The sequence below is a fragment of the Lynx rufus genome, unplaced genomic scaffold, assembly GCF_022079265.1.
Source record: "Lynx rufus isolate CCGP_SWC_20201006 ecotype Redwood Valley unplaced genomic scaffold, mLynRuf1.p SCAF_9, whole genome shotgun sequence".
Lineage (NCBI taxonomy): Eukaryota > Metazoa > Chordata > Mammalia > Carnivora > Felidae > Lynx > Lynx rufus.
The window spans coordinates 8,594,001-8,844,032 of NW_025814897.1; the positions used below are offsets into that span (position 1 = coordinate 8,594,001).

The following is a 250,032-nucleotide window of genomic DNA, read 5'->3' on the forward strand; positions in this document are numbered from 1 at the left end:
CAATTTCTTACTCGACATATCTCCAAAGGCAAGGGAATTAAAAGCAAAAATGAACTATTGGGACCTCATCAAGATAAAAGCTTCTGCACAGCAAAGGAAACAATCAACAAAACTCAAAGGCAACTGATGGAATGGGAAAAGTATTTGCAAATGACATAGGATAAAGGGCTGGTATCCAAAATCCATAAAGAACTCACCAAACTCCACAGCCAAAAAACAAATAATCCAGGGAAGAAATGGGCAGAAACCATGAATAGACACTTTTCTAAAGAAGACATCCAGAGGGCCAACAGACACATGACACAATGCTCAATGCCACTCATCATCAGGGAAATACAAATCAAAACCACACTGAGAGATACCACCTCACGCCAGTCAGAGTGGCTAACATTAACAACTCAGGCAACAACAGATGTTGGTGACGATGCAGAGAAACAGGAACTCTTTTGCACTGCTGGTGGGAATTCGAACTGGTGCAGCCACTCTGGAAAACAGTGTGGAGGCGACTCAAAAAATTAAAAATAGAACTACCCTACGACCCAGCAATAGCACCACTAGGAATTAACCCATGGGATACAGGAGTGCTTATGCACAGGGGCACTTGTACCCCAATGTTTATAGCAGCACTTTCAACAATAGCCAAATTATGGACAGAGACTAAATGTCCATCAACTGAAGAATGGATCAAGAAGATGTTATTTATATATACAATGGAATACTACTTGGCATTGAGAAAGAATGAAATCCTGCCATTTGCAGCAACATGGATGGTACTGGAAGGTATTATGCTGAGTGAAGTAAATCAGAGAAAGACAGATATCCTATGTTTTTACTCATATATGGATCTTGAGAAACCTAACAGAAGACCATGGGGGAAGGGAAGGGGAAAAAAATAGTTACAAACAGAGAGGAAGGGAGGCAAACCATAAGAGACTCTTAAATGCAGAGAACAAACTGAGGGTTGATGGGGGGTGGGGGAGAGGGGAAAGTGGGTGACGGGCATTGAGGAGAAAACTTGTTGGGATGAGCACTGGATGTTGTATGGAAGCCAATTTGACAATAAATTTTATTTGTAAAAAAAAGTTAAAAATAGAATTACCCTATGACCCAGCAATTGCACTACTAGGTATTTATCCAAGGGATACAGGTGTGCTGTTTCAAAGGAGCACATGCACCCCAATATTTATAGCAGCACTATTGGCAATAATCCAAGTATGGAAAGAGCCCAAATGTCCATCTATGGATGAATGGATAAAGAAGATGTGGTATATATATACAATGGAGTATTACTCAGCAATCAAAAAGAATGAAATCTTGCCATTTGCAACTACGTGGATGGAACTGGAGGGTATTATGCTAAGTGAAATTAGTCAGAGAAAGACAAAAATTTATGACTTATATGAGAACTTTAAGAGACAAAACAGATGAACAGAAGGGAAAGGAAGCAAAACTGATATAACAACAGGGAGAGGGACAAAACATAAGAGACTCTTAAATACAGAGAACAAACTGAGGGTTGCTGGAAGGGTTGTGGGAGGGGGGATGGGCTAAGTAGATAAGGGGCATCAGGGAGGACACTCGTTGGGATGCACAATGGGTGTTAGACATAGGGAATGAATCACTGGAATCTACTCCAGAAATCATTATAGCACTATACGCTAACTAATTTGGATGTACATTTTAAAAAAGAAAAGAAAAAAATAAACAAAAGTATCCTCCAATACTAGTGTAATTTATTGAGTACTTAATAATATAGTGTTAAAAAAAAAACTGAAGGAGAGTTTCCCAGACAAAAAGTTAAAAGGAGTTTAACACCATTAAACCAGAAAAAAAAAACAAAAAAAAAAAAACCTCGTTAAGTGGAAAGAAAAGGTCAGAATTGGAAGAAAATTATTTTTAAAAATTTCATGAAGAAAAACAAACTCATAGTAAAGATAGCAGGTCAATTATTTATAAAGCAAGTATGAAGGCTAAAAGACCAAATCAATTATATCTAAAAAACTGGTTATAGGACTTACAAAATAAAAAGATGTAAAATATGACAACATATATATATATATATATATATATATATATATATATATAATGTGGAGGGGATAAAAATGGAGTTCTGCCAGAATGTTTTCGAACTTTAGTAATTATCAATTTCATATAGACTACAACATACTTAGGATGTTATATATGAGCCTCACAGTGACCTCAAAACAAAAATCTATAGAAGATATACAAAATATAAAAAGAAAGAGACTTAAGCATTAACACTAAAGAAACTCATCAATTACGAGAGCAAGAAAAACAGAACCACCAGAAAGCAATGAACAAAATGGCAGTAAGTAAATACCTACCAGCAATAAGTTTAAGCGGTTTCAATGTTCCAATGAGAAGACGTATGGTAACAGAATGAATTTTTCGAAAAAGACCTAAATAGGGGCACCTAGGTGGTTTAGTTGGTTGAGCAGCGGACTCTTGATTTCAGCTTAGATCGTGACCTATTAGTCGTGAGGGCAAGCTGTGCATCTGTCTCTGCACAGAGCATGGAGCCTGCTTGGGATTCTCCCTCCCTCTCTCTCTGCCACTCCCTGCTCACGCACATGTGATCTCCCTCTCAAAACAAACATTAAAAATGTCTACAAAATTATAAAGACCCATCTATATACTGCTTCTAAGAGATTCACTTCAGACCTGTATGTTCAGAAACACACAGACTGAAAGTTAACAGATGGAGTAAGATATTCCATGCAAATGGAAGGGGAAAAAGACTGGGGTAGGAATACTTACATCAGACAAAATAGATTTTAAAATGTAGTGTGTAACGAGCGACAATGAAGAACATCACACAATGATAATCAATCCAACAATAGTATATAACAATTATAAATACAAGTCCACCCAATATTAAAGCAAATTTAAATGCCTAAGAAAATATCATACAAAAATGTGAAACCGACAGTAATCCAATAAAAGTAGGGGACTTTAACAACTCACTCACATCAATGGATAGAACATTCAGGAAGAAAACCAAGTGGTAAACAGTATCCTTGTGCTGAAAGGTAACAACCTGCAACCAAGAATCCTCTATCCATGAAGACTATCATTCAGAATAGACGGAGAGAAAAAGAGTTTGCCAAACAAAAACTAAAGGAGCTTGTGACCAATAAACCAGCCCCACAAGAAATACTAAAGGGGACTTGCTGAGTAGAAAGGAAAGACCATAAGTGAGAGTATGATAAGTAAGAAACAAAAAAGCAGTCAAGGTAAGTATTTCTGTTAAAAAAAAAAAATCAGTCAAGGAATTCTCAAAACAAAAGGATGTAAAATATGACACCATATAAAACCCAAACCAGAGGTGGTATACAGAATGGCTTCAAACTTAAGCGACCATCAACTTCATATACACTGCTATATGCAGATGTTATATACAAACCTAACGGTCACCATAAATCAAAAACCACTGATAGATACGCAAAGAATAAAGAGAAAGGAATCCAAGCATATCGCTAAAGAAAGCCAGCCAACTATGGTAGAGAGCATGAGAAGGATCAGAGAAAAACTACAAAGGCAACCCCAAAACAAGTAACCAAAGGACAGGAACACGTATCAACAATTACTTTGAGTGTAAATCAACTACATGCTCCCATCAAAAGACATAGGGTAAAAGAGTAAAAAAATTAAGATCCATCCATATGCTGCCTACAACAAACTCATTTCAGACATAAAGACACTTGCAGATGTTAAGTAAGGGGATAAAGAAACATTTATCATGCAAATAGAGGTCACTGAGTTCTCCAAGTCCTGTATGGTGGTCTTTTGCCTTTGTTTCCCTCTTTTTTTTTTTCTGCTTCGTTATTCTCCATAATTTTACATCCATTGTAGCATCCATTCAAGACTGCATCTCGGTTACAGCAGTTTTAAATTTTGGCCTGACTAGATTTTATTTATTTTATCTCTACAGAAAGGGATTCTCTGGTGTCTTCTATGCTTTTTTCAACCCTAGCTAGTATTCTTATTATCGTGGTTCTAAATTCTAGTTCTAATTCTCTATCTGTGTTAAGTCCCTTGCTGTCATTTCTTCCTGTTTTTTCCTTTGGGGTGAATTCCTTCATTTTGTCCTTTTGAAGGAAGAAAAGGATGGCTCAGTCGGTTAAACATCCAATTTTAGCTCAGGTCATGATCTCACGGTCCCCGAGTTCGAGCCCCCGTCAGTCTCTGTGTTGACAGCTCAGAACCTGGAGCCTTCTTCGAAATCTGTGTGTCCCTCTCTCTCTGCCTCTGCCCTGCCCGTGCTCTCTCTTACAAATAAACATTAATAAAATTAAAAATTAAATACAAAAATCAGCTAAAGGGAGCTAGATCCTAGGTGTGTTTCAGTCTGCTTCTTGAAAGAAATTTGATACGAGAGGGAAAAAAAACGAGAGAAAAAAAAGATAAGAAAAAACTTAAAAATTAAAAGAAATTTATAGAATAAGACGAAGTAAACAAATTTTTAAGAAAAATAAAGTAAAAAAATAAAAAGAAATTTTTCTCTTTCTGGTGAGTTTTGTGGCTCAAGTCATGCAGATTGTTGCATTGATCCTCAGGTCAGTTTCCTAGGTTTTCAAAATGGTTTGGTGCTGATCCATCGGCATTTCAGGGACAAGACAAGGTCAGGGTCTCCGTGCAGCTCTGCCATCTCAACTCCTCAGAAACAGTGGCTTTGAATGAAACCCTGGACCAGATGGGCTTAGCAGATATATTCAGAATAGTCCATCCTAAACCAGTAGAGTACGCATTCTCTGCAACATTCCCAGAAAAAATCACGTATTAGGCCACAAAACAAGCCTGAACAAACTCAAGAAGATCAAAGTCATACCCCCGCATCTTTTCTTACCACAAGGCTATGAAACTAGAAGGCAACCACCAGAACTCTGGAAAGACCACAGATATACGGAGGTTAAATGACATGCTACTAAGCAATGAATGGGTCAACCAAGAAATCAAAGAAGAAATTAAAAAGTACGTGGAAACAAAAATGAAAACCACGATGGTCTAAAAGCTTCCAGATGCAGCCAAAGTGTTTCTAAGAGGGAAGCAAATAGTTAATATAAGCCTAACACAAGAAGCAAGAATTTTTTTTAAAAACCTAACCTTACACTGAAAAGGAACTGGAGGGGGAGGGGGGGCGGGGACAACAAACAAAACCCAAAAGCAGGAGGAGGAGGAAATAATAAAGATTGGAGCAAAAATAAATAACATAGAAACTTAAATAGCAATAGAATAGATCCGTGAAATCAGAAGCTGGTTAAAAAAAAAAAGAAAGAAATCAATAAAACTGGGGCACCTGGATGGCTCAGGTGGCTCAGCCCTGAATCAGGGAAAAAAAGAAAATTTGAACAGGTTTATTACAAGCAAGGAGAATTAATCAGGAATCAAAAAGCTCCCAACAAGCAGTCCAGGACCAGACAGCTTCACAGGCTAATTCTACCAAACATTCAAAGAAGTCTTAACACCTGTTCTTCTCAAACAATTTTTAAAAATACAAGGAAATTGGAGCGCCTGGGTGGCTCAGTTGGTTAGGCGTCCGACTTCAGCTCAGGTCATGATCTCACAGTCTGAGTTCAAGCCCCGTGTCGGGCTCTGTGCTGACAGCTCAGAGCCTGGAGCCTGCTTCGGATTCTGTGTCTCCCTCTCTCTCAGCCCCTCCCCTGCTCATGCGGTCTCTCTCTGTCTCAAAAATAAATAAAAACATTTAATAAAATTTTTTAAATACAAGGAAAAATTCTAAACTCATTCTATGAGGCCAGTATCACCCTGATACCAAAACCAGATAAAGACACCACAAAAAAAGAGAACTATAGGCCAAGATCTCTGATGAACATGGATGCAAAACTCCTCAAAAAAATACTAGAAAACTGAATCCAACAATGCATTTAAAAAAATCATTCACTAAGATTAACTGGGATTTATTTCTGGGATCCAAGAATGTTTCAATATTTGCAAGGCAATCAATGTGATACATCACATCAATCAGAAAATGGATAAAAAAAACATATGATCATTTCAATAGATGAAGAAAAAGCATTTGACCAAATACAACATCCATTCCTGATAAAAACCCTCAACAAAGTAGGTTTAGAGGAAATATACCTCAAGATAATCAAGTCCATGTAGGAAAAACCCACAGCGAACACTCTATTCAATGGGAGAGAAATAGAGTTCTCCCCCAAGGTCAGGAAGAAGACAAGCATGTCTCCTCTCACCAATTTTATTCAGCCTAATACTGGAAGTCCTGGCCGTGGCAGTCAGACAACAAAGGGCATCCACGCTGGTAAGGAAGAAGTAAAACTTCCACTTTTTGCAGACGACATGACACTAAATAGAGAAAACCCACAAGACTCCACCGAAGAACTACTTGAACTGACAAATGCATTTAGGAAACCCCAAAGATATAAAAGCAAATGTGCAGAAATCTGTTGCATTTCTATACAGTAATAATGAAACAACAGAAAGAGGAATTAAAAAACAAACCCATTTGCAATTCCACCGGAAGTAATAACATACTTAGGAATAAACTTAACCCAAGAGGCGAAAGACTGGCACTCTGAAAACTATAAAACATTGATGAAAGAAAGTGAAGGAAACACACAGAAAAAATAGCAAGATATTCCATGCTCATGGATTATAAGAACAAATTTTGTTAATCTGTCTGTATTACCCAAAGCCATCTACACATTTTATGCAATCCCTATCAAAATACCAACAGCATTTTTCACAGAGCTAGAACAAACAATCCTAAAACGTATATGGAACCACACAAGACCCTGAATAATCAAAGCCCTTTTGAAAAAGAATAGCGAGGCTGGAGGCATCACAGTTCCAGACTGTTACATTACAAAGCTTTAGGAATTTAAACAGTATGGTACTGGCACAAAAATAGACACAAAGATCAATAGAACGGAATAGAAAACCCAGAAATAAACCCACAACTATCTGCTCAATTTATCTTTGACAGAGCAGGAAAGTATATCCGATGGGAAAAAGACAGTCTTTTCAATAAATGGTGCTGGGGAAACCTGGACAACTACATGCCAAAGAATTAAACTGGACCACTTTCTTACACCATACACAAAAATAAACTCAAAATACAGACCTAAATGTGAGGCCTGAAACAATAAAAATCTTCGAAGAGAGCACAAGCTGTCATCTCTGACATCAGCCATAGCAATAGTTCTCCCAACGTTTTTTTTTTTTTTTTTTTTTTTTTTATTTATTTATTTTTGGGACAGAGAGAGACAGAGCATGAACGGGGGAGGGGCAGAGAGAGAGGGAGACACAGAATCGGAAACGGGCTCCAGGCTCCGAGCCATCAGCCCAGAGCCTGACGCGGGGCTCGAACTCACGGACCGCGAGATCGTGACCTGGCTGATGTCGGACGCTTAACCGACTGCGCCACCCAGGCGCCCCAGGAGTGGACTATTTCTTTTTCTTTTTTTTTTTTTTTTTTAATTTTTTTTTTCAACGTTTATTTATTTTTGGGACAGAGAGAGACAGAGCATGAACGGGCGAGGGGCAGAGAGAGAGGGAGACACAGAATCGGAAACAGGCTCCAGGCTCCGAGCCATCAGCCCAGAGCCTGACGCGGGGCTCGAACTCCCGGACTGGGAGATCGTGACCTGGCTGAAGTCGGACGCTTAACCGACTGCGCCACCCAGGTGCCCCCATAGCAATAGTTCTCTAGATATTTCTCCTGAGGCAAGAGAAATAAAAGCAAAAATAAACTATTTTAACTGTATCAAAATAAAAAGCTTCTGTATTGCAAAGGAAACAATCAACAAAATTAAAAGGCAACCTACGAAACAGCAGAAGATATATGTAAATGACTTACCTAATAAAGGGCTAATATCCAAAATATGTAAAGAACTTATACAAATCAACACCAAAAATAAACCCCCAAATAATCCAACTTTAAAATGGGCAGAAGGGGTGCCTGGGTGTCTCAGTCAGTTAAGCGTCCAACTTCGGCTCAGGTCACATCTCACTGTTCCTGAGTTCAAGCCCAGCATTGGGCTCTGTGCTGACAGCTTGGAGCCTGGAGCCTGCTTCCAAATATCCTCCCTCTCTCTCTGCCCCTTCCTCACTCATGCTCTCTCTCTCTCCCTCAAAATAAATAAACACTGGAAAAAAATTTGTAATGGGCAGAAGACATGAACAAATATTTCTCCAAAGAATACATCCAGGTGGCCAAAAGACACATGAAAAGATGTTCAACGTCACTCATCCTCAGAGAAATGCAAATCAAAACCACAATGAGGCATCACCTTACACCAGAAGAACAACTAAAATCAAAATCACAAGAAACAAGCGTTGGCAGGATGTGGGGACAAAGGAACCCTCTTGCGCTGTTGGTGGGAACGCAAACTGATACAGCAATTTTGGAAAACAGTATGGAGTTTCCTCAAAAAGTTAGGGGGTGCCTGGATGGCTCAAGTGGTTAAGCATCTGACTCTTGATTTCAGCTCAGATCATGATCTCATGGTTGGTGAGACTGAGCCCTGCATTGGGCTCCATGATGACAGGGTGGAGCCTCCTTGAGATTCTCTCTCCCCCCCTCTCTCTGCCCCTCCCCTGCTCACACACTCTTTCTCTCTCAAGATAAATAAACTTAAAAAATAATTTAAAGGGGCGCCTGGGTGGCTCAGTCAGTTGAGCGTCTGACTTCGACTCAGGTCATGACCTTGCAGTTCATGAGTTCTAGCCCCACGTCGGGCTCTGTGCTGACAGCTCAGAGCCTGGAGCTTGCTTCAGATGCTGTGTCTCCCTCTCTCTCTGCCCCTTTGCTCATGCTCTGTTTCTGTCTCTCAAAAATGAATAAACATTAAAAAATGTTTTTAATAAATAAAAAATAATTTAAGAAACAGAACTACCCTATGATTCAGTAATCACACTACTGGGTATTTACCCCAAAAATACAAAAACACTAATTCAAAGGGATACATGCACCCCTATGTTTATGCATCTCTATATTTATTGCAGCATTATTTACAATAGCCGAATTATGGAAGCAGCCCAAGTGTCCACTGATAGACAAATGGATAAGGAAGATGTGTGTGTGTGTATGTGTGTGTGTATGTGTGTGTGTGTATACAAAGGGCACACATACACACACAATGAAATATTATTCAGCCATAATAAAGAATGAAATCTTGGATGGAGCTAGGGAGCATAATGCTAAGCAAAATTAGTCAGAGAATAAATACCATGTGATTTCAGTCATATGTGGAAATTAAAAAGCAAAATGAATGAGCAAAGGTGAAAAAAACAGAAAGACAAACCAAGAAACAGGCTCTTAACTACAGAGAATAGACTGACTGTTACCAGAGGAAGGGGGGTTGGGCAAATAGGTGATGGGGATTAAAGAGTGCACCTGTCTGATGAGCACTGGGTGATGTATGGAGGTGTTCAATCACTATATTGTACACCTGCAACCAATGAAACACTTTTGACTACACTGGAATTTTTTTAAAACACTAAAAATTCAAGATTTACATATATGATACTCAATTTCAATCTGGACTGAGCAGTATCACAACGGTGTTTAAAGGTACATGTGACCACATTGCCCATCTCTAAAAGTTAACTCCCAAGAGGAAAGATACTGTGGTTTGTGAGTTTCCTTTAACTTTGGTTTTTCATGTTAACCTTTCCTAGGACGTTTGATAATTAGAAGTAATTGGTTTTAAAATTTGGTGCCTATCATCATTGTTGCAATTCGTTATCAACTTATGTTTTGAATTTCATTACTGAAATATGTAAATGGTGTCCTATAGCTTCATGACAGAACTTGTAATGAGCTATTCTGGACGATTCCACTAGATGAAACTAGAGATAGAAAATAAAAAATAAAGTGAACTTGAGACATTGGCACAGGGCATATTTGGATAGATCTAATTAATCTTCTCTAATAAAGTTTTCTGGTTGCAGAAATTAAAATGTCCACCAGTAGTGCAAGAATTATCACTACCCGACCTCAGGAGATACTATATAAATCTACAGTATCACGAGTGTGGTACTTTTGACAGGGTCCACAGATAGGTTAATGGAATAGGGTTTGAAAGTTCAGAAATAGACTCAAATAGAACGTGGGAAATATTTTTAATTGATACATTTGTCTTGATTATACAATGAAATAATATTTGGGCCACTGAATTAAACAAAATATTTAAATTTTAAGAAGAAAACAGTAGGGGCATCTGACTTCGGCTCAGGTCATGACCTCCCCATTCATGGGTTCGAGCCCCACATGGGCTCTGTGCTGACAGCTCAGAATTTGGATCCTGCTTCAGATTCTGTGTCCTAGCTCTCTGCCTGTCCCCACTCATGCTCTGTCTGCCTGTGTCTAAATGAGAAAGAAGAAAGAAAGAAAGAAAGAAAGAAAGAAAGAAAGAAAGAAAGAAAGAAAGAAAGAAAGAAAGAAAGAAAGAAAGAAAGAAAAGAAAAGAAAGAAAAGGAAAAGAAAAGAAAAAAGAAAGAAAAGAAAGAGAAAAGAAAGAAAGAAAAGAAAGAAAAGGAAGAAAGAACAAACAAGGGGCGTCTGGGTGGCTCAATTGGTTAAATGTCTGACTTTGGCTCAGGTCATGATCTCATGGTTTGTGAGTTCGAGCCCTTGGTCAGGCTCTGTGCTAACAGTTCACAGCCTAGAGCCTGCTTGGGATTCTGTGTCTCCCCCTTTCTGCCCTTCTCCTGCTTGCACTCTGCCTCTCTCTCTCTCTCTCTCTCTCTCTCTCTCTCTCTCAGAAGTGAATAAACATTTAAAATTTTTTTAAAAAAGAAAACAGGATCTTTGAATGATCCATTAGATAAGATGGAATTAACCATGAAAACACAACAGAACACACATTGTTTTCAAGTATACATGGAACATTCTCCAATACAGGTCACATGTGAGATCATAAAGCAAGTCTCAATAAATGTAACAAGACAGAGATCATAGCATGCATCTTTTCAAACCTCAAGTGTGAAAGCTAGTAATCAGTTACAAGGAAAAAAAATAAAAACCATCATGGGCAAATGACAACCTAGTCAACAACCCATAGGACAATGATAAATTCATCAAGAAATCAAAAAACACATGAAAACAAATGAAAATGAAAACACAATGACCCAAAATTTTGCAGTCACACCAAAAGCAGTTCTAAGAGGGAAATTAAAGTGATACAAGTAGACATCAAGAACAACAACAAAAAAAAAATCACAAAATTGTTTTTAGTATTACAACTAAATGAATTAGAAAAAGAAAGAAATCCCATTAGTAGAAAAACTAACAAACCTCAGAGTTGAAATAAATGAAGGAAGAGACTGAGAAAAAAAAAATCAATAAAACCAAAGCTGATTATTTGAAAAGGTAAATAGATCGATAAACCTAAAGCCAGACTCATGGAAAAAAAAAATCAATAAAATCAGAAATAAAATAGCAAAAGTAATACATGACACCACAGAAACCATTAGAAGAAACTAAAAAAAAAAAAAGGTATGCTAAAATATTCAGTAACAAAAAGCAAACAAATTACAAAAATAAAATCTTCAAAAAAATAAAAAATGGGGGGCACTTGGGTATCTCAGTTGGTTAAGCATCCAACTCTTAACTTTGGCTCAGGTCATGATGTCACAGTTTGTGAGTTCAAGCCCCACATCGGGCTCCGCGCTGACAGCTCAGAGCCTGCTTAGGATTCTCTCTCTCCTTCTCTCTCTGCTCGTCCCCTACTCACTTGCTCTCTTTCTTTCTCTCAAAAAAAAAAAAAAAGGAAAATATGAATAGAAAAATAATGAAATTGAATAGGTAATGAAAGACCTCAACAAATAAAAGCCCAGGACACATGGATTAAAAAGTGATTCCAATGAGAGATTCAAGAAGCATTATTTTCTATTATCAAGCTATTCCCAAAATTAGGGGGGAAAAAGATTCCAAACACATTCTTAAAAAAAAATTACCTGGAGACCAACACCAAAGACATTGACAATGAAAGAAACTATAGGCAAATAAGCCAGATAAACATATGCAAAAACCTCCACAAAATAGCAGCGAACTATGTTCAGAAACATATTAAAGTCATCATTCAAGACAAACAACTTGAACTTACTCTGAGAAACACAAGGGTGATATTAAAAGCTAAACAATATACCACATTAACAAAATGAAGGATAAAAATCAGGTGAATGTCTCAACAGATGCAAAAAACCAACGGTAACACTCATGTAAGTTGATCGTGAAAACTCTCCAAAAAGTGGGTTTTGAGCAAACATACCTCAGCGTCATAAAATGAACATGTGATAAACACACAGCTGACATCATACTCGAGGGTGAAAACCAGAGAACAAGAAGGCAATCTTCGCTTTCACCACTTTGACCCGGGGTGTATTCCAAGCCCCAGCCACAGCAGTCCCGCGAGAAGAGAAGAGAGGCATCCAAATTGTTGACGAGGAAGCAAAACCACCACTGTTTGCAGACGACATGATACTCTGCCTAGAAAACCCTGAGGACTCCTCCGAAAGGACCATTAGAAGATGTGCATTCAAGAACGTGGCAGGATGCAAAAGTCACAGACAGAAATCTCTTGCGTTTCTATACACCAGTCACCATGTGACAGACACATGAAACAATTTCATGTCCACTGCAACCAAGAGAACAAAATACCTAGGCATCACCTCAGCCGAGACGGTCCAAGACCTGCACTCCACAATCCAGGAAACACAGATGAAGGACACTGACGATGACACAAACGCAAAGATATTCCATGCTTACGGAATGGAAGAATATTGTTCCAAGATCCCTCCTACCAAAAGCAACCTACAGATCCAAGCCATCCCTATCAAAACACCAGTCATATTTGTTACAGAACAAGTGATCCTAAAATGCCTGTGGAACCACAAGAGACCCCAGAGAGCCAATGCAACCTTGAGAAAGAAGAACAAAGCTAGAGATGTCACAGTCCCAGATTTCAAGGTTTGCTGCAAAGCTACAGTGATCAAAACAGGATGTGACTGGGACAAAAAGGGACACGTACATCAAGGGAACAGAAACCAGAGCCCCAAAATAAACCCACACTCAGGGTCAATTACCCTATGATAAAGGGGGCAAGAACATACAATGGGGAAAGAGGCTCTTCAATAAATGGTGCTTGGAAAACTGGAGAGTTATGTGCAAAGAAAGGAAATAGGACTGCTCTCTCACATCATGCACAGAAATAAGCCTACTATGGATTGAAGACCTAAATGTCGGACCTGAAACCCTAACACTCCTAGAAGAAAACACAGGCAGTGATCTCTTGGACACTGGCCCAGCAACATTTTCCTAGACATATCGCCTCAGGCAAAATAAAAATAAACACTAAAGCAAAAGTAAATAATTGGGACTACACCAAGATAGAAAGCTTTTGCACAGTGAAGGAAGTCACCAAATGAAAAGGCATCCTACTGAATGGGAGAAGTTTGCCAATGACACATCCCATGAGGACCTAATATCCAAAATTTCTATCAAGGACTAATACCAACCAATGAATAAACGTCTGATGGAAAATCGGGCAGATGGCCTGAGCACACAGTTTTCCAAAGAAGACTCACGAAAAGATGCTCGACATCACTCATTAGCAGGGAAATGCAACAGAAAAGTACAAGGTGTCAGAATGGCTAGTGTCGACAGTGGAAGAATTAACGAGTGTTGGCCCAGAACCACAGTGCCCTGGGGGTGGGAACACCAACTGGTGGAGTCACCAGGGAAAATAGCATGGAGATTCCTCAAAGAATTAAACACTGAAATCCTACATCACGCAGTAACTTTACTAATGTGTATTTACCAAACATAAAAATACAAATTCACAATTATATATGTATCATTCTATGTTAACTGTATCATTATTTACATTTCACAGTTACGGAAGCAGTCTGTGATCACTGATAAATAGTTAAAAAGCAGTGATAGATGGATCGTGGAATAGTACTCAGCCACGAAGAAGGTTATGTTCTTGCCTTTTTCCACAACATACATGGACCTAGAGGGTATTAGGCTAAGTGGAATTGGTCACCCAGAAACAGACAAACGCCAGAAGAGGACAGGTATGTGTGGAATCTAAACAACGAAACAAACCAACGCAAATCGACTTCTCAACGCAGAAAACAAACCATAGTTGCTAGGCCAGGGGTGTCGCGATGGGATTAACCAAATAGGTGAGGGGGATGAAGAGGTTCATACTTTCAGCTGTAAAAGTAAGCGCGATGCAAAGCACCCTAGGGAACATCTTCGGCACATTGTAACATTTCATACTGACAGATGGTAACTACCCCGCATCATGTCTAGGACTGTGGAGTCACTGCATTGCACCCCAGAAGCACGTACAACCTGGGAGGTGAGCTCCACTTCAGTAATAAGTGTCCCGGCAATTGCGTTACCAATAGTCCCCGGGCGACCCGATTCTCCAGAGCAATTATCACCGTCTGACTTAACATGTGCCTTGTTTATTGCCCGTCTCCCTGTCCTGGAATAGACTCCGCGGAGGCAGAGGCTTCATCTATTTGATGCTCAGTGCACACATGACGAACCAACAAGTGCCTCTGTTGCCACATTCCAGGCGTCACCTTAAAACGTGTCTAGAGGGGGCCGAGGTCCCGGCTACACACACCTGCACACACTGGGGGCTGGGTCCTAACTCTCCTCAAAAGCCACGCGCTCCTGGAGCCCCCACCAGCTCATCCTCGGGGGACAAGAGCGCACGGCCCAGAGGGGACTGGGCCAAAGAGCCTCAGGCCTTGGCGAGCATGGGGCCCTCGTGTTCTGATGTACGAATGAGGAGGTGTCCCCAGAGATGACAACAGGCACAGTCAGGATCCCGACGGGGCAGGGAGGGCAGGGAAAGGCAGACGTCCCGGGCCGGGTGACCACACACTCAGGTGGCGCTCAGCAGGGCGGTCCACAGCAGCCGCGGCCTAGAGAAAGAGGCGGCTCTTGCTCCCGGAGATTTTTAGTCACCTCGGGCTCAGCACACACCCTAGAGTCGGCTCTTCACGTGTGGGTCCAAGCGCTCCGTCTTAGCGCGGCCCCTGCACTCTCGGCCCCTCCCAGAAATTTCCGTCCGGGGAGGTTAACCAAGGTGCCCGAAGCCACCCAGCGCAAAGCGATCGAGTCGGCCCTCGCGCGGAGCTCGTTTCAGGCCCCAGAGGCCCAGCCTGCCGCGAGGCCAGGGGCGAGGAGGGGGCTCACAGCCGCTGAGGTTGGCGGCCCTTCCTTCGGTCTCGCCACCGCCCCGGGACCAACGGCACCGCAGAAGCACGCGAGGCGCGGGGGGCCGGCGCGCCCGTGGGCGGGCGAGGAGCTGCCGGGGGAAGAACCCCGAGAACCCCACTCCCCCGCGGCTGCCGGGGCGCCGGCGCTCGCCGCTCAGGCCCCCCTCCTTCCTGGCCGCCGCCCCCACGGCCCGTCCGCTCCTGCAGGTCGCCGGGCCCCCTCGAGGGCCAGGGCTCAGGCCGCAGGCCGCCTGCGGCCACGGTGCTCGGTGCCGTCTCCCCACGCAGACGCGGCGTGGGGGACAGTGGCGCAACCCCTGCGCACGAGGGGCGCCGTGGGCAGTGGGGTTCCCAGTCCCGCCACCACGGCCACGGCGGGGGGAGGGGGGACGGGACGCCCGGTGCCCCGCGCCCTGCAGGATGCTTGCTGGCATCTGCTTCCTGCCCACGAGACACCAGTGCCCGACAGACCCCAGGTCCTAAGACTGGAAGATGTGCCCCCACCATGTCAAAGTCCCTGGGGCGGCAGCGGCGGGGGGTCAGAATCCCCCTGGTGGAGAAGCAGTGCTGTACCGAATATAAACGCCGGAGGAGAAGGCCGAGGAAAGGGAGCCCGGGAGTGCCCCAGGGCACAGGGGGACACAGTCTGGTCCTAAGAATGAGGCGTGCCTGGGCCCCTGGGTGGCTCAGTGAATGAAGCCGGTGACTGCGGCTCAGGTCACGATCTCACGGTTCGTGGGTTCGAGCCCCGCATCGGGCTCCGTGCTGACAGCTCGGAGCCTGGAGCCCGCTTTTGGTTCTGGGTCCCCCTCTCTCTCTGCCCCTCCCCCGCTCCCTCAATTTGTGTCTCTGAAAAATGAACAAACATGAAAGAAAGAGAAGGAAAGTCACTAGTTCTGACCAGTGAGACAGGACAAGAGTGTCATTCCTGGTCCCCAAGGTGGTGCAAAGCCCGTGCTGGCTTTTCCAGTCTCTGTCCCCCTGTGACGGCACCTGAGAAACCACACGTTCTGTGTGGCACAGGGACAGCAGGTCCCCCCCGGAACTGTGAGGAACAGAACAGCCCAAACGCCCGCAGAGCAAGGGGTGAGCCCCTGAGGTGTGGTCGGGGTCCATGCCAGGGCCTCGCCGCTCTGACTCACAGAAATGGGCAGAAGGGAGAAGGGAAAACCCTTCTGACGGGGTGGGGTGGGGGGCCTGAAGGAAGGAGGGAAGTCTGGCTGCTGGCGGCCGACCAGGAGGCTGGCTGTGCTGGAAGGGCCGTAATGTGTGGGCGAGCAGGCACCCGCAGGGCACAGAGGGAGGCCAGCCGCCCCGCAAGGCAACAGGACAGGTTGGGGGAAAGCGATTTTTCAGAATCCTCCCCCCCGTGAGGACTGGGGGCAGCACTCACCTGCAGGAGGGTCTAGGAGCTGAGAAAAACCGGGAGACCGTGGCTGGCGTTCCTTCCCCTGGTGGGTCCAGGGTGTGAAGGTGCCTCACACTGTCCACGAACACGCCAGTGCCGGTACCTCGTGTCAGGCCGCGGGGTTTTCTGAAACCAGCCCCCGCCTCGCCCAGCAGCCCAGTCCCCCGTCCGTGTGCGCAGGTGCCCTAACGAGGTTGCATCGAGGGCAGCCAAGCGCGCAGGTGTCTCCGATTCTGTTTCGGACCCGGCATTGATCCGACTCGTGTTCCGCGTGGAACAGAGGTGAGTCTAATTCGTAAGGGTCTGTCGCTCCCCAAGGCCGCGGCTCCAGGAGGCGGTGGGTGTCTGCAGCTGCTCACCCGGACCAGAGAAGCTTCGCTGGCCTCGGCCTGGCCGAGGACGCGCCGCTGACTCAGCCGGCCTTGCCAACGTGAACATGCAGTTGGGGAGAATGTGGGGGCCAGTCAACGGGTCTCCTTCTCCCCGCGTCCGGAGACACGGTCCCCAGCCCAGCAGCCACGGCCAGTCTCAGCTGGGAATTTTCTAGAGACACAAACGCTCCAGCCGCACGCCTCGCCCTGAATCAGAAACCCTGGGAGCGGAGCCGAGCGGGTGTTCTAACAAACCCTCCAGGTGACTCCAATGGCTGTTCAGGTGACAACGCGCACGTGTGGGGGCCCACCTGCCTCTAGCGGGAGGAGGAGCGGGCCGCACCCGGTGCCTCCAGCAGACAGCCAGGTCCCCACGGGCGGTCCCCACGGGCCAAGGCGAGGCGAGCCCTGGGCACCGCCCCCTCTGCACACTCACCAGCCCGGCAACCGCTCCCACCTGCTCGAAAGGGGGCGGGTGGGGCAGGGGCAGGGGTGTGGTGCGAAGAGCGTCTCCTGGAAGCTGGAGGAGGGAGGCGCCCCCACCCGTGTGTTCCTTCACACGTGCTGCTGTGGGTGATTAGTGACCGGAAGTGACCAGCTTTTTCCCTTTTGAATTTTTTTTTTTTACTGTTTATTTTTGAGAGAGACAGAGACAGACAGTGCAAGCAGGGGAGGGGCAGAGAGAGACAGAGATCCGAAGCTGGCTCCAGGCTCCAAGCTGTCAGCACAGAGCCCCACGTGGGGCTCTAACCCACAGACTACGAACCCCGAGATCATGACCTGAGCTGAAGACAGACGCTTAACCCACTGAGCCACCCCACTCCCCAGCTTTTCTCTCTTTTGGTTGCTACGCCCCTGTCGTTTTGCCTGATGGGGACTGAAGTCGCTTTCCAAGGTCAAGGGGAGCACTTCTGGTGGGGTGGCTTCTTGGTCTGAGGCTTCAGCTTCCCACCCGTGTGTCCCAATTCAGGGTCAGTTTAGCCTTTCTGTCCTCTGCAAAAGACAGCTCGAGGGGCGCCTGGGTGGCTCAGTCGGTTAAGCGGCCAACTTCGGCTCAGGTCATGATCTCTCGGTCCGTGAGTTCAAGCCCCGCGTCGGGCTCTGTGCTGACAGCTCAGAGCCTGGAGCCTGTTTCAGATTCTGTGTCTCCCTCTCTTCTGACCCTCCCCTGTTCATGCTCTGTCTCTCCCTGTCTCAAAAATAAATAAAACGTTAAAAAAATTAAAAAAAAAAAAGACAGCTCGAGAAGGGACCCAGCCGATGGCACGTGGAAAGTGAGAGCTGAGTCCCTCTTTCCTCCCCGTTGGAGAGGCGGTGCTTTGACTCGCCATTGCCTTAATGCAGTTGTCCCTCTCTGGATGTAAGCCACCTTCCTAACTCTCCTGCCTCTCCGTTGCCCATTTTTGCCCTCTCGTGACCTTTCGTGGCTGCACTGAAGGTTGGCTACTCCCTTCCCTTGGCCAGAGGAGGAGAGACTCAAAGAACAGAAAGGATCCCGGAAATCATTCCGTCCCAACACCTCATCTCCCAGCAGGCCCATCAGAGGCACAGAGCGGGGGAGAAACATCCGGGCCCTGACTCCCAGTCGGAGGCAGAGACGGACGGTGCCCAGGTTTAAGACCACAGGTGAAGACCACTTCTCCATCCTCCACAGCTCCATAAACAAGCTTACGCGGCCGTGTCTATAATTGGGCTTATCTGTTATGACACCGTCGCCAGAAGCAAATGATAATTTGTCACCTATCTTTTTAGATAACGTCCCCCCATATCACCAGCCATGGCTAGCCCGTGGGTGGAAAATGTCTGTGTGGGAGTACCGCGGGGAGTTTGAGGTGAAGGTTGCCGGAAGGTGAATTCACAGACCCGGCACCTTCCTGGTTATGAATCAGTGGCTCGAAGGGCTCGACCACGTGATTTCCTCGGGCCCTCCAGTCTACGCTGCTCTAATACGTAAAAAGCAGTCTTGAGGGGCGCCTGGGTGGCTCCGTCGGTTGGGTGACCAACCCTGGATTTCGGCTCAGGTCATGATCTCACGGTGGGTGAGTTGGAGCCCCCTGCACGGAGCTCTGGGCTGACAGCATGGAGACTGCTTGGGATTCTCTCTCCCTCCCTCCGTCTCTGCCCCTGCCCCGCTCGCTTGCACTCTCTTTCTCTCCGTCTCAGAAGAAACACACACTTTTTACGGAGCCGTCTTTCAAACGCTGGCATGGGACACCCGACTTCCAGATCTACTACGTCCCGGGGGCGGAAAACTTGTGCGCCAACTTCCTCTTCCAATCGAGGAGGAGCCTGAGAGACAGCAACCTGATGAGAAACCACAACAAAGTATGTGATTCTCTTTTCAGTTGCAAAAATGCCTGATAACCAAAGGTTTCAAGCGAATTATGAGACCAGTTTGGGAACAAATCCTCCTTGGCGTGAGACCGACGGCAGGATCCCCGCCAAATCGAAAGGTTATTTGCTTAGGGGTCTGTCCCCGTTAGGAGGACATTTGCTTAAACGGCTCGACTCCTTACCCTTGAAGAACATCGGGGACAGGTGGAAAATTCAGCATCATGTTGGCGTATTTTGCCTTTTTTTTTTTTTTTTTTTTCTGGAAATCTTTAAGAGGTAACTGTGGCTGCGGGTGCCTGCCGGGTGATTGTAACACATTTCGTTCTTGGAGGACTTCAGAGCCACTGTTAAAATGGCTCGGAAGGCACACTGTCACCCAATCCTCTGAGCTTCAGCCCTGGGACATTTGAGCCACCCCAGAGTGTCAGACATAGTGCCCCTTGGTGAATTAATAATGCCGCGTCACATCCCAGCTCTGCCCCCACACTCCTCAGGCTTCTTTCGCCCAACACTGGCCAACTCCAAACTGACGCTCTGTGAAATCGCGGAGGACGAGGACGGGGCAGGCGGGTCGTGCCGGTCAGCAGGGCAATTCCTTGAGAACCCGCTATTTATACACTGCCTACCGCGAGGATGCAGAATCAGGCCCCCCAGGCTGATGTTAGAATATGTTTATTGCTACATTTATATACAATTATACAAACAGCCCAGACAGGAGAGGGAATGTAGCATCGATTTCTCCAGACTCCACAGATGTGCACAAGTAAACGGAGCGGTATGCCACGACGTTTGCTCTCAGTTCGAAGCCAAAAATAAGTCACATACGTTTTGTGAAAAAGTGGAAAATTCTAGGAAATGCTCTCCATATATCCCTCCTTACAAGCTAGACATGCAGAAAAAAAAAAAAGTGGGTTCTCAGAAGCCGATGCCTTCAGGCATCTCTTGAGGGGGCGGTGCCTTGAAGACAGGACGAGGCGGATGCTTGGGGCCCAGGGCGCAATGCACAAATTCCCAAGTCCCGGCCCAGCTTCCTAAGGTCTGTCCCTAGGAAAGGCGACCAGGAGAGGGTTGGAGAGAGACAGAACAGCGAGCGAGGGAAAACCAACAGTAAACTGAGCCGTGAAGAGAACCATCGGCGAAAGAGCCCTTGGTGGGGGGAATTCTTGTCCATCCGGTTCCAGCTGAGGTTCAGGGTTCGGGGGGGACAGACACATTCAGAACATCAGGCACGGCTTGGTATGTCCTCATCCTACAGCTCGCCGTGTGTCAGATGCCAGGGACCTGCACGAAGACAGGGAGGGAACAGGAAAGTCAGGAGAGAAAGGACTGGGCTACACCTGCATATTGGCATCGCAGAGCTGGTGAGGCCTCGGACCTGGACCTCCTCCCACATTTCATAGGGGACACTTAGCCACGGTGGAGTGTGCTGCTGAATTATGGGGGGTGGGGGGTGGGGTGGAGCGCTCCTGAAGCCGTGCGGTGAATACAGGCTGTTCTGGGACGACCAGAAGGCAGGTGGCTCCGACCGCAGCCCCGCTACTGTTCCCATCTCAGAGGGAATCTAACGGAGCGGATCTCGCCACGTTCAGACCCAGGACTGCGAGGGGCGGGTCTGAGACCGCTCGTGTCACAGGTACGAACACCTTCGTGACGTGAATCACGGGAGAGCAAGAGGAGCAGGCTGGGGGTGGGGTGGGGGGGCAGGTGTGCCCAAGGGGTGAGCTCGCATTCCCTACACCAGCTCTGCCTTCCACACCTCAGGCCACCTCCCCCTCGAGGCTCCGGCATGAGGGTCTTCAGATCGGGTCTCAGCCAGCCTCCCAGGCCACAGTCAACCTAGCCCCTCAGACAAAGGACAAGGCCTGGAGGATGAGAGCAAGAAGTCCGGGAGTCCGGACACCCCAGACCGCCAGAGGCTTTGGGGAGCGATGGGCAATTTGGCCCCCTGGCACCTGTGTCCATGGGGCCTCTGTCCCTGAAGAAACCAGCCAGTTCTCACTTGTCTGTGACTGTGACTTGTACGTGAACCTCTGATTCCTCCTCCCCGTAACGCCACGGGCTGGCGACAACAAAGACCGCGTGAGATTTCTGCTGGGACGCCCTAAGGACAGCAGCAGAAGGAGCAGAAGACCACTCGCGAGTCCCTATCCCTTCTCCTGGGTCCACGACATCAGCCACAGAGGCCCCGGCACTTTTCCAAGGCCACCAACTCTGTGACATTTCAAGCTGAAGGATGTGGCGATTGCCAACTCCTTTGATCCTTTAATAAATTCATCTCGGGATAATTCAGAACTCTGTCATTTGATCTTGACTTTCCCGGTGACTCATGCAGAAACCTTCTCTTCCTGCTTCTGACGACAAGAGCACACAGTTAAACTCGCTCAAAGGATTTGCTCAAAAAAAAGCAAAAATGTTAACAGATGACAACCGGTGAGGGGACAGTCGCAAATCATCAGGTACATCTTAACTTGGGGGGCTTTTGCCCATCGGCAAACAAGATGGAAAGACTTACGTAAGTCCCTGCATTGGAAGCAACGGTTTAAAGAGAAGTAGCCAGGAAGAGAACTGTCTGTGGCTTTCGCTAGGATGTAAGAGCATGTGCGAAGTTGGGATTTTAGCTCAAATCCCAGGAATCAGGAATAGGACTAACTGGGACTCTATGAATTTACAAGCACCTACACCACTTTCAAAACAATGACGCATGTGCCACAAGCCTTTCAAGTGGACGTTGAAACACTGGAAACATTTGGGTGATGTCACAGAACGTCCGAGCTTCTTGGACGACCTTAAACTCATTTTGAAGCAATCCAAAATCCTAGGCCAAGGAAGCACATCATTTGTAAAAATTCTGGACCTGGGTCGAACTTATATGACCATTTTTTAAATCTCATTTAAAAAAAAATCTAGGGGCGCCTGGGTGGCTCAGTCGGTTGAGTGTCCGACTTCGACCCAGGTCATGATCTCACGGTTTGTGAGTTCGAGCCCCGCGTCGGGCTCTGTGCTGACAGCTCGGAGCCTGGAGCCTGCTTCGGATTCTGTGTCTCCCTCTCTCTCTGCTCCTCCCCCGCTCGTGCTCTCTCTCACTCTCAAAAATAAATGAATGTTGAAAAAAATTAAGAAAAAAAAAAAGAAATGGGAAGGGTCTTAACAGTCTCCGCCAAAGAAATTAAAGAATTTTAAAACAACCTGTTTCAAGGTAACCGTGTTGGTCAAGGACTTTTAAATGTTTCCAAATTGAGATCATTGCAGAACACGAACCTGGCTGATGAACCGATTCTGGATCTCTTCTATTCATTATGTATGGACAGCCCTTCATTTTTCAGTATTTCTGAATTCCCAGCAGCACACGGCATCATCTGCATGAGCTTGCGCTGCAATACTCACTCCACATCACAAAAGAGAACAGTCTAAAGCAGCCTGTTCCATCAGCGCACATAGATTACGGACAAAGTCTCATCTTATCCAACGTCAAAACTGTTAAATTGGAGGAAGATGTGCTTGACTGGCAAAGAGCCCAAGAGATGCAAACAAGGGAGAAAGAACCTTCAGGGCGTGGAACTAGATGGTGTAACGGTAGGGGTTTCTCCAGGTGACCTCCTTTGGGGATTCACTCCACTAGATTAATGGTTCCAGGCTGTGGGTGAACAGATTTGGGTCTTATGGGGTCCAGCCAAGGGGCGGGCATGGCAGGTGTCATGGAAAGGTGGGCTGGCCCTGGCCATGGCCGCCATTTGTACTTACCTAGCGAGGGAGGGAGCCTTCTTCCTGTTACATCTGCTTTATACTGCTTTGACAAGAACGCATCTGGAACAGTGCATACAGTTTGGGTCCCCACCTTTCAAAAGAGACATCAGGGGTTAGGAAGCACTTAGCAAAAGAACCCAGAAGGAAGTCAAATAGTACAGAATGACAAAAGCACCCTTGTCACCCCGGATTGGGCAGGGCCTCCTGGGCAACAAAAGTGCCAAAGCAATCTTCTTCCTAATTTTTAACTTTTTTTTTTTTTCCAATCCAGTCTTGAATCTCCACTATTACAATGTGGAAATAAGAATCAGGTGACATCTCCCTTTCACATGGATGCTAGAATTCTAATGGTTGTAGCAACTCCACACAAATAAATCGGTTTCACGAGAATAATGGATCCCAAAGTGTTAAAATAACACTGATCAGATTTTATATTTGATTTGAGGTTCTCTAGTGATTAATCTAGGCACTATTAAAATGTCCTTTGGCCACGAAGCAGACTCACAGACCTCCTGTGAAATCAATATGTCTTTGAAGAAGCAAATTCTCAACAGACTGTGCCTGCCTGCCAGAAAACCGGGGTGGATTAAGACAAACGAGAAATAAAAACCTCTTCTGTGTCCATGTTGGCACTGCAGAGGTTAAAGAGATCGGTTCCAGCCCTACTTCCTCTGGTCTGTCTCCTGCAGCTGACTCACCTTCCATTCTCAGGGATAGCCCTTAGAGACACCAAAAATGAAGTCACAGTAAATTCTACAGAGACATCACGAAACCAGCCCAGCTTATCCACGCCCCGAGTTCTCGGACTGGGGAGAACACTGCTCACAGTATGTTCTATGCTGTGGTTCAAGCAGGTAGAAGTGTAGTTACTGGCAATCTCTATCTTATACATCAGTCATGTACCGGAAGGGCATCTGTGGTGAGCTCTTTCCCATGGACAGCACGATATCAGTGGTAGTTGTTTCCAGGGAGTTTAAGCCACAATGAAAAACCGAGGCTTTGTAGTCAAATACAGTAGACATCCCTTATTTGTCAAAGCTAGTAATAAAGGAACACAGAAACCATGAAACTTATTAAAAGTCTTAAAATTTTTTCTGTAATACTTGAGCTTGAGGTTAAACTGGGCAGGATTAATTAGGTGATTAAGGAGTACCTGGAACCTGAGAACATTTCAAAGGGAACTTGAAGTGTTTTCAAGGACTCTGAAGGTTAGCAGGGCTGGTACTTGATTGTCTCAGATTTCATTAAAAGATACGTCCTGTATTTTTCCCCTTAGTTCCCAGCACTACTTTTACCATGGTTAACCACAACGGAGGTAGATTTATACTCATAAAAGAACGAAAGGAGAGACTGGAAGGAAGGAAAAGAAGAAAACAAAGGAAGGAAAAAAGGAATGATTTGCATGAGTATATTGAGGAAATTTGGAAGTGAAAGAATGACAGAGGAGTAAATGGGATAAATGTAAGGTACAAGGAAGAAACAGAATTAGATTAAATGACAGGTGTCAGTGATAACAGAAGAAACCACCCATACGTTTCCCTAAAAAGTAACAAAAGAGGGGCACCTGGGTGTCTCAGTCGGTTAAGCATCTGACTTCAGGTCAGGTCATGATCTGCTGGTTTGTTAGTGTGAGCCCCGCGTGGGGCTCTGTGCTGACAGCTCAGAGCCTGGAGCCTGCTTCGGATTCTGCGTCTTCCTCTCTCCCTGCCCCTCCCCCGCTCATAAGCGCTCTCTCGCTCGCTCGCTCTCTCTCTCTCTCTCTCTCTCTCTCAAGAATAAACATTTAAAGAATTGCTTTAATAAAATTAAAAAATTAAAAGAAAGAGATCAAGTCAGAAATTTCTAAATTTGCCACCAGGTGGCGCCATGACATTAAAATAACTTGGTTGAACACCCAACCCTTGATGCGGGTGGGTCTACTATAGAGGGGCAGGTGTCCACAGTACAGGGAGTTCAGGATTTGTGGAGCGCCAAGTCATGGGTTAGGACATAGATCAGATCAAGTTACCTCAGGACGGCAAACTTGGTTTTACAGTAGAAAATCTACCTAATTCAGTACGTTAAAAAAAAAAAAAAAGTACACGAACGTATTATCGCCATATACATTTGCATTTGATAAATTCTAAGCCTTATCTTTATTAAAAAAGAAAATCTAGCAAAATAGACGTATTTATATAAAAGGAAGTTTCATTAACTCAATAAAGGGCATGAACCAAAACCTAGGGCCAACACGTAGTGGCAAATGTTAGAGCTGTTGGAAGCATTCCTCTTAAATCAGAAATTCCAGTGATGTCCAACATGGTACTGAAATTTTCAGTTAAGTCAACACAGTAACGTAAGAAAAGTAAATGTTATACAGATTGAGAAGACAGATTGAGAACTGCCATTATTTGCAGGTGACTATGTAGAAAGCCTAAAAGATTTCACAGATTATTAGAAACAACAAGAATAAGCAAGGTCCCTGCACATAGGGTCAGCAAACAAAAATCAATTTCATTTCTATATACCAGCCACAAAGAGTTTTAAAATGTAACTTTTAAAAGTTAGTGAAAATTAAGTTGCTTAGTAATAAATCCAGCAAAAGATACACAGGACCTTAAAGCAAAAATTTAAATTTTGGTGGAAGGCATTAAGGATGATACCAATAAATGGAGAAATATATTCATGACTAGGGATGCTAAATATTGTACAGATGTAATTTCTTCCCAAATTAATCTAATTAATTATTATTAATACATTTCCAAACAAACGCTTTTATCCTCATTTATTTCCTTATTTAAGAGAGAGACAAAGTGCAAGCAGAGGAGAAAGCAGATGGCGGGACAGAGAGAGAATCTTAAGCAGGCTTCACGCTGACCATGGATCGATCCCATGACCCTGGGATCATGACCTGAGTGGAAATCAAGAGTCAGATGCTCAACAGACTGAGCCCCTGCCCCTCCCATACAATTTAAATGACATTTTTTAATTTTTCTAATGTTTATGTTATTTGAGAGAGAGAGAAATAATGTGAGATGGGGAGGGGCAGAGAGAGAGGGAGACACAGAATCAGAAGCAGGCTCCAGGCTCTGAGCTGACAGCACAGAGCCCAATGCAGGGCTTGAACTCATGAACTGTGAGATCATGACATGAGCCAAAGTCAGATGCTTAACAACGGAGCCACCTAGATGCCCCCAATTTAAATGAATTCTAATATTTATGTAGTAGAAAGGATATCTGGCTGGTTCGGTTGAATATGTGACTCTTGATCTCAGGGTTCTCAATTCAAGCTCATGTTGGGGGTAGAGATTACTTAAAAAAATAATAATAAAATTTATGTAGAATTTATGTAAAATTTATGTAAAATTATGTAGAAAAGGCCAAAAAAAAAACCAAAAAACAAAGGGCCAAACCTAGTCAGGAGTTTATTATTAAAGCAAGGTGGAGAAAAAAGAAAGAAAGCTCTGTCAGAAATTAAGACTCATTATAAAACTAAGACTATAATTAAAACAGAATGCTATTGACACAGGGATAGACAGACTGACCAATGGAAGAGAACAGAGACTGTACATGTGAATCCTTAATACAGGTAAGAAGTGGCAATGCCTCAATGGGAGAGGGATGGAGTATTAACATACCGGTCATCCGGATAGAAAAAAAAAATGGATCCATACTTCATCCCATACCCAAAGTTACTTCTAGCTGGATTAAAGACTCAAGTGTAAAAATAACCAAATGCTTAGAAGAAAATTTAAAAACTCAAAACTTTTAGAGAAGATATAGGGGAATACCTTCATGACCTCAAGGAAAAGAAGAATTTCTTAAACAAGACGCGTGCACAAAAATTGCCACAGATCACAAGGAGGAAGATTTATAAATTAAGCTACAATAAAATTTAAATTCGTATCCATCAAAAACTCATAAAAATGTGAAAAGATGAGGTAAAGTTTGGAAGGAGATAACTGTAAAACAGTTAAGTATCAAAAGATTAAGGGCCAAAATACAAAGAAATTCTGTGAAGCAATTACATCGAGATAAAGAAGCTAATAGAAAACAAGCAAAAAAAAAATTCACTTCAAGGAAGAGGAAACGTGAAAGGCGCATAAATATAAGAAAGATTCTCAATTATAGGGGCACCTGGGTGGCTTTGTGGGTTAAGCATCCGACTTCGGCTCAGGTCATGATCTCATGCTTTGTAATTTTGAGCCCCACATCAGGCTCTGGGCTGACAGCTCGGAGGCTGGAGCCCGCTTCCGATTCCGTGTGTGTGTGTGTGCATGTGTGCGTGTGTGTGTGAGTGTGTGTGTGTGCGTGTGTGTGTCTGCCCCTCCCCCGCTTGTACTGTCTCTCAGAAATAAATAAAACATTAAAAAAATTTTAAAAAAGATTCTCAATTATATTAGTAATCAAGAACATGCAAATTAAAAACACAGTAAGATACCTATCAAACAGGCAGAAGTTTAAAAATTCTGGTAATATCACATGTGGTAAAGATGTGAATGTATCTTTACTTTGAAAAGTAATTTAATGGCTACATAAACTGAATAATTGCCTCCCAACTAGGTCTCCGCCACCGAGATACTACTGCTTACATTCACTAGAGACATGTCCAACAAGATCTATGGCTATGTTGTCTGTAAAATAAAAAATATTAGAAGACAAATGTCCACCATCAGGGGAATGGATAAATGGTAGAGTATTCAAGTGAATGTACTCACAGCAGCAAGAATGAATGAACCACTACTATATTAGTCAAAATGCGTGTGTGTGTGTGTGTGTGTGTGTGTGTGTTAAAACTATCTGAAGTTCATATGCATGCAACGCTAGACATCATATAAACTAGGTATCATATTGCTTGTGGACACAAACACAGTAAAACCCACAGGGAAGTATGATGTAATAGGGGAAGGCCTCGGAATGTCAAAGTTACCGTCGATGTACTATTTTTTAAACTAATACATGAGTATCTATTTTATATATATATATATATACAGATCCTTTAACAACACAGGTTTGAACCCAAGCGCATAAATCCACTTACATGTGGATTTTTGTGAACGTATTCACAGTACAGTACTATGAATGTATTTCTCTTGCTTATGGTTTTCTTAACAGTTTCTTCTCTCTGGCTAATTTTATTGTAAGAACACAGTAGGTATACATATAAGACAAAATATGTGCTAATCAACTGTTTATGTTATTGGTAAGGCTTCCACTTAACAGTAGGCTATGAGTAGTTAAGTTTGGGGGAGTCAGAAGTTACATGCAGATTTTTGAGCAGGTGGCTGGCATCCCAGGCCCTCATGTTGTATAAGGGTCAAGTGTATAATAATACATAACATGTTTTAGTAATAATTTAATAATATAGATAACAAGAATGTATACATTCCTTTTTATTTCCCCTAGGCACATTTCTTTCCCTAACACTGTTGTAAAACATTCTCTAGTTGTTATGTGTTTAAAACCATCAGAAATTAATGGAGGAAACATACTACAACAGAGAGAAAAGCTATAGATTTTGGTTCCAGTTATCTTTGGTCTTTGAACCATTAGGGCTTGGAAGTTCTCAAAGAAAGCATCTAGGGAGAAAAGTCAATAGTTACTCTGAGGACAGTGAAGAGAAGCATTCACATTATTGCCATGGTGACAGACACTCTCACCGCAAAGTCAGGGCTTCTCACAAGGGCTGTCCGAACAGTTCAGCCTCCTCTGTTAAGAAGGCAAGTTCATGGAACCCGTATATACTCATTGAATCAACAACCTGGGGAGGAGGACCTGTAATCTGCATTTAAAACAAACTCTCCAGGTGATTCTGATGCTAGTTTGAGAACCACTGCTCAAAGTGCTTCCCGTGTATAGAACAAAACAAAACAATACCTTTCATTTCAGCAAAATGAGACCCCTCCATGATCAAAAAAAATTCTAGACAGTCAGGAAAACCACACCACTGGCCTGCGGGAGAACATGCATGTTTTTCCAGCCCTTGAATTCAGGGGTCAGCAAACCATGGCTCATGGACCAAATCCAAACCCAGCTCCCCACCTGTTTTTGTAGAGGCCATGATTTAACGTACATTTTTTTCAAGAAGAATATTTCATGATATAAAAAAAATTAAATGAAATTCAGATTACAGGGTCCATACATAAAGTTTTACTGGAAGACATCCTTGCTCATTCATTTATACACACCTATAGCTCCTCTTGTGCTACAATAGCAGAATTGTGTAGTTGTGATAGACATTATCTGGCCTACAAAGGCAAAAATATTTAATACGTGGACCTGGACAGAGAATTTTCCACTTCTGCTTTTGTCCAATGATTAGAATCTACCAACATAAAAGCAAACTATAGGCAATCATAGTGATAGCTTTTAAAAATGCAATTTTCAGGGTGCCTGGGTGGCTCAGTTAGTTAAGCATCTGACTCTTGGTATCACTTTGGGTCATGATGCGGTTGGTGAGTTCAAGCCCCACATCAGGCTCTGTGCTAACAGCCTGCTTGGAATTCTCTCTCCCTCTCCCTGCCCCTACCCTACTCATGCTCTCTCTCCCTCTCTCTCTCCCTCTCTCTCTCAAAATGAATAAATTGAAAAAAAAATTAATACAATTTTCATTTTAATACTGCAGGCAAAAAATCTAATAGCTTTAAGAATCATAAGGAAAGTTAAATCAGATCCATTTTTAGCTACAAAGTATATCAAATAACCCACATAGAGCATCTGGAAAATGTTACTAATTATGCTTTCTCTCTTCAAATATTCTAATAAGTGACAAAGAAGTGACTGATGAATTTTAATGAAACACTCTATCACACTGAGTTCTGAAAACTAATTTAGCAACCTCCTCCTCCAGACACTGACTCAGGTGGTTAACCTCAATGTAAGCCCGTCTTGAATGCTACGCAGACTTCCTTCCTCAGGCCTCACACTGTGGCGGCCTTCCTCTCTTCTCGGGTCTGCAGCTCTCCAGGCAAGAGCCTTCTTCCCTCTGATCCCCAAGCTCTTGAGTTGTCTTCCAGACTGAGTTTACTTCCTTTCACCAAAGACCTGCTCGCAGAGTTCCTGAAATATTTTATTCAACGTCTACTGCATGGCTGAGAAAGCCTATTTCTATCCATACTCATTTTCACTTCTCGAATTCATTTTCCTCTGGGTGTCTGAGATCCCTCGAGCATAAGCCCTCCCTTTGATTTCTAAGGCTTTGACACTCAATAAAAGGAAAAGGTTGCTTGCTCACCCCCACAAAAGTAAATCATGTATTTCAACTTTAAGTGATATTCACCTAATTTTGAAAAAGAAGCACTAAGCTCTCAGCAGTCTGGTGGAACCAGCCTGTGCAAAACAAGTGAACAAAGAAGTCTGGTCTTCAATTTTGTGGGGTCTGATCTTCAGGTTACTGTTATTCCATATTCACCTTAATATGCAAAGCATTCTGGGGTGCCTGTCGGTGAAGCGTCCGACTTCGGCTCAGGTCATGATCTCATGGTTTGTGAGTTCAAGCCCTGAGTCGGGCTCTGTGCTGACAGCTCGGAGCCTAGAGCCTGCTTGCAATTCTGTGTCTCCCTCTGTCTCTGCCCTCCCCCTGCTCATGTTCTGTCTCTCTCAAAAATAAACATTAAACATTTTTTTTTTAAATATAGAAAGCATTCTTCTTTGGCCTTTAAATTAGTGGATACATTCACTTTGAGTTACTCAAGACAGGAAAATCCGCCAAAGGGCACTGTCCTATAAACATATCTCGGTTGGAAAAGTAGTTAGTGTTTTGTAGTAAAAAGGATCTGGATGGGCTTCCGATTCAAAGAAAACCAAACCCAGATGCAAACTATGCCACCCCTGTGCCTTGGGGTAGGTTACTCAACTGTAAAATGGGATAAGGCACCTACCTTCAGGGACACCTGTGGCATTTAGGACATCCTTGTGTGGATGAGGAAAAGGACCCTCTCCTCCAGGCGATGCCGCCCTGTGTGGCCCCAGGGGCGTGTGCTTGTTGAGTTGTGGTTCACCCTGAATTTACACGTCTGTCCCCACGCTTCTGGCCCTGGACTTTGGTGAGCTCCTTGTGATCTGTTTCTTCCCACCTTCATCTCACACACCTCTGTCCTCTGGGGTCGCTCAGCTCTGGAGATGTACGGCCCTCCTTTCTGTTTCTTGAACAAATTAAGCCCTTTCTTGCCTCCTAATTTTGCATATGCTGTTCCCTCTACCTGGACCGCTTTCAAGAGAAGTCTGTAAATTGGTGCCCAGCAGACCACTTTGGACAAGCAGATAACGTCGTTGGGTTTACAAAGCATTTCCTACAATGTTTGAAATAGCTGGCATGTAGACTTTAGGAGCTTTTCACATAAACTTGACATTTCAACTGAAGTGTCTCAAGCATAACTCTTCGAATGTCCTTTTTAAAAAAGCTGTTTTCTGGCTTTTCTTGGAAAGCCAGAAGGTACAGCAACAGAGGGCCTGTTGCATCTGAAAAGCCGCTATGCTCATCAGAGCACAAGACTCCTGTTTATGCACAGCCGCCTTGGGGCCAGGGCACTCGGGGGTCCCTCTGGCGCTTGCATTCACATCCAGATTTAAATAAGGAAGAGGGGGAACCAGGCTTCTCTTGTTTCAGGAGGCAACTTACGTGCCACCTTGTATGGAGACTTTCTGACCTTCCAAGCCCCCATTACCACCCCCATATTTTCCCCAACTCAGTCCTGTGTTCCTTTCATCACATTAAGTTGATACAAATGTGCTGCTTTTATAGGTCAAAGATGCTTGGATAACGCCAATTTCACATAATTTAATTGAATGCAATTCACAACCTTGCAATTACTCTGTGCTTCACGTCCTTCTGTAGAAAATAACACCATTGGGGTAAGGACCTAGTCTTATTATTATATCCTCAGTGACAACTATGTACACAGTACCTGGTGGCTACTAGGTACTAAAATATTTGGATGAATAAAGAAAATGCAACAACTCCTCCCAATGGAAGTTCCTTAGCAGCTCCGGCACACACACAAGATCCGTTTTCACCCATCCTGAGGTCTCCAGAGTCAGCCCCAGTTAGAAGTAGACTTTCCTAATCTACTCAGCTCCAGAGCTGGCTTTAGTCCCAGACTTCCGCCTCTGCCCACCCCGCCAATGCCCCCAGTTCCAGCGTTAGAAATTACTCCGAAGCTGTGATTTTTCCTAGAACCCCTGTACAAACAGCACGAGACCACTGCTGGAGGTCCACCGAGGCGTTCCCTCAGCCTTACGAGGAAGCAGAGGAAGCCGGGGGGCGGTGGGGGTGGGGGGAGGATGACACTTGTCCCTGAGCTAAGTGCTGACAATCACAATGACCTCTGTGTGCCTGGAGGTGCCAGCAAGAGGCTGGCCGCTCCCTGGACCCTGGTATGTGTCCTTGTCTCATAGTCATGCCATCCCTTAACTCTTCTGTTTCCTTCTCTAGACTATGAGTTTTTAAAAATTATCTGTGAACCCTCAAGATCTAACTCCAAGTGCTGAACAGATGTTTAAGAGCGAATGAAATTATTCCAGTAGCTTCGGTCACTCAGGTGCCACACGGGGAGCCCCTGGAGGGTCAACGTGGACACAGATGCTCATTGGCTGGCTCTCATCTCATGGGCTCGGGAAGGGGTGCGGGGCTAGGGTGCACACCAGCGTCTGCCTCAGACACCTGCACTTGACAGAGGACACGGCGGGGGAGAGGAAAATGCTCTGTTTTCTGTGTTTGGCTGTCATACCTGTTGTATGCACAGGTTTGTGGGAATGCTTTCCAAAAGACACTGTACAGGTAAGTGGGGACAAAAAACTATTCTAATTCCACAGAAACGGCTCTTTTCAATTATTTGCTTGTTGCCGGAACCAGTGTGCGCTTTAAGTGCTGTGACAGGCCGCCACGCTGGTCACTCGCGCCGCCCAAATCCCTGAAATCCCCGCCCCGTGGTGCACGTGCAGCCCTCTCTCCAGGTTGCACCTGACATCCTGTCTCTTCTGCTCCGACAGCACCTGGGCTGCGGACCCTCACCAAGGTCTCGACCAAACCCAGTGTCTCTCCCTACCCTTTCCCCTTGGGAGGTATCTTCTGACATCCCGTCGGCATTCCAGACCTAAACTGTCCAAAATGACACGTCACAGGCACAGACGCAACTGTTCCCCTCACGATTTTCTACTGTTTCACGACACCAACTTCTGCATCTCGCACTTCATGCGTTTAAGATATAAACTGGCAATCCCGCCACAGCCGGGCCTTCTGAGCCTCCCCGTGCCGGTCTATGTGGTCCCTTCTATCCAGACAGTCTTCCTACCTCTGTCCCCCCTGAGAATAACTCATTCTTGGGGCGCCGGGGTGGCTCAGTTGGTTGAGCATCTGACTCTTGATTTCGGCTCAGGTCATGATCTCATGGTTCGTGAGTTCAAGCCCCACGTCAGGCTCTGTGCTGACAGCATGGAGATGGAGTCTACTTAGGATTCTCCTTCTCCCCCCCCCCTCCGCCCTCTGCCCTGCACACTCCTCTCTCTCTTTCAAAATAAATAAATAAACTTAAAACTTTTAACTTTTAAACTTGAAAAAAAAAAAGAAAAAAAAAAAAAACAAGTCTTAAAGATTGGCTGAGGGCTGGTCTCCCTCCGGAAGCCTTCCCCGGGACCCTCCGGCAAGATGAGGAGCCTTCCTTCTGAGCTCCCAGACGCCATCCACCCGATTCGCTTAACGGACAACACGAGCATCCACCAGGTGCCAATCACCACTCCAGGCACCGAGCACATGGCCTTGCCCAAAGCTCCAGCCTTCATGGAGCTTATGCTGCAGCGGAAGACAGACGGCCCGTGACTTACAACTTCACAAGGACGTGAGGGTGATACACACTCAGTAGAAACCACACTTCGAAATTTGTACTTCACAGGCTAGCACCACGCAGTACCGATCCTCTCTGGTGAAGCCGGGGGGCAGCAGAGTGCCCGGTCAGCCACGTGACCCTGAGGGTCAACACCAATAGGCTGACAACCTTTCTGTACCCACGCGACCGCTTCTTTTACCCTCGGCGCAGTATTCAGTCAACAACTGAGAAAGTCCACACTGAATTACAAAATAGGCTCTGTGTTAGTGCTGCCCAACCGTAGGCTAATAATGTTAAGTGTTCTGGGCATGCCGTCTAAGGTCAGCTAGGCGAAGCTGGGAGGTCAGGCGTATTAAATGCATTTTCCACTTGGGATATTTTCATCTTCTAACAGGTTTATCGGATGCAACCCCATCATAGATCGAGGAAGAGCTGCATTCAAAGAAACTACAGATGTTAGATGGCAAGTGCTTAGAGGAAGATGGTGGAAAGTAATGGGTAGGGAATACTGGGAAAGTCCCACTTAAAGTGGTAGATGGAAGGCCACACTGAGGGGACATTTAAGCAAAACCCTGGAGGTGGCCAGGAAGTAAATTATAAAAATATCTGGGGGAAAAGGCGTATCTGGGCCCTGGCTAGTTTAGAGAATGAGAGGGAAGCCAGCTGACTTCGATTCAGTGAGAGAAGGAGAAATTAGCGGATGAGGTCCAAGAACAAGTGACCAGAGCTTGGGCTCCGGATGCCACTGAGGTTACGGCTTTTACCCTGAGATGGAAAGCCTTGAGGATTTTGAGCACAAGTGAGAGGATCCGACTTACCTTTTTAAGACCTCTGTCTTAACAGACTGTAGAATAGCAAGAGAGGAATCAAGAAACCCCACTAGAAAGCTCTAGCAATAATCCAGGCAAACCCGGTGTGTGGAGGCGGGGGACAGCTGTGGAGGAGGCACAAAGGGGTCATGTTCTGGGTATATTGTGTATTTTGAATGTTGGGCCAACAACTTTGTGGCTGCGTTGGATGTGGGCATGAGCCAACAAGGAGTGATACGGGGTCGAGGTTTGGCCCCAACTCACTGAAAGAATGGGCTCGCTCTTCATTAAGAGGAGGACCCAGGCAGGGGCGAGTACGGGGTCCAGGGGGACCCTGAGTCTGGTGTGACATAGGGAGTTTGGCGTGTTCATTAGGTATCAAAGTGGAAACACCAGGCAGACGGTTGGATACACGCATCCAAAGTTCAGAAGAGGTTCTGGCTGAAGACTTAAGTTTTCAGCATACTGATGGTATTTAAGGCAGAACAGTGGATGGAGTCCTTATGAGATCCAGGTGTACCCAGGGAAGGGCTGGGCCTGGGGACACCCCAACACTGGGAGGCTGAGAAGGGGTTATCCATCAGGCATAAGCACACATCAATTATTGATTTTGTCTACTGGCAGTGAACAGTAACTATCTCTTACTTAGGACGGACCATGTTTCTTTTTATCTCCGCATACTGAGCACAAGGCCCGAGCAATACTTTCTAAGAGAATCACAAGTACACTCCTTAAAGGGCAAACTGAAGCATTAAAAACAGAATTCAAAGCACATGGGTATAAATACTAATATCCACAATACTGACAGATGAACAAAAATATGATGAAATAGAGAACTTACCATTTATCAACATCTTTAATATGCCAGGGAATAAGCCAAATATTCCCTGTGTATTATAATCAATGCCCACAAGACTGGAGAGTGTTCCTCCCATGTAACAGACAAGAAAGCTTAGGCTCCAAATGGGTGAGTGGTGTCCCGGGGCCACAAAGCTAGTATGTGGCTGGGCCATTCAAACCAGATGTGAGCCTCCCCTAAGCCCTACAGCTGCCTGCTCATAGCTCTTTGCATCTTTCCTCAACACTCTTAGAGGGCCAGTCACACGGGTTATGGAGCTAATGTACTTCAAACAGGCAAAACCTGGATCTAAGCATCTTCCATAAAAAGGAAAACATCTGCTGAAGAAGCCAGAAAATGTGGGAAAGGGTCCGTGTGCCCCAAGACCAAGAGGAACAGGGGGCTACAGGGTCATCGGACTACTGACAGTCTCTGAGAACACCTAGGACTCCGCACAATCGGATGGCAGGGCCAGGACTCCGCGGCACGGGCAGCATACAGAGCAACGGAAACTGGTGACCACTGTAGACCTCTGAGCCTTTCTGAGAAATCAGCCTAGAATTTAGTGTGAATCTAGGGAAAAGGGGGAGAGAGGGAGACCACAAACCACTACGATCAAGGTTTCTTCTCTCTGATTAACATGAAACAGCATTAACCCTTTTGAAACACATTTAGGCTCTATACCTGCCCTCCCCCACAATTATTTGTGGCCCAAGAAAATCATTTCAGAACTAGGTCAAATTTAGAGGCATAAGAGCAGTATGTGATCTAAAGAGAAAGCTGTGAAGTCAAAGGACATTTTAACTTCAGAAAGATCACGTTAGTAGCACTGAAATAAGGAAAGACTACACTTACGTTGTAGCTTCAAAGAGGTTATGTTCGAAAAACACTAAGTTGATCTACCCCCTTAAAATTAAAAACAAAAACAAAAACAAAAACCCTTGCAGAATCAAATTTCTTCGTTAATATTTTTGCTATTTTTGTGGGGTGATGTGGTAAATAAAGCACTTATTATTAAGTGTTTCACAATGACCTGAGCTTGTCATTTCCTGTTTTTAATTTTTTTTTTTTTTTTTATTGCGTAGAGAGAACGTGAGCAGGGGAGAGGGGAGAAGAAGGGAGAGAGAATCTTCAGCAGGCTGCATGCTCAGCACGGAGCCTGACGTGGGGCTCGACCTACAACCCTGGGATCATAACCTAAGCTGAAACCCAGAGCTGGGCACTCAACCAACTGTTGCTGTTTTAACACAAGGCGGCAAACGAAAATTTGAACCACTGAAGAAACGGTGGCAACCGAAAGAAATTAAGAACCAAAAGACTATCAACGTACATTTAGGAAACCCCACCCTACTGATTCTTTTATAGTAACATTTTCTGATTACAGAATTTGAAGAAGTCAGGTAAGTTTTAATGACTGACAGATTTTTGTCACTTGGGCCCTCAAAAGTGACATTATCACTACGTCACCTTTTAAGTAAACTTGATATGCAGAAATCCAACTGATGGAGACGTGTCTGTTTTTCTATTAAAGGTGCTTCCATAAGCATGTGTTACTATTTAAATTTGTTAAATGTAAAAAACACACAACATTTAAGTAAAAAATTTCCTGTATTTTTGGAATACCTAAAATATAAAAAAAATCATATGTAGACTTACCTCATCCCCTAGACTGTAACACAATTTCTTAGGAACAAACAAGCAAAGTGGCACCTGGGGGGCTCAGTCAGCAGAGCATCCAACTTCGGCTCAGGTCATGACCTCCCGGTCTGTGAACTTGAGCCCTGCATCAGGCTGTTTGCTGTCAGCGCAAAGCCCGCTTCGGATCCTCTCTGTCCCACTCTCTCTCTATCCCTCCCCCCGCTTGTTTGATCTCTCTCTCTCTCAAAAAGAAAAAAAAAAAGCCTCTTGTGGTTTCCCTCTCCTCTTAAAAAAAAAAACAAACACACACAAGCAGTGTTTCTACAAGACTATGGCGTATTGTTTGTAACAGCAAAGGATTGGTAAAGACATAAAAATTCATCAGAAGTTAAGGAACATCCATAAATTAAATGCAATGGTATTTTTGTACTGCTGTGTGAGGATTTCCAAACTACAACGTTCAGTGAAAGAAGTGCAAAACCATGTGTACGGACAACAGAAAGCCCATAATATACGCACGTGGGTACGTGCACAGGTGTTCTCCAGCAGGAGGCACAGGTGCACAGCCACCTCTGGGAGTAGGTGGAAGACCAGAGGACAGGGAAAGAAGGCTTGTATTTTTTAGTGTTATTCTATTGTATCTATTGACTTTTGTTTCACGTTTCATGTACCACTTATCTTTTAGAATTTTGATGATTTAACGGAGTTATTTTTTTTAATGAGGCTTTAGCCACAGAGTAGCCAAGTAGAGCCTACAAGTACTTTCAGAATTTCACAACTTCAGCACATCATCTGATACTATTTGAAGCCAAAGAAAAGCACACTTTTCCTAAAAAAAATTTGCAATTTCATACCTAGTTTTCTAGATTAAAAAAAAAACAATTTTCTGGAGCACCTGGGTGACTCAATCAGTTAAGTGTCTGACTCTTGATATCAGCTTAAGTCATGATCTCGTGATTCTTGAGTTTGAGCCCCGTGTCGGGCTCTGCGCTGACAGTGTAGAGCCTACTTGGGATTCTCTCTCTCCCCTCTCTCTGCCCTTCCCTAACTCTGTCAAAAATAAATAAACTTAAAAAAATACATAAATAAAAATAAATAAAAACAATTTTCTTTAAGCATAGATGAAAAATTATTTTTTAATTACAAAGGAGGGAATTTGGCAATAACTTGATCATTTTAATGCTTAAAAAGGAATCTCCAAAGAAAAATAACCAAAAAATCCTTAACCCGTTTTCTGATGCTTTGCTATGACACAAGCTATTACCATATAAACTAAAAAAAAAAAAAAAAAAAACCACAATTAATCAGTGTTTCACAAGGAAATGCTACCTGTAATGCTTGAGGTAATATATCTCCTAAAATTTACTTAAGCTAAAAAAAACTTTTTGTACTAAACAATGCTAAGCTTCACGACAGGGATGTCCACTCTCACCACTGTTATTCAACATAGTACTGGGAGTCCTAGCCTCAGCAATCAGACAACACAAAGAAATAAAAGGCATCCAAATCAGCAAGGACATAGTCAAACTTTCACTCTGCACAGATGACACGATACTTTATGTCGAAAACCCAAAAGATTCCACCAACAAACTGCTAGAACTGATTGATGAATTCAGCAAAGTCACAGGATATGAAATCAATGCACAGAAATTGGTTGCATTTCTCCACACCAATAAAGCAGCAGCAGAAAGGGAAATCAAGGAATCTATCCCATTTATAATTGCACCAAAAACCATAAAATACCTAGGAATAAACCCAACCGAAGGGGTGAAAAACCTATACACTGAAAACTATGGAAAGCTTATGAAAGAAATTGAAGACACACACAAAAAAGGGAATAATATTCCATGCAAATGGATTAGAAGAATATTGTTAAAATGTTGATATTACCCAAAACAACCTACATATTCCGTGCAATACTTATCAAAATAACACCAGCATTCTTCACAGAGCTAGAATAAACGATCCTAAAATTTGTATGGAACGAGAAAAGACCCTGAATAGCCACAGCAATCTTGAAAAAGAAAACCAAAGCAGGAGGCAGGACAATCCCGGACTTCAAGCTGTATTACAAAGCTGTAATCATCAAGACAGTATGCTACTGGCACAAGAACAGACACTCAGATCAATGGAACAGAATAGAGAACCCACAAATGGACCCGCACACGTATGACCAACCAATCTTTGACAAAGCAGGAAGGAATATTCAATGGAATAAAGACAGTCTCTTCAGCAAGTGGTGCTGGGAAAACTGAACAGCGACATGCAGAAGAATGAACCTGGACCACTTTCTTACACCCTACACAAAAATAAACTCAAAGTGGATAAAAGACTTCCACATCAGACAGGAAGCCATGAAAATCCTAGAGGAAAAAGCAGGCAAAAACCTCTTTGACCTTGACCACAGCAACTTCTTACTCAACACATCTCCAGAGGCAAGGGAAACAAAAGCAAAAATGAACTACTGGGACCTCACCAAGATAAAAAGCTTCTTCATGGTGAAGGAAACAATCAGCAAAACTAAAAGGCAACTGATGGAATGGGAGAAGATATTTGCAAATGACATATGAGATAAAGGGCTAGTAGCACAAATCTATAAAGAACTTATCAAACTCCACACCCAAAAAACAAATGAAGAAATGGGCAAAAGACAAAAATAGACACTTTTCAAAAGAAGACATCCAGATGGTAACAGACACATGAAAAAATGCTCCACATCACTCATCATCAGGGAAATACAAATCAAAACCACAATGAGATACCACCTCACACCTGTCAGTATGGCTAACATCGACAACTCAGGCAACAACAGATGTTGGCGAGGATGCAGAGAAAGAGGAACACTTTTGTACTGCTGGTGGGAATGCAAACTGGTGCAGCTACTGTGGAAATCAGCATGGAGGTTCCTCAAAAAAACAGAACTACCCTACCATCCAGCAATTGCACTAGTACCTAATTTATTCAAAGGATACAGGAGTGCTCTTTCCAAGGGGCACATGCACCCCCATGTTTATAGCAGCACTACTGACGGTAGCCAAAGTATAGAAAGAGCCCAAATGTATTGACTGATGAATGGATAAAGATGTGTGTGTGTGTGTATGTTATGTGCGCACGCGCGCACACACACACACACACACACACACACACACACAATGGAGTATTACTCAGCTATCAAAAAGAATGAAATCTTGTCATTTGCAACTTTGTAAACGGAACGAGAGTGTATTATCCTAAGCGAAATTAGACATATATCATATGGCTTCACTCATATGTGGAATTTAAGATACAAAACAGATGAACAGAAGGGAAAGGAAGCAAAAATAATATAAAAACAGGGAGGGAACAAAAGATATATATATATATATATGTATATGTACACATACATGCACACACATACATACAGATATGACACTTTTCAAAAGTGTATGTCACTTTTGTGTATATCAAAAGTGTGTGTGTGTGTATATATATGTATATATGTATATGTATATATATATACACACACACACACATACAAACTGAGGGTTGCTGGAGGGGTTGTGGGTGGAGCTGGGCTAAATTGGCAAGGGGCATTGAGGGGGATACTTGTTGGGATGAGCACTGGGTGTTATATGTAGGGGATGAATCACTGGATTCTACTCCTGAAATCATTGCACTACTATATGCTTACTTGGATATAAATTAAAAAAAAAATTCTATACCAATTTTTTTTTGCTTTAGGCTTTAATTGAATTCCTCACCATAAATCTTTTTCGAGTGCTTTATTACTAGAATATTGTCCAACATATTCCTTGCTGTATTTGTTTACTATAGTTTGAAAATTTCCTACTCTGATTATACTGTATATTTATTTTAATTGGAGTGATTTTAAATATTGTGTATGATGGGGCGCCTGGGGGGGGGGCTCAGTCGGTTAAGCATCTGACTTCAGCTCAGGTCATGATCTCACGGCTCATGAGTTCAAGCCCCGCATCAGGCTTTGTGCTGACAGCTCAGAGCCTGGAGCCTGCTTCGAATTCTGTGTCTCTGTCTCTGCCCCTTCCCTGCTCATGCTCTGTCTCTCAGAAATAAACATTAAAAAAAATTTTTTTTTAAATATTGTGTATGATGGGCTTTGATCATACCACTATAAATTTATTTCACTCCTATCCTTTAGAGATACTTCTGATCTCTACTTATTTAAGCTTTCATTTATATACCTATTTTTTATTCTCATTTATTCTTGATGACATTTGTGATTCAGTATTTGAGGGTTGTTTTTTTGTTTTTTTTCATATAAGCCAAAACACTTCTGCTAAATGGCTGAAAAAGACCAAATCACCTCACTGCACTCTCCTAGTCTTCATAAAGCTCAAGTATTTCTTCACTACATGAGCAAATATTTTTTCACATAAACAGCAGAGTTAAGAATGAGTGATTTTACTTAACGTTCAGTTTAGCATAACTTGTAAAGAAGGAACTGACTTTTGATAGATGACACAAACTGAAAATAAAATTTAATTTATAAGTTAAAAATATACTAGGTTTAATGGCAAGTTAAATACAGTAGTTAACAGCCATACGAAAACTTTAATGTTAAATTATGTATCAATACTGGCTATTCTAATATAAACCATTATTAATAAGGTTGCTTATGCTCAATAAACTTTAAGAAAATCAGACCCATTTACATTTGACTTTAAGGAATATGCAACTCCTCAGTGGCAGAGAAGCTAACAAACGTAAAATATTAGCCAGCCTGCCTAGTGATGAACTGCTAACTTTCAATGCTCCCTGGCTGCTGTCATTGTACAAAAGACGAGAACACTTCCTGACCAGATCACTCAAATCCATGCCATGCTTCTTGTTTGCTAATTAGCACCTAATTAGCTAATTAGGTGACCTCTAACTTAAATCCTAACTAACCCCTGCACATTTTATCACACTTTTTCTTCTGGTATTTACTTTATACATCTTAATTTGGGTCTATGTCTCAACTCCGTGACTTAACTACAATTTCCACAACAGAGTCAAAGGGTTATCATCCATGCCCTGAAGTCTAACAGTGCTCTGCACAAACAGCAAACAGCAATTCCTCTGCAAACCCCTGGGTGTGAATGTGTAGGTCTGTCTGTCCGTATTAGTCTTACCACTTTGTGGAAAAAGCCACGCCTCCTCGTCTCCCATTCAGCATGTCTTTCATGACACCCTTGAACTGAAGACCTTGTAAATTCCTAACGTCTAAGAACTGAAGCATCATGGCTCACAAATAAAGGTGGTAGAGAACATTTTCTTACCTGTAGACATCAGACCAGTAATTTAGAAGATATACTTGCTTCCAGTCTTCAAAATGCTTGAGAACACCCCAAAAACGTGAATGCCGATAATCTCCCCTAAAGATGGAAAACTACTTTTCCAGTGAATACATTTTCTATACATTTTGATGCAGAGTCTTTGATACAGCCTATGTCCCCCGAATTCATTATAAACATCCTTAAAGCATCAGCATATCCTGGAATGTAATATGGCTCAGCGTATTAAACTATATATAAAGCATACAGATGATTGGGTTCTGGGTTCTAATTCTAGGGTTTACACTATTTGGTACCACATTTGCAAATACTATGTAAAAAGTAAACAGACCACTAAATTACGATTTCTTTTTGCATACATTAAAAGATTTTATGTCTTTTGTAAGTACTTTTAAAACATACAAATTAAGAAGGTGCAAATTCTACATTTAACCTACATACCAATGGTAAGCCATTAGATTTTAAAGTTAGGAAAACGACCCACCCACTTGCAACTTCAATTACCAAGAAATTGTATTTATCTACATTCAAAAACTTTTATGGCCTAAAAATTGGACAAAACAAGAAAAACAAGAAGGAAGAAACCCCTAACATATCATCTGAGCATAAAGAGATGAATCAAGTCATATGTTTGGCAAAAGCTACACTGATGAAGCATAATCAAACCTCAACTTGGAAAAACCTACAAAAATCTCCCAAGTAAGTTGTTTGAAGCTGTCACAGCAAATGAATAGCTGCATGTGTATATTCTGAGATCATCTTCATGGAGTTGTGTCTGGTAAATAACAGAACCCCTTCATAATATGAAAGAACCATTTTTTCTAACCCCTTAAAACCTACTACAAAAAAATAAAACCCTGTAAAAGTTTCTCGCAATCACTTACATTATTAGGACCAACCGGGGACAGAAACGACATCGACACAACGGTTATAAGCACGTTCTGCATTAATAGTTTTCAACTATGAACAAATATTAGTGTTTCAAAGTACATGGATGTTAACCCTGGGTCAGGCATTACACTCAAGGGAAGACAATGCTTCTGGAATCTAAGTGTCTAAACCAGATTGCAGAGAAACACTCTGAAACAGACCATCAGATTCAGAACTCTGAAACGGCTTATAAAAACCAGAGGCCAAGAGAGTCTAAGACCTGGAATTAGAACTCAGAATCCAATCCATTTGTTCTTGAATGTCTTTCATTTCTGGTTCTCTTTGTGTGCTGATGAAGAACCTCTCTCCAGAAGGTCACAGATAAAAGAAAAACAAACAGAGGTCTTAACTGTCCCCAAAGAGGTCATTTGGAAAATAAGCAGAAGAAAAAATATCAACTACACATAGCAAATAAGAAAGCAAATTACACCTAGGTGTTTCCTTTAAATTCTCAGCAGATAGTAACAGAATTCTTTACCATGACCACAGCCTTTCTTCAGGCTAATTCCTGTATGTGAAGTTCTTCTACTTAGCTTTCCTTATCCTCTGTACTTCCTAGGACACCTGACACAGCAGCATAAATTCTCTGTTGGGGCAAAGTTTAGTTATTGTTCCCTTAGTAACTGCTTTCCCCCAAAGCACCCAATGTCTTCAAATCAAACTAAACTACCTCAGCAGAGGATTCAGGGCTCCATAAATTCCTGGCCCAGCCACCCTAGCTTTACTATCCTGTAGCCGACGCACAATGAATCACATTTTCTATTCCAGTCAGGATAACCTACTCTTTCTAGATCCTCATCGGTGTACATAATAATTCTTCTGCCCTGCCTCTTTACAGCAACACCTCATCAAAAAAATTTTTCTCTTTAAAAAACATCAAGACTAAAGGCACGGGAAACAAAAGAAAAAGCAAATGGTCTTCATTAACATTAAAAAGCTTTTGTGCCACAAAGGATACTATCCATAGCATGAAAAGACAACCCAAAGGATGGGAGAGAATATTTGCAACTTTTGTATCTGGCAAGGGATTATTTACAACTCAGGTATCTGATAAGGGATTCATATCCAGAATAAAGAACTCCTACAACTCAAGAACAAAAAGTAAACAACTCAATTTAAAAGTGGACAAAACATGAATAAACACTTCTGCAAAGAAGATATACATGTGGTGAATAAGCATATAGAAAACATGTTCAGTATCAGAGAGAAATGCATCATAGGGAAATGCAAATCAAAACCACAATGAGATACCACTTCACCCATTGGAATGGCCATTCAAAAAAAAAAAACAAAACCCAAAACACCCCAAAATAACAATTGCTGGTGAGGATATGAAGAAGCTGGGGCCCTTAGGCACGGCTGGTAGGAATGTAAAATGGTGCAATTGCTCCACAAGATAGTACAATGAGTCCTCAAAAAATTATCACATGATTCAGCAATTCTACTTCTGGATATGTACCCCAAAGAACTGAAAACAGGGACTTGAACAGATATTTGTAATGAACACAGCAGCCTGTTCACAAGTCAAAATGTGGAAATAATCCAAATATCCATTGACTGATGGATTAAAAAAAAATGTGGCATATATAAACAATGGAATATTATCCAACATCTAAAAAGAGTGAAATTCTGATATATATGATAATACAGATGAGCCTTGAAAACATCATGCTACGTGAAGTAAGAGATAATAGAAAAGGACAAATGTTCAGAGTCACCTGAAGTAGTCAAATTCAGAGAGACAAAAGGTAGGATGGGGGTAACCAGGGAGCAGGAAGGCAGAAGAATGGGGCATCAGCGTTGTAAGGGCACGAGTTGTTTGGGATGATGAAAAAGTTCTGGAGATGAATAGTGAGGACAACTGTACAACATGAATTTACTTAACGTCACTCAACTGTACATTTGAAAACGGTTAAAATTTTACACGTATTTTAACAATTAAAAAAAAAAAGATTCAACTGAAAGCTAACTCCATGAAACTTTGTTTAATACAAAGATTACTAATGACTTTAGGTGACCGGTTTGTCAGTAGGGTCTAAAATGAATCTTACTACAAAGTTAGAAAACTTTCACAATGAGGCACTTGTTTAAGGCTATCTTTAAATACAGTGTTTAAAATTTGATGTATGCAATAAAAATTAAGTAATTTACCAAAGAACAAGCAAACTTGAGAAACTACACCATGTACTCTTATTCTTGGCCTTATTCACTACTTTTCTTCTATTGATTTTCTGTACATTGTAGTTTCTTTCATCATACAACTGTATCTTTTATCCAAAATAGCTAAAATTTCAAAGTAAACAATTACCTAAATGGCACGAGGGCATGTAGGAGTCTAATGCTGGACTTGAATTACACAGACTTTTCAGTACAAACCAAAGGAAAGGGAGGGAGGAGGTAGTGTCTTCTAAGTCTAAAACATTCATGCATTTCTAGGTCTGACACCTAAGTTACGACATTTTAAGTTGCAAAAAATTAAAAGGGATATCACAGTATACGTTATAAACACAGCAAAAAAATTTCATATAATCCATGCTTCATCAACAGGAATGTTTCCAAGGATCATCACGTAAACCTGCGAGACTCTGAAGCCATATTACCAGGAAGATGGACATCGGCTATTTAGGTTTTGTGACATTAACAGAAACCATCGCTACTTTTAGGAACAAACTAAATGACATGCATAAATATAAAAGTGAATCTTAATTTTTTAAATGATCATGAAATGAAAGTGAACAATTGGAACAAAGTAACAAAAATAATAATTACAAGGATGGAAACAACTGATGTGATGGAAGCCGGGAGGAATCTGGGCATACAAGTCACAGCAATCAACCAAGTGGAGCTGCCATCTTAAAAGAAATCTAGTATTTTAACAGATTAATGCAAATGACCTAAGGGCTACGATATATTAGTATCTGAAGTTCCACATTTTAAGACAGGCCAAAATGAAAGGCACAGTCATTCTCATCTTGCTTCTGTATCCTACAATACAGCATATAAAAATATAGTGGCTTTGGGGCACCTGGGCGGCTCAGTCGGTTAGGTGTCCGACTTCGGCTCAGGTCATGATCTCACGGCTCGTGAGTTCGAGCCCCGCATCGGGTTCTGTGCAGACAGCTCAGAGCCTGGGGCCTGCTTCGAATTCTGGGTCTCCCTCTCTCTCTGCTCCTTCCCCACTCATGTTCTCTCTCTCTCTCTCCTTCAAAAAATAGATAAAAACATTAAAAAAAATTTTTTTTTAAATGTATTGGCTCCATGAAGCTCTGTAAAGAAAGAGTCTGGAACCATTTAGTAGCTAGAAAACTCCAGAGCCAGGCGTAAACCCGAATTTAAAAGATGTGCCACTGGGCAATTATCTTTTAACCTTAAAATTCCGTAGTGAATGAGAGATACTTGAACTCCTAAAGCAGTATATGTAACCAGAAATCAGATAACTTCATATCAGTGTTTCAGGGAAGTCACAATACTGAGGCAACAAAGCAAGGAGTCATGATTTTTCCAGAAGGAAAATGGCAGCTCTTAAAATCTTGAAAGATGGACCTATTAAGAAGTAGGCCCACTAGGAAAAAAAATGGAATTTTAGATTACTTAATTGGAAAAGTCAAGGATGGGAATGTGATAAGCTCTGATATGTGAAACACTATTGTGAACCAAGGCTTCCTCGCCACCAGTCAGCATAGAATGTGAGGATTGCCTTGACATTTCATAAAGTTATCAAAACATCTGCAGAATCCACTGAACTTTTGAAATGTACTAGAATGCTGTCCTTTTACACGATAAACCGCAAGAGCAACTGAGAGATTATCTTCTAATTACAAAATGAAGTACAGAATAAGAAAATGCTAAGAGTATGGAATAGGCCCACCAGTATAGCTCCATATTTGAACGATTTCCCTTACCCTTAATTAAGGATACCTAAACTTTGGTTTGCTACCAGCTCAGTAAATTAACGATAAAGGCACTAATTCTTTCTACTTAAAGTTTTAAGCTTTAGAGATTAAGATGTTAAAATTTAAAAATTGTTTTCCTCATGCATACACATAATGGGATGCTTTGAGATCTAAAAAGTTTTTAGCTTCAGTTCTAAAAATATCACTAATCAACAAGGTAATCGAACTTCAGACAGGAAGTGGTGGGCATTTTCAATCCTAACACTAATATTGAAATTGCTGTCCAATGATAATCAGGAGTGAGGGTTCCAAAAGAGCCTAAGACAACTCAGTAAGTGGGAATTCTAGTTCTTAAAGAAAAATCCTAATTAGATATAAAGGAATCTTATAAAATTCTCTTTTCTGACCGGATCAGAATAAAGAAATCACTACCTACTGGTAAGACAAAAATAAGGTGACAGCTAAGTATTACTATAAACTGAGAAGTCATCTTGCTTTTCCTTTTGGAATACATGACTTACTTAAAAGATGAATAATCTTTAAGTTAAAAACTAGTAAGCTTTTAAGAGACAATAACTTTCTAGATGTATGGTAACTGCTCTGTAATGTCACTTTAAAATAAAAATACATATTTAAATAAATGCACTTAGAATATATATAGTTCTTTAAAGAACATTAGCATTTTTATAGCAAGATCAATGGCAATGAAAGTATATCTTCGTTAGGAAACAAATTATCAATATACAATTAAAGCAATAATTAAAAATCCTAAATGATTTTGTTATCGAGTCAATTTAATGATTTTTCACAGAATTAACAATCACTATTACTTCCATACCAAAAGAGGTACAATTTAGGGGAAAGATAAATCTGTGAGGACTTTGAAAATTTACCCTCTCCACTTCTCATTTTTAAGATGTGATGATTTGTGGGTCTAATAAAGATTATGATTCTGAGAAATATGCAAAAAAAATCCATGTTAAATAACAACAGTGGACCTTGAAGGCATGAGCTTTTGTCACTTTATTGTTAACCAATGAATGTTATCCAAAATTATAGATGTAACTGTAGCTTAATTGTACAACACAGAATTATGCTAATGGTAAAACCTGCTGGAATTTACCAAATACTCATTAATATATTTTTACATTGCTATATGAGCATGTGCTCTCAACTGCTAATAATAAAAGTCATAACTGGCTTAATCACTATGAAAACTCATATTGCAAATAGTTGTTTCCTGTTTAGAAAAATTCACACAGCTTTAAAAATGGATTAAATCCATTTTAATCCTAATCTACAAATAGATTATAAACAGCAAATATAACTGGTAATTTTTCAACACTGATAGCAAACTGATGCAGCAGTGATAGTGCACACAATTCAAAATGTAGAAAATTAATAAAAATCCAGTGGAAATCCAAGTTTTCACCTATTATGGCAACTGCTTTGCTACTTTGGAAAAGCGAGCACGCACGCCTTGGAGCATGACGAGTTCACAACCTATCCCGCGAATGTGCTCAAGCAGAAACACTCTCTTCCACAGTGTTTTGAAGCATGTGCACAACCACCACACAACAGTCACGTCAAGGTTATCAACCAGTTATCTCTTGTCCTAAAAGTCCAAAAATATATTAAATGCAACCTTTCCTTCTCATGTCTGCCCAGATTAATCCTTTTCAAGTCAGCAAAATCAAAAAAAGCACAAGAGATATTTTCAGACACAACTTGAATCTACTGTGCATGAAAAATGCTTAACAAAATGGCAATTTTAATAGATAAATGTAAATTTGAGTGCATAATACCACATGAAAAGTAGCTGAACCACACAGAGAAAACAAGGCTTTCCTTATCTCCAAGTCTAGATGTTTTACAATAAAGAAAATGTTAGAACATGTGAATATTAGAACATCTTTCAAACTGGAAAGATTTCTTCTTCTTAAGACATAATTGAACTTAATATAACCTAAAATTATAATTTCTAAAATAGGATTAACAAACCAAATTTAAGTATTTTTAGTTAGAGAACAAAAAAATAAGCACAATGATTTAGAAACCAAATCTGCTAAAATGATTATGTAACAATTATATCAAGAAATGAAGGTACAGACATTCATATGCTACAAGGGAAAATCTCTCTCTCTCTCTCACGCGCGCGCGCGCACACACACGCACACACACACTTCCTCAGACACAGAACACCCCTCCAAGAAGATAGTATACCATCAAGAGCTTACAATTTTCATATAAATCAGAGTCCCACAATTCAGCTCAACGACAAGGCAGTTAAAAAATAGTAGCACTCTAAGATATTCTGAAGGAAAAGGAAATCTCAGAAATACTCCTTCATGACTGGAAGTACTGGTGCGTGTTGGAGAACACATTTACATACTCCGTTGTGTTGGAGCGACCAGTCATCGCAGGTGTAGTAGTGAGGTAGTATTACTGTCCCCTCTCTGGGACTGATGTTTTCAAACGCTGCTCTTCCAGAAAGGTCCACGGCTTTTTGAATGAGTATAATCAATGACCAAAAAACATATTTTTTAAATTAAACATCTGTTTGTCTAAATCAATCTTTGAAAGAACAGACTTTTTAAATCTTTTGGAGACAATTAGTATTTGCAGGTAGTGTTTCATCAATAAACTCTCCTAGGGTACTACCACCTGCTGTCTACACCTTTGTCAACGGTAGGCAAAGAAAACCAAAGGATGGCAGGTGATGAAACACCAATCCATTCAGCTGTCAAAGATGACTAATTAAGCAAATATTGAATATCCAATAATGTAAGCAAACGGATTTTTAAAAACATTAACCACCAGCTGCATACTACACTATTAGATATTCTAATCCTTTTCATGATTCATAGCTGTCTTCTACACAATTATCAAAGACTGTCCACCCTGTCGCCTACCTTCATTTTGACCACTGCCAATGATCTATACGATGGCAGAATTATGGCTATCGGCATGGCAAGATATGATAAGGGCACGCCGAGGAAATCTGAGACAGAATGTGGAAATACACACAGGTCAACTATGGAAGGGTCCAAAGAAAACAGAGTGCTCTACCCAAACACTCCTTAAGTCACCATCATCCTTTGAAATGTACAAAGTGCTTACATCACACATACACATTTGTCAGACATGATAATTAGTGTTAATCTTCAACAGAAAAAAAAAATGGAAACTGAAAATGTGAAAGGAGGCGATGGAACACTGTTCTCCATTCCCTGGCCCAAAAGGAAAAGAAAATCAAGCATGACATCACACTGCCTTAATGCAGAAGGGCTCCCTCAAGCATGTCTTTTAGCCACCACAGTCAACTGGTGTAAGTGCTTTGGCAAGGTGGGGTGCATTCCATCACATCTGCAAAGGCCTGCTTTTCTCTGTTGGTGGTTCAGCTTATGAAGAACATGTATGCAAAATAACAGCTCTCACATTGCTTCAAACTCATCGATGCGCTGCTTTGTGTTGCCCTGTCGGATCTGCCGAAGAGTCTTGTACTTATCACGGCCTGCTTTCACATTCTCAGCGTGAAGAACATCATTTTGTGTTTTCTTGGTTTCATCTCTGGCCTGGGCTAATTCTGAACTCAGCGCCTATGTTTTAAAAAGTAAAAACAATGACTATTATATTCTACTCAAAGTTTAAAAAGCTTATAAAGAAGGTTTAAAGACAAAAATACACATACGACAAATTTGACTTTGTCACATAATTTCTTTAAAGTGTATAAATTTAAAAAATAAAAATAAAAAATATGAAGTATGTAAATTTGCTCTATTTTGGTGATAGTAGAGGTAGTAGTTAGGGAGAAATACCCACTGTCTTTCACTTCTACACTCAACAACCACGACGATTCTGTATATTATTCCAAAATCCCTTAACTTTCTCTATACAATAGAGATTTTGAAATCACTTACAAAAGGTTCAATGTAGACAGTATAGGATGTTATTTTAAGATCTAAAATCTAGGCCATTAGAGAACCTTTCTCCAAAGTCTTAATATATTTATTGCAATTATCACTTCATTTTCTTTTCTTTATTAATATTTAAAGATTTCGCCAATTAAAAAAATCAGAGAAGTTATCGGGAAAAAAGGTCAAATCAAATTAAGATTTCCTACTCTGATCTAATTATGCGCTTTTAATAAACCTACCTTTTGGTACTATGAAACCTGAACAAATAGTTCAGAGTATGTAGTGTCATATAGGTAATCTATTAAATTATATGGCTTTTAATGTATACTTTACTGGCGAAAAACTAAATTCATCTGTCTTTTAAAGATAACATCAAAACACTTTCTACCTTTTAGCGTGGAGTCAAGCTGTAATTAAAAAGTAACTTACCACTTAAGGCCTAATTACCCAAAACTAACACATTTGCTACAATGGAAGAAATCAAGCACTGTGACTACAGGCCAAGCAATCACAAACCAATCACAAGGCCAGCTAAGGGCAAAAGCTTAAAAAAAACTGGAATGTTCCTTTTTAGTAAGTTTGTATTTTATTAAATGGGGAAAATGCTCACTGTACTATACATGTACACACAACTGTCAATTTGAAATACCTGGAGTTGTTTTTTAACACGCTCATTTTTTTGTGTTTCCGTTATACGTTCCTCCTCACTTCTGTGGTTCAGCACCCCGTCGTTTGATAATTCTGCGCTAGCCTCTGCATTATTCTCATCATGCTCATCGTGTTCATTTTCTGTTGGAGGAATGACCGGTGGTGGTGGAGGTGGAGGGGGTGCAGACATCACAGTTTTTAACTCTTCTTTGGTCTTTTCCAAGTCTTCCTGGGCTGCAAAAGCCTGAACGTTAACAATAAATTTATCAGCAACTTCATTTGAAAACTGGTAATGAAGAGAATCAAGTTATCTCTCTTTCCTAATAGAAGCTATCTTTCAGGGTAACGAAAATAAGCCCTACGGATGAAAGCTCTACTTTTATAGAATGCCAGGGGGCAAGAATGCCAGAATGAAAATACATCACTTTGCAAAAACTAATAAAATTGTTAACTCTGGCAAGCATAATCAAATATTGCTAAACCTGTTATGCAAATATTTGATGAGAAATGGCATCAGCCTAATGCCAAAGAATGCCACATCCAAGAGATCACATTTTAGCCACAAGAGGGAGCACATAACCCAGTCAAAGGAGGAATCAGCCTGTTTAGTGACCAGTTAATATCACTGATGGTAGGTTAACTAGATATTAAGTGTCTTCTGAGATGACACAACAGGAGGTATCCAACATCAGCAATTATTTGGGTGGTAAACCGTGTTGCTGTGTCTGGAAAAATCCTGCTTCACACTGTTGTCCTGGTGTAATTACTAATAAGAATACCTTTCACTCTAAAAAATGTTCTAATTTGGGTGATAAATTATATGGAGGTCTCACCTATGAGGCACTGTAGCCAAAAACTTTTTAGGATGAATCCTTCAAGATTTCAGGTCTATCTTCCAGTATACAGGAAATATTGATGATAAAAGGACAAATGAATGGCACCATAAGGACACACAAAGGAGAAGGGACAATCTGCAGGTCCTTCCAATAATTCAGTATCAAACAAAGGAATGTCCTACTTTAAAAGAGACTGAGAGCAAACCTATGTAATGCAAGGTGCTAATTTGGACACTGGCCTGGCAAATTAGCTATACAAGATTTTGGGTCAACTGTGAATACAGAAATATATTCTATATATAAACCCAGAAATAAACCCATACAAATATGATCAATTAATTTGGAGCAAAGCAGCCAAGAACATCCAATGGGGAAAGGACAGTCCCCTTCAATAACTGGTACTGGGAAAACTGGAGAGATACATGCAAAAGGATGAAAGTAAGCCACTATCTTATAGCATACACAGTATCTACTCAAAATGATCACAAACTTGAAAATAAGACCTAAAACCATCAAACTCCCAGAAGAAAACACAGGGAGCAACTCCTTGACACTGGTCTTGGCAATGATTTTTTGGATTTGACAGCAAAAGCAAAAAATAAGCAAGTGGCACTACATCAAATTAAAAAGCTTCTATACAGCAAAAGAAACCATCAAAAAAAATGAAGCGGCAACCTACTGAATGGGAGAAAATATTGACAAATCTTATATCCAAAATATATAAAGAATTCATACAACTCGGTAGTTATAAAACAATCTGATTACAAACTGGGGAGAGGATCTGAATAGACATTTTTTCCAGAGAAGATATCCAGATGGCCAACAAGGTCCATGAAACGGTACTCAACGTCACTAATCGTAACAGAAATGCAAATCGTAACTAACGAGCTATCACCTCACACCACTCAAAATGGCTATTATCGAAAGGGGAAGAAATAGCAAGTGTTGTCAAGGATGTGGAGAAAAGGGATACTGTGTGCACTATTGGTGACTATGTAAGTTGGTGCAGCTATTAGGGAAAACGGTACACAAGTTTGAAGAAGGTTTTCTTCAAAAAATTAAAAATACAACTACCATATGATCCAGCAACTCCACTTGTAGGTATTCATACCCCAAAAACGAAAACACTAACTCAAAAAGATATATATACCACCAGGTTCAGTGCAGCCTTATTTACAATAGCCAGGATACGAAGCAAGCTAAACACCCATCAATGGATGAATCAATGGGTAAGGAAAGTGTTGTGTACACACACACACGAGTACTATTCAGCCACAAAATAGAAGAAAATCTTGCTGTATCAACATGGATGGAACTTGAGGGCACTACACTAAGTGAAATAAGTCAGAGAAAGACAAATACCATATGATCTCATTTATATGTGGAATCCAAAAAAGAAAAAATTAGACCAACAAAAAACGAGAACAAATTCCTGGTTACCAAAAATTGGGGGTGGCGGGGACGGTGGGGACTGAGCAAATGGGGAAGAGGATTAAAAAGTACAAACTCCCAGCTGTAAGATAAAGAAGCCATGGGGATATAACGTACAAACAGCATGGAGACTACAGTTAATAATACTGTACATCTGAAAGTTGCTAAGAGTAAACCTTAAAAGTTTTCAGGACAAGAAGAAAAATTCTAACTATGTATGGCGACGGGTGTTAGCTCATTTCACCATACACACAGTATCAAATAATGAAGTTTACACCTGAAACTAATATAATGTTATATGTCTATTATATCTGAATTAAAAAATTTTTATGAATACAGTCTAATACAGATGAGATGAAAAGTGACTAAAATGGAAGCGTGTGTGCAGGACGACCTCACTCTAAACATATAAATGTGTATGTATGCACACACGCAAACAGGAAAAGATCGTGGAAAGATCTGCACTAAGGTGTTAAAAGAGTGATCCTGGTTTGTGGGAATATAATTTTTCTTTTGTGTCACTTCCTCATATCTATAGTTCAGAGGATTTACCTCTGTGGTGTCATTTTCATTTATTTACGTTTTTATTTATTTTTATTTATATACTATTAAAGCTTATTTATTTTGAGAGAAACAGAGACAGTGTGAGTTGGGAAGGTGTAGACAGAGGAGAGAGAGAATCCCACACAGGCTCTGAGCGGCCAGCACAAAGGCCGATTTGAGGCTCAAACTCATGAAACTGAGATCACGACCTAAGTCGAAGTGTGAGGCTTAACTGACTGAGTCACCCAGGTGCTCCTTTATTTATTTTAAATGTTTATTTCTGAGAGACAAAGACACACACACACACACACACACACACACACACACACAGAGTGCGCGCGGGAGAGAGTGGACAAGCGGGTGAGGGGCAGAGAGTGAATGAGACACAGGATCCAAAGTGAGCTCCTTACTGGCAGAGCGCACAGCCCAATGCGGAGCTCGAACTCACAAACTATGAGATCATGACCTGAGCTGAAGTCAGACACTTCACTGACTGAGCCACTGAGGCACCCCTTTTTTTGTTGTTGTTTTTATTGTTTTGTTTTTCTTTCTTTTTTAAAAGAAGTTTATGTGTCTCTGTGAAATTCTAATAAAATAGTGTAACAGGTTAACAGAGTTCTATCATATTAGAGAGTTATATATACACACATACACACAATTTTCAATGTATCAAAATTTCCCTATGAAATTTAAACTGCTACCAAGAAAATTTAAGGGTGAAACATTCACACATACTGTAGAAGGCCTTTGGGTAAAAAAATTACTATGGTTGCATTTAAAAGTTAACCTTTATTTAAAGTGTGGAGTAAGGTCTGATTTTTCACTTGTGCACTATTTCAACAGGGGCTTCATCTACTTAGGAACTTGTACTAGGTACCTCAGAATGTATCATCGTCGCTGCATCCTTCTAATTCCACTTTATATCCACGATTTGGTTGCCATGCCCTTTTGAGTCTACCCCAAGATGTCTCTCAGCAACCTCTGCTCCTCTTGACTCTCAAGTAATCCCACCTCTTGGACCAAGCCAGCTTCCACACCGACGGCCACGTTATTTTTATAACACCATACTTAATCATGTTATAATCCTGTTTTGAGATCTTCAAAGTCAAATGTCTACAGACACTCCTTATCATCTTGCCATTGATTTAAAATTAAAGCCCTTCACAACTTAATTTCCTCTCTAATGTCCCAACCACATCTCACAAGATTTCTGAACCGATGCTCGAAAGCACTGCTTGCTTGCTTACTGGTTGCCCCTCAAATCCAGCATGTGCTTGCAAACTTCCTGTACTCATTCAGCCCCTCTGTCTACAGTCTCTAACCACTCCCAAAATTGAAGTTCACGATGCAACTTAAACTTCTAAGGGTTTTCCCCAAGCCTGCCTCATTCCCACAGAAATTAATCACCTCTTCTGTGCTCCCAAATACTGAGCTTGCGTCGACAGATCAGTAATTAGTACGATACAAACACATTCATACACACAGGTATCTTTCCCCCTCTCAATCGTGACAGTATTCATCTCTATAAACTCAGCATACTACTGGGTACAAAGTAGATATTCAACAAATGATACTGAGGGAAGAAACCAACGATCACCTTGTGCTGCCACTCAGTAGCTTCCTCTTCCTTTTTCTTCTTGGCTTCTTCTAGAAGTGCAATCTTGGCAGTGAATTCAGCAAGTTCTGCTGCCTAAAATACACAATATAATTACCAATAGTAAAAATATGTATTTTCAAAAATTTATATTATGCCAACAAAGCTTTAATGTACATGCTTGGGCTGTATTATGTTCCTCTTTGATGGTCTTTCATTAAAAAAAATTTTTTTTTAGAGATCATAAATATCTTATTTGTAGTATAATGAACTCATAAGGAGATAAAGTAAAAATGGTTTCATTATAGGCAAGTAGTTATTCGTCTTCCAGTAGCAGGAACTTAGAATGTGTAACTCCAGAGCTATTTGTAAACTTTGATCAATAAAGTATTTGCTAAAGCCTACAAAGAAAAAATTTATATAACGCTTTATAGTTTGAAGAGCATGCTATCAAATAATGTCATGTGATTCCCCAACAATTCTATCTGGTGACATTATTTCTGTTTTCAAAGGGCAGAATCTGAGGCTCAGAAAGACCCAAGGACACATAGCAAGCGAATGTCTGAACCAATGTTTAATTCCAGGATCTTTTAAATGTCATGCCCACTTAATATATCTAAGTCCACTACACAAACCAACACGAAGACCCCAATAAGTACAGCCCACGGTTATAAGAAGGAATGAGAACGTACTGTCAATTTATCTAAAGTAAAACACACCAGTGGTTTAGGCAAAGTTTAAGTGAATCAGAAATCTTTTGTTAGCAACAGGCTCCATTTATCTTTTATGGTCTTATTTTTAGTTTTTGTTTATTTGTTTTAAGGCAGAAATTAAATGTTTAGATTTATTTCCAAACTTTGCTATTAGATACTACTTATATCTTTGGTGTGCTTTCCAGAAGATCTCTAATGTGCTTAGTTGTACAAGGTTTGCTCTATGCTTCTGTCTAAATTTTCCTTCTTCTCTGAGAAAGAGCTGAGGTTCCTGACCAGTTGCTCCTGATTCTTCATCTGGTCGGCAGCTTGTTTTGCTATAGCGGACTTGGCCTCTTCAGCAGCTCGGCGCTCCTTTTCAAGCCTTTCTGCTTCTTCCTTCGCTCGTTTTCGCTCCTGGTCCAGTTCTAGAGCTTTTCGAGTCTGTTCTTCTAGTTCTGTCAAATTGTACACCCCCCACGAAACAATGGTTAATTCTAATTATTCGCATTATCAAAAGAAGCCGAAATGATGGCAAAGAATCTAATTTGTACAGTTTCTAAAAATTAGCACATCTGGAAATGAATACACATACTTTGATTTTAACTTGGCAAAAGCCTAGTAATTTTCTTTAGTACTCACAATTAAAAAACCTGAAGAAATGAAAACTTTTTGTAATTCAAGTTATGTCATAAAGCTAGAAGCACATCTTTATTTTTAAAAAACTAGTATCTCCAAAGTTTTGATCTAAATACTTTGCCATCTGTTTCAAAACTCTATAAAACAATACACTTTCAAACTTACATAACTTTCTGCTTATCTAAACTAAGTATCAGATAAGTAAACCCAAAACATTAAGACTGAAAACAGTAATTACTGATTTAAAATAGGAATTCTGATGTGGATTATATGAATTACTAAAAATTTTCAGTAACTGGTACATACCCGTTTTTTGGGCATGAGACAAAATAATATTTGGAGATAAATAACATGAATTTTAATCTTTAAGTGTACAGACCATAAAGTTAATTCTCTTTTATTTGATGTGTTGAATGAAAAAGGAAAATACTACCAGCACAAATCCAAAAATTTTTAAGTGTAAAAGTACTAATTTTAAATATTATTCTAACAACTCTTGTTTAATAACAAGGACATGTTATGACAGAAGACAAATGAATGCCAACTATTAAGAGAACGCAATGTCCTACAAAGAATGTCTCCCTTTCTGTGTATTTTAGAAAGGAAGAAAAACTAAAAATCTAGGTCATGAGGTCTGAAAGCTAACTGTTACATACACACTTCTCCTTACCATTATTAACTTTTTTGGTCTTGGTCGGAATTAATTTAGGTAATCGCAGTTAAGACTTGGGAAGTTTTGAGATGGTCAACAAGAAAAATAACTCTGGTCAAAGTTTAAATTTTCAATAAAATAATGTAAAAATTGTATGCAGCTATTATAAAGATAAAATGTATACAAAACTGGGTGTTACCACAAGTAAATTCTAGGATTATTCATTTTAGGATCTGCCTTTTAAAACTGGGACATCAAACTAACCTATCAAACTTTTCTTAAAATCATTCCTTCCATCTAGTTGACTAATATTTATACAAAATAAAGCCCACAAAACTCACGGCCTTTTCATCTAAACAAGCAAACAAATAACTACAGAAAAATTCCTTCTGTACTATGAAAGAAGAAAGAAAATTAAGTGCAGGTTATAAAGTTAAATTTTAAAATAAATATTCCCCAATATTCATTATTTTCTATCAGTTTTTTGCAATAAAGATTTTGAAGAACGGTAGACCAGGCAATGGTTGTTTTGTGATCTATTAAGAATTATACAAAAATGTAAATTATTTTAAATGTTGAAAATAAGTAGAAAGCTTCAAATCTACTTTCTGTTAGAAAGGAAGGTTTTTTTTTTTTTAAATAAATTTTAGGAAGGGCAAGAGCAGGAACAGGGAAGAAGGGCAGGGGGCAGTGGGGGAGATAGAATCTTAAGCAGGCTTGATGCTCAGCTCGGAGCCCAATGTGGGGATCTCTATCCCATGACCTTGGGATCACGACCTGAGCCAAACTCAAGAGTCAGACACAGCCGACTGAGCCACCCAGGAACACCCCTAGAAAGGAAGGTTTTGAAATGCTTTCTTTCTTCCCTCCCCAGTTAAATGAGTTAGAACAGAGATTGGAAAACTATGGCCCACTAACCCAATTTCTTATTTTTATAAATAAAGTTTTACTGGAACCCATACCCTCATTCACTAAGGTATACAACACCCTCACGTGTTTACATACAGCACAGGACTGCTTTCATTCTGCAAGAGCAGGGCTGATGGTCGCAAAAGAGACTGCGTGACGTGGAAAGCCTGAGGTAGTACTATCTGACTCTTTACAGAAAAGTTTACAAACCCAAAAATTAGGTTATTTCTATTTCTATAAAAGAGACGTGCCTCCAAAACCGTGGGTCCCATTAGGATACCTGTAGAGAAGGATTAGCTCAGAAAGGTAAACAGTATCAATATTTTGCCTCTCTGGTTCATAAACATCTAAAACCTACAATTTTTGAGGTCCGGCATATGGGAAGAGGGTATCAAAGAATATGGCTTGTTTTAGAAGATGAGGGGTGCCTGGGTGGCTCAGTCGGTTAAATGTCCAACTCTCAGTTTTGGCTCAGGTCATGATCTCACGGTTTCATGAGTTCGAGCCCTGCATCAGGCTCTGTGCTGACAACTCAGAGCCTAGAGCCTGCTTCAGATTCTGTGTCTCCCTCTCTCTCTGTCCCTCCCCCACTTGTGCTCTGTTGATCTAAAAATAAATACTGAGAAAAAAATTTAAAAATAAAAGTGTATTAATTGAAAACGGCAAGGTGCACCAAGAAGTATGCCGTATACTCCATTTTATGTAAGAAAGAAGGAACAAGAATACAGTTTTGAGTATTTGCTTATTTTGTATGCAAAAAAACAAAAACAAAACAAAGAAACAAACAAAACATAGGTATTTAATACTCCCAGTAGAGTGGAACAAAGGTGGAGTGGAATGCAGCAGCCTGAGGCCTGTATTAATGAACCAGACTTGGCAGATACAGATTTAAACTTTGGGGCCACGAAGGCATCCAAGGTTTGAGAGGCCAAGGGCCTGAATAGAAGAGTAAGCTCTAAAATCTGCACGCTATTGGGGCACCTGGGTGGCTCAGTTGGTTAAATGTCCTGCTCTTGGCTTCAGCTCAGGTCATGATCTCACAGTTTGTGGGTTCAAGCACCACATTGCACTCTGTACTGGCAGTAGGCGTCCCGCTTGGCATCCTCTCCCCTCCCCCCCACCCCCAGTCTCTCTCAAAAATAAGGAAACAAATAAATAAATAAATAATCATGTTATTTCCCCTCAAGATGTTTGCCAACTCTTAAAAGATACACATATGGGGTGTAAAACAAGGAAAAGAAGCAAAAAAAAAAAAAAAAAAGAAAACCCAGCTGTAGTAGGCTGAAGAGTGGAGCAAAAAGATCGACACTCTCTTGCAGCCAGGAGTCAAAGGCTGGAGTTCAGGGCCCTCTAAGATAGAAGGGCCCTAGAAAATAAGCAGTCTTTCAGAAGATACTCCCGAGATGTGGCAGTGAGGGCAACAACAGGAGAAGGCCAACCTTAACAACGTCCGAAATCCCGCTCAACTCCACCAAGGCAATCTGCACACAGTGTGCCTGTCAAAAGAAAATCGAATCCTCTCTAAAAGAAAGTAACTTCATCCTAAGCCTCCCTAATGTTTCATACTCAACGTTGGGCATGCAACGAAAATTACCAAGCACATGAGGAAGCTGGGACCAAAGGACCCCCACCAATGCCCGTAAAACCCCTAAAAGAAAAACAGACTACTGTAGAGGCCCAAAGATTATCCAGATACTGGAGTCCGCAAACAAAGATGTTGACATAAGTACGATAAATACTGCTTATTTAGGAGAGATGAAGCAGCCGCAAGGCACGAAAAAAGATGCCGAGCCCAGAGGAGCACTGACAATAATGCAGAAGCAGAGCTGCGGGCACCTGACAGATCCTCCGCAGGGACGGCGAAGGCCAGGGTCCCTTCTACAATTATGCAAGCTCGTTATCAATCTTTTCTTTGTGATTATGAAAATATTGTCCTTTGCTATCTTCTAGAAATTTCATTCTCCCTTCAACATTTAGGTCCACAATCCACAGCGCCTCCACAGAGAAACAGATACTAAAATTCAGGAGATCTCTGACAGGGACCCAGATATACTACTAATTTTACTTCAGCAAAACCTTGAGACACCAGAATCATGCATTAAGTGCCATCCCCCCAAAAGGTAAAATATTTATGACCACCAAACCACCAGTAAAGCTACAAAAGAGCATGTGAAGCTCCTCCTGTGGCTCAGAGTAAAGGTTAAGAAAATTTGAAACGCCTAGACTTGTAGACATCAGGGGAGGACCCATCAGAAAAGCCAGAAATAAATGCCAGCTTGGAGGATAAATCAGAGTTAGGGAGCCACCGTTAATCACATCCTCAACCCACAGAAGTCTGCAGCAAAAACATCCCAACAGCTCAGGATCTTCCTGTCTTGGACTATCCATCTCCAGAACTTCCCTTCCAGACACGCTTTATTCAGAAGAGGGTTATGAATAACTAGAAAAGGAAGCCAAAGAACATGGGAAAAAAGGAAAAGTACAGTTAATACAACAAACAGAGAGAGAAGACTACCAACCGAGGAAGGATCCCAGTGGTGCCTCTGCCACCACCACCACAGGAGGAGAGGGTCTACACTGTGAAATACGCAGAACACCGGCACTGCTGACTCACACTGAGCAGTCCAGTCCTGGCAGAGAATAAACTGCTGGAGCTGTAGTTTGTCCTGTTATAAACTAAATGGTTCCCTATGGTAACTTGTTTCCAAGTCATTATTCTCCTTTTCTCAACTTCAGCATGATTTATAAAAGTATGCAGTGTGTAACAATTAATGCCATTAACAATTAACGTTAACAAATAATGTCATAAAAGATCATTTAAAATATAAGTAATCTGGAAGCCCAGGAGCTGCCCTTGTCTTTGCAACGTGCTTCCTACTGTACATGAGCATGCACTTGGCTGTACACCTATTACTCATCTCTGAGACATGTCAGTTTCAAGTTTTTCTAGATACAACTGGTAACTGAACAGTGTGGCACTGGCAACAGAGAAACAGGTAAGTGGAACAGCACAGTCCAGAAGCAGATCCATACACATACCGTCTTCCGGACTGGTGACAAAGGCGATGGCTGTAGTCCAATGGGGAAAAGGACAGTCTTTGTAGCAAATGGGTCTGGGTCAACTGGAAATACTTTGGGGAGAAAATAAACCTTGACTCCTACAAAACTGGTTACGTATGTATGGAATGTGAACCTACGTGTGAAAAGTAAAGCAGTATCGGGGCGCCTGGGTGGCTCAGTCAATAAAGCGTCCGACTTCAGCTCAGGTCATGATCTCGCCTTCTGTGAGGTCGGGCCCCGCGTCGGGCTCTGTGCTGACAGCTCGGAGCCTGGACCTGCTCAGATTCTGTGTCTCCCTCTCTGGCCCTCCCCTGCTCATGCTCTGTCTCTCTCTCAAAAATAAATCAGAACACCAAAAAAATTAATTAAAAAAAAAGTAAAGCGTGAAAAATAATACATTCACAGCTCTAAGTAAAAGAGTGATAAATGGAATTTAAAATGAAAAACCTCTCTTCATTAAAAGACACTATTAAGAGAGAAAAAAGGTAAACCATGGAGAGATTTTTCTTTTAAAAATTCATGAAAAGAACTATAGATCAATTAAAAACAATTTTTTTAAGCAAAAGACATGAAAACACACTTCACAGATAGCTATAAACATTTGTAAAAGTGCTCAAAATCAAATTATCAGTCATCAAGAAAATGTCCTGGACTCACTATGCTCTCACCATCATGAGTAAACAAAAAACACAAAAAGAAGCACTGACAATAACAAGTCATTAAAGTAATGAAGATGCAGAGCCAATGAACTTCCATTCACCACTGGAAGGAACGAACACGGATACAATCACTTTGGGAAATGATGGCAGGATCTCTGATAAACTGTGGCAGTGATCCTGATCCAGCAATTCCACTCCCAGGGGTATACACCTCCTCCAAATTCATACACAAATGCTATGTTTAAGAGTGTTCATAGCAGCCTTAATTCACAACAGCCCCAAAATGGAAAAGCCTCAAATGTCTCCTACCACCAGGAGAATGGATAAATTGTGTGATATACATGCAACAGAATATTACACAGCCGCGTAAAAGAATAAACCACACCTACAGGCATAAGATTTGAGAAAAAGAAGCCAACTATGTGAATTTATATAAAGTTCAAAACAGGCAACACTATTCTTAAGCCTAACACCAAAAGCACAAGCAAAAAAGGAAAAATAAATAAGCTGGACTTCATACAAATTTAAAATCATTGGGTTTAAAGAACACCTGCATCAAAATGAAGATAATCCACAGAACAGGAGAAATCATCTGCAAATCCTGTACCTGGTAGGTCATAAGACATCTGTACTGAGCTATATAAAAAACTCTAACACCTCAACAACAAAAAGACAACGCAGTTGAAAAATGGGAAATTTGAAAATACATTTTTCCAAAAAAGATATATAAATGGCCAATAAACCTATACAAAGATGCTCAACTTCATTAGCCATTCAGAAAATGCAAATCAAAACCACAGGAGCACTTCAAGGGCACAAGGATGATCATAATCCAAAAGACTGACATCAGCAAGTGTTGGTGAGGCTATGGATCGTACAAACCACACGCTGCCAGCGGGAATGCGACAGGTATAGCCGTTTTAGACACCAGTTCGGCAGTTCATCAAAAAGTTCAACGTGAACTTACACATGACCCATTAATCTACTCCCAACTTTACACTCAAATGAAAACATACGAATACACAATAACCAGTAAACAGATGTTCACAGCAACATATTCACAACAGCCAAATGGTGGAAACAACCCAAATGTTCACCAACTAATGAGTAAGTAAAACGGAGGATACCCATACAATGATTATCATTCAGCTGTAAAAAAGAATGAATGCCTGATACAAGCTACAACATGGGTGAACCTCAAAAACATTATGCTCCATGAAAGACCGTTAACGAAGACCACATTCTGCACTTTTCCATTCAGATGAAATGACCAGAACCCACAAGTCTACAGAGAAAAAAAGTAGATGAGCCCTGGGGGAGGGAAGGCTGGGGAAAGAAATCTGATGGACTGCTAATGGGTATGGGGTCTCTTCGGGGTGACTGTTCTAGAATTGTGGGGTCAGCTGCACAGCTCTGAATACACTAAAAACCATTAAACTATATACTTTAAATCATTAATTTTGTGGCATTCTACATCATATCTCAACAAAGCTGTTAAAAATTTAAAAGACTAAGGGTGCCCGGGTGGCTCAAATGGTTAAGAGTCCAACTCCTGATTTCAGCTCAGGTCACAATCTCACAGTCATGAGACTGAGCCCGGCATCAGGCTCCATGCCCAGCATGGACATTTTTAAGATTCTTAAGATTCTCTCCCCCCCTCTTCCTTTGCTCCCCCCCCCACCCCCCCATTGGTGTGCACACCCACATGCGGGCTCTCTCAAAAAAGTAAGATTAAACTCTAATGAAGATACACATCAGAGTCACATTTGGGGTGAAAAAAAGACTGGGAAGGGACATAAGGGAGGTTCCCTGAGTGGAGGTAATGTTCTGTACCTTGCTCTGGGTAGCCACAGGAATAAATTCACTTAGTAAAAATTCATTAAGCTTTGTATCTAAGAGACATGCACATTACTACATGTACACTACACTTTTAATTAAAATGAAAAAAAAAAACTTGCCAAAAAAGTCTCAGAAAATTAAATTAGGGATTATTTCCTTCCATTCTAGAAATTAGAAACCTAAGGAAATTGAGAAGTTAAAATGACTTTCTGAAGGTCACATTCTAAGTCAATGACAGAATTAAAGCTTGACACCTATTTGTATACAATGTGTACATAAAACAAACGCCCCTGCTCCCAACTGCTTTTATCACACTATCATGCTCACCTCCTCCCGAACACTTAAAAAATAAAATGATCTTTATTATGTTAATTTTATTATTTTCTTTCCTCAAAAAATGTAAGCTCCATGACAGCAGAGACCTTATCTGTTCAGTACTCTATCCCCAGCACCTACAATAGGGCCTAGTACACACTAAGTGCTTGATAAATATTCAGAATGAATGAAATCACTCTACTTTTTTTTTTATGGTTTATCTTTTCAAGGTGGGATTTCACTTTGATATTTGCTGAAGCAGTAACTGAATGCAAATATGGCTCTATTATATCTCAAATACAGTCTGCAAGATCTTCAGAGATGGTTTAAAAAACAGTAACGAGGTGCACCTCGGTGCCTCAGTTGGTTAAGCACCCAACTCTTGGTTTCAAGCTCAGGTCATAATCTCACGGTTTTCTGAGTTCATGCCCCATGTTGGGCTCTGTGCTAACAGCTCAGAGCCTGCTTGGGATTCCCTCTCTCTCCCCCACTCACACTGTCTCTGTCTCTCTCAAAATAAATAAGTAAACTTAAAAAAAAAGATAAATAATTTAACAGTGATGAATTGTGGAAATGTAAATGGTAGAATGGTTCTGTATAATGATTCATAACACATTTCAAATAATGACTGTAATAAAATTTTTTTAAATTAAATGGTAATAATGAAGTATAGAAAAAGTTTCTTCTCAAACAAAAAAATTTTAGGTTTATCTACTAAATACTATTACTTAGATACGGCCAGAGTTACTGCATTTGAGTGAGAATTCAGCATAAATTACAAGACAATCATGAAGATTTTAGGACAGCCTGGAAAAGCTTTATTATTAGGAAAAAACCAAAACCAAGAAACAATTAGATGTCCTTTGCCCTAAGATGACTGATTGGAAATTGTCTTGATTGGGACACTCTACATTCTTTCTTAGGTTCTATCTTCCTTATTATATTCTTTAGTGTTTCTTGACTTGAGTAGTTCTCTGTGTGTAAATCATTAGTATTTTTATTACACATCCTAAATAAACGAAATTGAAAGATAAGTAGCTATTCTCTCAGAAAGAGATATATGTAAATTAAAAACTGGTATTGTTCAATCTTTCCTTTAGAGTCATGCCAGTATGGTAAATTTCTTTCAACTTTTCCTTGAAAAACACACATTCCATCTGACAGCATTCTTCCTCTCCAAGCACTGCTTACAGTCTTCCACAACATCAGGCATACATGGCCTCCCTTTATCTGTATTTCTATGCATCTTATTTCTGCCAACCACAAAGACTTGGAGCCACACAGGCTAATTCTCTGTATTCCTAGAAGGCAGCCCGAAAGGCACTTCCTAAGTGTCCACTTTATTCAACAAAAAAGGCACCTGGAGTGGTACAAACAGTATGAAGTTGGAAGTGAGAAAACAGGTTCTACTCTTGGGTTGTGGCCTGCAAACAAGTATATTTAATACCTCTGATCTTTGAACTGAGGCATTTTCTAGCTCTTAGAAGTGAGGTTTCTAATGAGTGAGAATAAGGCTACTAGGGTTTTTCCATTTCTTCTCTTACAATTATTATTTCCAATCCTCTTGGAATCAGAATGATGAACCAGTTTGTGGGTTTACAGCCATCTCTGGGACTTTGTCCCGTAGTTACCCATTTGCAAATTCTCCTCCCCACTGCTCCAGAGCATCTCCCCACCATGGTAGCCTGATGTAAGGAATGAGAATAACCTTAAATAGGTTATTATTTAATAAACTTTAATGTTCTTATTTTATTTAGAAAAAATAGAACTAAAAGCTGGTTCTACCAGTTGTCAGGAAAGCAGTTATTAATTCCAGTTAATAGTATATATTTCCAAAGTTTACAACCCTCACTAAATACTATTGCTTGAGAAGAAAAACATCTTATTTTGCTCAACACCCTTTTTCTTCTGTTCTTCCTGCTATTTGTTGTTTGAAAGTAGTATATCCTAGGGGCACCTGGGTGAGAGTCTGACTTCGGTTCAGGTCATGATCTCACAGTTCATGGGTTCGAGCCCCACATCAGGCTCTGCGCTGACAGCTCAGAACCTGGAGCCTGCTTCAGATTCTATCTCTCTCTCTCTCTCTCTCTCTCTCTACCCCTTCACCACTCATACTCTGTGTCTTTTTCTCTCTCTTTCAAAAATAAGTACACATTAAAAAAAAATTTTTTTTTAAGTAGTATATCCTAGACTTATTTATTTTAAAAAAAAATTTTTTTTTCAACGTTTATTTATTTTTGGGACAGAGAGAGACAGAGCATGAACGGGGGAGGGGCAGAGAGAGAGGGAGACACAGAATCGGAAACAGGCTCCAGGCTCTGAGCCATCAGCCCAGAGCCTGACGCGGGGCTCGAACTCACGGACCACGAGATCGTGACCTGGCTGAAGTCGGACGCTTAACCGACTGCGCCACCCAGGCGCCCCAATCCTAGACTTATTTAATATAAACCACCCTCTAAATCCAATTTTCCTTACTATACACTGTAGCATTCTGGTTACATTCTGCATAGGAAGTAGTTCTTCCCAATGTGTTACCAAAAACAAACACTTCTATGTGTTGTGTACTTTTTTAATATGCTAAAATGAACTTTAGAGATGGAGTTCCAAAGGAGTTTATAATAGAATAGCTTAAAACACTTTAAATTACTTAGCTGCCTTAAAGTACTGAAATATCCATAAAGCAATGAATAAAATGGCTTTTGTTGAAATGCTAGCAAGTAGTGAAAATGTGTGTTTACAGAACCCTGAAACAGTAAGGGGGAAAAGTTAATATATGCACTCATTTACAACATTTAATAAGGGTACACATGAAAACAGCTCCGTGTTTAAATAAATAAAAAAGAAAGAACACACGAACACAGGAACATTCTATGCACCTCAGTTAAATGTGTTTAGGATGTGATTCCAGTATGTATTAATCTGACAACTAAGAGGACTTATTCTACAAGACAAATAAGATTTAACAGAGTAAGGAAATATTACATCTGACAAAAGAGGAACGATTGCGAATCCAACATTAAACAGAAGCTCCTACCTTTCTGGGCTTTCAGCGTCTGTTCTTCTATTTGCCGTAGACGCTCCATTAGCTCCTCCTTCTCACGTTCTATCCTCTCCTTCTCCTTTTCTGCTATCTCCCTTTTCTTCTTCTCATTCTCTAATTGTGCCCTTAAGAGGAATTAGAATTGCTTTGTTACATACTAATACGTAGAAATTTTGACGTGAAACTCAAGTACTGTGAGTAAACTAAGAAAAATCTAAGTGTAAGTATTTAAAATTTTGTTTTAATGTTTATTTATTTTTGAGAGAAACAGAGACAGAGCTTGAGTGGGGGAGAGGCAGAGAGAGAGGGAGACACAGACTCCAAAGCAGGCTCCAGGCTCTGAGCTGTCAGCACAGGGCCTGATGCGGGGCTTGAACTCATGGACTGCGAGATCATGACCTGAGCCCAACTCAGACACCCAACGGAATTACCCACCCAGGCACCCCTAAGTATAAGTATTTTAAGAGTCTTCATTATATTCAGCTGATCTCAAAAAACCATCCAGTTGAAAATACAAGACTGCCCTGTGATATGCACATGCACGGGATTACAAGGCATTCTTTTTGTGAGGTCACAGGAAATGTCATCCAGGACTGCTTAAAAAGATATTAACAACTTAGCCATTGTGGAAAGATTTTCAAGGTAAAAATTTACAGAAGTGCTAGGAAAGTAAAACTGTCAGATATATCCCTGTATACAAAGCATATTTTTAATGTAGACTTGAATGGGGGGTGGGGGGAAGCTAGGAGAATTATCACTTACATACTTGGTGAATTCTGACAACACATTTCAGGTCAGCACAAAAGGAGTTAACTGCACACTTTTGTTGAGAGAAATAAGAAGGCTTAAAAGGAGTACACAAGGCTATTTTACTCAAACTGTTTAAAGTAAAATAACCTGGGAAGGCAAGAATGTTCAATCATTAACATGAATTAACACATTTTTAATTCCTAAGGTAGCACCAACTTAAGCTGATATAAATGGCCAGTTTTATCTCCTGCATCTGCCAGGGGCCTAATGAGACTGTTTCTTCTAAATATAGCCAAATTCACTCATCAAACATCTACCAAGAACTTACCAGGGGTCAGACTCTATGTTGAGGGCCAGAAATAATACTATTTCATAAATTTAATCAATATTCAATATTCCCATTACTTTAATGGGAATAATTTTTTTTTAGTTAAAAAAAAAATCAATTATTTGGGCACCTGGGTGACTCAGTTGGTTGGGCGTCTGACTTGATTTCAGTTTAGGTCATGATCTCAGGTTTGTGGGATAGCCCGGATAGCGTCCAGGCTCAATATAGACCCTGCTTAGGATTCTCTCCCTCCCTCCCTGTCTCTCCCTCTCTCTATCTGCCCCCTTCCCTGCTAGCACTCACCCTCTCTCTAAAATTAAAAAAAATAAAATAAAAATCAATGATGATTTCACGTCTGATTCTTATCTGAGTACATCTAAATTTCCCCCCAAAACCCATCACTGCCATCTGGTGTCAATTCTGAATTTCAGGCACAAAATCTCAATTTCCAGTCTCTGATAAAGTCATTAGCAAAGTTTTATCATCGAAGCTTTTTTCCCTTACTCTATAAACCTAAACCTAAAAATTCCTGCAGCTCCTAGATATTTAACTGCCCCTGCCCCAGAAAGAGGCTCCAGCTTTGGAGCAAACGGGTAGAGTTGTAACAAGTCAACAAGAAGTAAGACAGACAGCTAATGGTGACCTAGTACATCAGGCCAAAACCTGAAGTTCAAGGGCACCCCTCTATAACTAACTCTAAGCCTATTTCTAACTTTCAAGCCTTGGTAAAGGTGCATTTTCCCATGAAGCCTCCTGTGGTTAAGTAAAGCCACAAACCCAAGTTTTTATTCGGAGTTTAGGTTTGGAAACCCTAATTTGACCAAGTCGTTCTAGTTTAAGAGCATATATAACATATTAATAAACTCTCAATTCTCCACTAACATGCAGAAAATAAAGTATTTTAGAATACCTTACCTTTTAAAGAATATCAGATGAACCCAATTACAGGTTTAAAGGGTAAAAGCTAACTTCAGCTTCCACCCAGACTATGCATTAGTAATATTAAGCATTATTATACTTCTTATTAAGCGCCAGGGACTTGGCTAAATGTCTGTATGCCAATGTCGTTCTTTCTCACAAAAATCTCTGCAACCTTGAAGCTGGGTCACAGTGACACAAGCAGCCGGCCACGACACAGAATACCGCACGGCTAAGCTACAACTGGTATGTAGGTATCTGATTCTAAACTATGTCCATTTAAATATATATATACATTTATTTATTTGGAGAGAGAGAGAGAGAGAGAGAGAGAGCGCGCTAGCAGGGAGGGGCAGAGAGAGAGGGAGACGGAGACGCTGTTTACGTGGAGCCCGACACAGGGCTCGATCCCACGAACCATGAGATCACGACCTGAGCCAAAATCAAAAGTCAGACGCTCAACCGACGGAGCCACCCAGATGCCCCTAAACTGTCTCCATTTTTTATCTGGTAACGATTTTAGCCATCCAAAAAAACGTTCAGGAATTACAGAGTGGCTTATCATTCAACCTGGATGTAAAGAACTTAGAGCACAGACTGCAGAGCCCAACAACCCACGGTACAGAACATCGCCTTCACTGCCAAAAATCCAGTTATGGGAGTTCAGGTGACAGAACACGGCCACGCACAACGGCACTTCCGGGAGAGAGGCTGCCTTGCCGCCCCCTCCCCACTCCGGCAGCACAGGCAGCGCTAGCGAAGCGACCCCTCCCCCCTCTACTGCTGGCTACTCCGCCAGGGGGCTTGACCACAACTGCTTCCACACGTACGGCTGTCATTTTTCTCTCTCTCATCTGGAAAGCAGGGACTTAGATGAAGGCTCGGCACGCCGTTTCTGAACGACCTGCCAGATCCCTGTGCGCTAGACTAACGTAAAACCTCCTCTGAGCACTCGAATGAATTAAACGGTGACTAAATTCCTACACAGTACGAGGTAATAAATGTTTGCCAGTGAAAGGTTGTAAAATTTATCTGAGACAGAAATCACGGCATGGTTACTGCGTGAGAAAGGAAACTTCAAGTCTTCCACTTCCATCTGGGCTTCAGAGTAACTCAAATACAGTACGATCACCAAATGGTACTTATTAATCACACTACATACACTAGAAGCCATCCAGCACTCCTCTATGGGAGAGAAATAAAGGACAAATAGGCAAACATATTTAAGAATGGAAATCATGTATCAACATTACAGGGAAGCAGAAAAGAGGGCATTTTATGGAGTGATATGTATGAGGTGTGATTTTTTTTTTTAACTCATGACAGGAGATCTTAGACATGGGCCTGGAAGGGAAGGGAAGGGAAGGGAAGGGAAGGGAAGGGAAGGGAAGGGATGGGAAGTGAGAAAGAGAGGGTACGGGTAAGGGTGAGAATGCATAGAAGGAAGGAAGGAAGGAAGGAAGGGAGGGAGGGAGGGAGGGAAGAAGGGAGGAAGGAAGGGAGGGAGGGAAGGAGGGAGGAGGGGAGGGAGGGAAGGAGGGAGGGAGGGAGGGAGGGAGGGAGGAAGGAAGGGAAGAAGGAAAAAAATTAGTCTTTGTGAGGGAAATGGAGAGGCTATGATGGCTATGAATATATAGAAAGTAAAGCTCCAATAAGAACCACTTTAAAAAAAATTTTTTTTAACGTTTTATTTATTTTTGAGACAGAGAGAGACAGAGCATGAACGGGGGAGGGGCAGAGAGAGAGGGAGACAAAGAATCGGAAGCAGGCTCCAGGCTCTGAGCCATCAGCCCAGAGCCCGACGTGGGGCTCAAACTCACGGACCGTGAGATGGTGACCTGAGCCAAAGTCGGATGCTTAACTGACTGAGCCACCCAGGCGCCCCAATAAGAACCACTTTAAAAAGCATGTAAGCCTAAAACCACAATGTGATTCTAAGCTACATGAGAGCAGTGAAAAGGTACAGAGCACAGTCAATCCAAGTTAGTATCTTTAATGATGGGGTGAGGAATTACTGGAAAGTTTCATGCCTACATAAAAAAACGTCTGGCAACACAGTAGACTTCTCTAAGGCAGACAACCTGAGGAGAGCTATCTAAATTACAGAGAACATTTAAGAAAAAAACAAAACAAAAACATCATTAAACACAAACACTAAAAATGGTAAGTAGTAAAATTTTATCTAGCAGAGGACCTATTTAATTCTTATATTCAAATCGTGTTATTTCCAAGATGTTTGAAATATGTAAGTTTATACATCTTTAGAGCTCCTCAGTTTTGTTTTGTTTAGGACCCACTCATTTCTTAAACGACTGTATTATTCTATACCACAAAGATTTCCTCAATGAAAGTTAATTTTAAAGTCCAAGTCAATCTAGGATGAGATTTGGGAATAATGCTGTTGACTCTGGTAATCTGGTTCCAGCGTCCACAGGCTTTCATTATCTATCCCTTTCAGGAACTCTCTAGGATATTTAACAGTATCTTTTTCAAAAGTCTATGTAACCGTGGTTGATAACATCAGTGTCACTGACGGGGGTACTGGTGTTGCTCTGTATAATGACTTTTCACTTCAGTTCAACAGTGTCACTGATATGGCTTTAAAGCAAAATATTCAGCAATTCTTATCCTGAAAAATTTGGAAATACAAGTCAGAAGGGAAACAAACTTGAAAAATTCCAAACCACTATGGTACCCAAACCAGTGAGTCAGGGAAAAGCAAGTATGTTCAAAAAAAAAAAAAAAAAAAAAAAAAAAAAAAAAAAAAAAAGTACATCTGTGAAATCATGGGAAGCTACCCTCTCAGAAACGTGTCAAAGATTTGTCACTCGCAGAGTATACACACTCATTTCAGAAGAGGATAAGGAGAGCACTCATTCCATTTTAATACAATGAAAACAACGCAAAAATGTAAGCTCAGAGAATGCTAAAAAAACTGAGCATTCTTAAATTTTAGCTCACCTACTCAATTACGCATCACAGACCTAAATTCCATACCTTTCCAACTGCTTCTGATGTTTCTCCTCCCTTGCCTGAGCCTTCATCTGTTGCACTTCAATAGTATCAGGCTTCCTTCTCCGCATGTACAGTTCATGGTTTCCCATACATAAAGCCAAAATCCGCTTATTGATTCTCAGACGAGGTGCATAAAAAACAAAATCCTAAACATAAAGTTTCTGAATTAAAATTTTCATGAAGATAGTGTCTCTCACAATAACATGCACTAAATTTTAATATGTGGTATGAATTCGAATGTCGTATTATACACAGTTCAGAAATCATAAAACTTCCTACCTCCAAGTGACTAGGCCATGTTTGCACTGGACTAGGAAGGCTAGCAGCGAACAAGTGTTTTAACTGCTTGTTAGAAATGAGGATTGTTAACAAACATCACCCACCTTATAGCTGAATCTCAGTTAAAATAAAACTCTAATATTTATGTCATAAAAAAGATTAAAACTTTGTATATTTACTAGCATTCATTATTTTCTCACTGGGAAAGTTAAACTATGGAAAGAGCAAGTCAGGAGCAAGTCAATAAATGAACGATGCCACTCTTCAAATGATTATCACAGCAAAGTGGCAGAAATTAAAAAAGAGTTAATACAGAACATAAAGAATTTTACTTACAGGTGCCTTTTTGTCGATTGGCTTTATAACAAATTTTTTGTCATTAAATGAAATATTTCTGATTTCACTCCAGGGAAAACCAATTTTAGGTGTTAACCTTAAAAAATGAAAGCATTCCTTTACTTAAAAGCAAGAAACAAAAGGCAAAATTCATTAACATTTTGGGGCCAATTTAGCTGAATGACCAGTCTTAAGAGTGCCAGACTTTCAAATGCATTACCTTACTTATACTACTGACATTATCTTCTAAGGGGAAACTTGATCAGTTAAGTCACATAAAACAAAGAATAACTATCAAAGGATTTCATAAATGCGTCATGAGCCTTGAAAGCATCACACTTGCTTTCTTAAAATTACCTAGAAAACACTAGCAATCCAGAGTGCAGAACTGAGCTTCCTGGGGTTCTGTATTAGCTCTATTTAGAATCAAGCTGCTACAACTATTAAAAATGTTTAAGGAGAGGGAAAAAAGAAGTCTTCGTAACTTTTCGTGTGATTTATAGACCTGTTACTAAATATGAAAATTTTTTAATTCCTTCCTCTCTTTACTTTAAAAATGAGTATTTGTGAATAACATTAAAAACACAATTTTCAGTATCTTTAATTTTTTTTTAAGTTTATTTTAAGGGGGGGGAGAGAAAGAAAGCACACACAAGTCGGGGGGTGGGGGCAGAGACAGAGGGAGACAGAGAGAATTCCAAGCAGGCTCCACACTGTGAGCACGGAGCCCAATGTAAGGTTCGAACTCACAAGCTGTGAGATGATGACCTGAGGCAAAACCAAGACTTGGACACTTAACCGAATGAGCCACACAGACGCCCCTAAATTTTTTCAATGTTTATTTTTGAGAGAGAGAGAGAGAGAGAGAGAGAGAGAGAGAGAGAGAGAGAGAGACACACACACACGGAGGATGCATGGGGGAGGGGCAGAGAGAGGGAGACACGGAATCTCAAGCAGCCTCCAGGCTCTGTGCTGCCAGCTCAGAGCCCGACAAGGGGCTCGAACCCAAAAACCATGAGATCATGACCTGAGCCGAAGTTGGACACTTAACTGACTGAGCCACCAGGCACCCCTAATTTTCAGTATCTTTAAAATGATTCATTTTATGGTATGTGAATTCTACCTCCAAAGAAAAAAGGTTAAGACATTCACGCACACCAATGTTTGGGTCAATGACAGGGCTGGAATTCCAACGTTAAACCTATGCAGCACTTACCTCCATTTTACCACACCACACACATACTGGAATAACAATTTTCTTCTGCTTTTCATATATTTTACTGTTTCAACTACCCATCAAATTTGTCACTGTTATCCAATAACAAGTGTGCAAAACGATTATGACATTCATGCTGGCCAAAAGACATCTTTTTAATCAGTCTTCTGAGAACTGAGTATGAATTTCTACCTACTGATAGTTCTTTTAATTCTTAAGGAGATTAAGAACTGAAGCACAGCAAATAATTTTTTCTGCATAAAACTTTATCAATATCCACGACTTATACTGCCCTCTAATGGTCATTCAAATGTCAAAGTTACCTGCTTGAAAAGGGGGGGGTGCTGGAACACAGTTGTTTTTTTTTATTATTTTTTTTAACGTTTTATTTTTGAGACAGAGAGAGACAGACCGTGAGCAGGGGAGGGGCAGAGAGAGAGTGAGACATAGAATCCAAAGCAGGCTCCAAGCTCTGACCTGTTAGCACAGAGCCTGACGAGGGCCTCGAACCCACAAACCGCGAGATCATGACCTGAGCTGAAGTCAGATGCTTAACTGACCGAGCCACCCAGGCGCCCCCACAGTTGTTTTTTTAATGTTTATTATTTATTTTGAGAGAGAGAGAGAGGGAGAAAGAGAGAGCAAGCACACGCACGCGCACAAGCGTGGAGTGGGGGGGGAGAGAGGGAGAGGGAGGGAGAGGGAGGGAGAGGGAGAGGGAGAGGGAGAGAGACAATCAGAAGCAGGCTCCAGGCTCTGAGCTATCAGCACAGAGCAAGATGCAGGGCTTGAACCCACCAACAGCAAGATTACAACCTGAAGTCAGATGCTTAAGTGACTGAGCCACCCAGGTACCACAAGGAACACAGTATTTTTTAGGTAAGGCTGTACTATGTTTACACATTATTTTGAAAAATTCTAAAGCCATTTCCTCATGTAATTCTCACAACAATCCTGTGAGGTGAGCCTGGCAGTTACATGAATTTCAGAGAGTTAATAACCTGACCAGGGTCACAAAGGCAATTAGTGGCAGAACTGTTAAACGAACCTAACCAAGCTTTTAAAGTTGTCCACTATTTTGACTTTTAAAAAATATTTTGGAAATACAACAGATTTTAGCTTTTTAAAAAAAAGTGATGGGGCGCCTGAGTGGCTCAGTCAGTTAAGCGACTGACTTCGGCTCAGGTCATGAACTCACAGTTTTTGAGTTTGAGCCCCGCGTCAGGCTCTGTGCTGACAGCTCAGAGCCTGGAGCCTGCTTCTGATTCTGTGTCTCCCTCTCTCTCTGCCCCTCCCCAACTCATGCTCTCTCTGTGTCTCAGAAATAAACATTAAAAAAATTAAAAAAAAATTTAAAAAAGTGAACCAGTATAGATAAGACCAAAATCCCTTTTGTCCACAATCTCAAATCTTAGTCCTTCCCATCCTGAGCTAACCCCCTCTCTTTCATAATCCCCATTTTTATCTGTAAGCATATTTATAATGGGTAGTCTAGTAGAAACTAATTCAATGATTTTTAAAAGAAAGAAAAGGGAAAAAAGATTTGGGCCACAAAATTGGGTCTGTAAATCCATTTTGCTTTTCAAAACTTTCAAAATATTCTATTCTGAATGATATAGCCTTTTAACTTGCTTGGTAATATAAGTAAAAACTATATTATCAGAGTAAAATTAGTAAAATGCTCTCTTTTAGACTTATTGTTAGAAATGTTTATTTTATCAGATATTTGTAATAATGAAACTAAAATTCTAGACAGAATAAAGAGAAATGCCTTAGAGGAAGACATTACTGGCATGGACTTAAATGTTTATGTGGTACAGCAAATAAATTAAAGAAAATATAAAGCAATTGTAGCTATCATTCCTGAAAGTATTTTAAGAGTCTGATGTATTTTATACCAATATAAAAATTACTACCTGGTCAATTTCCAAAAAAAAAAAAAAAATAATAATAATAATAATAATAACACTATCTACTATGCTTACTTGATATAGTGATATTCTACTTTATTGATGTTCAAAAAATTCAAAACAATTCCTATAAATGTCTAAAAAAAGGTGTTACAAAATACAATAAATCATGTATCTATTAATTTCATTCTCATTACTCTTGATTTCTTATATATGTTAATTTCAATTTCAACCTATATGCCAAGCATAATATTTAAGGAATTATTCTTCACCTATACAGGGAACAAATTTAATTAATTTACTGGACAGAACTCATAAGAGCAAAAGAAGTGAATCACTCCATCTGATAAATACACTGAGAAGCAGAACTCTGAAGCTATAAGATGTTGCAAAGATGGAGACATGATATCCAAAAGTCTATGGGGCCCTAACTAATCATTTAAGCAAGCAAAAAAAAAAAAAAAAAAAGGCAGTAAGAGTAATCAAGCCAAAAAAGAACTTTTACAGACACAGCATAAAATTAAAGCCATACAGATCATTAATGACTAGTTTTTACCATGCAACTAATTTACTCACTTGTCATCATGCTCATAAATATTCAGACCCAGAGCATCAACGCCTAGCCACAATTCGGTTCCCTTTTTATTTTTTATTTCAAAATAGTTGACTCCATACATTTCTAGATCTTGTGCAATCTTGAGGTATTCCATCATAGAATCTTCCCTGTTAAAATAAAGTTTATTGTAATACACTTAAATAAAGGTAATACCAAAAAAATTACAAAAATACTTTGGATTACAATGTAGTGCTTTCTATTTATTCATATAAGTTGAATGATCTTTGGGGGATAATCTGATATATTAATACATGCTATGAAATAAAAATACTTTGAGGAAACACACTAAGAAAATAGCCACCCAAATACCTCAGCATTCCTCTGTGTTCTTCATGCCAGTTCTGTATTCTTTCTTCCCACTGTTCTTTTGTCAGCTTGTGTTGTTCCAAAACACTGTAAGGGAAAAAAAATCTATGAGAATGCCTCTATGATTCAAAATCAACATTCATTTAAAAGTCTAGACTTAGGGCACCTGGGTGGCTCAGTCGGTTAAATGTCTGACTTTGGCTCAAGTCATATCGCGGTTTGTGGGTTTGAGCCCACATCAGGCTCTGTGCTAACAACTGGAGCCTGCTTCAGATTCTGTGTCTCCCTCGCTCTGTGCCCCTCCCCTACTCATGCTCGCTCTCTCCATCTCTCAAAAATGAATAAACATAAAAAAAAAAAGTTAAAAAAAATGTAGACTCATTCAGTACCTTAACTGTGATGGTGGCTGTCATAAAGACCTATATACATGATCAAATTGCACAGAACACACACACACACAAATGCCTGACTGCAGGTAAAACATAAAATCTGGATCAGGTTGGCGAACTGTATCAATATCTTAGTTGATATCGTACCCAATATGCAAGACGTTACCAAAACGTTGGGAGAAGGATACAAAGAATCTCTCTAGTTTTAACAACTGCTTGTGAATCTGGAATTATCTCAAGATAAAAAGTTTCTAGAATCCTGAAATTATTTTAAATAATACATTTTTAAAAAACAGTCACACAGATACTTTATGGGAATTGAAATGTTTCCAATGAATACACTATTGGACAAAAGAAAAAAAAGGAAAATGACTTTTCATTACTAACAAAAAAATAAGAGAACAGAGTGAAAATCAGAATTCTCCAGCCTTAATTTCTTCCTTTACTCTATGTATTTACTTTCCTTGGTGCTAAATTTAATTGTTATTTTCTTTAGATAATACTTTATATAAAATTATACAAGTGAAAAGTTATACTTTTTACCATCCCACACTCTCCAAATAACTTTATTAGTTTCCTCCCAGTGTTCCTTATGTTAATATAAGCAAACCTATTTTCTACTACTAATATCTTAACACCAAACCAGCAAATTCTACATGCATATATCTGCTCTACACACTACAGATTATTTATTTCTATTCTCTTTGGGTCAGATAATGATAATTATACATCTTTCTTTATTGGTGAATCCTCAGATCCTACTTTATTAATAGCAAAAGCTGTGGTGTTAAAATATTATCGTTCAACTGCATAAAAAATTTATGTGAATCCTAGGAATGTCTTGGCAGTATAAAGGAATCTCAGAATGCCGTCATCCTTTGCACAAGTTACTATTTAGAATGGATTCCTTAATGAGGTCTCAAACAAACCATTATGTTCTTACAATGCACTGCTCCTTTCTCTGTGTATCCTCTTCTAAGCCCTTGGCTTTTTGGGAGAGAAGTTTTGTCTTCTCCCTTAGAGCAATTAAGTTTCTACATTTTTCTTGTCTTTATACTTTCTCTTGCTGCCTTGCCTCCACTGCTCACCAAGAGGAATGTAATCAGCCTTGAGGGCATAATCAGTGCAGCCAAGTGCTGGGATCATGCTATTAAATAAATCTGAAGGTATGGGTTAACTTGGATGCCAGTAAGATTCATGTTCTAGTTTTTTATACCCTGCATTTCAAATAGCATTTTTTGCATTTTGCATAATACACTTGTGCTATTAATCTGTAGGAGTCTGCAGGTATTCAAAAATTCCCGCCCTCTCTTTCTTCTGTCCAGAAAAAGGAGTCTTGCTTCCTGGCTGATCTGTCTGACTTGGCTTTAAATCTGTCTATCTGGGCTTTTAAGGGACTTCTCTCTTCACTTTCCCAGGATCTATACTTCATCATTTATGACGGGACATATTTATTGTCCCCCGCATGTGCGCACGCGCACACACTCACACATATATACTTAGATGGCAAAGGACCACCACATCCATATTGCTCACCACTATATGCCCGGTACCAGCACTGAAGAGGTACTCAAAACTTTGTAGAGAGAATAAAGGAATTATAGTAAATCAGCTCTTTCCCATCTTTTAAAGAACATGTCTATAAACTCATGCTTTCCTAGTTTTTTATTTTCTTTTTCACAGCCGAACTTCTAAGAACTATCCATATTCACTACCTTTCGTTTGCATACCTCGCATCTACTGCCTCTAGTCCACCACAATCGGGCTGCAATCACCAACACCATACGGAAGCTGCTTCTACTAAGGTCACTACCAATCTCCTTACTGCTAAACCAACAGACACATTAGTTCTCCCTCATACTTGACCTGTTAGTACTATTTGACACTGCTAACCAGTCCTTCCTTATACCTTGGCTTCCATGATTAACATTCCTCTGCTATTATTCTGGACTCTGGCATTTTTTTCTCAATTATGCCTTACAGGAGCCACTTCCCCTATACTTAAAAATTAACTTTCAACAAGATCTGTCTTAGGCCTTTTGTTCATTCTAGATGTACTGTCAAGTTCATCTCTTTCATTCCATGGGATAATTATCTATTTGCTGATTATTCCCAAAACCGTATCAGACTTTGTTCTGATTCACACCTACAAACGAATACTATCTCCCTTGGTTATACTGGTTATGTTTCAAACTCAGTAGATTCAGAACTGAAATCTTCCTCCCCAAAAACATACTCCTTCTCCCCATATCTTGGCAAAACTGTATTACCCACTACCTAGATGCCCAAGTCAGAAAAGTGGCACATAAAAATTTATGTATATCTAGTTCTTTTCAAAGGAGAGAGATACTGTCTGGTGGATCTGATCATCCACATCACGAGAGAGCTAAACTGTACTGTGGGAGAACAGATTGCTTATCCAGGTTTTTCTATACAAGAACTAATAGCATCCATCAAAGGCATCAAATTGTGTTTGATTTATGACTACCAGATAATCTGATTGCTAATTCTCCCCCTCGGGTACTTAGTGAGAAAAAGTGTACTATACCATACATAAAATAAGGTCATCACTATGAAAGTATTTTCTCCATTTTAAATACAAAAATTAGTATTCTGATTTTATTTTTTTAAAGGAAACTTACTGTATGTATGTATTTATTTACTTATTTATTTATTTGGGGTAGGGGTGCCAGTGAATCAGGGGCAGAGAGACAGAGAATCCCAGGAGGGGTGGGTAGGGGGAAGGTTAAAGAAGAGAGAAGTGGGGTTCACCCACAACGGGGCTTATGTATTACCCAAAGTGGGGCTCATGTTCACCTGAAGCAGGGCTCAAGATCACCCAAAGTGGGACTCGAACTCAGGAAACATGAGATCATTACCTGAGCAGAAGTCAGATGTTTAATGACTGAGCCACCCAGGTGCCCAGTATTTTCATTTATGAGTAAGACTCTTTTAAGCTCAGATAGCTTAAAATAGTTCTCCAAACATTACCAACCTGAAGAACACCTATCTGTACCTTCAAAATGATGGACCAGATCTTGAAGGGCACGTGCTATCATCCTCCCTTTTAAACAAAGTGGGTTACAGCACACATACATTTAAAATAAAAAAATTAAATTTTGCTTAAATATGATTCCCGTGTGTAAAATATTATAAAACATCACCTATTAAATGGAAGCCAATTACTTCATCTTGCGCTCAACTAAACAGCAATCTAATCTAACAAAAGAACAACCATCGGGGCACCTGTGTAGGCGCAATTAGTTAAGCGTCCAACTCTTCGGCTCAGGTCATAATCTCACAGTTTGTGGGTTCGAGCCCCACACTGGGCTCTGCATTGACAAGGCGAAGCTTGCCTGGAATGCTCTCTCTCTGCCCCTCCCTTGCTCTCTCTTTCTCTCTCAAAATAAATAAATAAACTTCAAAAAAATCTTGGGGAAAAAAAAGATCTATGTAATACCTGAGATAAAGCATGCCTATTCTACAAAAAATTAAGAAACTGTAAGGGTAATGTTGATTATACATAATATTTACCTTAGGCCCTGATTTAAAACTTAACCTCCTGTGCATTTTACTAAGTACAAATTATACCTCAATTATGGCACAGAGTTGTGGAATCACTATGTTGTACACTTGAAAGTAATGTAACACTGTGTGCCAAATATACATCAATAAAAATAAAATTACTTAAATCTCAATTAAAAATAAAAACTAATCCTTATCTGAAACAAAATTCTACTGTGCTAGTAATCAACTATTTAATTCAATGCTTGAAAAAAAATCTTGAGACAAGAACTGGGGTTGGAATAATAATTGAAGCTAAATAACCACAGATTATGAGGTGTCTCATATTCCTGAGTCTTTGGTGAACAGCATGTATTATTTTATCTTCTTAGGAAACTATTACTTCCTCTATAGAATTAAAATTAAGTTTTTAACTTTTTATTTTTTTCATTATTGTTTTTAAAGTTTGTTTATTTTCAGAGAGAGACAGTGCAAGTGGGGCAGAGGCAGAGAGAAAGGGAGACAGAGGATCTTGAAACGGGCTCTGTGCTGAGAGCAGAGATCCTGATGTGGGGCTTGATCTCAAGAACTGTGAGATCATAACCCGAGCCAAAGTCAGATACTTAACCTACTGAGCCATCCAGGCACCCCAGTTTTTAACTTTTTTAAATACTGTTTTGTTTCTTTAAGTTTATTTATTTAAGTAATCTCTATGCCCAACATGGGGCTCGAACTCAACCCCGAGATCAAGAGTTACATGCTCTTCCAATTAAGCCAGCCAGGCACCCCTAAAAGGTGTCTGAAACTCAGTTTTCAGATGCCTAGTCTAGGGCTCCGCTCAGCACGGAGTCTGCTTAAGATTCTCTCCCTCTCCCTCTACCCCTCCCCCCACCCCTGCTCGCATGCACTCTCTCTCTGAAAAATGAAAAAATTAAAAATCTATGTTTCACTTACCGCTGGGGTAGGAGTCTATCATTAGCCAGGTAGCCCGGTTTATGAATCTCTTTATTATAATCTCCATACTTGGCCTGAACAGCATAGGAAGCCAAAAGAACTGCTGTTTCTGGAGGACAATATATCTCATCATTTAAGATAGCTTCCTTAACTTGAAGGAAGAAAAGTCTCTGGGTTATTTCTTGAATTAATTCCTCAGAAACATCTTCAGGAAAGAATTTAGCTCTAAATTTGAACTGTAAAGGATTCTCTTTTTTAACATCTTGCTGTGTCACCTGGAACAATAATTTCAAACATCATCAACAAAAATGGTAAGTTCATATCAAATTCTTTTTTAGAAGAAAGTAGGATATGAAATATAAATAAGATTCTAAATCCATAAGTAAGACTCTAGTGTGTAAGATTCCAAACTTATAAGAAGCTTATTCTTTATGTTTAAGTCAAACTGAGTCAGTGACACCTAATATTTATTACACGTTAAGTTTTCAAACAGGAAAAGTGAACATTTCCTTTTTCTAAGATGATAAACTCATGGTAACTTATTGAATTAAAAGACATGACACCTTTAACGACTCAGAGATAATTGTAAAAGGAGGTCTGAGGTCAGTCAGACCCTGCGCTTTCCTAGTACAAATTCATGATCATAACTTCAAAATAACTTAATTACTAGCTGAATTTTATACATATTTTTACCTTTTTATTTAGTTTAAGCCATGTAGAATAACCTTTGCTGTCCACATACTGCAGCCCAAAAAACCAGACCTCACGCAAACCAACTGTTTTCACCACCTTAAAAAAAAAAGTTCAATTTCAGCTCAACATTCATAGTATAAGGAAATGGTCCTGTATTTCAAAAGAAAAACAAAACCACAGAGGTATTATAGGTATATTCCTTTGTTATAAAGATCTTTCTTAAGTTTCATGTATTAATTAAAGGAACATTTCTGAAAATTTAAATTCAGGTTTTATGTAGTTTATAATGTCATTTCCATTTTATGTGATCCATTTTTTTATACCTCTTCTTCTTTCTCATCTCCCATCATGACCCCAAGAGATCACAAGAAGTCCAGGAAATAGATACAAAGCTGTCATAATCCCACTTGCCTATTTCAATTTATCTCCACAACTACACAACTGGGTAGGCAAGGCAAACAGTATCCTTTTGGTGATAAGAGTCCCTGAGGACATGTAAAAGCCATACCTCCTGATGATCCAGCTGGTGATTTCATGCCCCCTTCTACTATACCCTTCACCTACCAGCAACATAAATATTCTATGGTCTTCCTTCACTGAGCAAGAAACCATTCTTGGAACATGCCCAGACTTTACCCTTCTGCACCTCTGCTCATGCTTCTTCTTCTGCCTAGAATGTTTCTTCTGTACTTTCGCCCCCTTTTGAATAATTTATTCCTCAAGGCCCAGCTCAACTAACACACCTTCTGTGAATGAAGCTGTCCTATTATACAGATAAAATTAATCACTTGTTCCTTAATGTTCCCACAGCACTTTATCTAGTATCTATAGCTACTGGAACATTGATTCTATCTTATCATAAGTAACTATGAGAAGTAGTGTGTCTATTTACCCTCCTTCATTCTTTAAAACTAAGGACAGAGATTACTGTCTTATTCATCTTAATTATGTCATCCTATAAAGAATTAGCAGCCCACGGAAGGTACTCAAAAGTATTAGAGTAAATAGAGTGGTGAGCTAGGACCCACCCAAGAATGTACCAACACTTGGAAAAAGCTTATTTTTAAAAAAAATCTATTTTAAGATGAAAGTGAGGGAAATGAGCCAGGAGAGGTGAGAGTTTATTAGTATTTTAAAAGCTTGAGAGAAAGATTCAACATTAGTTTTAAGTGATATTCTTGGCTTATTTTTTAAAAATAGCTAACAACAGGGGTGCCTGGGTGGCTCAGTCGGTTAAACTCCAACTTCGGTCCAGGTCATGATCTCACTCACAGTTTGTGAGTTTGAGCGCCGTGTCAGGCTCTGTACTGACAGCTCAGAGCCTGGATCCTGCTTCAGATTGTGTCCCCCTCTCTCTCTCTCTGCCGCTCCCCTGTTCACACCCTGTCGCTGTCTCGAAAGTAAGTAAATGTTAAAAAAATTCTTTTTTAAACATATCTAAAAATGTGTCAGGCTTTTGGATTTCAAGATAGCATACTGAACCCTTCAGTTGACTTTCCTTCTCTTGAAAAATTCACTGAAATTACACACACCAAAAAAATTAAAAAAAAGAAAAAAACATTTAGCTCTGCTAGGAAAAGTTATCATCAAAAAACCAAAAACAAATTTCTACATGATATGGGATAAAAAGACTCACACTGATGCAAAAACTGATCAATGCCAAACAACCAAAACTTGAACCTACACAAAGGAGATCCCAAGTAATTTAACTTTGGCAAAAGACAGGTTGTCCCATCAGAGCCAAAGAAAATATTCCAGCTCAGAGCAGCAGAGTAAGAAAGTTACTTAGGTCAAAAGCAAGGGAGAGCAATGTATCAAAGTAGCTGCCTCAACTGTTGCCTCTAGGCTTTGCCAGAGTCATGAGCTTGCTAAGGAAAGGCGGGATCTGCCACAGTGGGCACAAAGGGCAGTACCTTAACTAACTGGAGACCAACACAACAAACACCAGGAAGAACAAGAAGGCTCAGCTGTGAAATTCTTTAAGAGGCCCTATCTCTTCAGTGCTTTTCCTACTACTTCTCAAAGTGCTCTCAGAAACTTTCAGACACATACTTTTGTACGTAAAAACATACTTGAGGAAGGTGGTGCCTGAGTGGCTTAGTCAAACGTCTGACTCTCGACTTCGATTCAGGTCATGATCTCATGGTTTGTGAGTTCAAGTCCTGAGGAGCCTGCCTGGGATTCTCTCTGTCTCCCTCTCTGCCCTCCCCAACTCTGGCTCTCTTGAGCATGCTCTTTCTCACACTCTCAATAAATACATAAACTTAAAAAAAAAAAAAATACTTGGGTACTTAACTACAATATACGTATACTTATCTATAAATTATACACAGGCAAAAATCACAGTACATTATAAAACATGTATTTTTAAAGTAACTTGAAAAAGGACAAAAATATAAATAAACATTTTAGTTTTTTTTTCTTGCATCCTAACAGATCATATTGAACACTTCTTAGGGGTGCGAATACTCTAATCCCACAGGTGGAAGCTGTAAGTGAAGGATAATGTGGGAAGAATCAGGCAGTAAACCAAAGGACCCCAAGCACTCAATGAGAGCCCCCTATGCACAGCAGCTGACCTCAAGCTCATCATGATCAGAAGTAAGGCCTTGCTACAGATGGATTTAGGCTGCTATGGACCCTTGTTTGAGAGGACCCCTATCTCTAGTCTGCTCCTGGTCAGACCCTAAACCTACCTACCTGCCAACCCACTCCATATGCTCACTATACTCAAGGTAAAGCCTGGTTTTAGATCCTAACATTTGGACTCAAGAGAAGTTGTCAGGGAACAACAGTGACTCCAAGAAATAACTGCTTAGGGAGCACATTACAGATAACCATACTCCTTATCTAGAACTCACTTACACTATGAACTGGGTGTGTATCAAATGCTGTCCTATGTACTTTCCATGGATGGATTCTCACTTAACTCACAACAACCTCCTCAGGGAAGAAGAGTGCAATCACCATCCTCATTGTACAAATGAAACAAATGAGGCAAAGCAGGTACTTTGTGCCAATCAAACAGCTAGAGCTGGGACTCTACCGCAGGCAGTGTGGCTCCAGAGCCCACACTCTTACACCACACAGTACTGCACTATAGTAAAGGAGGTGTCCTTTCCCCCTGCTATCCAAACAAAAGCAACTCTGCCTCATAAAACACAAGTATTTTATTTCTCATATGCAATACCAAAAAGGCCCACTTGCTCATTAGTTTCTGACTAACACAAACACTGCACTATGACATTTCAACTTGCTACAAAGTAAGTACAATGAATACCTACTCCATTAAAATTTTTCAACTGTTTATTTACTTTGTGGGGGAGGAGCAGAGACAGAGGCAAAGAGAGAATCCCCAAAAGACTCTGGGCTGACAACACAGGGCTCAATCCCACAAACTGTGAGTCACCACCTGAGCTGAAATCAAGAGTTGAATGCTTAACCAACTGAACCATCCAGGCACCTCTCCATTCACACATTTATTACAGTAAAGTAAGATAAGCTATATATTCACAAACAGGAAGCCGAGAAGAATCAAGAGAAGAGGATATCATATTAGTTCACAAGGTAAAATGTGTATAAGGTATGGTGCATGTAGCTGCTTATGATTTTGCTTTAAGAATTTGCTCACTCACAAAAAAACCTTTCATCTTACAGAAAGACCTTATCAGGGCCTTCAAGATCATCAATTACCTAATCAGGAAGATTAAGTATACTTTGTTAAGAAAAGAAACAACTTTCCAGGAATTTTTGAATTTTATATCATATTTTGGATTGGTATGTGATAGAATGCTACAAAATAAAACCAAAATATCTACAGGGTTACTTACTGCTGTACACTAGAAATTCTGTCTCCTGTTCTGTTCTCTAAGTTCAAGGAAGTCTAACCACAGACTACTGCTCTCTGGCTCAGCTCAGATGTAAAAGTTGACGTAAATATCCACCCCGGAGTCTCATGCCTTGCAAAATGTATCACCTTTCTCCCTTTTGCAATCAAGTCACCTTCCTAACCACTTGGCCTCTGGGTACCAATCTCTTTCCTCCCCTTCTCAATAAAACATCAGTTACATCATCATACTGCAAAACCTGGGGAACTTAAGAGTTTCATGCTCTACCCACTGAGTTAGCCGGGCACACCTGGAGAGCTTAAAAAAAAAAACAAAAAAAACTAACTAACTAATGATTTACAGTAGGCCCCAGACAATTAAATCAGAAGCTCTGGAGGAGGTTTCCAAGCATTGCTTTTTGTTTTTTTAAAGCTCCACTGGTGACTCAAATGTGCACTCAAGAGTGAGAAAACAAAGAGAAGACCCATAGTCCAAATTCCTTAATATGACACCCATGTTCACTTATCATGAGGTTACAACACCAAACAGATGTTAGGTACCTCCTTATAGCCTATAGTTCCCTGTGCCTCTGCTCCTGCCATCCCCTCTGTCTAGGATCTCCACCCACCCCACTGTGCACAGTATCTTTGAATCCTTTTTTTGTCCTCATTACAATGCTTTAGATAGCAGATGTTAAAGAAATACCTGCTAAATGGTGTTGGGAAAACTGGACAGCAACATGCAGAAGAATGAATCTGGACCACTTTCTTACACCATACACAAAAACAAACTCAAAGTAGATGTAAGACCTAAATGTGAGACAGGAAACCATCAAAATCTTGAGAAGAAAACAGGCAGCAACCTCTCTGACCTTGGCCACAGCAACTTCTTAACTGACGTGTCTCACGAGGCAAGGGAAACAAAAGCAAAAATGAACTACTGGGACCTCATCAAGATAAAATCTTCTGCACAGCGAAGGAAACAATCAACAAATCTAAAAGGCAGCCTACGAAATAGAAGATATTTGCAAATGACGTATCTGATAAAAGGTTCAAGAACTACAAACTCAACACCCAAAAAACAAATAATCCTGTGAAGAAATGGGCAGAAGATATGAACAGACACTTTTCCAAAGAAAACATCCAGAGATGAAGATACTCATCATCAGGGAAACACAAATCAAAACCACAATGAGATACCACCTCACACCTGTCAGAATGGCTAACATTAACAACTCAGGCAACAACAAAAGCTGGCGAGGATGCAGAGAAAGAGGATTTCTTTTGCACTGCTGGTGGGAATGCAAACTGGTGCAGCCACTCTAGAAAACAGTACAGAGGCTCCTCAAAAAACTAAAAATAGAACTACCCTATGATCCAACAATTGCATGTTTAGGTATTTACCCAAGGGATACAAAAGTACGGATTTGAAGGGGAACATGCACCCCAATGTTTATAGCAGCATTATCAACAAGAGCCAAAGTATGGAAAGAGCCCAATGTCCACTGACTGATGAATGGATATAGAAGATGTGGGGTATGCGGGATATAGAAGATGTGGGATATATATATATATATATATATATATATATATATATATATATACATAAAATGGAGTATTACTCAACGATCAAAAAGAATAAAATCTTGTCATGTGCAACAAAGTGGATGGAACTAGAGTGTAATGTGCTAATTGAAATAAGTCAGTCAGAGAAAGACCAGTACCATATGATTTCACTCACGTGGAATTTAAGAAACAAAACAGATGAACACAGGGGAAGGGGAAAATAAGAGGGAAGTAAAGCATGAGACTCTTAACCATAGAGACCAAACTGAGGGTAGATAGTGGGAGGGAGGTGGGGGATGGGTAAAATGGATGATGGGTATTCAGGAGGGCACTTGTGATGAGCACTGGGCGTTATATATAAGTGATGAATCACTAAATTCAACTCCTGAAACCATTACTACACTGTATGTTAACTAACTTGGATTTAAACAAACAAAAAGATACAAACAGAAAAAAGAAAACAAAACAACCTAATAATTAATTTTAAAAAGTCCTATCTCTCAAATGCAGGAATGAGAAACAACAGTGTCTGTACCGCTGTGCCAGATATCTTGAATAGGTACCATGAAAAATTTCAAGTGCCACATTGCTGCAATACCAGTAAAATCACAGAAAAACATACAAAGAAGTTGCAACATATTCCACTCTACATTGTCAAAAGCTGCATACTTCATGTAGTTAAACGATACCTGGTCAAAAAGCTGCTTGCCAGTTGTATTGGGCTGAATGGCAAACTCCAGCTCAGCATCCATGGTGGTCACTCTTACGTTGATCTGCAGTAAAAACAGAAGGGAAAATCACTAGGATACAGAATATATTTATTAAGTATTAAACGTGAGAAAATATTATCTGATTTATAAAATAAAGCATAATGTGCAGGCAATAAAGAGCTACTCCATAATTGTACCTAGCATTTTCTTTATTAAAGTAACCAACTTTGATTTTAATCACAGGAAATCTAAAATCTATTTGAAAAAGAACTTACAAAGTCCTCTTTTAAAAACATTTATTGACTTCTTGGCATATAGTAGGCACTAGGCCATGACCTTTCCATCTTCTCATTCAGCCCCTGCAACAATACTAGGAAATATAGTCATTTCTATAGAAACTAAAAGAGTTCCCATTATTTGCCCACAGGGATATCAAACAGCAGAGTAGGTATTTCAACTGAGCCATAACTCCAAATTCTCTGAATGTCATTCACTATCCTGTATTTCTTTCAACACAAAATTCAGATAGTTTTATTCATATTGCAAATATACTGACTTTATAAAAAGCATTCTTTGATTGACCTTTGTTAGACTCTATCCTAAATTCTCTTTTGTATAAATACCTTTCGAACTGGGTATCTCACCAAAATCTTAATATGCCTTAATGAAAATAATTTTAAGGGGCACCCGGGTGGCTCAGTCAGTCGAGCGTCCGACTTCAGCTCAGGTCATGATCTCGCAGTTCGTGAGTTTGAGCCTCGCGTCGGGCTCTGTGCTGACAGCTCAGAGCCTGGAGCCTGCTTCAGATTCTGTGCCTCCCTCTCTCTCTGCCCCTTCCCCACTCATGCTCTCTGTCTCTCAAAAATGAATAAACGTTGGGGCGCCTGGGTGGCGCAGTCGGTTAAGCGTCCGACTTCAGCCAGGTCACGATCTTGCGGTCCGTGAGTTCGAGCCCCGCGTCGGGCTCTGGGCTGATGGCTCAGAGCCTGGAGCCTGGTTTCCGATTCTGTGTCTCCCTCTCTCTCTGCCCCTCGCCCGTTCATGCTCTGTCTCTCTCTGTCCCAAAAATAAATAAACGTTGAAAAAAAAAAATAAAAAAAAAAAAAAAAAAAAAAAGAATAAACGTTGGGGCACCTGGGTGGTTCAGTCAGTTAGGTGGCCGACTTTGGCTCAGGTCATGATCTTGCGGTCTGTGAGTTCGAGCCCCGCATCAGGCTCTGTGCTGACATCTAGAGCCTGGAGCCTGCTTTGGATTCTGTGACTCCCTCTCTGTCTGCCCCTCTCCCACTCATGCTCTGTCTCTCTTGCTCTCAAAACTAAATAAACATAAAAAAATTAAAAAAAAAAATAAACGTTAAAAAAAATTTTTTTTAAAAAGAAAAGAATTTTAATTCCAGAGTATCATCTTCATTTAGAGTTTACCATCATGTGGTACAAATGTACCTTTTTAACTCATACTATTAGAACTCTAAATGTGACTTATTTCCCCTTTACATTTACATTCCCCCTGCACATGTAGCTTTTATCTGAAATACGTTCTCTAATCAAATAAACCTTACCAATCTACCTTTCTTTAAAATAATGCCTATTAGGAAATATGCATACACATATACATGTAGCATACATAAACAATGAGGCATAACAACATAAAGCCTATTGTCACAGAATATGTATTTGGTCTTCATTCTGTTTCTTGGCAGAGAGTTCCTAAAGCCCCTGGAATTTCCTGAATGACAGAAGTGAGTGGAGCATTTTTTGTTACTCACAAGCCCCTTTCAACCACACCTGAGTTTAGGCTAATGAAGTGACTCCAGATGGGCCCATACACACTTCATGATGGGGGCTGGTAACCACAAGAACCAAGCATGTGATTACAGCCACTACCCTAATCTCCAAAGAGAGGAGGCTGGGAAGTTGGGTTAATCGTCACTGGCTGTACGTGATTTGATCAATTGTACCTACATAAAGGACACCTCATAAAAAACCTTAAACAAAGGGGTTCACAGAGAGCTTCCAAGTTGATGAATGCATCCACGTACAAAGAGAAAGGTGGACTGCAAACTCTACAAGAGCAGAAGCTCCCGTGCTCTGGACCTTCCTGGACTTTGCCCTAGGTGCCTCCTCTTCCTCTGTATCTTTCATTTGTATCCTTATAATATCCTTTGTATTAACCAGTAATAATAAGTAAAAGTGTTTCTCTGAGTTCAGCAAGCTGTTCCAGGGAATTACAGTACCTGAGGAGGGGACCGTGGGAATCTCCAATGTGTAGCCAAGTTAGAAATGTGGGTAACATGGAGATCCACTATTTGGGATTGGTGTCTGGAAGCGACAGCAGTCTAGCGGGACTGAGCCCTTAACCTGGACCGTCTGTGCTAATCTGGGTAGGCGGTGTCAGAATGAATTCAACTGCAGAACCCACAACTGATGAGTACACAGAACTACAGAATTGCTTGATGTGGAAAACCTATACAACTATCACCAGAAACTGAGTAATGAAAAAGTTTTTCTTTACCCATAAACCTACCACTCAATTTAATAACAAGAAATGGCAAATTATGCTGTGGATACCAATCTATTTCTTCTGGATTTCCCCGTCCTCAATCCCCCACAGGTGAGCAATGAACTGAATTTTTTGCTTGTCATTCTTTTTTGTCAAATAATACTTTTGAGGTGGCGCCTGGGTAGCCCAGTCAGTTAAGCACCTGAGTTCAGCTGAGGTCATGACCTCGTGGTTTGTGGGTCAGAGCCCCACGTCGGGCTCTGTGCTGACAGCTCAGAGCCTGGAGCCTGCTTTGGATTCTGTATCTCCCTCTCTCTCTCTCTACCCTTCCCTGCTCCTGCTCTCTCTCCCTCATAAATAAATACATAAACAAACATTAAAAAAAAAAAAAAAGAATAGTTTTGGGGCACCTGGGTGGCTCAGTCAAGTGGCTGCCTCTTGATTTCAGCTCAGGTCATGATCTCACAGTTGGTTCATGAATCCGAGCCCTGTATCAGGCTCCATGCTCACAGCGGAGAGCCTGCTTTGGATCCTGTCTCCCTCTCTCTGCCCGTCCCCTGCACGCACAGTCACGCACTCTCAAAACTAAATACAGGTAAAAGAAAATTAAAAACAAAATAGCTTCACCACAAATGTGGGTATCTCTATGTAAAATATTTAGTTTTTCCTGATTTTTAGCTGTGTTAAAGTTGTACAGTACTGAATAAGAAAGTCTTCTTTCTTGATATGGGCAATGGCTACAGAAGTATATTTTACTTTATGAAAATTCATCAACTAAACACAATATGTTCTTCTCAGTATGTATATTCTATTTCAATAAAAAGTTTATGGGCACCTGGATGGCTTGGTCAACTAAGCATCTGACTCTCAATTTTGGCTCAGGTCATGATCTCATGGTTTGTGAGATCAAGCCTCCTGTCAGGTTCTACACTGACAGCACAGAGCCTGCTTGGGATGCTCTCTCCCTCTCTTTGCCTTTCAACCCGTGATCTCTCGCTTGCTCTCAAAATAACATTAAAGAAAAAAGTCTAAACAAATGTTTTTTCACCTTTGTATTTCTAAAATTCATTGATTTTTTTTGTGAGTAGTTATAATTCATTCATTTCTATTGCTATACAATTATTGTTAGAAAATAATTTACCCACTTTCTCGTCAATGGACATTGGTTCTAATTTTTTGGTTATCAAGAATACGGTTATGAACACTCCTGTATATGTCTCCTAATATGTATATATCTGAGTGTCTCTACAAGTAAATACTCCGATGAACTCCTGGGTAATAAAGTATGAAGTCAAATTTACCATGAAAAAGTGAACTGTCTTCCAACAACAGAAGTCCTGCTGATCTGTATTTTCACTAACAACGGGTATTACTGGATTTTTAAAATATCTGACAATCCAGTGGGTATAAAATGGTATCTCTATATGGTCTTACTGTGCAGATCTGATTCCAAAAGAGGTTGAGAACATTTCCATAGGTATAGTGTGCAGAAATCTAAGGTAGCCCCCATGATCTTCATCCCCTGATGTCACCCTCATGATTATGTTACATTACACGGCAGAAGGCATTTTTTTTAGATGTACTTGACCTCACCTACAGATGTAGTTGACCTCAAAATTGAAGGATTGTGTGTGAGTGGAGCTAAGCTATTCACAGGAGTCCTTTAAAAGCAAAGTGTTTTTTTCTGACTGGTTGCAAAGGTCACAAAAATTCAAAGTGTGACAGGAATTTGACATAAAAGAGGTTCTCCACTGCTGAATTAAAGGGGCCATGGGGCAAGGACCTGACACCAGCCTCTAGGAGCTAAGAGTGGTCCCTGGCCAACAGCTAGTAGGAAAATGGGAACTTCAGCCTCCAGTAATTAAAGATGGATCATTTTTGCAAGAAATGAATTCTGCCAATAGGAATACACTTGAAAGAAGACCCTGAGTTCCAGAGGAGAATGCAGCTGGGATAGACCTTGACTTCAGGCTAGGGAGGCCCTGAACAGAGAACCTACCCAATCTTATCATCCCTTATTTCTAACCTACACAAATATGAGATAATAAATGGGTACTGCTTTAAGCTACTAAATTTGTGGTAATTTGTTAAAGAATAACAAAACTAATATATTATGTTTACTGACCACTCAGTCTCCTCATCTTTGGATGTCTGTTAACATCTATTGCTTATTTTTCTACTGGGTTGTCTTTTTTTTTTTTTTTCACTACTATGTAGCCAATCTTTACATATCCTACATACTAATACCTTGATAATTATTTGTATCACACACACAAAAAAAATCTTCTCCCAGTTTGTAGTCTGTCATTCTATTTTGAAGTGTCCTTTATAATAAACATATTAACTTTAATGTTGAAGATATGTTGTATTTATGGGTGTCACTATTTTGGGCCATATTTAAGAAATCTTTCTCTACTCTGGAGTCTTGAAGATACTCTTCTATTTCATACTAAAGTTGTTTTTCATAACTTGTCTTCAATGATTTTTGCTTATGATTTGAGGTAGAGATCCAATTTCATTTTTTAATCTCCATGAGGATAATGACATGGCGATTTAAAACATCTAAGTCATGTATATTGATTAGTTAATTTGCTTCCTGAAGACAACTGAAACATATCAAATATCTACAGGTCTGGGTTCTGAATTTGCGCTATTCTGTTGCACTGGTTGACGTACTACTCTGTCAAAACCACGCTGTTTTAATTACTACATCTTTCAAAAGTCTTGCTATCTGGTAGGAAAAGTCTCTTCTCATTATCTTCAAGACTTCTTGGCTATTCTTGGTTCTTTTTTCTTGTTCCTGACTTCACATAAAATCGTAAATTTTCAAAATACCTATGATTTAAAATGGAACAACACTAAATTCATTAGTCTCCTGAGGTGAGAAATAACGTCTTTTCAATACTGACTCTTCCTATCCATGACTGTGGTTCTCTCTGTGCATTAATTTAAGTCTTCTTTAAAATCTTCCAAAAAGTGTTTCTAATTTTCTCCCTAAAAATTCTATTAATTTGGGTACCTGGCTGGCTCACTCAGTACAATGTGTGACTCTTGATCTCAAGGTTGTAAGTTCAAGCTCCCCCCTACTGGGTGTAGAGATTACTTAAAAAAATAAAATCTTAAAAAAAAATCATATTAATCATTTGTTAGATATCGTTCCCATAAATCACTATGATTTTGTCACTATTATAAATACAGGTCCACTATCCATTGATATCCCAAAGGCGTTGAAAACAAGTTTATTAGCTAATTTCTAGCAAAACCTTATTAACATGAAGTGATGGGTGACTAGCTGGTGAGTTTAGTTATACCACTTCAAATGAATACTCACACACTGACATAGAAAAACATTAATGTTTTTGAGGTGATACACCAGGTCTTGAGAGAAGCTTCATGACATGACAGAGGCACATAATAAAGTATATATTCACCTTTATAAAATCCAAAAGATTCCAAATACTGAAACTCATGTAGCTTAAAGAGTTTCAAACAAAAGATCGTAGATTTGATGAAATATTTTTCCATAACATAATTATTTCTGCTTTTGCTTTTGTAGAAATGCAACTCATTTCTATACTGATCATTTTATCAGGGATTTCCCTGCTAATTGTTATAACAGAGCTGTAAATTTCCATGTTTATATAAATCAGGGGTCAGATTGGGATCCCCTCTCTCTGCCCCTCCCCCACCCATGTACATGCGAGCTCTCTCTCTCTCTCTCAAAATAAACATTTAAAAGTATATACACAGGTCTGCAAAGTGTGACTTGACCAAGTTTACGTATCTACTAAGTATAAAAGTAAGCCAACAGATCAGTGGAAAACACAGAAATCAAATTAATATACAATTTATATCTACCTGCACATATAATTTTGAATCCTTACTCTAAGGAATAATACATCAATGTTTCCACTCAATTATAGTAACAGTTTTCTAAAGTAACTATAAACTTTCATATTCCTATCAGAAATATTAGAGCTCCAGTTGATTCCCATTCTTACCAACACTTGATATTATCAAGCTCTAATTTTAGCCCTTATAGTGACTATAAAGTGCTATCTCACTGTAGTTTTGTTTTCCCTGTAACTAAAGACATTGAGCATCTTTTCATGTGTCTGCTAGGTATCAATATATGTTCTTTTGTAAAGCATCTGTTCAAAGTTTTTGCTCATTTTTTAAAAACTGGGTTATCTTATGGAGTTCTAGAGGAATTGTATATTCAATTACTTTCTCCTGTTCTGTTTTGTCTTCTCATTTTCTCATTGCTCTCTTTCAAACGACAAAAGTTTTTAATTATGATGAAATCCAATGTGTTTTTTAAACGGTTCAAACTTTCAAAAGAAGTAAAAATACAAAATAAATGGTTAAAACTTCCTGTATATTATCTAAGAAACTTTACCTACCCCAGGGTCACAAAAATGTTTTCTTCTAGCAGTTTTACAGTTTGAGCTTTTGTATTTAGGTCTATGATCCACTTAGGGTTAATTCGGTGTGTAAATTGTGAGATAAGGGCCAATATTCATATTCTTCTATATGGATAACCTTTTGTTCCAAACCATTTGTTGGAAAGAATTTTATTTCCCCCATTGAATTGTGTGAAAGTCTTGTAAAAAATCTAATGAATGCATATGGGTAGTTGCATTTTTGTTTCACTGATTCCATTATCTACCAACACCATATTATCTTATCTTTGTAGTTTGTGACTAGGTCTTAAGATACAGAAGTGTAAGTTTTCCAACTTTTTTCTTTTTAAAAATTTCTTTAGCTCTTCCATATAAATGTTGGCAGTTCTACAGACGTTTTACAATCAGCTAATCAATGCCAGCCGAAGAAGCCTCCTTGGATTGAAGTGATGGAATTGCATTCATTCTACCATTACATTGGGTACAGATGACACCTTAATAGTATTTTCTAGACGTATCTACGAACATTACAGAATATTATCCTGCAAATTTAAGTCATTAACTTCGCACAAGTTTTCACTGTAGAGATCTCGTACAGTTTCTGTAAATTTATTCCAAAGTATTTCCTATCTTTGATGGAGTTACAAATACATTTTTTTTATTTCATTTTTCAAATTTTATACCAGGATATTAAGAAAGGCTAGTGATTTTTAAAAATATAAGCCTGTGTCCAACAATCTTGCTAAAGTTCAGTTATTAGTTCTAGTAGTTGGTTTTTAGATTCCTGAAGATTTTCCACATAAACAACTGTGTCATCTGCATCTGCAACAATGCAAATGTACTCTTTGTTACCTACCTGCTGAGTCTTTAAAGTAATTCCAAAGAGATATTCATGCCAGGAAACTCAAATAGCTATAACCAATGACTTTCTTAAAAAGATAGGTGGCCAAAAGAAACATTGAAAGACAACACCTCAATTCTGTTAGATGAAGCAAAAACATTTATCCCAAGAAAAAAAGGAATAAATCTTAGTCAAAAACTGTATTAATTATACAACTAAGTAAAATCATACATACACCCTTAAACTAAAAAATCTAAGACTATACAATATCAGCATCGGTGTCACTAGCATCAAAGCTAGAACCATGAGAAAATTAATGCATGGATCCTTCCAACCTCTCATTACTTCCTCCTGCTTAATAAGAAGTTACTATTTACTGAGCAATGAATGTTCCAAGTTCTCATAATTCTCACCAAGTTCTCTTAAGTAACTAATTACATCTCCATTTTTTATATGAGGAAATTAAGAATTGGAGAGTCTGAAGTAATCTAACAAAGGTCACAGAGGGTAAGCAGCAGAGCCAGGATACAAATGAAGAAGTCTGGCTCCAGAACCCACGAATCTCAACTACAGTGCTACCTGTACCTCTTTTTCATTAGTTCACATAATACTTCATTCTAGCCACATTAATCTAAAACAAGACACCGGCAGCAGGATCAGTGCCTTTTTCTTCCCCAATGACTCTACCATAATATTTTGCCTTGTTCCAAGAGGAACTTAATGCTACTGACATTTTATTAAGTAAGTAGTGGTAAAAGCAGCGGCAAAAATACACTTACTGGTTTCGGCATTTTCCTTCTCTTTTTGTCACCTTCTTTAAAAATTCACGTTTATGAATTCTGTTGTCACCTTCAGTTAAAGAAAAAAGAAAGCAAAAGAGATCTATTACTTTCTAATTCTCTAAAAATATTTATACTGTGATTTAAAATAGTACACATCTCAAACAACATCATATAAAGCACACCAATCACCAACTCAAAGTTTTAATTCAGTCAGAGACAACACAAAGCAAGGAAGCAAGACTGCTACGGATCCAAATACTGTCTCTGTCTGAGTCAGGTTCACCTCTACACTCAGCCTGGTAGAGAAAGGAATATAGTCAAGGGGAGACACAGATTCAAATTCTAAAGAGATGAACTCAAAAACACTTTCTGACCTTTTTTCTGTACACCAAAGACAAAAGGAAATTCTGATTAATATAAATTCTAAAAAGGTAACTTTTAAAGAAAATTATTTTCTCTTGGAATTTAAAAAAACCCAGGTAGAAAAAATTGTATCAAGTAGTTTATTCACCCGAGGTGTATTAAACAGTCATAGACCACACACTAGCAATCTGCATGCTACTCACAAGTAAGCTGGTGGCTTTCACTGAAATTTAGAGTTGTCCTTAAGACCAATGTGAAATTCTATCTTCTCCGTGTAAAGCAAAAGTGAATCCTAATCCAAGAAACCCATCATGCTATACTGTCTTAGGGTAAACGTTCTTAAAAACATCTAACCAACCAGAAGATCTAACATTCTTAACCATTAGTCCAGAAAAAATGATTATTCCAGTTTGAAGAGCCACAGTGAGGTACATTAGATAAATCACTTAAAAATCAGCTTCCGCTGATAATCTCTCTGCTGTGAAAATTTATCCACTATACTAGCATCAATATATAATTTTGTTTTAAAACTATATTACAGCTTTTTAAGATGCTATAATTAATGAAGCAGAAAACTGTCCAAATTGGAAAAAAAATGAAACACTGAAGTCATTTCCCTAAATTTTATTCAATCATGTGCCAATAAATCTCTCTTTAAAAGGAACCTCCTCCTGAGATATTTTTTATCTAACAGTTGAACCATGGAATTCATTTCCTTAACTCTTAGCTAGGGAAATGTTAACACTCCTTTCCTACAGTCACCTACTTTGATGAATCTTCAAGGTTCCTCAGACCTATCTCATTCTCTATCCCCTTTTCTTCCTTCTATGATTTATTGTCTGAGTTCAGATCCTTACCATCTCAGGTCCTCAAACCTCCTCAAAACTGACCTGCCCTTCACATCATTTCTAAGTTAGTAATTGCCAAATCTGTCTCTCTAGAACTTGCCTAACTTGCTTGCTCAAAGTCTAAAGATTACCTCAAGTATAACATGACCAAAACATTTAAATCTCTATGCCATAGCCAAATCTGATTTTCTCCAAGTCTTGGTGACACATTTCTACAAAGTTATAGTATTCTTTCAGGATTTCTTTATATGTACTACATTGGCGGTTATGACCTTCTTTTCATTCTTAATACTGTTAAATTTTACCTTCCCTTTTGCTTGATTACTCTTGCCAGAAGTTTGCTTTAGTTTAGCTGTCTGAAGGTCAGCTTTCAGTTTGGCTGACCTTCTGTTTCTCTTATTGCTCTTTTTTTGTTGTTGTTAATTTCTGTCTCTTTCCTCATCATTTTTCTTCTCATTAGCTGGCTTTACTCTGTGGCTCATTTTCTAATTCCTAAAATTAAACCTTTAAGTAACTCCCAGTATTTTTTCTTTTCTAGTATGTACATTAAGGACATAAACTAAATATGCCCAAGTATAAGGCAACTCCAAATATAAAGTATCCCCTTTTTTGTCAATGAGAATATTTAAAAACAATTTTTATCACCTGAATATGTAAAATGATCAACTATGTACATTGGTATAGATATTAAAAACACATGATCTATAAAATACTGAAAAAGTTTATTTCATCTCTTCAGAGAACATAGAACAACTTTAAACTCCACACACAAATGAGACATGAAAGTCTATATCAGAACTTCTTGCATCACAGCAAGGTTTCCAGATTATACAGGCACTTTTTGAATCAGTATATAATACCACCATTAAAGTTTTTACCCCAAGCTACACTATCCATTTATATAAAAGACTAGGAATTTTTCTTGTTTGTACTGTTGGAATATTTTAGTATCTACAGTGTAACTATATTATTTTTTTAAAAACCAGATCTATTCTAGATTTACCTCTTTTTTAATGTTTAAACCACTTAGTAAATGGGCTCTGTGAACTTTCCAAACTCCCATGTACTAAGGGCATTTCAGGTCAATGTGCCTGTCTTCAAAAATATTTCCACGCCCAAGAAAAAGAACAGAGCAGTGACAGAGTTCCTAAAAACATAAATATAAATCTCCTTTTCTGGGGAATATTTTTAAAACGTCTTGCCTTATATTTAAAACCATATCATTTCTCTAAGCATCACTTCAGTGGTTTCCATCTCTCTCTGTGCAACATTCCTCGAATCATTAATTCTCTTCCATTGTTTTTATGTTTATGTCTTTGATAGTTTGGCATTTCAGTAATTATATATTCTTATTCCTAGAAATTCTTTTTCAGCTTTGTAAAAAAAATCTTAATAATGCCATGCTATTTTACAACATTTTGAATCTTGCGTTTATCCCTATGTTTATTTTCTCTCACTATAAAATTACTCTATTTTCAATTCATTATGGCTTATTTCTTTACAATTTTAATTTTGGACAGAAAGCTCATGTCCCTATCGGTTCTCAGCCTTTTGCCTAGGATCAAGTGTAGAAAGGTCGTGTCCCTAACCCAGTCCCCAGGGCGGGAGTCCTGCAAGCCCTGAGTTGGGTGTATGTATCACTACAGAGGTATTTCAGGCTTGCTCCTAGCAGAGTGTTAGGAATTTTAATTGTCTTAGACTAATTTTTACATTAACTTCTTGACATTGTATTCATATCAGACCCCCACAGCCACATGCTGGAGAACTCAGGAGACACTCAGGAGAGCTTCCACACGTACTGCTCATGTTATTTACTAAACCATACAGCTGTGGTGCCCCTTCTGTTCAATCTCTCATCAGCAAGGAAAAACCAGGGAAAGAAACTGAGCATTAATTATATGCCAGGCTGTATAAACTAAGTTAAAGCACCTAAATTACAGAAAAAGTAGTCCACAAACACAGGGCCAGGTGGGCAGGTAAATAAACACCAAGCATGTAGGTTTGCTGATACTCTGAAGTTACACATGAACCTAATACTTGAACAAAATAAAGGTAGGTTTATTTCCTTTTCCTATAAAAAATAATGAATCCAAGTTTTCAATACTAGAGTTACTTCCAGTTATACTCTATAAAAAGGATCTTTCAAGAAGAAAATCTGCATTAAAGTTTTAGGTTTAATAAGGAGCTCTACTGACATGAAAGAATAAATGTATCATAGACCAACATACACACACATAAAACAGGTTTTTACACAAGCTAACTAAGTTTTTAAAATCTGCAACAAACCTAATTCATCTACATGAATGAACTGTGAGAACTGGGGGGGGGGAGCCTCACAAAAGCATCCACAAATAAGGATATGGTTGAATTTTAAAAGAAGCTTCTAAAAATGGGTGTTTTCAGACCAGTGTTTCTCTCTTGAAAAATCAAGTTAGTCTCCACCTTGTTTTATTTCAGTGAAATTATAAATCATCTAAGAAAAGTAATAAGGTTCTACTTCTTTACCAACTGAACATAGAACAATTACTCAACAACGCCTTGTATTTAAAGAATACTACATAGGGGCACCTAGGTGGCTCAATCAGTTAAATGTCCCACTTTGGTTCAGGTCATGATCTCGTGGTTCATGAGTTCCATCCCCACATCAGGGGATGTGTTGACAGGTCAAAGCCTAGAACCTGTTTCCCATTCTGTGTCTCCCTCTCTCTCTGCCCCTCCCCAGCTCAAACTCTGTCTCTCTCTCTCCACCACCCCCCAATAAATAAATAAAACATTAAAAAAAATATTTAAAGAATACTCCATAGTTGTATGTTCTTATACATTAATTGTCTACTAACAAAAAGCTGAGGAGACAAGACAGGTCACATTATGGTTCCTTAGTTGAATAAACAAGGTCAATTGAACGAAAATATCTTGCTCTTAGTCGCACAATCAATGGTCAAATGGCCTTCTGACATCTACCCTAGAGTCCAGAGCTCTACCATATACCCACCTGACTTCCACTTTTTGATATTAAAAAAGTGCTAAATAATTTCACTTGTGGAAATATACCCAAAGAAAATAATAACAACTATGTACAACAGCAGAGCTACAAAGATTCTAGTTACAGTGTTATTTAGAAAAGCGTATGTAATACTCAGACCTTAGTTAAGCAAACCATGTACGTCTGTAGGCTCTGCCAGACCTCAATTGCAACCAATCAAATGGTACAGAAAGGGGCGCCTGCGTGGCTCAGTCGGTTAAGCGTCCACCTTCAGCTCCCGTCGTAATCTCACCATTTACGACTCTGGGCCCCACGTCGGGCTCCATGCTGACAGCTCAGAGCCTGCAGCCTTCTTCAGATTCTGTGTCTCCCTCTCTCGCTACCCCTTCCCCACTCTCTCTCTCTCAAAAATAAATAAACATTAAAAAAAAGTTACAGAGGGGCGCCTGGGTGGCTCAGTCAGTTGAGCGAATGACTTCAGCTCAAGTGATGATCTCGCAGTCTGTGAGTTCAAGTCCTGTCTCGGGCTCTGTGCTGACAGCTCCGAGGCTGGAGCCTGCTTCAGATTCTGTGTCTCCCTCTCTCTTTGCCCCTCCCCTGCTCATGCTCTGTCTCAAAAATAAATAAAAACATTAAAAAAATTAATTTTAAAAAAGATACAGAAAAATATTAAATGATATGGCAAAATATCCACAAACTACTAAAAAGGCAGGTTATAAAGCCATACATACAGTATCATATGAAAAGACCAATATGATCATACTCCAAAACAGCGAGTTCCTGTGAATTAACGTAAATCTGTAGGCTTCTAAGATAATGTAGAGCTTTCATAATAAGAAAAACAAATTCTTTAAAACAAAAGAACAAAATTACTCTAAGTAAATAAACCTAGGTCGGGCCTATTACTTCATCATAACATTTAATAAAATCTAAGTAGGTGAATTTTTTCTCAAAAAGAGACTTTAGAAAAAATTCTAATTTTGGAGGAGAAATATGACTAAGAAAAATATATACATTATGATGAAAACAGATTATTTTATTTAAAATCCCTACATCTAAATAGCAAAATGCTAATAGAATAAAAATATGCAATAGCCAGAACAAAAAGTTACTATGGAAAGAAATAAATATATAAAGATATCACTCAGACTCCACTCAGTAAATGGTTAAATGACAAACTCTCTACAAACTCTTCACAAAACAAATGCACAACTCTGCTGACTAAAACCACAAATCAAATGGCCTTAAAGGCCATTTTGATTACATAGTCGTTAAACTAGCAAAATAATTATTATACATGGCCATACCGATGAGCAGTACTGCTAAACAAGTAGATAAACATTGCTGGTAGCACCATAAATTGGCTCCATATTTCTGGAAAGTAAGTTGTCAATGTATAACAAAAGCTCAAATCTTTTCCGAACAGGAAATTCTGCTTTTGGAATATACGCCAAAGAAGTAAAGAAATGCAAAACAAAGTAACCTCTAGCAAGACATCCACAGCAGTACATGTCATAAAAGCCACTAATTAAAGTCACAATGCTACGTGATAACATGATAGACTATTACAGGGGTGTTTGTGTATTATGACAAACTGTCAACATTTACATAAGGGTAAGTGAAAAAGCAGATTATGTAGCCACTTGCTTTAACCATGTAAAAACACAGGTGTCCTTACAAATGGTATCTGGATATAAAGAACTGAACACATAATAATAATCAAGATCTTATTTCTGTTAAGTTCCTAATTTTAAAAATTAGAGGAGAACCTAAAAAATGTACTCCACTAAACCGTTCATATATCAGTTTACCAGCTTATATGACTTAAGTAAGAATTCCACCTTAAATTTTTTTACGATGAAGCTGTGTACAGATATAACTAAAACTCAAGTTTTTAGCCAATTTAGTTATTACTGAAAAGTATTTATATCACAGTAATACTATTTAACCTCAGTAATACATTTCTAGTTCTTCTACGATTTCATTAGTGTGTTTTCTCCTGAAACTAACATCTTAGTACCAGAATGGCCAATTTAATAAAATGTCACATGAAAAGCTAAGATACTGAGGCACCTGAGTGGCTCAACTGGTTAAGTGTCTGACTTCGGCTCAGGTCATGATCTCATGGTTCATGAATTGAAGCCCCCTATCGGGCTCTGTGCTGTCAGCTCAGAGCCTGGAGCCTGCTTTGGATTCTGTATCTCCCTCTCTTCCTGCCCCTCCCTGGCTCATACTCTGTCTCTCTCGCTCTCAAAAATAAACAATTAAAATAAATTTTTTTGAAAAGAAAAAAGAAAAGAAAAGCTAAGATACCAAGATACATGTCCTGGGTTTCCATCTCTAACTGACTCATCTTGAAATTACTGTCTTTCAGTGTCTTCCTTTCTTTCTTGTCAAAAAAAAATAAAAAAAATATATATATATAGACACACACACACATATACATATATATTACATAATCGCCTAAACCATTGTACATTAGAGATATATAGTAAAAATAAACTCTTCTCCCATCCACCCTCAAATATCTAATTACTGAGAAGAAAGTTACTCCCTCCTTGGTAAATTTCTTCAAGAGCTCTTACCCTACTTCTTTGCACAATCATGGCACAGACATGCTCAACAAGAAGTTTTAAGAGATGCTGACAGCATACACATTTCCCATCTGCAGAAAAGTAACTGTACGGCTATAAACTCTAAGTACGATGTTGACAGAATGCATTCATACAAAGCATTTTCTTCTTTATCCTTTAACTCTGAGGGGGACCTTAAAACAGCCTCCTCTCTACCTCACACAATGGAAAAACAGCCTCATGCCTAACACCTTGAGCTCTAGGAAGTCAGTGGCACAACAGACTCTTCCCACCTGTCAGGTGGTAAAACAGGTGTTCACTCTCGTCCATCCTGGGCCTATTACCAAACCTTCAATAATTTATGTCACACTGCCTAATTTTACTCTTAAGATATCCTTTTCCTCACGCCTGATTGTAATTTTTTTCCCTGCCTTTTGAGACACAGAAGCAATCTCTGAACCAACCGTTTCTCTCCACAGACCAAAAAGTTACAAAAGAATTCCTCTGCCAATTTACTGGGGGATTAGGAAGCAGTATAACAAAGGAAAGTAAAAACTGAATTAATAAGGTAACTCTGGCAGTCAGATGAACACAATAACAACATCTACAATAAAAAAGTTCTTTTTCCACTGCATGGTCCCCCTCTGGTGAAGCCTATAAAGCCCTTCCTAGAAAAGCATTTTTAAATGCTTTTAATGTATAGAAGTACTTTTAAATGTATTTGAATAAGATACATTAACATTGCATAAAAGACCAACTATACTGGACTACAATCACCAAAATATAAAAATCAAGAATTTATGATATAGTAACATATGTGTTTTTAAATTAAGTAACAGTGTCTACCAGCGGATCTCATGATTAAACTTCCAAGTAATGTCACTTCGACATCTCTGCAACAGCGATGGATTATGAAAATATCTACAATTTCTAATGGAAACAGTCTGTGTTAATGCTAATACTACTAGGTGCCCACATTAATAATGGCAAGAAAACGTGTAAAAAATATGCAACTTTTTTTCCCTATCCAAGTTCACAAACCCACAAGCTTAAAAGCTCTAATATACACAGAACTATGTTTATTATGTTTTTAGCTCAATGTTAATACTCAATTTAATGGCAGTATTAATGCACCTTTAGCTATATAATGCCATGTCATTCCTCAAGTGAAGCAAAGAGGACAAAAAAATTTCAGCTCCATTTTGTAAATAAAGAAATAAGGCACAAAACAAGCACAAGGGGAGTGAATGAAGGAATTACCTGTAGAATACTTTTCAGCCACTTCACCTGTATCACCTAACCTTCATAATAACTACCCTTCTTCCCTCTGCCCAAGAAAGGTATCACAATCCCTCATTCTTTTAATAAGGAATTTAGATTCAGATAAGTGACTTGCCCTAAGTAATACGACTAGTCAACAAGTCAGAGGTCCTTTTAAACTCGAGTCCTGGGCTCTCCTGGTTTTTCTATTCTTTTTTCTGACATCATTCCAGAGAAGCTCATCTCAAATAATTACCAGAGTTTTTCTAGAAGAAGCTAAAGCTCTTTCTTCCGTTGTTTTCAGATCAAAAGACTATCTCTAAAGATGTTACAAGTTACATTAGTACTGGTATAATCACCTTGAAAATGTATTTCCTATAAGGGTGATATACAGTTCCAAATACGGTATTTATAAGTACTTGCTTAGGTAGAAACTGATTTTTGTTCAAGGATATTTTCAAGGAAATGAAATCTTCAACATTTTTGAGCAATTTTTACATGTTACTATAAATGCAAACCAAATTTCTAGAACCTAGAACAAATACAAAGCAGAACTACAATACTAAAAACAAACTTTTACGCTGAATTTAGATTCTCTTCTAAAAGAAATCTGGGGGCACCTGGGTGGCTCAGTTGGTGAAGCATCCAACTCTTGGTTTCAGCTCAGGTCATGAACTCATGGGTTTGAGCCTGGAGATGGGCTCTGTGCTGACAGTGTGGAGCCTCCTTGAGATATTCATTCACTCATTCATTCATTCATTCTTTCTTTTTCTTTCTTTCTTCCTTCCTTCCTTCCTTTCTCTCTCTCGCTCTCTCTCCCCCCACCACTCGCTCTCTCTCAAAATAATAAAAATAAGCTTAAAAAAATAAACCTATAAATTTAAAGGAAACACCGTATCTATATTGTTCCCAAGGTGGGTAGAAAAACAGTATCATTTACAATGATTCATTTTAAATGCTAAAAGCTAAGAAAGCTCAATGCAATTCAGTTTCATTTTACACTTATGAAAACATCAAAAGGTAACATAATGCATGTTTAAAAATGTTAAAACAGGGGCGCCTGGGTGGCGCAGTCAGTTAAGCGTCCAACTTCAGCCAGGTCACGACCTCGCGGTCCGTGAGTTCGAGCCCCGCGTCAGGCTCTGGGCTGATGGCTCAGAGCCTGGAGCCTGTTTCCGATTCTGTGTCTCCCTCTCTCTCTGCCCCTCGCCAGTTCATGCTCTGTCTCTCTCTGTCCCAAAAATAAATAAACGTTGAAAAAAAAATTAAAAAAAAAAATGTTAAAACAAACAGATTCACTTAAGTCACCTATGCAGCAGGAAAAATCAAGTCTCAAAATGACCTGACTTCTCACAAACCATTCTAGGCTTTACAGGTTTTGAACCACTGGACACTATAGTAGCTTATTTTCAAAACAGAATAAAGTAATTACGTTTCTTAAATTGGACAATATTCTCTCATGCAATCACTAAGGCTCTCTGGAAGTTCTTTCATTAGCTTCTAATTTCAAAATATTCAAAACTCCCTTTTAAACACTGGAAGGGAGGGAGCGCCTGGGTGGCTCAGTCAGTTGAGCATCCAACTTTGGCTCAGGTCATGCTCTCAAAGTCTGTGGCTTCGAACCCCACATCGGACTCTGTACTGACAGCTCAGAGCCTGGAGCCTGCTCTGGATTCTGTCTCCCTCTCTCTCTGTCCCTCCCCTGCTCACTCTGTCTCTCTCTCTCTCAATAATAAATAAATGTAAAAAAAAATTTTTGTTTTAAACTGGAATGGTGCCTGGCTCACAGTAGGGCCTCAGAAGTTTGTTGTCGATTTTGTTGGCATATTAAGTTTACATGTAATATTTGACTTTTTCTGTTGATTATTGTCAAGGGCAATATTTTCCTCTAATTTACATTATCAAATAGCTAAGTAACACACGAATAAGCCAACATACTACAAGAGACAGCAAGGGGTGCCAGGGTGGCTCAGCTGGTTAAGCGTCTGACTCTCGATTTTGGCTCAGGTCATGATCTCAGTTGGTGAGTTCAAGCCTCGCATCGGGCTCCATGCTGACAGTGAAGAGCCTGCTCGGGATTCTCTCTCTCTCTCTCTCTCTCAAATAAGTAAACAAACTTAAAAAAAAAAAAAGATTTAAAAAAATAAGAGAGAGACAACAAACATGAATACGGGAGAACAAAACTCCTCCCAACTAGGTCTCCCAAATTTAGACCTCTGCTGTCTCTATTGTCTCTACTCGAGACATTACTCAAGAGATTATTTTTAACAATCTCATTTAATTTGATGATCAAATCAGAGTTAAAGGCCAGACAGTCTGACACTTCTAATGGTAACTATAATTATTCTGATTGTTGATTAGATGATAGTAATGAGTTCAAGTATACACACCAACCTTGCTAATAACCAAACTAAAACTTTATAGTTTTTCTAAGTCTAGGATCTACAAATGGCTTAATTATCAGAAGTCCTGATGACGGCTAACAAAGTTTAGTCCATTCCATACACTCAGTAAAAGCCAAAGGGTTCCAGATCCAATTAATCATGGCTGAGATTTCCTGTATCCCCATTCTCTCTCCGTTTTACTAAGGGTCCCTCTGTTGCACTCACGTGCCCACATCATTCTGTGTACTAGCCAGGATTTTTAGTTGCAAACAATACCTACTCTGTTAACTTATTGAAAGGTTATTAAATTACAGAAACAATAGGAAGATTAAAAAAAATAAAGTAGGAAACAAGAAATACTCAACTCACATCGCAGAAAACTCTGCTTAGACCACTGGTGCACTGAAAATTAACTCCTGTTAATATTAACACAAGGGCATTTAAACACTTAACACACTTTATACTATACAATACAGCACATTTGTATTCCCATTAGAATGTGACTTTGTCAGTATGTTACTTACCAGATACAAACAGTATTTGGCAGAGAAGTATAAATGTATGTATGCTATCTTAAAGTTGGCCAACTTTTTCCCTACATGGCCAGGTAAATAAACTTCTTAGATTCTGCAAGGCCATATGGTCTCTGTTACAACTATTCTGCTCTTGTAGCATGAAAGCAGCCATAGATAATATGTGCACAAATGATGTGTTCAAATGAAACCTTATTTACAAAATCAGGCCACAGGCTGGATTTGGCTCATTGACCACATTTTGTCAACCCTGCCTCAAAAGTGTTTTAGCAGGAATCAACACTTTTCATTTCATAATTTAATAAATTTGGTAACCAAGAAGATATGAACTCACATATTCATGCTAGATCAATCTTGGGTGTGAGTTCAGGCGGGTGGGATTAAGAAAGAACCCAAGACACTAAAACAATCTAGTGGGAGCAGAGTTAGATAGATGAGGGGCAATCCCATTCCCCCTGCCAGTAACCAGGTTGGATAAGGAATGTATCCCAAGCCTGGTCAGTGACACTAAGAAGACATCTGCTGGGGGGCTGCTGGAAGAGGCGTTCCTTCCCAGTTCTTTGGGAACTGCTGTGTGTGGATGGCAGGTGGCTGCAGCCAAACTGTAACGCTGGAGAGAGCAGTCTCAGGACGAAGCCAATGGGGGAAGGCCACAGGGCAGAAAGTTGTAAAGAGAGTGTGTCCTTGATATCATTACTGAGCTATTCTTAAGTCTCTTAATTTTCTTCATTATTTAAGCCAGTTTGAGAATTTCCTGTTATTGTGGCCAAAGCATCTTAAGTGATACAAGTCCTTGAAAAAGAAGGTTGTTCACCTCACAATTTCACTGCAGCCAGTTTTAGTTAACAACTTTTCACAAATGAAAGAAACACTTAAAGTTCTGAAAGCCCACAGACTACCTACAACTTGGAAAAAACGATCTGTTCCAATTACTAAGATCTACAACTTTATAAATTCTATAATCATGGGGCAAAAAACAAAACAATGTGCTACCTCCTTCCATACGGTACCTAAGACATTCTTTCAACAAGATATTTTTTTCTCTAAATCAGGGGTTGGAAACTTTTTCTGTAAATGACCAGAGAGTAAATACTTCAGGATGTGCAAAATATATGGCCTCAGACATTATAGCTCAAAAGTATCCAGAAACACTATGTAAACTAATTATATTTCTGTGTTCCAATAAAACTTCCTTTACAAAATCAGGCCAGCAGGAGAGATCTGGCCTGTCAAAACAGTTTATTTCAAATGTATATAAACTACGTAGAAAAGTAACCAGCATGACTGGATGGACACTCTATTCATCTGCATTGGACTGCTTGAAACAAAACACTAAATAAAAAAATTTTTAAAAAAAAATCGCTACCTTATTTATATATATAAAACTTCTGCAAAATCCAATTTAGAATTCTATTAAAGAGTAACTGATGTTACAGTAGGAAAAAACAATACAAAACTTATGCATATACAAATTTTTAACATCTACCTTTTAAATAAAAGTTATTTTAAATTAGGAAATTTGGAAGGATCTCTATACATACTGTCTACTCAAAGGGGAAAAAAATACCCAAAAAACCCTATCCAACTCCTAACCTGACTGAGCCCCTCTCTTCTACGAAGCTGAAGCTAGACTTCAGTATTAAATGGAATGAGGAAAGTAAATCGTATGGACTATATTTCCTTTCCAAACAGCTCCCAATACAAAGACACATTTTTTTTAAAGCTTATTATTTTGAGAGAGAGAGAGTGTGTGTGTGTGCGCAGGGGAAAACAGCAGAGAAAGAGGGAGAATCCCAAGTAGGCTCAGCGTTGTCAGAGCAGAGCCCAGTGTGGGGCTCAAACTCACCAAGTTTGAGACCATGATCTGAGTTAAAGTCAAGAGTTGGACGCCTATCCAACTGCACCACCTAGGTATCCCCAAAGACACACATTTTTTTAAAGGACACCATTTTTCACTATTATATGCCATACTATAGGGAGAAAACAAAAAGTGAACTTCATCTTCAATCATTAAGCAAGAAAATTTGCACAAGCACAAAAGCACACTTCGCTCTCCACTCTCAGCTCGGAGCCTGCTTCAAATCTTCTCTCTCAAAAATAAACATTAAAAAAATTTTAGGGGCACCTGGGTGGCTCAGTTGGTTAAGCGTCCAACTTCAGCCTAGCTCATGATCTCATGGGTCCTGAGTTCCAGTCCCAGGGCTCTGTGCTGACAGCTCAGGGCCTGGAGCCGGTTCCAAATTCTGTGTCTCCCTCTCTCTCTCTCTCTCTCTCTGCCCCTTCCCTGCTTACACTGTCTCTCTCAAAAATAAACATTAAAAAAAATTTTTTTAAACGTCTGAGAAACATTAATCTTTTCAACACAGTAGTAAATAGCATTTCAATGTTTGTTACAAAATAACCTTATTTTTATAGACTTTAAAATCACAAATAAAGGATTTTTATGTTTATCTTTGCCTAAGTTTTGGCATTTTCTGTATCCAAGGAAGGAAGTGCTAACAGCAATACCTATGAAACACAGGAGTAGGAAAGACGTTGGGTAGTTCTGGGGAGTGAAGAGAACTTGTAGCTTTACTTTTACATCTTTTAAGATGTAAATTTTTTAAGTTTGTCATAAACTGTATTACTTTCATCATCTTTAAAAATGGTTTAAGGGGCGCCTGGGTGGCTCAGTCGGTTGAGGGTCCAACTCCTGGTTTTGGCTCAGGTCATGATGGTCAAGGGCTTGGAGCTGAGTGTGGAGCCTGCTTTAGATTCTCTCTCTCCCTCTGCCCCCTCCCCCACTCACTCACACTCACGCCCTCTAAAAAATAAAAGTTTAAAATATATGTTTAATAGAAAATAATATTGAGAAATAAATGAATAGGAAAGACAAGATTCTGTGAAAGAGGCTACAAACTGAGGACTTCGCTGGGGTCAGACTGGCCACTTGCATCACCCAAGAGGTGAGTACGCACCACCCAAGAGGTGAGTACGCACTGGCCACAGGACTGAGTGAAGGTCCCAGAAGCACTTTAGCCATCAGTAACAACACTAGGAGGCTTAAAAATAACCTTCTAAGGGTGGAGTCGAGAGCAATCCAATCCAGTTCCGCTGAATTCAGTAGCAAAAGCAAAAGTAATATCAGGGTAGTTAAGAAGTATCCACTAGCCTTTGGTCAGCTGGAGGCCCAAGCTATCCAAGAAAGGGTTCCTTCCTTGAGTTCCCAGATTGAGAGAAGGAGCATAAACTCATACTGGCTCTACCCTGCCAGGCATGCTCCACCAGCACAGCTCAGTCTTCACAATCCTCACAGAACACATTTCTTTCGGCTTTAGTCTTTGGGAAATATTGGTTAAAACCTGCCATTTTTTAAGCAGCCTAAGTTAAAATGCATTAAGTTAAAAATGGATGAAAAGACTCCCACCGTCGTTCCACATTTCAGGCTCTATGGAACTACATGGAGAGGATATTAAACGACATCAGAAGTTAAAATAAAAACGTACCAAGACTTTCATTTCAACAACCTGCCAAACACATAAATGAGTAATAAAATCCAATTGTGCTGTTGGCAATGGTGAAGCAATCAACAAGAAACAACCCTTGCTCCCCTCCCTGAGACTACTGACACCAAGAGAGGGAAAAGCAAAGTCTGTCATTTCTTACCACCAAAGGAAAAATAATCATCAGTTTAAGTAATGACAATGTCTAAAAGGACAGACCCCACATACTTTACCCACACTGAAATTAACTACATTTATTCTACAAATATTTCTGAGTCTCTCCTACCCACTCTCTTCCATGCGTAGGGACACAGAAGTGAACAAAACAACGTAAATTCCGCAAGAGCAAGAATTTAACATTCCTAAACGCCACAATTAAATTTTGCCTCATTTAAATAAAGCTACAATTTCCAATACATGTGTATTCATTCTTTAATAATGTTACCTGTTTACTAAATTCCTCCCTACATAAAAAAAAGTGATTAAGCAAAGAACCAAAGTCCGTGACGATCCTTTTTACTAACTTCAAAAGAGGTGTTCTACCTTTTGTCATTTTTGTCATATTAGTTTGAAAGATAAAACACACTAGTGAAAGCAATGGGATTCTGAAAATTAAACACACACACACACACACACACACAAAACAATGCAGCCCTGAATATTAATCTCCTCTCAAATCTAATAATGCTGTTTTGGCAAATGGATTAAGCCATTATTTATTTACCCTGCCACATGAACGGGGCAATTGTTCATTCAGAGCTCCGTCCGACATATAAAAGAGTATTTAGTGTTCTAAAAACTGTACGCTCCGTAAACAATAGATTGCAATGTCGATGTCCGTACCCCTTCATCAAATAAACCCTTATTATCTCAGCCTTTTACATTTGCACCACGCCAGCCTTAGGGCCACAGGACTCATTAAAAAGTCTGGTACAAACCCTCAACCGTATTTTTAAACTGATCTCTGATGAAACGGGACTTCACTCAATCTCGTTAGGGGAAAAAAGAAAAGAACCCAGTAGCGGGCACGGTGCAGGAATCCTGACCTCTCTGTACAGGAAGGGATGCGCTTCACCGAAGCCGCAGTAACGCAGAGCCCCTCTTTCAGACTTCGCCCGGAAATCAGGCGGAGGCGCGTTCACGGGAAGCGGGAAGCGGGAAGCCGGGACCGGGGCCGGGACCGCAAGCCGGGCTGCCGCCTCCGCGGCCGGACAAAGTTGCGAGGCTCCGAGGCCGCCCGCGGCCGCGGCGGCAGGTAGACAGAGCGCGGCGGCCGGGGACGGCGGGCCTGGCCTCGCGGGGGCCGGGGCCGGGGGCGGCTCGGCGCCCCGAACCCCGTACAGGACACAACATCCCTTTGCCGCCAGGGCCAACGCACTCTCTCTAGTAATTCAACACCCTTACTTTCAAACTGGAGGTCGGTGGGGGTGGGGGGGGGGGAGGGGCAGAAAGGAGGGGGAGAAGTTCTAATAAATTCCCCCCATCCCGCACTGCAACATAGAATTCCACCCAGGCTCACGGTATTTTCTGGGCGCCCCGAAGGGACGAGCCAGGCCGCGCCGGGGCCGCGCCCAGGCGGCGGGAACCCGCCGCTGCCCGGGGTCTGGGGGTCCGGGGCCCACCCCGGGGACGGACCGCGCGCCCGCGCCGACCAGAAACGCCCGGCGGCCGCCTCGGGCTTCGGGCCGCGCCCAGCGCCTGCCGCCGACCCCGGGAGCGGCCTGGCGGGCCGGGAGCTCGGCGGCGCCGCGGCCCGCGGGGCGCGGACACAGAGGCGCGCGAGGCCCTCGCGAAGCGGCCGCCGGGCAGCGCGGGCCCCCGCAACTTCTCGCCACCTCAGCGTCTCCGGAGCCGCCCGGGAGCAGCGACTGGGGGGTGGGGGGGGGTGGGGAAGGGAGGGCGCCAGCGGCTTACCCCGAGAGCGAGCGGCTCCTTCCCGCCCCGAGCGTGGCCGGGGCGCTGGGCGGCGGCGCCGGGCGTCGCGGCTGCGACCGCGAGGGAAAGGCGGCGGTGGGAGCGCTGGGCCGCCGGGGACGAGAGGCGCCGCCACCACCGCAGACAGCTCCGCAATATGGCCGCCCGGCGGCTCCTCGGGGGGAAGGCGGGGCTGCCCCGCGCCCCCCGCCTCCCCCTGCCGGCCGGCCGGCCTCGCGCCGCGGCCCGAGCGCCAACGCCGCCGCCGCCGCCGCCGCCGCCGCCGCCGTGAGGGCCGCCCGCGCCCCGCCCCCCGCGCTCGCCGCCGCCCGCCGCACGCGGCGTCGCCGGGGGTCGCGGCGCGGGGTGGGGACGCGCCAGGGCCAGCGTCGGCCGCGGAGGCCCGCGGGAAGCCCCTGCCGGCGGGACTGAGCCGGAGGGACGCGGGCTGTTGGAGCCGAAGCTCGCGGCGCGCCCGCCGCCACCCGCGCCGCGCACCCCCGGGAGTGGAAACTTGAAACTCCCGCGGGTGCCGGAAAACTCGCCGAGGGCGTTTCCATCGCCCTCCTGAGGAGGGAGTCTTCTTCCCGGAGGGGGGAGCCAGGACGGAGTCGGGCGCGGGTTACTTGGCTGCTCAGGGGGAGAATCCACCAGGACACAGAAAGGGGCCTATCTTAGAGGGATTTATGTGTGCCACCGAGAACGTTGAAATTGCTCTGGCAGTTTTTGCCCAACTCGAGAAACGTGCTATTTCGGATAACTCCCAACAAAACCTCGATGGATATGGCCCCAGGCGCGAGTGCAGAGTTTTATCCACGCAAGGATGTCGACGATGTTTACTACCACCGACATTTCTGGGAAGGAGGCGGTCCAGAAGAAAAAAGTTGGACGTGGGGCCCCCGAAGAGCAGCCAAACCTAAATCATCCTGGAATTAGAGGTGGTTGGACAAGTGGTCCTAGTCTGACTCCAGGCCACTCACTTTCATTAGTGGCTGGGACTAGACAGACTTGTGGTCAGTGTCCACGCTCCCATCCTTGTCCGTCTTCTGCTGGGATTCAAAGAGTAACACTTGCTCTGAGTATACTTGAACCGTAGTACACAAAGCCAGATCATTCCAGCTTGCCGTGCATGCCATCTTTATATAGTTTTCCCTTTATGAACAAACTTTACATTCAAATAATAAAACCTCAAGAGTGTACTTAACTTTTATGGAACAAATAATTCATATGCTTCCTGCCTTAGCATTTGCCTTCCCTGAGACGGTAGCTTTTTCCAGGAACTCTCTCCCCAGATCACTTTCACTAAGCTCACGCTTCAGTTCGTTAAGCTCCCAGCTTCAGTGAGTTTCCTCCATTGCCCTCTGCGACCTTTCTGAACAATTAAAAGCCCCTAGAGTTAAACTCAAAGATCTTCAGATTGCAAATTCCTCGAGGATGGGAACCAGGTGTGTGCTTTTACTTAACTATAAGATGACTCCCTGACTTTATCCCTAGGGTGCAAGGTTTATCCAGGTAATTGCTCAGCGTCCCACATCAAGTTGCATGCATAAAGATAGTCAAAGTATTATGTAAATTCCTGGATAGTACACTAATCAAAAAAAAAGTATGTAACACACTTTTGCACTGGAAAACGGATAATACGCTATTGTCTGTCATGTGCCAGGCACTGGGGTAACACGCATTTACTTGAGCATCTCTTTTAATAATTACAACAACCCTGTGTTTGGGGTCAATATTAACATTGACTTTTTTTTTTTTTTTTTTAATCAGTGACTGAAGAGACTCAAAGGAGTTAAGTAATTTGTTCAGTGTAACACAGCCAGGAAATGGCAGAGCAATGACCAAACCTTAGTTATATTGGACTCCAAAGCTGTGATTTTATCCTAAACTCTGGCAACAGCAAACAGACCAAAAAATGTAACATTTCAGTTGGCTATAGTATTAGTAAATATTTAGGTAAAAGATAACATTCAAGGCTGGTGAGATAAAAAGGGTACTCTCAGACATTGTGAGTGGGAGTGTAAACTTAAACAGCCTGTTTAGAAAGCAATTTGGCACCGTGATTCAACCTATAAAAATGTTCATCCTCTTGTACCCGTAATCCCATATCTGGGATTCTTTCTGAATGAAATCATCTGGAATAGAGCAAAACCTTTATTCATAAACTCTACATCACAATAGTATTAAAAGATGCAAAAATTAAACATGGAAACTGAATATCCTGAAAGTAACTATATATACTCTGTGACATTTTGCGTAACAACTTGAAATGTTTATATAATGTGTCTAACACCTTGAAAAATTTTTGGTAGTATTAGGGGGAGGGAACAAGTTATGAAACTATCCAAGCAGTATGATTACATGTATGTTTAAACACACACACACACACACACACACACACACACACACACACGTACAAGGGGTCAGGAAAAAAAGAGAAAGTTTGAAATCCAGGGTTGGCTGGGTGGTTTTCTATGGGCATTTTTCTTTATTCTATTCTTCAGTATTTTCTGTCTTATTTTTACAGTGTAAAAATAATTATTTAAATTGAGATCTACTACAATGTGGGTCATCAATTACACAAAAGCAGCAAAGCCACTGCTTCCCAAGTGTGAGACTATACTGTGGAAAACCGTAATGAACTGAGCTGACAGATAGTTAGGCGTCAGGTATTTTCATTGTAAATGTCATCTATACACACCATTGTTGTACCTTGTTCCTTATATCAAATATAGGCATCTTTAATGAAATATGAGAGATTTAACTGAAAAAAAATTTTTTTATTCCCACATTTATACTGTCAAGGGGAAAATTCACATACGGTTGTTGAAACTAGATTTTTTTTTCAGAAAACCATTCTGATATTACCAGTAGTTACAAAAAATTTTATATAGCACCTACTATGCATAAAAAAGAAAGACCAAAACCAATCTACTACAATCTATTACTAACTCATTACTAACTCTTGTATGCTACAATCCTACTGTACTCCACCATATTGACTAATTCTCAATTCTAGAATTCCAATGATAGTTACAAAGCATTTGTCTCAGTAGCACATATAAAAGTCCTTCTTGAAGAAAACTCATTTTTGCAAGTATGGTTTGTAAATGGAACCTCTTCTCCATCTAGAACAAACACTGAGCTCCAGCCCCCTTGCTAGTTTGATTAAGTCTAGGCTCCTGCCCTCTAGATTCAGTAATGGGAAAGGCAAACAGACAGTTGTGCAATATGAGCTATAATAAGGATAGACACAGAGTGTCAGGTGAAACACTGGGCAGTTAACTTTGCATAGAAAGGAGAAAGCCTCTCAGAGGAGGGAAGGTTGAAGGGGTGAGTAGAGGTTCCCTAAGAGAAGTGGGGAAAGGCAATCAACTTTGAAGACTGAGTACCAAGACGGGGTTGATGTTGAGATAAGGATGTTTATAACTAGAGGTTTAGAAAGGTAAGTTGAGATCCATTTGGGAAGATCAGAATTTCCCCTTCATCCTTAAGGAGCTAGGAAGCCATACGAGGCATTAAGAAAAGGAATAATGCGATCCTCTCTGTGTTAGTAAAGTCCCTGGCACCCATGTGGATTACATGGGAGAGCAGTTCAGTGACAGAGTGATCCATAAGATCAGGGACACCTCAGACAGTTTTGCTATAAAGGCCCGGGCACTAGAGAATGATGGACTGACCCTAGGAGGTTTCGAAGATGAAGAAGAGGAAATAGAATCTTAAAAAAAAAAAAAAAAAAAAAAAGAGGGGGGATAGACTTCGAGGAGTAAGAGGAAAGGAGATGTGAAAATGAGTGGGTGCCCAATGGGTGCCACTAAAATAAACAGGGAGTATAAAAGATGTAGAACTCAGAGATAAAGATAATTAGGCAACTTACAGAGATGCTGATTTTCAGTGTCTATGGGTATTCTAAGAACAAGTATATATTCAGTAACTGGAAATAAGAACTATGGTGAATGAGACATCCAATAAATACTTATTAAATAGATGAACATCAGTAACATGCTGAAACAGGCTTTTCATTTCCAACTATGTCTTTGGAAAATGTGGTTTTGTTCAACTCAAGGATTTGAATGTGAAATATTAGATGATAATCTAAACCATCATTGTATACTGAAATGTTTTTCCATGAAAAAACTTTATAGACTCTTTTTATTTTTTATTTACCATTTTTAAAAAGCTATACAAATGTGGGGCGCCTGGGTGGCTCAGTTGGTTGAGCATCCAACTTTGGCTCAGGTCATGAACTCGTGGTTCATGAGTTCAAGCCCCACGTTGGGCTCTGTGCTGACAGCTCGGAGCCTGGAGCCTATGTCTCCCTCTCTCTCTGCCCTTTTGCTGCTCATGCTTTCCCTCTCTCTCCCTCAAAAAATAAATAAACATTAAAAAAATTATTTTTAATTAAAAAGAAGCTATACAGATGTAAAATCACAGCTACTTTAAATACCTATACATAGAGATACAAAAGGGAATTTTCTATTATAAACTGTGATATTTCATACTATTCCCACTACCTTGCATATTTAAGTACATATTCACAATGTGTTCAGCAATATGATAGCCCTCAGTAAAAACAAAGTAAATAAAACTATCTTATCATCTGCTTTGTGTGCCTAGTAAGCCATACAAACTTAATTGCTGATATAAGCTATAAAATTCCAGTACAGTCAACAGAGGTTTGATGGCTAATGAATCTAAAGGAAGATTCAAGAAACCACAGGCCTGTTCCTGCCTTTATTCTCTCCCTATCTAAGATCAAATTACATAAGTACATAATTCATGTGTTCAGAGATATGAGTGTATTAATCTTCAACAAAGGCAAGGTAAAAGTTATTACTTAATCCTCTCTCCTTGTATAATAAAAAAGCCAGTTTAGTTTGTGATAAACAATAAAGTTTCAGAAGTAACAGGGTGGAAAGAGTCTAAATGAGGGAATCCATAACCTTGGCTTTATTCCCAATTCCTACAAACAAGTTGCTAAGTGACCTTGAAAGATCCGATGGACTATTCTGTAACCTGCTGGCAAAGAGGGTTAAAGTGAGGGGAATGTGACACCTTTTGTGCTTTTCCAAGAGCTTAAGATGTCGGGGATTTTCAGGACTAGAAGAGAACCTCAAAAAGCAGTGACTCCCCTCTCCGGTATTACTGTGAAGCGGTCCCATCAAAAGTGGTTTCCACCCACTAACCGTGTGAGAGCTCCTAAGAAAAAAAAATGTTTTTGACTTTGTATTGACTCCCAGTTTTCTCATCTATTAAATAGGGAGCTAGATGAGACTAACCATCTGTAAGCTTTCTTCAAGCTCTCTAATTCTTCAACTCTAACTCCGATTCACCTATAAAATATTTGATTTGTAACTTCTAGAACTCATTATGTATCTTATGACCTATGCAGAAAGTGTTTATGTACAATCACTTCCTAGTGTTTCACAATTTTTGACCCAAATATCCATCAGCTTATTATTCAATAAGCTTTGTACCTTGCTGGACTGTCCTTGTCTCATTACAGAGATATAAATAAATAAATGAGTAAATATTCACCCTGACCTTTAGCACTGAGTATTCTAGACAGCTGTTTTCTAGCTTATAACACTTTAGTTTTATTTTAGTTTAGTTGAATGTATACAACAGTGGTTATTTACTAACCAGGAAAGGTGCCCAGTGCTTTGTGTAGTGGCAAGTGTAGAAGATTAGAGATGAACAATTAGACTGAGGCAACACTTTTCTGTGGTGGTTTTAAAATACATCCACAAACCAGGGTGCCTGGTTGGCTCAGTCGGTTAAGCATCTGACTCTTGATTTCCGCTTAGGTCATGATCTCGCGGTTTATGAGTTCAAGTCCTGTGTCAGGCTCTGTGCTGACAGTGTGGAGCCTGCTTGGGATTCTCTCTCTCTCTCTCTCTCTCTCTCTCTCTCTCTCTCTCTCTCTGTCTCTCTCTCTGCCCCTTCCCTACTCATGCTCTTGCTGTCTCAAAATAAATAAACTTTAAAAATTTTTTAAAATACATCTGCATATTTCTTGATAGTCCTCCCTTAAGAGGTGTGGCCTAATTGCCCTCCTCCACGAGTGTGGGCTGGATTTAGTGACTTGCTTCTAACAAACAGAAAAATGGAATTGATGGCAGGGGACTTTTGAGACGAGATCACAAAAGGGACTATAGCTTCCTCCTCATTGGCTCTCTCTGGGGCAAGCCAGGTGCCAGCCACATCACCAGCACATGCAGGCCAACTATGGAGATACCCGTGTGGTAAGAAATGGAGGCCTCCTGCCAAGAGCTAGTCAGGACTTGAGGCCTTCTTCTCATAGCCATGTGAGTGAGCCGCCACAGAAGCAGATAAGCCCTCCAGCCCCAGGCAAGCCATCGGATGACTGCAGCCCATGGCGAGAACCTGAAGGCCACCACCTGAGAGACCCTAAGCCAGAACTACCCGGCTCAGCTGCTGCTGACTCCTTGACCCACACAAGTTGTGAGATAATAAATGTTGTTTTAGGTCGCTGAGGTTTGGGTAATTTTTTTTTAACAATAGATGACAATAGATAGCTAATGTATTTACCTATACAGAATTTCCACTCTAGTTAGTTCACTCTTTATTTTGAAAAAAATGATTGAATTCCATAATACAATTCATACCATTTTAAGTCTGGACAGTGCTTTAAAGGAAAGTCTGCCTCGGGGCACCTGAGTGGCTCAGTTGGTTAAGCAGCCGGCCCTTGATTTCGGCTCAGGTCGTGATCTTACGGGTTTGTGAGTTTGAGCCCCACCTCGGGCTCTGCACTGACTGTGTGGAACCTACTTGGGATCCTCTGTCTCCCTCTCTCTGCCTCTGTCTCTCCCCACCTCGCATGCTCAGTCTCTCTCTCTCATAAATAAACATTAAAAGGCTTTTTCTAAAGAAAAGTCTGCCTTTTATTTTGCAGAAACAAATTAAGATTCGCAGTTTGTCTTGCTCGAATCTGGTATGTTTCCGTTATTCCCTAGCTCAACCAGAAATGTAGGAGCCATCCTTAACACTTCCCTCTCATTCACCTCCTCCATACTCAACTGGTTACCTAACCCTATTGCTTTTACCTCCTCCTGCCTCAGTCTAATTGTTCACATCTACCCCACTTCTGACCTGATCACACAACGGTTCTCTCTTCTGGACCAGCAGTAGCCTCTTAACTAGTCTTCTTATGCCAGCCTGTGCCTTCTACAATTATTTCTCAGTATTGAATCCAGATTTAATTTGTTGAAATGTAAGTATGATTATCTCACATCTCCTTTCCACCTGCTGCCCCCCGACCCATTTGTTGATCTCCTACTGTGTGTTGGCCATTGGTCTGCACTTGTTCTCCAGGCTCAAGCCACGCTGACCATCTATAACTCCTAGAGCCTGCCAGCTGCCCCATCCAGGCCACTAGGACTTTGCATATACAGTTCCCTCTGCCCCACTTGTCTAGCTGACACGTAAGCATCCTTCAGATCTCAATCACAATCAAGCCTGTGCTGACCACCTGCCACCCTGGCACAATCTCCCTGTAACTTTTCTTTGTGGTAGTTCAGAGCAGTTGTATTATTAATGCATAGATTTTTTTTAATTGGTATCTGTCCTCTCTATTAGCCTACAAGTCTATAAATGTAGCTACAATGTCACTTTCTTTTCAGTTTTGTTCCCTAACACTTACCACAGTGTCCAGAGCGTTATACCCTGTTCAAGAAATAGTTGTTGAATGAATGAATGAAATGACTCAAAAAGTTAGTGTGAGACCAACATCTAGGTTTCCTGAGTCCAAATTTAATGCTAATTACAACCTACCTGCTGCTCTCAATTTGGTGTACTCAGCTCTGAATATCGACACAATGCATTTATTAAGTGCAAAGAAAATTGTTGATATTTTTCCATTTTTTTTTTTTTTTTTTTTTGGTCAACACTAGTGGTATATGATATCCAGGCATAGTTAACTGTATTAAAATGACAAATTACTGGGGCACCTGGGTGGCTCAGTTGGTTAAGCGTCCGACTTCAGCTCAGGTCATGATCTCATGATACATGGGTTCGAGCCCCGCATGGGGCTCTGTGCTGACAGCTCAGAGCCTGGAGCCTGCTTTGGATTCTGTGTCTCCCTCTCTCTCTGCCACCACCCCTCCCCACCCCCCCTGCAACCCAGAGCAGGCTCATGCTCTGCCTCTGTCTCAAAAATAAGTAAAACATTAAAAAAAATTTTTTTTGAATGACAAAGTTCTTGTTCAGGCTTATTTACTTTGTGACTTGGCCACTTATTTCCTGAAATACATCTGTGAGGTTTAATTTTATGTGTCAGTTTGACTGGTTTAAGGGATACCCAGATAACAGGTTAAAAAAAATTTGGGGGGCTATGTCTGGGAAGGTGTTTCTGGAAGAGGTTAACATTCGATTGAAGAGACTGAGTGAAGAGATCTGCCTTCACCAATGCGGGTAGGTATCAAACAACGTGTCAGGGGACCAAATGGAACAAGAAGGGGGAAGGAAGGGCTAATTCTCTCTTTTTGAGCAGGGACCTCCATCTTCTCCCATTCTTGCACTTCTGAGCTCCTGGTTCCCAGGCCTTCAACTCCAGGACTTGCACCAACAGCCCCTTTGCTCTCAGGCCTTTGACCTTGGACTGGGAGTGACATCACCGACCCTTCAGACTTCGACTAAATTATACCATTGGCTTTCCTGGTTGTCCAGCTGGTGGACAGCAGCTCCTGGGACTTCCTGGCCTCCGTAACCACATGAGCCAATTCCTATGATAAATCTCCTCTTACGTGTTTATCTGTGGGTTCTGTTTTGTCTGTAGAATGCTGCTGGTACAACAGCCATTACTGAAACCGTTCAAAAGCAACTTCCACTGTCAATTGCTTTTACCCGATATGAGACGTAAGAAGCTAGTCATTGCGGTCCACCCTAACCCCTGCCAGTCAGCCTGTGGCCTGCCAGGTTTCGCTTGTGGACCAGAGTTCTTTAGAAGCCTTACCCAGAGGGGCGAGCAAGGCTTCAGTGCCTTTTTGCCAGGCTGCTTCTAGGCGCTCCAGGAAAAGAAAAGAAAAAGCAGTAAGAAAAATAAGTTAGCAGTTGAATGTATGAATGCTTTTTTACTGAAGAAGTTAAGATATAAATGCAAGGCTTACAGAAAAGTTGGAGAGACTTTCAGAGTCAGAGCCGGCTTTATTGAGAAATATCTAGCGATTATCGTTAACTATGTGTGAAGAAAGGGGCAAACCGTAGGCCCTGTGCAAATCTACTCGGGTCCCTGATCTAGTCCAATTATTAATTTCGGGAACACTTTTCAAGTCACTGGGCTGTGCCTCTGTTCGTCTCCTCAAAATTCTTTCTTTGGGCATTGCAACCCGATTCGGAAAGAGGGTAACAAGGGCGGCCCTGAAGCATGGAGGTGGTGACCATGCGGTGTTCTGACTCTCGGCTTTATGTTAGATATGGTGGCTTCTGGGACACATGTGCAGGATGTTCTGATAAGTTCTTCAGGGGGAAAAAAAAAAAAAAAGAATGACCCTCCCAACTAGTGAAGGACCTTTTGGTTCAAAAGTATGGTGTAAACTACTTTGGAATTTTAAAGGTGTTTTTTCTCTTTTTTCCTGTGGAAATGACTTAAAGGGCGGTTCATTTCTGAGGCTAGTCTGCAGAAGTTTATTCAAACGTAACACACGACACAGGGATTCTCCGCAACCGACTGAGGTTTGTAATCGTGTTTCCATTGGAATACATACAGGGGTTTCAACCTGAGATGGCAAAAACCTGTATCTTCTTTGACTGATTGAAAGTCATTCATTCATTAATCTGTCAATCACTAAACCAATTTTTATTGAGCATTGATTATGTTGCAGGTTCAGTGCCGAGTGCTGAGAATACAAGATGAGCAAGAAAGTCTACTGAGAAGTGCGACGTCACAAACAAAAATTACAAAATCGTTTGAAAAGTGCTCTAAGCCCTTTCTCCTAAGCTCCAGACTCAATCTTTCGTCTCCTGTTGAGCATCTCCACGTGGTGCCCAGGGACACCTCAGACTTCACATGCCCAGGACTGCACCCATCCATCATCTTCTCTACCTTCTCTACTAAACCTCTTCCTCCCTCTGCTTTCTCCCTCCCTTCCTTTGTATGTGTCCCATTGCAATTTGTAAAACTGTCTCCTAGCCAGTCATCCATCCTAGAAGCTGGAGAGTAATTCTGAACCCATTCAGCCCCCACTTTCCATCAGTCACCAAGTCCTGCTGATCTCTTCAAGAGTCCTACGTCCCACCTTCTCCTCCCTAACTCGGCTACTGTCCTCACCTGGAAGGCTGGTAAACTTCCCAAATGAAATCCCAGGCCAGCATTCCGACCCTCTCAAACATATCCTTCACAGAGCGAGATTTCCTGGGTTTTCTAACTGGAGGGCTTAGCACAGAGTGGGACCCGCAGTAAATACTGTTGTAATTAACCCTGTGTGTTCATGGAGATGAGAGGCATTGACAGGCCAGTTTTCTGAGCGGAGAGTGTTTTGTTGGTTTTATGCTCCTCTGGAAGGTCAGTATTCCGTTATCTCAAAGGTGACCGGGTCACCGGACATCTGGCTCACATAATCTAAATTTGTAAGAGATGATACAATGTACTGGTAAAAACACGGACATCTGGATCCTGTCATGCCGTATGTAATGCATCTAAAATGACACCTGATGCTATCTTTTTTCTTCCTTTCCCTTCACTGCATTCATACAGAACGCCAATTTTCTACTCGAACAGTTAGGATTAAGTTTAGCAGAAGATGACAGAAAACCCCAAATAACAGTCCTTTAAAAAGATGGAAATGTGCTTTTCTCTCAAAATGATGACCAAAGAGGCAGTCTGGAGCTGGAGTGGCGCCCTGCCCACTCACCAAGGACCCCAGCTCCCGCTGTCACCACGCTCGGCCGCCTTCACCATACGGCTTCTGCCTCATGGCAAAAGGGCTGCCCCAGCTCCAGCCATTGTGTTCGCATTAAAGCCAGGAAAGGGGGTAAAGGAAAAGGGAAGGGCATCTCCATTCCCTCAACAGGGAAGCCTCAGCAAGGGAGACGGTAGGCAGATGGCGCAGCAAGCAGGGCGTCACCATCATGTAGCATCTGCACGATGTCAGGGTACACGTAGAGTCAGTACCGCAGAGGCTGGGCCCAGACGAGAGGCCAAAGTCTGAGACGAGGCCGAGAGATCTCAAGTGTCACCTCAGAGATGTCTGGCACAACCTAGCAGTCTCTGCCACACCACACCAAATCTGGATTACCCCCTCACCGACAAAGCCAGGGCGCCCCTGGGTACTCAAGGCCCAATACCCAGATGCTTGCACAACCCGGCTAGTAGCAACAACAGCAGTTAGCAACCAGCTGCACTAGGCCCGGTGACCCGCTAAGAGCTTTGCAGGTACTATTTCATTGAATTCTCACAACGAACGTGACTGGAAGGTACTATTTCCTTCTTGCTTGCTTTCTTTTTCTTTTCTTTCTTCCTTCCTTTCCTCTTTCTTTCTTTCTTTTTCTTTTTTTCTTTTCTTCCTTCCTTCCTTTCCTCTTTCTCTCTTTTCTTCCTTCCTTTCCTCTTCCTTTCTTTCTCTCTCTTCCTTCCTTCCTTTCCTCTTCCTTTCTTTCTCTCTCTCCCTTCCTTTCCTCTCTTTCTTTCTGTCTCTTTCTTTCTTTTCTTCCTTCCTTCCTTCCTTTCCTCTTCCTTTCTCTCTCTCTCTTCCTTCCTTCCTTTCCTTTCTCTTTCTTTTCTTCCTTCCTTTCCTCTTCCTTTCTTTCTCTTTCTTCCTTCCTTTCCTCTTCCTTTCTCTTTCTTCCTTCCTTTCCTCTTCCTTTCTCTCTTCCTTCCTTCCCTCTTTTTTTCTTTCTCTCTCTCTCCCTTCCTTCCTTCCTTTCCTCTTCCTTTCTTTTTCTTCCTTCCTTCCTGTCCTCTTCCTTTCTCTCTCTCTCTCTTTCTTCCTTCCTTCCTTCCTTTCCTCTTCCTTTCTTTCTCTTTCTTTTCTTCCTTCCTTTCCTTTCCTTTCTTTCTCTCTCTCTCTTCTTTCTTTCTTTCTTTCTTTCTTTCTTTCTTTCTTTCTTTCTTTCTTTCTTTTTCTTTCTTGTATTTAATTTATGTGTGAGGAAACAAATGGAAATAGTAACATACCTGGCCATCAGTGAGGTCAGGATCTACACTCGGGAAACCGGGCTTCCATGCCGAATCATGAGAGAGTTGTAAAATCAGCGTGGGGTTACAAGAAGGTATTTTCCAGGAAAGGAAACTTCATGATCTTAAAGAACATGTCAGTATCTGATGGAAAAACCTACTGATTTTTTTCTTCTCCACCACAGAGCACACCCATCATTCCTACCCAGAAACTAGCAGCACCGTAAGTGGCCAGGTTCTCCGGCTAGTGCAGATGCCTGGGTTCGTGTCTCCTTGCCAGGCTGGCCCCTTTATTCATCCTTTTCTCCCAGAGGGTCCAAGTGTGACCCTAGCTTTCTTCTAGCATCGCCCCACATTCTCCAGCTGAGTTTTTGTCTCTCTCGGACGCTGAAAAGAGTGTCATGGTGTCCCCCTCCCTTCCTCTTCTCTGTGCCAGAAAATGACTCTGAGTGTTTCTGAGGAATTTTACAGCCTTCAAAAGAAGAAAAGAATATAAGGGGTTGAAATAACATCATAGAGAAATTTCAAACTTAGAAGCAGCCTTAAAAGCTTAATAGTTATACCACTTACTCGTTTTTCCTTGGGATGCAAATGTAACTAGGTCAGACTCTCTAAGGTTCCTTCTTTTCTCTGGCCCATCATTTTGGTAAAAACTGGATCCGGACAATCCAGTTCCTCCATCTCTCATTTACTCCCAGGGCTGGAGCCTCCGGGATCGGCTTCCTTTGATGAGGAAGGCATCATCCTTCTTCGCCCTCCAGCCAGTCTCCTCTGTAAGTCTGTATGGGAAAAAATACAGATACTTACAAAGCAGGTTGTCAAAGCCTCAGGTACGATTTATTTAAATGTCAAGGAAAACTCAGACTGCCAGTCTTTACATCCGTCAAGTCATTCTTCACACGAACATGCAAACCAAGGTGTCTTTCCTTTGCTGTTGCTTTACTCTCCGTCTGTTTTCTGGACTGCAAGGTAGCAGCACCTCCTCATTCAGCAACCTTTTACGAAGCACCTGCCAAGAACCAGGCACTGTGGAGGGCACGGGGCGTCACATACGTCACATACTTGTCCCTACCCTTTCGAGGCCACTCCTCATCTTCCCAACACGTCTTTATAACAGACTGCATTAGCTAGGGAATATGCACAGTATTTGCTTTCAAATCACAGTTTGGATTGTTTCCCTGAGTAGGCTCCTGTAGACCTTATTCATGGCATATTTATTCACTTGTTAGCCTCAACTAGTGCCACTTTTTTTTGTCTGCAGTTTAACCATTCTTCTTTCTGAATACCCCCACTGAAAGCTGATCTAGCATTATCCTATGGACGTTGACCCTTGTCTGAATTATCTTGAGGGCCAAGGGTCCTAATGCATCACAGACTGTCAGACCACACATTGGTGCTGGACCATCAGGTACACATCAGTCATGTGGGTGAAGGTCAGAATCATCAGATAAAGGCCCAGAAGACTCACGCACAAAAATGAAAAGGCTCTAGCACTCAACCTGTGTCTGAGTTTTGTCCCTGATATAACACAATTAGAAAACAGGGAATCTAGGGGCAACAGGGTGGCTCAGTCGGTTGGGTGTCCGACTTCGGCTCATGGTCCGTGAGTTCGAGCCCCGTATCCAGCTCTGTGCTGCCAGCTCAGAACCTGGAGCCTGTCTTGGGTTCTGTGTCTCCCTCTCTCTCTGTCCTCTCCCCCTCTCATGCTGTGTCTCTCTCTGTCTCTCAAAAAAAAAGCAAAAAAAAAATTTTAAGTTAAAAAAAAAAGCAGGGAATCTATTTTTTAGACTTACCTAAAAATATCTAAAAATAGATTCATCTAAAAATCTATTTAAAACAGAGATCTAAACAGGCTGTAGATCCTAGAATGCCTCTTCACAGTTTTAACTAGTATAGTCTATAAAATTATACTTGGTATTTGTAGCTAAATAATTGTCACTTCTTACCAGGTGATAATTTCTACTGGAGACCTATAATTAAGTGAAAAAGAAATAAGCCAAACACATTACGTGAAAAAGAAAGAAGAATTTGTCACTCCACAAGCTGTGCCTTAAACATCTTACCAAATTTTTACATGTTCGTGTATCAGAATCAGAGACTATAGTAGGTAATTTGTCTATTAGCAAAAGAAAAATTGTGAGATTGACAAAGAATTGTAATGCACTGTTAACGAATGTTAATAATACTACTCTCATAAAAGGGATGCGTTGGTTTTTACTTTTTTGAAAAGCTGATTCATATCTTTTAAGTAGGATGTCATATCAAAATGATGGTTTCCTTCAAGGAATTTCCTTGTTTCCTTAAATAGTGAGGGGGGGAAATGGTGTTAAAATTTAAAAGCTCTCTAGGCTTCAATACTTTGAAGAATATGGTAAGATAAGCTAGTAACCATTTACTTTTATGTATTTCCAATGAGATGTAAGTTGGTTCAGTATTGCTGAAAAAAAGTCTGACACCATATCAGGAGTCCTCATTGTATTCATATTCTTTGATCATTAATCTATGTCTAAGAGTTTACACTAAAAAATAAGGAAATGGTTTAATACACACACATACAAATACGTTTAACACAGCATTATACATATTAGTGCAAGCTTGAGGACAACCTAAATGTCCCAAACAAGAAAAGTTAGGGGTGTGGCTCAGTCAGTTGAGTATCTGACTCTTGATTTTGGCTCAGGTCATGGTCTCAGGATTGTGAAATCAGTACCCACATGGGGCTCCAAGCTAAATATGGAGCCTGTTTAAGATTCTCTCTCTCTCTCTCTCTGCCTCTCCCCTGCTAATTTTCTCTGTCTCTCTCTCTCTCCCAAAAAAAAAAAAAAAGTTAAAAAAAAGAGAAATTAAATAAATTATGGCCTATCCATTACAATGTAATGTTTAGTATACAACAGAAAAATTGCATTTTTGAAATGACATGTAAAATATAATTACATGTAAAAGTGCTGAAATTTGACATGCTACATGTTAAAATCAAGATATAAAACATTACATGCAATGTAATCCCAGTTAAAAATTATTATGTTTCTATATGCATGAGAAGGTCTGGAAACAAAAATAGTGGCTGTTATTCCTAAGCAGTAAAAAATACACTTAAAATTTTGAAAATATTGTCTACCTTCTCTCAAGTAACTTTTAATGACAAGATATTATTAAATCACATTTAGACACCTTAAATATAATCTTTACTTAACAATATAACTTTTGTACTTTTTTTTAAAAGTAGACTCCACATCCAGCACAGAGCCCAACACAGGGTTTGAACTCACAACCCTGAGATCAAGACCTGAGCTGAGATCAAGAGTCAGATACTTATTTGATTTTGGCTCAGGTCACGAGCTCACGATTACAGGATCAAGCCACGCATCAGGCTCTGTGCTGAACGTGGAGCCTGCTTAGGATTCTCTCTCTCCCTCTTTCTCTCTGGCCTGCCCCTGCTCGTGCTCACACGTGCTCACTCTCTCGCTCAAAAACAACAAAAAAGAGTCGGGCCCTTAACCAACTGAGCCACCCAGGTGCCCCTCTATCATTTAAATACTGTAAGCATAAAATTTTCAAAGGTTGGGTGAAACAGAAGCAAACTTGGATTGCTAACATTACATAACTCATGAACAAAGTGGGAGGAATGAAAAGAACAGTGCTCAACAAAGCATTATTATTTTTTGCTTTATTGAGCTGTAATTTCCATATAATAAATTGCATATATTTAAGGTATAAAACGTTTTGACATATTTATACTCTCATGAAACCATCACCACGATGTGGATACTGAATGTTAATACCATTCTAAAATGTTTCCTTGTACATTTTCATAATCTATTTCTCACTTCCCCCAACCGAAGTTCAGGCAACCACTGCATTAGATTCTTGTTGCTACAGATTAGTTTGCATTTCCCAGAATTTTATATAAATGAACTCATTCACCTTGTACTTTTTGGCCATGCTTTTTTCAGCTTAGAATAATTACTCTGAGGTTCATTCATGCTGTTACATGTATGAATAGTTTCGCTTTCACCATGGAATAGTGTTTCCTATATCATAATATGCTTATCCATTTGAGCATTCACAGACATTTGAGTTGTTTCCAGTTTTTGGCTGTTATAGACAAAGCATCCATGAGCATCTATGTATAAATCTTTGTGTAGAATGTACTTTTGTTTCTCTTGAGTAAATGTCCAGGTGTGGAATGGCTGGGTCAAATTATAGGTATGTGTACAACTTACCAAGAAACTGCCAAACAGGTTTTCACGGTGGCTGCACCTGTTCACATTTCCACCAGCAGTGTATGAGAATTCCAGTTTTTTCCTACTCTCACCAACACTTGATATTGTCAGCCTTTTTAATTGTTGACAATCTAGTAGTTGTGTAGTGATATCTCATTATGATTTTAATTTGTAATTTGTATTTCTTCAGTGGCTCATGATGACCTTTTCATGTGTTGTCATCCATGTATCCTCTTTGCTAAAGTGTCTGTTCAATTATTTTGTCCATTTTAAATAAAGGTCACCTTCTGATTGGTTTATAAGAGATATTTTTATATTCCAGATAAAGTCTTTTGTATGATAAAGGTTTTGCAAAGATTTTCTCCAAGTGTGTGGCTTGCTTTTTCATTTTCATGCCAGGCTTTAAAAAAAATTTTTTTTTAATATTTATTTATTTTTGAGAGACAGAGAGAGACAGAGACAGAATGTGAGCAGGGGAGGGGCAGAGAGAGGAAGACACAGAATCCGAAGCAGCCTCCAGGTTCCGAGCTGTCAGCACAAAGCCCAATGCGGGGCTCGAACTCACGAACCACAAAATCATGACCTGAGCTGGAGTCGGATGCTTAACCGACTGAGCCACCCAGCTGCCCCCATGGTAGTCTTTTAAAGAGCAAAATTTTTTTATCTTGATGAAGTACAATTTACTATTTTTTTTTTCCTTTTCACTTAGTGCTTTTTGTGTCATATTTAAGAACACTTTAACAAACCAAATGTCACTAAGGTTTTTCCCCTATGATTTCTTCTAGCTTTAATTTTATATTTAGGCCTATACCTAATAGATTTCAAGTTAATTTTTGCATATGATGTGAAGTAGATTTTGAGGTTCATTTTTGAGGGGTATAGTTATCCAAATTTTCTAGTAGTATTTATTAAAAAGATTTTCCTTTCCTCATTGAATTGCCTTAGTACCTTTGTAGAAAACCAACTGAATTTATTTCTAGACACTCTTCCTAAATGTCTATTTTATGCCAATTCTGCACAACTTTGATTACTGCAGATTTATCATTTTTTTAATGTTTGAGAGAGAGACTGTGGGTGGAGGAGGGGCAGAGAAAGAAGGGGAGAGAGAGAATCCCAAGAAGGCTCTGTGCTATCAGCACGGAGACCAACTCGGGGCTTGATCTCACAAGCTGTGAGATCACGACCTAAGTCAAAATCAAGAGTCGGATGCCTAACTGAATGAGACACCCAGGTGCCCCTAGTAATTATGAAATCAAATGGTGTGTATCTATTAACTTTATTTCTTGTTTTGAGTATTTGAGGTACTTTGCATTTTCATATAAATTTTAGAATCAGTTTATGAAAAGCTACAGAAGACAAAAATTAGTGGTTTTGATTGGGATTTCACTGAATTTAAAGATTAACTTGGGAAGAATTGATATTTTAACAATACTGATTCTTCTAATTTATGAAAACATTTTATGTCTCCATTAATTTAAGTCTTCTCTAATTTCTCTAAGCAATGTTTTATAGTTTTTGATGTATAGGTCTTAAACATGTTTGGACAGCTTTATCCCTAAATATTTAATATTTCTGCTGCTATTATAAATGGCATTGATTTTTAAATTTCAAGTTGAGATTGTTCTTCACTAGTATATAGAAATATGCTTGATTTTTATATATTAATCTTGTATCCTGTAACATTGGTACATTCAATTATTAATTTTAGTACTTTTTTTTGTAATTCCATCAGATTTTATATAGGTGATCATGTTGCCTGTAAATAAAAATAGCTTTATTCCTTTCTGATATGTGTCTTTTATTTCTTTTTCCTACTTTATTGCATAGCCTAAGATCTCCAGTACAGTCTTTTTATGTTTTTTCCCTTTTTATTTAATTATTTATATTTTTAGAGCGAGCGAGCCTGTGAGCATGTGCAAGTGGAGGAGGGGCAAAAAAAGAGAGGGATAGAGAGTCTCCAGCAGGCTCCACACCCCATGTGGAGCCCAATGTAGGGGCTCCACACAGGGGTCAATCTCATGACTCTGAGGTCATGACCTGAGCCGATCTCAAGAGTCAGACGCTTAACTTACTGGGCCACCCAGGCGCCCCTCTGGTATAATCTTAAGTAGAAGTAGTGAGAACAGATATCCTTGCCTCATTCCCAATGGTAGGGAAAAGGCATTCAGTCTTCGCTATTAAGTATGATATTAGCTATTGGTTGTCCTTTATGAGATTAAGGGAATTCCTTTCTATTTGTATTTTGCCGAGAGTTTTGTAATGGATGTTGAATTTTTAAATATTTTGAGCATTATTGAAGGTTTGAGCAATTACTTTAATTTAACCTTAATTTCTGCACCAAATACATATGAGTAAGTCATCTTTGAGTTTTTTTCTGTAAAATTTTCAAAGGCTTTATAGTGTCTCCAACTAATAAAAATGATGAATTTTCTCACTCATATTAAACGATAAATTCTCAGCTTCTTTATGGCAGCTTCAATAATAAATAGAACCTTGAGTGATTTGAGATTGAGGACTATTTTCTCCCCACAAGAAATAATTAAAATTTTAGTTTTGGTATATTGTGACAACAAGGGAAGTTAATTAGGCAGCAATGACTGCAATGTGCTGATAAATACAGACATTTGGTTTCAAAGACCTATGTGTGTGACCACAAGTATGTATTGTAGGTGAGGTTTGGGTGGCAGTGCTGTGTCTGTTCTGCGCTCTTCTTTGAATAAGTGGAAGCCAACCTGCCATATAGACATTGTGGCTCTCTTTATTTATTGTAATGGGGCATCACAAAGCACAGATTTTAAGGGATGTGGACTAAGGTAAAGTTGGCCTTGATGTAGACTAATGAAATCAAAAGAACCATTGAAAATAAAATTCCCCAAACACCCAGAATCAAAAAGCTGATACCAAAGACCCATTGTTTCTTATCATAGGTGCATAATGTACCATTTTCTGAAAATACACAAAGATAGTATCATAACTTCCAGGCAGATTGTCAGGAAATCCTCTTTAAAAAAAAGAAAGAAAGAAAACAGCCACACCTAATTTACTATTATTTGAAAAAAACCCCATTGGTTTGTGTGATAAAGACTAAAATAGACTGATTATACACCTGGCCAGCGGCCAAGCCCTTCTTCTGTGAACTCTGAGATAATGGACCTTCATTGTTCAGTTTGTTATCATTGCCAATTCCTGCCAGACTGGTCCTCAGCAGTTACGTGGGCTTCTGCCATTTATCAAGCCTGACCCTTAAAAATCTCTCTCTACTTGTCCAAAACAACAATTCACTTGTTTAGTAAACATACATTTGACAAAATTTGCAAGGTTCACAAGTAATTGGTTAAGTTTCCACTCTTTGTAAATAGAGGGAAATGTCACAATTTTCCCTAAGGCAGCAATATAGCTGTGTAAAACCATATTGCCTCAGGGAAAGCAGTAAAATCAGCTACATTGATCTTTGGTAGAGACATCTCCCTTCTTTAATTTGACAATGAATCATTTTAGATCTCACTAAAATACACATTTTCTATTATTTAAAGGAAGTCATATTTGGTAAAACATCAGATAACAAACTCCAGCATGCAGAATTAGTGATAGTGTTACAAAATTATATAGCTTTAAAGCAAAAAGGGATCTGAATCACTCAGGGATCTGAGAAGTTCTTGTAGAAATCTTATGCCAGCTTGGGTCTCCTAGAGATGAAGATTTCATTGTGTCCTTTGGTCTTTGTACCATTTAACTTCTATACTACCAGGGTCAGAAAGTTCTTTTGTCGAGATTTCTTTTTGCATTTTAATCACAAAATCCTCCAGTCTGCTCTTTTTAGGAACAGGATCTTTTTTCTCAGTTAGACTCTAAACCTGCTCCTCGGAGATGGTCCTATATATACTTATAAGTGTGCTCCCTTCTGATGTGGGTGTGTAAGTCTATGTTACAAAACAGACTGTAAGGGAGAAAGATAGGAAGACAAATAAAAACAGAAGGAAAAAGTCTACATTCAGTTCCTAAATTCACCTTGGAAAATTCTGAAAAGTGAGCCCAGAAATAAAAATTAAAGAAGAGAAAGACAGGAAGTAGGAATGTAAATACTGACATATTAGTCACAGAAAATTATGATGGATTTTTGTTAGTGTCCTACTTGACTTGCTTACATTCTGCAGAAGAGATTAAGGAAAGGCAACATATAACATCTTAACACAAAGGAAGAAAAAGTATCTTTCTTAAAGGTAGGAATCTACTTCTAAAATGTCCCTCAACCTCTGGCAATTTGAGAGTTGAGCGAACAGCCAGCCGTGTGTCCCGTCAGTGAGACTGGCTGAGCTGGTGGGCAAGCTGAGTTATGGGAACTTTCTCTGGCTTCCTCAAAGCTCTTACACATCCCAGAAGTTCACAACAATATTTGTCCACGAGTTCCATGGATCATCTGTGGGGTTGAGTCCCAGTGTTTTCCTCAAGGCTGTGATCTCCAAGACCCCACTCCCTGGGAAGGAGAAGGAAGAAACGACAGGGCAGGATCCAGGATTGGGAGTGGGTTTGCTTCCGTGGCCATGTTAACAGCCTGAGCAATTGTGGGCACTGCTTATGAACTCGGCCACTGCCCCACCCCCAGTGGGTCACCTACCTTCTTGTGCTTCCAGATAACCTGTGGCTTAATATGAGGCACTAATCTAATTGTAGTGATCATTTCACAATATATACAGATCTCAAATGATCATTTCACAATATATACAGATCTCAAATGATCTCAAATGAACATAACACCAATGTTACACGTCAACTGTATGTCAATAAAGCTGGAAAAAACTAAATAAAGGCACTGAAGACTATTTATTTCAGGGGCCGTTCTAAGATATGACGGCAGGATTTCCTGCCAGAGAAGACAGATGCTTTTCTTTAGAATAATAAACATTCCACAATTCCATAGAGGCAATTCTTTGTTTGTTTCTCCAGCCGGACGATGGGAAGTCACAGGCCTCACGCCCAAGGCCGCTGCGTGAGCACAAACTTCCAGAGAAAGCACAAAGGAAAGGTAGAAATCCCTAGGAAGAAAGGTAGGAGTGTGCCCTGCGGTCCAGAACCCCTCCCCACCGTTTCTCTCGGCCACCAACGATTCCTTGGCTCTAAGGCCATCACCACCCTGCGTGCTTCTGCAGTATTTCCATTATTTACCCTGATTTAGGTGTGGGAAATCACTTTCCCCCTTGGTTCAGCTGGGACCTGATTGGAATTAAAAATCCAAACAAAACAAAACACTGAAGGAGAAGCAAGCAAATATAAGAGCAGAGAAATGGATAGGTTTACATAGATTTTTTTTTTTTTTTTTTTATCCTAATCTCACCGAGGTCCAGGCTGCTTAGCTTGGCTCTGTTTGTAGAGTTTGCCAAGCTCCAGTGCTGTTTCTTGGCCTCCACGCCGTCTGGCCTGATGGCGTTCGAGGCTGGATGGAGCTCCTCAGATTTCTGGTGCAGTGTTACTTTGGAACAAACGATCTCTGGTGGAATCTCAGGAAGGATTTTTGGTTCCTTTCTGGCACTTGCTTCTGTGCCTATTTTCTGGGATCGGCCCTGGGATTGTCAGCTGCAGCTTGGGGCTCAACTGCTTTTCTTCTCATGCCACCCCCTCGCCTCAATTCCCCCCAACCCCAACTTTGTCTGCCCAGCTTTGCCTCTCTTTCTAAGTAGGAAAATCATTTGCCTCGCTGACCTGAAAGGATCCTGCTCCATTTATGTTCAGCATCGCCATTCTGGTTAGTCTCCATGACTCTGGCCCTTGGAAATCCTGCTTTGCTCTAATCCCTTCTTTTCTGCCTCATTGGTCTGTCTCAAGTGGGTTGTTAGGGCTGGGTTTACCCTTTGGGGGAAATACAGCACAGTTTCTAAATTATAGTCTCCATCAACATCTGTAGGGTGATCCCTACATATCAACACGGCCAGGTTGGGTGGCTGTTCTGTTCACACCTTCTATGTCTTCACCAATTTTCTGTCTAGTTGTTCCACTGGTCACTACAAGAGGAGCTCTGAAGTCTCCAACTGCAACTGGCGAACTCCCTCTCCTTTCTGTTCTGTCAGTTTTGACTTCATATTTTTGGGGGCCGATTTTAGATATTCTTTTACAATTTTTTTTTAAACCAGAACATTTATTGGGTGACTAATCACTGAAATCCTTCAGATGAACTGGATGCTGCAACAGCTGCCCTCTTGTTCCTTCATGGAATCCAGGTCGGAATCTGTGGTGTGTAATTTTTAGGTGCCTCATTTGACCGGTCCCAGTGGTATTTCTTCCTTTAGCCTTGGCACTCCAGTTATACTTTCTCTTCCGCTTGGCAAGATAGCCACACTTGCCACAGGTTGACTTCTGAAGGTGGTAGGCCTTCAAGCCACAGCGGCGGCTAAATGCATGCATCTTATTGCGGTGCTTTCCAAACGTTGATGTCCCCTTCGTCATCTTGTTTCCGCGGCTCAGACCAAAGAGCTCTGTTTACAATTATTAAATCTTGACTGACTTATCAATCAAAGGTCATGAGAAATAGTTTTCTTATATTTTGAACGATATATCCCGCCCAGCTACTATACACTTTGTTTGCGTTATGTATCTCTTCCCATCCTTTTGCTTTCAACCTGTTTTGAGTCTTTGCATCTAGGGGTGCCTGGGTGGTTGAGCGTCCAACTTCAGCTCAGGTCATGATCTCACAGTCCGTGAGTTCGAGCCCTGCGTCGGGCTCTGTGCTGGCAGGTCAGAGCCTGGAGCCTGCTTCGGATTCTGTGTCTCCCTCTCTCTCTGCCCCTCCCCCATTCATGCTCTCTCTCTCTCTCTCTCTCTCTCTCTCAAAAATAAATAAGCATTAAAACATAAAATGAGACCAAGTTGTCCACACCCAGACAAGGGGAGAATCTTAGATATATGTTTTTTTTTTCCTCAAGGGTTTCTCTTTGTCCAGGTAATAGACATTTTTCTATTTTATCCTACTTATGATTATTTGAGCTTCTCGGATCTGCAGATTTAAGTTTCCCATCAAATTTGAGAAGTTTTTGGCCATTATTTCTTCGAATATGTTTTCCTGCCCCATTTTGTCTCTCGTTTCTTTCTGGGATTCCTATTTCGTGTTTGATGTTTGTCTCACAAGCCTTCGGGGCTCTCTTCACTTACCCTGAATCTTTTTTTCATTCTGCTCTTCAGACTGAATAATTTCCAGTGCTCTATTTGGAGCTCACTGATACCTCCTTCTGCCATCTCCAATCTGTTGTTGAACCCATTTAGTGATTTTTTGGAAAATGTCAGTGTGGTTTTTTTCAATTCTAGAATCTGTGTGTGTGTGTGTGTGTGTGTGTGTGTGTGTGTGTGTGTGGTTTCTATTTCTCTTCTGACATCCTTGAGCTGTTGAATTGTCATATTTCCTTTAATTATTTCAACGTATTTGTCATAGTTGCTTTGAGATCTTTTCCTGATAAAGTCGACATCTGGGCTGACTAGAAGTCAGTTTCTATCAAATACTTTTGTCTCTCAAGTATGAGTCACACTTCCCTGTTTCTTTCCACATCTCATAATTTTTTTGTAGAAAACTGGACCTTTTAACTAAATGTTGTAGCAACTATGAATTTTGACGTATTTTTTTGTAGTACTGCGGAATTACCTTCCCCCACAGTACGCAGCTGCTGACGTGTCTGCTGAGATTTTTTTAATTGTAATTTTTATTTCCCGCGGCCTGATTTCCTAGGGTTTCCTTTTATGTCTGCATCGCTTAATAGTCAGCCGGTGACCCGGGCAGAGGTTGTTTTCAAACACCCCGAGCCTGCGAGGCCTCCACGCTCCACTGATCCATCCATGTGGCGGGTCAGCAGTACATTCGAAGCTTAGCTGGTTGTCACGTGTCCTTCGGTGTTGCTTTCTACGGAGCTCTGCTGGGTCTCCTCTGTGCATGTGTGGAGAGTGTACTTAGCATGGCGGAGATGAGTTAATGCTTCAGCGTCACCCTCAGATGCAGACAAGTAAAAACCACAGAAGCGCGAGACACTGATACAGTCATGAAGAGGTGTCTTGGAAGAGGAAGAGCTGAAGAAATTACTTGTCAAATATCACGGGAGAGGAAACCATCATGGGGCCATTCACTCAGTTGCTGAGGAGGTAGTTCGTGTGTGTCTCTTAAAATGTTAGGCTTACCTCATTGTATTGTGACCCGGTGGTCCTATATATATTTTAAGTCCAACTTGTCAATATGGCATAAAATACCCTTTAATATCTAGCGTGGTGTCTTCTCACCAGCCTCCTTCTCCTCTTGGCATCCACTGCCGCACCCCCATGAGGTCCCCACATCTCCTGTAACTTCCTTCCACAGGCATCGACTTGCCTGACCACCTTGGGCCCACAGAGAATGTTATACATTTTGCGATACCATTTCCAATTTCTGAGGCAAAGTATACTCAACTCTCTTGTGTGTTACAAACACAGGCTAAAGATGAAATTTTGTAAAGCGAAGTGCGGGGGGGGGGGGGAAAGGAGGGGTTTTGGTTAAACATGATAGACTGAACAAAAGAAACGACTTAGGTCTTTTCTCCTGAAAACTCATTAGTCATTTAAGTGCCTATTGGGAGAAGATAAAAAGAAGTGAAATAGTTTCTGCCCTCGAGCTCCAGAAAGATTCAGGCATGCAGTCTTCAGCAACGTTTGAAGGCAGGGGTGTAGGGTTGGGCCAGACACAGAAAGTGGTAGAAGGGAGCAGCTGGTACACTCAACATCTGCTCCCCCAGCCTAGGACCCCTCCCTCACCTCTGCAGAAGGCTGGGGCGGAACTCACCCTCCGGAGAAACCGAACCTCAAAGGGGGAGGCCTAGCCGAATACTGAAAAAGGCATGTTTGGCGGGTATCAAATTCAAGTCTTAATAATAATTAGTGGGCTCTCCCAGAATCCTTAGAGGCAAGCTTATATTATACCCTCTAGACCACAGACTGGAGGATTTCTTTTATGTGAAGCTGACGGCCCTAAGCTAAGGACTTTTACATGCTGATATGTGGAGGAGGCTGCCCAAAGAAAGGGCTGCATCCCTACTCAAGTAATCGATATCTACGCCCATCCGTTGATGATCCTGCCCCTGCGTGAAGGGCTGCCGATCAGCTATTTCTTTTCTTTCCTTCCCTACACCCCCCAACCTGAGCTGTAGAAATTATTCTTCACTGGGTAAGTCTTTAAAGTGAAAGAATATTAATTTTAGCGCTGACCAAAGCCTGGGCCCTGGGGCATCGCTCAGCCTCTCTCACCTCCTGAAGGGGTCTGGTGAAGAAACATCACGTACCAACCCTCTGCCTCTGGACAGGCTGCTTCAAACCTTGTTAGCTGAAAAGAGCTCATGCTTCAGGAGACTCTAACAGATGATTTGCCTTTGAGGTATAGATCATTCTCATCAAAATTAGTATCCCAAGTTGCCTTGTTTGTGCTCTAAGAGTTTCCAGTAGGTAATTTACTTACAGTAAACGATCTGCTCCCTCTGCAGACCTGGAATCAGCCGGTGCAAGAAAACTCCTAACGTGAACAGCCTCACGTTCCTCTTAGAAAAGGGACAAAGAGAACATTCTCCTTTTCTATTAATCAGGGAGAAAACAAGCAACAGACAGCAGAGGCTGTAGCGATGACAGTGGAGCCTGGTTGCAGGCCAACCTATGGCAGGGCCCCCGGCTGCTGATGAGGGGACAGTGGCAGATGCGGTCTCTATGGAACCGGTGGCAGCTTAGGTGATAGGTAGTGACACGGCATCTTCTCATGGTGAAACCAGCAGCGACAGGGGCTGAGGTGGCCGTGGCCCAAGGACGATGGACCTTGATGGTGTGGGACACGCAGCAGCTATTGGCAAAAGGCTGTGACACAGCTGCTGTGACTGTAAGAACTGGAAAGAGGAGAGGAATTCTTCCCAATGAGCAATGAGATCTATTCTCCTAATTCACAAGGGGGACGCTGCTGCCCGTAGAGCTCAAGGCCACCGTCAGTTTGTGGGGAGAGCTGATTCTTACGGCTGTGAGCTGTGGACTCAGCTCTTCACAAACTTCCAGGTAAATCGTCTGCTTGGCTCAACGGTGTTTCTGGTAAACACTGTCTTATGTGGCCCAGGAACCCAGAAAAGGAGGAGGGTCGGGTGACTGGTTGCAACAGACAGGAGCTGCAGGTCTCTGTGTGAACTGAGTGGCAGTGTGACCCCAGTGGTAAGCCCCAGCCTTTGAGTTCCCTTTCTTGGTGACTGTGGAGGACAGTTCCCCGTCCCGCCCTCTCATGGGTGCACTGGCGTTGCTGTCCGCTCGGGGCCAGGCACAGAGAACCAGGGGGGCTGCTGATGGGGGCGAAGGTTCCGTGTGAGCAGGGGCTACAGACTCAGGAGCGGCTGGCCTCTTCCACATTCTCTAACACCGTGACTCTCTTCTGTGTTGCTGACCAATTCCCCAGTGAATGGCCGTGAACCGGGTCTACCCAGACAAGAAAGTTCTTGTTCTTTCAATCACCCAAGGCTCCAAATCTTCAGAACTCATTCCCTGGCTCTTCCCACACACGGTGCCCATCTGTCACACACGAGCGCGCAACCACCATATTCTGGCTCTAGAAAAACTGCTTAACTCCAATCTTAATCCTAATCCTTTTTACATTTTTGTCAGTGTCAGCTGGGCCTTCAGCAAGGCTTACCTAGTCCTGTTCTTGAGAATGTAATTTTTAAAGTTGAAAATACAAATCAAGTTTGTATATTAAGAGGATATACACACACATTTTTATTTACAATGAAAGTGGAGGCAGGATAGAGCGACAGAACCTTGCATCCGGGGAGGTAAGGGCCAAGGTGGTCTGTGCCGTACGTTTTTGACCTAAGATACAATCCGGAGACGGAGAAAAGCCTGTCAGGAAATAGTGGAGTCACAGTGAGCCAGGCTGGGGGGCCCTGGGCTGGTCATATTCAGGACCTTCAGAAAAGAAAAGAGCCAGGGTCCAGGCAGCTGATAACCCTGGGTCATTAGTTTAGAGCCACCCCCTCTCCAGACAGCCCCACAGACAAGCCCTGATCTCCTCTCTCAGGAGCAGGTATCACTCTCTTCTCTTGCCTACTCTCCTGCAAACATTGCCACTCCTCTCCCACTGCATGTCAGCCAACACAGTCCCAGAATGAACGTTCAGGACCCAAGAATGAGATGTGATAAGCCTCCTTAGATGCCATATGCCGGCTTGGAGAGGGGGACAGAATAGGCAGAACTGAGCATTGACTTCCTCCTCATTGCCACAATTTTTAGCTTATCCCACATTCGAGAACATTCCCCAATAGGAAATAAAAATGGATATGCAACCAAAGTGTCTTTTCAATCAGAAAAAAAGCATTTTGCCACTGTAAAGGTGGCATATCCCCTCCCAAGGTGAGATGGAAAAGAACCAACTGGAAGTTTCCCCATGCACTGGGCTGGAGTGGATGGATAGCCCTGTTACTTGTGGAGGTCACAGCTGTGGTTTGGACAGTGTTATGGCACTGCTAATCTTTTGTTCTGAGCTCTGACCTGTTAGGTTTTAGGTCGCTTTTTGTTGTTGTTGTTGTTGTTGTTGTTGTTATGGAGCATGGTTTGTGTCCTCCTTCCCCCATCCATCTACTTCCCGATATGAGGGTTTGGGGAGGTAGGGCCTTCGGGAGGTGATTGGAATTAGATGCGGTCATTGGTGTGGAGCCCTCGTGAGCGGGACTGGCGCCGTTATACAGGTCAGGAGAGATCTTGCCTCCTCTGCCGGGTCGGCCATGAGACGACACGGTGAGAAGGCAGCCGTGGGCAACCCAGAAAGGGGCTCCCTCCAGAGCCATGCCGACGCCCTGATGCTGTCTCCCGAGCTGTGAGAAACGAACGCATACTGTTCCTGTGCCACCCGTGTGTGCTATTCCGTTAGAGCAGCCTGGGCTAGACGTCGTTAGAAGTGGTGATTCGATAAGACTGGTGACTGGGCTCAGGAGGTAAGACTTGGAACACAGGCCTTACGAGACCCACATGCAGGACGTTGGCTTCGTTGACACAGAACTCCCCAAAGGGAAACAACAAAGAGATAAAATGCATTTAAATCTGGACAGCTTATAGGACCATTAATTCAGGTCATGGGTATTTTATTTATTTATTTATTTATTTATTTATTTATTTATTTATATTTTAAAATGTTTATTTGTTCATTAACTTTTTAAAGCTTATTTGTTTATTTTGAGAGAGAGACAGAGAGAGCGAGCAGGGGAGGGGCAGAGAGAGAGGGCGACAGAATTCCAAGCAGGCTCCGCACTGTCAGCACAGACCGCTGCAGGGCTCCAAGTCAGAAACCAAGAGTTCATGACCTGAGTGGAAACCAAGAGTCCGACCCTTAACCTCTGAGCCACCCGGTGCCCCATCCCCCCCTTGTTTTTTTTTTTTTTTTTTTTTACTGTAGGAACAGCCTTTATTGTTTGCGACGGGAAGTGAAAGAGGAGGGGACACGACAGCTCTGGCTCCAGAGGCGGCTCCTTGGACCCTTTCTCTGTCTTGGGAGAGCTATTTATTTTTGAGAGAGAAAGAGAGAGAGAGAGAGAGAGAGAGAGAGCGCGCCAGGAGAGGGGCAGAGAGAGAGAGGGAGACACAGAATCGCAAGCAGGCTCTAGGCTCCGAGCTGTCAGCACAGAGCTGGACGCAGGGCTCAAACTCACGAACCGTGAGATCATGACCTGAGCCGAAGTGGGATGCTTAACCGACTGAGCTGCCTAGGCACCCCAGGACATGGCTACTTTAAAATGTGTATATACCTTTTCTGCTATATATTACTTTTGAAGTAAGACTGATGACATACGACACATACAAAAGCAACAGGAAAACAAACAAAAAGGACAAATAAATGCAAGAAAATGTGAATTACATATTTGCAAACGTTGTACCATAACAAATAAGGCCTGTAAAGAGCTCTTCATTTTCTATCCCAAATATATTCCAAAGAAGTGAATCTGCCATCTGCCAGAGAATTGAGGAACACAGAGGCTGGAGATGATACTCCTTCGGGCCTCCTTTGGAAGCTCCACTGCATTTTCCCCATATTGCACTTCTTAGTGGCAGTTCAAAAAACAAGTGCTATAAATTTGGAAATAGTGTTGAAATCTCTCAGTGGCTAAATGTCTAACAGTAGATCTCAGGGCTTTTAGGACTTTAAAATATCTCTGTCCTGTTTAACTGACTTTTAGTTTAGTTTAATACACAGGCCGTTAAAAAGATATTACTTAGCTGTATTCTTTGCTGATTGGTTGGTTTTGAGAAAGCATAGGCATGTGCGTGTGCAAGTGGAGGAGGGACAGAGGAAGATGAAGAGAATCCCAAGCAGGTTCCATGCTCAGTGCAGAGCCACATGTGGGGCCTGATCCCAAGACCCTGGGATCACGACCTAAGCTGAAAGCAGGAGTCAGATACTCAACCGACTGAGCCACCCAGGCACCCCTGATACATAGGTCATTTTATTTTATTTTTTTTTAATTTTTTTTCAACATTTTTATTTATTTTTGGGACAGAGAGAGACAGAGCATGAACGGGGGAGGGGCAGAGAGAGAGGGAGACACAGAATCGGAAACAGGCTCCAGGCTCTGAGCCATCAGCCCAGAGCCCGACGCGGGGCTCGAACTCCCGGACCGCGAGATCGTGACCTGGCTGAAGTCGGACGCTTAACCGACTGCGCCACCCAGGCGCCCCACATAGGTCATTTTAATGGAAATTGGTACCAACATGTAAGTAGGTCACAAATGCAGAGTTACACAATATAGTCAAAATACATGTTTTGAAACATTTCTATACTCGGTGGCAGTAATGATGACATGTGGTCCAAAAGAGTCTTAAAGCTTGAACTTTATATAGAGATTTGACTATAAATGCTTAGACTGTATACACAACTACAAAAAATACAAAAAAGTTCTCCCAAAGAGGAAAAATGGTCAATTGCACAGCAAACCATCTGATGTATGTACACATTGAAAAGGAGAAATTTTGATATCAGTTCCTGTCTCCTATGGCCCTTGACAAACAGTCTCTTGGATGATGTAATGGTTTTCCCTATACAATTTTAGGAAAATATTTCTATTAACTTTGGAAAGAAATATACTATTTTGTACATAGAGCTGCACAAAGAAATGAAGATCTCTGGTATAAATGACGGTAAATATAAATTTCTATTTTTCCTTAGCTTAGCTGCTCTAAAAGATAACTGATTATCTAAAACAAAGATCAGTTGTATCAATATGTTTTGTTTTTATAGCATATAGTAGAAAGGACGGATGGGTAGAAGTGGAAATATATTGTTGTAAGGCTCTTAAACAATATACAAAGTACTATAATATTATTTGAAGGTGGACTGTGATGAGTTAAAGATGTATATTTAAATCCTAGGGTAAGCACTAAAATTTTTTGAAAATGAGGTAAAAAAATAGTGAGTCTACAGTATATATAAAATGGAACCAAAAAAAAACAAAAAAACAAAAAAACTCAAGCAAAACACTCCAATAATCCAAAAGGAGGCAGAAAGAGATGGAATGAACAAAACAACTATAAAATGGTAAATTTTAATCCCATCTCATAACTACATTAAATGCAAACGTGTAAACACACTAGTTAAATCACAAAAAATTGTTTGGATAAATGAAAAGATTCGATAGAAAAACAGTACCCAAGAATATACTGTCACAAAAAACTCACCTTAAATATAAAGACAAAGCTTAAAAAATTAAATCTAGCTCAATCCACTATGTATTAGGGCAGACAAAAATCCAGCGCTGGTCAGGTATTACTGCCATCCCTTCTCCACCCACAGTGAGATTGCACAAAAATGTACGAACCTGTAGGTAAACAGGAGGCCTGGCCCTGAGTCTACACAGTTGCCACAGCTACATGTGTTCCTTCTACCACTTACCACATGACGCCATTTTCAGTCCCTCCTCAGGTGTCTCCAAGCATCGGCCAGGTAGACAGACATCCTTTATGATGAACTTCTCTACTAACCAGACTTAGCTACAGAGTAGCCTACCTTTACTCTTGGGACTGTAGCACTTGGTGATGTTGGTAACACCCATCTGAGGTCCTAGCCCTCTAAGGCACTGTGTGGGAGCCACTCAAGGGCCCACTATTTGTGGGGTCTGATAGTTTCCCACCCTTCCCAATCTTGGGACTGTCCTTCTTTCCTCAGGTTAGATCCCTCCCTTCTCTTGAATGATTCAGCCCTATCCTCCAATTAGGCTACATTAAAAAATAAAAACATCTTAGCTCTTCCATGGTGACCAAGAAGCCCTAGACTTTTGCTTACAAAGCTCTAGATTTTCTCTGTAAAGGAGGCTGTGATGTGGTGAGGAAGTACCTGTTTATAGGCTAGACTTACATTCACCCATAAATAACAGGAAGACCACCTACAGCCACTTGAAAGATAAAAGCTTATTTTTCTCTCTTAACAAGAAGTACCGGCTTAGGTTCTCTAGGTCACTGCTGTCAGGGTTGATGTATCTGATTCTCCTGACCTTTCTCTCACAGTTACAAGATGACACTGTGGCTCTAGCCATCAATTCTGCATTCAAGGAAGAAAGAACGGGAGAGAGGCGAATAGGCAACATTGATCTCAACTGTTTTCCTTTTTTTAGGAAAGCAGAATCTTTCTCAGCACCCCTCTCTCTCCACCAGCACGCTCCCCTTGTGTCCCAGGGCCATCTCTAGATGCAAGGAAAGATGGAGAAGTATCTTGCTTTTCAGGCTGTAGAGTTAAGGGTACAAATGGACAAGAGGGTTGGGAATAGCTTTTTAGTAGCCATTTAGCATTATCGTCCATCACCCCCCATCTTTCCTCCTGAGTAGGAAACAAGGCCGAGTTATTTCTCAAACACAATGTTCCAGTATTTGTGCCACAGCTGGTTACTACAGAACTGTGAGGTCCAGCACTGCCCATAGGCCCCACGGTACTCCAGTAGGTCTCATAAAGGAAAGAACAGAACATATTGTGCATCAGACACCGGGGGCAAATGGCCAGAAGAGAACAAGGGTTGGAAGAGTTGGGAGTGAAACGGGGCAGAAACACGGAGACACTGAGACAGAGAAGCACACAGAAAGCAACAGCCTGAGGGCCAATGTCTGAGGGAAAGAAATGTCAGATGCCATGTTGTGGCTGGGGCATCAGACCGGTGACTGTCTACACCTACACTGATGGAATGAAGGAATTCTGCAGGCCACATCAAACTCATCTGTCACTGTCATTTTGATCTTATCATACACCCGTACTGCAGTGGGAGAACATGAATGAATTTACACATTACACAATGAAATCTGACATCAACAAAGTTATACCTGACAAATATAGTTTGTTTATAAACTTTAAAAGATACTTTGACATAAATATGAGCAATCCAATAGTTGAGAGATCACTAAGAGTAAAAACACAGAAGCCAAAGAAATTTAGGTAAATTCTCCATTCAATCCTGCATCCCAATTCCATAGATTTCAATTCTGTTTATGCTACAAATCCCTTTTCTTTTTTTTTTAATGTTTATTAATTTTGAGGGGAGAGAGAGAGTGCACATGTGAGCGTGGGGGAGGGGCAGAGAGACAGAATCCCAAGCAGGCTCCACGCTGTGAGTGCAGAGCCTGACACGGGGATAGATCTCATGAACTGTGAGATCATGACCTGGGCCAAAACCAAGAGTCGGAAGCTGAACTGATTGAGGCACCCAGGCGCTCCTAAATTCCTTTCCTTCACATATGCCCAAATCACTGGGAATTGCACCTGTGCACATGTGAACACACACCACAGAACCTGCTTTCTTACTCCCTTTGCTCTTACCAACTAGTTTGTCAATTCAACAAATATGTATAGAGCACCTACTCTCTCCTCATACCTGGCTACTTCCCACACTTTAGAACTTAAGGGAGTCATGATGAGAATTACAGGTGGTGGTTTGGGCTGAGGAGATACAAGAGAAAACATATCCACTCTGGACAGATCTGCAGAGACGTCTCTCCCCCACCCCCCTGAGGTTCTGGAAGCAGAGATCAGTAATAAATCAGGAGGATCAATTACACGTCTAGTTGTGCTGCTATCATGCTGGGTATGTCACAAGACTTCTCTCCATTTCACTGCCTTTTCACGAAGACAAAACTGGTATTATTCCTTTCCTTTCATCTCTCGTGTCCAACTACCTACCAGATCTGTCACACAGATAAATGGGATATTGCTGGTCACATTTCTCTGGGAAAAAGCAAAACCAAACTATACATGAAAAACATTTTTCTTCAATAGAGCTTTTATGTTTACCCCACATGGGTCAGCTCAGAAGGAGGGGTGTGCAACTGTCTTGAGAGCATTAGAGAACTCTGTCACCCACATTTGCACAGCTGCCTTTTCTATTTATAGATGTTCACCAGAACACATATTTGCTTCCTTGTCTGATACCTCATTCTATGTCACATCCATGTATGATCTTATCATCCCTTGTAAATTTCCTTTTTTTTACCATCATCACATTCATTCATATATACCGGATTTGAAGAGTACTTACAATTTGCCAGGCACTCATTGTTCTAGGCACTGAGGACACAAAAGTGAATGAGACAAAATTCCACGTGCTTTTCAATCTTACATCCTAATAGGAGAGATACACAATGAACACACACACACACACACACACAGGCAGTGTCAGGGGGTAATAAGAAGTGGAAAGAAACAAAGCAAGCCAAGAAGGTTGAGAGAAAGAGATGGGGAGGGAACACTGCTTTAGTAGTTTAATTTAGCAGTAAGGAAAGTCCTCTCTGAAAAGTCGTTTGAATAGAGATACGTGTGAACTGAACTGAAGAAGAGAACCATCATAATATCTAGATGAATAAGATCCGAAGCAGGGGGACACCAATGCCAAGGCCCTAAAGTGGGAATGTACTGAGCAAACTCAAGAAATATCAAGAAGAGTAGGAAGGAAGGTGAGCAGAGAGGACGATGAAGACCAGATCACGTGAAACCTTATACGCCACGGTGAGGGTTTTACCCTGAGGGTTTTACCCTAAGTGTGAAAGGATACAAACAAGGAAATAACATAATCGTTTTAAAAGGTTCTCTCTGACTGCCGTACAAAGAATAGAACAAGAGAGGAATGAAAGAGATCAGTTGGGAATCTATTAGCATGACCCAGAGGATAGAAAATGGTGGCTGGTACGAAGACAGTAGCGATGAAGGTGGTGGGAGGTGGTGAAATTGTGCTATGGGTTAAAAGTAAATCCAACAGGATTTTCTGTTAACTTGAATGAGGAGTATGAAGGAAAGAAAAGCTATGGACAATTCCAAGATTTGTGGCCTGATCAGCTGAATGAATGGGTTCCATGTGGTAAAAGCGTGAACACTAAGGAAGAGGTGGGTTATGTGAAGTGGTGAAGGGGATTCGTGGTTCAGTCTGGGGCGTGTTTGATTGGGGCATTTTAGAAAAATGAGTGAGGCTGAAAATATGAATTTGGGAGCCATAAATGAATTTAGGGGTTATAAATTTTAGAGTTCTACCAAAGAACTGGAAATCAATTGAAGAAATGTTTTTTTTTAAGTTTATTTATTTTGAAAGGGATGGGGAGAGAAAGAGAGGGGCAGAAAGAGAGAGGGGAGAGAGAGAATCTCAAGCAGGCTCCACATTCTTAGTGCAGAGCCTGATGAGGGGTTTGATCTCACAAACCTGTGAGATCATGACCTGAGCCGAAACCAAGAGTTGGATGCTCAACCAACTGAGCCATCCGGGTGCCCCAATCGAAGAAATGTTTATAAAAGGAAGATGTGATTGATGGTATCAAATACTTTGGAGGAGCTGAGTAAGACTGACTGAAAGCTGACCATTGGATTTAGCCATTTGAAGGTCAGTGGGGACCTTGATCTGAATGGATTCAGTATATTACTGGGATCAAAATCCTCAGTTTTTTTTTTTTAATGTTTTTATTTTATATCTGAGAGAGAGACAGAGAGAGAAAGAAAGAGCTTGGGTGGGGTAGGGACAGAGAGACAGAGAGAGAATCTGAAGCAGGCTCCAGGCTCCGAGCTGTGAGCTGTCAGCACAGAGCCCGACGTGATGCTCGAACCCGCAAGCTGTGAGATCATGACCTGAGCTGAAGTCGGACACTCAACCTACTGAGCCAATCAAGCACCCTCAAATCCTCAGAGTTTTGGTTAGACATTTATTATATGAAGACCTGTTAAATCAGTCTTTCTAGTTGGATTGTAAATTTCATGAATGTAAGGATGATGTCTGTTAGTCACCATTTTTTTTCCTCCATTGATTGGCCCACTGCCTGGCACACAGTTAATGCTTCACAAATATTCGCTCAGATTATTTTAAAGGAACTGAGAGGCACCTGGTAGGCTTGCATGCTGGTAGAGTATGCGACCCTTGATCTCAGGATCGTAAGTTCAAGTCCCACGTTGGGTGTGGAGATTAAAAATAAAATCTTAAAAACAATAAAGGAATTGATTGGTAGAAATTCCACTGAGGTTGTACAGTGTTTGGAGACTTATTGGTGATTATAATGAAATGGGGAAGGGTAATATATAAAGTCATTAAAGGACCACTCTTTTATTTTGATGAACATTGACTTTACAGCTTAAAATGGTGAATGTGTTTCAAGATTATACTATGAACAAGAGATGCCTGATATGTGGTACCCTGAGATTAAAAATGCATGTTTTAACTATTACTTGATGTATTACGTAAAAAAAAAAAAAATTAACCCTGAGAGAAGTCATGAGGGGCAAGCAGAATTTCTCTTTAGGTTATTTTCCTTGGAGAGAAAAATAGAACATTTCTGTGTTCAGAGAGCCAGGTCTGTGTCTGTGAGTACATTTGTTGTACATGCTTACTTAATTAGGCAACAGTACTGATTTTAGAACAGGTAAGATCTAAGATTGCCCATTTGTTCATATTAGCTCAGATCCTCCCTTTGAATAACTTCCTGGAAACAAATTAAATACCAGGAAAAACTCTGCAATTTTTTTCTCAGATAACTAAGTAACATTTGGTAAATTACTGCTTTAGTGCACAAAATCACTTGTACTATTCCCAAAGCTTTAATGTAGCTTCCCAAAGGTGCCTAATTTGCTCTGAGTAGCCTCATGCCCAATGAAATCATGATTAAAATTAGACAGGCCAACCAGATACAATACCTGAAATATACTTGGGACAAAATAGGGACCATTTGGAGAAATCACAAGACTCCTGCCATGTTAAACATCCTTTTGACAATGATGGCTGATAACAAATGGGCCTCTTGGAAAAAAGTAGGAAAATGAAAATTTCCCAGAATTTCACATACTATTGATATACAGTGGGTTGAGGTGCCTGGGTGACTCAGTCAGTTAAGCGTCCGACTTCGGCTCAGGTCATGATCTCACAGTTCATGGGTTCGAGCCCCGCACTGGGCTCTGTGCTGACAGCTCAGAGCCTGAGGCTGCTTCAGATTCTGTGTCTCCCTCTCTCTGCCTCCTCCCCCACTCATGCTTCGTCTCTATCTCTCAAAAATGAATACATGTTAAAAAAAAATTTAATATACAGTGGGTTCACCAAGCAAAGTAGACCCAGGAAAATTTGGGGGAAAGGAAGAACTCAATCAGCGAGTGACTGAAGTTGGTAATGATAATGGCAACTGTGACCTACACCAATAGGACTGAACTCCTCCAAGCTTTAACTGTCACCGAAGCTGCCGATCCTGAAAAATGCACTGCTATTGTCTCCTTGCACAACTTCCTCCTGCCCTTTACACAAAAGAGAGAAAGGACAGTCACATGGTCAGGGTCAAAGGCAGAAAAGGGATGATTTGTTGTTACTATGATCTTTTTGGACCCACAGGCCTGTAAGCTGACCTAACCTTTCCGCCTTAAATACTGGATCTAAAGAATAGTTATATTTTACATGTTCTAAAGAACAGAATTAATTTCGGCTCTTTTTAAGTGCTCGACATAAGCTTTAGTTATTTAGAGTAAACTTAGAGGAGTATTTGCTCCATTTAAAGTCTCCGGCTGAAAGTCAGTTCATTCTCCGTTGCCTCTAACACTCCGATTCATCAGTATGGTTCGCCAGCGTTGTTGGGCACCTACTTTGTCCACTCTCTGTGCCAAACTCTGGGATTTGATTTACTTTTTGCTGGATGTAGGTTTATTATTATTTATTATTTTTTATTTTATTTTTTTAAATTTACATCCAAATTAGCATACAGTGCAACAATGATTTCAGGAGTATATTCCTTAGTGCCCCTTACCCATTTAGCCCATCCCCCCTCCCACACCCCCTCCAGTAACCCTCTGTTTGTTCTCCGTATTTAAGAGCCTCTTATGTTTTGTTCCTCTCCCTGTTTTTATATTATTTTTGTTTCCCTTCCCTTATGTTCATCTGCTCTGTCTCTTAAAGTCCTCACATGAGTGATGTCATATGATATTTGTCTTTCTTTGACTAATTTCACTTAGCATGATACCCTTCAGTTCCATCCACATAGTTGCAAATGGCAAGATTTCGTTCTTTTTGATTGCCGAGTAATACTCCATTGTATCTATATACCACATCTTCTTTATCCATTCATTCATCGATGGACATTTGGGCTCTTACCATACTTTGGCTATTGTCGATAGTGCTGCTATAAACATGGGGGTGCATGTGTCCCTTCGAAACAGCACACCTGTATCCCTCGGATAAGCACCTAGTAGTGCAATTGCTGGGTGGTAGGGTAGTTCTATTTTTAGCTTTTTGAGGAATCTCCATACTGTTTTCCAGAGTGGCTGCACTAGCTTGCATTCCCACAAACTCGGGGATTTTAAAGGTAAATCTGGTAAGTACAGATAAACACATAAACCCACAGTACCAATGGAGTATTACAGGTACTCCGACGAAAACAGGAACCCAGTCACCAGTTCTGTTGGGCATATATACTCAAGAGGCTTCTGAGAGAACGATGTGGCTGAACCCCAAATGGGAGTAGGTGAGGGGCCATGGAGGGAGGAGGAAGAGCACAAGGTGCAAGTTTTAGAGGTGGAAACCACCTGGTGACCTAAGGGACTATGAATTGCGAAGCACTGTAGGGCAGGGAGAGGACTGCCAGGGACAGGAAGCAGGGGTGAGGGAGGCTGGAGACAGAGCAAGATAAAAAGTAGCAGATGGTAAAAACTCGCCTGCAGAACTACTGGTAAGCAAGAAAATGTGTCTTCCTCTCTGAACCTTGAACAGACTTTGTGGCTAAAATGGAGACATACTGACAGGTTCAAGTTGGTCGGCCTGCTCCCTGGAGTTCATAGGACAAAATACATTTTTGCTATCTTGAAATAACAAAACTGATTTTTTTGTCCTCCACTTGTTCTTACCTGCTTGGGGTTCTTTACTCATTGGAGTGACCCAAATTTTTATCTCCAAAGGATCAGAGGCCTGCCCGTGTGCTCTTACAAGCGTCCCCTACTGACTTTTAGCACTGGCATGGTGTTACAAGGAGGTATATCTGGGGAACACCTTTCTGCCCCTCTACGATCCCTCTGTCTCCCTTGACAATCCCTCTCTCTCCCTTTATTGTCAGAATTAATCACCCAGCCTACACTTGAACTTTCTTTTCTGTGTGCCAAAAAATGGCAAGGTGAGAACTTCATTTTCCAATTCAGTGGAATCTTTAATGTGTCCCTTGACTGAAGCCTGTTTCCCTTGGATTCTAAACCCTTAGGCCATTGCTCCTCTCAGGAAGGTGGGTGAGGAGATACACTACTTAGAGTTCTTTTTTTTTTTTTTTAAGAATAACATTCTTATTTTATTTTGCTTTATTTATTTATTTATAATTTATTTATTTACCTTTTAAGTAATCTCTACACCCAGCATGGGGCTCAAACTCTCGACCCTGAGATCAAGAGCCACGTGCTCCTCCGACCGGGCCAGAGTTCCAACCCTGGGAAGATGTTCCTTCCAACTGTCCTTCTAGGCCATCCCTAAGTGGGTGAACTGCAACAGTAACTGTGTTAGTGTCGGCGATCAGGTAGGAACCATCTGCAAAACGAGTCCTGAACACTTCCTTCTTTGGCAGGTCACACAAGGCCACTACGTGTTGGCTGCAGGGGGCCCTATCTCCTCCAGCTCCTAAAGTAGGAGGCAGCGTACTCTGTCACGCCAAGGCCACGCACAGCGGGGAAATCCCTCCCTTGGAGCGGGGAGCCTGAAGCCTGGACAGCCAAGGGGCAGGCTTCAAGCCCCCGTTCACTGAAAACTGGTAAAAACATTCATCTGAAAGTTTCCAGTACTGGGTGGCTCAGTCGGTTAAGCATCCACTTTGGCTCCCAGGTCATGGTCTTGCGGTTCGTGAGTTCGAGCCCCATGTCGGGCTCTGTGCTGACGGCTCAGAGCCTGGATCCTGCTTCGGATTCTGTGTCTCCCACTCTCTCTGCCCCTCCTCCCTCCTCTCAAATAAATAAACATCGGGAAAAAAAAAGTTTTTGATACTTTATGATTTAAAAAAAATGTTGAATATTTATTTCATCTGGAAGTTTGAGGTAGGGAACCAACTCTGTCATTTTTCCAAGACTAGCCAGGTGTCGGAATAACACATTTCATTACTTCATTATATAACCAAATGCCATTCATATTTGGATCTACTTCTGTGCTCAGTATTTTATTGATCATCTGTCTCTTCCCTCAGCAGTATGTTGGTAGTAGATACTGCAGTTTAATTTATTTATTTATTATGAGACAGAGACAGTGCGAGTGGGGGACGGGCAGAGAGAGGGAGGGAGAGAGAGAATCCCAAGCAGGCTCCACGCTGCCAGTGCAGAGCCCGCTGTGGGGCTTGAACTCATGAAACCTCAAGGTCATGACCTGAGCCAGAACCAAGAGTGAAATGCCTAACCAACTGAGCCACCCAGACGCCCAACGCCGCAGTTTAAATAACTGCCCAGGTCCTCCATAATATCCTTTCGTATTCAGATGTCCCTTGCATATTTTTTATTCTTCTAAGCTTTAAAATGGTTTTGCCAAGTTCCAAAAGAATTCCAGTAGAATTTTTATTGGGCTATAATAAATTTATAGATTGGTATTAGGGAAAAGTGACATCTTTACAATGTGTGTCTTCCAAGCCAAGAATATGACACGTCTCTTTATTTAGGTAGGTGTTCTTTCTCACTGGGCACGGATTCTTAGTGCTATGAACTAGTTTCTTCTAAAGAGACTAGGTTTTTGCTGTTGTTGTTTGATTTTGCTTCTGTTACCAATCTTGCTGTTACCAACCAAGCAAGCTCAACAAAAATGTAATCCTTTCATGGTGGGACACCAAGTATTCTTGACAGCATAAACACATGGGGGTATTGTTGAAAACTGTGTTGTGATGATTAGCTATCGAAGTTTCCAGACGGGATTTTTTTTTTTTAATTTGAAATTTATTGTCAAATTGGTTTCCATACAACACAGCTCAGCCCAACAGGTGCCCTCCTGGGATTTTGTTTTTAACTGAATGTAGAGGAATGGCCAGTTGAAAAAACTGATTGGAAAAATCAAAACATCCAGAAACCACAATGTGTATTTCTGTTATTTGCCTATGAAGGATTTGTTTTTATTGAAAAGTTGTGTCATTATCCCACAGCAGGAATAAAGACGATAATGTTACCTTGGGCACATATTTGTGGCACATCTGAGAATTGTTTGCATAAACGCATTGGCTAGAAGCCACATCTCCTGGTCCAAAACCCGTTCTAATATTGACAAGACAATAAAGAAGAACGGTCCATGCCAAGTTATTTAACAAAGCTTGCCAAGGAAGTCACCACGCTGGCTCTCCTTTTCCAATGCCTAACACAATGCCTGGTATGTAGTTGGTGTCTAACTATTTACTGAAGGAATGAATGGAGTCTCTAGCAAGGATTTATGTATAAGCTTTTTAAGGTAAAAACTTGAAGAGTACCACTTGCTGCCGGGCTGGCTGACTACCATGGCAGAACCAAGAACTTCTGGATTAGTGGCTGATACTATTGAGCCCTCCTGCCTGTGCCCCATCTGATTTTCTCCAGGGCCGGCCTATGATCCTTGGTCAATTCCTCCCTGTCAACCTTCCATTCCACTGGTGGGTGTTCCCAAACAGCTGGCTTCTGTCTTCCTTCCAACCCAGCCTTCTGTTGCCAAAGGTCCTTTGTGCCTCATACCAGCCACATCACAAAACCTTGAACAACCACACTGACATTCTGCTGTTGGCACTGGAATCAGAGAATACCAAGTTGCAATTTGAGTCTCGGAACAACACATTAATGACAGACATCGCCTGTTCTCCTTTACATGACGAGTAGGCTGACGGGCCAAAATCAGTCAGTCACGGCCAGAATGGGGCAGTGGACATAATTTTACCCACAGCTGCAGGTATGAGTTATGAATAAGAATGACATTAGATCAAAGAATGAGGAGTGAGAGAGAAGCACATCCTCCCAGGTGATCAAAGCCAGGAGGCTGTGCAACTGGTATTAGGAGCTGGAATAGAATGCCCACAGACTGGAGAGCAGAAAATACTGAAGGAAATTTCCAAGACAGCTGCAGCTGAAAGCTGAGCTTCTGTGTACTCTCGGGATACAAGGCAGTCTGAACGTATATAAACGTCCTAGGATGGAGCAGACATAACGAAGAATGATCATTAAAAATGCAGGTGTAAGTGTCAGGAGGTCACTGTGTCTAAGTGCGAAGTAGTAAAAGAAGAGGAGAGTCAGAGTGTGAACAGAGAGGCCAGGAACAGATTCTAAGGTCACTTCAGAAGCAAAATTAGTGGGGACAGGTGGCCTGAATTCTAGAGGTATTCACTGAGCCAGGGAGAATGGACAAACAGAAAAAAACTCAAATGGTAGAACACGGTCCATAAACACCAACAAGCGTTGTGAAAATGTGGATAGTGTAATAATTATTTTTCATGGGTTTATTAATAATTGACCATTTAGAATGCATCATCATTATTCCTCATGACAATCCTGTAATGGTGGCATCTGTTAAAATTGCTTCCATTTTAATGGTTAAAAAACATTTTTTTTAATGTTTATTTGCTCGAGAGAGAGAGAAAAGGCAGAGAAAGAGGGAGGGGGAGAGGGAGAGAGAATCCCAAGCAGGCTCTATGCTGTCAGTGCAGAGCCCAATGCGGGACTCAAACTCATGAACTATGAGATCGTGACCTGAGCTGAAATCAAGAGCCAGACGCTTAACCAAATGGGACACCCAGGTGCCTCTTAATAGTTTTCAAAGTGTGGCTCAGCCAGGTTTACACAGCAGCTTGGAGGCACAAGAAGATAGGGCTATTGGACTCCACTCGTATTTGCAATTCAACTCACACAGTCTAAAGTCCAACTCTGATTTACACACACAGACACATACACACACACATACTCTCTCTCTGAAATTTTAAGTGTGAGGTCTGAGACTAAAATTAAAGTGATATCTCTATTATCAGTATTTCCAGATATAGATAAGTAAATAGATCTTAAAAATGTATAAATATTGTTATGCTTTTGGACCTAGGAAGGTGACCTCACTGTGACCCCTTGTCCAGAATCTCTAGTGACAACACCACTGACTCCTCCCTCTCCTCCTTCTTCCTTCCCATTTTTCCTAGCAAACATTTATGGAGTGCTAATGACATGCCAGCTCCCACTGGGCTCTGAAAGCCACAAAAATAAAAAACACAAAAGACAGGGACAACCAGAATGTGTAGGATGGGGGAAGTCAAATTTGCATGGGGCCCCTCAGAGACATGTCTAGGGTACTGAGGGAGGATCTGAGTGCTGAAGAGCCAGCACCCAGACACCAGGCTGAGGAAGGAGAGGGCCTTCCCAATCCTGGCTGGAGATGCCTGAGACGGGGGGGGGGGGGCGGGGGGGGTGAGGGAGGGAGACTGAAGGCACATGCCTCCTCACGGGACACAAGGTCAGGGGCAGTGAGGAGGGATAAGAGTACAATAGAGGGTTGTGTGACACAGATGGGCAGCCACCCCCCCCACCCCACCTCCTCTCCAGCACATGAGGGCTGCGAACTTGAAAGAATCAAGTGACTCCCTTTGGCAGGCCAAAAGAGATGCGTCCGCTTGAAGGCCATGTCATCTGAAATTGGCCGAAAGAGCTGTCCTACTTAGGACGGAAACCTCCCATTTGGGTGTGGAAAAGCGGAGCACTGGGGGGGTGGGGTCACAGGGGGATATTTCACGTGAGGTTAACAAAGTGGTGGCTAGAGAGACTGCGCAGGGAGGTGGGAAGAACAGACTTGGAGGACTGGGATTTCGGTTTTGTCTCTACCACTTATTAGCTGAGCAAACGACAGCTGTGAGCTCTAGTTTCTTCACCTGCAAAAATCCCTGGTGACAGGGGTGCCTGGGTGGGTCGTTAAACGTCTGGCTTCGGCTCAGGTCATGATCTCACAGTTGGTGAGTTTGAGCCCTGCATCGGGCTCTGCGCGGACAGTGTGGAGCCTGCTTAGGATTCTCTCTCCTTCTGTCAAATAAGTAAAAATAAAACTTTAAAGAAATTTTAAAAACATCTCAAGTGATAAGTGGTCCCATTTATTGAATTATGTGAATTTTTAATCTTTACAACAACACTAAGAAGTAATTATTTCTACTTCCATAATATAAATGAGGAAACTGAGGCTTAGGGAGGTTGAGAACATTTTCAAAATTTACATAAAATTTACAAACCTCGTGAATGGCAGCACTGGAATTCAAACTCATGTCTTGATTTAAAATCTGGTGATGTTAACCATTTATATCTTCTGCCTCTCTTCCATGGGTTTGTGTGAAGGACTAAATGATGTCCAGTTTTCCTGGAATGTTGGTAATTAATTTGACTACTAACTGCCTAATTGTTCTGATATTTCAATCTTAGTTTTAGAGAATAGATTTGTATCTGTGTATTTATATTATTTTTCAAGCATAATTACTTTTTAAATTTTTTCCCTTCTTCTTTATGTTTTCTTTTGTTCAGTTTATTTTGCCACATAATTGCTTTTTAAGGAAGGGTACATCTTTTGAACATCACAAAAACAGAAAACAATTAGCATACTCTTGCCAGGGCAGTATAGAACTTTATTGACTGTAATTATCCATAAATGCCCATGGGAAGGGGCTGTGGACTGGAAGTCTGGGGAACAGGCTTTAACCCAAGGCTTGGGGGTCACTGTCCTGTGTTTATCTTAGCCCAGCAGTCCCTTGCAGCATGAATAGCCTACGATTCCTTGTAACTTTAGAAGAGGATGCAATCCAGAAGGATATAATTCTAAGTGAAATTCTGTTGTTGAGTATTAATAATATGTGGAGGGGCTCTAAGCAAGTAATAGATGAGAGACCGAAACTGTGAATTAAAGAAGATAATTTCTAACTTCTTTTCACTTGTGATGTTCTATCATCCAAATGATACTACATTGTAATCTCAGTGCACTCTGCAGTATTTCAAAGGATTTACCTTTGATCCTTTCTGATGCTCACAGGGACAATATGAAGGGGCGAGGAGAGTGGTTTTATCTGCTGTCTACGGATGAAGGAGCTACAGATGAAGTGGTGGCCAGGTCACTACATAGTTGGGGACACAGCTGAGAAAGACAGACTTTCTGCCCCCTGCTCTGTCCCCTATGCCACCTCATTCCCTGGCCCAGTAAATAAATATTAACTGTTAGAGAACGTTGCTTAATACAAACTGCATCTTATTCTAGTTGGACAGAGGAGTAATCCTCAGTGATGAATTCCTTTTTGGAAAGTTCAAAGTATTTAGTTCATCAGTTTTTGAGCCATCTGTAGGATCGACAAGGATAGGACACATGATACTTGCAACTTTCTCCCAATTCAAAATGACAAAAGCTGGAGAGTGGATTTTACTTTCTCTTTTCAACTTAAAAAAGACAAGCAGATATGTGAGGCTCTTTTTTTTTTTAACTTTTTATTTATTTTTTTTTTACTTATTTTTAGAGAGTGAGAGAGACCATGCAAGCTGGGAAGAGGGACAGAGGAAGAGTGAGAGAATCTTAACATGGTGCGTGATGTGGGAATCAACACAGGGCTCGATCCCATGACCCTGGGACCATGACCTGAGCTGAAATCAAAAGTCGGATGCTTAACCGACTGAGCCACCCAGGTAACCCTGTTAAGCTGTCTTTGACCTAAGACACTTTTCCTAAAACAATCATGAGCCTTTGAAGACATTTAGCAACAATGACCAAGCAAGTTCTCTTTCAAGTACATATACTTAAATACCATTGCCTCGTTTGTGGAAAAGATTCATTAATTTTTTTAAATGTTTATTTATTTTGAGGGCGAGCATGTGTGAGCAGGGGAGGGGCAGAGAGGGAGGGAGACAGAGAATCCCAAGCAGGCTCCATGCTGTGAGCACAGAGCTTGACATGGGGCTCGATCTCACAAACCATGAGATCAGGACTTGAGCTGAAATCAAGAGTCGGATGCTAAACTGACTGAGCTACCCAGGTGCCCCTAGAAAAGGCTCATTTAGCTTTTCACTCTTTAAAAAAAATTAACGTACTTACTATTGTTGAAGTAGGTCACTGTTATTTTATAGCAGTTTTACATGCATGTAATAAGAAAAAATGTGTATCAGTACAGAAGAGTATAAAATGAACGTGATCTCTATACCATTCCTGCCCAGGCTGACACTCCCAACACAAGCACTGTTAACAGCTACTCCTGTCACGTAGTACTTACTATTGTAATTGAAAATAATATGCTTACAGCTGTTTCTCAATTCATCAGCTTTGGAAAGTGTCTACTGACTTCCATCTATGAAAGATAAGGAAGAATATTTATACTTTCTCCCAACTTTTCTATCTCCTAATGTGTGTTAGCTCCATTATTTGTAATTCACTTCAGTAGTTAGTATTTCTCTTTTTTCTGAAAACTATATTTTAAAATATTCTTTGTAGCTTTAAATAATACTCAAACTTCTACATCTGGAATTATTTATTTAGATAAGGCACTCTTGATTCCCAGTCATGTGATAGGCTCTACTTCTAAGTTTTTCTTTTATGGATAGATTTACACATATACGTAAGTATATATGGATACAGATATATACACATGGAATATATACATGGTTATGGTTTACTGTATTTATATTTGGCTCTGTGATTATAAGTAAGTCTTCTGAAGATTAAAAGAGTTAATCCATATAAAGCATTCAGCACAGTGCCAGGCACATAGGTCCTCTGTAACGGCCAGCTATGATTAACAACTGAGTAGTATAGATGAACCTCCACTGAGAAGGAAATATAATGTTATTTCATTGAACTTCTGCGGCTTAAATGAGATTCTTCTAAACTTGAATAACTAATGGAGTCTTACTCCTCCCTCCATTCCTTTCCTCCTTTCCTTGCTTCCGTCACTTCCTTTGGGTCATACTCACCACAGCTTCTTGTTGTCTTTCTTGGATTACAACTTGTTGGGTTACTCCTTGGAACTTCGGTTTTGTTTTGTATGGGAAGTAAGCTTTCTGAGCCTTGAGTGTCTAAAATTGTTTTTAAGTCCTCAAATTTGATTAACAGTTTGGCCAAGTTTAAAATTCTAAGATCTATTTTCCCCCCTCAGTAACTTGGAATACATTCTGCTAACGATGCACCAGGGCAGGGTTTGGTCTGTTTGGTTCATCGATCTATCACAAGGACCTAGAAAAGTTTCGAGCACAGAGTATACACTCTCTGTATATATATTATATTAGGATTTTTGTTTTGTTCTTAGAATTCTACAATTTCACCAGGGTGTCTAGATGTACTTTTGTTTGCTTTCCCTGCCCTATAATTGGTAGGTTTTGTCAACCTAAAAACTCTTTAGTGTAAGGAAATTTATTTCACCACTTTCTTGACTATTTTTCTCCATGGTCATCCCCTATACCTTCTAGAATCGCCTTTAGAGAAATATTAGATTTCTTTGAGCTACCTTCCATATCTTAATTTTTTCTCATATTCTACGTCATTTCACTTCCTTTATCTTCCAGGTAACCAACTCGATCTTCCATCGTATTTATATTATTATTTAGCAATTCCATTGGACATTTTTATTTTTACTTTCCAACAACTCTTTCATGTTGTCTGACGGTTTTCTTTTCTTTTCTTTTCTTTTTTAACATCTATTTATTTTTGTGAGACAGAGAGAGACAGAGAATGAGCAGGGGAGGAACAGAGAGAGAGAGACACACAGAATCTGAAGCAGGCTCCAGGCTCTGAGCTGTCAGCACAGAGCCCGACACAGGGCTCAAACCCACGAACCGTGAGATCATGACCTGAGCTGAAGTCAGTTGCTTAACCAACTGAGCCACCCAGGCACCCCTGATGGTTACTTTTCATCACAAACTATAATTGTCTTAAAAGAATGCAGGTTATAAATTCTCCTCATATGAATTAGCATTTTTATTGCTCTTATATTTGGCTCTGTGATTATAAGTAAGCCTTCTGAAGATTAAAAGAGTTAATCCATATAAAGCACTCAGCACAATTTAAAAATTGTTTTAAATATTAATTGTATTAATTGGCTAATATAGGTGTTAATGATGTGAGTGCTCTGTGTGTGCATCACTAGGTGTTTTTTGTTGTTGTTGTTTAATATGCTAAGTGCTTAGGTTGTCTTTTTTCTTCAGCTTCAGTTATTTATTTTTCTAAGGCTCTCCCTTTTTGTATTGTTTGTTCTCACAAGTCTGAGGCTCCCTGCTGTCCTTCTATACCAACACCTTAATTTAGTATCTGGTAGCTTGTGTGGGTTTCCTCTTCGGGGGGTTTTGCGTTAGTCTCTCTACGCTTTTTCACTGGAATAGAATGATGACAGCGGTGGTTGTAGAAGCAGGTGGAGTCTGGAGGCGGGAAGGCCTCCCTGCAGGGTTTCCTGTGGGCAAAGTGCAAACAAGGGGATCTGGGAACCCAGAGGTTTCCAGGTGGGGGTGCATCTGAAGTCTGATGATTTCCAGTCTGAGTTTATCACAGACATTCAGAATTTCTTCAGTATCTCCTCTTAGCCACAACATCCTCAGCAAGAACGCTCTCTGAGCCGATAGCTGGCTTTCTAGAGGGCAGCGCGTTGGCTTTTAGCCTGAGGGCAAAAGTCCCAGCTGCCAAGCTGTGTTTACACATGTGGAGGAAAGGGGCCCAGCTGTCTCTAGACACTGCATCTGGCTCTTTAATGAGGCCACTGGAGGTGGCCCCACAGCCCATCATCTTATTGATGACTGAGTGTGAGCTCCCTTGGGGGTGGGGAGGGCACCTTGGGAAGACACATGCTCATTTCTTGTGCCCTGGCTTACAGTTTTCTCTGCACTTTCTTTCAGGTCATCTGTCTGCTTTTCTCTTTCAGAAATGTCTCAGCACTTTTGGCCAGCTGATGACGCTTTTTCTCACATTCTCTCTACAAGATCTTTTTTGTTACTTTGATGGGAATATGGGAGACAGGAGAGGCAAATGCATGTGCTTAATCTACCACTGTGTGTACACACACACACACACACACACACACACACACACAAAACACATGTGCATTTGAAAAGATACAATAACACATCCAGTTAATCCTTTGCGGGGAAGATGAAGTCCTATAAATTGACAGAATCAATCTCTCAATTCTTTACTTGGTTCTAGTGTTTTGCCCAGTTTATGCTTATTTAGAATATTTCATACTGAACAATGTGTCAGGAATTATAAAGTCTGAAAATAAAAAAAAAGTTTTAAAGTGACATTTTAGAATATTTTCTAAAATTATTTGTACATCAAATGAAGTATCTGGTCAGTGTTGCTTTTCCAGTTCCCTTACTCATGGATCAAGGCTGGAGTCCCCCCACTCCACAGCAAGTACATGGGCCACTGGCCGAGGCACTGTTTTAGGCATAATTCTGAAAGGAGCACTGTTCAGCTCTTAGATCCTCGGGGCATATCAATGTCATTTGCATTCTCCTGATTCCAATTCCTTTCCTGAGAAATTCCTTAAACAAGTGTTTAACTTACAAACAACAAAAAGTTTTTATTAAGGGGCATCTAGGCGGCTCAGTTGGTTTAGAATCCAACTCTTGATTTTGGGCTCGGTGCTAAGTGTGGAGCCTGTTTAAGATTCTCTCTCTTTCTCTCTCTCTCTCTCTCTCTCTCTCTCTCTCTCTCTCTCTCCCCCGCTTCTAAAATAAAAGAAAAAGAAAAAATGCACTAAAAACCCCCAAAACTGAACCCAAACTCTGAAATGAGCAACATGGCCAAATCTGGGCTCCACAGTGCCCTAACTCTGCCCTATGGGCAAATGACTTAAAACTTTCTAAGCCTTACTTTCTGAATTTGAAAATGACCATAATAATAGTACCTACACCTACACAGGCTGATTTTGAGAGTTAAGAGAATGTGTTAATTCCCTTAGCACGGTTCCGAACACATAGTAAGGGCGTCATTAGAGGTTAGTAGTTAACATTCACAAATAATTCACAGCTACATTACAGAACAGTTCTGTAATAGACCATCAATCCCTTCTTGTGAAGATACTGATAAAATATAGGAAAATATTTATTTCCTTGTTCCATCTGCTTGGTCTTTTGGCACGTTTTTTTATTGCAGTAAAATATAAATAATATAAATAAAGAATACATATAAATAAAATAATATGAATATAAAATTTACCATTTTTAAGTGCACAGTTCAGTGGCGTAAGTACAGTCACATCTTGCAGAACTGAATCTCTGTACCCATCAGACAACAAGTCCCCATCTCCCCTAATCCTTGGAAACTACCGTCTGCTTTCTGTCTCTGTGCCTCTGATTGCTGTGGATATTCCACATAAAGGGAATCCCACAATATTTGTCCTTTTGTGACAGGCTTATTTCACTTAGTAAAATGTCCTCAACGTTCAATGTAGCATGTGTGAATTTCATTCCTTTTCCATCATATGTAGAGACCACGTTTTGCTTATCTGTTTATCTGGTGATGAACACTGGTTACTCCCACTTTTAGGCTATTATGAAAAAAGCTGCCATGAACACGGTGTACGTTCTGCCCAAGTCCCCGCTTTCATTCCCTTTGGGTGTGTACCCAGAGGGGAGGTGCTGGGTCATATGGCAGCAGCTTTTTTTGTTCATTCTTCTCATTTGGTATCCCATGTCAGTTTGCACTCTTGTGTTTGAGAAATTTATGTCACACACCAGGTTTGTTTTATTCTTTGTATCCCAAGTATGCTGATGCAGCTTTTCTAATTTTTTTTTAATGTTTATTTATTTCTGAGACAGAGAGAGACAGAGCATGAGTGGGGGAGGGGCAGAGAGAGAGGGAGACACAGAATCCAAAGCTGGCTCCAGGCTCCGAGCTGTCAGCACAGAGCCCGATGCGGGGCTCGAACTCACAAACCTTGAGATCATGACCTGAGCTGGAGTCGATCGCCCAGCCGACTGAGCCACCCAAATGCCCCCAGATGCAGCTTTTCAAAGAGGGGAGCCAGAGTCTCTTGCTAAGCTGGACCAGGTGATGACTCACCTGGCGGGATCTGCTCACCAGTCCCAAGGGCTCCTCTGGGGATGAGGTGTCCTCTCCGTGGCGCTGTTTATTTAAGACAGGAGGAGCACCCTCTCTGTGAGCCACAAGCAACAGCTCTACAAATACTACTCGTCAACTACTCCATGAATTAGGAACTCTTACTTCTCCGTGAAAATTCACTGCCATTTAACAGGGCTACAAATGGTTTCTGATTACCTGAAATGTGCCAGACATGGGCTAGGTAGGCAACAAGCGTACAGAGTGTATGAGGCTTGGCCTCCCAGTTCAATGGGGAGTTTACAGCCATCCCCGCCCCCCCACCTGCTCAAAGCATAGTTAGAACTAACCTGCCTCATACAAGGACAGGGACAAACTTGTCAAAGACCATTTCGGTGTGCTTTGGCAATGGTGGATCTGGGTTTGGTAGGTTCTGCCACAGGATAATTTATGGGCCTTGTCATCAAAAATCATGAATTCAAATGGGATACAATATTTTGAAAGGGATCAGTGTAAGGGAGGGGGAGGCCCGCAAGCATAAGCTTTACTAGCTTCACAGTAAGTCGACTTCTGGGCATGGGGAGTATTAAAAAGATCCTTTACCCCTCAATCTCTCCTTCAATTAGTCCTATTATACGTTTCAAGTTTCTGTCATTATTTTCCTTCCACAGTTAAAAAATTAGAGCTTTCTGACACTGGAAATATTTGGGTACCAGATAACTCTCTTCAGTTCTCCAAGGGCCCAAGGAGGCTGATGGCAAGGCATGGACAGAAGGATAAACAATGTTTTTAAAAATACTGTGCTCATTGTAGGAAATTTGGAAAGGCACAAAAAGAAAAAAAAATTCACCTATTTCCTGCTCTATTACTCAGAGATAAATCACTGTCAACATTTTGGTGAATTATCTTCCCAGTCTGTTGTACATCCCCTCAAACTGGTAACCTGCTTTTCATTTCTATTTTCTTTTCGGATACAATACTCAGGAACGTTTCCAGGTCATACATTTTATAAATATAATAAATATTTTATGAAGTTTTTTCTTATGAAAAGGAAAAATAGGACCTCCAAACACTATTGCTAAATGATCCTTAAGGCTCGGTAGATGGACTGTACTCCCCAAATGTGGATGCTGCCACCTAAAGGAAAAATGCTAAAAGTAATGAAATGACATTTGAAGATGATGTCTCAGGAGTTAAGCTGAGATACAAAGGGGACTAATTTTGTTTCGTTTTGTTTTTTTAAAGTTTCTTTCCTCTTGCCAGGTATTTTCCCCCCTCCCTTTAAGAAAGCATTTGGCAATTCTTATCAAAATAACACCAGCATTCTTCACAGAGCTAGAAAAAACAATCCTAGAATGTGATTGGAACCACAAAAGGCCACAAATAGCCAAAGCGATCTTGAAAAAGAAAACCAAAGCAGGAAGCATCACAGTCCCAGACTTCAAGCTATACTACAAAGCTGTAATCATCAAGACAGTATGGTACTGGCACAAAAACAGACACAAAGATCCGTGGAACAGAATAGAGAACCTGGAAATGGACCCACAAACGTATGGTCAACTAAGCTTTGACAAAGCTGGAAAGAATATCCAATGGAAAAAAGACAGGCTCTTCAGCAAATGGTGCTGGGAACACTGGACAGCAACGTGCAGAAAAATGAACATGGACCACTTTCTTACACCATTCACAAAAATAAACTCAAAATGGATGAAAGACCTAAACGTAAGACAGGAAGCCATCAAAATCCTAAAGGAGAAAACAGGCCACAATCTCTCTGACCTCGGCCGCAGCTACTTCTTGACACATCTCTGGAGGCAAGGGAAACAAAAGCAAAAATGAACTACTGGAACCTCGTCAAGATAAAAAGCTTCTGCACAGTGAAGGAAATAATCAACAAAACTAAAAAGCCACTGACGGAATGGGAGAAGATATTTGCAAATGACATATCACATGTCATTTGGTTAGTATCCAAAATCTATAAAAAAAACTTATCAAACTCAACACCCAAAAAACAAACAATCCGGTGAAGAAATGGGCAAAAGACATGCAAAGATACTTTTCCAAAGAAGACATCCAGATGGCTAACAGATACATGAAAAGATGCTCAACATCACTCATCACCAGAGAAATACAAATAAAAACCACAATATCATTTCACACCTGTCAGAATGGCTAAAATTAAAAACTCAGGCAACAACAGATGTTGGCAAGGATGCGGAGAAAAGAGGAACCTTTTCGCACTGCTGGTGGGAATGCAAACTGGCGCAGCCACTCTGGAGAACGGTATGGAGGTTCCTCAAAAAATCAAAAATAGGATAACCCTATGACCCAGCAATTGCACTACTAGGTATTTATCCAAGGGATACACGTGTGCTGTTTTGAAGGGGCACATGCACCCCAGTGTTTATAGCAGCATTATCGACAACAGCCACAGTATGGAAAGAGCCCAAATGTCCATTGACTGATGAATGGATAAAGGATGTGGTATGTATATACAATGGAGTATTATTTGGTGATCAAAAATAATGAAATCTTGCCATTTGGAACAATGTGGACGGAACTAGAGTGTATTATGCCAGGCGAAATAAGTCAGCCAGAGAAAGACAAATATCACATGACTTCACTCATATGTGGAATTTAAGATGCAAAACAGATGAACATAGGGAAGGGAAGGAAAATGAAGATAAAAACAGAGAGGGAGACAAACCATAAGAGACTTTTAAATACAAAGAACAAACTGAGGATTGCTGGAGGGGTATTGGATGGGGGGATGGGCTAAATGGGCAATGGGCATTAAGGAGGGCACTTGTTGGGACGAGCACTGGGTGTTGTATGTAAGTGATGAATCACTAAAATCTATTCCTGAAAAAAAAATTATGTAAAAAAACCTCCAACATTTGACTAGGTAATATATTTGCTAGCATAAAATTTTAAGTAACAAAATGGTATGTAGTGAAAAGTAGGGCTCTTATCTATCCCTGCCCACCTGACTAGTTTCTGTCCATAGAATTGTTTCTTGTGTATCCTTCCAGAGATTGTACATACACAGACTCAATGTTTGTGCATGTTTGCATACGTATATTTATTTTCCTCCTAAATAGTGATACTGTATATTGGACCCACTATTCTCCATCTTGATTTTGTTTGTGTGGGCTTTTTTTGTATTCACTATCTGGAGGTAGTTCGTGTTGGCATATACTGGGATGACTGTTTGCTTTTTTTTTAATGCTTGCATGATACCCCATTTAACCGTGATCTATTCAACCAGTTCCAAAGACAGGTATGCAAGTTGTCTCTGTTTTTGCTATCTTTTGTTCAATGATATGGTGACCTTCTTTGTACATGTATCAAAATACCTAGATTGAGAGGTGCCTGGATGGCTCAGTTGGTAGAACATGTGATTCCTGATCTTGGGGTTGTGAGTTCCAGCCCCATGTTAGGTGAAGAGATTATTTAAAAACATATATTTACAATCCCAGAAAGGAAATTGTTGAGGCTTTTGATTTCTTATCCAACTCTAACTTTCCCCACTTCACCCCCTGCCTTTTCCCAACACAGTGATATCAAAATCTCTAGTTTAGTCAAAAGTCAGTGTTTATATAAAACTCAAATATTATTCATGCTGAACCAAGCAGTATATATACTTGTATCTTCTTCTTGCATAACTTCCTGCTTCCTGTCATTAGTAATTGCGAACCCCCAGAGCCCTGGCCAAATTGCTTCCTTTTCTACAGATTATCACCCTTCTTCCCCACAAATGATCCAACAGACTTAGAAAACTCTTAGTAATAATATCCCCCTACATTCTCAACACCTGAAATAACCTGTCAGTTCCATATTCCTCTCCTTAGATGTCTCCCTTTGGCACTTAACACAGGCCCCTGTTCTCCGGAGGTGTGATAAATACTCATCATCCTAGGATTTCCCCTCTGCCACTCTCCTGGGTACATCCTCTAGTTTTTTTTCTGGATCCCATGTTGCCTCTCTTGTTCACTCCACATTACGATGGAACTGTACCCTTTGGGAGCTTCCACCTAGATGATACATGGTTGGCAAATAATTTGAGACTCTGCATGTCTGAAAATACCCTTATTTTCCCCTTACACTTGTTAGAAGTTTGGTTGGATACAAACTTTTTCAGTGATATTTTATCTCAGAGTTTTGAGGTGTTGCTCTATCATCTTCCAGTATTTTGAACTATTGTTGAAAAGTCTGATGCCAGTCAGATTGCTGATCCTTAGCATCTTATGCGGCCTGGTTTTTCATTCTGGAAGCCCTGGTCTTCTCTTTATTCCCAGTTTACTGAAATTTTACGATGATGTGCCTTGGAGAGTGTGGTAGCCACCAGAAAGCTTGTCTTCTTTCCATGGGGCAGAGCGGACAAGGAGAAGACTGTGCCCAGCCCTGCACAGCATCTCCTACCCCTCGCATCCAGGAAGCAACGGTTCTCTCCAACACAAGGAACGGGAATAGAACATCCGTGTCAGCTTATGTGATGGTGGATCAAGGGACTGGACTGGGGTGAGGGAGGTGAGAAACAGGGATATACCTGGCTCCTGGCAACCAGTATCAGAGAAGGGAGTGGGCAAGGGAACCGAGGCTCGTGTTCCTACTTCCACTGTCTCTAATGTCCTGCTCCTCACCCCTGTGACTGCTTGGTGCTTGCAGACCCTGAGTCTGACCTCTCTGGGAGAAGTGTCTTCTGCCTTGATCACATCTTCCTTTCCAGGGGGTTCAGCCTGCATTGTTCCCAACTCTGATAGTCTCCTCTCATTCATTCATTGATTCACTCCTTCACTCGTTCATTCTTTTCCATCTTCCAAACACTTACTGAAGTCTTTTTCTGCCATTCTCCTTATCTTTATGAGCTGTATCATTTTCTCACCTGTAGCTTATTCTAGTGGAGTTTGGATGGATCTAGAAGTATGCTAATTTCCTGGGGCTGCTATGACAAATTACCACAAACTTGGTGGCTTAAAACCAAAGAAATTTATTCTCTCACATTTCCGGAGGCCAGAAATCTGCAATCACTTTCCCTGGGCTTAAATGAAGACATCGGCAGGGCCATACTCCCGTAGAGACATAGGCTCTACGAGAAAATCTTTTCCTGGCTTCCTCCAGCTTCCTTGTCTTGTGGCCACGTCCCTCCAATCTCTGCCTCTGTGATCACATCTCTTCCCTCTGTTTCTCCAAAAATATACTAGTTATTACTTTTAGGGCCCCCTCAGATAATCCAGGATAATGTCCATATTTCAAGGGGCTTAACTTAATCACATCTGCAAAGTCTCTCTCCAATCAGGTAACATTCATAGGTTCTGGGGATTACAATGTGGACAGACCCTGGGAGCCATTATGTTGCCCACCACAAGGAGAGAAGATAAAGGCATATGGTCAATGTACCATGTTTCATGGGAGTCCTTTCTATGTTTTCTTCTAGTACCTTTAGATTTCCTTTTACACATTTAAATCTTTGATCCATTTGGAATTTTTAGTAATGGAGCTTCCCCATTCTCTGAAACACTAGTTGTTAAATATCTGTATTTCCCCCATACAGAAGAAACAAAGGTGACTTCCTCTTAAGAGAAAAAAAATTAGAACATGTTTAATTGTCCTGTGGTAAATACAAAACTATTTTTAAAAAGAAGTAAATAGGGGCGCCTGGGTGGCTCAGTCTGTTGGGCGGCCGACTTCGGCTCAGGTCATGATCTCACGGTCCGTGAGTTCGAGCCCCGCGTCAGGCTCTGTGCTGACAGCTCAGAGCCTGGAGCCTGTTTCAGATTCTGTGTCTCCCTCTCTCTGACCCTCTCCCGTTCATGCTCTGTCTCTGTCTCAAAAATAAATAAACGTTAAAAAACACTTTTTTTTTTTAAAGAAGTAAATAGATTTAATCTCAAAGAAACCGCCTTTGCTCACTTTGGATTCTGGAGAGTATGCATGGAGAACAGAAAGGCCCTTCCCTAGAATCACTTCTCGTCTGATGAGAACACCCCAGCCTCAGGCAGCGGGATGGAATTATCTAGGCACTGGCATTACATGACAGACACGTAGCAGTGGGACAGGTGCGTGTAAGGAAGGACACCCTCACCTTCCCTCTCACCTCCCAGCCTGCAGGGAACAACACACTTTGGGGCCTGCGAACCTGTCCCTGCAGTGCGTGCGGTGAGGAGAAGACCAAGCAGGCTAGGTCTCTGGTCATACTTCCCAGGGGCCGCAGGTCTGGCTGGTCCTCAACCTGAGCAGGAACAAGTACAAGATGTCCACATTTATACCCCATTTCTGATACGCCCTGAGGCAGTTTGCCAATGGCCTTCCAGGGGCTTCGGTGCAGGCTGTGCATAGAATTTTCCGTCGCAACCTTCTTTTCACTTAACGAAAATTTAGAGGACGCCAGGGAGATTGTTTCAGGTGAAAGCATTGCAGTTTAGCTCCTTTCTGGACCTTGTGGGTTTGAGTCATGTTTTGCAGGAGCGCTAGGGGATGCAGACAGGATATTCTTTCTGAAAACTTGGGATTTCAAGCTGGGTCTTTTATTTGTATTCCCTCGTTTCTTTTAGTCTTAACTGTGACATTTCTATTATGAAAAGAGAATGACAGAATTTGAGTCACATTTCCCTCTAAGCACTAATCTAATGTAATGAGCTGCTTCTCGATTTCACACTTATGTCTTTTACATGTGGGTCCTGATTGCTTGGTCTTGCTCCCTTCCACTCCTGAATGCCTTGTCTCCCATTCACATACACGTTCACGTCTGGATCCTAGATCTCTCTTCACGGGCCCTCTCGACGCTTGTGTGTTGTCTTTTGTTACTTTTCATACCTTTTAAGCGTCCCTCTCTGTCTCAGTAGGATTGTCTTACACTTGCCCGGCACCAGATCTGCCTTCTTGCGGTGACACAGTAACACGGTCTAATGTTTTGCCTTTGAGTGTGCCCAGAGAGTGACAGTCGGAAGGAGGCATGAGCGGTGGACAAAGAAAGAGGAGGAGGTGTGAAGAGATCTTGGGTCTTCTCCTTGGAAATCTGAATCCAGGACCAGAAAGCATATTTAATTTTGAACTACACAGAATGGCTGGCACACGAGCAAATGTTGGGAGCAGTGACAAAACTGAGGGCCACAGCCAATTTTCTGGCATCTCCTACTTGTTCCCCTTGGCTTTCTCGTGAAAACTTTACCATAATACACTACCACTTGCTTGTTTATGAAAGTTCTGTGAGCTGACAGCAGAGATTTTAGAATCAGAAAGACTTGGTTTTAATTCTCAGCTTTGCTATGTGACCTTGGACAAATTATACAACCTCTTTAAGCTTCAGCTTTTCCACAGTCCATGTTTATCTCATGAGAGACAGAGAAAAATGCATGTAAAAGCCTTGGTATAGTGCCCAGCAATCCAAACAATCCAGAATGCCAATTCATACATTCAACAAGTATTTACTGAACATTCGCTGCGCTCCGAACTGAATTGTCTGTTGGGCGCTGTTTATGGAGCTTACATTCTGGGGCGGGGGAGGGGGGAGCAGATAATTAACATATACACAAAATGTAATTACAAATGCTGATTGGCCCCTGAGTAACTAAATAGGATGTGGGGCCGGGAATAGCAGGGAGGATCCCTCTGCTAGCAAAGCGGAGGAAGGCTTCACTGCAGCCTGAGGAAGAGAATGAGCCAAGCGGAGCCAAGAGCAGTTTAAAGCAGAGGCAATTAGATCACCGGCTTAGCGAGAGCCCCCCTCACCCCAGCCCCCCACCCGCAACCGACTGGCAACTGGCGAAAGCCCTGGGTGGGTTGGGTAGACGCCTAATGGACCCTTAGGGGCTGGAATCCACAGTGGATTCCCAGTTTTGAATCCCTCTTTGTGCAGTTTCACAATCTGCCAGACTGTTTCTTTTCTACTCTGGCTCCATCTATTGAATGAAAACGACCAGTGCTACCTAAATTTCTCCATTATGGCTTTGTTTGCAATCTTCAAATTAAGTGGAGACTGAATACACTTTCCCTTAACTTTAGACTTAATTTTCACTCTGCCAAGCTCTATGTCTGGATAGAAGGAGTTTAAAGGGATTTTGATCATTCCTTCTGAGCACATTTTCTTTCTTGCAGGAAAGTTTCAGTGTCTCATAATAGTAATTAATTACTTTGGCTACTGTGGGCTTACAGAAGCCAGAGCCTTCCATTTGTTTTGTTTAAATGAAAAACCACCTTCTAAAGTGGAGTCACTCTGGGGCGCCTGGATGGCTCAATTGGTAGAGCATGTGACTCTTGATCTCAGGGTCATGAGTTCAAGCCCCACACTGGGTGTAGAGATTACTCAAAAATAAAATCTTAAAAAAGAGTCACTTATGCCAAGAGTTCCATGCGAGTAAGCCAAGACTTACTTTGCCTAACCTGCCTGCACTTTCAACCCCCAGGCGTGTAGCCTGGGACTGGTCAACGTGAATTTCCTGGTTAGTACTAGGAAATTTACCGATAGACCCTCCTGCTCTCCTTCGGAGGACGACCTTGCCTGAAACAATGCCTTCTTTGGTAATAATTTCCTCTTTTTTGCTCCTTTTCTGCTTTAAAAACCTTTCCTTTTCTGCAGCTCAAAGGAGCGCCTTTCAATTTGCTACATGGGCTGCTGCCCCTTTCATGAATAGTTTGATAAAGCCAATTTTATCTTTCAACCTACTAAGTTGAATTTTTGTTGTTTAAGGATTTTCACTGGTCCTCAATTAACTATTTTCAGTTTGCAAAAGTCGCCTTTCTGGAAGACCTTCCACTGATAACTGTTACCACTATGAGAGTCCCAGGGGCTGACCTGGTCTAACACAAGGCTTATGCAGCTTTCCAGTCCTTTTGGCCTCTTTATCCTAGAGAAACCTGGCCCACCAGGTTGTCCACATTATTTCGAACACTTGGAATTGCTTTTCTGACTGTTTCACTTCATTTCTACTCTCAAGCTCAGGGGTAGTTTCAGTTCATTAACTCTTTAAACTAATGTTTATTAAATGCTTACTATGGGGCAAAACATTTATTTATTTTTATTTTATTTTTTTAAAAGACAGAGCTACTCTTAATTTTTTCTAATTTTTTTTTTTTTGAGAGAGAGAGAGAGACTGAGTCAGAGAGAGAGGGAGACACAGAATTCGAAGCAGGCTCTAGCACAGAGCATGATGCGGGGCTCGAACTCATGAACCTCAAGATCATGACCCGAGTTAAGTCGGATGCTTAACCAACTGAGCCACCCAGGTGCCCCAACGCTGATTTATCTAAATAAGAGGATTTACTATACTCTTATCGGGAGTACATTAAAGTTGTTACCCTCCTGAAGAGCGTGTGCCAGGAGGTGGGGGAAGGGTGGATATGGAGAGAGACAATAAATAAGTAAGTATAAAGTGTGTGAGACGGCTGATAAATGCTGCACAGCATAGGAAGCATGGAAGAGGAGACAGAGAATAGGGGGTAGGCAGTTGCTGTTTTAGGATTTGCAAAGGCCTCACTAAAAAAAGTGACGTTTGAAAAGACACGTAAAGAAAGTGAGGGAGTGAGGCATGTAGCTTTCTGGGGGGAAAAGCATTTCAGGCAGAGGGAACGGCAGAGGAAAGATGCTGAGGCACAGGGCCCGTGCAGCCAGTGTAGTAACGGCGTATGACTAATGAATAGAGACACATAGACACAATAGAGTCACAAATACAGACACAAACATGGAGATTGTTTATTAGGGGTCCTGGGAATCTCGTCCTGATTTCTCCACAAAAAAGCTGCGTGACGGTGGCAAGTCACTTAACATGTGGGGCCTAAGTTTCTCAGTGTATACAAAGGTTTCAGTATCATTTAGGTCTTTTTGTGTAGACAGTTACGCTGTTTTGCCATTTTAGGCTCTCCCGGATCCAGCTTTCTCTCATATGCTGGCTCTGAGTTTTTTTCTCACAGGAGACTGTGCTGCATCTTCCTCTCTTGTTCTGGCTTCTAAATGCCTTGAGTTCCCGTACAAGATTATCAAAAAGTATAACATGCTCAAAAAAAAAAACAAAAAACCCAAAAACCTATAAACCGTGGAAAGAGGAATATTGTTTCTTTCCAAGGCTTTGCTTACTTTGTTTTGTTTTGAATAGGTAACGCATCTGCACTGTCCAAAAGTTAAAGCCCTATCACGACGTACACACTGGGGAGCCTCGCTCCCTGCCCTGCACCTGTCTACCCTACCCTACCGTTCTATTTCTTTTTCATTTATCCTTTCAGGGCTTACTACACAAGTTCAAGCCATATGAGTATAAATACTTATTTTCTCCTCTTTCTTACACCAAAGATGATACATTATATTCACTTCAATTTTCCACTTAATAATATATCTTATAAGTCACCATGTGTCAGTACACAAAGAACCTCATTTACTTTATTTTTCAGCTGCGCATTATTCCGTTGCAGGGTAGTACCAGAGTTCATTTAACCTCCAGATGAAGGACACTTTGAGGGCATTTAAAAGTTTTTTTTTTTTTTAATGTTTATTTATTTTTGAGAGGGGACAGAGCACGAGCAGGGAGCAGCAGAGAGAGAGGGAGACACAGAACCCAAATCAGACTCCAGAATCTGAGCTGTCAGCATGAGCCTGACAGGGGGCTCAAACCCACAAACTATGAGATCATGACCTGAGTTGAATTGGGTGCTCAACGGGCTGAGCCACCCAGGCGCCCCTGAAGCACATTATCAATATTTTGCTAATACAGACAGTGATGCAAATAAATAACACTATACACATATCAGTTCATATTATACAGCTGTACACACAGGGCTGGCAGCGTGGAGCCTGCTTGGGAGTCTCTGTCTCCCTCTCCCTCTGCTCCTCCCCTGCTTATGCCTGCTCTCTCTCTCTCTCTCTCTCAAAATAAATAAACATTAAAAAAAAAAAAGAATCAAAAAGAGTTGGGAAGTTGAAACGCTGGTCAAAATTAAGTTAAGTTTTGATAAAACTGGATTCTTCAAAGCAGACCTCAAATCTGAGGCTATGCAACAGAATAGTATTCAGAAACTCCTGTAAGTAACAACTAACATTAGAACAGAAAAACATTTTTTGTAACCCAAAGCTTGGTGTCAACTAAGTCCAAGGAAATTTGGCAACTGCTCTCTAGTTACTCATTCTTAATCCAAAGAAACCAACTGCCACCCTCCTGGAGACTGGTCTTAAGCTGTCGCACAACACCATTAACTCGAGTTTTTTTTTACTGTTGTTTTTCATGCTGGTCTGGCCTGGGTAGGAACCAAGGGCAGCTCACGCCAAAATGTGCCATTCTGACATCCAGATTATCTCAAGCCTTCTTCCCAAAAAGACTCAGGAAGAAACAGTGACCTTCCCTCTTACTGCCTCAAAGAATTTAGACACAGGACCTGCTCCAGGAGGAGAGTCAGCACCAGATACCTACATCACACTAGGAAGTAGGTATAGTAGACGGGGAGAAGCCCAGCAAGGCCTCCTTGATCAAAATCCCACTGTTTCTGAAGAGGGCAGAAAAACATGTTCACCAAATATTTAGTCTTTTTCATCTTCCTGTGAATTGCTTTCGTTACCTTTGAAGTTCTAGACCCCCTACCCTCTTTAGGATGACATATACACCTCATTTTGACTGTCTTTGAAATCTTATGTCTTTGTGGATTTTGATAATGACAGTGCGAATCAAGAGCTAGTAATGTATGCTACCACAGTATGGTCCTGAAAGCAAAATATGCCAACACTGAAATATCAGAATTCTAAAAACATCTCCAGGGGGTAGTTAACATAAACATAAATCCGTTTAGAAAGCTTCAATCTACCTTGTGAAGTACTTAAATTTTAGAACAAAGTAACTAATCCTTATTTTTATTTTCAACTACAAGGTGTTCTCTGTAAAAAATTGTTAAGATTTACTGATACTTTATCACTCAGTACACTGTCAATTTTTATCAGTGTTCCCTCTGTACTTAACTGGAAATTTAGATTATTCAACTAAGAACAGGTTACTACACTTGTCAAATTTACTAGAGTCTTACTGAATGTTTGAGGCATTAATTTCCAAAAGTATGCTAACAATCTCCCAATGTGATTGCATATTTGCCCATTTTCCCATGAAACTGTTTTATATATAATATATAACGTACATATATGCTATGTTCTTAGATACTTATAAGTTTAGAGTTGCTAGATATTCCAAATTAATTTAATGTTAAACATTTTTTTAGTGACCCTGTTTATCCTTTAAAATGCATTTTTTTCCTGGCCCATTTAATTGGATTTAAATAAAGTCCCCTTACTTGGACAGCAATACACCAAGGTACTTACCTTGTATTTTTCTATCCTTTTATACCTTTTACAATTTTGATATACCTCATCTAAATGTGGTAGAGTCAGAATTTTTGCATTTTAAATGGGGCGCCTCGGTGGCTCAGTCAGTTAAGTGTCCGACTTCAGCTCAGGCCAAGATCTTGCAGTTTGTGAGTTCGAGCCCCACACTGGGCTCTGTGCTGACAGCTCAGAGCCTAGAGTCTACTTCCAATTCTGTGGCTTCCTCTCTCTCTTCCCCTTCCCCACTCGTGTTCTGTCTCTTTTTCTCTCAAAAATAAACAAACATTAAAAAAAAATTTTTAAAAAACAAAGTCTGCCTTTTCATTGGTATATTTAATCCATTTACTTTTGATATAGTGGGACTTATTTTCAAGATTTCACTTTATTCTTTTAAAATATGTGCTTTTAAATGTTTTTTTCCCTTCTTTTATTCTTTTGGAGCTTAAATTATATATTTGTCAAGACAGAGGCTAAGCTGTGGTAACAAAGTCTTTAAAATACGTACCTTAAGTAGCATCAATGTTAACTTGTTCCTCATGGAACACTGCAGCCGTGGGCTGGGGACACTGCTGGGTGGCTCTGCTACGTGATGTCATACAGGCTCTGACAGTCTGTCATCTTCAATCTTTACCTTCCATTTTTGCATCTCACGTGATCACCCTGGTTGTTGCCATTTTCTAGGAAACTGGGAAAGGAAAATAGAAAGGAAAACAAATAGCTTCCTTTAAAAAGGGTTATCTGGTTGCACTTGCGTGGCTTTGGCAAGAGCTGTTACAGGGACATACTCACCTGCAAAAGAAGCTGCGAGATGTGGTCTCTAGCTGGAAAGCCATGTGCTCCGCTAAAGTTCAAGATACTCTGTTACCAAAAAGAAGAAAGGGAGAGGGGATCTTCTCAATAACACTTTCACCCTGATTACTAATTTCCTGTTTTATATGATATATCGGCTCAGTCATGGAATTCTCTTTTGCTTTTATCTTCTCATGAGATCGTAGTTGTTATTACCGTTTTACAAGCACTTTTTATTTAGATTTACCCATATGGTTGCCAATATTTTGCTGTATCATTTCTTTTTGCCTCTTATCCCTTCTTTTTGGGTTCAATTTCACTATTCTTGAAGAACACTATATTGGCTATCTATCACTGCCTAACAAATGGTTCCGAAGCATAATGAACTGAAACAACATTTATTATCTGTTTCTCGACGTAGTGTGGCATCACTGGGCCCGCTGCTTCAGGGTCTCTCCTGGGCCACAGTCAGGGGTCAGCTGGAGATGTGGTCGTCCCCCCAGGCTCGACTAAGGAAGTCTCTGCTTCCCAGCTCACTGAGATGGTTGTTGACAGGATTGTTATTCGCGAGTGGATAACTGGACTAACGTCTCAGTTCCTTGCCGGCTGTTCTTGGTTCTTTGCGATTTGAGCCTCTGTGACCTGGCAGATTCTTCATCACAGAATGTAAGCCAGGAGGGCAACAGAGGAAGAAAGCCAGAAAGACAGAGTTCGCAGTCTTTTATACCATAATGCAGAAGTGACACCCCATCGCCCTTTGTCTGTTTCCAATTTTTAGCAACAAATCACTAGGTCCAGCCTGCCCTCGGGAGGAGGAGATTACACTTAGGTGTGAATCCAGCAGGTGGGGATCACTGGGAGCCATGTCAAAAGCTGCCTACTGTAGACACAGTCTTTGTAAGTTCTTTCAGTGAATCTGAGAGCAACAGGTCTATTACTTTTTGTTGGTTTAAAAATGACTTCATTTCAGTCTCATTTTCCTTCCTTCTGAAACTCCAAATAGCAGTATGTTAGACCATGTGATATTGTTCATAGGCCAATGATGCTATGTTCTTACATTTTTCTAGACTTTTTTCACTGTGGATGTCACTCTGGAAACTTTCTATTGCTGTGTTTACAGTTTCACTGACCTTTGCTTCTCCAATGTTACTAACTTCTAACCTTTGAATATTTAGACATTTAAAACACTTCCAAATGGCTCACCATCAGAGGATAAACAGAGTGGAAATCTGATAATATTTAAACTGAACAATACAGGGGCACCTGGATGACTCAGTTGGTTAAGTGTCTGACTCTTGATTTTGGCTCAGGTCATGATCTCACAGTTTGTGGGCTCAAGCCCTGCATCACGCCGGGCTCTATGCTGATGGCACAGAGCCTGCTTGGGATTCTGTCTCCCTCTCTCTCTATGCCCCTCCCCTGCTTGCTCTCTGTCTCTCTCAAAAATAAAGAGACATTAAAAATTAACTGAACAATACAGAAAATACCACATTTCAAACTCGTGACACAGCTAAACACACTACTTAGAGGAAATATAAGTACTTCGAGAAATTAAATACTTATTTTAAAAACGAGACTGAAAACTAATGAACTAAGTATCTACATCAAGAAGTTAGAAAAAGAACAAAGTAATAAATCCCAAGAACCCAGAAAGAAAGAAACAAATTATAAAGGTAAATGAGTAAGATTAGAAAACAAAGATAAAGCACAGAAGATCACTGTCCAAAGCTGTTATCTGAAAAGACCAATAAAACAAACTTTTGCCAAGGTTATTCAAAGAAAAAAGAAAGGAGATCCAGAAAATAATATGAGAAATATGAAATGCAATATTAGTTATAGATCTAGCAGAGATTTTTTTTAAAAAGATAAGTAAATACTGGGAAGAAACTTATGCCAATAGATTTGGAAAATTTAGGTGAAATGTACTATTTGTTAGAAAATTATAACTTTTCAGAGTAGCTTTTGAATAAAGAGAGAACGTGAATAAACCTGCAACTATAGCAGATAAACTATCAAGCATTTATCCTGCCTTTTCCATACCGGTTCTCTTTGGGGAGATCTGAACAGAAGTTGAGGACAAGTCTGACTTTTTTTCTTTTAAATATTTACTTATTTTGAGCGAGCGAGAGAGAGAGAGAGAGAGAGAGAGAGAGAGAATCCCAAGCAGGCTCCGCACTATAGTGCAGAGTCCGACCGACACAGGGCTCAATCCCATGACTGCGAGATCGTGACCTGAGCTGAAATCAAGAGTCGGATGCTTAACTGACTGAGCCCCCCAGACACCCCAAGTCTGCCTTTATAGAAGTAGTCTAGATGATCAATGAAGAAGGAATGGTAAAATTAGAACACCCGCATTTTGCAACCCCAAGCAAATCGTTCATCAGGAGTGACTACCACGACAAAAAAAGACAAGGAGCTGTTAACATTTGGGGGGCATATTGAAAAGTTTAAAAGAACATAAAAAGTAATCTTAACGAGAACTGGGACCTGAAACTGCAAGTTACTTGATCCAAGCTCTCATTTGCATATAACAAGTTAAGTGTAAGCTGTGCCAGAAGGATTTACAGCGTGCACGGTTCCCAACAGTTGCCTGGGTCCAAGTGCGGTTCCTCCAAGGACTGAAAGGAGTGCCGGAGGCCGGCCAGAAGTGAGCCAGCAGCAGGTGGCCAACAAACCCTGCAGAGGAGAAAGACACGATGCAGGACTGATGGGCAGGGGAGGGCAGAGCTTGAGGGCTATTGTGCGTCCAGCTGAACGGTTTGTTTTATTCTATTAATAAATGATGATGAAATGTCATTCAAGGATTTTTTCCATCATGTCAGTATTTTAATAGGATCAGCCTACTGGCAGTATGGAGGATGTCTCAGAGCAATTCTGATAAGACCACAGGCAGGAAGATCAATTAAGACAAAACCATTAATTTAGGGGTGCCTGGCTGGCTCAGTCGGAAGAGTGTGTGACTCTTGATCTCGGGGTTGTGAGTTTGAGCTCCATGTTGAATGCAGAGATTACTTAAATAAATAAACAAACAAACAAACAAAAGAGACAGAGATGGCAACTTCCTTAAATATCAATTATACCTTAAAATTTAGGAAACACACCAATATTAGCCATATTAATAAATCACCTGGGTGGGGGGGCACCTGGGAGGCTTAGTAGGTTAAGTGTCTGACTCTGGATCTCAGCTCAGGTCTTGACCTCAGGGTTGTGAGTTCAAGCCCCATTTTGGGCTCTGCACTGGGCGTGAAGCCTAGTTAAAAAAGATTACACTTAAAATTAAAAAATAAATCAGGTCGGGGTGGAGTGAGTAATTTCTTGAGATGAAACATACTTAGGTCTAATTTTGTACTCCTTTTAAAATACTTAATTTCTAAAAACAAACAAAAAACCCAAACAAAATTTAGATAATTTCTGACCTTATCCCTAAATTACACAGACTGTGTAGAATCTTTAGCATTTATTACTGAATGTAGAGTTGGAAAACATGACATATAAAATACACATTAATAATATAAAAAGCTTATTGGCACCGAAAAAATACATAAAAAGTTTACATGGATGACATATGTAAATATATAATAAAATATAAGAAAAATAATAAAAATATCATTTCTTATGTTTATACCCTGGACTTGGGACCAGGAAGACCCAGATTTACAGTCTGGATCTATAGCTCACCAGCAGTGTGAGTCTAAGGAAGGCACAACCATCCTACCCCTCACTTTCCTCACGTGCAAAGTAAGCAGGCAGGGGCTGTTTTGCTCACTGCTGTCTCTCTAGCACCAGCATGGCGATTTACATACTGCTTATGTCAATAAATATTTATGGATTAAAGACATTTATGGATTAAAGACAGAGTTGCTATGATAATGAAATGAGATAAAAATTGTGGAAGCTCCTAACACAATTTTTTAATTTATTTATTTGAGAGAGAGGGAGCATGTAGGGGAGGGGCAGAGAGAGAAGGAGAGAGAATCCCAAGCAGGCTGCACACTGCCAGCACGGAGCCCCATGTGGGGCTCGAACCCATAAACCCTGAGATCATGATCTGAGCTGAAACCAAGGGTCAGAAGCTTAACCAACTGAGCCCCTCAAGGCTGCCCTGATACAATTCTTAAGAGACGTTATAAAATGGCTGCATCGTGCCAGGCCCTACGCCAGGTGCTGGGAACATGAAGACGAGTAAGACTGCATCCTTATCTTGGAAGCTTCCATCTACAAAAGCTATGTAAAGTATGTGTGATGGAACCCACGGTACCATGAAGCTCAAGAGTAGGTGCTCAAGAAACACTAAATCTGAATTTTTATGACACTTTTCAGTTTACAAAGCATTCTTGTGAACATTATTCTATTTGAAGAGGTACAAATTTTACAAGAAAGGACAAAGGTGTCAGGCATTCAGCAGTGGGAGGGATGATCTGTTGGGGTAAGTAGGCACCACTTTAAGGGAAAGAATTTGAAAAGAGCTCCCAAATATGGATGGATTTCAACATAAGTGAAGGATGGAGGGGTGGGAGCTTTAGAAGAAAAGAAATACATAAGCAAAAGCTCTTCCTAATTCTGTATTACTTTGTACATGTATTAGGGCCCACATGTTTATAAATCCCATATGGAATACTGCTGAATTGATATTTGTAACCTTTGCAATCAACTCTGATCCATCTTTGAAGATCTGGAAAACATGTTTTTTCCATCTTTCATTTTCACCTACAGGCTTCATGAACTGTCATGGTTACTAAAGGAAGTTACAGGACAACATTAACTTATTCACGACTATTTACTCAACACTTGATGTGCTCAAAGCCCTGGAGCTGCTAGTATGGGGTCTACTAAGATGAACAACTACCCCACAAAGCAGAAAGCCGGAAGTGGTAAAACCCAGTTGAAGCTAGATTTGCTGAGAGGGAATGTGTGCACTCCCAGGCCATCCCTGTTTCCTTCCTACAATTTATTAATCGCACTTTGAAGATTTGATCGTATAAAAAAAGAAAATTAACTTTTTTTTTTTCTTTACAACCTTCTCTTTCCGATTGTCAGGGCTTGTCGTGTCCTTTACAGCCTAGAAGTCTTTTTTACGGGAAAATTTAAGCAATTTGGGAGCCACACGACTGCTGTCTCCCTGCCTCCGGGTTTAATACCCCCCAAAGGTTGTCTAGAGAAACTCTGGTCAGGTCTAGCCTTTCTTGTTCTGAATATTCCTTAAAATATCTTTTATCGCATTTAACATAGCTACAATATCCACCTTTTTTGAAATACTGACCTTTTTTGAAAGGTGGCCTTAGGGAAGGGGGTCAAAGCTTGTGACGCACTGTACCGCTGTGCGTATTTTTCTGTAACCCTCAGAATGGCCCTGGACAGCGGAACATCTTATCAGTGTTAAAGTGTTACACTCTGATCCTTGGGGAGGATAATTTATCCAAGGTCTCAGAGAGTTCAAGAGTGGCAAAGCTTGGATTTGAACATTGCTATTTATGACCTCAAAGCCCCATGCTCTTTCCACGGCAACGTATTCATCTTGAGAACGTGTATTTTTTAATTTATCTGTCTTCATTTTCGTAGAAGTCTTTAGTAAAATCTCAGTTCATCCAAAAGTTTCCAAACTCTTGGATTTCATGTACTGGACGCGCGTGTGCTTGCCGTGGATTATTACACGTGCTTTCCCCAGTAGCCCCCAGTTTCTTGATCACTGCGATTATTTATAACGTCATAGTCAAACTTGTTCCTCTGTGTATCACGTTGGTTGGCACTGAAATCTCCTACTGCCCTTGTCTGACAATGCCCAGAATTCCCTTTCAGCCTATTTGGAACTCCAGGATGACAATCTCCCCGCGTTGCTTTTTATTTTAACAGGGAGGAGGAGAAAGGAAGTGCGGAACAGGAGAAAGCGGTTTCGTTACCTGGGGGTGTTTTACCGCATCTTTCCGTCGAACGTTCAGCTATTCTTTAAAATTCCCCGTCCTGACACTGGGGACCGAGCAGCCAGGTGAAGACAAAGGCGGTCCTTGGGTGCAGACCCAGCGCCCGGCCCCGCCCCCTAAAGGCCACACCCGCCCGGGAGGAGTGGGAACGGGCGGGGGTGGGGGGACGGGCCGCACTTGGGGAGCCGCAGGGTTTATAGGTCACCCGGAAGGAGCGCAGCCCGCGGCCGCAGCTCGGAGCAGGCCCTCGCCCGGACCGCGATCGCCGTGCTCCTCCCCGCGGCCCCCCGGCGTCTAGGCTAGCCCGCGCTCGCCGAGCCTCTCGCGGCCGCTGCCGTGCGGCCTCAGCGTCGCTTCCGGTAGTTACCCGACCGCCGGCCATGGCCGCCGCGGGGGGCGCCCGGCTCCTGCGCGCCGCCTCCGTGGCCCTGGGCGGCGCGGCCTATCGTTGGCTGCTCCACGCCAGACCCCGCGCGGGAGCCGGCTGCCTCGCGGGGCTCGGGGGGCCGGGCCGGGGCGGCGGCGCGGTGGCGCCCCGGACGCTGAGCGTGTCGGCGCCGGCGCGGAGCAGGTGAGACGCGGGCCGGCGTGCGCATGCGGGCGGGGGTCCCCGGCGCCGTGCGGATGCTGGTTTCCCTGCCCCTTCTTGGACTCCTGCGGCCAGGCCGCTGTCCGGGGTCGCTCGCCTCTCGCCCCGCCTGGGCCGTGGCGCTCCTCGGGACCCTGTCTGCCTCCATTCACGCCGCGGTTTCCTTTCCCAGCCCGGACGCCTGCGGGGAACGGGGACCCGGGACCCCCTGGACCCCGCTCTCCCTTCCGCCCGGGGCCCTCCGGAAGCCGCGCGCTCTGCCACCGTCGATTCTGCAATGCTTTGGCTCGGCGCTGACCTTTGCTTTGCCCGGAGCCTGCACTGACCTTCATAAAACGCTCTCCGTTGATGTCCCGGCCAGCACTTTGGTTCTGGGCCTTTCTCCTGCTCTTTTAGGACGTTCCGTCTCCAGTTCTTTGGCTGGGAATGCCTGTTTAGGATACACACACTCTCTCCCCTTATTGCCTGTATGCTCTCTTGTAGCTGATGCGGGGCTAAAACTCCTTGCCTCGCACTGGCAAGGCCGGGTTTTAAACTAGGCTTGGGCACTTAATGCCTCACGTCCTCCATCACTATAAACCTCAGTTTCCCCATTTATAAATGGAGCATAAGTCAAGCATAGGCCTCATAGGGTTATTTGAAGAATACGATAGTACAGATAATAGAGGTGGTCTTGTGTCTGGCATATGGTGAGGGCTCAGTAGATGCCACCTGTTGGCAGCAGCTGCTAAGGCCCACAGTGTTGTGTTTTGTATTAAACGTTGAAAGTGATGTAAAAAAATTTTTCCCCAAAATATTTTGAAGATTTGTATTCTTGGGTATATTTGTTTTTCAAAGACACAATCCCTTTAGATACAATGGGAATAAAATTTGCTCATAATTTCAGAGTGCCGTGGAGCCTTACATAATGCAGATCTCTGGACCGTTCTCTGACTCCTTGCTGTCATGTAGTGGGAAGCAAGAACTGGAGGGAGACAGTTTTGGATTTGTATGCTGCCTTTTCTAGTTTCTTCTTGATAAGGTCCCTGAGAATGGGGTCTAAGACTTAATTATCTTTTCCCCATTAATACTGTTATGTAGTGCATGCTCAATAAATTTTTGTTGCATGAAGTGTGAGGGAGATAACGGAGAAGGCAAGCTGGATTTATTTGTCCCTGTTTATTTGACACTCCCTGCCTCTACCTCTCTACGTGGATGTTTTTGTACAATGGATGCTTTCTTGGAAAAAAAAAAACACTGTGTATACATTGGGACAACATATATTGAACTTATTCACGAACCTAGTATTTCAAGGGAACTTAAATGCTTTTGTAAATGGCAGTTATCTCCCCTGCATATATCAAGCTTGAACTTGGATATATCAGGTTGTCTTAAAGGGAAGCACATCTGTTCTGTTCCCTCCTAATCCTGCTTTCCTCCTCATTGGCACAGTTTCAGTTGATGGCCTTGTGCTTTGTATCACACACGTTGGAACTAACAACTAGATCTTTCACCTCTTACTCTCTCAGACTTGTGTTTTCCACTATGGTTACAACCAACCACATTTAAGTTTAAGATAACATCAGTTAAATACATTTAAAAGAGTCGGTATCCCAGTTGTGCTGGCTGCATTTCAAGTACTCGACAGCCACGTGTGGCCAGTGGCTACTCTATTGGACATTGCAGGTGTAGAACATCTCTGTTAGTGCACAGAGTTGCACGGGACAGAACAGCCTAGAAACTGTATGGCTAAGTTATCAATAATTGAGAGTTGGGGGGCGAGAAAAAAGGCTTTTGCTCCAAAATACTCCAACATAATACTTCCTATTTTGTAGTGATTGAGGCTTCAAAGGGCTTTCACAACAATTGCTGCATTTCACACTTAAGAAAATCCTGGGAGGTAGTTGAGGTGGGAAATGAAAATATATTAAGTAGCTGGCAAACTAGGAACAGAAGTCAAGCAGTTTTAGTTTGTTTCCTTGAGCACCATGAGGGTTGACAGTTCTTTAGCCCACAGGGTCATTAGGAAGAGTTAAGGAGGCTATGGAAGTAGGGAGCCCCAGAATGGGCCAGACCCTTTTCTTGGACCAACGGCCTCAGGCCACCCTCCCTATATGGTGAAAAGGTAGGCATCAGCAGCTATAATAACTTCCCTCCCTATGAGAAGTCTGTTAGGAACTGTACCACCGCAACCCCAGACAGCTTTGTTAAAATATCGGCTGTGGTTGAGCAGAAGAAATGGCAGTAGTAAAAGGTAACAAGTGAAGAAAATAGTTGTTTGCGCTGATGAATTGATGTTGGTAGAAGATTTAGAAGGATTGTGTTTATTTCTCAGTGCGTGAAATCTTCTCCTTGGGAACAGCTAAAAGCTTGTTGCTAGTTCCTGGAATTGGGGGGGGGGGAAACCTAAAACCCACCAATACCAATTATTAATAGCAAATGGATAAAGTTATTTGGGTAAAGTACATGTGTGTAATGCTTTAAGAAACACAGTGTTTCCACTAATGTACCTTTGATTCTCCTTCACCAGCTTGGTGAAGTCACAGTCCCCATCTTACCCATAAGGCAGTGGCTTCCCCTGGTCATCTAATGTGTGTATGTCAGACCCAGAGCTAGAATCTACATCTTCTGATTCTCACATTCCATACGCTTTCAACTGCAGGATTACCTTTCCTCTCTCATTTCTGCTTCCTCTCCGCTCCTTTGACAAACCTATTATTTCTCTTACTGTGCAGAATTTTTTTCTGGGACTGTACACCTCTAATTCATAGCAGTTGCTTCTTAGCAACAAAAGGACTGAAGCTGGGGCGCCTGGGTGGGTAAGTTGGTTAAGCATCAGCTTCTGCTTAGCTTGGTGGGTTCAAGCCCCATGTCAGGCTCTGTCTCTCTTTCTCTTTCTCAAAAATAAATAAACATTAAAAAAAAATTAAAAATGACTGAAGTTTTAAATAAAAGTTATTAATCAGTGTTTGTTGAGCTCTAGGTATTTTGCGTACATAATCAAAACTAGAACATAAATGTTACCCTGATTTTATGGAAGAGGAGTTTGATGTAAAAGACATTTCAGTGCTGTGAGCTTCTAAAGGTTTTTTTTTGTTTTTGTTTTTGTTTTTTTGTTTTTTGCTTTGAAAAGAAGTTGGAGAGCACAGGCCCTTCTGGAGAGCCATTCTCTCTCTCTCTCTCTCTCTCTCTCTCTCTCACATACACACACACATAAGCAATACTTTTTAATTCATAGAATTCTCCTTTTTTCAGCATTGAATTATCAAGGAGGCCATTATCTGAAAGGGGCTTTAGTTGCCTCATTTCTAAAATAAGATAATTTGACCTGATAATTTGCAATATATTTACAGCTCTGAAATTATATAATTCTAGTTTTACCTACATTAAAGTTTTCTTTGATGGATTATTACCCTCTATTGGCAGTAGTGAAAATTGCAACTAATTAATTTAAGCTAAAGTACATCTTTTCAAATGTGAGGTCAAAATTAAAATGACCAATGGTGGATGACAGGCATCTCGTTGCTACTATCATTTCTTTTCCCAGATTTTGGAGTGATGTTTATGAGAAGGGAAAGAAATTCAAGTCCGCTGACTCTATTGGGTAATATAATATCCTATAATAAAACACACAAGGAGGCATCATATTTATCTTCCCATCGATTCAAACAAACAAAAACCTGTCGTAGCCTCTTTGAGTTTTGAGTACATGATGTGGACCAAAATGAGATGTGTAAATCTCCGAAAACAGACTGCTGCCTCTCAGACACCCGCACAGCTGTTACCCTACCGATAGCAGAATGATCTCACGGTGTCGTCTTCTAGGGATGCTACATACAGATGACGCTTTTCAGGGAGCCGTGTGAGAGTAAAATGGACTTCATGACTAAGGATGGTTGCTACGTGTTGTCACAGGACTCAACCGATGGCTGTAACCCCTGGGGGGACACAATGGGTGGCCTTGACAGTAATATAGTTGCCCTTTCCTGTAGGGCGGTAGAGCTTCCGTTCTGGTAAATGGGTAGATAGACATGCCTCTGATTTGTGATGCCTTCTCTAAACTGTAGAAAGGAAAGAATACTATAAAAAGCATATTTGCATGCATGCATTCACATACACACCCCCCCATGTTTTTGACAAGTTCCTAAAACAATTCCTTTAAAGTATCTTTTAAAATTACTAAAAATAATAAAGGACTACTTCCTTTTCCAGCTCAGAAGATAAAATAACAGTCCACTTTGTAAACCGTGATGGGGAGACATTGACAGCCAAAGGGAAAGTCGGTGACTCTCTACTAGATGTTGTGGTTGAGAATAACCTAGATATTGATGGCTTTGGTGAGTATGAAACATTCGTTAAAATTCGTAAATGAAACCATTCAATAGGTTTCAAATTTTTTTTTTTTTTGCAGAATTTTAATGTCTAGCATACTAAGATAAATACTAAAATTCAGGATGTGTTAGTGTTACATTCTCTTTTATAAAGAATGAGTGACACTGTTTCTGTCCTTTGTACATTTAATTAACCCTTTACCCCAAAGTTTCTTGCCTCATTACCTTACTGATGACCTGTGTGACGCAAAGCTGGGAGTAGCAAGTGGAGTTGAAAGGTACCAGGTTACGGATGTTAAATGTCCTATCACAGAGGAGTAGTTAGTTTTGACTTAGTTTTTTTTTTTTTTTTAACTTTGTATTTGCACAATCCTTAGATGTACAGAAAGGTTGCAAAAACGGTACAGAACTTTCCGATACAATCTTCATTCAGCTTCTTCTACTGTTAACAGTTTACAGAACTATGGTGTAATAATCAAAACCCAGAAAGTAATGTTGGTGCAATAACTAAAAAACTATAGACTTCATGAAATTTTCCTAGTTTTCCCATGAATATCTTTCTGTTTTGGGATTCAATCCAGGAGACTTCATTACATTTAGTTATCATACGTCCGTAAACTCTTTCAGTCTGTGACATTTCCTTACTCTTTTTCGTTTTTCACAGCCTTGACACTTTTGACAAGTAGTGGTATGTTGTTTTATAAAATTTCCCTCAATTTGGGTTTGACTGGTGTTTTCTTGTATCGATTGAGCTTATGCATCTTTTAAGTGAGTTTTATTTTACGTACTCTTCTATTTTGTTTTATTGAGCTATAATTGCCATTTAACATATTACTTTTAGGTGTACAACGTATTGATTTGATATTTGTATATATTGACAGATGGCCACCGCCACATGTCCACTTAACCTCCGTCACCACACAGAGTCTCGAATGTCTGTTCCCCTTCCTCGGATGTGCAGTTTATCTCCCTCTTGTTAGAGAAGGACGTATTTTATTTAGAAAGTTTTTATTTCTAGATTTCTGACCATATTCTGTAACCACTCACACAAAGCCTGTGTCCCAGAAACTGCTATCTTCTAGGTCAGGGATACCCGTTCTGTCAGCTGTCACTTTTGCTCAAGTACTCTCTCTGTCTGGAGTGGTGGTTCTCAGTGTTAGCATCCGTGTCACTTGGGAGATGCAGATCCTCAAACCCCACTCCAGATCTGCTGAATCAGAGTGTTTGCGGTAGCACCCAGCAGTGTGTGTTTTCACAAGTCCTCGTGTGACTTTGCTGTATGTTAGAGAACCACTGGTTTGCAGCAAAGCAGACTATGATTGTGCCTGTCTGACTCTCATTCGTTCTAGGCACGGTTCACATTACACTTTTAGGGGCCTTTTCCAGCACAGAACTATTTCTCTTCCACCGTTTTCCCATCATATAATAAATATATGTGTCAATGCTCATCACAGTTTGCCTTTTTAGGGAGAATGCCCCTCTCCCGTACTCGTGTGTTAGATTGTGAGCTCTTACTCAGGGAGCTCACAGAGTTGGTTTTGTCCAGAGCTGATAGTGAATAACATTTGCTGAATTTCTAAATCTAAGTCAGGGTTAATCATGACAACGACCATTTGCACGCATAGTACATTCCAACCTTTGTTACCTGTTCTTGTAGACTTGTTTTTTAAACTTCCATTTTATAGATGAAGAAACTAAGGTTCAGAGAAGTTAATTTTCCCTGGGTCGTACAAGGAGCGAGTGAGAGGTCCAGCACTCAAACTCAAGTCTCTTAACTCCCAAAGGTCTGCTTTTTCCTTTATGCCATTTCCCCTAAGAAGCATCTTTCCTGTGTGAACACCTGTCACAGAAATTAGGTGGTGAAATAGTTGATACGGTTCTAATTTTAAGGAGTTTTTGAGTCTCATGCAGTGATTCTTGGCTGGGGTTGAGTTTCAGAATCTCTACAGAACTTTTAAAAGTGCACACATCTGCGTTTCATCATAAATAGTACAGGGAGAGAGGGGAGTTGTGTAGGTATATTTTTACAAAGTTCCACATGGTTCAGATCCACACCATAGTTAAGAATGACTAATTTAGGGAAAGAATTCATTTAAAAGAAATGAAAATACTTAAAAGAAAATTTAAGTATAATACATATTCTATAAAATTTATCTATAATTGATCTTCCTCATGCATTCATATTCAGCTACACTTAAAAAAATTTTTTTTTTGATAGAGATAGAGCACAAGTGGGGGAGGGGCAGAGAGAGAAGGAGATGGAATCCGAAGCAGGCTCCAGGCTCTGAGCCGTCAGCACAGAGCCTGACACGAGGCTCTAACTCACAAATTGCGAGATCATGACCTGAGCCGAAGTTGGATGCTCAACCAACTGAACCACCCAGGTGCTCAAATTTTTTTTTTTAATGTTTATTTACCTTTGAGAGAGAGAGAAAGCACAAGCAGGGGAGGGGGAGAGAGAGAGGGAGACACAGAATCTGAAGCAGGCTCCAGGCTCTGAGCTGTCAGCACAGAGCCCAATGCAGGGCTCGAACTCACGGACCGCAAGATCATGACCTGAGCCGAAGTCGGATGCCCAACCGACTGAGCCACCCAGGCGCCCCCTTTTGTTTTGTTTTGTTTTGTTTCCAGCTACACTTTTAACTAAACCTAGTTTCTCTGGATTATTCTCTCACAGATGAAAAGTAGTACAAGCATAGTCATTGAGAATAAGACTCTGGAATCAGACCGATTATGGTTCCTATCTCTTACTAGCTGTGAGACCGGGAGCAAGCCACTTGAAAGTCTGCATGCCTCAGTTTCCTCTTCTATAAACTAGGATTATAATAGTTCTAACCTCATCGGGTTGTTAGAGGTGAAACGGGATATTCGAAATGAAGTGCTTAGCACAGTACTGACCCTGGTAAGCATGGCAGGACTCGTGGCATTTAAACTTGGCCTTCTCTCATCCTCTCATCCCCAGTTCTACAGTAGTCTTAACACTTCGCAGCTTCAGAACTACGGTAGCTGTGAAACCCAGCAGCCTTGCGGCCACTGGAGGGACACATGGGGCTTGAATCCCTCAGAACGTCCAATCTCCAGACCGTGGTCACTTGTCTCACAGCTTTCCAGAAAAGCTCCAGCCCAGGGAGCTACCTGACCTGCCTCAGAGATTGCTCCTTGGAAAAAGATCTACCCCTAGGACTTCAGTCTAAAACAGTCACGTGCGGTTGTTTAACACAACTGCTGAGGCTGTGATACCAGTTGGGCAAACTGGAGCCTGGCCAAAAATTTAAAAGGAAGATCTGAGGAATGAGATGTCTGTAGTGGGCTTTGGACTGTGCTGGGGATCTAGACGGCCATGCCCGACGTGCGACCCTGCAGGAAAGATGTGTCAGGGCCCTGGCCTCTCATCCCTGGCTAACCTGGAGTCCCGTGCGGGGACTGAACGTTGAAGGAGCACTGAGTCACACGCCAAGCTCGTCAGCAAAAGGTGTGGAAGAGTTAGTGATTCAATGCATTGAAGGAAACCCTGTCCAGTCATCTGGCTGACCGCTGAGCTAACCGAGCAGAGACTTCAGAGGCCATACACGACGGGGGAAACAGACTTTGGAGCATTAGAACAGGAAAGTCACTGGAGAAACAAATAACAACAGGCACAGGGTTGGAATCCTGATTTCCCTGGTCGCCACATTTTATTAGGCACAGTGTCCACCTGCAATGAAAAAAAATTCAAGACATCCAGAGAAATGGGAAAGTGTGGCTCGTACTCAGGAACAAAAATAGTCTATAGAAACTCCCCCGAGGAGGCCCAGGTATTGGACTTAGAAGGCAAAGACGTAGCATCAGCCAGTATAAAAGTTCACAGTGCCGAAGGAAACTTACGTGACAGAACTGTGTCTTTGTCATCTTTACGGCTGACTGTGGAGGCCATTACCGGTCTGAGCGAGGATACATAGATGAAATAACACTGTTCGTGTCCTTGAGAAAGTTGATCTTTTGAGTTCTGAGAAAGCTGACGTGGAGGCTGCGACCCATGCATCTATTTTTCTACATGTCTCCACAGAGGCAGTTGTATATACGAGGCATGTGTATTGGGCTCTTCACTGCAGAGATACTTGTAACAGCAAAAAGTCTGAAACAACCGAATGCCCATCAGTGGAGGGCTGGTGTGTCGTTACACAGCGGGATATTATATGGCCGTGTTAGAAAAAGTCTCTGGAAGGAGTCTTAAAAACAAAGATCAGTGGTTACCTGTTGGTAGGAGGGAGATTTTCATTATAACACTTTTTATACTTTCTGAGTTTTGGATGGTGTGAATGCGTTACCTATTTTATTTTTATTTAATCAATTCGCTTTTAAAGGAGATACAAGTTTATTGAATACAGGATAAGGGAAGCAGCCGGCAGGACAGCACGGAAGAGGCTGTTGGCTCGTCACCTATTTGAAAAATGTATCTAAGAAAAAAATTAGAGGAGACAACCTAAATGTCTCATAATGGGAATTGTTTAAGTCCAGGATGGCATTTTTAAATTACAGTATGTGTCCGTTACAAATAACATTCACAATGTATTTATAATAACACAGGTAGATGTTTATAAGTGAAAAAGACAAATGTATTTAGTTGCTTTTGATTTTTCAGAATGTACTGAAAACAGTCTTAGAAGGCATTCAGTGCTGGTTGTCTCTTCTTGATCTGATTGTGAGTTTTTCATTTTCATTCCACTTTTCCCTGTATTGTAACTTTTCCTGTAGTGACTTACTTTAATACCTTGAGTAAGTCACTGACCTCCCCTCTGCCTCACTTTCATTATCTGTCAAGTGGAGTTAATAATAATACTCACTTCATAGGACTTTTATAATGGTTAAGTTAATATGTGTCTTCATCCCCAAAGGCAAGGGAATTAAAAGGAAAAATGAACTACTGGGACCTTATGAAGATAAAAAGCTTCTGCACTGCAAAGGAAACAACCAACAAAACTCAAAGGCAACCAACGGAATGGGAAAAGATATTTGCAAATGACATGTCGGACAAAGGGCTAGTATCCAAAATCTATAAAGAGCTCACCAAACTCCACACCCCAAAAAACAAATAACCCAGTGAAATGGGCAGAAAACATGAATAGACACTTCTCTAAAGAAGACATCCAGATGGCCAACAGGCATATGAAAAGATGCTCAACGTCGCTCCTCATCACGGAAGTACAAATCAAAACCACACTCAGATATCACCTCACGCCAGTCAGAGTGGCCAAAATGAACAAATCAGGAGACTATAGATGCTGGAGAGGATGTGGAGAAACGGGAACCCTCTTGCACTGTTGGTGGGAGTGCAAACTGGTGCAGCCGCTCTGGAAAACAGTGTGGAGGTTCCTCAGAAAATTAAAAATAGACCTACCCTATGACCCAGCAGTAGCACTGCTAGGAATTTACCCAAGGGATACAGGAGTGCTGATGCATAGGGGCACTTGTACCCCAATGTTTATAGCAGCACTCTCAACAATAGCCAAATTATGGAAAGCGCCTAAATGTCCATCAACTGATGAATGGATAAAGAAATTGTGGTTTATATACACAATGGAGTACTACGTGGCAATGAGAAAGAATGAAATATGGCCCTTTGTAGCAACGTGGATGGAACTGGAGAGTGTGATGCTAAGTGAAATAAGCCATACAGAGAAAGACAGATACCATATGTTTTCACTCTTATGTGGATCCGAGAAACTTAACAGAAACCCATGGGGGAGGGGAAGAAAGAAAAAAAAAGAGGTTAGAGTGGGAGAGAGCCAAAGCATAAGAGACTCTTAAAAACTGAGGACAAACTGAGGGTTGATGGGGGGTGGGAGGGAGGGGATGGTGGGTGATGGGTATTGAGGAGGGCACCTTTTGGGATGAGCACTGGGTGTTGTATGGAAACCAATCTGACAATAAATTTCATACATTGAAAAAAAAAGTATGTTTCTTCGGAATAATATGTGACATGAAAAAAGTGTTAGAAATGTTTGCATTAGTCTATTTTATTATATAAAAATCTGTATACATGGTGAGATACTGCTTCACATCCACGAGGATGACTATTATCAGAAAAATGAGAGAATGACAAGTGTTGACAGAGATGAGGAGAAACTGGAGGCCAGATGCATGGCTGGTGGGAATGTACCATGGTGCAGCCGCCGTGGAGAACAGTTTGGCAGGGCCGCTAATAGTTAAACACAGAATTACTATGTGGTCCCGCAGTTGAATTCCTAGGTAGAGCTTCAAAAGAACTGAAAGCAGAGACTCAGACATGTTGTACCTCATTGCTCATAGCAGCATCATTCCCAGTACCCCAGAGGTAGAAATCTACTCAACTGTCCATCAACAGATGGATGGAGGAACAAGATGAGGTATATACATATAAGGGAGTATTATTTAACCGTTAAAAGAAATGAGATTCTGACACATGCTGCAGTGTAGAGGAACCTGGAAAACATTGTGTAAGTGAAATAAGCCAGACACAGAAGGACAAATACTCTCTGATTCTTCGCACGTGAGGTACCTAGAACAGGGATATTCATAGAGACAAAGTAGACCAGAGGTTCCCAGAGACTAACGGAAGGGAAGAACCTGTTTGGGATGTTGAGTGTCTTCTGGAAATAGACGGTGGTGATGCTTGTACAACATAATGATTGTACTTAATGCCGCTGAATCGTATACTTAAAAGTGGCTAGTGATGGTAGATTTTATGGTATGTATTTTTTACTACAAGTAAAAAATTGGGGTAAAAATAAAATCTGTATAAATACAGAAAGTAATATTTTTCCTGATTAAAAACATCAGTGCATGTTATTCATTGTAGAAAACTTTGGAAATTTTAATAAGCATGTAAAATAAAATTCATCCATTATTCTACTCTCCATAACCACTAATAACTTTCCATGCTTTTTTCTTTTTAGTTTAGTTTGTTTATTTGGGGGGGGGCGGGGAGGAGCAGAGAGAGAGGGAGAAAGAATCCCATGTGGGGCTCAAACTCATGAACTGTGAGATCATGACCTGAGCCAAAATAGAGTCGTAAGCCTACCGGACTGAGCCACCCAGGTGCCCACATTTCTGTGCTTTTTATTTATTAATTTTTTTATTATTTAAAAAAAATTTTTTTTTCAACGTTTATTTATTTTTGGGACAGAGAGAGACAGAGCATGAACGGGGGAGGGGCAGAGAGAGAGGGAGACACAGAATCAGAAACAGGCTCCAGGCTCCGAGCCATCAGCCCAGAGCCTGACGCGGGGCTCGAACTCACGGAGCGCGAGATCGTGACCTGGCTGAAGTCAGACACTTAACCGACTGCGCCACCCAGGCGCCCCATGTGCTTTTTAAAACCCATCTTGTGGTGACATTTTATGCAAACATGAATGACATGAAATAAGGGTGATAGGAAAATATTAAAGTTGCATATTCTGTATCATGTTTGAAATTGTGTGAATCTATCCACATTTATTGTTGTTGTTGTTAAGTTTATTTATTTTGAGAGGGACCGAGAGAGCGCCAGCAAGGGAGGGGCAGAGAGAGAGGTGCAATCTCAAGCAGGCTTGGTCAGCATAGAGCCTGATGCGGGGCTCAAACTCCCAAAAACTGAGATGGTGACCTGAGCTAAAATCAAGAGTCAGACCCTTAACCGACTGACCCACCCAGGTGCCCACATTTTTAAAATGTGAAGAGATTCACTTAATTTTGAAACTGACAGTCATGGTGAATTGTAGACTATGTTTGTGCTAATGCCATTATGGGGGAGCCACGTTAGCAGATAGATAGATAGATAGAAATGTTTCCTGGGGCCCTGGGCAGCTCAGTCGCTTAAGCCTGTGACTCTTGATCTCAGCTCAAGCGTTGATCTCAGGGTCTTGGGTTCAAGCCTCACATTGGGCTCCATGCTGGGCGCCAAGCCTACTTAAAAAAGTGTTTCCTAATCTCTGACCAGAGCAGGTGGACCATGCACTGACTCATCAGGTGATGGTGTAGTGCTGAAATAACCGCCCTTCCCCAAACCAGTAACTTTGGGATAGAAGTTAAATGTGACCTGATGCCCTGACGGTTGAACCATCCCCCTGACAGTGTGTGCTGTTAATTTAGGAATGGATACGCTATAGGTGCTTAGAAAATAGGATTTTAAAAGCAAAAATATTTTTAAGCTCACAAAAATCTCCGGGAAATCCAGACTGGTGCTGGAGAAGCAGGTGGGTGCCATGCGTCCTGGACCTCAGCAGGCAGGCCCGCTTCCTGTCTAGGTGGGCGGGGCCGGAAATGCGGAGGTGGCCCGCGCTCCCGCCCCGCCCCTTTCTGCCTTTATTCCCTTGACAAAATTAGTCTAGACCTGAGTTTTGAATTACGTGAGAATTTTGGGAGTAGTGTCCCTGGGATAAAAAAAAAAAAAAAAAAGATCATTGGTTTTAAGTGTGTTTTTCCCCCCATTGAACGTACCAGGAGAGAATATCTGACACTAAATATACTTTTGTAAACATCATTTAAAATGTCTCTATAGTTTTCTTTCATATAGATATACCATGATTTATTTAATCCATTTCTTTGGACATTTAGGTGGCTTCCAGTTTTCAGTATTCTAAATAACTTAAAGGCGAACATCCTCAGAAATACTTTCTTTTTTTTTTTTTTTTAAACTACAGTTAGGAATTTATTTTATTTTTTTTCAACGTTTTTTTATTTTTTTGGGACAGAGAGAGACAGAGCATGAACGGGGGAGGGGCAGAGAGAGAGAGACACACAGAATCGGAAACAGGCTCCAGGCTCTGAGCCATCAGCCCAGAGCCTGACGCGGGGCTCGAACTCACGGAGCGCGAGATCGTGACCTGGCTGAAGTCGGACGCTTAACCGACTGCGCCACCCAGGTGCCCAGAAATACTTTTTTAGGTATGTGGTTTATAATCTCCTTGCAATAAATTACTAGGGATAGAATTACCTGGTAAAGTTTGTTTTATAAGTTGTTTGCTCAAATTATTTGCCTGTTTTTCTGATGAGGTATTGTTTATTTTCTTGGTTAGCAAAATCTCTCTAAATGTGCTATTTGACCAAAAAAAAAAAAATCATAAAAATGAAAACTAATTTTAAACATTTAGTTAAATGATTTTCAGCCTCTTACTTGAAGCCACGTTTTTCTGAAAGCATTCTGAATACTCTATTTGCTGTCAATGATTTTCATGAGTTGCTTTCCACTAATTCTTTCTAAATTAAAGAAAGCCTAAGTATTATGGTCTTACTGCACATAGTCATTGTGATCAAAGTATCTTTTGAAAATTTTTAAAATATTTCATCATTAATGAGTATGTATTGTACTAAAGTGTTTTTCAAACTGCATATTCCAACCGTTAGTGGATTGTGAAACCAATTGGGTAGCTCCCAGCAAGATTTTAAGGAAATCAGAAAGAACAGAATATATAAAAGCACACCATCTTTCGCACGGGTATTATTTCATGAACTATTTGTTTAGCTTTTTTATAAAGTATATGTGTCCTGGGTCATGGTGTAGAATAGAAATTCATACTGTGAGTCACAATTTTAAAAAGGGTTTTTTTGGAAAGGCTTTAGTTGGAATGTTAAGAATGGAGTCTTCCTGTGAAGGTTTGAGTCTCAGATCTACCACTTTTCCAGCTTTGTGACCTTGGGTTAGGTACCTCACCTCCTTCACACCTTGTCTTTTTGAGCGTAAAATGGGAATAATGTATCTACCTTATGAAGCTGCTGTGACGATGAAATGAATTAATCTAAGCAACTGCTTAAAGTAAACATCAGCTATTATTGTTAACATAGTGATTAATACAGGCTCATTTTTCATCATAGAAAAATTTTAAATACATTAAAAACTGTTTCCCATAATCTCATCCCACCAAGATAATCACTAGAAGAATCTTTTTTCTCCTTAATACCCTAGGAATATAAAAATTTAATGCCCACACAAGTTTTAGTCATTTGATGAGAATTATGCGTCCACTTATGTAGTCTCAGAAGAGAAGCTTTAAAGATTAATGATCTAACATGTCCAGAAATTTTGGCATGTAAATATAACCTACCTAAACTAGGTTCACAAAAGATAAGAGTTAAGCCTAAGCCACTTTGTAGAATAAAGATGAAAGCAATGAGGTCAAGAAGTCTGAAATGTTAGGACACCTGGGCTGCTGAGTCATTTGGGCCAATTCTTGATTTCAGCTCACGTCACGATCTCACGGTTTGTGGGTTCAAGCTCTGGGGTGGGCTCCTTGCTGACAGTGTGGAGCCTGCTTGGAATTCTCTGTCCCTCTCTCTCAGCCCCTACCCCCCACTTGCACTCTCTCTCTCTCTCTCTCTCTCTCTCAAAAATAAATAAATAAACTTAAAAACCTTAAACTTAAATAAAATGAACTGAAAAAAATGTTATTTTTATAAAGAAGAACTCATTATAACAGCTTTATGTGGGCAGCTATTTCATTAACTCCTAAAGTTGAGACCCTTTAAATATAGCTCTTATTATAAGTCCTACTCAAATGAGCCTGACCAAGTAGACAGATTTCTTAGCAACTTCTCCCAAGGTGATCTCATCCCTTCTGTGACTTTAAATCCCATGTAGATGCCCATAAATTGTTACATTTCCATTTTTAACTCACTTCTCCTCTGAGCCCTGGACTTAAACATCCAACTTTCTGCTTCACGTCCCTTCTTGGAAATTGCACAGATGTTTTAAAGTCAACATAACTAAACAGCTTTTGATTTTCTTCCCCCCACTGAAACTTGTTCTTCCTAGGGCCTTTACTGTTGTCAGTGAGCATCGCCCAACTGTTCAAGCCTGAAGCCGGATAGTGTCTTTTATTCTGCCTTCTCCCCCAGTCCCTACCTCCAGTCCCATCAGGAGCTCCTGTCACTTGCGCCTCCAAAGTATGTCTCCATTGTGTCCTGTTCCCCTCGTCCCTGCAGGCACTGCTTGGGGCTGGCTAGCCACGGTGTACTAGGAACTGTGCTTACCTGCTTCTGCTCTTGAGCCCGGAACTTGGGGTGATTTGTCCTAACGCGCGTCAGGCATGTGCCCGGATTAAAACCATGAATAACTTCCCATTTCACTCAGGACAAAATCCACATTCCTTACCCTGAGCCTAAAAGGCCCCAATGCCCTTCTTCTTCTCCAGAATTTCTCATCATCCTCTCTCTCATTTTGACCACACTGGCCTTCTCTCAAGAGTGGAACTCACCCAGAATTTTTACTTTGAGACTTCATACACACTTTACATTTTTCTCTGCCTGGGACACCTCCCTCTCTCCTTTCTCCTGTACACGGATTTTCATCCATCTAGTCTCAGTTTCTATGTTACTTCCTCAGTGAGGCTTTGCCCAACCACCCAGTAGGATTCCTCCTGCTGCCCCGAACCCGTCATTCTCCATCACGGCACCCTATTGTCCTATTTGTTTCTTTCATAGCACGCATCATGATTCATTCATTATATATTTCTTTATAACAACTTCCTCCTGTTTTATTCCTCATTAAATATGAAGTAATGAGTGAATAACTGAGTAAAAAGGAAAATGGGTAAATTTTGGAAGGAGCACATTTATTTATAAGCTTGCTTATTTCCAACGTTTATAAGATCTAGAGCTTTCGGAGGATCTTTTAAGTTTTCAGAGTGCATTGTAATATTTCATCACTAGGGGGCAGTTCTACCTCTCTGATCAAGTTTACCTAGTTTATTACCTCACACCTTGGTTTTTTTCTGCTGTATCATCTACTTCATATGTCTCTTTTGAGGAAAAGTATTCAAATTGGGAGATCCTGATCATGTTCACATAAATCTATATGTATTCCTGTCATGTTTATTGGTTCTCTGTTGGTATACTGTATTACAGGCTATGCTACATCAAACTTTAGAAAATTAAATTTTATATTTATATATAGTTTCACATTTTTAATATATAATATTTTAATACCGTTATCCTCTGGATTTTGGGGGGAAAGGCATTAGGTCAGGGTGGGCAATCTGTCTTGTCAGCATCATAATATCTCTACAAAATGATTTTTTTAAGTTAATTTGTTTATTTTGAGAGAGAGGGTGAGAGAGAATCACAAGTGCAGACAGCACGGAGCCTGACACGGGGCTGGAACCTGTGAACCCTGAGATCATGGCCTGACCTGAAATCAAGAATCAGATGCCTAACCGACAGAGCCACCCAGGCGCCCCAACAAAATCTTAGTATAAGATACAGGCGCACAGGTGTGCAAAATGATCTTTTTCCTGTTGGCAAACACTCAAATTACATGAAAGGAAAGGAGCAACAGTCTGTAGATCTCTATCCTTTCCTGGGAATTTATGGCAAGGATTTCTGAGCATTTCCCCCGAACTTAATATCATTAGCCTTGTTTAAAAAACAAACAAACAAACAAAAAACCCCCAAAAACTCAGTCTGGAGATGTTTTATTTATTACCAGCCTTCAGATGAGCCAATAACCATACTTACTCTTAAGGTAATTTTTCAGTTCTGCAAATTTGAAATGCTTTACTCTGGCAAAATCAGAAGTATGTGGTCAAGAAACTTTGGTCAAGAATCCCATAGTTACAAGCTGACAGGCTGTATAAACTGTCAACTTTACATTTGTTACATCGGCTAAAGCGATGTCACGTTAAGTGGCAAACAGACACGTGCCATCCTTTGTCACCATCATGTCAACTGCTATTTACAGACATCTGAATGTCTGTATGATTTTGTTGATTATAGTGCTGATATTTTCAACCCTGGTTATAATTTACTATTTTTAAAGCCTGTAACAGTTTCCAGCCAAGCATTCATTAAGTGCTAATGCCGAAAAATGCATCTGAAGATCAGTTATTTGGGAATAGAGGTTAGAAGTGACAAAAAGCTATGAAGAAAGCAAAAATCTGTTGTGATACATATTACTTTTAATTTAGGAGAATTCTTAATTGTTAGAGAGCTGGCAAAGTAAAAGCAGCAGTAAAGCATACATACCTTTAACTTCAGGAAAATTATTGCATAACCAGGCAAGAACGATGGATATGGTGTGGCTGTAATGTGTCTCTAAGTCCAATTATCGTCTCTACTAAGTATTTTTGATTATTTGAAAGGTGGACATAGGAATGTAAAAAAATCTTATTTCAAATGTTTGTTCTACCTAAGTATATTTTAACACAAAAATGTGATAAGAATGTTATAGATTTATGAACAATTAGAACCCATCTCCCTATTTTACCTTTTGGTTCATCCAGGAAAATAACTGTTGAATTATGAGACCAACAATTTCCAAAACCTTTGAGAATATGTCCCTCATAAAGTGTGATCATTTTATACTTACGTGTATATGTGTGTATATATCTATATATCTATATCTATATCTATATCTATATCTATATCTATATCTATATCTATATCTATATCTATATCAGAGTATAGATGGGGTACCTGGGTGGCCCTGTTGCTTGAACGTCTGACTCTTAATTTTGGCTTAGGTCATGATCCCAGGGTTATGAGATTGAGCCCTGCGTTGGGCTCCATGCTGAGCATTCATTCTCTCTTGAGATTCATTCCCTCTCTCTCTCTCTCTCTCTGTCTCTCTCTCTGTCTCCCTCCCTCCCTCCCTCTCTCACTCTCTCTCCCTCTCTCCCCTGCATTTTCTCTCTAAAAGAAAAAAAGAAAAAATACAGATAACATATACATACATATTTATATGTACACACATACACACATTTCCTCCATTAATTTATATAACCAACCACTTATAAAGACACTAAAAACTGACAGCCATTGATATTACTGTGGGGTTGTATATGAGCGTGTCACATAACTTTTGCCCTTTCAGTCCCATCTCTTTCCATGTGTCATTATATTAGTGCACCCATATTCTCATCAGCTATCACTTTTAGATTGAAGGTGCTGTAGTTGTTGTTACTTTTGTATCCTTTATCCTTTTATAGGTTGCCTTCCAGCCTTTGTTTTGTAGACTTGGTCCCCGTGTGTGTGATAAGATTAAAACATGATAGTTGTTCCCCATTTTATGAATAGTGTTTTGTTCCCCAGATCCATTTTCAGATCATTTAACTGCTTCGCATTTAGGATCTGTTTTTCCATGAAAATAATATACATGGTGGCTCAATTTCCAAGCCAACCCACAGAACCTATTTCTTCATAACTAACTTAATCACCATTTACAGCCTGGTTTCTATGAGAAAATTATGCATTGCAATTTCTAACTCTGGATCAAGAAAACATACTTAACTCCCTGGATCCATCTACTACACACACACACACACACACACACACACACACACACACACCCCATACCACACACATTCACTTCAGAGACTCCTTTCTCCACTTTGTACCCCATTCTGGTAGTGGGAACACATGCACAGCTGATTTTCAATACAGATGATTTCATGGAGGAATGGAGCCTGGGAATGCCGTGATGCTTAAAGAGGAGTTAGAAGATGAGGCCCAATAGGATTGTCATCTACTTTGTTCCTGCCCATAGCCTTTGGCAGTTTGGGTTGTGACTCTAGTGGAGTTGGGAGCTACGGGAATCTTCATTAAGGATGTGAGCAGCTTCCATGTTTTAACTGAAAACAAGTAGGTTCTGGTTGTGCAAAATCAGGTGCTGATGAAGGGTATCGACAAAAAACCTACAACTAACATCCTGCTTAATGGTGAAAGATGGAATGCCTGTCCCCTAAGATCAGGCAAAGGTGACTAGCCTCACCATTCCTGTTTAATGTCATGCTGGAAGTCTTAGCCTGTCTATTATGGTGGAAAAAAAAAAGGAAAATTAAAAAGGCATATGGATTGAAAAGGAAGAAATAAAACTGTCTGGTTTTGACAATGATTGTTGTTTACATTAAAAAAATCACAAGGAGGGGCGCCTGGGTGGCGCAGTCGGTTAAGCGTCCGACTTCAGCCAGGTCACGATCTCGCGGTCCGTGAGTTCGAGCCCCGCGTCGGGCTCTGGGCTGATGGCTCAGAGCCTGGAGCCTGTTTCCGATTCTGTGTCTCCCTCTCTCTCTGCCCCTCCCCCGTTCATGCTCTGTCTCTCTCTGTCCCCAAAATAAATAAACGTTGAAAAAAAAAATTAAAAAAAAAATCACAAGGAATGTACAAAAAAATCTTAGAACTAATAAGTGAGTTTATTTAGCAAAGTCCCTGGATACAAGATGAACACACAAAAATCCATTGTATTTCTATATACTAGCAATGAACACCTGGAAACTGAAAATTTTTTTAAAGAACATTTACAGTAGCTCCCCAAATTGACATTTTTTAAATTTTATTTTTTATTTTTTACAATTTATATCCAAATTAGTTAGCGTATAGTGAAACAATGATTTCAGTAGTAGATTCCTTAATGCCCCTTACCCATTTAGCCCATCCCCCCTCCCACAGCCCCACCAGTAACCCTCAGTTTGTTCTCCATATTTATGAGTCTCTTCTGTTTTGTCCCTCTCCCTGTTTTTATATTACTTTTGTTTTCCTTCCCTTATGTTCATCTGTTTTGTCTCTTAAAGTCCTCATATGAGTGAAGTCATATGATATTTGTCTTTCTCTGACTGAGTTATTTCACTTAGCATAATACCCTCCAGTTCCATCCACGTAGTTGCAAATGGCAAGATTCCATTCTTTTTGATTGCCAAGTAATACTCCATTGTATATATGTACCACATCTTCTTTACCCATTCATCCATTGATGGACATTTGGGCTCTTTCCATACTTTGGCTCTTGTTGATAGTGCTGCTATAAACATGGTGGGGGGGGGGCCCACGTGTCCCTTCGAAACAGCACACCTGTATCCCATGGATAAATGCCTAATAGTGCAATTGCTGGGTCTAGGGTAGGTCTATTTTTAGTTTTTTGAGGAACCTCCATACTGTTTTCCAGAGTGGCTGCACAGCTTGCATTCCCACCCAAATCGTCATTTTGAGGTTTAAATCTAACAAAATATGTATAGGATCTATCTTTTGAAAATTATAATACTCTGAGGAAAGAAAGACCAAAGTAGTGGAGAAGCTTACTTTGTGGATTGGAAGACTTAACATAGTAAAGATGTCAGTTCTTCTCATTGATTTGTTATCTTGTTCCTGATACTAGAGGAAAAGCTTTCAACTTTTAACAATTAGTTGTGGGCTTGTCATATGTAGCCTTTATTATGTTGAGGTATGTTCCTCTATATTGTAAACTTGTTGAGAGTTTTTATCAGAAATGGGTGTTGAATTTTGTCATGCTTTTTCTGCATCTGTTGTGTTGATCATATGATTTTTAACTTTCTCTCTATTAATGTGGTGTATCACATTGGTTTATTTGCATATGTTGAACCATCCTTACATCCCAGGAATAAATTCCACTTCATCATGGTGTATGATCCTTTTAATGTGCTGTTGAATATTTTGCTAATATTTTGTTGAGAATTTTTACATCTATTTTCATCAGAGGTACTGGCTTGTTGTTAACTTCTCTGGTAGTGTCCTTATCTGGCTTTGGTATCAGGTTAATTTTGGCCTCATAAAATAAGTTTGGGAATATTCCTTTCTCTTTAGTTTTTCAGAAGAGTTTGAGAAGAATTGGCATTAATTCTTTTTTAAATGTTTGGTAGAATGTACCAGTTAAACCATTTGGTCCTGGACTTTTCTTTTTTGGGAGGTTTTGATTACTCATTTAATCGTTTTACTCATATTGGTCTGCTCAGATTTTCTATTCATGATTCAGTCTTGGTAGGTTGTATGTTTCTAGGAATTTGTCCATTTATCTTAGGTTGTCCAATTTGTTGGTATATAATTGTTTCATAGTAGTCTCTTATGATCCTTTGTACTTGAGTGGTGGCTGTTGTAATATCTCTTCTTTAATCTGATACGTATATTTTTGAGTCTTCTTTATTAGTCTAGCAAAAGGTTTTTGTTAGTTTTATGTTTTCAAAAAAACAACTCTTAGTTTCATTCATCTTTTCTATTATTTTCTGGTCTCTTTCATTTATGTTCTGTTCATTGTTATTTCCTTCCTTTTGCTAACCTTGGGCTTAGTTTTTTCTTCTTTTTCTAGTTTCTTGAGGTTTAAAGTTTGAGATCTCTCTTTTTTCTTAATGTAGCTATTTATCATTATACACTTCCTTCTTAGAACTGCTTTTGTTGCATTCCATAAGTTTTGAGTTGTTGTGTTTCCATTTTTGTTTGTTTCAGGATTATTGTTATTACTATTTTTATCTTTTGATTTCTTCTTTGGACAATTGGTTGTTCAGGAGTGTATTATTAGTTTTCACATATTTGTGAACTTTATAGTTTCTCTCCTGTTATTGATTTCTAGTTTCGTATTGTTGTGGTTGGAAAAGATACTTGGTATGATTTCGGTCTTCTTGAATTTTTAAGACTTGTTTTATGACCTAACATAGGACCTATCTTGGAGAATATTTAGTGTGCACTTGAGAAGATTATATATTCTGGTGCTGTTGGGTGGAATGTCTATTAGGTCCATTTGATCCAAAGCATAGTTAAAGCCTAATTTTTCCCAGTTGATTTTCTGCCTGGATGATCTATCCACTGTTGAAATTGGGGTATTGAAGTCCCCTACTATTGTTGTTTTTCCCTTTAGATTTGTTAGTCTTTACCTAATATATTTGGGTGTTCCCATGTTGGGTGAACATATTTTTAAAATTGTTACATCTTCTTGATGAGCTGACTCCTTTATCATTATCATAAGTGCCTTCTTTTTCTCTTATTACAGCTTTTGAATTAAAGTCTATTTTGTCTGATATGAGTATATCGAACTCTGTTTTGGTTTCCACTTGCATGGGGTATCTTTTTCTAACCTTTCACTTTGAGCTTTTGTGTCCTTGAAGCTGCAGTGAATCTCTTGTAGGTAGCATATAGTTGGGTCTTGTTTTTTATCCATTCAGCCACTCTATTCCTTTTGAATGGAGAATATAATCTATTTACATTTAGTGTAATTATGATAGGTAAGGACTTACCAGTGCCATCTTATTCATTATTTTCTGGCTGTTTTGTAGCTCCCATATTCTTTTATTCCTTTCTTGCTGTATTCCTCTGTAAATTGATGATTTTATATAGTGGTATCTTTGATTCCCTTAATCCTTTGTGTATCTGCTGAGGTTTTTGCTTTGTGACTACCATGAAACTTATATAAAACATCTATAGATAATTACTGTCTGTTTTATTCTGATAACAACTTTGATCACATGCCACAAAACTACCTTTTTACTTCCCCCTTTCAGTTTTTGATTAATCACTTTATATTATATATTTATTAACAAATTGTTGTAGCTATAGTTATTTTTATACTTTTGTCCTTTAATCTTTATACTGGAGTTAAGTGGTGAATACCCCACCATATTACAGTATTAGAATATTCTAAATGTGACTGCATTCTTACTTTTACCAGTGTGTTGTACATTTCCATGTTACTAATTAACATCCATTCATTTAATTTAATTTTATTTTTTTAGTACTCTCTACACCCCATTGTGGGGCTTGAACTCATGACCCCGAGATCAAGAGTCACATGCTCTTCTTACTGAGCCAGCCAGATGTCCCACTTCCTTTCATTTTAACTTCAAGAATTCTTTTTATCACTTCTTTTTTTTTTTTATATGAAGTTTATTGACAAATTGGTTTCCATACAACACCCAGTGCTCATCCCAAAAGGTGCCCTCCTCAATACCCATCACCCACCATCCCCTCCCTCCCACCCCCCATCAACCCTCAGTTTGTTCTCAGTTTTTAACAGTCTCTTATGCTTTGGCTCTCTCCCACTCTAACGTCCTTTTTTTTTTTTTTTTTTTTTTTTCCTTCCCCTCCCCCATGGGTTCCTGTTAAGTTTCTCAGGATCCACATAAGAGTGAAACCATATGGTATCTGTCTTTCCCTGTATGGCTTATTTCACTTAGCATCACACTCTCCAGTTCCATCCACGTTGCTACAAAAGGCCATATTTCATTTTTTCTCATTGCCACGTAGTATTCCATTGTGTATATAAACCACAATTTCTTTATCCATTCATCAGTTGATGGACATTTAGGCTCTTTCCATAATTTGGCTATTGTTGACAGTGCTGCTATGAACATTGGGGTACAAGTGCCCCTATGCATCAGTACTCCTGTATCCCTTGGGTAGATTCCTAGCAGTGCTATTGCTGGGTCATAGGGTAGGTCTATTTTTAATTTTCTGAGGAACCTCCACACTGCTTTCCAGAGCGGCTGCACCAATTTGCATTCCCACCAACAGTGCAAGAGGGTTCCCGTTTCTCCACATCCTCTCCAGCATCTATAGTCTCCTGATTTGTTCATTTTGGCCACTCTGACTGGCATGAGGTGATACCTGAGTGTGGTTTTGATTTGTATTTCCCTGATAAGGAGCGACGCTGAACATCTTTTCATGTGCCTGTTGGCCATCTGGATGTCTTCTTTAGAGAAGTGTCTATTCATGTTTTCTGCCCATTTCTTCACTGGGTTATTTGTTTTTCGGGTGTGGAGTTTGGTGAGCTCTTTATAGATTTTAGATACTAGCCCTTTGTCCGATATGTCATTTGCAAATATCTTTTCCCATTCCGTTGGTTGCCTTTTAGTTTTGTTGGTTGTTTCCTTTGCTGTGCAGAAGCTTTTTATCTTCATAAGGTCCCAGTAATTCACTTTTGCTTTTAATTCCCTTGCCTTTGGGGATGTGTCGAGTAAGAGATTGCTACGGCTGAGGTCAGAGAGGTCTTTTCCTGCTTTCTCCTCTAAGGTTCTGATGGTTTCCTGTCTCACATTTAGGTCCTTTATCCATTTTGAGTTTATTTTTGTAAATGGTGTGAGAAAGTGGTCTAGTTTCAACCTTCTGCATGTTGCTGTCCAGTTCTCCCAGCACCATTTGTTAAAGAGGCTGTCTTTTTTCCATTGGATGTTCTTTCCTGCTTTGTCAAAGATGAGTTGGCCATATGTTTGTGGGTCTAGTTCTGGGGTTTCTATTCTATTCCATTGGTCTGTGTGTCTGTTTTTGTGCCAATACCATGCTGTCTTGATGATGACAGCTTTGTAGTAGAGGCTGAAGTCTGGGATTGTGATGCCTCCTGCTTTGGTCTTCTTCTTCAAAATTCCTTTGGCTATTCGGGGCCTTTTGTGGTTCCATATGAATTTTAGGATTGCTTGTTCTAGTTTCGAGAAGAATGCTGGTGCAATTTTGATTGGGATTGCATTGAATGTGTAGATAGCTTTGGGTAGTATTGACATTTTGACAATATTTATTTTTCCAATCCATGAGCAGGGAATGTCTTTCCATTTCTTTAAATCTTCTTCAATTACCTTCATAAGCTTTCTATAGTTTTCAGCATACAGATCCTTTACATCTTTGGTTAGATTTATTCCTAGGTATTTTATGCTTCTTGGTGCAATTGTGAATGGGATCAGTTTCTTTATTTGTCTTTCTGTGGCTTCATTGTTAGTGTATAAGAATGCAACTGATTTCTGTACATTGATTTTGTATCCTGCAACTTTGCTGAATTCATGTATCAGTTCTAGCAGACTTTTGGTGGAGTCTATCGGATTTTCCATGTATAATATCATGTCATCTGCAAAAAGCGAAAGCTTGACTTCATCTTTGCCAATTTTGATGCCTTTGATTTCCTTTTGTTGTCTGATTGCTGATGCTAGCACTTCCAGCACTATGTTAAACAACAACGGTGAGAGTGGGCATCCCTGTCGTGTTCCTGATCTCAGGGAAAAAGCTCTCAGTTTTTCCCCGTTGAGGATGATGTTAGCTGTGGGCTTTTCATAAATGGCTTTTATGATCTTTAAGTATGTTCCTTCTATCCCGACTTTCTCGAGGGTTTTTATTAAGAAAGGGTGCTGGATTTTGTCAAAGGCCTTTTCTGCATCGATTGACAGGATCATATGGTTTTTCTCTTTTTTTTTGTTAATGTGATGTATCACGTTGATTGATTTGCGAATGTTGAACCAGCCCTGCATCCCAGGAATGAATCCCACTTGATCATGGTGAATAATTCTTTTTATATGCTGTTGAATTCGATTTGCTAGTATCTTATTGAGAATTTTGGCATCCATATTCATCAGGGATATTGGCCTGTAGTTCTCTTTTTTTACTGGGTCTCTGTCTGGTTTAGGAATCAAAGTAATACTGGCTTCATAGAATGAGTCTGGAAGTTTTCCTTCCCTTTCTATTTCTTGGAATAGCTTGAGAAGGATAGGTATTATCTCTGCTTTAAACGTCTGGTAGAACTCCCCTGGGAAGCCATCTGGTCCTGGACTCTTATTTGTTGGGAGATTTTTGATAACCGATTCAATTTCTTCGCTGGTTATGGGTCTGTTCAAGCTTTCTATTTCCTCCTGATTGAGTTTTGGAAGAGTGTGGGTGTTCAGGAATTTGTCCATTTCTTCCAGGTTGTCCAATTTGTTGGCATATAATTTTTCATAGTATTCCCTGATAATTGTTTGTATCTCTGAGGGATTGGTTGTAATCATTCCATTTTCATTCATGATTTTATCTATTTGGGTCATCTCCCTTTTCTTTTTGAGAAGCCTGGCTAGAGGTTTGTCAATTTTGTTTATTTTTTCAAAAAACCAACTCTTGGTTTCGTTGATCTGCTCTACAGTTTTTTTAGATTCTATATTGTTTATTTCTGCTCTGATCTTTATTATTTCTCTTCTTCTGCTGGGTTTAGGCTGCCTTTGCTGTTCTGCTTCTATTTCCTTTAGGTGTGCTGTTAGATTTTGTATTTGGGATTTTTCTTGTTTCTTGAGATAGGCGTGGATTGCAATGTATTTTCCTCTCAGGACTGCCTTCGCTGCGTCCCAAAGCGTTTGGATTGTTGTATTTTCATTTTCGTTTGTTTCCATATATTTTTTGATTTCTTCTCTAATTGCCTGGTTGACCCACTCATTCGTTAGTAGGGTGTTCTTTAACCTCCATGCTTTTGGAGGTTTTCCAGACTTTTTCCTGTGGTTGATTTCAAGCTTCATAGCATTGTGGTCTGAAAGTATGCATGGTATAATTTCAATTCTTGTAAACTTATGAAGGGCTGTTTTGTGACCCAGTATATGATCTATCTTGGAGAATGTTCCATGTGCACTCGAGAAGAAAGTATATTCTGTTGCTTTGGGATGCAGAGTTCTAAATATATCTGTCAAGTCCATCTGATCCAGTGTCTCATTCAGGGCCCTTGTTTCTTTATTGACCGTGTGTCTAGATGATCTATCCATTTCTGTAAGTGGGGTGTTAAAGTCCCCAGCAATTACCACATTCTTATCAATAAGGTTGCTTCTGTTTATGAGTAATTGTTTTATATATTTGGGGGCTCCGGTATTCGGCGCATAGACATTTATAATTGTTAGCTCTTCCTGATGGATAGACCCTGTAACTATTATATAATGTCCTTCTTCATCTCTTGTTACAGCCTTTAATTTAAAGTCTAGTTTGTCTGATATAAGTATGGCTACTCCAGCTTTCTTCTGGCTTCCAGTAGCATGATAAATAGTTCTCCATCCCGTCACTCTGAATCTAAAGGTGTCCTCAGGTCTAAAATGAGTCTCTTGTAGACAGCAAATAGATGGGTCTTGTTTTTTTATCCATTCTGATACCCAATGTCTTTTGGTTGGCGCATTTAATCCATTTACATTCAGTGTTATTATAGAAAGATACGGGTTTAGAGTCATTGTGATGTCTGTATGTTTTATGCTTGTAGTGATGTCTCTGGTACTTTGTCTCACAGGGTCCCCCTTAGGATCTCTTGTAGGGCTGGTTTAGTGGTGACAAATTCCTTCAGTTTTTGTTTGTTTGGGAAGACCTTTATCTCTCCTTCTATTCTAAATGACAGACTTGCTGGATATAGGATTCTTGGCTGCATATTTTTGCTGTCTAGCACCCTGAAAATCTCGTGCCAATTCTTTCTGGCCTGCCAAGTTTCAAAAGAGAGATCAGTCACGAGTCTTATAGGTCTCCCTTTATATGTGAGGGCACGTTTACCCCTTGCTGCTTTCAGAATTTTCTCTTTATCTTTGTATTTTGCCAGTTTCACTATGATATGTCGTGCAGAAGATCGATTCAAGTTACGTCTGAAGGGAGTTCTCTGTGCCTCTTGGATTTCAATGCCTTTTTCCTTCCCCAGTTCAGGGAAGTTCTCAGCTATTATTTCTTCAAGTACCCCTTCAGCACCTTTCCCTCTCTCTTCCTCCTCTGGGATACCAATTATGCGTATATTATTTCTTTTTAGTGTATCACTTAGTTCTCTAATTTTCCCCTCATACTCCTGGATTTTTTTTATCTCTCTTTTTCTCAGCTTCCTCTTTTTCCATAACTTTATCTTCTAGTTCACCTATTCTCTCCTCTGCCTCTTCCATCCGAGCCGTGGTGGTTTGCATTTTGTTTTCCATTTCCTTTAAAGCGTTTTTCAGCTCCTCGTGACTGTTCCTTAGTCCCCTGATGTCTGTAGCAAGAGATTCTCTGCTGTCCTGTATGCTGTTTTCCAGCCCAGCGATTAATTTTATGACTATTATTCTAAATTCACTTTCTGTTATATTATTTAAATCCTTTTTGATCAGCTCATTAGCTGTTGTTATTTCCTGGAGATTCTTCTGAGGGGAATTCTTCCGCTTGGTCATTTTGGGTAGTCCCTGGTGTGGTGAGGGCCTGCAGGGCACTTCCCCTGTGCTGTGGTGTATAACTGGAGTTGGTGGGCGGGGCCGCAGTCAGACCTGATGTCTGCCCCCAGCCCACCGCTGGGGCCACAGTCAGACTGGTGTGTGCCTTCTCTTCCCCTCTCCTAGGGGCGGGATTCACTGTGGGGTGGCGTGGCCCGTCTGGGCTACTTGCACACTGCCAGGCTTGTGATGCTGGGGATCTGGCGTATTAGCTGGGGTGAGAAGGCAAGGTGCACGGCGGCAGGGGGGGCAGGCTTAGCTCGCTTCTCCTTAGGTGATCCACTTCAGGAGGGGCCCTGTGGCAGCCGGAGGGAGTCAGATCGCTGCCGGAGGTTTGGCTCCGCAGAAGCACAGAGTTGGGTGTTCGCGCGGAGCGAGCAATTTCCCTGGCCGGAGCCGGTTCCCTTGGGATTTTGGCTGGGGGATGGGCGGGGGAGATGGCGCTGGCTAGCGCCTTTGTTCCCCGCCAAACTGAGCTCTGTCGTCCGGGGGCTCCGCAGCTCACCCTCCCTTTGTCCTCCAGCCTTCCCGCTTTCCGAGCAGAGCTGTTAACTTAAGACCTCCCAGACGCTAAGTCGCGCTTGCTGTCGGAACACAGTCCGTCAGGCCCCTCCGCTTTTGCAAGCCGGACTCGGGGGCTCTGCTTGGCCGGCGAGCCGCCCCTCCGCCCCGGCTCCCTCCCGCCAGTCCGTGGAGCGCGCACCGCCTCGCCGCCCTTCCTACCCTCTTCCGTGGGCCTCTCTTCTGCACTTGGGTCCGGTGACTCTGTTCTGCTAATCCTCTGGCGGTTTTCTGGGTTATTTAGGCAGGTGTAGGTGGAATCTAAGTGATCAGCAGGACGCGCGGTGAGCCCAGCGTCCTCCTACGCCGCCATCTTCCCAGAATCCTTCTATCACTTCTTATAAAGCAGGTCTAGTGGTGAAGAACTTCCTCACCTTTCATTTGTCTGGGAAAGTCTTTGTGTCTCTTTCATTTCTGAAGGACAGCTTTGTCAGAGTGTTTTTTTGTTGGTGTTTTTCCTGTCAGCATGTTTTGTATGTAATTTCAGTGTCTCCTGGCCTATAAGGTTTCTGCTGAGAAATGCAGTGATAGCTTTATGGGGATTCCCTTGTAAATTACAAGCTGCTTTTCTCTTGCTGCTTTTAAGATTCCTTCTCTGTCTTTGATCTTTGGCAGTTTTATTGTAATGTGTCTCGAAGAACATCTTTTCAAGTTGAGTTTGTTTGGGGACCTATGAACTTCATGAATTTGCATGTCTAAATCTCTCCCAGATTTTGGAAATTCTCAGCCTTTCTTATTTCTTTAAATAAGCTTTTTGGTGTCTTCTCCCTCTATTCTCTGTCTGGCACTCCAGTAATTCATGGATTGTTTGTTTTGATCGTCAAAACACCAGTAGATCACATAGGCTTTCTTACTCTTTTCCATTCTTTTTTCTTTTTCTCTGACCGAATAGTTTCAAAGATCCTATCTTCTAATTCACAGATTCTTTCTTCTGCCTGGTCCATTCTGTTGTTGATGGTCTTGCTTACATTTTCCATTTCATTCATTGTATTATTCAGCTCCAAAAGTTCTTTTTGGTTCTCTTTTATGATTTCAAAACTCTTTGTTAAACTTACCATTTTGTTCATGCATTTTTCCTCCTGATTTCATTGAATTATCCTTCTGTGTTTTTTTTTTCTTTTTTTCTTTTTTTGGAGCTCATTGAGTTTCCTTAAAAGCCCTATTTGGAATTCTTTATCAGGTAAACAGCAGATCTTCATGTCTTTGGTGTCGCTTACTGGAAGATTATTGTGTTCTCTTAGTGGTGTCATGTTTCCTTCATTTTTCATGTGCCTTGAAGTCTCATGATGCTGTTTTCACATTTGTAGTAGCAGTCGTCTCCTCCAGTCTTCACTGACTGATTTTGGGAGGGAAATACTTTTTGTCAGCCCTACTAGGGATTCTGAGGCTTTCTCTGGCCTTCGGTGGATTCACCTGCTGTACTCTTGCTTCCTCTTGTGGCAGGTTCTGAAGCTTATGTGTCTTCTCTGGATTCTGCAGAGCCAGGTTGTGTACTGACAACCTTCCTTTTACTTTTCCAAGGGCAGTCTCTCCCAGGCCCATAGGTTCGTGCGCATTCTTACTAGTCATCTACATAAGCTCAGCATTGCTTCCCTTGGGAGTGTGCATGGGGAGTTGGCCACCGGCTCAGAAGGGGGATGTATCTTTGGGCTGGCTGGCTGAATCTGTGGGTGAGGCATTCCCAGTGCTCATGGGAGGGACTTCTACTAGAGCACATGACATGGTCAGTAAGACTCACGTCTCTTTGATATATTGTGAGCCCTGGCTGCTGTCTCCTAGCCACTCACTGACACCTATTTGTTCAGCTCAAACTCAGTACTCTGGATGAGGCAAGAGGCCTGTTTGGCAGCATTTTCTCAAAATGGCTCTCCTCATTCTTGGGCCACACCAAAGTTTCAGCCTCCTGCCTGTATCCCACAGCTCTCACCATGTTGTGGGTGGGTGCCAAGTTATCGTTGTGAAGCTGGGATATGATAGGGACATGTCTTTATTGTCCATCTTGCTGATACCACTCCCTCACCACAGTTAATTTGAAAACACTTTCATTACTCCAAATGGAAATTCTATACCATTTAGCTATCACTCCCCAACCCCACATTTCCCTCCCCCTGTACAATTACGTATATACTTTTTATATCTGTAGGTTTGCCTATTCTGGATACTACATGTAAATGGAATCATATTATAAGTCATCTTTTGTAACTGACTTCTTCCATTTAGTATATTAAAAACATTTTTAATGTTTATTTATTTTTGAGAGAGAAAGTGCGCGCACAAGCCAGGGAAGGACAGAGAGAGAGGGAGACACAGAATCCAAAGCAGGCTCCAGGCTCCGAGTTGTCAGCACAGAGCCCAACGTGTATCTTGAACCAGCAGACCACAAGATCGTGACCCGAGCCAAAGTCTGACATTCAACTGAGTGCGCCACCCAGGTGCCCCCCATTTAGTATATTTTTAAGGTTCATCTATGTTGTAGCATATATCAGTACTTCATTTTTATGGCCAAATAATATTCCATTTTATGGATATACTACATTTTGTTTACAGTTTCGTCCCTTCGTGGATATTTGGATTATTTTAACTTCTTGGTTATAGCCAAGGTACAAAGGCAACTAATGAAGGAAGGATACTTACTCTTTTCAACAAAGGGTGTAATGTTGGAACAATTGGACATCCATATGGAAAATAAAAAGGAATCTTGACCTAAACTGCACACTTTATACAAAAATCAACTTAAAATTGATTGAGATCTAAATGTAAAAGTTAAACTATGACACTCCTAAAACAAAGCATCAGAGAAAATCTTTGGGACCTAGAGTAGGCAAAGAGTTCTTACATAGGATGCTAAAAGCACAATCTAAAGAAAAAAATATATGAATTGGAATTCATCAAAATTAAAAACTTTTACTCTGCCAATGACACAGTCAAGAGAATGAAAAGACAAGCTAGAGTATGAGAAAATACTTGCAAATCACGTGTCCAGTTAAGGTCTAGTATCGCTAACATGTAGGGAACTCTCAAAACTCAACACTAAAGAGCAAACAACCCAATTAAAAAATGGTAACAGATATGAACAGGCACTTCACCAAAGAGAATATAGAGATGACAAATAAGCACATAAAAATATATTCATGGGCATCTGGACTTGAACTTGCACATACATACAACTCTGGGCCATTTGAAGCTTTCTGTTAGTGGTATAAGAGACAAAATGATGCCATTCTCCCAAATGGCTTTGGAAAAAGTGATGGAAATCCACCCCCTCACCCCCAGACAAACCCCCAGATATCCAACGTCTTCAGTTTTTGGAGAAAATGCAAATGAAAACCACAATGCAATACCACGACATACCTGCTGGAAACAAATTGTAGTTCATCCACACAGTGGAATACTTGTCCGCAGTAAATAGGAATGAATTGTGGACGTCTGCACATGACAACTTGGATGAATCTTGTAGGCATTCTGCTGAGTGAAAGAAGCCCATTTCAAAAGGTTGCGTATGGTATGGTTATATTTATGCGACGTTCTGAAATGACTACACTATAGGATGGAGACCAGATCCATGGTTGCCGGGGGTTAGGGATGGGGGAGGGTGTGACTCCAGAGGAACAGCCCAAGGGAATTTTGGGGGTGATGAAACTGTTCTGTATTGATTGTGGCAGTGGTCGCACAAATGTATACAGGTGTTAAAATACATAGAACTACATCCATTCACGTGCTTGCTAATTGGGGGGCAATCTTGAACTATAAGACCAGGAGGAAATAGCCATCATGAAATAATGTTTTATGAGATGAAAAACGAAAAAAAATGAGTAACTTTTTTCCTGAAATAGCCTCTTGTTCTTCTCACAGTTTTAGGCTCTTTGAAAAAATGTATTTTTTCCTCCTAAGTACTTTTTTCAGAGACCTGTCTTCACTATTTTCTAAAAGCCCTCCTGATTTTTTTTTTTTAGAAAAAAATTTTTAGAAAAATTTTAGCTTAAATCTCAAACAAAAATACCACTCAAATTGTCTTATTATCTTGGGGAGTTTGTAAGATTGTTTCTTCTAATAAGTGTGATTCATGAGGTCTTAGAAATCTTTGTTGCAGATTTTTTTCTAAAGTGACACTGGTACCAAAATATGACCGTTATGTTTTTCTGGTATAATGTTAGCCATCTTACACAGGCTGAATTGATTTCATTCTGAGACATTCTATTGTATTTGAATTCTTCCTATTACAAAGAATAAGAAAAGCATACCTTTTGACATCTTATGGCAGACAAAGTTTGAAAGGGACCATAAAATAAAGGGTGATCCTGAATGTAGTACATCCATTTCCAGAGTAAACACGGGACTAGAATGTATAATAGGAGCTTAACTTGTACGGACCAAAAGTTAACCTTCTGTGTATTATACTCGACGTTTGTCAAATCCCTATTAGAATCCTCTTCATCTCTGAGCTTGGCAACGTAAGCAAGATGTGGAAACAGTTGGCAGGTTTCCTGAGAAGGCAATGGAAATTAGAGGAGAGAATGAAAATAAAACCTTCAAGAGAAGGTTGGAAGAATTGAGGTTTCCTAGGGAAGGGAGGTGAAAGCACATGGAGAGGTGGAACATGCATGGTAACTCTTCATTTCATCTGACCAGGGGGTGCAAAAAGGACTGTCCTAAATTTTTCCAGAGAGATTTACTGGGCATGTGACGACCTTTTGTCTCCATTCCAAGATGATTGAGACCATATTGTACGCACTGTCCTCTTCCCTGGGCTTTTCTCATATTGCACTTTTCTGGTTCGCTCTCTACCATTGGGGACATTCTTATTTTGACTCTCTTTCTCGGAGGGGGTCTCTCCTTGGCTGTCTCTGCTTCCTTCCATCATTTTACCCTTCCCCCTGGAGAAATCTCATGGTTTTTGCTTCTGTCTTATTCATCTCGAATCCATCCTTTCCACACAACCACCAATGAGATCCGTCCAAAGTAAAACATGCCATGTCACGTCCTGCTCAAAATCCTTCAGCTGCTTCCTGTAGCCTACAGCAGGGGCTCGGGACCACCACCTCTGCAGTGGCTGGATCTGGGAAAGGAGAGGAGGAGTGATGGGTGTCCGTACCCCACCCCCCCAGCCACTCCCATCACTGTGGCAGCCCAACCTGAGAGATGGTTGTTTGCCTGCGTGTGTGAATTACCCACCCAGCATGTCTGGAAACAAGGTAGAAAATAATGGGCCTATGGAACAAGTTCTGCTCCTGAGAAGAGCATGGGAGACCCTCCAGGCTTGGTCCCCTGCTTGTGCAGCCCCCGAACACCCCATCCTGCCTAGAAGCGAGGGTTCTCTTCCTCGCGTCTTCTGTCACACACGGCCCACAGTTCTCAGGATTCGGTTTTCTCAATAGCAAAACTCTGAAGGCAAGTATAAGCTCTTTAAATTAAGAGAGTGGTTTGAAATACTTTGTAAGGATTGTTTGACGTACATTTTAAAGACCCAAGGAGGCCGGCTTTCCCGATTTTTGTCCTACAGTATCTCTGGAGGGATGTGCCATTTTAGTTTCGAGTTTGGATGGGGTATTGATGAGATGAAAATAGGGATCAAGATTTAATGTATGTTTATTGGATACTAGTGAACAAGCCCATTACGAATTATAATTCTTCTCGGGGCGCCTGGGTGGCTCAGTTGGTTAAGCGTCCGACTTTGACCCAGGCCATGATCTCACAGTTTGTGGGTTCAAGCCCTGCATCGGGCTCTGTGCTGACAGCTCAGAGCCTGGAGCCTGCTACAGATTCTGTGTCCCTCTCTCTCTGCTCCTCCCCCGCTCATGCTCTGTCTCCTTCAAAAATAACTTTAAAAAACATGAAAAAAAATTAAAAAAAAAAGAATTGTAATTCTTCTCTGTGGAGTCATAAAATATTGGAGGCACAAGGCTCTTAGAGATCATCTACCTCAATCATTATACAGATGAGAAAAAAACCGAGGCCCTTGTGAGACTTGCCTGGGACACAGGAGACAGTGTGCTTAAGTCTTCAGGGTCCCATTACAGCAATTTTCCTTTTAACACAGGACTTTTTGAACTTGAGATGTATATATGAAGCCCCCCTCCCTTTTAAGTAAAATATATCCATTTACTTTTTTGTGTGAAATGTTTCAAATTTACACAAAAATAGAATAGGAAACTATTGTTCAAATAACTGATTGCTGTGTGTATATACTTGTGTGTGTGTGTATGTATATATATTTATATATATATATACATTTGTATATAAATATATTTTTATATATTTAATATTTAGGTAAGGTGACTTAAATTATGGAGTGGTAGGAACAAGTTATCTTCGACACTGGGAAACTCAGCTGAAGCCGTTGACTCTCTCTTAACTAGCAATATGACCTCTAGGCTATTGATTTAATTTCTTGGGTTTATTTCCTGTTGTATTTAAAAAGAAAGTAGAATTACTTTACGATTATTTGTAACTTCCAAATAATACTATTAATACATAATAATGTTAATATGTGAATAATAATAACAACAACAATAATGCAGTTGTATCCGGCTTACTACCTACCAGTCATGGTTACAATACACATGTTAAGTAAACACTCATGTAATTCTTGCAACTACCGAGTGAGGTTGGTATACTTACTGCTGAGGGAACTGAGGCATGGGGGCTGTTAAAGTAGCTCAAGGTGATGCCATTAGTACAAAGTGCAGGTAGGATTGAAGCCTGACAGTCTGGCTCCAGAACTCACCTGTAACTCCTATGCTCCACTGAATGCTCTCTCTTCTCTCTTTTTTTTTAATATGAAATTTATTGTCCATGGGTTTCCATACAACACCCAGTGCTCATCCCAACAGGTGCCGTCCTCAGTGCCCATCACCCACTTTTCCCTCCCTCCCACCTCCCATCAACCCTCAGTTTATTCTCACTTTTTAAGTCTCTTATGGTTTGCCTCCCTCCCTTTTTTTTTTCCCTCTTCCCCCTCCCCCTCCCCCATGGTCTTCTGTTAAGTTTCTCAGGATCCACATAAGAGTAAAAACATATGGTATCTGTCTTTCTCTGCCTGACTTAATTCATTTAGTATAATACCTTCCAGTTCCATCCATGTTGCTGCAAATGGCCAGATTTCATTCTTTCTCATTGCCAAGTAGTATTCCATTGTATATATAAACCACAACTTACTTATCCATTCATCAGCTGATGGACATTTAGGCTCTTTCCATAATTTGTGCCCTCTCTTCTCTTAATCCCGTTACTGCTTTGAATTAGATTTAGTAAAAATGAACACTTAAGGAAGTTTCTCATTCCTCTGTTAAATTTTTTAGATAATAAAGTGTGATTAACAAATGTTTAAATTATAAGGGAATAACTCTTATTAAAATGATTAATTCATTCAAGGAAAATTAAGAAGGTTACTAGTTATTGATAATAGTTCTGTATTTAATGTACTGTTTATTGACCAAAACCAAATCTAAATCCAAGTAAGTTACTCCTAGGACTCTATAATCTTTAAAGTTGTGTAAAGGCTTTAAAAATTATTGTGAAAAGGGGCACCTGGGTGGCTCAGTTGGTTGGACGTCAGACTTTGGCTCAGGTCATGATCTCGTGGTTCGTGGGTTCAAGCCCCGCGTTGGGCTCTGTGCTGACAGCTCAGAGCCTGGAGCCTGCTTCAGATTCTGTGTCTCCCTCTCTCTCTGCCCCTCCCCCACACGCGCTCTGTCTCTGCCTCTCAAAAATAAACATTAGAAAAACAAAAAACAAAATTAAAAGAAATGGAACAAGAGAAATATTCTTATCTTATTATTCAAAAACGAATGGCTCTTAAAATGACTTCTTTGATTCTCTCTCAATTACGGGGAAAGATAGAGAAGAGTATTTAATTTGATATAGGCATATGTTTGGTTGCTTTCTAAATCTTCTCATATACCACAAGGCTTCATAAATTGTGTTGAGCTCTCCAGAATAAAGGTAAATAACTTATATAGCTATCATAAAAATTATTACCATGTAAGTTTAAAAATGCATATTGGTATATGCATGCATGTCTGAGTTTATTAACTTGTAAGCTCTTTGATATCAGGATCTTGTATTTTTGTGTTTCTCTTCATGGCATGTAACCCAGAACCTTTTTGAAACAATATGTGAAAGTGATTTTATATTGGGGGGGAGGAGAGAGGGGGATAAGGGGGATTGGGAGGTAGAGGGGTTGGGGAGGGTAGTCCCTAATACTCATTATTATTCAGAAACAAAGTCTGTATACTAATGTGGATTCTAAAATTTAGAAATAATTAACTTTAATTAAAACTAGATTCGAATTCTGTGTAATGGAGGGGAGAGTGTCTTCAATGTCTGTTGCCTTTATAGGTGCATGTGAAGGAACCTTGGCCTGCTCTACGTGTCACCTCATCTTTGAAGACCACATATTTGAGAAGTTAGATGCTGTCACTGATGAGGAGAATGACATGCTCGATCTGGCGTACGGGCTAACGGATAGGTAAGATTTTAGGATGACTTCAACTGTACTAATAATCTGGGAAGATAAAGGTTTTAGTAGTTCATATCTACCTAAGACCAGCCTCATGCATGTAAGAGTGATCTCCTGGCATAGATAGATGACAGACACGAACTTTGAATATCAAATATGTGACATTTCTTTTTGTTTTCACTATTCTACAGTTTTCACCCTTGTGAAACTTTCCATTTTGCTAAAATAAAAAAAATTAAAAAAAACAATTGAATGTATTGGAGATACAAGTTCTAGATTCTGATAAATCTACTTTAGTCAGTTTTTTATCCCAGGGATTAATATTTTTCACAATTTAATGAGTTGGGATTCAATTTAATGCTTTTTACAGTGTTCTTGAAGGACAGATTTGAAAATTGGGTGAAATTTTCATGGGAAGTTTTACCTACTTCAAAGAACAGAATTTTAAAACAAACTTAATGTATAATAACAACTATATTAAAATGAATAGTCCTGTTTCTAAGTGTACCTGATAGTAATTTATTCAGAGCTTATTCTTGTTAATTAATTAACGGGTGGAATTCCTCTCAAAGGTAGTCAGATTTATAGTAACAGGTGATATCAAGTGATATTTTTAAAAAATATCTATTTAAAAAAATTACCTCGTCTTTTGGTTGGAGTTAGAGGAGGTAGCTAGTTGAGTTACTGTTTCAAAGGACAACATAATGAGGGCTGGCTTAATTCAGGTTGGCTTTGGTGTCTAACCATAACTTGGCGACCCTAATGAAAAACAGTTGTTTAAAAAATTAAAAGTAATAGTAATAATAATAGCTTGATTTGTGTATTATATAACCATAATTGTGTTAATTCCTTAACGTAGATCATCTTACTTAATACTCACAAAATTGCTTAGCTCGTTAGTATTTATTTAGAGGTGAAGAATCACCTTATTCCATTGTGGTTCATTTCTCCCGTGGTGGCAGTGAGACGGATACCCCGGCGGGAGAAGCCGGGAAAGCAGTATCTCTGTAGACTTCACAGCAGAGCGGGCTGTGGCTGCCATTGTCCTGTCCCCCTTCACACCTTCAGGTGCCATATTCTCTGTCAACACCTTTTTTCTCCCCCACGAAGAGTGACACATAGAGTACACTCAATGACTGTTGTGGGGAAAGAGTAGGATGCTTCTCACAGGTAGCAGTGATAAAACACTTGGACACATCTGGAACGAAAATAATTTTGTTCAAACCTAGTACCATAGACAGAAACTGTTTCTAGGGTACCATATACAAAGGATTCCAAAACAGAGGAACAAGGAAGTTCAGCCTTTTGGTTCATACATGTATTTTAAAGTTAAGTGCTCTGTAAATGTCTTAAATTTTTAAGCTAAAACACCACTGTTTTAATGTTTATTGTAGGGTGTCCTTACCCACGATTATTGACCCACTGGTGACACATGGGCTCATCTGGCCCTTACCGTAGTGGTTACTTGTCTCTCTTTTCGTGTGACAGCTGGTGCCGTGTCTGTTTCTTCACCGTATCTCCAGTGTACGATTCACAATAGGGCCTCACCAGCTCTTTGTGGAATTAGTGGTCGATAGAAGGAGAAATTCAGGAATTATCTGTGAATCTGTATTTGATGATAGTCATTGCTCGCTGCCACCAATTTCCAGGGATAATTTGTCTAGAGGCCTCAGTTTCTGTAGTTGTGAGATGAGGATAATATTAGTACCTACCTGGTAGGGTTGTTTGTGAACTTTTCGGGACAGGGTCTGGGGGGGAAAGCACTCATTAAATAGCTTTTAGCACTGTAATGATAAAAATACCAATTTATATGCCAGATACTTACTATAATGCCTCGGTACTTTACAGAGGCGATTTCTAACCTTCAGGGTTAGACAATATCGTCACCATTTCATAGGGGAAAACAAGGTTTAATTAATTATCAGAGATTTTCTCAAGGCCCCACAGCTAGAGAATAACACAGCCTTGATTTGAATCAGTTATGTTGGGCCCCAAAGCCCTTGATCTTGCACTGTTTCAAGCTGCTTCTCTGAATTGAAAACCAAACCTTAGGAGGAAAGTATAAATACAATACCCCAGTATATTTGCACTGTCAGGTAAAAATGGCAAAGGTGACTGGAGAAAATACCTTCAGGGTTGGCACAGTGTCAGAATTTTATGCAACTAATAGTGAAATCAAGGCTGCCTTGCTATCTGTCCTTGTCTGCAGGTACCAGATACTTTCTAGGCTGGGGAGACCTAGAACAAGGGGGTAGAGGAAGGAGGGAGTGAGAAAACAGCCACAGGCCCCCACTGCCCGGTCTTCCAGGGCCAACCCTCTCTGGGTTCCCATAACACACACTTCCTGTTCCTGCACTTCCACGGCACTTCTTGTATTCTGCCCCTTTTCACTGACCGCTCTTTCCATCTCTGTTTCTCTTACTAAATTAAAAGTGCCTCCGGAGACTGGCATTATCTTCTCTTTATATGAACAGCGGGAAATCACCAGCAGTCTCTCTAGGTAGGACTCTCCACAGCCCTGAGGAATTGGTCTAAGATGGCTTGCCACATTTTCTCTCTTGCAGACAGAGCTAAATGCATAATTGAGTACCGTGAAGGCGTCTGCAGTCAACAAATAGGAATTTTTGGTAGAAGGGGATTTTTTTTTTCTATGAGAAATCAAGATTTCCTGTGGTTATATTTACTCCCTTAATCAAAAACTTCCCAGTGGTCCCTCATTGCTCACTGGTTAAAACCTAAGCTCTTCTGTTGGTGTTCAGAGCTGCCTGTGGCCTGGTGGCCGTTCCAACCCATCTCCCTACTTGCGTGGCAGCCGAGCCAAGCTAAAAACCCGTATCACCTCAGATGTGCCTTGAATCCTGGTTACCTTTGCCTCAAATGCCTTTCTCCTTTATCTTTTATTAAACGTTACCTCCTCCCCGTCCTTAAAGCCTGTTCTAAACACCATCTCCCCTGGCCAGAATTAAGTGCTTCCTTCTCAGAATTTTTGGCTTTCTCTCTCTGTGGTATTGGTCACAATCTCCCATGTTCATTATCTGCAAATGTGTCTCCTCTCTTCTATTTGATTGAGAGTACATTCCTCAATACTGGTATTGGTAAATCATTTCCACAGCAGCCCTGTGAGGAGCTCATTTATTATTCATCTTTAGGGTTAGGCTAGGAAATTAATGTCTGGCAGGTTAAGAAAGTTGCCTGTGAACATGCCACGTTCAGTGCTGGATCCTGGACCACTGATTGGTTGGCTCTAACCCCACTGCTGCCTCTGTACTGCGGCCCTGGTACCTAGGACGTAAAAGTGTCCAACACAGATTGAAGTGAGTTGCTATTCTGTGCTTACTCACTGACATTTAGTGCTGTGCCTTCAGATGCTCAGTAAGTGCTCGATGGCTGCGTTAACCAAACAAAGACCTGCATGCCACATTCCACCAAATTGTAGACAATCTGACTGCAAGACTAATATTTTTATGTGCCTCTAAGAAAGCAAAAAGCACTGCCGATTAAAATACGGTACACAGTTATCACTCAGCATTTTGTGCATCTCAAAAGAGCTAGACATAGATTTGTCTAAGCATAGATTTGTACATCACTGTTAAAAAAGTAAGATGTAGGGGCGCCTGGGTGGCGCAGTTGGTTAAGCGTCCGACTTCAGCCAGGTCACGATCTCACGGTCTGTGAGTTCGAGCCCCGCGTCGGGCTCTGGGCTGATGGCTCGGAGCCTGGAGCCTGTTTCCGATTCTGTGTCTCCCTCTCTCTCTGCCCCTCCCCCGTTCATGCTCTGTCTCTGTCTGTCCCAAAAATAAATAAACGTTGAAAAAAAAAATTAAAAAAAAAAAAGTAAGATGTAAATAAAATAAAATTGGTAGTAATCCTGAAAAAAAATGGAATTATCGGGGGCGCCTGGGTGGCTCAGTCGGTTAAGTGGCCGACTTCGGCTCAGGTCATGATCTCGCGGTCCGTTGAGTTCGAGCCCCGCGTCGGGCTCTGTGCTGACAGCTCAGAGGCTGGGGCCTGTTTCATATTCTGTGTCTCCCTCTCTCTGACCCTCACCGGTTCATGCTCTGTCTCTGTCTCAAAAATAAATATTGGGGCGCCTGGGTGGCGCAGTCGGTTAAGCTTCCGACTTCAGCCAGGTCACGATCTCGCGGTCCGTGAGTTGGAGCCCCGCATCAGGCTCTGGGCTGATGGCTCAGAGCCTGGAGCCTGCTTCCGATTCTGTGTCTCCCTCTCTCTCTGCCCCTCCCCCGTTCATGCTCTGTCTCTCTCTGTCCCAAAAATAAATAAACGTTGAAAAAAAAAAATTAAAAAAAATAAATAAATAAATAAACGTTAAAAAAAAATTTTTTTAAAAATGGAATTATCGTTCTTCTGATGACACATATTTGCTTTACTAATATCAAATTTATGTCCTGCTGTGTATGTTTCTGTATTCTTAACTTTTATAATCCATTTGAACTCATTTTGAGTGGTAATTAAATTCACACATGTAGTATTACCATCTTTCCCTCAACTCAGTTGAAGAGACACCTATAAAACATCGTCACTGAGTTCATAGCTGTGATGTGACACAGCTCCTGGCACGGCTATGATGGTTAGATGCATCTCAATTTCAGGGATGTCAAAAATGTGGCAAAAAATATGCATCTCATAATTGATGACTTAAGTCTACGCATTATCTCAAATTTCTTGTTTTAAAAAGTATAGCTTTGGGTTGCCTGTGTGGCTCAGTCGGTTAAGCGTCTGACTTCTGCTCAGGTCATGATCTCAACGGTTCGTGGGTTCGAGCCCCGCATCAGTCTCTGTGCTGACAGCTCAGAGCCTTGAGCCTCCTTTGGATTCTATGTCCCCCAGCTCTCTCTGCCCCTCCCCCACTCATGCTCTGTCTCTCTCTTTCTCTCTCTCTCTCAAACATAACTAAACATTAAAAAAAAAGTGTAGTTTTATTTTATAGTCTATATGGTTTTAACTGTTGGGGGATTGATCAGTCATTCTCTTGGTGTTGCTGAAACTTCTATTCTTTCCACCAATGTTGTGCCTTCTGATCATTTCACTGCTTGCCAGCCCTCTCAGCATAAACCAGTGGTTGTAGTAGATGACAGAAACTGAAGATTAAAGTGCTTTGGCAACACCTCGCTTTTCATTTTTCATATCTACGTTCTACCCTCTATACCCTCTAGCTTTGAAAGGGTTGGGTATGTCTTTTTGATGCAATGGGAATTTAAAAGGTAAGTGAATCTCTAACTGCTTTGGGTAAGAAAATATCCAACCAGCTGCACTGCCTTGTGAATAATCTATACTTGACCCTAAACCACATCTCTCCCTCTCTTACACAGATCTCGGTTGGGCTGCCAAATCTGTTTGACAAAGTCTATGGACAATATGACCGTTCGAGTACCTGACGTGGTGGCCGATGCCAGGCAATCCATTGATGTGGGCAAGAACTCCTAAGCTAGAATAAATTGGAATATTTTCACAAAATTCTACCTATTTTTATAGTTATTATTTCTTAATGTAATGAAATGAGAACATGGGTGAAGGGGTTTATTATGATGATTAGCTTTACTACTTTAATTGACCTTACATAACTACTGCATTTTGTAGTTCTAAAGGTATGCAATCCTTATTTTGGTTAAATTATAAAAAGCAAATCAAATATTAGAAAAATAGTTAATATCATAAAACCTTACATATTTTACCTTAGGTTTGTTTAGCAACTTTAGCAACATGTTTTCACATAAATTTTATCCTTAATTACCTGTAAGTTAGGTTAAAAAAAGATATTTTCCCTGTTAGATGTGGGTAAAGACAGAGCCCCTAGATGGCTTATCTAGGGCCATGGACCAAATTAGAAGGTATGTACTAGAACCCACATCTTCTTACCCAACATATATGTTCAGATTGAAACTAGAGAAGTTATGAATATCTTGTTTATATCAGTAATTAAGTGGACAAAACTAAGCACTCCGTAAACTGCTTCATTTCAAAGATAACTAGTTATTGCCTTCTAAATAGTATTTCGGAATTTTGATTCATTGAAAAGTATCTGGACTTCCTCACAGCACGGTGCTGGTTTCTGAGAGCCTGTGCTGTAAGAGTGAGCTCCTGTGCCAGGTAGATTCTGTATCCTTTCAGTGACCCAGTTATGGAAGTCACACAGCATCATTTCTGCCTGTTCTCTTCATTAGAAATGAGACACTAAGTCAGGCCCATCACTTGAAGGGAGGGGTGTCAGAGAATTTGCAGACATGCCTTAACGCCACTACAATAACCATTATTTTCAGGTTAGCTTACTGGCAGGCACAGTATTGCCTATGAAAATTGTCTCTTTAACCCACAGTGTTCTAAACTTTTTTGAGAAGGGCTGGATTCGTCCTCATACTGCATTTTGAAAGATTCTTGTGTCTTCTTTTTTATGATGGTTCATTGGTTTTATTCTATAACTCCCACAGTCTTCTTCTTGACATTCGGTTAAAATCAGAGGGAATAATGGTGGGTTCTTTTTCAATGTTGTATAATTTTAGTTTACATTTTTCTGCATTTTTCCATCAAGAAAGGCAGCTTCCTTTGGTATAATAGTCTATGTAATTGTTGGTTACATGCTAATACTTAATATTGTATTTGCTTTTCACAAATAAAACCAACCTATAATTATGTAAGTAACTCAAAACTGCTGAATTAGTTTTTCAAGTGACCGATTCTAAGAATTTTGAGAACCTTTTGCCTAACTTTCATTGTGAAAATATTGTCTAATTTTTGTCTTAAAGGAAAGTTTTCTTATTTTCCTTATAATATTTAAGTATCACATGGTGATCCATGTGGTTTCTATCATAGTCATTTAGCATTAGAGCAATTACGTTTTGCTTGAAAAAAATGTTTTCTTAAATTTTTTTTTTTCAATGTTTATTTATTTTTGGGACAGAGAGAGACAGAGCATGAACGGGGGAGGGGCAGAGAGAGAGGGAGACACAGAATCGGAAACAGGCTCCAGGCTCTGAGCCATCAGCCCAGAGCCCGACGCGGGGCTCGAACTCACGGACCGCGAGATCATGACCTGGCTGAAGTCGGACGCTTAACCGACTGCGCCACCCAGGCGCCCCGAAAAAAATGTTTTCTAAGGGGAACTTAGATTCATTATTTATTTTCCCATTTTTTCTTCTTCTTTTTTTTTTTTTACAACTCTGTTAAATGCTTTTCCTGCCCTTAAACTCCCTGAAATTTTGTGTTAAACCATATTATGGATCAGAATTTATTAGATGGATTTCTTATTTATAGGATAACTTATCACCCTATAAATTAAAAAATAGAAATAATGTGTTGTATGTATATTTCCAAAAATAGTATATGAAACTTTATTCTAAGTGTAAACTATTCAAAGGTATTCAAACATTACACGCATACTTTGTTTCCCATTAGAGAAATATTTAAGAATAGAAAGATGGTCTTGGTTAAGCAACAACAGGATTCCTTTTATGTGTCAACACATCACATGATATCAAGTTGTTTTTATCAGATTTTCTTTTGTTTATAAGTTTCTAGAAACTTCACAATTAGAAAACCAGCTGGCAAGGGGAAGACATGACCACTTGCAGACACAAAGTTCCTATTTCAGAACAGAAACAAGGAGTTATAAGATAGTTTAAATCTACTAGAGGCCATCGAGGAGAGAAGTGGACGGAAAACATGTCTGTAGTGAGAGGTGTTACTTCTGCAGAAACTGGCAGTAATACATTCTCTAATCAATGCCTTTATTCCTCTTTCCTTATTTTTAGACTTGATTTGATGTTATAAAATTAAGCACAGCCTCTGTGACTTTCCGGTCCCCTTCGTCTGCTAGCCGTTACCAAAACCGTGACTGCTCAGCTTGATTTACCCAGTAGTCTCCATCCCTCCCTCATCTGCCCAAGTACTTTGCCCCGGACCGCCCTTTATAGCATTTATATAGTGCTTATCACATGGAGCACTGACTACATTTCTTCCCTAACAGACTATGCTTTTTAAGAATCAGGACTGGGTTGTGTTCAACTTTGTAAGTGCAGTGTCTATCATGGTATTTACCCACAATAAGTATACAATAAAACCTGAGTTAGTCAAAACCTGGTCGTATAAGAAATATGTTTCTAGCATCTTGCTCTGTGGTAGTCTGTTACAGATGAGACTGCATGAGCCCAGGATAAGCCCATGTATTGAGCCTACCTCCTAACTCCAACTTAACAGAAATCAGGACACACAGGACTATTTTCCTAAGATGTCAGATAATTTCCACTCTATTAAAGAGGACTGTGTTCAACTTGTCATCTTTTTTAAACATACCTTGAATGAAACAGCTTTTGAATGAGCCGAAGTTAGGTCCCTCTGCCGGTCTTTGTTCTTCAAATACATAGTGCTGAGGTCCTGAGGGTGATAGATGGTCTCTGGCCCCATGAGTCACGTGACACTGTCATGACCAAGCCTCCAAATGGGTGCTCCTCCATCTTGGAAGTGTCGGCCATCATGTATTTCTGCAGGCTTCAGTGATTTTTCATCAGCGTTAGACTTCCCACTGGTCCTAAGGAGAATTCCTCAGGGCAGTGAAACCAAGCAAACCAAAAGACTGAGAAGGATTAGTAATTTTGTTTTAATGTCCTTTCTTTAGTAGAGTCTTTTGTTTCTTAACTGAACTCCAAAGACTGAGTAAGCCTCAGAGAGATAGCAAGATAGTGAGGGAAAAGCATGGGACTTAGTGTTCGAAGACCTGGGTACTGTTTTTTTTTTTTTTAATTTTTTTTTTTCAACGCTTTTTATTTATTTTGGGACAGAGAGAGACAGAGCATGAACGGGGAGGGGCAGAGAGAGAGGGAGACACAGAATCGGAAACAGGCTCCAGGCTCCGAGCCATCAGCCCAGAGCCTGACGCGGGGCTCGAACTCACGGACCGCGAGATCGTGACCTGGCTGAAGTCGGACGCTTAACCCACTGCGCCACCCAGGCGCCCCGACCTGGGTACTGTTTTAAAAATTATCTAAAACTTGGAAACCAAAAAGATTCCTGCAGGTCACTCTGAGGTGGCACTTAGAGGACTGTCTACCTGGGCACCCAAGGATCACCTGATGTTCTAAGATAGAGGCATTAGCAAACTATGTCCTATGGGTCAGATCAAGCCTGCCACCTGTTTTCTGTCAATAAGCCTGATTGGAATTGCAGCCATGCCCACCTCAAGCTTATTGCTTATGGTTGCTTTCATTTGACAACAGCAGAGTTGAGTAGTTGTGACGGAGACCAAATGGCTCATAATGCCTAACATATCTGCTGTCTTGCCTTATACAGAAAAAGTTTGTTGACCCATGCTCTAGGGGAGGTAACTTTGACTTGGTACTTATTATTGACCTGGACCCAGTCCTTCTAAAGTTAGATGTTAAGTAACTTCGAAACGCTTGTTAAGTTGCAGAGGTTTTCTTTGCGGTAGGAAAGGTGACTCTGAGAGTTATGGTTTCTTGCCTTGTAGGGCATTATCCTGTTTGGTGTTTATCTCTGCAGTCTTCCTATGGCATTCTTTTTTCCACTGTGTGTGTGTGTGTGTGTGTGTGTGTGTGTGTGTGTGTTTGTGTGTTAGTTCCTCATGTCTTTCTCTGAACCAACTTTGTCCTTCTGCTGGTCCCCTCATTCATGAGTTAAGTAAATCTTTGCCACAGGCTCACTATGTATTTGTACGAGAATCCTTTATAACTCATAGAAAATTACATAGTGGCCTCTTGAGGCCCCTCTGTGCCTCCTCACAAATGTTTTCTCTTGAGGTAGTCAAGCCTCTGGTTACATATCTGTTAAGTAGAGATAATTAGACCCAGTACCTCAGCCAAACTACTGTCTCATCCATGTAATCATATCCACTGGACAATGTTTTATAGCTTTTTCAATTATAAGGTGGTGTGTGGAAACATTTTTAACTGTAGAGCATTATGCCATTATTGATTGTTGCTTCTTGACGAAATCTAGACGTTAGGTAATAAAGTACAGGCAGAATACTTGTTATGTAAGAATTGCAGACTGAGACTCGATTCTTTGACTTTCCTATTTAGAATAGTTATTTTTAAAAAGCAGATGTGTATAGGGCTTAATCTTAAGCCTAACTACCCATCTGATGAATGCACTAAAAATAAATGTGCTTTATCTTTTATGTGAGAGAAATGGTCTATTGATAACCACCTCTGTTAAATCTTCCAGAAGTAGCAATGAGTTGGATATTTCCAGACTGTCCTAACTACAAAAGGAAGCAAATAATAATACAGCTTTGAACATGGGCTGGAAATAATTCAGTGCCTTTTTATTGAAAGAAAAAAATAAGGATCAATTCTGATAAAAGCAAAGAAGGGAAATACCTGTGGCTGAAAATGGAAATACACACCGTTTCCTTTTTCGAGGATGTCCGTCCTTCCACACAGCATGGTTCCTTGTGATACTCCAGAACACACTGCCCTTTGCAAATCTGTTTTGAAAGGATAATAGCACTCCCCTCTCCGGGTTTAAATATATTTTATTAATCAAGCTCAAAAAGAAAATTTTTTTTACGTATTTCTTGACAGCCCAACCTGATTTTTTTCAAGTGATCACTCGATAGATCTTGCATGATAGATATGCCTTTTTGGAGGCACAAGTTGAAACACTTTGGAGGAAGTTTTAATAATCCCATTAAAGGTCCATTTAACATAGTTCTGCTCTGGGGAAGTAGCATGCTCTGGGTGCTCAGTGGTGAGCTGTGTGCTGTACAACCAAGTGAAATTGCTAGAAAGATTCCTGTGTATATAGTAATTTCAGGTGATGTGGTGTACCTACGATCAGATTTGAATTACAAAATCAAAAGTGACAGTTCCTGTGGTCTTTTATTAAAATCCAATCTCTTTCATTCATGTCATCTTCCAAATGCCTTGAGAAGTATCTGACACACAGTAGGTGGTCAGTCAGTATTAGCTGAAATTTTTAAATAAATCTACTGGCCTGCCCACCACTGTCTCCCGATTGTGGGATAAAATAGCAGGGGCTTGTGAGAGGAGAAAATCTCGGGTTAGAGCTTTGGATTAATAAGCATAGTTATGTGAAATGAGTTGCTAAACTAAATAAAGAAAATCAAAGGTTTTTATACCATCAACAGCTTCCAAGGTTAAAGTCTCGGGTTATAGCTCTTATCAGGGTGATGAGGAGTCAAACTTTCAAGTGTTTGTAAGTCACTGTTACTTTTGCCAGACAGCTGAACTCTTGAGAGGACAAAATGATTATTTCTTTTGAGAATGCTGCTAGATTTCACAAAACTGAAAACAAAGCACTCATGTACCCAGCAGTGGGGTGGGCATACTTTGACCTGGCACTCACGTCTACCAGCTTCTGCTTGTGTGTCGAGGGCAATGCTTGATGATCAGACCTTTAGAGTAGGGAGGTTTCTTTTATTGTAAAGGGCAAAGCGAGGGTAGCCCTAGAAAGCACATTTTTCTGGCCTTTTTGTACTCCACCAGGAACTAAAATCTTCGTCTAACTGTTCTATGAGCTTTTGGCCAACCAGCTGGTTACATTTGTGCAGGAATCATGCACAGCCTTGGGGCTCTGCCAGAGCCCCAGTGAAACCCCATCCTAGCGGGGTGAGAGCCTCATCTTGATGTGGTTAATGTGCACACCTCAAAATATCCATTATCAAGCTCAGAATTCATGCCAAGCAGCAGGGTAACAGAACTTACCACAAGGCCTTAGATTATGAAGCCACCTGTTGGCACTCATGTGTCTCCATTATTACAGAACTTTTTTATGCCACAAGTCCAATTTTGTGAACTGACTAGTCTTCCAAACCAAAAGTTGTTTGGAGAGAGAGCAAAGGAAAAACTAAACAGGAAATAAGTAAGCCAACAGTCATCACCTAATGCAACTGCACAGAAAAGTTCAAAAATATTTTAAGTGTTTTCAAAATGTTTGTAGATATCAAAGAGCCAAACCATCTGGGTGAAGCATTCCATTAGCCTTAATTTTTTTTGTAGGGACATTAGTTTTGAGCTAGAAAAAGCTCACCCCTGCCCAAGGTAGCATACTTTGCACTTAACACCTCATTCAAAACTTCCAAGCATGTTACATTCTAATTAGCAATAAAACTTAGAAGTGCATGGCTATTAATGTTTTTCTTTTAAACATTTATCCATGAGCCTTGAAAAGGAGAGGAATCTCTCCTTACCCCTCTCACAGGTCCTGCCAAGATGTTCATTCCATTCTAGCCCCTCCCCTCTGTCCTGCCCCTCCCCCTTTCATGTCTTTCCCTTTTCATACTTACCCAGCTCCTTTAAGCCTTGAAGCCTTGCAGCCTTGAAAGAACTGGGTAAGTATTAAAAATAATTCTGGGGCGCCTGGGTGGCGCAGTCGGTTAAGCGTCCGACTTCAGCCAGGTCACGATCTCGCGGTCCGGGAGTTCGAGCCCCGCATCAGGCTCTGGGCTGATGGCTCAGAGCCTGGAGCCTGTTTCCCTCTGTGTCTCCCTCTCTCTCTCTGCCCCTCCCCCGTTCATGCTCTGTCTCTCTCTGCCCCAAAAATAAATAAATGTTGAAAAAAAAAAAAATAATTCTGATTCGGGGCGCCTGGGTGGCGCAGTCGGTTAAGCGTCCGACTTCAGCCAGGTCACGATCTCGCGGTCTGTGAGTTCGAGCCCCGCGTCAGGCTCTGGGCTGATGGCTCAGAGCCTGGAGCCTGTTTCCGATTCTGTGTCTCCCTCTCTCTCTGCCCCTCCCCCGTTCATGCTCTGTCTCTCTCTGTCCCAAAAATAAATAAACGTTGAAAAAAAAAATTAAAAAAAAAAAAAAAGAATTCTGATTCTCAGGAGTGCTCTGTCTCCCCCCACTCCTCACCTGACACTACCCTGTTCTCTGTCTTCCCCTTTGTGTGGTACCTGTTGTGTCCCTCTGTTCCAAGATACCTTCCACACCTAACCAAACACTAGCACGGAGTAATTAGCAGGAGAGAGTTTGTTGGTGGAACTCATTTGTCTTCAAAGAATGTGCTCATTTGGTCGCCTGATAAACCCAGACTGGAGAGGAGGGGCTGTGGTTTTAAACAAGGAGGACACATTCAGAATTGTTGAGGGTCAGCTTCTGAAGACTTGGGGGTCACCTGTAAAGTTCCATGTAGGGCCTGGCATTTTCAGTATTTTCAGACTTTTTTTTTTCCTGAAGAGAAGCTGGGACCCAAGTTTTTATGTGAGATCTCCTGATCTATGTTTGCAAGGATTTTAAGTTTAGTTTGTTTTTAATATTATATGGGATGGATAAAAGAGCCATGAGCAGATACAGTGGGCTGCCATCTTGGATCCTCTGGTTTAGAGGACCCAAGAAGTGGGTTAGTTGAGTCCTAGATTATTAGGACTTTCATTTATACTTAGAAGGCTCTGAAATGTCCAGCTGGGTCTCTTTCAGTGACTTTGACTCTCAAGGTACCTCAAAATTCATTCAGCTGCTAAAGGGCTCTCTGGGCTTAGGAGGCTGGCCAGACCTGGGGTGAGCCTGTTGACTGACCTGGGACTGGAGTAGATTATCCAGCCTCTCCAGGGTATCTGCCTGACTTTCAGATAGCCTCTAGGCTGCAAGGCTTTCTGAAGGGTCTGTATCCTCTCCCGTCACCACATGGAAAGGGTCTGGTGTGTCATCCAAGATCTCGCCAAGCCTTGCTTTAATAGACAGAAGAAACCTTTAAGCCTGGATTAAAGCCATCCTCCATTAGGATGATCTATTTGAAAACAAATTGGATCACTTCGCATTCCACAAGTGAAGTCCAAGCCTCAAGAGATCCTGAACCTCATGTCTTACGATGTAGTAACACAAAAAGCCTTGCGGTTCCCTGAATACATCGTACAGTTTCATAACTCTGTGTTTGCTTAACCCGATCCTTGGATCATGCTCCTGCCCCTTCCCTGCTTGGCTAACTCTTGATCCTCTTTTAGGCTTCTCTGGGAAATGTTCTCTGAAGTCCCATCTGGGGTGAATGCCCCCTTTCTGGACCCCCCAGAATATAGTTCCCTCTTAGCATGTACCATATTAGAGTGTAGTGAGGTTGGCTGTTGGCTTTTGTGTCCACCACTGAGCTATACACACATCCTGTGTATCATCCTGCCCAGAGCCTGGTGCTCAACACACCCTAGTCAGTCAAGAGATACTTGTACTAGAATGTTGGAGAGCAGGTGTCTTCATGCCCACGGGACAATACATGGGAACACACACACACACACACACACCCCGAACATAAAGTCCTAGATATCCCAAACTCAGGAAGGAGTTACACCGTTTGATACCTTGGATATCAAGGTGGATAACCTTACTTGTAACATTACTTGTCCCTGGTTTGGACATGTTTTTTGTCCTGGAGACCTTTAAATGTGCTTCATAGTTCCTTACAGTTAAGTTTTTGTTTGTTTGTTTTTCTACTTTTTTTCATACTTTGGAAGGGCAGAGGCTTCTGATCTAATAAAGTGTGCGACCTTGGAAGAGGAAGGAGAGGGGGAAGGTAATATCCATTTATTTATTTAGCAAATATTTATTGAGCACCTACTGGGTGCTGGGGATTCTGCAAAGACAAAACAAAACAATTACATCACTGTCCTTACAGTTTACTTTCTGGTGGGGCACACAGAGAACACATGAAGGTATAGTGTATTTTCGATGGTAAGTGCTTTGGAGATCCGTCACCCAGAGAGGAGGGATAAAGGTGCTGAACGGGGGAGAGGGAGGAGTAAGGACCCGATTTTAAATTAGGTGGTTTCTGAGGTGTAACACGTGCCAGGGGCCACAGGGCCTAGGGAGCAGGCAGAGACCAGGGGAGGTCTGGGGGGGTGGTCAGAAAGGTCAGCAAGTAGAGAAGGGGAGTTTCCAGGTGGTGAAGGCCCCGTAGGGCCATGGTAAGGTCTCGGCTCTCCTCCCGTGGAATGGAAGGTTTTGAGATCAGCAATTTTACCTAGCAAATGCCCAGCGCTGTACTAGGTGTTCAATAAGCTACCTCACTTAATCTCGGAAAGTACCCTGCAAGGTGGGCTACTATCATCACTTTGTCGGTGCAAACTTACACAACCTTATTTACCCAGACTTACACGACCTTCTCCAAGATCAAATAAGCATTCAGTTGGGGAGCCAGGAAGACTTAACCTCTGTAAGCCCTGGCTTCATTTTTTTTAAAACAGGGATGATACCTATAAACCCGATGCAATTATTGTGAAAATCAGATGCTAATGTATGTGAAATTCAATAAATGTTAATTTCGTAATTTGTCCCAAGGTCACACACACAATTACGAACGAAGGCAACAGTAGATAGAAGGTGACCACCCAGCAGCACATCCATGCACTTAACAGATTTTAGTTTCTTCTCTCCTTTTCTGCCTCCTGTCTCTGGGTTCAGTTTCCTTATCTTTATGTTGAGCTCTTGGACTGCCCTCTAAGGCAATTTCCAGCTAGAAATTTCCTTATTGGTTCTACTTTGTCTTACACGTTTGTTACACCCTCTGGACGACCCACGGAAGGTTGTGCACATGGCGGGTGGGTGTGGGGGTTTCATCAATGCCGGATGGATGATTTCAGAGGTTAAATGCCACTGTCACATTCAAGTTTGATTGGGTCAGCGGTCTTGCCGAAGGGGCATGCCAAAGTGCACCAAGGAAGACCTTGGAGTTTCTGAAAATGAATGTAAAATATAAAACGTCACCACTTCCCCAGCGATGCTGGAGTGATCCGGCCACAAGTATGTCGTCCATATTGCTTTATAATTACCTTCCGACCTTTACTGACTCTGACAGTTGTGAATCTTTTAAAAAAGGATTCGAGAATATTACCATTATGCAGTTGCCTAGAAACAGGGCCTAAAATACATCTGGCTTTAATAGAAGAGCTAAAATGAGTTTTCATTTTTTGGCATTGTCTCTCCCCACTCCTCCTCCCCCACACCCTCTCTTTTTTTTTTTTTTTTTGTATCAACCCTGAATTGTAGTCGAATTTCCCTCTAATCCTTTCTGAACTGTCCAAAGCCAAGATACTTAACATAGGGAGCGTTTTTCCATCCCGGGAAGCTTTAGCAGCCCTGACTTGGCATTATAAAGCCTAATCCTTAGCCCACTTATACACCGCATGTGTGGAATCCGCGTTGTCAAATCACTCACCACTCTCCCTGAGTGAGAGCCTCTGCCAGCACTCCTGAGAATGCGAGGAGACGGTATCCGTCTCTTCATCAAGGCATGTTCTAGTGCCGCTTGCCAGATGGCTGCAAACATAATTTTTCTGACCCGTAAAAATTTCTGTTCCCCACTCCCACCCTCTAGGACGCATCCTCTGTTTTCCTTCCACCCCACTTACCGTCACGGCATTCGGTCTACAGCTAGGGCGCAATGCAAACAAACACAAGCCCTCGTAACCTGATAAAAAGAGAGGGAAAAATGTGAAAAAGAAGGAGAAGCAATATATTCCATTGTCCAACATCACCTCCAGGCTGTCTTCCCAAATTTGCCTGATCCTGAGAACCACCTGAGGGCTTGTTAAAAATGGCTCATTCGAAGCCTCTCCTCCCAAGACTGGGATGCAGTAGGCCTGATTTTGAACTTGGAAAGCAGCTTCTAACGATCGCCGTGCGTGATTTTTGTCAGGAGAGTGTAGGAAACGCACAGGCCAACACGGTAGAGCCTCGGCACCTTAGGACTGCAGATGAAGGTTCTGTGACCTTGCTTCGGATGCCACCATTTCCTGATCACACTTTTGGTTCCAGACGTACCACCCACATGCACCCACCGTGGTGCCTGCCCCAGGGCCTTGCCTATGGCTCTGCACACCACCCTCCAGGCCACAGGTGCACCGGGCTTCCCGTGCATTAAGACTCCGTTCAGGTGTCCCTGCATTGTGTTTCTGAAGACCCTGCCCCGGCTTCTAACACAGGAACGGCACCCGCCAAGATTGGTTACAGTTACTGGCTTACCTGCCACCATCCCGCGTTCTGCTTCGTCTAGTTCACCTCCACCTTGGAGTCCTCATTTGAATGCAAGGGATCTTGCAGGCTCTACATCTGTGGACGCCCGTCCGAGACTTCTGCCAGAAAGCCTGGCGTGTGGCGGGTGCTCCAGGATCCTTTACTCATCAGCCTCTGTCCACAACTGTGAGCTCCTTGAGAGCTGGGTCTTTCTCCTCATCCACCCTAGCACCGCATTCTATGCCTGTCAGTTGAATAAGTTATTGAGAAATTTGACTTTATAACCAGGGTTGGGTCCACTCAGGGCTCTCGGGAGAGCGGGGGATTAAGCACATGCAACTCCGCAAGGGAAAACAGGAGCCAACTAGGGGTAAACCACAGAAAACTGTAAAAGGGGAGAGGGAAAAAAGGTAGGGTAGAAAGAAGAAGAGGGGCTGAGAGCACAGGCTTTGGGATGGGATAGGTGTGATTCAGAGACAGAGCTCAACTGCTTCCTAGAGATGAGACCTCAGGCAAGTGACTTTCATTCTCCGAGAGTCACATCCTCAAGTGTAAAGTGGGGGTAAAGGTGACTGTTTGTTGAGCACTGTGCGTCCATAGCTAGATGGCCGTCCTCTGAGAATACTACCCCATATACCCACCACCCACTTTCAACAAATACCAGCTCCTAGCGATCCCTGCTTCTTCTCTGACCTCAACCCCTGCCATCCCCCTCATCCCGCGCCCACCCCACACCCTGCTTCTTTTCAAGCAAACCCCAGATACAATTTCACGTCATCTGTCAATATATTTTATAACGTTTTGGCAGCTTCGTCTGCTGTTGTTTTAATAGGTAAGCAAACTTGGTTCCGGACAAGAAACACAGCGGAACACATTGCCTGTTGTTGCCATCCTGTCTTTCGGCTTCTGACCCACTTTCCCAGCCCCCTGATGAGCTGAAACCATGGGCTGCAAGTGACACTGGGGTTGGAGGAAGAGCAAGGCTAGGTACCCTGTTCGCCACCTGAGAAGGCCGGGCCAACGGGCAGCGTAATAGGAAATTCTTTGGCCTCGGCCTTGTGCGGACTGATTGCATCCGGATGCCTGCGATGACTACTCCGGGCCAGGACCAAGCCAGGGGCTCTCCCGGGACACGCCTGCCTCCACACCTGAAACTGTCCCCATGCCACACTGCCACAGCTGCTTAGCAGAAACCAGCATGCTTTCCTGGGGACTGTTCCAAGACCACCAAGACCCCTCTAGAACTGGTCTCCTTTAACAGCAAAGAACCACAAAACATTCTTGACCAAACTATCACTTGATCCTGTCACATGAGGCTGTCATTTTGGCTCATTGTCAAAAGTTCTTTGTATCCTCAAACTGTAAGAATTCTAAAACACCTGAGCTCTAAAGTGAGCTGACAACTGTCCTGAGTATCTTTCCTTCTTTTATTTTTGTAATTTTTAATTTATTTTTAATTTTTATTTATTTTTGAGACAGAGCGCAAGCAGATATGGGGCAGAGAGAAAGGGAGACACAGAATCCCAAGCAGGCTTCAGGCTCCGAGCTGTCAGCACAGAGCCCGATGCAAGGCTTGAACTCATGACCCGTGAGATCATGACTTGAGCCAAAGTCGGATGCTGAACTCTCTGAGCCACCCAGGTGCCCTTATCTTTCCTTCCTTTAGACATGGATGCTTTTGCCATTCTGAGACTATTGTGCTGTTCAAAAATTCCTTTTCTTTTTTCCCAGAGCTCACATTGCTATTAAAGCAATTAGCTGTAAATGGATTGGGTCACTGCTGCTCCAAAAAAGGGAGCAGTCCTGTAAAAAAGGAAATATGGTCAAGCTGCAACGTCAAGTTCTCTCTGTACATGAATATCTGTTCCTCTTAAAGAGGACTCCCACCCTGATGGAGTCTCCTACCTACTCCTTGTGGTCCCAGGAGGCAAATCTAGGTAAGCTTGGAGCCAGAGACAGCTTTCCTTCTTTATTCAGTTTTGGTGGTGTTGCTGATATTCCTATTTCACCGGAATTTCTGAGGGAGACAGTATGGTGTAACTGCTGCACCAGATAAATACCACCTCCGGCCTTCCTGCGGAGGGAGGCTGCTCCTTCCTCCTTCGTGATGAGCTGGAGACTGTCCAGGGTGAGCAGGCAGGTACCACACTGCCTTCTCTTTGTTGCGGAGAGAAGTTTTGATGTCACCTCTCGGCGTGAACGGAGACCCTTCCATAAGCCTGTGAGGCGAAGCGTCCTTATCTGGGCTCTGCCTGAGGACTAGCGGAGGTTTCTGACCTCCACGTCTGTGCCTCAAAGCACAGTAAACACGTAGGGGACAAGGTTCTCATTTAGAGGGACTGCTGAAGTTCCGGTTTCAAGACCTCAGTAGTAAATTCACGGGAAGGCTGCTTCCACTACCTTTTGGGGATAGTTGTCGGAGTGGTGTCTGTGAGCTCAGTTTCACTTTTTGGTCAGACAAACCCAAGGCGAAAAAGGTGGCCCCAGGGGCTCCCCGCATTTTAGTTAACAGCAGCTGATGGCTGACAGCCCTGCTCCCCCCGATTCCACTTCGCACCAAGAGACTGTTTTTCTCAACCACGTTAAGAAGTTGACCGCGTTCATTGGCAAAGTTAACAGTAGCTGCCTAACACACAAACCCTAACTAAACCTCAGTGACTTAACACACCAAGACTTCCTTCTCATTTACATAAAACCCAGTGTGGGTCTGGCTGCCCCCCTCTGTCCTGTAGCAGGACCACCTGAAACAGGAGGCCTCCCCAGGGAAGAAAAAGGACAGAGAAGGTGCCTGGCTCACAACCCATTGGCCAGAACCAGTCACATGACCCCAACCTAACTTCAAGGGAGGCTGGGAAACAAGAAATATTTGGGGAGCACTGGTTTCCTTCTGTCACATTGACCATCTAATTCCATGATTTTCTGTTTTCCAGCAAGTCACTGACACAAATGTTGAGTAAGTTAAAGTCAGGACAAACGCCCTGAAGGTACCAGGAAGTACCTTCCTTCCTGTGTTTTGGTTCAGAAAGCACCAGTGTCCACACTGCAGGCTTCAGGTTAGGCTCTGGATCCTGGCAGGAGGACTTCCAGGGAATGCCCGGGCCCTGTCCTAAAGGAGGTTCAGGGCAAGGTGAATGCTTTCCTTTGCAAGTAACCAAAACCATTCCTAGAAGGAAGGGGCGAGGAACATAGGCCAAGATAGTTCTTTTTTAGGGGGCTGTAGTTTACATGCTCATTTTGCTCCTCTGTTGAGGGAGCGTTCCAAGTCCTCGCTGGAGGATGCATTTTGTCATTCTGTGGCTTAGTTCCTAATGGACGCAAGGGAGGTAGTAGCTATAGAAAGTCCATCCCATGGCAAAGGAACTACTGAAAAATAAAACAGAATTCTTGTCCTATGAACGGCCTTTACCCTGGCTGACCTAGAGATTGTGCAATTGAGACTGGCCACATAAAAAAGTACAGACAGGGAAAAATTTTGCAACTGTCAGAAGTCAGCAGTCTTTTCCACGGCTTGAGAAGCAAGTAGAGACAGGTGAGCCTCGAACCTGGTGCAACTCTGTGTGAGTGATCACTAAGAGGCAAGTGTCCTCCAAGGTTACACCAGAATCTTGGAGGGATGATGGGTAGGAGGATGCAGAATGTTTATATCAATCAATGTATCAGAAAGGGACTTACATTTAAAAAGAAGGAAAGAAAAACGGGAGGAGAAAGAAAAAGACTTCCCCAACTTCATAGCTGGCAACCTTTCAAACCTGGGTATGATTATAAGGTGGCGGAGTGCACACATATCATTAGTTGCTAGGAAATGAGGTGCGATCCAGTACTATAGGGCCTCATATCATGTGGAGTAGAGGTGAACAGATTTTCTGAAGTGCTATGGCTAGACTTACACCACTTGTATCATTCCGGATCTGAGGTGACATGGTGAGGGGGCTTGCTTTTTCCTGGAAGGCGTTTTCTGTCTACGACCCTGATGTCACTAGAAGCACTGTCAGCCCTTGAGATCTAGGTAGTAACTTTCTAGAACATATTACCATACTAACATAACATAATAACATTAGTTTTACTGCCTGTGGAGGTCCACTGGAAAATTTCTACCAATTCTTAGGGACTCACCCTCCTGTAGTCCTACACATAGGGAAATGCAAAGGATCTAGAATAGCCAAAACAATCTGGAGAAGAACAAAGTTTGAGAACTTATACTACCTTAGTTCAAGATGTATTATACATCTACAGTAATCAAGATGTTGTGATACTGGTATAAAGACAGCTATATGGATCGATGAAACAGAATACAGAATTCAAAGACAGACTCACGCATATATGGTCAGTTGATTTTGACAGAAGCACAAAGGCAATTTGGTGGGAGAAGGATGATTTTCAACCAATGGTGCTGGAACAATTGGTGTCCATATGCAAAAATATGATCTGTGGTCCATACTTGCTCTGTGAACAAAAATGAACTGGAATTGGATTATAGATTTAAATGTAAAAGCTAGAAATATAAAATTTCTAGATGAAAGCATAGGAGAGTACCTTTGGGACCTTGAGTTAGGCAAAGATTTTTCAGCTTTGACACCAAAAGCACAACCCATAAAAGAAAACAATTGTACTGCCTCAAAATTAAGAACTTCTTCTTTAAAAGATACAGTGAATAGAATGAAAAGTCAATCCACAGACTGGAAGCAAGTATTTGCAAATCACATATCTGAATAAGGACTTATGTCCAAATTTATAAATAAATCCTAGACTCCATAAAACAACTCAATAAAAAAACGGAAATACCATAACAGACACTTCATCAGGGAAAAAAGTAAGCGCATGAAGAGATGCTCAACATAATTTATTAGAAAAATGTCAATCAAAATCAATGCAGCACTACTACACATCTTTCAAATCTTAAAAATTTAAAAGACTGAGCATACAAGTGTTGGTGAGGATGTGGAAGAATCAGAATTCTCATAATTTCTGGTCCAACCACTTTGGAAAACAATTTCTTAAAAAAGTTAATACAGGACCCAGCCATTCCAGTCTTAGGGAAATGAAAGCATATTTCATACTATGAATTTTCAGAGTACTTTTATGTGTAATAATCCCAAATTGGAAACAACTGGAATGTTCAACAGGTGAATGATAAAAATTTTTGATATATCGATGTAAAGGAATACTTCCCAGAAATAAAAAGGAGTAACTACTGATGTGCACTAAAACATGAATGAATCTCAAAATAATTACACTAAGTGAAAGACACTAGACAAAAGAAGAGTACAACTGTATGATTTTGTTTACATGAAATTCTAGAAAATGCAAACTAATCTATAGTGATAGAAAAAAGATCTGTGGTTGTCTGGGTGGGTAGGGGATTATAGAATGGCATGATGAAACTTTGGGGGTGATAGATATGTTCATCTTGATTGTGGTGATGGTTTTAACTTATCAACTTAACAAATCAAATACTATAAGTATGTAGTTTACGTCAATTATACCTCCCTCAATAAAGCTGTTGTGAAAAACCCATTGTAGACATTCCTGTTCTCCAAAGTCCTATTTTAAGCTTCCCCACAACTGAGGAGTTCTTCTCTTGGCCTTTCCCACATCATTCTTTGACTCTTTTCTCCTCTCCTCTGTTCTTTCTTTCCATCCACTTTCTTTTGCTTCAACCATAAATTTCTTTCCTTGTCTCATACTGAGCACTCTGCCCTCATCTCTGAATTCTGAACCTATGATTCTGGCTCAGACGTGAGCCCTTGGCCTTACTACCCATCTTGTGGTGGTTCAGACCCCAGGTTCTGAAGCCAAAGTGCATGGATTCACGGGCTCTGCTCTCCCACTTTCTAGCTTGGAACTTCAGTAAGTTCCTCACTTTCTCTACACCCAAGTGTCTTTAAATGCAAAATGGCAGTGAAATCAACAGTACTCTTCTTAAAGATTTGCTATGAGGGTCAAATGAGTTAATAAATACAGAACACTTAGAATGACACTTGGCATCTAGTCACTATTCAATACATGTTAGCTGTTATTATTACTTCTTTCATTGTTAGTATTATTCTGTTGTTGTTCTAAGTTGAGACAATTCTTTCCTTGAGAGGAATTACAATAAAGAAGAAGTTATATAAACTATTATCTATCCACCTAGTGGAATATTACACATACCTTTAAAAATGATCCTTCCTGGGGCGCCTGGGTGGCTCAGTCAATTAAGCATCTGACTCTCGATCTCAGCTCAGGTCATGATCTCATGGTTCATGACAGTGAGCCCCCTGTGGGGCTCTGTGCTGACAGCATGCACCCTGCTTGGGATCCTCTCTCTCTAACTCTCCCATGCGTGGCACTCTCTCTCTCTCTCAAAATAAATAAATAAATTAATTAAAAAAAATCCTTCCCATGAGTCTATAACAATTTGGGGGAAATACTTGATAAACCAAAACAGAGTAGGCTTCATAATCATACATTGTCATCTCAATTACACTCAAGAGTCCAAATGAAAATTAGGCAGAAAATTATGAATGAAAAGACTTCTACTGAAATGTTAACAAGTGTCATTTTTCATAATGGAAAAAAATGCTTTCGTTTTTTTTTTTTTAAAGAGTCCTCTAGTTACTAGTGAAAACCTCTTCAGTGGGTGGGGGCTGTGCACACAGTATGCTTTTTGTAGTTAACTTCTTATCCAGCCACACCCTTCGCAGGAAACAGCGCACTGTGACTGCGGGAGGAAGACTGGGTTAGAGAGGGAAGGAGAAGAGAGAGAAGAGGTAAGTGAAAGAGAAGGAGGACACTGTAGGGAAGACGGGAGATGCCAAGGACATGTTTGCTTTCCGGCTGCATCTGGAACCAGAGGCGTTCGCTGCCATGCCTCCCCCTCGTGTTGGCATGTCCAACCAGCCTACTGCTGAAACTCACCCCGATGCCATCTTACGTGGAGACCCCTAACGTGGAGGCCCAGTTCTGCCATGGTGCCCACTGCTGTGTTTGGCCTGAGGTCTGAGCCTGTAGGAAAGGGTATTGCTCATTCACGATGATAATCGCAGAGACCATGATTAAATTACTAATAAGCTGCACAAATCACTTCTTGATCTTCCATCCCAAGCAGAAATTCAACTTTTGTCATGCTGACAAAATTCTGACCCTAGTTTATGCTTAGTTATCCATATTTAATTGCAGAGAGGACAACCTTCCCCTTTTCTCCTTTCCTCATTTTCTCTTCCTTTGTGCACAATTTCTGGGGTGAGTAATTTGTTTTCGTGATCACATGTAACTCATGAGATAAGGCAATGCCAGCAGTTATCTAAGTTCTTGGGTGCTGGGTTCTCTGCCATTTGGAGGGGTTGGTAATTTTAGCCGGATGCCTCTCTTCGTCATACTAATTAGACCCTCAGCACTGCGGGTGGAGCACATGGGTCATGAACTCACGTCCAAGAGTTCTGCCAGGGACTGCAAGTGTCAAACTGCTGTCTGCCTACAGTACCTGCAAGGTTAAGAAACTGGCTTTGGCCCTAATGCCCATGGCACCCTTTCACTTTCGCTCAAGAGATCAAGAAAATAGAGCTACCATTATATAGGCTGTAGGCTAGGAAATGTGGCCTCACGCTTTGAGGGAGCCAACTGATAAAAAATATTTGGAGCATTCCCGTGGGGCAGCCTGGCTATAAACCATCCAAAACACTGCTGGCGGCCAGCCCAAGCTACGCCTGCCTCGTCTGCCTGAGGGCAGCTCAGGTCCAGCTGGAGTGAGAAGGTCCAGGCCGGGGAGAGGGTGTTCCTGGTCACCAGTCTGCCACCACACCAAAGAGAGGTCAACACTGAGGGCCATCCGAAACCGCACGTTTTTTAACAAAGTTACTTTAATTTTGCCTAATTGTTAAAGCATGAAGGCACATTGTTGAACTGGAAAATACGGAAAGAAAGAAGAAATCATAAAACAATATTCTGGAGTATTTTCTTTCAAGAATATGGATTGCCCTTTTTTACATAGTTGAGCACATATGATGTATCTGACTTTTACGTCCCACTTTTATTACTTTATATAATAGGAGTATTCTTATATCGTGTTGAGAATACTTTGCAGTCATCAGTTTTAACGGTTATTTACTATTTTCTCCTCCTGTAGTTTCTTTAGCCATTCCTCTATGGCTGGACATTTAGGTTATTTACTATTTCTCAGTATTATGAATACTACAGCAATGATTACCTTTAATGATAGAACTCTTTCATATTTCTGGCAATTTTTTTTTAGTATAGAATACCAAAAGAGAAAGCTAGGACCAAAGATAATAAAAATGGCTTCCACGTATTAAGTATGTACTATGTGCCAAGCAATTTATATTCATTAGATAACTTAATTCTTCTAACCCTGCAAGATTTGTATTATTATTTTTATTTTACAGATAAAGGAAGGCTTAGAGAATCACATACTCATTAAGTGGCAACACTGGGATTCAAATGCTGGTTGGTCTAATTCTAAGATGTATTTGTGATGGTTAATTTTATGTGTCAGCTTCGCTGGGCCACAGCACCCAGATATTTGGTCAAATATTTTTCTGGATGATTCTGTTAAGGGTGTTCTTGCATAAGGTTTACATCTAAATTGGTGGACTCTGAGTAAAGCCCACTTGTCCTTTATAATGTGGGTGGGTCACATCTAATCAGTTGAAGGCCTGAACAGGAAAAGAAAAAAAAAAAAAAAAAGACTGACTTCCCCAAGTGAGGGAATTCTGACTTGAACTGCAACCCCTGGCTCTTTCCTGGGTCTCCACACTGGTGAGCTCTGGGCTTGAACTGAAGCATTGTCTCTTCTTTGTGTCTCCAGCCTGCTGGACCACCCTGTAGACTTTGGACTTGCCAGCCTCCATAATTGTGTGAGTCAATCCTTAAAATAAGTCTCTTTGTGTATGTATATACATGCACATTCTATCAATTGTGTTTCTCTGGAGAACCCTGACTGATAGAACATTCTCTCATTAGAATATTTTTAAAGTTTTTTAGTTATTTTCAAATTGCATCTCAAAAGGCTTAACAATGAATATTCCCACCGCAGCAGTGTATGAGAGGACACGAACCAACAATTCACAAAGAGGAGAAATAGAGTGCATGAGTACTGGTCTCACTCACACCATCTGGCATTCATCTTTTAAAAATCCCATCTAGGGGCGCCTGGGTGGCTCAGTTGGTTAAGTGTCTGACTTCGAGTCAGGTCATGCTCTCATGGTTTGAGGGTTCAAGCCTCTGTGCTGACAGCTCAGTGCCTGGAACCTGCTTCAGATTTTGTCTCCCTCTCTCTCTTCCCTCTATCCCCCTCCCCCCCGCCCCCGCCATGCTCTCTGTCTCTCTTTCAAAAATAAATAAATATTTTAAAAATGTTTAAATCCTATTTATATGCTAGATTAAAAAGGACATTTCAGTGTTGCTTGAATCACATTTTCTTTTCCTGATTAAAGTAATCAAGTATTTCTTTATAAAATTTTTTTAAACAGATGAATATTTACATATATTTTTTTCTGTGTTTCTATTTTTAAGGATTGAGTTTTAACACTGAAATTTCTGGAGTTTATTCTCATATATAGTATATGATGAAGATTTGCTTTGGTTTCTTCCAGAATGGCTCATATATGGATCTAATTCCTTTTATATTGTCTAATCTGCTGGGCTGTGGTTTTTCTCATCTACACCATGAGAGGGTAGAATTAGAAGTGGTTCTCAACTCTTACTGAATGTTAGAATCACCTGAGGTACTTTTTAATTTTTTTTAATGTTTATTTATTTTTGACAGAGAGAGAGAGAGAAAGACAAAACATGAGCGGGGGAGGGCAGAGAGAGAGGGAGACACAGAATCTGAAGCAGGCTCCAGGCTCTGAGCTGTCAGCACAGAGCCCAACACAGGGCTCAAACTCATAGACCATGCACGAGATCATAACCTGAGCCAAAGTTGGCCGTTCAACTGACTGAGCCACCCAGGCGCCCCACCTGAGGTACTTTTTAAAAGCATAGTTGCTTGGGTGACTAGAGTTTTTGTTTCAGCTGGTCTAGAGTCTGAATTAGAAATTTTTTTTCTTTTTTCTTGTCTTTTTTTCTTTTTTAATTTATTTTGATGGGGAAAGAGGGAGAGAGTAAGCAAGCAAGCGTGCTTGGGAGGGAGCGGCAGAGACTGGGTGGGGGGGAGATTGAGAATTCCAAGCAGGGTCCACACTGCCAACTCAGAACCTGATGTGGGGCTCGATCCCCCAAACTGTGAGATCATGACCTGAGCTGAAATTAAGAGTTGGATGCTTAACCTACTGAGCCACCCAGGCACCTCTTTTCTGTTTTTTTTTTCTTCCATTATTTAATGTGTAGCCAGGTTTGAGAATGACTGAGCCACACGGCCACTGAGGTCATTTCACCTCTAAAATCCAGATTTGATGTGAAACCACTGTGATACCTGGGGGCCCCTGCTCTCCAAGCTGGTGGAGTTTGGAGAACGTGTGGGAGGGACAGGGAATGCCCTTCTCCCCTTCCCTGCTCCCTGTGCACACCTCCCAGAGGGTGCTGGTCCATGAGGACACAGGCCCAGCTCCGCTCCCCTTGAGGGCTTCCAAGTGTGGAATCCAATGATTCCTCAGACCTGGATTTCTACAAACACTTTGTCCAAAAGAAATCAGTAGCAGAGGAAAGCCTTTTATGTTTCCTGTGGGTAAAAATCAGGCTCCGGTTGATTTTGCTACTAATTTTGGACCCACTGCCTGTCCTTGTCCAGCTCTGTAATCCAGAGATTGTCCCCGGTCCAGTATTTCTGCTGGCTCTTGCCCTCACTCATCTCAACTGAGACACCGGCTCCTTGGGAAGCGGTGTGCAAGGTTGGCTGTACATAAGACCCCCTGGGAAATTACAAAAATGCTGATGCTCGGGCCCTACCCCCATCCATTCTGAACTGACTAGTCTCAAGGGAGGCTAAAAGCATCCGTAGTTTCACATTTCTCAGGTGCGGTCAGATGTGAGCTCCAGTGCCTGGCAGATGGTGGTTGAACTCAAGCTGCATGTAGAGAGAAAAATATTCCTGAGAAAGAAAATCCTAGTCAAATTAATGTTTGTTTTTGGCAACAAGGGAAAGGGAGATGAAGTAGGGCGCCTAGTGTGGACAAACCTCAATGAAGGGCCCTCCTAAGTCTGCAAGCAGCAGGGCACGGGCTCCTCCCTTCCCCACGGCACATCCTCTCCATGCGTGTCTGCTCCAGGATACGGTGTGGGGTGGGTGGGGAGGCAGGTCCGGTGGACAGATCAGGTCTGCTCGCCCATATACTGTGGGAACAGGGTCTGGAAGTGGGGAACCGCAGGATGATTTCTGCCCGATTACCACCTGCCCCAATCTTTGGGCTGGACAGACAGCCTGATTCACTCCTCACTTCTCTCACTGCCCCCAGCTTCTACCCGTGAGAGTGTGGCCCCTGAAAAGAGTTCCTGAAAGGGAAGTGCCTGGCATTACCTGTTTTGGCATTCGCAGAAGAGGTCAGCAAATCTTCAAAGAGGCAGGTTTTTCCTTCA

General features: G+C 41.1%; 2 protein-coding genes, 1 non-coding gene and 1 pseudogene across 4 annotated transcripts; 2 read left to right on the top strand and 2 right to left on the bottom strand.

The window, feature by feature from the left end:
* Positions 1-23,115: 23,115 nt before the first annotated feature.
* RDX (radixin) lies at positions 23,116-145,874 on the bottom strand. 2 transcript variants are annotated; one of them, XM_047070638.1, is made up of 17 exons: positions 145,516-145,874; positions 126,967-127,175; positions 126,397-126,868; positions 97,921-97,990; positions 89,377-89,460; positions 83,296-83,391; positions 82,603-82,877; positions 77,759-77,842; positions 77,410-77,556; positions 73,708-73,804; positions 73,075-73,238; positions 68,076-68,206; positions 57,266-57,426; positions 56,280-56,372; positions 51,874-52,116; positions 50,746-50,906; positions 23,116-23,197 (listed from the first exon to the last, which is right to left on the bottom strand). In XM_047070638.1, exons 4-17 carry the CDS (start codon positions 97,930-97,932, stop codon positions 23,131-23,133), a joined length of 1,815 nt encoding a protein of 604 aa, XP_046926594.1. In that variant the 5' UTR covers positions 97,933-97,990; positions 126,397-126,868; positions 126,967-127,175; positions 145,516-145,874; the 3' UTR covers positions 23,116-23,130. The 2 variants fall into 2 exon arrangements, with proteins under 2 accessions (XP_046926594.1, XP_046926593.1); XM_047070637.1 differs by lacking the exons at positions 23,116-23,197; positions 126,397-126,868; positions 126,967-127,175; positions 145,516-145,874 and adding an exon at positions 114,264-114,428 and having other exon boundaries at positions 48,316-50,906.
* Positions 123,159-123,292, top strand: LOC124506585 (small nucleolar RNA SNORA52). Its single transcript, XR_006960832.1, has one exon. It is a non-coding gene; the product is annotated as a small nucleolar RNA SNORA52 (small nucleolar RNA).
* LOC124504939 (60S ribosomal protein L37-like) lies at positions 136,269-137,300 on the bottom strand (annotated as a pseudogene).
* Positions 145,875-184,201: 38,327 nt separating the features above from the next.
* On the top strand, positions 184,202-227,065 carry FDX1 (ferredoxin 1). The gene is made up of 4 exons (XM_047071758.1): positions 184,202-184,619; positions 188,829-188,953; positions 221,470-221,599; positions 226,921-227,065. The coding sequence occupies exons 1-4, from the start codon at positions 184,429-184,431 to the stop codon at positions 227,033-227,035; spliced, it is 561 nt and encodes a 186-aa protein (XP_046927714.1). The 5' UTR covers positions 184,202-184,428; the 3' UTR covers positions 227,036-227,065.
* Positions 227,066-250,032: the final 22,967 nt, after the last annotated feature.

Coding starts and splice junctions, on each gene's coding strand:
- RDX (XM_047070638.1), bottom strand. Junction 83,392..89,376: donor GCAAGCAGCTTTTTGACCAG/GTATCGTTTAAC, acceptor TTTTTTTTTAAG/GTGGTGAAAACAGTTGGTTT. Junction 57,427..68,075: donor GACGCTGAAAGCCCAGAAAG/GTAGGAGCTTCT, acceptor ACAATTTGACAG/AACTAGAAGAACAGACTCGA.
- FDX1 (XM_047071758.1), top strand. CDS start 184,429: ATGGCCGCCGCGGGGGGCGCCCGGCTCCTGCGCGCCGCCTCCGTGGCC. Junction 188,954..221,469: donor CCTAGATATTGATGGCTTTG/GTGAGTATGAAA, acceptor TTGCCTTTATAG/GTGCATGTGAAGGAACCTTG. Junction 221,600..226,920: donor GCGTACGGGCTAACGGATAG/GTAAGATTTTAG, acceptor TCTCTTACACAG/ATCTCGGTTGGGCTGCCAAA.